General features: G+C 36.8%; 24 protein-coding genes, 2 long non-coding RNA genes and 1 pseudogene across 81 annotated transcripts in view; 11 read left to right on the top strand and 16 right to left on the bottom strand.

Moving 5' to 3' along the window:
- The first annotated feature begins 3,153 nt into the window (after positions 1–3,153).
- Positions 3,154–6,872, top strand: LOC130721056 (probable transcription factor KAN4). The gene is made up of 6 exons (XM_057571788.1): positions 3,154–4,022; positions 4,517–4,593; positions 5,027–5,072; positions 5,238–5,343; positions 6,200–6,308; positions 6,391–6,872. The coding sequence occupies exons 1-6, from the start codon at positions 3,527–3,529 to the stop codon at positions 6,562–6,564; spliced, it is 1,008 nt and encodes a 335-aa protein (XP_057427771.1). The 5' UTR covers positions 3,154–3,526; the 3' UTR covers positions 6,565–6,872.
- Positions 6,873–12,662: 5,790 nt separating this feature from the next.
- Positions 12,663–18,581, top strand: LOC130718542 (inactive protein kinase SELMODRAFT_444075-like). Of its 2 annotated transcripts, XM_057569143.1 has the most exons (8): positions 12,663–12,975; positions 13,110–13,243; positions 15,206–15,300; positions 15,597–16,624; positions 16,753–16,913; positions 17,133–17,209; positions 17,289–17,610; positions 18,148–18,581. In XM_057569143.1, exons 1-8 carry the CDS (start codon positions 12,780–12,782, stop codon positions 18,295–18,297), a joined length of 2,163 nt encoding a protein of 720 aa, XP_057425126.1. In that variant the 5' UTR covers positions 12,663–12,779; the 3' UTR covers positions 18,298–18,581. The 2 variants fall into 2 exon arrangements, with proteins under 2 accessions (XP_057425126.1, XP_057425127.1); XM_057569144.1 differs by lacking the exon at positions 12,663–12,975 and having other exon boundaries at positions 13,189–13,243; positions 15,206–15,318.
- A 1,871-nt stretch (positions 18,582–20,452) lies between these two features.
- On the top strand, positions 20,453–24,545 carry LOC130721038 (signal peptidase complex subunit 3B-like). The gene is made up of 7 exons (XM_057571765.1): positions 20,453–20,613; positions 21,467–21,616; positions 21,720–21,767; positions 23,136–23,198; positions 23,717–23,770; positions 24,068–24,154; positions 24,243–24,545. The coding sequence occupies exons 2-7, from the start codon at positions 21,491–21,493 to the stop codon at positions 24,366–24,368; spliced, it is 504 nt and encodes a 167-aa protein (XP_057427748.1). The 5' UTR covers positions 20,453–20,613; positions 21,467–21,490; the 3' UTR covers positions 24,369–24,545.
- A 1,279-nt stretch (positions 24,546–25,824) lies between these two features.
- LOC130720722 (protein JINGUBANG) lies at positions 25,825–28,435 on the bottom strand. The gene is made up of 2 exons (XM_057571410.1): positions 27,279–28,435; positions 25,825–26,482 (listed from the first exon to the last, which is right to left on the bottom strand). Exons 1-2 carry the CDS (start codon positions 28,234–28,236, stop codon positions 26,034–26,036), a joined length of 1,407 nt encoding a protein of 468 aa, XP_057427393.1. The 5' UTR covers positions 28,237–28,435; the 3' UTR covers positions 25,825–26,033.
- A 10,294-nt stretch (positions 28,436–38,729) lies between these two features.
- On the bottom strand, positions 38,730–41,038 carry LOC130716936 (uncharacterized). Its single transcript, XM_057566992.1, has 5 exons — positions 40,891–41,038; positions 40,714–40,806; positions 39,471–39,541; positions 39,304–39,366; positions 38,730–39,200 (listed from the first exon to the last, which is right to left on the bottom strand). The coding sequence occupies exons 1-5, from the start codon at positions 40,952–40,954 to the stop codon at positions 39,012–39,014; spliced, it is 480 nt and encodes a 159-aa protein (XP_057422975.1). The 5' UTR covers positions 40,955–41,038; the 3' UTR covers positions 38,730–39,011.
- Positions 41,039–51,909: 10,871 nt separating this feature from the next.
- LOC130716934 (uncharacterized) lies at positions 51,910–57,037 on the bottom strand. Of its 2 annotated transcripts, XM_057566990.1 has the most exons (4): positions 54,174–57,037; positions 53,566–53,699; positions 53,360–53,494; positions 51,910–53,268 (listed from the first exon to the last, which is right to left on the bottom strand). In XM_057566990.1, the coding sequence occupies exons 1-4, from the start codon at positions 55,780–55,782 to the stop codon at positions 52,099–52,101; spliced, it is 3,048 nt and encodes a 1,015-aa protein (XP_057422973.1). In that variant the 5' UTR covers positions 55,783–57,037; the 3' UTR covers positions 51,910–52,098. The 2 variants fall into 2 exon arrangements, with proteins under 2 accessions (XP_057422973.1, XP_057422971.1); XM_057566988.1 differs by having other exon boundaries at positions 53,566–57,037.
- Positions 57,038–57,310: 273 nt separating this feature from the next.
- LOC130716935 (allene oxide synthase 1, chloroplastic-like) lies at positions 57,311–59,384 on the bottom strand. The gene has a single exon (XM_057566991.1). It carries the CDS (start codon positions 59,022–59,024, stop codon positions 57,438–57,440), a length of 1,587 nt encoding a protein of 528 aa, XP_057422974.1. The 5' UTR covers positions 59,025–59,384; the 3' UTR covers positions 57,311–57,437.
- A 7,227-nt stretch (positions 59,385–66,611) lies between these two features.
- LOC130717762 (exocyst complex component SEC3A) lies at positions 66,612–79,685 on the bottom strand. Its single transcript, XM_057568123.1, has 25 exons — positions 79,432–79,685; positions 79,061–79,131; positions 78,743–78,823; positions 78,509–78,576; positions 78,298–78,400; positions 77,178–77,326; positions 76,303–76,420; positions 74,821–74,925; positions 74,121–74,222; positions 73,894–74,031; positions 73,440–73,568; positions 73,270–73,350; positions 73,085–73,159; positions 71,935–72,108; positions 71,712–71,856; positions 71,517–71,581; positions 70,612–70,782; positions 70,436–70,515; positions 70,030–70,111; positions 69,080–69,177; positions 68,854–68,962; positions 68,687–68,755; positions 67,791–67,856; positions 67,618–67,707; positions 66,612–66,956 (listed from the first exon to the last, which is right to left on the bottom strand). Exons 1-25 carry the CDS (start codon positions 79,604–79,606, stop codon positions 66,846–66,848), a joined length of 2,655 nt encoding a protein of 884 aa, XP_057424106.1. The 5' UTR covers positions 79,607–79,685; the 3' UTR covers positions 66,612–66,845.
- Positions 79,686–84,666: 4,981 nt separating this feature from the next.
- Positions 84,667–86,161, top strand: LOC130718744 (uncharacterized). The gene is made up of 2 exons (XR_009012779.1): positions 84,667–85,473; positions 85,768–86,161. It is a non-coding gene; the product is annotated as an uncharacterized LOC130718744 (long non-coding RNA).
- A 13,331-nt stretch (positions 86,162–99,492) lies between these two features.
- On the bottom strand, positions 99,493–113,381 carry LOC130717014 (uncharacterized; annotated as a pseudogene).
- A 5,950-nt stretch (positions 113,382–119,331) lies between these two features.
- LOC130721207 (adenylate kinase 3-like) lies at positions 119,332–120,554 on the top strand. 2 transcript variants are annotated; one of them, XM_057571965.1, is made up of 3 exons: positions 119,332–119,571; positions 119,859–120,065; positions 120,157–120,554. In XM_057571965.1, the coding sequence occupies exons 1-3, from the start codon at positions 119,448–119,450 to the stop codon at positions 120,174–120,176; spliced, it is 351 nt and encodes a 116-aa protein (XP_057427948.1). In that variant the 5' UTR covers positions 119,332–119,447; the 3' UTR covers positions 120,177–120,554. The 2 variants fall into 2 exon arrangements, with proteins under 2 accessions (XP_057427948.1, XP_057427949.1); XM_057571966.1 differs by having other exon boundaries at positions 119,335–119,571; positions 119,859–119,929.
- Positions 120,555–123,708: 3,154 nt separating this feature from the next.
- LOC130720514 (uncharacterized) lies at positions 123,709–144,030 on the bottom strand. 50 transcript variants are annotated; one of them, XR_009013122.1, is made up of 11 exons: positions 134,206–144,030; positions 134,045–134,111; positions 133,898–133,956; positions 131,980–133,705; positions 131,097–131,692; positions 126,396–130,909; positions 125,794–126,293; positions 125,653–125,707; positions 125,446–125,540; positions 124,903–125,000; positions 124,457–124,596 (listed from the first exon to the last, which is right to left on the bottom strand). XR_009013122.1 is itself a non-coding variant. In XM_057571161.1 (4 exons), exons 2-4 carry the CDS (start codon positions 124,967–124,969, stop codon positions 123,956–123,958), a joined length of 618 nt encoding a protein of 205 aa, XP_057427144.1. In that variant the 5' UTR covers positions 124,970–125,000; positions 125,446–125,539; the 3' UTR covers positions 123,709–123,955. The 50 variants fall into 50 exon arrangements, 1 of the variants encoding a protein (XP_057427144.1); XR_009013121.1 differs by having other exon boundaries at positions 133,898–133,948; XR_009013133.1 differs by having other exon boundaries at positions 131,980–134,272; positions 134,365–134,436; positions 134,716–134,768; positions 134,899–144,030.
- Positions 144,031–155,015: 10,985 nt separating this feature from the next.
- On the bottom strand, positions 155,016–158,710 carry LOC130720447 (probable hexosyltransferase MUCI70). The gene is made up of 6 exons (XM_057571092.1): positions 158,216–158,710; positions 157,554–157,771; positions 157,246–157,422; positions 157,007–157,162; positions 156,347–156,623; positions 155,016–155,546 (listed from the first exon to the last, which is right to left on the bottom strand). Exons 1-6 carry the CDS (start codon positions 158,565–158,567, stop codon positions 155,314–155,316), a joined length of 1,413 nt encoding a protein of 470 aa, XP_057427075.1. The 5' UTR covers positions 158,568–158,710; the 3' UTR covers positions 155,016–155,313.
- A 3,862-nt stretch (positions 158,711–162,572) lies between these two features.
- Positions 162,573–164,542, bottom strand: LOC130720338 (30S ribosomal protein S9, chloroplastic). The gene is made up of 2 exons (XM_057570966.1): positions 164,132–164,542; positions 162,573–163,140 (listed from the first exon to the last, which is right to left on the bottom strand). Exons 1-2 carry the CDS (start codon positions 164,459–164,461, stop codon positions 162,853–162,855), a joined length of 618 nt encoding a protein of 205 aa, XP_057426949.1. The 5' UTR covers positions 164,462–164,542; the 3' UTR covers positions 162,573–162,852.
- Positions 164,543–166,891: 2,349 nt separating this feature from the next.
- On the bottom strand, positions 166,892–174,130 carry LOC130720223 (protein DETOXIFICATION 33). The gene is made up of 9 exons (XM_057570849.1): positions 173,072–174,130; positions 171,344–171,539; positions 170,008–170,353; positions 169,832–169,918; positions 169,330–169,386; positions 168,441–168,679; positions 168,219–168,337; positions 167,633–167,719; positions 166,892–167,370 (listed from the first exon to the last, which is right to left on the bottom strand). Exons 1-9 carry the CDS (start codon positions 173,327–173,329, stop codon positions 167,311–167,313), a joined length of 1,449 nt encoding a protein of 482 aa, XP_057426832.1. The 5' UTR covers positions 173,330–174,130; the 3' UTR covers positions 166,892–167,310.
- Positions 174,131–174,271: 141 nt separating this feature from the next.
- On the bottom strand, positions 174,272–181,480 carry LOC130720222 (protein DETOXIFICATION 33-like). The gene is made up of 9 exons (XM_057570848.1): positions 181,168–181,480; positions 179,703–179,898; positions 178,392–178,737; positions 178,215–178,301; positions 177,704–177,760; positions 175,707–175,945; positions 175,508–175,626; positions 174,907–174,993; positions 174,272–174,574 (listed from the first exon to the last, which is right to left on the bottom strand). Exons 1-9 carry the CDS (start codon positions 181,429–181,431, stop codon positions 174,515–174,517), a joined length of 1,455 nt encoding a protein of 484 aa, XP_057426831.1. The 5' UTR covers positions 181,432–181,480; the 3' UTR covers positions 174,272–174,514.
- Positions 181,481–185,067: 3,587 nt separating this feature from the next.
- On the bottom strand, positions 185,068–188,050 carry LOC130720437 (F-box/FBD/LRR-repeat protein At1g13570-like). The gene is made up of 5 exons (XM_057571082.1): positions 187,896–188,050; positions 187,726–187,780; positions 186,147–186,986; positions 185,849–186,004; positions 185,068–185,630 (listed from the first exon to the last, which is right to left on the bottom strand). Exons 2-5 carry the CDS (start codon positions 187,726–187,728, stop codon positions 185,343–185,345), a joined length of 1,287 nt encoding a protein of 428 aa, XP_057427065.1. The 5' UTR covers positions 187,729–187,780; positions 187,896–188,050; the 3' UTR covers positions 185,068–185,342.
- Positions 188,051–194,703: 6,653 nt separating this feature from the next.
- On the top strand, positions 194,704–198,577 carry LOC130718691 (type IV inositol polyphosphate 5-phosphatase 11). Of its 2 annotated transcripts, XM_057569317.1 has the most exons (8): positions 194,704–194,836; positions 194,954–195,113; positions 195,364–195,500; positions 195,949–196,025; positions 196,116–196,241; positions 197,233–197,420; positions 197,549–197,686; positions 198,177–198,577. In XM_057569317.1, the coding sequence occupies exons 1-8, from the start codon at positions 194,814–194,816 to the stop codon at positions 198,345–198,347; spliced, it is 1,020 nt and encodes a 339-aa protein (XP_057425300.1). In that variant the 5' UTR covers positions 194,704–194,813; the 3' UTR covers positions 198,348–198,577. The 2 variants fall into 2 exon arrangements, with proteins under 2 accessions (XP_057425300.1, XP_057425299.1); XM_057569316.1 differs by lacking the exon at positions 194,704–194,836 and having other exon boundaries at positions 194,872–195,113.
- A 14,289-nt stretch (positions 198,578–212,866) lies between these two features.
- On the top strand, positions 212,867–222,171 carry LOC130717323 (protein DA1-like). Of its 2 annotated transcripts, none has more exons than XM_057567520.1 (12): positions 212,867–213,387; positions 213,700–213,861; positions 214,007–214,097; positions 214,623–214,767; positions 216,252–216,387; positions 216,482–216,565; positions 219,382–219,501; positions 219,629–219,841; positions 220,121–220,177; positions 220,264–220,382; positions 220,939–220,997; positions 221,606–222,171. In XM_057567520.1, the coding sequence occupies exons 2-12, from the start codon at positions 213,760–213,762 to the stop codon at positions 221,920–221,922; spliced, it is 1,443 nt and encodes a 480-aa protein (XP_057423503.1). In that variant the 5' UTR covers positions 212,867–213,387; positions 213,700–213,759; the 3' UTR covers positions 221,923–222,171. The 2 variants fall into 2 exon arrangements, with proteins under 2 accessions (XP_057423503.1, XP_057423504.1); XM_057567521.1 differs by having other exon boundaries at positions 212,870–213,387; positions 216,267–216,387.
- A 7,568-nt stretch (positions 222,172–229,739) lies between these two features.
- On the bottom strand, positions 229,740–231,741 carry LOC130718792 (probable galacturonosyltransferase-like 1). The gene has a single exon (XM_057569418.1). The coding sequence runs from the start codon at positions 231,533–231,535 to the stop codon at positions 230,462–230,464; it is 1,074 nt and encodes a 357-aa protein (XP_057425401.1). The 5' UTR covers positions 231,536–231,741; the 3' UTR covers positions 229,740–230,461.
- A 7,984-nt stretch (positions 231,742–239,725) lies between these two features.
- LOC130717479 (protein MAINTENANCE OF MERISTEMS-like) lies at positions 239,726–241,551 on the bottom strand. Its single transcript, XM_057567713.1, has 4 exons — positions 241,455–241,551; positions 240,813–241,394; positions 239,968–240,728; positions 239,726–239,875 (listed from the first exon to the last, which is right to left on the bottom strand). The coding sequence occupies exons 1-4, from the start codon at positions 241,549–241,551 to the stop codon at positions 239,726–239,728; spliced, it is 1,590 nt and encodes a 529-aa protein (XP_057423696.1).
- A 5,362-nt stretch (positions 241,552–246,913) lies between these two features.
- Positions 246,914–248,760, bottom strand: LOC130718303 (uncharacterized). Of its 2 annotated transcripts, none has more exons than XM_057568860.1 (2): positions 248,601–248,760; positions 246,914–247,878 (listed from the first exon to the last, which is right to left on the bottom strand). In XM_057568860.1, exon 2 carries the CDS (start codon positions 247,876–247,878, stop codon positions 247,192–247,194), a length of 687 nt encoding a protein of 228 aa, XP_057424843.1. In that variant the 5' UTR covers positions 248,601–248,760; the 3' UTR covers positions 246,914–247,191. The 2 variants fall into 2 exon arrangements, with proteins under 2 accessions (XP_057424843.1, XP_057424842.1); XM_057568859.1 differs by having other exon boundaries at positions 248,479–248,607.
- Positions 248,761–251,638: 2,878 nt separating this feature from the next.
- LOC130718619 (uncharacterized) lies at positions 251,639–253,702 on the top strand. Its single transcript, XR_009012731.1, has 2 exons — positions 251,639–251,914; positions 253,405–253,702. It is a non-coding gene; the product is annotated as an uncharacterized LOC130718619 (long non-coding RNA).
- Positions 253,703–263,737: 10,035 nt separating this feature from the next.
- LOC130721369 (elongation of fatty acids protein 3-like) lies at positions 263,738–265,285 on the top strand. The gene has a single exon (XM_057572158.1). The coding sequence runs from the start codon at positions 264,047–264,049 to the stop codon at positions 264,932–264,934; it is 888 nt and encodes a 295-aa protein (XP_057428141.1). The 5' UTR covers positions 263,738–264,046; the 3' UTR covers positions 264,935–265,285.
- A 2,596-nt stretch (positions 265,286–267,881) lies between these two features.
- LOC130718790 (probable 1-acyl-sn-glycerol-3-phosphate acyltransferase 4) lies at positions 267,882–271,839 on the top strand. The gene is made up of 4 exons (XM_057569416.1): positions 267,882–268,187; positions 269,499–270,111; positions 270,357–270,487; positions 271,346–271,839. The coding sequence occupies exons 2-4, from the start codon at positions 269,540–269,542 to the stop codon at positions 271,786–271,788; spliced, it is 1,146 nt and encodes a 381-aa protein (XP_057425399.1). The 5' UTR covers positions 267,882–268,187; positions 269,499–269,539; the 3' UTR covers positions 271,789–271,839.
- A 6,651-nt stretch (positions 271,840–278,490) lies between these two features.
- On the top strand, positions 278,491–279,912 carry LOC130716561 (pathogenesis-related thaumatin-like protein 3.5). The gene is made up of 2 exons (XM_057566523.1): positions 278,491–278,664; positions 279,015–279,912. Exons 1-2 carry the CDS (start codon positions 278,607–278,609, stop codon positions 279,713–279,715), a joined length of 759 nt encoding a protein of 252 aa, XP_057422506.1. The 5' UTR covers positions 278,491–278,606; the 3' UTR covers positions 279,716–279,912.
- Positions 279,913–281,607: 1,695 nt separating this feature from the next.
- The window catches only part of LOC130717669 (uncharacterized), an 8,132-nt gene continuing 4,468 nt past the window's right edge, over positions 281,608–285,271 (bottom strand). Inside the window, exons 11-17 of the mRNA XM_057568000.1 lie at positions 285,034–285,160; positions 284,836–284,935; positions 284,050–284,119; positions 283,813–283,965; positions 283,585–283,680; positions 282,690–283,009; positions 281,608–282,287 (exon numbers count right to left, since the gene is read on the bottom strand). Coding sequence (XP_057423983.1) covers positions 282,030–282,287; positions 282,690–283,009; positions 283,585–283,680; positions 283,813–283,965; positions 284,050–284,119; positions 284,836–284,935; positions 285,034–285,160 — 1,124 coding nt within the window. The 3' untranslated portion in view covers positions 281,608–282,029. The remainder of the gene's footprint in view (positions 282,288–282,689; positions 283,010–283,584; positions 283,681–283,812; positions 283,966–284,049; positions 284,120–284,835; positions 284,936–285,033; positions 285,161–285,271) is intronic.

Genomic DNA, 285,271 nt, shown 5'->3' with positions numbered 1-285,271 from the left:
AAAAAAAGTTGAAATAAATTTTTTTGTTTTCGAGGGAAAATGAATTACTTAAGAGGAGACATGTGGCATAGGTCTTCTAAAAGAAAACCTTCTTACCTTCTTTTCATATTTATATAAATATAGATATAGATAAATTATTATTTGGAAAACGTAGCTTTTAAAATCAACGCTGAAGGAAAGAATCACTTTCTTCAAAACATCTAGTTAATTATTATGAAGCATCTCCTACCTAGAAGAAACATTAAAGAGGAAAAATTTGCATGGCACTAATTTTAAGGGTATATTATCCAAACAAAACCATTTTAAAAGTACCTATAGAAAACTAACCCTGCATATGAATGAAACTAACCTTGAAAGAAAATATGACGGAGCAAAAGGAAATTGGCGAACATGAGTACGGTAGAGTGAATGAGGGGGGAAGAGAACGTGAGTGAAAAAGAATGTACCTTTAAGAAATTGTTATTGCATCTAAACAAACTCCTTAATGATACCAAAGAGAAACATGAATGAGTAAAAATAACGAAGAATCGTGAGTTACAACGAATAAGAAGGTCTTGCGTTTATAATTTATAGTAAACATATTAGAATTACAATTTAAATTAGTGTGTTTTAATTGCTAACAAAAAATATATTCTGATTTGATTTATTATTATATTATACAGTATTAATTAGAATAACTAAATAAGGAATTATTAAGAGTTTTTTTCATTCCATGGAATGATTAGGAGTTGATATCCCTGAATAATGGAAAGCATTTAAAAGTGTATATTTTATAATTGAATCACAAAATTGATTGTGCTAAATAAATTATTTGAATTTGAAAAAGTTGCTAATTTAAATGTTTAAAGTATTTATAAAATTAACTAAATAATTAAAATATGCGAAGTAGAAGACTTTTTTTTGAAAGTAGAAGTAGAGAACTTGAATACGGGGCATTAACAATTTTTTGACCAATATATGCAGATATATCTTTATAAGAATAAGAGACATAAATATAGTAATAATTATTTGGTATTGATTGCTCTTTATATTCCTTAATTAACAGATTTGAATTTAAATTTGAAAAACTCTACTTATATAAACTATTTAATATTTATAAATTAATTAAAATAAATTATATAACATTTATATGTTGATATTTTCGAATTTCTTATTTTTCTTATAATATTTGATATATTTAAAAATTAATTTCAAGTAAATTTGACATTAAAAATATGAAATTTTATAATAGTAGAGGATATTAAATATGGTGAGAGATGATCATATGCTTTTTTTTTGGAATTTGCCGAGATGATCATATGAAATAAAAAACGTGGGAGTACCAAAATTAAAACTTTAATTAGTAAAAGAACTAATATGCTTACCATATAGTTTTCAAAAGTAATACTGATGTTTTATTCTTAACCATTTTTTAACTTCTAAGTGTAAAAAAAATAACTGAAGTTATTAATTGGTTTCAAAATAAATTTCTTTAAGTTTATATTTTTATAAACTCTTTTTCAAAATTATTAATTTAGTGTGTATGTTGTCATATGTATTATTGAACATAGCAATTAATGTGACAAAAAAGTGGAAATGAGTTTTTTTTTTTGAGGGAAAATGAATCATTTAGGAAGGAACATGTGGCATAGGCTTCTAGAAGGAAACATTATTTTCATATATATATAGATTATCAGTTACAAAATACAACAAAAATTTATGTGTTTATTTGCGGAGGGTGAACCTCCCTAATTTTTTTTTTACACTTCGCATTTAACGGCGGTCAAAATTGCCATTAAACACATATGTCGAGTGTAGGTCGCGCAACACAGTTTCTGTATATAAGGACTTGTTTGGAAAATACATGGATATTGAACTTAATGCACAAAATTTAATAATATTGAACTTAATGTGACTCTACATGACATAAAATTATGATGAATTGATGAACTTTGGTCAAGGTATCCCACATGTAGCTGTAGTTAACAGGAAATGATCATGTGGTTTAATGCCACATCTGGAAGTCACAGAGCAAATGGGTACCCGGGGGGGTCAGGGTGAGAGTGTAAGAGGAGGATATTTTAGCCTGGCATTGCAATCCTCGTTCATAATAAAAGTGGGAATATTCCAATTCAAGAAATGTATATTGGAAGTGGAAAATTTATACCCCTGATAGAAACAAAAACAGCAGCTAGCTAGCAGGGGAATTTTAACGGGTCACAGTCCATCAACGTGCACTAGAGAGTAGAGACTCAATTCAATTCCCATTCCATTATTCCATTGAATAGTACCAATTTTGTTTTTTTCTTGAATTCCCAATCACGTCCCTGCCAGGAACGACCATTAATGTCGCTGCACACCCTCATCGATCTCACATAATTTAATTACCTTCAGATAAGGGAAACAGTCCTCGCTCGTTCTCTGAGATATCTTGGTGCTAGATGTTGAAAAGTTTACATTAACACCAAATAAGTAAATAAGTGTGTGTTTATGAATAATAGAATAACTCTCACATTTGAGCTCTAAGTCAAATTAGACTTAACTCAAATCCTAATATCAAATTATATTCTAGATCTGTTTATTAGAAACTAACTTTGTATGAGCCACCTCTAAATACTCATTTATGCAAGTACCACAACTCAGATGTGCATCTCTAAACGTGAGAGTGTATTAAGATGCTTATCTATAATAAGTATCGTCCACAAGAGATCGGAATAAGAAACATCTATACTTTGATGAGGCTACTCTATTAGAAAAGTTTTTTCTACCGCTTGTATGTTTAATATAATATGTACCTGGCTTATGCTTGTGGTTGTTTTAAACCGCCACAAAACTATATATCGCTAGTATGTCCAAATTTTGTGTATGTTCACGTATAACTAGTTAAATATTATTAGAGTCACAAATAAAATTTGAATACTATTTTATGGAAAAAATCTTCTCTTGGGTATATCCATGTTTCATTACTATACGTGTATGAGTTAACGTGAAAGTACATTCATCTCAATTTACAAAAAGAGTTTCAATTATTTTTTTACCTTGAATTAAGTGTTAAGGCTTCTTAGCACCAACGTTAACGGATATCCAAACACACTTGTAGGTATGTCTCTAGTTAAAGTGACTCAATCATGTATCGCGTTAAATCAACCTTCATTTATTCTCCTTTTCTATGACTGTGCATCGTACTTTGATGACTAATCTCTCAGCTTCCATAAATAACCACTACCCCTTTTCACTAACTTTCAGTTCAAACCACCACCCCAGAAAAAAAATCTGATCTTTTCCTCTTTCCCTTCAATTTTTTATCTGACTAGTGACCAGTACTCTCTGCATCGAATTAATTCCCCTGCTTTAAAAATGGTGTTTTTTCAACCCTACTAAAAAGGCTATATCAGCTAGCTCCCCCCTCTCAAAACCAATGCAAATCATAAGTCACTCATGATATAATCACTACCTCAAATCCATCTCTTTCAGATCTTTCATTCATTCATTCTTCTCCTCAATTCAACTTTCACCCTTTAGCAATAGTTCTGTAACAAAACCTTTGATGTCTATCTCTAATTCACACCACCCAGTAATGCAAACCTTGTTCTCACCATTTTCAGAACCAGACCTCTCTTTGAACATAAGCCCTCCCTCTATTTCTGAAGCAAAAGCATCAGTTGGATGTAAAGCACTTTACAATAACGATATGTGTTCATTATCAACCTCTGATTCAGCTGGAAGTAGTGAAAGCGAGTTGAGCCATGAGAATAATGGCTTCAACAACCTCTGTCCTCCTCGTGAGCCCACATTGAGATTGGGCTACGGAGCCGTGGATTTGAATCCCCACTATTCAGTTCAAGGAGGAGGCTTGAGAAACTTCAACCACCACCACCATCACCTCCAACCTCGCGGCCACCCCGTCTATGGCCGGGAGTTCAAGCGCAATGCAAGGGTCGTTAATGGTGGTAAAAGAAGTGTTAGAGCTCCCAGGATGAGGTGGACAACCACCCTCCATGCTCATTTTGTTCATGCTGTTCAGCTACTTGGTGGTCATGAAAGTAAGTTGATGATTTAACATTTAATCATCAAGCTAACTGCAAAGTACAAGCTATGCATGATTAGTTTCATAGTTCTTTCATTATTCTTTTCCAAAACAAAAAAAAAAAGATGGTTTCATTTATACTTTTGATGCATTCATATTTCACACCTACTTTTAATACGCTAGAATCATGTTCTTTATCTTCACAAACAATTTTTAAATTTACTCAGAAGCTTGTTCTCCCCCACAATTGATTATTGTTTTGAAAGATTTCTAAACACGCACTTACTCTTTCATCTCATCAATTTTACTAATTTTATCCTCTTATATATTTTCATAATATTATATCACAAATCATATTTCACTTCTACTCTTATTCTTTTTGGGTGTTAAGTTGAATTGAGGTGTGAATGTAATATTTTGCATTTTTTTATTTTATTATTCTATATAAAATGTGAAATTGATAAAACTAGGTTATGTCTAATTTTGGATGATGATGTTGGTCAATTGCAGGAGCAACACCAAAGTCTGTGTTGGAGCTAATGAATGTGAAGGATCTAACCCTTGCACACGTCAAGAGTCACTTGCAGGTGGGGTTACTGTTCTCTCACATATTCTCCATTCTCCATTCACCATAGTCTTTCAGATCAATGAGTACTGAATTAAGTTCTTGTAGTTTTTCCCTTTTATTCTCTGAATAGAAAGAAAAGAAAACTATATTTAGCTGTTTCAAGTTATTGCATCTAGTAGTGGGGGAGGTAGAACAAGCACTAAGGACAAAAGGTATCTAGATGGGGTAATCTTAAAACTGCAAGAAAATCGTCAAATAGCTTCAAAGCATTCAAGGCAAAAGCCAATGCTACAACCAATTTAGCGTTAGCGTCCGGACCGTCATTAAAATACTCAAAACTAAAATGTAGCGTTGTTGGTTTAGCTGACTCTAAGTTGACACAACTTACTTGTGGACTTTTCTTCTTCAGATTTTTATGTTATGTCTTAATGTCTGGGGTGTTCATAATGCAGATGTATAGAACAGTGAAGAGCACCGACAAAGGCATTACAGAAGGAGGTAATATATTTCTTCTTCCCATGGACCCAATTTTCATTTCTTGTATTATTAGTTATTCTCTTTGTTTGTGATATTTGGTTCTTAGTTTTAAGTCCTCATGTGAATTATTTAAGGTGGTGTCTAATAATACAAGAACAATGGCTCTGTTGATGATGAAATTTGCAGGTCATGGGCAGACAGATATTGGGTTGAGCCAAAGGCCAGGGATTGTTCCTCTGCATGGAGCATCATCAGCAGTACCCAATTTATTGCCTCAGAAGTCCCACATCAGGTGAGAGATTGCATTAATTCATCAACCTTTTCTACTTATCTTCTTTCTTTTTGTCTATCTCATTTTTTTTTCACAGAAGATAAAATTTCATTATATATATCATATATGTGACAATTAATATTTTTTTAGATGGAAAATGAGACCATTTTAATAATTTTCTATCGTACATGCACGAATATTCACAAATGCCTCGTGTTTGGACTTTTTTTCTCTCCCTTTTCTTGCCAATTTTTCCTGTTTGTCTTTACCTATTTTATTACGGGGTTCCATAACTAGAAGTCTACTTACATATAGAATTTGACAAACTCAACCTAGTGTTTGTAGAGGTATATATGTATGGGGTGTCATTTTTAACGTGCGCCCTTGATGATTCTTTCGGACTAACTCATCCACTAATATTGTCAATATGTCTTGATCCCAACATGTAGCAAAATGTCTAGCAATTGTTGCAAATCTCAATGTCTTGTAGTATGGACTAATATTAGTTTTTAAAGTTATTTTCGCACAATTAGTAAACTTTTAAACGGGTGGCATCTTTTAAAAAAAAAATTATATGTAAGGAGTTCTTTTATTTTTCTTAGATTTAGAAATATGGAGAAAGAAAATGGAGTGAGAGAAATATAAAGTGCATGAAATAGAGAAATGAATGCAAATTAGCCAAAATTCTAAATGATGTAGAAATATATGTGTGTGATTAGATTCATATTTAAATTGATCGAAGTCTAGATTTTGTTTTGAATTTGGAATATTTTTGCTTACCACTGTTGAGTGCTAAAATGGGCTAACCAATATTAGTTTCCTTAAAACATGTTTACCTTTATACTAATATATCATCTCACTATACAATATTCATCAGAACATCGTGGCAATCATCATCAATAGAGACAAATACAAACAATAGCGGACAAAACTCCGAAATTGGTTTGACGTATTCTCGTCTCATGAAAGGATCAAATGATACCATGGTAAGAACTTGATCTCTTTCACTGTAGTTTTTGTTGCATGTACTATATGTTTTCTGAATGGTTTGCAATAATATTCAAACAGGGGAATGAGCATAATTATGCTGGCATGTCAAATTGCATGAAGGAGGGTTTGGATTCTATCCCTTTGTCACGTTCAGAGACTATGATTGACTTAGAATTCACCCTTGGAAGGCCCACTTGGCAAACAGAGCATGCCGAACCATCAAGAAGAGAGTTAACTCTTCTCAAGTGTTAAATAACCCTTTCCAACAAATTCTGACACAGTTGGTAGATAGCGAGGTCCCTAAAACATGCCGACAAGATTTCAAATTTTAGCTGTGTGTATATGGAAAAATATTAGTCGAGAGAGGCAAAACTCACTTTGTTAATCTTGACGCTCTCGAAGAGATTAGTTTCGAACTATTGACACACCTAACCCTTTCCTTGTCATTAAAATGCTATACTACTACATGACATGGAGGAAAGAGAGAGGAATTATTCCATGTGAATGATTTTATTTCGTGAAACATTTTGTCTAGAAAGAGGAAGGAGGAATAGGATAAATGTTTGCTATAAAACATATGCTTGAGTCCAAAGAACTTGAGGCATTGTCTTTGATGTCTTTTTCAATGTAAGGGATAACATTAAAAGAAAATAGAATGCCCCTTTCAGGGCATGGACCATGGCTTATATATTAGTTAGGCACACCACAGGACTCATTTGGAAGCTGATATTGGCCGGACAATGTGGGTCAAGTTTTTATGCCAGACTATCATCACATCGTTCTCATCATACCTGTACCCAAGACCAAGAGAATTATATATAGGGTGTTTGCTGTGGTACCTTAATTTAAATGAGGGTACAATACCTTAAATGATGTAAAACCTCTTTATTTCTAATTTTTTTTAACTTATAAAAGCCTCTAGCGCCATTATTCACGAGCATTTTAGTAGATTATCTCATTATCTTGTCGTTCGTCCGACGCCAATTTCTTATCTCACCCTTATTGTGGTCAATAACTCTCTAGTTCTTACATCGCATACATTTCCACTTCCACCACTAGATTTTGACTTAAAAAGAGTTGCAACAACCGACATGACGTCTAAGAATCCAACAAAAGTTGAAAGGTCTAATCTTCTCTCTTTCTCTACCCTTCAATTTCACAATTTCATCCAGTTGGGGTACCGTACCCAAAAAAATTTCAGGGTACCACAGAATTTGCCTATATATATTTCGACCTAAAGAAAAAGGACTTCTTAATTAACAAATATTAATTATTGTCCAAGAGGCATTGATACTAGATACATCATTAATTAAGACTTTTGATTTTAGTTTTTCCACACTATTTGTTTGAGCGGCGCAAATGGCTACAAGATCCATCATCATGTTGGTCGGTCCAACAATTAAATCACGACCCAGTGAATGCTATATATGTTGGTTGGTTACGATGAACAAGCTACCTCATCCAATTAGCTAGCCAAGCAAAGGTAAACTTGATAGGGTTAGTGATTCAAAGACGGTTCAAGTAAAACTATCATCTCAGAAGCTACTTAATTACAATGGCTAAACAAAGGTTACACGCCTTTAATTTGATTTTGTGAACTCTATAAACAATTAATGACTAATGCAATTACACAAAATAGTTTGAACATGGTTAGTCTCACTTGTGAATATATATCAATTTAGAATTAATCCTTTAGACAGAAAAATACAATCATCTCATCATAAACCAATCCAAACTAGAATGAGAAAACACTCAAAATGCAATTGAAACAGTAAGTATTCTATGACTAGCAGCAGAATCAATTAAAATATCAATTTTCAAGTTAAATATCAAATAGAAAAATTAAAAAGCTCTGCTTTGATGTCAGAGATTGATTCTAGTGATGGATTTCATTTCACATAACCTAATCAGAAAACTGAAATCGAACGATGTATTTACCTTCAATCAAAAACTGAGAGGAGAAGAAACGAAATCAAAAGATGAGTATGAAATCTGAGTGGAGATAGTTGAGAATGGAGAACACAACAAGGTTCGAGAGAGACGGATGAGAATGCAGATGAAGAAACTGAAATAGCTATTTCCTGTACAAAACAATGGTGATTACCTTCAATCCAAATCTGAGAGGAGAAGAAACTCAAATCGAGATATCAGAACAAGGTGCTTACCTTCAATCAATGACCGAGTGAGCTTCAATCCATTGTTGAGTGAGAGTGAAGTTCTTCGATCCAGATCTGGTGAGAATCTTTAATCTAGAAAAAAATCGCGATATGAGGAGATCACAATCCATGTTCGAGCTAGTGAGAATCTTCAATCCATGGCTGAGAAGCAATGAAGACGTCAATCTTCGATCCAAATCTGGTGGAGAAGAAAAGGGAATTGCAAGGTGTTTCAATCCATGTCTGATTAACAATGGAAGGAACATTTCTTTAATCAGTGAAATCGCGAGAAGAAACGTGAATAGATGAGTTTAGGGTGAAGTGAAGGAGGTTCAAATTCTAAAATCACGATTTATGAGATAAGAAATGCGGAAAGGGAAAAAAGAAAGGTGAAGTAGGTTTAACTTAGGGTTTTGAAATTCTTAATAATATTAATCATTCTGCGGCGATTAACCCAACCATCGCGAAACTGAACCGTAACAAGTATATCAGGAACAAACTTGCTCTCTAGTTGCACGTAATCTGCGGTGGAGGAAAAAAGCGCCGCAATGATATAGGCGGTTTTCATTGAACCACCGCAAAATGTCCGCCTCTATGGGTCCTTTTAGTTAATTGCATTGCTAGGAGCCCCACGGTGTGGAAAAATGAAATGGAATGGAACGAGGTGGTAAGGCGGAGGCGGTGGTGTTTTTGTGTTTGGTCAATTTTTTGGCACACTTTTTTGTTAGATCAATTTCCGTTAGTAAATCTTTTTGTTTGCCCTGTCAATTCTAAAAACACTTTTTTGTCAAAGCCCGTGTTAAAAAATCTATAGTTTTTCAGCTGACTTATGTATGTTTTTTTTTGGTCGAGCTGACTTATGTATGTCAGGATGGCCCATTTGAACACTTTTCTGGTGGGCTGAAGTTATTTGCACAATATTTTTGGTGTCAATATTTGCAAACATGTGACCTTATGAGCATTATTCTTTCTGACTTGTGTTGCACCAAAAACAAAAAAGAAGACCACATTGTCACGCTGTAAACCTGGAATAGAACAGCTACATGCTTAATTCTTACCCAGACCCCAGTTGTCATTTAGTTCCATTAGTAGTATAGTTTCCTCCAAAATGGTCCATGCAACCATACAAGGTGCTGTTACAACTCACAAACGTGGTCCTTGGTAGATGAGAAACACTCATCATATCATAACTTCGAAGTCTTCGACCACATGACACTGCCCAGATCAATCGTGGTTCAAAAAAAGATTGTCATGATGCTTCTTCCCCCACTATAATTGTATTGAAATCCCATTATTATTATATTTTTTTTGAAATAGCAGAAATCCCATTATTACCTTTTTTATATTTATAACACACTAAACCCTAATTATTTTTAATGAAATAATTACTATTCAATTTCTAATATAAAATACTATTTTTTATTTAGAAAAATATAAACTTATTTAATTAAATTAAAATATAACGTTATTTTTTTATTCTATTTAATTTAATAAAAATATGAAAATGAAAAAATAAAAAAAATAATATTATGTTTTTTATATAATAAATAACTTGAACTAAATTAAAATATCTACACATTCGTTGATGTGTCTAATTATTAGAAGAATGAGACAATCGGGAGAGTTAGAGATCTTCTTTCCCGGAATTGGCGTGTTGTTGTGGATCATGTTGCGCGGGAAAGGAATAGCGCAGCAGATGGTCTTTCTCGGTTTGCTTCGAGAGAAAGATCATTTTTTATAGGCAAATGTTAGTTGTTAATAATGTTAGTAAATTAGTCTCTCCTCAAAGTTCGAACCCCGGACTCCTCACTCTACATCTCACTTAACCCTTATGTCTCTTAGCTTTTAACACTTTAACTAACCCTCTGGGACGAGAGAGAGAAGGCTCATTGCATCCTATTTGGCGAGTTCCTCCATCGTTCCTTATAGCTTCCTTATATATGGACGTAGCGGTGTAGTTCTTAGTTCTTTTAGTCTTCCTCTTGTAACAAAAAAAAATTAAATATTTAAAGTGGTAAATATTTTAACCAATATGAATACCATATAGATATTGATGTGTAAATAAAGTAATGTTAAATATAAAAAGAGTTATACAAGTATGTCTTTTTATGTTATTTTACGGTTTCAAACTTATTCTACAACAAGTTTTATTTTGGATAAGCAACATATTATTGAAGAGCCCAAGAAGTGCTAATAGGATGCAAAATAGACTAGCAATGTAGCAGTAAAGGGATAATGTTGGGCAATGTATCAGCGTGTTCAACATGTAGTTTTACCAATACTTTTTCAATCATGTAACTTTTCAACTAACTTATAAGTTTCCAGCTAGCTTGTAAGCTTTCAACTAACTTTTCACCTTTCAACTAGCTTATCAACTAGGCATGTCAAATTTAGTCCTTATAGATTTAAGTACTACCTCCACCCTAATTTTTTAAGTTACTTTTACCTAATTTTGTAGAATTAAGAAAAGTAGTTACTAATTAATAATAAATTTGTTAAAAAATTTATTGACTTTTCTAGACTACCCATGAATTTCTCTCTCCAATTAATTTTCTTCTTTCAAATCACACTGATTTTTTCATATTAAATATGAAGGTATAAGTTTAGAAGAAAGTATTAAATACTTCATTGCTATTATAAAGTGAATTATACTTTTGGACAGAAAAACCGAACCAATCCAATCCAAACTGATTGTTTTTAAATATATATATATAATTTTATTTGTACATAGATCATATCATGCATAGTTACATATTTATGTCCTTATATGTTTATATAATTATTACATGACACGTACTTATTTATGAAGATCCATTTGGGTAAATGGAGTTTCAAGTGATAATTTAAAAAATATGCATTAAAGTGAACATTTATTTGAAAAATATGTCATATGCTATGCAGAGATTAAATTTTGTTCTTTTTGTTCTTATTTAGAGGTACTAAACCAAGAATGATGAATGTGGTAATTTGTTTGAGACCTTTGCTTTATCTTTACTTCTTTATTCCAAACTCTCATTGTTTATACTTGTAATGTGACTTTATAGGATTCAAATTATTTCTATTTCTTCTTTGATTTTGATATTTACAACTTCTTTGAAAAACCGAAGTCCAATCCAATTCAACCAAGTAAAAGTTGGATTAGATTGTTTCAGATTTAAAAAAAAAAAACTTATTGAATGATGAAGTGACCAAACCGAAGTAATTAGATTAGATGACTTTTCCCCTCAAAACCGACTAATCCAAACTATAGATACCCTAGGTATAAATATTGTTTGAGCCCTAGGGTGAGAAATGAAGGTAAATTATTAATTTTATTGATTTTCCAATACTCTAAGCACTTTCTTTAGTTTGACTACTTGAGCGTGTGTCTTTTTTGAACACCCTATCGTCGCGCTTCACCATAGCTCCGGTCATCCGAGCAAAATAGCTCCACTAAGAACCTTTGGAGTACAAGTCGTGGACCTGGCTTAGACATTGTGAAGCTGTATGATTCATGATAAGACAGAGCGAAGGGGATGGCCAACTCAGATCAAACTCCTTTCGTTGGGAAGGTTGGGACGATGAAGGATTGGTGGATGGAAGTAGAGGTCTTGATCGGAAGTATGCACGCCACACCGAGTAGGTCTGTTTGTCGAGGGTGGTTGATAATGGGTCGCTTTCTTGATGTCAAAAGTTACTTGACAGGTTAGAGTGGTGACATTGGATTAGACTAACAATCCTTCCGAGCGGTACTGACTCGTGAAGTGAGCCTCATCCTTTCTAGGTATCTTCGCAACTCGACGGTCTTGGATTAGAATATTTTTTGTTACCTTTTTTTTTTGGTTACAGTCTTGGATTAGATTAACAATCCTTCCGACCGAGCCGAGACAGATGATGCTGAGATCCCGTACAGTTGTCCTTGGCTCTGGCGTCGAGCTTGCTAATGCCGAGCTAATGCTTGTTGTCTGTAACAGTTGTCCCTCAACTTTGGCGTCAAACTTGCTTATGCCGAGCTAATATTTGATGTCCATAACAATTCATTTTATTTTTTATTTTTATAATATTTTTGCAGTCCCTTTGAATTTCCTTTGTGCCACGACACACATCACATACCATCACAATGGAGACCCTACAAAGTAACAACTAACAACTAACCCGAGTCCTAACCATGGTGAGGTTAACTAACTAGGTTAGGCAATGGCAGTTGAAGATGAAGAAGACATAGAGCCTTTTTTTTCGAGCGCAAAATAATGCAACGATCCATTTCAACGCATCACGCTACGCGACGACGAGTTTCATCATATTCATCACTCTCACACTCCGATCAGAGCAATGCTAAGAGGCGAAACCGTTGGTTCAGTCAGCGCGAGGCGGCACACCACCGCCCCTACGGCGTCGAATAAGGTTCTCGTCGCTGTGAAGGCGGAGAAGGTGATCTCCAACACCGCATTAGCCTGGGCGCTCACACATGTCGTTCACTCCACCGATACCATCACGCTACTCGCCGTTTACTCTGCCGAGAACACCGGTAGGTACTTCCAGACCATAAAATCCACAAATGATTCAGTAATTTTAATCACAAAATCATACAAATTAAGCGTTTCTTATTCTTCGTTCAATTTGCTTAACGTGAATTTGAAATTAATTTGGGGATTGTTTCAGGCAGAAGATTCTGGAACTTCTCGAGATTCGCCGGAGACTGTGGGAGCGGACGCGCGGGAAAATTGCCGGAGAGGATTTCCGATATCTCCCAATCTTGTGCTCAGATGGTGCTTCAGTTGCACAATCACATTGAGGTAATTAATTTTTAATTTTGAAATTTACTTTTCTGAATCAAATAAATAGTAGTAATAATTAGCTATATTATTTTTTAATATGTTAAATTGCTTCTGTAATTTTGACATTGATGATGAATTTTAATAGTCTTCCAAGTATATGACTCGTAGGAAATTGAATTCTCGACTTAAGGGTTCAAATAGCCGATTAGGCATTAGCTATTAAATATTAATTGACAAATAACAGTTTTTATATCAAATTTTCTCATTTTCTATATATCCTGCATAATTTACATCAGGTTCATGAACAATTCCAACAATAATGAGATGTGAAAACCATTAAAAGAATAATAAATGTAAAAAATGACAGGTCACGGTCCATATTTTCCACCTTCTGATTCAGGTAGTAGCTGCCTCTGTTTCTTTGAGTTTAATGTAATGAAAACGACTAGCTTGCGAATCGAGTGTTTATCATTTTTTTTAATCATTTTTTGAAATCCTTATGACTTTATGACCATGTTCTTGGTGTCGTTTTTTGTCTCATTCTCACTCTCCCTCACTTTTTAATATAGAAAAAGATGGGTGCACATGAGTGTGCGTCCTAAATTGTAGGATAGATTAAGAAAGGAGTGGAAAATAAAAGATATGACATGTAATATAAATTTTAAAAAGTTGAAAATATTATTAAAGTGTCTAAAACTAAAGATTATTTTAAATTGATGGATCCATAAATTCCAAATTTGAAATATGATCACTTGCTTATACGTCTTTGTCATATATATTTTTGTTGAACTTAGATCAATAATTTTTTAATATTAACTATTGGTCCTTTTTTAAATCATTTAAAATGTTAAATATGTATACATTTTCTTCACTTGAAAGGAATATGCGTGCAGAATGGATTCTCTCATATGAAAATTATCCTCTCATGAATATATGTTGACACAAAAATTTCAATATGAAAGGATCCAAAGGAATATGCATGCGGCAGTAGATCCTCTCATGTGAAAATTCCCACACAAAAATTCCAACATGAAAGGATCCAAATCCTGTCCATGCACACACTCTCAAATTTTTATTCTTTTTTTTTTTGGTATTATTAAAATTTGCGAAGTCTAACTCAACTCAAAAATGGTAACTCAATTGTTGAGAATTATCTTCCTATACTATATATAAGGGTTATCTTAACAATATTTTTAGCCAATATGAGACATCTCAGCATGTATCATATCAGATTTGAGGAAGTTTCTGAATTCTAATCTTTTCCAAGCTGTACCTCCTTGACTGTAGTGTACTCAATTCGCATGTGCTATGGATTTGATAATTTTTTTATAACAGTTTATATGATGTATCAATAATTACACATGCACGAAGATTCCTAGAGCTGACTATACATGAAGATAAGATAAACAAATATATGCTTGGCCATGTATGGCAGCGAAAAAAGGGAGGTGTGTGTGTGTGTGTTTGAGTAAGAAGATAGTAGTTATCGAAATGATCAAAGAGAATAGCTATACTACGTCATTTCTTTGAATTAATTCATATTCCTACATCTATATTTTGGCAATTTAAGTTGTGTAACGATTGGAATATAGAATATTCATGAAATCACACGTTTCTTTGAACTTTTGATACATTTTATTACTTTTCTTATTGAATTAAATAACCGCGAACAATAATAGTCTTACAAACTTGTAAGATGTATCGGAAGCCTTAATTGAAATTGAAAGTACTTTTATCGTACAAAATCAAGTTTAGTTAAAATTGAGTTCTAGCTTTATTTTTTGAAACTAAGTTCTAGCTTGCTTCAACAGTTGATGAAACTAATTTCCAGAATAACTTGTTATTTGGATGCAAACTGGCTTTAAGAGCTGATGAACCGAACTCGCTTCAATGGCATTAGCATAGAAAGGCCATTATATATTGGCATGACATACTCTATTTGTTGAAACTGAATTTCTATTGAACTTTATATAAATGCAGGTTCGGGTGAAAATTAAGGTGGTGACGAGTACTCCTAGTGGTGCTGTGGCAGCTGAAGCCAGATGGAGTGGTTCCCATTGGGTCATACTGGACAAGTAATTAAACATGGAAAAGTATTTCTTTTTTCTTAGCTTTACTAGTTATTTAGTTGATTGCAGATGTGTTTTCTCATTTCTACTTTCAATCAGAAATAAGTCGAATTTTGTCAGCGTGCCCGAATGAAGAGCTCGTTTCGATACCGTTAGGAAGTATAAAAATCGAAAATAACACATTCCTGAAACATATTTTATTTTTCCAATGCACTTTAAGCTATGTTATTTTTCCATTTTCATATTTTCTAATTGGTATCTAAACGGGCTAATAATGTTTGTCCTTATGTTTTCTGAAACAGGAAATTAAAGCAAGAGGCAAAGCATTGCATGGATGAACTTAGCTGCAGCATTGTGGTGATGAATGGCTCACAGCCAAAAGTCCTCAGGCTTAACTTAGGATCCTCCGAAGAACTCCAAACTCCATTTTTCTCTTATTCTTCACCAGGCATAGAAATTGGGAAACTAAAAGGCCGCAGATTGATGCATTCCACCCCAGTGAGTAGCCCTGAAGACACAGAAGAAGCAGGTACTTCAATGTCAAGCACTGACTCAGCCACTTCTCCTTTCCTCGTCTACAAACAAAATCCTCTGTACCAAGGCCAGGGACCACATGAAAGAACAAACAAACCATTGAACAACCCAAAAGGTTTCAATGCACAGCCACCATTATACTTTGATTTGGAAAGGGATCACCCAACATCACCTGTGGCTAGAGACATAAATACTGTATTTTGGATTCATCAAAACCACAATGCAAATGAGAAGCTTCGAAACGCTGAAAACAAAGTTATCCAAAGAACTAAGTCTCCAACTTCCAAAACTCTACTTGAAAATTTCAAGCATTGTGATCAAGAGACAACAGAAAGTGAACTCGGATTTAAGTTTAACCAAACTCAAAGTAGAAGCTATATCCCGAACTCGAGCATCAGAGAAAACTCCATTCCTTTGGGTAGAACTACCTCTATACCTCCTCCTTTATGCTCTCAGTGTCAGAATAAAGTACCAGTATTCGGAAAGCCTCCTAGACGTTTTTCCTTCAAAGAGATAGAGGAAGCTACTGACATGTTCTCAGAAATGAATTTATTGGCTGAAGGTGGATTCGGTGTGGTTCATAAGGGAATACTCAAAGATGGTCAGATCGTTGCGGTGAAACAGTTAAAGCTCAGTGGCTCTCAAGCAGATATTGATTTCTGCAGGGAAGTTAGGCTTTTGAGCTGTGCTCAACACAGAAATGTTGTGTTGTTGATAGGATTTTGCACAGAGGACAATTTGAGGATATTAGTGTATGAGTACATATGTAATGGTTCCTTGGACCTCTGCTTACATGGTATGGTATTCACTAACTTGCTTTATTTCATTTTTTCTTCTTCATAATTTTAGCTTATTGATTCAATTTTCTTCAATTAATCAGTGAGAATTCACATCAAACTCTATGATTTGTTGTTGATTTTGCAGGAGGCGAGAATATGTCGTTGGATTGGAACTCACGCTTAAAGATAGCGATTGGAGTGGCGCGAGGCTTACGCTACCTCCATGAAGATTGTAGAGTTGGTTGTATAGTGCACAGAGACCTTCGACCCAAAAATATCCTCTTAACTCATGACTTTGAACCTCTGGTAACTTAGTGTGTGTTTTGATTTCGGTTACAATCAACTAAAAGCATTTCCATTTCAATGTATTGTGAGACATGAATTTTCATTGAAAGTGTTTTTAAGCCTAGCTAAAGGAATCAAAAAGCTATTTAGGTGGCTAGTTTTAAGAGAATGATGCATCACATATCAAATAAAAGGTATAACTACTTTTGATCAAACTCTCACCATGTACCATTCATTTAGGTGGCTGATTTTGGGCTTGCTAGATGGCATTCAGAATGGAATATGAATACTGAAGATCGCGTTATAGGAACTTCAGGGTAATTTCCTTTTATGGCGCATGTGAATATACATTTCATAGTTCTGATTCTAATAAAGCTTTATCTTGCATAAACATAGGTACCTTGCACCTGAGTATATTGATGCTGGAAACGTTACATATAAAATAGATGTATATGCATTTGGAATTGTTTTGTTAGAGCTAATAACCGGTCGAAGAATTAGTGAATTGGAACAGATTAATGGACACTCGTATCTTTCTGAATTGTTTCACCCCATACACATGTTGGAGCCGGATCATATCTTACAAAACGTTCTATCTCTCAAACCATGCTTGGATTCTGAGGCGTCACTGCAGTTTAATCTTCAATTGCAAGCCATGGCAAGAGCTGTTTCATTGTGTCTGCGTCTGGATCCTGATGCCAGACCCTCCATGTCAAAGGTATGACTGGTTTGGGTTCTTTGACAAAAGTTGGCTGATTCATGATTCAGTACAGTATGTGTGTTTGGTTCTCTCAGAATCAATTCTCATTGATTGAGGAGAATCACATTTGGATGACAATATAAGGCGTATTCGTATTTTTGTCAATGCACATTCTCATATGTCTGCACATTCCAAGGGAGTTTGAATGTGTTTTTTTTGCCAATCCATATCTGTTGTGTTATGGGAGTGAATGTGTTTTTGACCAACTTAAATGTAAATACAAACACACACACACATGTTTGGGAGACATCTTGGAGATTTAATTATTTCAGTCTCAGAATCAGTTTTGCATAGAAGCTAGAAAGAGTAACTTATGCTTTGAACATAATCAGTCATGAGATTTTATTATTGGATTTCATAACGTTATATAAATCATATTTTTCAGAAATGCATCCAAACATATATCACTTCACTTTTAACCCACTCTCAGCATTATTAATTTATCTAGAATCATTTGTGATAACACTGATTATGTTTTTTTTCATGTGATTGTAGATACTCAGAGTGCTGGAAGGGGGTGATCCTACAGGTCCTATGAGCTTAGATATCAATTCAGTTGGTAATACAAGTGGCCATTTAAGTGGTTTGACTTGGCAAACTCCACCCAAATGTACAGTAAGTCATTCTCGTCACCTATCACATTGATCATTCCTTCGGTTCCAGGGCAAGAGGATCTGTTGTTGGCAATAATAACATGGTTCTGATTGTGAGCTGCACAGTAACATTGTCCATTTGAAGCGGGTTCTATGACTTCTTTCTCACACGCAAATAAAGCATTCACACAAGCATAGTGCTACTTGGTCGTAAAAAAAGTTACTATCTTAGCTTCCCATTAAAAATATATTTGTAATTTGGTTTGTGAGCCAATCAGTTCATGTTTAAATCTCATTTTATAATTGATTCTAAATATAAAATCAATTAATTTTGAAGTGATTTTTAAAATTAGTTTCTGATTGTCGTAATTTATTTAGAAAAAAAATGATCCAGACATGGTATTGGCATCATAGTTCCTAACCCGCCATTTGCATGATATAGCAAAACATCCATTTCGCCTCCGGACTCAAAACAAAACACCTTTTCCGCCTCCGGATCAAGTATCAAAGTAGTCCAATCATGGTAAATTGACACCTCTTTTTCCACTAAAACACGGCACATCGTACCATTAACATTAAAGTCCATGTATTATTGTTCTATCAGCGGATGAGAAGTTTCCACCAGCATCCTGCCAAAATCCAATCTCTCCTTTGGTGAAGTGATCGTGTCAACACATACGAAATTTCCCACAATGTGATCAATGTGTTTAGAAAAATGAGTATTCCAAGCCTCGAGCGGTACCTTCCACACACGTGACCATGCAAGGAAAGACTTACCCACCATGAAGCTCAAAGAAGGCCTAACCCATTCAAACCCTTCCTCTAAGGTTGTTGTTGCCTCTGCAAGAATACAATACTTCTCATCTTCTGTATCAAACTCAAGTAGTACATCTCGTGCCTTCATCAATTTTATTCTAAAAGTTGAGAGTCCATGCATTCTTAGCTCCTCTCGAACTGATTCGATTGATTTGATATTGTACAAAGTTTCACACACACACACACACACATCTCTCAATCCACGTCGATTCTTCATATGACATATTGTACATCCCATTCGTATTGCCTTCATTCACCACATGATCTTTTTGGATTTTCGCTTCAGGCTTTCGCTTCCAAACTTTTCCCCGAAGAACATAACTCGGCGGTTTGTTTCCAATAGGTGAATGTATTATGCCCACTGATCTTCTATACTAGAAGTTGGCCTTTTTTACCACCAGATAAGCTCCCTCAAGCTTCAGACCATTAAACATACTAATGGCACGCTAAGCCTCATGATCATGTTCAAATCGAAGGAAACCAAACCTGAAACGATGACCCTCTTTTTTACGTTCTTGCACAAAAATTTCACGTATCTTCCCTGCCTTGATGAAGATATCACCCACCATAGCCCTTGTCACCACATCACCCAAACCATCCACAAAAATTGAGAATGATCCACATGACCCCCTTGCCTCCTCGCCTTCCAATCAATGTCCTCACCATACCGCCTACTTCCTACTCTGCATGTGTGTTGAAAACGCTGATATGGTGGCCTAAACCGCCGTGGAGACGATGCCCTAGCAGACATCTTTTTTTCTCATGTCATCATTTTATGAAAATTTATCATGTTATAGTTAAATTTTTTTGGAAGATGTTATAGTTAAATTTAAATTTGAAAATATTTAAAATGGCAAGTGAAGACCGTGTTTGGGATGGTTGCCCTTTTTTGGTTTTCAAATGTAAATTTAAAAACAAAACTTGTTTGGAAAAATTGGAGCCGAAATAATTTTTTACCCAATTTTTAAAATAACTTATCCTAACTTTTTTGGCGTTGCTCCGATACCCATTGAAGAGAAGCAAAAACTAGTTTTGAATTTTAGAAATTTCAAATCATTGAACTTAAAACCACATCGAATTAGGAAGAAGTAACCTAATTGTTTTTTTAGTCACAAGAAAATGGAGTAATATATGATCAGAAATATGTGAAGAACTCTTTACACTATTAATGCATATAAGTTAAATTCTTGGAAAAAGATCTACTTATTTAACGTCTGAGAACTTTAGAGAATTGATCTCATGATGTTTTTTTTATAAGCAAAAAGAATTGATCTCATGATTACCGGCTGAAGAAATTTGATGCTATTAAAATCTCATTTATGTACACTTATCCCATCGTATTTATTGATACAAGTTTTACAAACACAATTAACATTTTCCGGAGTTAAATGCCATTATATAACTCATAAGAGAGAATTGAGGTGCAATTTTCATTTCATTTTAGAACAGAACAATTGGGGTTAATCCCGACCGTGAAACACTGAAACCTGGGTCTGAAACCTGGGTTTCCTTCCCACAGTTACTCGCCTTGCCACCACTATCTCCGTAACCGGTGAGTTCTCCGATCTCTATCTCCGACCGTTTCTGGTTTTTTCCCTCTCATTTCTCAACCTCGCCGACTCAGTCAACCCCTGAGGATAATGTAACTTCAACTTGCTTGAGGGTTTCGGCTACTAATTGATCAGATGCATCACTATTTGTGTTCCAGCTGTTTTCACTGATGTTTACAATTTGACAATTTCTAATTTACCGCTCAATTATGTGTGTGCATTTCATTTTATTTTAAGAGACATTTTATCTCCCATTTAAGTGTGTTTAGATTTCCGTTGAACTCGAAGTCTCAATGTGCCAAAATATTGCTTCGCCAATTCTTCAACGTGGCAAATTCTAGCTTTTCCGTTGATACCTTGAGATAAGTGAAATCACGTTTGCGTTTAAGATGTCTGTGTTTAGACTAATGTAGTACTTGAGTGTGCAAGAGAAGAGTGAGGGCCCACTGAAATGTGAGGCTTGCATGTGAAGTAGGCCAAGGATTCTCTTTGATCTTAGTTTGTAGAGAATATGAAAAATAAAAGTTTCTCCTTTTTCAGTTTGTTCCTTGTTAATATCATGCACAAGGTTATAGTCTCCGTTCACATTTCTCTATGTGGAGATTACATATCCCTAGAAATATTGTTATTTTGTGTTGAGCCTTGAATTTCTTAACAGATTTTCTTCTCGTGTGCAAGCATTATGTGAATCATGAAGTCTTTTAGTTGAATTGGGTGGATATCCTATCATTTTTTATTTTATTTGTGTCATAAGAAGCCTTTTCAAATAGAAGGCATTTTGGTCTTTGGAAGGAAGAGTTGCTTGATCAAATTTGATATTTATTTTCTTTCTGAAGTGTTGATTGTGTCTCGCAGTCGAAGAAGAAACCCTAAACCAAAATGCATTCATTCGGCTACAGAGCTAACGCTTTGCTAACCTTTGCCATAACCATTCTGGCCCTTATGTGTGCCATGGCCTCTCTATCTGACACGCTCAGTTCCCCCTCACCCTCTTCCCAAGTCCAGGTCAGGCTTTCTTTCCGTTCCTTAATTTCTTTCTTTACAAATCTGTGATTCTATAAATCTTGTCTCGGTTTTACCCACCGTTTTTTTGTGTATGCCAATGTAGGTATTGAACATCAATTGGTTTCAGAAACAGCCCAATGGCAACGATGAGGTATTTCTTATTTCTTAGTCGAAATTAATGTTCTGCTTAATGTGTCTTGCATTTTTTTTATGTTTTGTTTCTCATGCGCATCCTCTTCTGAATTTAGGAGTGTTTAAATGCTGCATTTTTTGTTGATTTTACTGTTCATTTGGTCAATGTTACTGATGATGTGATTCTGTTATGAACTCGGTACAATTTTTGTTCCTTGGGCAATTTATTTGTCATAATCGTCTTAAGTTGTTGCTGTAGGAAAAATTACATTAATCCAGCCTTCACTATTTATATATGAGCAAGTTACCACTTGATGAGCTGTGGTTGCAACATGCAAGAATATGCAGTTAAAACATGGCATGCTGGTTAATTTTATTGGTAGATTGTTGTGTCACATAGGAATGGTCTCTATGTGAATATACTGAAATGAAACGACAGAGGAATAAAATGTATCCCTCATATTGAAAATGCTTGAGGTTTCAAACTATTTTAGTCAAGCCAAGTACTTAAAACTTGGGCTTGACTTATGAAAACAGGATAAATAATGCTCGAGCTTGACTCACTTATTTAAACTAGGCAAACTGAAAGCTTAGTTGAATAAATAAGCTTTTTATTTATTTATTGCATTCTCATGTGTATAGTCAGTCCTCTTGCTTTTAAATCTTATTAGGTTCATGCTGTCAGTAGGAGGTTTTACCAAAGCATGTTACTGGTTGAGTCTTTGCTTATTAAATCATTGTAGGTTTTGATCTCTCCTAAATGAGTCAAATGTTATGAATTGGTAACATACTACAAACCTAGGAGCAGGGCAGGGATATTTGTTTCTGCAACTAATGGGATAGTGAATCAACATATTTGATCTTGATGATTGATGAGGTCTAATAAAATTTCTAAGTTTTAGGATACTTACGTTTAAGAGTACGAATATTTGGTGAGTGGTAACTGCATCAATGCCTTGTTATTTAAACTAAAAGTAAACATTGATAGAAGTTTATGATTTAACTTGTGAAATCATTTCTTACCTATATGTCTGCTCAAATAATGTTGATTTGAAAACTTGGTATTATGAAGTCATAAAAATGCTTCCGAATTTGTAGATTTTCTTATGCAATTGCTTCAAATACTTGTTTGAATGTACATTTTTTTACATACGACATTCAAGTGATACTTGCACATGCTTGAAAGTTGAAACGAGTCAAGACCAAACCTAGAAATGAAACATCATGCTGGTTCTAGTCCTAGTATCTGAGTCTCAAACTACATATGATATGATGATCTGTATATCATATTGATTTGTAGACCAGCTCATTCTGATCCCTGTCTGATATTCAAATTTAGTCTTTATTTATTGTTCGGTCTAATGTGGGATCCTTTTCATTCTTGCAGGTCAGCATGACACTAAATATATCAGCTGATTTACAGTCTCTTTTCACGTGGAACACAAAACAGGTTCTTGACTTCATTTTTTCATTATAATCATTTCCCTCCCCCTTTTTGCTTCTGAAAAGAATGGATATTGTTAGCAGAAAGTAAAATGTCAGGACTGGGTGGGGGAAGAATGGAAATTTATGATGTATCTGGTTTTCCATGTGTTGCATTATAATTTAATCTATGCTTCTTGTGTTCTCTTATATTTCCTTGTTATACTGTTTTACTTTGATTTCATCTTCTTCCAATGCTTCTATTTTTCTACATTGAGAGGTTATTGCAGTATCTTTTTTACTTCCTCTTAGTGTTATATTTTTTCTAGTCTGTATCAGTTTCATTTTGTCAAATATGTATTTCCATTATTGCCCTCTGATTTTTCTATGTTGTATATAGATTGTACTTCTATCGAAGTGTTAAAACTGTTTGATGTTACATATGCACAAGTTCCTTAGTTTTAATCAGTTATTTTAAACAGCTTGAAAGCTAGAATTTTAGTGTTGTCTAGAGGCTTAGCTTGTTCCTCTCTTATAAGCTTGCAGGTTTTTGTATTTTTGGCTGCTGAATACGAAACTTCAAAGAATTCTTTGAATCAGGTATGATTTGATTACTTTAATTGTTTTTGCAAACCTACGTTGAAACACAAACATCTAAATTGTAAGCTTGCCTGCTCCTTTTAGTAGAGGAATGAATAAAAGGAAGCTATAACTATAGTGGGTTGGTGTATCTTGAATTTCATTTGTTGAGGCTGCAGCTTCTGAGTTTGTTTTCACTGTTTTACTATTTGTGTCACTTGGACAACTGTTCTATTGCATTTTATGCTGCATCACTGCAATCTTTGGTATGTGTTGTGTCATATATGCTGCTTAGATTCTTGAGATGCCATTTTACAGATATCATTATGGGACGCTATCATTCCCTCGAAAGAGCGCGCGAAGTTTTGGATCCATACGTCAAATAAATACCGCTTTATTGATCAGGTATACAACTCTCCTATGATGTTATATGACTAATATGAATTGCTTCAGGCTGCCTTAGACCTTAATTTTGCCATTTTTTCATGTCCAGGGAAGCAATTTGCGCAGTAAAGAGTTTAACTTGACTATGCACTGGCATGTTATGCCGAAAACTGGCAAAATGTCTGCAAATAAAATAGTCATGCCTGGTTACCGATTGCCTGATGAATATATATAAAGCCTTCTTGTAATGTTAATGTTTTTGCTGTAACTTTAGTAGTTTCTATATCGGATATAAAAGGTTACTTCAAAGAACTTGGATCAGAGGAAAGAAATTCTTGTTTTGATTCTTGGAAATCAATAGGGATTGAATACTTGATCATCACTTCATCAGAAATTAGCTTGTGGTTTTCAATTGTCTCTTGCATGTCTGAACTTACTTTTTTCCTCTAGGGAAAAAAATTATTATGCTATGATAAACCCTATAGTTATCGAAATTACTCATCCTTGTTCCCCTGGAGAAGTTTGAAGTAGTGACTCAATTTTCGCCACTCAGGGGACCTTACATTTTACATTCCATGGAAGCAACATGTCTTGTAAGGGAGAAATACACCATCATCTACATTTAAATCCAATTAATATCACATTTTATCAAGAATCGGGAAATGAAAAAAAATCTACCGCTTAAATCTTCTCCTTACACTTGACTAAACCCCTTTTCCATCAAGCATGGCTTGTATTTGTCTATCTTTGCATTGGTTTTGTATTTAACTGTATAGATTCATCTACAGCCTACTAGGCTTCTTCCTAGCTGGCAGAGATTCAAGATCAAGAGTACATACATGTATTGCCCACGATATAAACTTGAAATTTGAATAAACTTATTTTTTGGACGTTGAATAGACTTAAGTAGTTAAGTGTGAATTGTTTCGCAGTTATAAAGTTTGAACATCATCTAGCATTCAAAGAGTCTTCTAGTTTGACCAAAAAAAGAGAGTCTTCTATGTGGGAAAGAATAAGTTTGAATACATGCCTGAATTGAGAATTTACTAACAATGATTAGAATATGTACTTTCCCACTCTAATATATCCATCCTTCAAAGAACTATTCTGACTTAAAAAAATTAAAATCCAATATCTCCATATCTTTACACTAATATTAAAAATACCAGCAAATGATCGTGCATAAATCAGACTCGTAACAACCGTATAAAATATTACTCACGTACCATAATCAATGGTATTAATGGTCTAACAACACTTTTACTTACAATTCTACCATATGAAAGAAAGTTGGGAACTTTGAATATCTCAGGTTCATTCAATATTATACATGATTAAATTTTATAATGTCTATATACTCACAATTTTGAATTACATTCACACAAACGCTATATTAAATGAATCTTAAAAAAATGAAGGGAAGGATGTAATATTAATTCATGACTCGTGAATCATAATCGGTTGGCATTGTGTCAAAATTACCTGAATTATTTTTTTGTTGAGATCAAATTATTTACTAAAAATTACCATCGTTATCAATTTTCTCATTGCGGGTGTATATATTAAACAGTAAATAATTCGTCATGAAATGTACTTCATTTTTATAGATGAGGATCGAACTCTGACCCATAATATAATTTAGAAATGAAGCGAGCAAACATTCCACCACACCTACACTATCAAAACCTGAATTTTAAAAAGATTATCATATCTTGAATGCAATCAATCGTCCTTGTTGTCCAATTTCCAACCTGTGTTCTGAACCTCATGCACACACGCCCCCAACAATTACAAATATTTAACTACTTCAAAATCATTCTTAGCTTACACAAATTATATTACATAAATAAAAGAACTTCAACCATGCCATACACAATCATCCCGTGAAGAATAGCTGCCATCAGCTCCTCTTGTTGCGGCTGGCCCGACCTGAAGAGTAGCTGCCATCAGACTCAGAAGGAGCTGAGTCTGCATCGTAGGCCATCATGCAGTGTTGTTGGGGTAGCATCTCGGAGACACTCCACACCTTCACTGACTTATCCAAGCTGCCACTATACACCACCCACCGTTGGTCACCCCTTGCAGCTGACTCACGGTCCTCCTCCACTGCAAGGCACTTCACAGGACCCTCGTGGCCTGTTAGCACTGACACGCACGTGTGAATCATCCCATCCCTCCGCCACACACATATGGTCTTGTCCGCAGACCCGCTGAACACCAATGTCCCCGCGGATGAGAGACACAACACGGCGAGCTTGTGACCCTTCAAAACCCCTCCATGCGCGTAGTCCTTCTCACGTTCCCAAAAATTAACCAATCCATCTGAGGCCCCACAGTATACAATAGAGCCTGCAAAGTGGATAAGATCAAAGCAACCAGAAAATTTTCATGTTATATTGGAAAATAAAAATCATTAGATAACCTTTTGTCAGTAAAATCAAGCTTGTATATGTATTTTGCCAATCAAATGACTAATTTATTGTACTAAATTCAATCTAATAATCATGTTAAATAAGAAATGTGTAACTTTGCTACATATTTCTGCTACTTACAGTATTATTGGTAGCTAGTTAAGTTTCCAAATTAAGCCATAATTGATTTTTATCAAAGTTTTGGAGAAAAAGTTATTCATAACTTCTACAGGGAAGGACCGATACTTGATTTTAAACACATCCAAACACGCTTTTAGTCTCAAAATGATGCAGAAAACGATAAAGATTAATCTTACGACTTGACAAAAATAAAATAAAAAACATAGTGTGAAAACTAAATAATATAATATTTATTTATTTCTAATAAAAATAGTTGATAGACTCACAGAAAGAAATAAAAAAAGTAAAGAGAAGAGATTTTTTTTAATAAATAAAGATATAAGGTGTGAAACTTATAAAATATGGAGTTATCTAGTGTTTAAAAATCAAAATTATATTTTCCATCACAAAATAACCATTTCCATGTCTTAAGGACAGAAAAAGTTATATATATCTTTAATGAAGGAAAATTACTCTTTCCTCTTCCTAAAATACTTTAAATATTGGAGTACTCTCTTTTCATAATTTCCATCTTGTATCAAAAAAATTAAAATCAGACTTCAAAATTAAAGAAAAAAATTCCTTAAAAAAAAATTTAAAATGACAACTCGAACCTGTGGGGTCCACCGCTAAGGCCGTAACGGCACATTCCTGCTTCAACAGCGTCTTCACCGGCGCGTGCTTGATTCCCTTTCCACGCGTCTCCTTCTTCCACACCTTCACCGTCCCATCCGCGGACCCAGAGAAAACCACCCCTTCGGCACCACTAACCACCGCATTCACAGCGTCGTCGTGAGCCGGAATCGACTCCAAGCACTTCGAATCCGAAATCCTCCAAATCTTGATCGTCCTGTCCCACGACGCCGAATACAAGAACGTCTTATCGTGCGACAAACTCAGGCACGAAACGGCGTCGGAATGCTTGATCCACAGCGCAGTGCGGTGGCGCCGCACCTCCACGTAGTTGCTCGGCTTAATCGAGCTCTTGAAAATGTCCTTCAGCGTTGGCAACGTGCCGGCGCGTTTGTGCACGCTCGGATTCTTCACAGAAACCTTCCACACCCTGATCTTCCCGTCCTGGTGGCCGGTGAAGATTTTCTGGCCGGCGATGATGATCGATTTCACCAACCCGCTGTTGGATTTGAATCCGCAATACTCTTGCAGATTCTTCCACACGCGGATGTTCTTGCTGTCGGAGCCGGTGTAGAGAAGGTCGCCGGTTGCAGCGAGGGAGTAAATGTGTCCTTCCTCGCGAACGAGGGACCCAATTAACCCGTTCTGCGGAACCACAACGTCGTCGTAGTTTGACGACGACCATTGTGTTTTCGAGAACGGGGAATTGGCGGTCTGATTCCACGGTGACATCATCATCGGTGAGCCTTCACCGCTCAACCTGCTCGGGTCGTAGTAGTAAGGGCTCATCGGTGATGCTGCACTGCTGCTTCGCATTGCGAAGTCATCAATGTCAGTTAGCGGCTCCGTCGTGGAGAGCCGCGGCTCGGAGTGCATGAATTGGGGGCGTGGGATGTGGTTGATGTTGTTGTTCATGTCTCTGTCCTCTCTCACTGCCATGATTTATCTCGATGCCGGTTCGATCCTCATTCACCGATCGGAGACCGGTTTTTGAATAACGAATTGTCACCGGAGAATGCAAATGGTTTCAGGGGGAGAACAGAGGCACGGAAAATGAATAAGAGTTTGTTTGGTTTGGTTATGGAAAATGGGAAGAATTGGAAGAAGTTAAAACAGAAATTGAAGATTTGTTGTGTGCTGAAGGCGGGAGAGGAGAGAGAGGGTATAAAATGGTATTTATAGGTGGTGGGAATGAACGGTGATGGTGGTTGGTTCAATGGTGTGTTGACACGTGGCGGATTCTTTGGTAAAATATAGCACTGTTTCTCTGTTGGGAGAAGAAGAATGTTTGGAATGTTGGTGTTGTGATTGTCAACACTGCATGCATTGCCTTAATTTGTTGTCTTTGGGTGCTATTTTAAGAGGAAATGATAAGGTTTTCAACATCTTTGATGATCATTATTTCCCCTATAATTAACTACACATGGTATGTATAGATATATAATATAATCAATGAAAGATATAAATGATTTTAATAATATATCTATTGATCGATGTTTGATATTTATAAGTTTTTCTAATTGGGTTGTTTGTATGAACACTAGTGCCCATCTAGAAATTGTTTATTTTTAATGTTTGATTGGACCTCATTTTGGAGTGAACAGCAAGATATAACCTATCCATTGCTGGAAAATTACGTGCAGAACTGCACATATAGTTTTTTCTTTTCTTTTTTGAACGGGAGCTTTCCCTAATAACAAATTAAAGAAAATAAATATCACATTTAACTCTCTATACGTAGGTTCGCTTATATGCATATAGGTTTTCTCTTGAGAGTGATATGATCCCATCCATCTACTTGAGTAAATTAAATTACAACAATTAATAATGATACATATACACGTATAAGAATCTTGTAATAGATATACATATTAACAACGAATTTTACCCATGGTCAATGTTTGCAAATGGTCAAAAACCGTCTTTAATATGTAAAACCAAAACTGTCTTTCACCATATATAAGGCCGGACTGAATGAGTCAGATCAAAACTCTCGCCTGGCTAGTGTTCGCTCCTAAAAGATCAAGACGCGGTGAGCCAAGGTAGGACGGAGGCCATCCACCCGCATAAAAGCCCAACTTAAAGATTTCTCCCACATTTACTTAGTCATGATTCATGAGTGAAGAATAAATTACATCACACTATACCTTCAACTTTGTTCATATAACACTAAACTTCATTCTTCTCTAAAATCTCTTCACTTCTATTAACTTTTGATGTACATCCTTGGCTTTAACAAACTTGAGACATGGGTTTGATTGAACTACATATATATTCTAACTATATGTACATTAATTAGCAATTGTTAATTTGCGCATGAACTCCCCTACAAAGACTAATTATTACATGCTACGTAACACTTGGACAAATTGAATCCACATATAAACACTTTGCAGAAAGTAGGGGATAAACACAACTTGCATGGCTCATTGATCCGCGGAAATTATATATTATATAACTTCGTGAATTATGTTACTTTAGTGAATAAATTTCAAGTGATAAATCTCATTCTTCAAAAAAATTCCCCATATTATTTATGGACTATATGTGCTTATAAGATAAGACCTTTGATCCATCCTATTTACCTTTCGGCCAACAATGAATAATTAATGACACTAAACTTGCCTTGCAAGAGAATGGTTTTTAATTGGAAATGGCATGGTAAACAAGATTCACAATGTAACTAGTTAAATCGAGAATTACCTAGCTGGGCAAGTAATTATCTCCACTTTCATATCCTTTTTAGCTAAGAAATCTTTCTTCGTACTCCATTGAATGTTGCCGTAAAAATAGTTAAAAAGATAAAGTAACAAAAGAAAGATATTTTACTAGATATGGTCTTTGCAATGAAATATAGAAAGTTAGCTACAGAACATAATTAGGTTGGGGATCTCATCACTCCATGATATTGGCATGTATGTACTGAAACACAGAAATATCGTTTTTTTCTTCTTGGTCTCCATACAATGCATTGCAATTTTGGAGGTTTCGTTTTTCTTTGTCTGATTACAGTTTTAAAATAAGAAACAGAAATCATAAATGTATGTTGGGATTTCTAGGGATATAAAATCAAGTAAGATGCATTGCCAATGGATACCAAAAAAATCAGAAGCAACAACCTTTGACAATTGGTTCTCTTCGTGGAGAGACTTGGTTCTGCCACGTAAAGGGTTATGGTATCAGCATTTTTGTCTTTTGATTCAGTTTCTTATAAAGTTAATATACTAGAATTGTAATGCTGACACCTGGAAGCCTAGACTGTGGGGCGTGCATGAGCGATTTGTCTTCAATAAGTACTTATGGGCGGCATAGTATAGGACCTTCTTTCTTTATCTACCACTACCACACAGTCACACACTACACTGAAAGGTGTGCCCCCGAAAGTGTGCTGTGCAAACAACAGGCATGTTTGATAAAAAAAATTGAAACTAGGTATGTTTGATAAATTACGCAAAGGAAATGAGTATTGTCGACACATAAACGTAACGGTTAGAAAATACTCCCTCCATTTAATAATAACTGCAGATTTAGAATTTTAATGAAACATTATTTGATGTTTTTACATATAATGCATTTATGAGAAATAAATGATATGTTTTAAAATGTTAACAAAATTAATTGCATTATTCTTAATACGTGTGCATCTTTTCTAAGCGGACACTTATATTAAAACGGAGAGAGTAATTAAAACATTTTTTACCAGCATGGCATCAGACGAGCCGTGAGAGGTTTTAGTCGAGGGAAGCGAGCGGCCATTCAAATAAGACAAGAATCAGCTAAAAATTTGAATTTGGACAATATTGGAGAAATATACACGGGCCTCAGGCCCATAATGGAGATATTTTGTAAAGGTTATAAAAGGCCTACAAGTGACTTGTAGAAAATCATCTAGCAGTTCACCCTTTGAAAATAGGAGAAGCGGTTAACGCTCAAAGAACTAATCGAAGCAAGAAGCTAGCCCAGCTTAACCAAAAGGTTCTAGCCTGAAACAAAGGAAGTAACTTATAACTTCCTCACAAAATGTAATTATATTAGGACTCAGGTAGTGATGTGAGTTATTAACAATTGTATGTTAGCCGATTTGGCCTCTATAAATAGAGGAAGGGTCTTTTGTATCACACAAGTCATCAAAAATCAAATATAAATTTCACGCATTTATTTTTTTCTTTACATTACAATGTCTTTACTTTTCAGCCTTTAAATATTGTAAGCAGAATCCTCATGAACATTAACTAGAATAGAAAACCTAAAATGTGTTGTTTGATCAACGTGAATGAGCAAAAATGCAGTTCCACTTGATGCAACGGTTAAAAAAATATCTCATTTAGATCTTATCCATGTTGTTAATGCCCTCCAAATGAATTTTTCCCTAATCCTCCATAACCATAGAAAAAAAAAACAACTCCACTTTATTGTGAGTAATTGCTGACATGATCATTTCATAAACCTTTTTGGCTTAATAGAACTTTTGGTCCTCACTTATCACGATTTGGAAGTTCTGGTCCCTCATAGAATTTCTTAGCCTACAACGTCTCTCATGTTTACTAATTGTTGCAGTTTCTAGCTTTCCGTCAACTTCCATCCAATACTTAACGGTTTTTTATCAAAAAATCACTAAGAAAAACCAGAAAACATAAAATAGTTCTTCAAGTCTTATAGTTTGTAACAGTTGGTAAACGTGAGGAGCGTTGTAGGCTAATAAATTCCTTGAGGGACCAGAACTGTCAAATCGTGATAAGTGAGAGACCAAAAATGCTATTAAGCCAACATTTTTTGTTATGATGTCATATTAGATAGAAGATGCACATGTTTCGTGGTTAGAGCATGTCTATCATAACACAATCCATCCATAGTAAGCTTATTTTGAGAAGCTAATATGTGAACCTATCAATCTAAAGCATTTCAGGGAAGTTAGCTAATGACATGTTGCTTGCAATAAAGAGTCTATTTATGCAGGAGCCAAATTTTTTGTTTGCTCCTTAGTAAACATGAAATCTCCAATGCCATTTTAAATAGTTTTGTAAGAAAAATAAAGCATTATAATTTTAATTCAGAATAATGTTGTTTTTATATAAGTTTTGATGTAAAATGCACTCACCACTATGTTGCATAAGAAGTCTCTATTTATGCAAAATATCATCACTTACATGCTCTAAAAGCGGGATGGAGGCTGTGGCGATGAGGAGTGGTAACTCTGGTAGAGGTTGTAACTGGAGTCTGTAAATGGTGGTTGGTAGTTGCTGCCAAGGAACACGTGGAGGACAAGGCGATGTGTCACAATATCTGTGAAGGGCAGCAGTGGTAGTGCGGCAAAGGCACGACTATGGGGTAGGAACGCGACGGTTGAGGCGGAGGAAGGAGGTATCGATGGAAGCCAAGCCAGAGGAGTAGGAAGGAAGAGAGCAAAACTACACTGAAAGGAAAAAAAAAAATCACTTATGGTGAGTGTTAGATAATATTACATTATTTTATTATTTAGGTTTTATGGGTAGTATAGTCTCTTACTCTTGACCTATTTATACTCTGCTTTGTCTCTTATTGTAATACTTTTAGATTATTGTTTGCCTCCAATGAAACCCTAGCACATCTTTCTCTTATGCTCTCTCTTCATCTTTTCTATTTATCCTAACATGGTATCTAGAGCTGGTTTGATTCTTTGAGATCAGGTGGTGTTTCTGAGCAAAGTTGGTCCATAATATTAGTTATTTGAAGATTCAATTGTCTTGCCACTGCACCACGTGATTTTAATTTGCCTTGAAATTGATATTGGAACCTTGTGATTTTCTTTTGGTTGGTAACACAAGTTGTTACATGTTGGAGTATTGGGCAGATTGGAATTACCGTGCTGTAGGAACCTTGTGATCCACTTGTTGCTGTGTTGCTTCTTTGTTGGTCACTCTCTTGCATCAAATTTTTCTTTTAAATCGGGTAACACTTACTCTTCTCTTTTATTTGTACTTGTTCATCTCTATTTGCAATGGTTGGTGAAAAGGATGATTCCCTTCAAGCTATTAGTGTGCAATTGAATGGTAAAAACTATCCGTATTGAAGCTATGTACTAAAGAATTTTTTGAAAGGCAAAAGAATGTGGGGTTATGTTTCTGGAACTTCTCAAACACCAAAAGACAAGAAAGATGGAAAATATGAAACGGAGCTCGAATCTTGGGAAGCAAATAATTCAAAGATTATTACTTGGATTAATAATTCTGTTATGCAGTCTATTGGCTTTCAGTTAGAAAAATTTGAAACAGCGAAGGAGGTTTGGGATCATTTGAAAAAGTTGTATGCCCAGTCTAATTTTGCCAAACAATATCAGCTGGAAATTGACATTCGGGCTCTTCAACAAGATAACATGAGCATTCAAGAGTTCTATTCTGCTATGTCTGACCTCTGGGACCAGTTGGCTCTCACTGAATCTGCAGAACTGAGTGATTTTGCACCGTACACTAAACGTAGAGAGGAACAACGTCTAGTTCAATTTTTAATGGCTCTTCGGAATGATTTTGAGGGGATACGTGGGTCAATTGCATCGTAATCCTCTTCCATCTGTTGATTCAGTGGTTAGTGAATTGATAGCTGAAGAAGTTCGCTTTAGGTCTCAATCTGATAAAGGAAAAGTTGACAGAGGAATTCTCCAAAGTCCAAATTCTTCTGTTCTTGCTGTCCCTCCTTTTAAAGGAAAATCTCATGTAAAAGTTGGTCTTGATGAATGTAGCTTTTGTAAGTAAAAAGGGCATTGGAAAGCCCAATGTCCAAAACTGGTGAACAAGGCACAACAAACACAACAATCCTCTCAATGGAAGCCTTCGAGTCAGTTCAACCAAAGCAACTTTAAGAACTTCAGGCCTCCAGCACCTAATACTAATGCAGTTACTACTGTGTTTGATGAGAGCAAATATGTTTCTGGTCCTTCCTTAGATGATCTTACTGCACAATTCAACAAATTCCTTGCTGCACAATCGTCAGCCATGCCTGTACCGTCTTCCACACACTCATATTCCATGTCTGTTATGTCTGCTGCACAATCTTCTGCCGAGTCCAACTTAGGTTTGCCATCCACCAGTCCCTCAGGTATTTTTCCATCCTTGTGGATCCTTGACTCTGGAGCATGTCATCACATGTCACCTGATCTCAAATCATTTGTGTCCATACACCCTGTTTCAATTGTACCTATTGTAACAGCTGATGGCACACCTCTACCTGTAGCAGGAATTGGTTCTGTTTCCACATCTCGTTTATCTATTCTAGATGTCTATTACATTCCTAAATTATGTGTGGGTCTTATTTCTATAAGTCAGTTATGTGATTCTGGTTGCTTACTTTCCTTTTCTTCTACCTATTGTTATGTGCAGGATTTGCGGTCTCAGAGGCTGATTGGGACAGGCCGTAGATATGGGGGACTTTATGTTTTGGAAGAGCTACGAAGTCCAGATGTTGCAGCTACTAGTGCAGACTTGTCGTCCTTTCGTTTGACTCCGTCCTCTTCTAAGTTTTATTTATGACATTCTCGTCTTGGTCATGTTTCTTTCTCCCGTTTGAAATACTTAGTTTCTACAGGAGCTTTAAGAAAGTTGCAAGCTAATGATATTTCTGATTGTTGTGGTTGCAAACTTGCTAAGTTTTCTGCTTTTCCCTTTAGTAAAAGTGTCTCAATTTCTGTTGCACCTTTCGACTTAATTCATTCTTATGTATGGGGTCCATCCCCAATTGCTACTAAAGGTGGTTCTAGATATTATGTATCTTTCATTGATGATTGCACTCGTTACTGTTGGGTTTATCTTATGAAACATCGTTCTGATTTTATAACTGTCTATCATATGTTTCGTGCTATGGTTAAAACTCAACATAATGCTATTATTAAGTGCTTTCGATGCGATTTAGGTGGTGAGTATACTTCTAACAAGTTTACTGAACTCCTTGCATCTGATGGTACTTCTCATCAAACGTCTTGTACCGATACTCCTGAACATAATGGAGTTGCTGAAAGAAAACATCGTCATATTGTTGAAACTGCTCGTTCTCTTCTCTTGTCTGCTTCTGTTCCTAGTGAGTTTTGGGGGGAAGCTGTCCTCACTTTTGTTCATGTCATTAACAGAATCCCTACCTCTCTCACTTCAGGTTTGTCCCCTTTTGAAAAATTATATGGTTATGCTCCTGATTATTCTACATTGCGCGTCTTTGGTTCTACTTGCTTTGTTCTTCGTCCGCATGTAGAATGCAGTAAGTTGTCATCTCGTTCATCAATTTGTGTCTTTCTTGGGTATAGTGATGGTCAAAAGGGTTATCGTTGTTATGACCCTACAAGTAAAAAAATTGTATGTCTCTCGCCATGTCGTGTTTCTTGAACATATTCCTTTTTACACTGTTCCTTCTAGTACCCATGATCTTACCAAATCTGATCTCATTCGCATTGATCCCTTTTCTACAGATTCGGTCATCACAGATGCTCCCCTTGTTCCCCATAGTCAAACTAATTCTCATGTTGAGCTTTGCAGGGCCGACACTAGTAGTTCTGCTACTTCTGAAGCTTCATCTGCACCCATGCCTCCCCAAGAAGCTTCTGAGATTGTAGATCCTCAACCTCATCGTCCTCAACATGATCGTAAGTCCACTCAAAAGCCTGATTTTGTTTATTCTCTCTATTCCACTTCATTTGCTTCATTTTTAACCTCCATTCATAGCTTGTCTGAGCCCTCCTCCTATAAAGAGGCAATTCTTGATCCTTGTTGCCAGCAGGCTATGGAAGAAGAACTCTTTGCTTTACATAAGACAAATACTTGGGAACTTGTCTCTCTTCCACCAGGAAAAACTGCAAATGGTTCTCGATGGGTTTATAAGATCAAAACCAAGTCTGATGGGTCAATTGAGAGATACAAAGCTCGTTTAGTTGCTAGGGGTTTTCTCAGCAGTATGGTATGGATTATGAAGAAACCTTTGCTCCTGTTGCTAAAATGACCACTATTCGGACCCTTATTGCAGTTGCGTCTGTTCGTCAGTGGCATATTTCCCAACTAGATGTTAAAAATGCCTTCTCGAATGGTGATATACAGGAAGAGGTTTATATGGTTCCTCCACCAGGTGTTTCTCATAATCCAGGTGAAGTTTGCAAATTGAAGAAGGCTCTCTACGGGCTTAAACAAGCCCTTCGTGCTTGGTTTGAGAAGTTTTCCATTGTTATTGAATCACTTGGTTTCACCTCCAGCCCACATGACTCTGCATTGTTTGTCAAATGCTCTCCTCATAGTCGTATTTTGCTATCTCTTTATGTTGATGATATGATTATTACTGGGGATGATGTTGTTGGGATTACGAATTTGAAACTTCAATTGGCTAAACAATTTGAGATGAAAGATTTGGGGACTCTTCGTTACTTTATGGGAATTGAGGTTGACTATTCCCCTCGAGGCTATCTCCTCTCTCAATCTAAGTATATTGCCACCATTCTTGCACAAACTCGTCTCTCTGATACTCGAACAATTGACACTCCTCTTGAAATGAATACTCGATATAACTCATCTGATGGTGTCCCTTCGGAAGATCTTACTTTGTATCGCACTCTTGTTGGTAGCTTGGTGTATCTTACCATTACTAGACCCGATATGCAGTGCATGTTGTTAGTCAGTTTGTTTCCTCCCCTACTACAGTTCATTGGGCAGCTATTCTTCGCATTCTTCGTTATCTTCGGGGCACTCAGTTTCAAAGCCTCTTATTCCCCTCTTCTTCCTCATTGGAGCTGCGTGCTTACTCTGATGCTGATTGGGCTGGTTCTCCCTCTGATCGAAAATCTACAACTGGTTTTTGCATTTTCCTTGTAGATTCTCTTATTTCTTGGAAAAGTAAGAAGTAAGTTGTTGTCTCTCGATCTTCTATTGAAGCTGAATATCGTGCCATGGCATCCACTACTGCAGAAATTGTTTGGTTGCGTTGGCTCCTTGCATCCATGGGTGTCTCCCTCTCTGCACCTACTCCTATGTATTGTGATAATATGAGTGTCATCCAGATTACTCGCAACTCAGTCTTTCATGAACGCACCAAACACATTGAGATTGATTGTCATTTCACTAGACATCATTTTCAGCAGGGGACTATCACCTTGCCCTTTGTGTCCTCCTCCATGCAGCTTGCTGACCTATTTACTAAGTCTCATTCTGCTAGGCGTTTTCGTTTCTTGATGGGCAAACTCTCGATGCTTCCTGTTGATGCATCGTGAGTTTGAGGGGGGATGTTAGATAATATTACATTATTTTATTATTTAGGTTTTATGGATAGTATAGTCTTTTACTCTTGACCTATTTATACTCTGCTTTGTCTCTTATTGTAATACTTTTAGATTATTGTTTGCCTCCAATGAAACCCTAGCACATCTTTCTCTTATGCTCTCTCTTCATCTTTTCTATTTCTCCTAACAGTGAGTATCTTTTAGCCTATTATTATATTTTTGGTCAAAATCTTTTAGTCTATTTCGTAGTCCCACATTTTGCTAGGCCTTGTGCCTTTGGGCCTGTTCAAGGAAATTTATGCATCATTAACAAAAATGTAATAATAATTCCAATATGGTAAGAAACGGGCTGGATAACTTGACAAGCAAAGCTGCATCAAGTGCACCAGGTCCTAATCACCACACCATGTATGGTTTGGTGCAGTGCATGCCTGATTTGTCTGAGTCACAGTGCAATGCAATGCTTGCTTGGTTGTGCCTACTGCAAGTATCGCCATGGATTGTTGTGAAGACAAGATATATAGGTGGCAGAATTGTTAGGCCAATTCGTAACATTAGATTTGTAACCAATCTTCTCTTCTATGGACCTACAGCAGCAGCACCTACTCCCCCATCCACCACCATTGTACGTAAGACTTCTTCCGTTCTTCACAAGGTACTTGTGTCATGTTATTCTTTACTGATAGCTGTTTTTTGTGTAAAAACACTACTGTACCGTGAAGTTGACTTCATGATCCATTATGTGCTGATTTCACACTAAGAAGTTATATATAACAAAGTTATAGTGCATGTTTGGATGTGTGTTGGAAACGTACTCCAAAATACTTAAGCAAATAAGCTCTATCTTGTAACTTAATGTGATTTTAAGGTTTAATGTGAATTTCAAACGTGCAAACCAAACATGTACTTAAACAAGGTTTTATTGTAGTCACGAGTATTAGTCAAGTCACGTCTGGACTACTTATGAAGGAAAAGTTACTAATTAAAACCCATTCCCTATGTGAAGCTCAAGAAGAAGATGATGATATCAATGAAATTGAAATTCCTGAGTCATTGCAATTCAACTTTAACACCATACCAGATGCTACAAACGACTTCTCTGATTGTAATAAACTTGGACAAGGTTTACTTATGGTGCTGCTTACAAGGTAAGATAACATTGTTTTTTTTTTTTTGAACTGATAACATTGTTGAATATATATATATATAAAACTTCACAGAAAACATGGTATTCTCAAATACTTGCAGAAAACTTACAATTCTTGACTGACATTTTCAGGGTAGGATCTCCAATGAAATGAAAACCTTCCAAACATGCAGTCTTGGGAGTATAATTCAGCTCAAGAGTCAGTTAATGAGGCTTCAATTATAGAGCTATATATTTCCTCACTAGAATCTGATCATAATCGTGATAGACATATACATATTAAGTTCAGAATAAACAAATTCAATTCTACAAATGTGGTGACGTGACGTTCAGTTTGTTTTAATTACGCTACAGCTTTTCACCAAGTAGCCAGCTAGGCTTAGTTGATCCAATTTTATCACCCCCACGGTCATCATCTGAATCAGTTTCACTATCATCACCGGCCAATGGAATCACAGGCTCATGACTGGAAACAGCAGATTCAGCAGCAGCCACAGCCTCAGGTGTATGAAGATCAGCAACACCAAGCATCAAATCCTGCAAGAAAATGAAACCCAAAGTAACTAATTTAATCCATTATTTGCAAGTCATGATAATATAATTGAAGACAGGTAGGTAGCGGGATTATATGTATACTGACCATTTCAATAACTTGGGATTCATTTCCAGTTAACTCTTCAATATTATAATTCTCAGGATGGTCCTACATAATTTTTAGAACTTAATTTATAAGAAAATAGAGGAAAAAAAGTATAAAGAGGGAAAAACAGTGAAAATTATGGATTCAATTAGGAATCAAGGTTTAACCTTTGCATCAAGTTCCAGCCGCTTATTAGCTTCTGACATCACTCCTAGGAAGTCTCTAACCTTCCCTAAAACTGCACAAATAATAAAATTTTATGTCAGGCTAGGATTTTAGTTAATTTTATTTTAATTCATCTTGATAGAGTTTGCAATATTGAAAAAGTAACTACTTAATGCTAGAATATAACTATGTACTGTAATATACACCTAATAAAACTCAACAATGAAATCTCTGAGAAAGAAAGGTAACATTATCTCATTGTCTGATATATTCATATTAGTATTTCTTCAAACCATAAGTTTAAGAATCTTAAGGGAACAACTACATAGATATAAAGTTGTAATACAATTACAAAGTGCATCAGAACAGGCAGAGAAAACCCAATTTGATTCATGGGAATAAGCCCAGGGAAATAAAAGAGAGATTTTGCTGTCAAGGATGAGTTTATATTGGATCACCAATATGAAGTATAAGATTTTGAACTTTGATTTCCCTGCTTAAACTATTTCACTTGTAAGAATAGCCTCTAATACAGTCAATCAGTTTTGCATAAAATACAAGTGCACAAAAGCAACACAGTTGCATGAACAAATAAGCACCACAACAATCATGTTAGAAGTATAATATAAAAATAATTCATGTATCTTCACCCAACAACACCTTAAGCTTTAGAATAGATGGTTCATGGCATGGTATTAAGAATATCTATCACTAAGCAGTCTATAGTTATCATGGTCTCAAATTGCGGTCCACAACTACAATGGCTAGTTATCATGGTTTCACATTGCAGTCCACAACTGCAATTGCTGACGCAACATAATGGGATTTTGAAATCACCACATTGGCATCAAGACTGCAATTGTGGCCGCATCAACCGGCATTTGTTTGTCCACATTTTCGCGATGCAGACCATGATAGTTATTGCCTCCAATAGTCCAATTATTCTAATAAAATGTGGAATCTAAGCACATTGAAGGTCTGTGCAATGTTCACACATGAAGCCTAATGAACTTAGGTGAGAGGCATGTTAGAAGTATAATATAAAAATGTTTAAACCCAATAGCTTAAACTTTTAGAATTGTTGGTTCATGAAAAATAATACAATCAATAATTACATTACAGAAAAGCTTTAAAAAAAACAGAACTTGATTATTATAAGCATTAGCATAGGTTCTGCTTTAAGAAAAATCAGTGTTGGTAAGAGCAGGTAAAAGATAAAAACTTAAGATGAATATGAAACAGTACGTTGGCTTGGGGGAACTGGGGCAGTCTTGAGTGACCCATTAGAGGGTATTCTCTTTGATTCTCGTTTATTATCACAAACAAGAAGAGCAGATTCTGCAAAAACAAAAGCAACTTCATGATTAGAGAATCCAACAAAAAGGATAGGAAAGACATTCAAATGGAGAAGTGTAGAGAGACCTGTGGATGAAAAGGGTAAGTCTTTGTGCTCAAACTGAAGAAGCTCTTTGCTCCTCTCTGCCATGCTTCACTGTAGTGTATACACCACCTTGTGCTTTCACTCTAAACGGCGGCATAATAAAGCCTGATATAAACTATGAAGTTATGGGCTTTTTCCTTCTTGAGACTCTGTTGTGGATTGACAAAAATAAAATAATGATTTGATTGGGTTTGAGCTTGAAAATATTGTTGACCAAAAAACAAACTCGAAAATATTGAATTCACCGAAAATTAAAAGCTTGAAATATTAAAAGTTTTCTAATACAAATATTTTTTTTAAAGAAATAATTGTTTAGGTTGAGTTTGTTATTAATATTATCTCGTAGAAATAGAGTTAAGGTTTAAATATAGATTTTTTATTTTAGACGCTAAATTCTGTATCAATTAAGATTAAGATAGATATATTTAGAATAATGTTTAGTTGACATACCAATTTCACCTCCACCTTGTGAGATTAGATAGAATTGAGAGAGAAATGAATGATATGATTTGTGATGTGACAGAAAATGCAGAAAAAGATAGAAAGACAAATAGGTGAAAATGAGTTATTTTCATGAGATTCAACATCATCTAGAATCCAATCCAAAAATCTATTATACTGAAAACTACTACTAATTGCTCTAACATCTCATACCCGCGATGTGATTACGTAGAAACAACTACAAATAAGGTTGTGTATCTATGAAACATTTTGGGCAGTTGTAAACCGCCACTAATTGCAAAACTAGCACCTGCTAAATTTCTATTTCAGTGCTTAAAAAGCATAAAAGAATAAATTGTCAAAAAATAATTCTTTAATCGTGATATATTAGTCAACTTAATCCTTACTTGAAAAACTTCAACGATAAAATAAGAATGGCTTGGTAACTAAAAAAATATTACTCACGGGTCTTCATTGCAATATTCATCATGATGAACTGGTGTAAATGTTTGTATTATCTTGTAAAATAATTTGTCTTTTCACAATGATACCAGGAGATCTACGTTGTACTTGTAAAAATGTTCTAGAAGAAGTGAAGAATTATTATTAGAAGATGAGTAATGATTATATTTCACCATTTTTCCAAAAAAGAATCCATTTGGTACAACTGGCTCAATGTCCCATTCACCCAGCTCAGAGTCCTCCTACCCTCCACTGTCTCCTTCATTCATCTAAACTATTATCCGGCTAATTTTTTTTTTTTGTTTAATTGACTTGTTTTAAATATTGAATGTAGATCTTCTAATTGGATTGTTTATGTTAGTGTGTAGAATCATCCAATTAGGAATTCCTACTCTTATTCTATTTGAGTATGTATAGTTTTACTTGCCTATAGTTCAAGTGTTTCACACTTATTTTATATCAAAGATAATCATGTTTGAGTAAAAAATATTAAATTATTTACTTCGTGTGTTTTAGCATTTAAACATAGTAGCATCTTATCAAAAGAATCTAAACATAGTAGCAGCTTCTTTAGATAGTCAAAAAGACAGGTTAATTATAATATAGAAACTAGTTTCATCGTCGGCGCATTGAAATTTGTAAAATCACGCTGTGGTGGCTCTAACACTAAAATAAACATGCGCAAAGACATTTTCCATTTCTAAAATGCGGATTCCACACTTTATTTAAAGTGAACCTAACATACAACTCGGATGGTTCCACGTCAAATGCTTCAATAGTGCGTATTTGCCAATACGACACATTGCTGTTGTAGGAATTACGTGCGCCTGAGCGTTGTCCATTGCTATTCCAAACAAGCACTAAACGTGAAACGCTCGACATGCTCAATAGACAACTCCAAAGTTAATAATGACCAAAAAAAAGTTATGTATCGAGCATCTGTACTCTAATGTTGTTCTTAAAAGTTAGAATGTGCTTGTCACTAAGCTGGAACCTGGAGTTTGGAGAGAATAACTTTTAGGATGTTAAACATCAAGACTGAGATATCAAAAAATGGGTGTTAAGCTAAAATTACGAGCACCACGACTCTCGACACCATGGTGCAAAGGTGAGTTCTCGACAACAAGGGTTATGGCGAAACCGGCAACTCAGCATACGGTGTCCCTCAAAGTCAAGTTAGTGAGAGCTATATCTCGACAAACTCAGCAGATGAAGAAATCTCGACCATCTTAATGGAAGAGGCAGTTACCGAGTAACAAGCAACTACAAGCACGTGCATATACCCACGATGCCACGAATAGCAACGGTTGCCCACGACTCAGAACCATCCACGCGGTAATAAAGTCACGTGCGCGAAGACCACCGGCTAAACGTGGGGCATGGCACCAAAATTCAAAACCCACGAAGCCATCATGCATCCAAGAAAAACCGCCAAGAACGTGGGCAGGAACAGCACTATAAATAGAAGAAGCAGCAGCAGAAAGAGGGGTTCCCAACTCAAAACTCTGAAAATTCACCAAAAGCTCTAAACGTCCGCATCAATGAGACTCAGAGAGCAAAACGTGATGATGGAGGAGTATGTTGCAGAACCAACACTTTAGTTTTCTTGCATTTAAGCTTGTTAATTCCCCAGTTCTTCTATGCATTTCCCTGTCGAGATCCTTATCTCTTGTAGTTTTTATGTTATTTTGATATATGTGATTTCTTTGTAATTGACCTGTGTTTAATGAAATTCAGTTCTGTTTAAACCAACTTGGTGTTGTCGAAAAAACATTTACACACACAATACTTTGGCAAAGCGTTTTCTCAAAAGGACCCCGAATCTAAACTTCCTTTAGTCGAACTAAGAGGATATTTGTTTACCAAAAAACCACGTAAACAAATTGGCACGCCTCGGTGGGACCGTTTTTGTGAAAACTAAGTTTTACAGAAGCGTTTTGTGTGTTTTGTTTGCTGCATGCTATTTGGTATTTGTTACTTGCCTTGATTGTGATTTATATGCACCTGAGAAGTGGTAAGACTATAAGTATGGCGAGCAATCGAGGAAGAACCTCTCCTCAAGGGTCTAACGTGGGTAATCAGAGCAGCCCTGGGGGAAGTAGTGGTAACAATAATGAAGAAGTGTCTACTGGAATGGGGCATGGCACCACTATGCCAACCCAGAATGTAGCAATTTCTGCAGTTGCAGAAATGCCTGTATCTACATCAGTACAGGCACAAATTGTTCCTACGGTTACGAGGGAAAACATGCCTTATGGTATGCCTACGTCTATGATGCAAGGCATACAAGACACGTATTCGACATTCCCTGAAAATGTTCCTCCATTCAGCATACCCCCTTTTGGGGCAAATGGAACAATGCTGAATTTGGGGAGTCGAGTTAGCCCTCCTATTCCTGGATCTAGTTCACAAATTTATTTATCTACAGGTATGAATACTGGTTCACTTCAAGCCATTAGGCAACAAGTAGATGATAGTAACCATGAAATGGTTAACATGTTATCTCGACAGATAGGTGAGCTAATCAACCATGTGCTCCAAAATAATAATGCCAATAACCAGCATTTGGCACGACAGATGGATCGTTTGGCGACAGCTTTGGGGGCACCAGTCGAAATCCAACCGGCACCAGGGATTAACCAAATCCCGTTGCCTAACCATGTCCCTGCCCCTGTGCGCTATCAGGCACCGCAGCACCAAGAGATGAGGGCAAACCCTTTGTACGAGGCAGTGCAGCCACCATTGCAAAATGTGTATATGGTAAACAGGGAAGAACACGCTGATGGTGTGCTAGAGAGAATTCGACACCAGAATGCTGGGGGGCAACAAAATGTTGCTGATGTGGTGGAGCAATTGTTGAACCAACATGGTTTCAACGTGGGTTTCGCGAATAGACCCCATTTTGTGTCAGCCTTTACAGAGGCGGTTCTCGAATCAGAACTTCCTCGAGGCTGGAAGGTCCCCAAATTCACTAAGTTCTCGGGGGATTCAGGAGAGTCCACTGTAGAACACATAGCCAGGTACCAAATCGAAGCAGGAGACTTAGCCATCAATGAAAATTTAAAAATGAAGTACTTCCCGAGTTCTTTAACCAAGAATGCATTTACCTGGTTCACCACCCTCGCTCCTAGGTCAGTCCACACATGGGCTCAGTTGGAAAGAATTTTCCATGAACAGTTCTTTAGGGGAGAGTGCAAAGTAAGTCTGAAGGATCTGGCTAGTGTTAAAAGAAAGCCAGCAGAGTCTATTGATGATTACCTAAACAGGTTTAGGATGCTTAAATCTCGATGTTTCACCCATGTCCCCGAGCATGAGCTAGTTGTCTTAGCCGCTGGTGGTCTAGAGTATTCTATTAGAAAGAAAATCGACACTCAGTATATTCGAGATATGTCTCTACTCGCAGACAGAGTGAGGCACATCGAATTACTAAAGGCCGAGAAGTCTGAGGAGAGGGCCAAGACCACTAAGTGGCCAAAGAAGGAAAAAGTGGCATACCTAGATGCTGATCCAGTATGTCAAAGTCCGTGTGTCTATCGAGAAGTCCCTGAAGACGTCGAATTAAACGATGCCAATCTGGCTGAACTTCAGCCAGGTGATCCTTATATTTGTAAAGCATTGAAACCGCGTGAAAACAAACTTGGGGAGGAAAACCCCAAGAACACGATTCCTGCTGTGAAAACTTATACTTTTGATGTGACCAAATGTGATGCAATTTATGATATACTTGTGTCTGATGGTTTGCTTGTGGTCCCTAAAGACCAAAAACTTCCTTCTCCTGAACAAAGGAAGGGGAAGAAATATTGTAAATATCACAACTTTTTTGGTCATTGGACCTCACAATGTGTTCGTTTCAGGGATCTTGTGCAGGGGGCATTGGACTCGGGAAGGCTCAAGTATGACGAAAAAGCCAAAAGCCAAATGAAGATTGACTCCGACCCGCTGCAGGTAGCTGAAGCCAACTACGTGGAACCTTTCTACATTGGCATGGTTGACATTTCTGAGAAGCTGAATCTGGGCCTGACACTCGAGGAAGCAAAGGAGGAAAACATGGCTGTCGAAGAACCAGAAGTCGCGACAGAGGTGAGCCTAGAGGAGGTTTACCCCAAGGCAGGAGAAACTCTTGTCGAGTTTTTGTCACGAAGCAAAGATAGCGAGAAGGAGGTCATGCTTTGTCCTCGATGTAGTGCCGTTTTTGACAAGTCAGCAGCTAAAGCCTATCAAGATTCTGAGATGAAGAGGCATTACCAGAGCAAAATGCCTGTGTCTAGAAGGTTGAAATATCCCCACGAGGAGTGGGTTGAAAGAGATCAAGAGCTCGATGGCCACAAAGGCCAAAAGTCAAGAATCAAGGACAAGACTTATGTCCCTGATGCTGGTTTGCCAAAGAATCAATGGTTTAGGCCAACACCCCCAAGACCAAAACCATACCCCAAGTGGCAGAAAATCGACTTAGGCCAGGGGTCATCTTACATCAACAATTCCCGTGTGTCGCGGAACTATTCCTATGGCTATGGGAATTATTATGCTCCTGAGCAAATGACTAGGACTCAATTCAGACGTTTCCTGAGGAAAAGAAAAGCTGAGAGAGAAAGAGGTGGCAAGTTCCGTTCATTATGGGACATAAAGCCAGAAGACAACCCTCACAAGGAACCTAGTGTGGCGTCAATCATCAGCCAGCTCGACCACGCTATCAAACAGGGAACAGTTGTGCCCCCAAACCCGACCAAAGAAAAAGGGAAAGATGTGGCTGAGGACGAGGATGAAGACATGCTCGACGATTTCGATGATAGCGATGGGGAAGATCTTAACATCATCTGCATAGTATCTATCTTACCCGCTGAATTCGACAGGATCTCGGAGGTCACCGAGAATGAAGAAGACTACTACGACGAGGAGGAGCCAGATGACAACCCCTTGTGCTACTACGTGATGCAAAAAGGATCCGTCGAAGATGAAAGAGCTATTTTCCAGAGGCCAACGGAGCAGATGAAAAGACACTTGAAGCCGTTATTCGTTTGGGCCAAAGTCGATGAAAAAGGAGTCAACAAAGTTCTTGTCAACGGAGGGGCCACAATCAATTTAATGCCTAAGTTTATGCTCAAGAAGTTAGGCAAAACTGAAGCAGACTTAATCCCCCACGACATGGTCCTTTCTGACTACGAAGGGAAGACAGGTTCTTCTTTAGGAGCAATTATGATGAACATAACCGTAGGAACGGTGGCCCGTTCCACATTGTTTATCGTGGTGCCCTCAAAAGTCAACTACAACCTGCTATTGGGGAGAGAATGGATCCACGGCGTGGGGGCAGTGCCCTCAACTCTGCACCAACGTATTTCCATTTGGAAAGCAGATGGAGTCATCGAGAACGTGCAAGCAGATCAGAGCTACTACTTAGCGGAGACAGGTTACGTCAGCAAGAAGAATTTCGAAAAGAGTTTAGCCACAATTGCTCCTCTAGACACAGTGGCCTCTCAATATTTCAACCCGTATTCGGAGTACTCGGTGACGTTGGATCCCATCAGGGGTTTAAACCTTAATGAAGCATACAAACCTGATGCCATGAGTGGATGGCACAGCGATGAAGAAAAAGATGCCACAACTGAGTGGCAAAACGAGGTTAAAGATGATTAATTCGAGCCTAGCTCGAATTTCGGCTTACGCAGCCGAAAACAGAATAAGGACGGCCTTGGAGGCCGCAAGGATAGCCAAAGAAATGGCTACTGACGAAGCCAATGCCTCAATTCTGCCTGTCGAAATGACATCTCAGGAGGAGGCGAAAGCACATAAGGATAACACGTGCATAAGGAAAAACGAGCAGAGCGTCGATGAATGCGAATTTGAGGACCTTTGCAATTTGAGGCTAGATTGCATCTACGATGACGGCCCATTAGGCTTCGAAAAGCCAGTGGTCGACGTGTCCAAGAAAATGGAAGCACAAGACCCTTTGGAAGAAGTGGACCTGGGTGATGGCTCAGATAAGAGGCCAACATACATCAGTGCTCTTATTGACCCAGAATTAAAGGATAAGATGGTGAAATTACTCAAGGAATTCAAAGACTGTTTCGCTTGGGATTACGATGAAATGCCTGGCCTCAGTCGAGAATTGGTGGAATTGAAGTTACCCATCAAAGAAGACAAGAAACCAGTCAAGCAATTACCCAGGAGGTTCCATCCAGATGTGTTGGTAAAGATCAAGGAAGAAATCGAAAGACTCCTTAGGTGTAAATTTATCAGAACGGCTCGATACGTGGACTGGTTAGCCAACGTGGTTCCAGTGATCAAAAAGAATGGCAAGATGAGAATTTGCATTGATTTTCGAGATCTTAACGCTGCCACTCCAAAAGACGAGTATCACATGCCTATTGCTGAAATGATGGTGGATTCAACTGCTGGTCATGAATACTTAAGCTTGTTGGATGGTTACTCAGGCTACAATCAAATCTTCATAGCAGAAGAGGATGTGTCGAAAACAGCTTTTCGATGTCCTGGTGCCTTGGGAACATACGAGTGGGTGGTCATGCCATTTGGGTTGAAAAACGCTGGCGCGACCTACCAAAGGGTAATGAATACCATTTTTCATGATTTTATTGAAACTTTCATGCAGGTTTACATTGATGACATTGTGGTGAAATCCCCATCAAGGGATGACCATTTGTTGCATCTAAGGAAATCCTTTGAGAGGATGAGAAAATATGGCTTGAAGATGAATCCCCTTAAATGTGCCTTTGGTGTTATTGCAGGTGACTTTTTGGGTTTTGTGGTGCATAAAAAGGGCATCGAGATCAACAAGAACAAAGTCAAAGCCATTCTCGACACAAGTCCACCAACCAGTAAGAAACAACTGCAATCATTGTTAGGAAAGATTAACTTCCTAAGGAGATTTATTGCCAACCTCAGCGAGAAGACCAAATCATTTTCCCCACTTCTTCGACTCAAGAAAGAAGACACGTTTCGTTGGGAAGCAGAGCACCAGAAAGCATTCGATGAACTCAAAGCGTACTTGTCCAGTCCACCTGTAATGGCACAACCTATAGGGGGAAAGCCAATGAAGCTGTATATCTCTGCCACAGATGGAACCATTGGAAGCATGTTGGCTCAAGAAGATGAAGATAGCAAGGAGAGAGCCATATTTTACTTAAGTAGGGTGTTGAATGATGCAGAAACTCGATACACCATGATCGAGAAATTGTGCTTATGCTTGTACTTCTCTTGTGTAAAGCTGAAATATTATATAAAGCCAATTGATGTAATGGTTTTTTCTCACTATGATATAATAAAGCACATGTTATCTAAACCTATCTTGCATAGTCGAGTTGGTAAATGGGCTCTGGCCCTAACCGAATATTCACTCACTTACGCCCCACTAAAGGCAGTTAAGGGGCAGGCAATTGCTGATTTCCTAGTAGATCACACTTTGCCTAAAGAAATTGTAACTTATGTGGGCATCCAACCTTGGAAGCTGTTTTTCGACGGTTCCAGCCATAAAAATGGCACTGGAATTGGGATGTTCATAGTATCCCAGGGGGCATCCCCACGAAATTCAAGTTTAGGATTAAGAAGAATTGCTCGAACAATGAGGCCGAGTATGAGGCATTGATATCAGGCCTCGAAATCCTGATAGCCCTTGGGGCAAAGAATGTTATCGTAAAAGGAGACTCTGAGTTGGTAATAAAGCAACTCACCAAGGAATACAAATGCATCAGTGAAAATCTAGCTAAGTACTACACGAAAGCTAATAATCTGTTGGCCAAATTCGACGACGCTAGGCTAGGCCATGTTTCCAGAGTAGACAATCAAGAGGCCAATGAATTGGCACAAATCGCGTCAGGATATATGGTCGATAAATATAGGCTAAAAGAGCTTATCGAAGTCAAAGAAAAACTAAACCCCTCTGACCTCAACGTCCTAGTCATTAACAACATGGCACCTAATGATTGGAGAAAGCCAATTGTCGATTACTTGCAAAATCCTGTAGGTACCACAGATAGAAAGACGAAATACAGGGCAATGAGCTATGTCATCATGGGAAACGAGCTATTCAAGAAAAACGTCGACGGAACACTACTGAAGTGTTTAAGTGAAGACGACGCGTTCGTAGCAATCTCGGCCGTTCACGATGGGTTATGTGGTGCCCACCAGGCAGGGATCAAGATGAAATGGATTCTATTTCGACAAGGGATGTATTGGCCTACTATTATGAAAGATTGTATGGAGTATGCCAAGGGGTGCCAAGATTGCCAGAGACACGCAGGGATACAACATGTGCCGGCAAGTGAATTACACTCAATCATTAAACCTTGGCCATTTAGGGGATGGGCTTTAGACCTAATTGGCGAAATTAACCCATGTTCTTCTAGGCAACACAAGTACATAATAGTGGCTATAGATTACTTTACCAAGTGGGTAGAGGCAATTTCTCTACAAAATGTTACCCAGGACACGGTGATCGATTTCATTCAGAATCACATAGTGTATCGTTTTGGGTTACCTGAGTCACTTACTACAGACCAAGGCACAGTATTTGTAGGCCAAAAAGTGGCATCATTCGCGGAATCTTGGGGCATAAAACTCCTAACCTCAACTCCCTATTACGCTCAAGCGAATGGTCAAGTAGAAGCGGCCAACAAAACATTGATCTCCTTGATTAAAAAACATGTTGGTCGAAAACCTAGAAGATGGCATCAAACATTGGGCCAAGTGTTTGGGCTTACAGGAATTCACCTAAAAAAACTACCGGGGCAACACCATTTCGACTAGCGTACGGCCAAGAAGCGGTATTACCAGCAGAGATGTATTAGCAGTCATGTAGAATCCAAAGGCAAGAGGAAATTCCAAGTGAAGATTATTGGAATATGATGCTTGATGAATTAGTCAATCTCGATGAGGAAAGACTATTGGCGTTGGATATCTTAACCAGGCAAAAGGATCGCGTTGCTAAAGCTTACAATAAAAAGGTTAGAGCTAAGTCTTTTATGCCCGGTGATTACGTATGGAAGGTTGTCTTACCAGTCGATAAAAGGGATAAACGCTACGGAAAGTGGGCCCCAAACTGGGAAGGCCCTTTCACAGTCGAGAAAGTACTTTTAAACAACGCTTATTCGATTAAAGAATTAGAAGGTCGAAATCGACAAATAACGGTAAATGGCAAATACTTAAAAATGTATAAGCCAACGTTGCATGAAATAAACATCGAATAAAGAAGCAAGAATAAGAAAATAAATAAAGTAAATTTCCAAACTCGAATGTTTAATTAATTGGAATAGAGCATTTACAACTATGGCAAAGAAACTTTAAAAAGGGGGATTGGCCCTATAACTATCGTATTTAGCCCTAAGAGGCTCCATGCGCCTCAAGACATCCTCTTGTTGGGATTCTAGTCTCGATTTCTCCTGTCGAAGATCCAGCTCCTCACGGGCAGCGGAAGAGAGCTTGTCCACCAAGGCTTTCAGAGCTTCCACACTCCCCTCAGGGTCCGCTTGGTTCAGAGCAGCCTTCAACTCTTCAAATTCTTCCATCTTCTCCTCAATTTGGTGTTCAGCAAAGAACACTCTTGCAGTAAGCTCCCGGTGTTCTTCATACAGGGGTACAGCTTCATGCAGGAGGCCCAGGAACTCCAGGAGAGGGGTTTTTACAGAGGCAATAATATTCCTCTGTAAAAGCTGGTTAATGAGCCTGGTAAGCTCTTCAGCCAGAGAAAGGGAGGAATGCAATTCCCAAAACAGGTCTTCGTCAAAGGCCAAGCTCCGGATCTGGTTAAGAACAGGACGGCTAGCCATGGTTGAAAGGGTGTGTAAAGGCAGGAAAAGAATTCTGGAAAAAAGGCAAGGAAGAGCTTGAAGAAGTTGCTAAAGAGAAGTAACCAAGAATGCTCTATTTATAGTATAACCACAAAGGAATGCATTAATTAATGGCAATCAGTTGCCAACTCTTCATCTTATGGTCATAAACCATGTAGATTACCACTACCATCGTGAATAGCTTTGGCCTTTAATGAACAAAGACTTACATTGAATCAAGAAAACGTGGTATAAGATTGCAATAAATGGGTTCATTCCCCAGAAACCAAGCAACGACTACGTAAGGGGATGCAAGGGAGTTTGAACGGTGCAACAATAAGTGAATAGCCGTCAGAATAAATGCGTAGTGGAAACTGAAAAGACTTGGCAAATTAAACGTCAAATTATATGGCCTACGTGCCAAAACCATTGTCGAAATATTACATACAAATTGGCATCGAAAGCCATGGTTAAAATAATGCCATCATTACATACTGATAAGAGAGAATCCTAAAGCAGGGATTTAAAAGAGTTCAAACGATCAGCGAAGGTAGAAATCTTGGCATCGAGATCCTTCTTCACGGCCTGGTCAACCTCCAACTCCTTGATAACATCTTTTGTCGAGATGATAAGAGCCTTGGAGTCCTTAGTAAGCACATCCAACTGAGCCTTCACAGCAGGGCCTTCCTCGACCAAATCAGCTCGCTTTTTCTCCAACTTGGCAACCTCTCGATGCAGCTCCTCAAGTTTAGTGTCGACTTCAGAGATTTCATCTGCAATTAAAACCTTCCTAGCAGTGAATTTCTTGAAGTCCTCTTTCATTGCTGCAACTTGAGCTTTACCAGAAGAGACTTTTGCTTCCTTAAGGCTGACAGCTTGACCAACGTCCTTAACTTGATGAAACGTGGCTGAAGCATCCGCTAAGAAGGATTGAAGGTTGGCCAAAGCAGCAGCCTGATGAGAATCAAGTCTTTGGCCAAGAAGGAAGACGAGCAGTTCCTTAGCAGCATGGCCCGCTTGAGGATCAACTTGGATCTGGTCGAGAAACCCACTGGCGAAAACAATAGCCTTCAGCCGACCCATACTCTCCTCGCTTTGCTGAAAATTGGCCACCCCACTAGATTGAGCAGTCTCGGCAGTGGCATCAGCTTGATGGGGTGGAGAATCCCATTCCAAGGTGCCATCGAGAAAGCCATCCAAAGCTTCCAGCGGGTCCTCCTCAAATAAAGTGTCGAGCTTTTCACTAGACACATGAGATGAAGAGCCACCCTTGGCTTGAGGCGAAGGTTGCACAGTGGCAGTCGATTTTGGAGGAGGCATAGGGTTATCATCCTTGCCTGGAAGAGGTTCTGCTTCGCGAATGGGAGAGGTTGCACCTTGAGTTTCCTGCAAAGTAAAATGCATATTAGAGGAGCCAACAAAACATGAAAAATATAAAGATACCTGGCAAGCAGATTCCTTAGAAGGGCTCGAGTTGGTAGAGCTTCTGGAACGACGGGGAGACTTATGACCAGATTTGCTCCTGACCTTCTTCCTTCCCTCGGATGTTGAAGTCTTTTTAGCCGAGGATGCGGCTTTGGGAGGTTTCTCGACACCTTCAGCTTTGGATTTTGCAGGATTGGGAGCTGGAGAAGTCTCACGGGATGGAAGATTGGAAGTGGAATGCTCATGGACGCTAGCCTAAAAGAAACAAAACAAACAAGAAATGACTCGGATTAGGAAACCACAGGTTAAAAATGTCACAAGGTACCCTCGAGAATGGAAAACATACCTGAATGGCGGCGTCAACGACTTCTGGTTGAGCATCAGATGCCAACTTATAAACCCCACTAGGGGTGGAAACACCAGCCCCCTTGGCCCTCTTCTGACTGGCTGAAGCAACAGGCTTGGGTTTCCTTTTTCGACTCTATCGAAGAATATGTTAGTTCATAATCCAAAGAAATCGAAAAGAAAAAGGGAAAAGCATGAGGAAAGTACCTTGAGCTTGTCAGCAAGACTGACATCATCATCCTCATCATCATCATCATCATCCTCAATCACGACTGGCTTGTCCTTGGAAGAATGAGCCACCGGGGAAATAACTTGAGGAGCCAGTCGAGTAATGACTTCGGCTGTAAACAAAAGAGAAATTAAGAAGTAAAACAAGGAAAACCAAGGCCAAGTCGAAGTATTACCTTGACCAATACGCATGTTCAGCGATATGTGGTTGAAGATTTCGACGGGCACATGATACGGAAAGTTCCATAGGTGGTACTTAGTCCAAGTCACTCGCTTTCGAGGAGGTAAAGCTTGATTGGCCAACACATTTATGTTTACATGGTCAACCCATTTAGGCAAGACCGGTGGAAAGGCCAATGCAAACCTACTCGTAGGCAAAGATGGGAACCTAAAGCCAGTTTTTCGAATAACAAAAGATAGACCCTCCTCACCAGGAGGAACAACTAACTTAGATTTCTTGGCTTTAATTTCCCATTTTTGCCTTAATACTTGAGATGCTTTCGCAACCGTATCTCGAAGGCGAAGAGTTGGGTAATATACCACACCAAAGAATTCTTGAAAAGATCGAATTTCTGCCAGGTGCATACCTTTGGTCTTCTTCGGATCCTGCTTCTGCAAAAGAAAAGCATCTGTCATGCATTGCAGACAATCGACGAGGGGCTTCGAAATTTGAGCCCAATACTCAGACCACCAGGCTTTGAAAGCATTAGTAGCATAATATGAAGGAGCGTAAGTGAAGGGGCTTAAGTTGAGGAGTTTCTTGTTATAAAACTGAACAGTCGTGTCGAAAGCAGAAGCCCTTTTAATAGCTCCGGGGTACAAGACTAGACTCTTGTCAAATAAAGTGTTGGGTAGAACTTGGCTAAGCCCAAACTGTCGAGAAACCAATTGAGGGTTGTAGCCACATAGAGTATAGTCACTGCTAGCAAAGCCCACAGTTAAAACCCTAGGAGATAAGAGGGTCCTCCAGAGTGTGATGTGGTGCTCCTTGGGCAATGCAGAATCAGAAGCATTAGGATAAGAATTCCTTAGCCAGAAAGGGCCACGAACAGCCTTGCTGTAAGGAGAGAAACTGGAACGATAGTGCTTCAGCTCGAGAAACATGGTAAAGTACTTTCTGAAATCAGCTTCAAAACTCGACGCATCATAAGCAGGGGTCAGGGTCTCGAGTATGTGGGCATCAATCTTGGTGTTAGAAACAGTTGGAGGATTATCTTGTGCCGGCAGAAGAGATTCGAAAACTGCATTCAACCAAAGTTGAAACAACCAAAGAGGTCCAGCTGCATTCAGAGAGACGGTCTTGGTATTCCGGATATCCTCGACAGCTTCATTCAACATTTGATAAAGGTTGCCAAGGACAAGCCTAGCCATAGCGAGTTGTCGACCCTCGTGAAGTAGATTGGCTAAGGGCAAAAGCTTGGCAGGAATACGCAAAGACTTGGTGCAAAAAACATAAGCAGACAGCCAATACAGCAAGAAAGCGACATGTTCAGCATCAGACACCTCACCACTCTCGACATAATGGTCCTTAATGAATCGACTAAAAGAAATGTTGTCAGTAGGAATCGAGATGGGTTTAACAGTGGCAGGTGCAGAGTGATAATCATCACCAATGGGCCATAATCCGGTGATAGCAGCAACATCCAAGAGGCTGGGGGTGATCATGCCAAAGGGAACATGAAGGCAGGTTGTGGACCTCTCCCAGAAATAAAGTGCACTCAACAACATAGCAGGGTTATACGAGATTGGAGATCTCGACAGCTGAATCAAGTCGAGAATCCCGACATCCTTCCAGTGTTGCCTCTTATCTTCCTCAACCCTATCTAACCATTTCAGGTAGGCTTTGTCGTTAGCAGAGGGGTTAGGAGGAGCTGAACGAAAGGCTCGTTTTGGGTCAGAAAGAAATGGCATACGGTAAGAAGGTTGAAATGCCAAAATAAGCTCCTCTCCCCTAACGCTAGGGTGAAATGATTCATGGTCTTCAGGGAGACTATTGGGCCTATCATGCTTTACTACTTTCAAAGGACCCAAAATGGCGCGTAAAGTACCATTAACAGAGAAAGGAATGAGTACCTGGGATTTCCAGATAGCTCTCTTCTCCGCTTCGTTGGGGGGTTCCGGGATTGCCACGCGCTTGGATTCATCCAGCTTAAGCTCAGTGGCCAGCGGAATGGTCTGCTCAGGATTGGAAGCCATTGAAGAAAACGGTAGATATTCCAGAGAGAACGGAAGAAGATGAAGTGAGAACGCTGGGGGAAGAAGCTGAAGGTTTGAGAAAAGTGTAAAGCTTGAACGAGGAATACCAAGAGGGTATTTATAAACAGAAGGGCAAACGGAACCCAGGCCGCATTGAGCGGTAATTTATAAAAATTTGGGGTCCAAGCGATTATTTTATTAGTTAACTCATGTCACTTCTCAGCTTTTTGGCATAGGCGAAATCATGGCCCTAAAAAGGCTATAACTGTCAGCTAGTGGAGAAGTCATCAGACGTTATGGCTGCTGATTGGACTTGAAGATCGAATGGTCAAGAGCACAAAGTATTTGAATCGTTGGAATCGAACGGCTGCGTTAAAAAATGCTTGGTGTCTTCAAGCCAAAGCAGTCGGCAACCAACATTCTTGGGGGGCAACTGTTAAGCTAAAATTACGAGCACCACGACTCTCGACACCATGGTGCAAAGGTGAGTTCTCGACAACAAGGGTTATGGCGAAACCGGCAACTCAGCATACGGTGTCCCTCAAAGTCAAGTTAGTGAGAGCTATATCTCGACAAACTTAGCAGATGAAGAAATCTCGACCATCTTAATGGAAGAGGCAGTTACCGAGTAACAAGCAACTACAAGCACGTGCATATACCCACGATGCCACGAATAGCAACGGTTGCCCACGACTCAGAACCATCCACGCGGTAATAAAGTCACGTGCGCGAAGACCACCGGCTAAACGTGGGGCATGGCGCCAAAATTCAAAACCCACGAAGCCATCATGCATCCAAGAAAAACCGCCAAGAACGTGGGCAGGAACAGCACTATAAATAGATGAAGCAGCAGCAGAAAGAGGGGTTCCCAACTCAAAACTCTGAAAATTCACCAAAAGCTCTAAACGTCCGCATCAATGAGACTCAGAGAGCAAAACGTGATGATGGAGGAGTATGTTGCAGAACCAACACTTTAGTTTTCTTGCATTTAAGCTTGTTAATTCCCCAGTTCTTCTATGCATTTCCCTGTCGAGATCCTTATCTCTTGTAGTTTTTATGTTATTTTGATATATGTGATTTCTTTGTAATTGACCCGTGTTTAATGAAATTCAGTTCTGTTTAAACCAACTTGGTGTTGTCGAAAAAGCATTTACACACACAATACTTTGGCAAAGCGTTTTCTCAAAAGGACCCCGAATCTAAACTTCCTTTAGTCGAACTAAGAGGATATTTGTTTACCAAAAAACCACGTAAACAATGGGAAAGAAATAAGTTAGATGCTAAAATAATATGATAAAAAATACATAAAAAATAATACACAAAGACTAGTGAAAAGGAAATGAAAAGAAGTTGTTGATCTCAATGAATGATCTATTTATGAAAAAAAACAAAATAGTGGAGTACATTATGAATATCCAGAACTGCATGATGACAGAGTCCCCACCCACTACTTCAGTGGAAGTAGCATGCATCATAATTCATAACCCCACAAAATTGCAATTATCAATTATGAGATGAGATCACTCTCTTCAAAGTCCAATTATACACTACACGTATAAACAAAACATACATAAAAATCGAATAAAAACACATAGATACAGCCATCATCATCTACCCCAAAATTAACTACTAAATATAAAAATAAAAATAAAAAATTAAAAGCTTGCTCTCTTCAATGAAGTGAGAGTAACAGCAGAACCCAACGGTGAAGTTCCCACTTGAATCTCAAACGAATCGTAACGAAGAAACAACTCCACCACCAACAACCTCGAAACCAGTGTCACAAAATCCTTCCCAGCACACTGCTTGTCGTTCACCGTCGGAGTTGCCGTCTCCGGCCCATTCGACCACAGTACATGTTTCAGCAGCTTCTCCCCCTCCGCCCCCATGAACCTATCTCCGACGAACTCCTCCGCCCGCTCAAATATCTTCGGATCCTTCGTCGCAAACGGTTGGTACCCGAACAGCATCTCCCCTTTCTTCACGCGAAACGCGTGATCATGGCTCTCAATCACCATGTCCTTTCTCACCCGCCCGAATTGCAACGGCACCGGCGGGTCAACACGGAAGGCTTCGTACACCACGGACTTCATCAACGGCATATTCTCCATCGCCGCCATTGTCACCTTCCCGCCGGCTGATCTCACGGCGGTCCGGACCTCTGTTGCGAGGTCCGAGTGAAGCTTGACCCCTCCTCTTCCGATCCACTTCAGAACGTTGGGGAAGAACAGCTTCATTCCACCCAACGAATTGAAGCAGGTGGCGAAGAGGAGGTTGTGGCAAGCTTCTTCTCTTGAAACGCCTAGTCGCTCGGCTTCGTCGAAGATGAAGCCCGAGCTCTGGTAGAAGAAGTTGTAGAGTCGTTGGTAGTCTTTCTTGATGATTGAAGCAGGGAGGCGGAAATTGCGGAGGATTTGATCCTCAATGAGGCTAGGGAGGCCTAATTTGAGAACCGGGCTGAGCTGAAACAGAATCCATTTCTGTATCAGCTTCGGCCCGTCCAGGTCGAGTTCAGTCTCAGCCGGGTTCGCTCCGAAGAGTGACCTGGCCAAGAAATTGAACGCGGCCTGGTCGTTCGCTTCACCGAAGCTGACTTTACCGTTCTTCGAAAGCTCCTTTTCAAGGCTTTCGAAGAGCTCGGTGAAGGCGATGTGGAACTCCGGAATGACGTGTTCGCGGCGGGATTTCAAGAGGAAGAACATGAGGCGTTTGAGCTGGGCGTGTTTGGGCTCCGACGGGTCGAGGTAGGAGAGGACTCTGTAGCCGCCGGTGAGCTCGGTGGAGGGCATGAAGGTGCCGGTGAAGACGTCGGTTTTGTCGACTTTCTCGGTGTCGAAGAGGGTGGGGAAGCTTTTTCCGTCGAGGAGGACGACGACGTTTGGGTTCTTGGCGATGAGGGGACCTGGTGGGACGTTGGTGCGGAACACCGTTGACTGGTACTTTTGGATTCGTTTCTTGAAGAACTCGTCGCGGCCCTGGTTGTAGAAGTAGTCGACGCGGTCCTTGTAGGGGCCGATCAAGGGGATGCCATGGTCGCCGGGGATCTTGCGGATCGGAAGCTTGGTGGGCTCCGGCGACGACACAGACACTGATGGGACTGAGATCGATGAGGGTTTTTCTGAAACAGAGGCTCTGATGGGGGAAACAGAGAAAGGTTTGGTGGGTTTTCTTGTTGATGATGGAAATTGTAGTTGATGGAAACAGGAAGAGGAAGAAGAGGGGATAGTAGAAGATGCCATCATCTTAGGTTGTTGTTGTTGTTGGGTTTAGTGTTTGTGGATCAGTAAGAAGAAAAATTGAATAATGATTTTTCAGCTGAGGTAGATTTTGTGGTAGTGGGTAGTTGATGATGCAATGCCAGAAAGGAGTTGAATTGGGTGGTGTTTTTATAGAGATGTGAATTGAATGTGTGTATATGTGTGTATGGAGCTGCTGACAATTGAAGAGGAGGGTGGGTCTTTTATTGACCTGAGAAATGGAGACTAGACTATTCAATCTTTGATGGAATGGAATCGTGATATTTGTGCACAATTGTTCACTTTCCTGCTATGTTCCTTTCATGCTGTTATTATTTTATGATGAAAATTAGCTTCCCTTTAAATTGACTAATTGTGGGTGTTGTACTAGTTTGTAATTTGTCCATAGAAAAATATATAATGTAGGTATGAGTGTATGACTATAGAAAGTGTACAAATCTCAAATAGGCAGACACGATCACAAGAGATAACAATTAAGGACAAAACATAATTATAAATTGTAACCCTTAATCCTAAATTGAGATTGGTGGTGGATGACTTTAGAAGGCTTATCTAGTAGAAGGGAGCTGGATTGACACAGTGGGAGTATACTTGCAAAAACGCTTAGGTTAACGAGAGAGTGAAAAGAAAACTTCAAAGTTTGCCTAATGCGTAATGCTTAAGTTAATGAATGATTGAATCTATATTTATAGATTTGGTGACGGTCATGTTCGTGATTTGGAGTCTTTTAAAAAGCCTTACAAAAGGTCTTATGGGATGATGGTTACCTTTGGATGACCTTGCAATGTGTTCGTTTAATTAGTTAGAACCCACTCGGACAACACTAGAGTGTAATGTTTCTTAACTAAGTCATCTCGTCCACCACTATGATACTCGTTTGATTGCTAGACGTTTGGGCCGACTAAGATGCTAGTTGACCTTGTAACTTTTTGAGTTGGCTGAAGTATGAGCCCTCACAGCTTGACATGTAATGCAATGCGATGTTAAGTTATATTTGTTCGGCTGAATACTGGCCATTGAAAATATTCCAATCCGAGACGAACTTTTGGTACCTTTCATTCTTTTTGGTTGACCATAAATTACTTTGCTTTTTGTTCGAATTTTAAACTCCGAATTCCTCATAACATAGCTTAACCAACTTGAATTTCGAATGTTGTAATTTAAGAAGACGCACGCTCCAACTATTATATCTTTAATCATGATTACTTGTCATAAAGCCACAACTTTTAATATGATAATTTTTCCAAATTATGTGCTCCCCTAGATTATACCATTGGTCACATTCTTTTAATTTATTTTTTGAACTTTCAAATTGGTTTGGGGAGGGGAGAGGGGAAGAGAATTCCATAAAAACAAAGGCTCTTTTGTTTTGGAATTAATCAACCGTACTTATGCAAAGATTAAATAATACCTTGGTAACATATTTTGTAAGAAGAGTAAATTAAACTCCACTACCTTGAGGTTTCTTTATATGACACTAAACTCCAAACTTACTCAAATATTATTTTCCACCCCATTTTTTGTTAAGGAATATTGTTAAAAAAAATTGTTATCTACTTGATTAAAATGGGGTGGAGTGACTCGATGAGGAGAACGCTTCAAATAAACTTGGGTTCATTAATTTGAACATTCCTCTCCATAGATTAACAATGTCGACTCATCCAATTTTCTTCCCTGAAAAGACTGGCCCTGCAGAGGGAATGATGCTCTTCTTCAACACAACGTCTCTTAAGCAAGTGACAAGCTTGATTTGATAGTCATGAAATTTGTTTGTCATTCCCTAAGAATGGCTCAATAAATATGCTCTTTCGCCTAATCCGAATAGGAAAAGGGAAGACTTGACCCTTGAATCTTAGGAGCCTAACGGTATGGGATTTTGATTTCATGAAGAAACTTTTGGACTTTGAGGATGTGGACAAGACACTCTCGAGTAATTTTCCTTTTGACTCTTTTCAAGACGTTGGGCCTTCAAAGGTCCTAAGTATGATTACATAGCAGGCGTTAAGGACTGCTTCTACTTCTTTCCTTCTTAATAAGATGGTCCTTGCTCAATTTGAGCGGGACCTTTATGAAAATGCCTCAAAATATCTCCAAAATAGAGAGGAAGTCAAGAAATTAAGCCTAAATTAAAGCTCGAGGAATTCGAAAATGAGAGGGATAACATGATCAAGGAGATTGAAGAATTACATTCCAAGATCAATCCCCTCAAACTCTTTGTAGAAGAACTAAATGTTCTAAATATGAATCTAAGGTTTCCTCTCTAGATAACTCCTTAAAAGAAAAGGAAGTACAATTGTCTCATCTTCAGGAAGATTAAGACTCCAACATGGGAAAATTCCCAAAGTTGCGGAAGAAAATGAAAATGCTCTTTCCCTTGCTCAAGCTGAGAAGCATAAAAACGAGAAGTTGCGAGCATCTTTCGAAAATGCTAACACACTAATCATCACCCTTGATACCATTGTGTCTTAATAATGTTTTGAAGTGACTTTAAAGACCGTTGTTGATCAGCTAACCATCCTAACCCATAGTCTCAAAATTGAAGGAATCTCTTGAGCTAGGGTCCGATATGTAGACATACGAGTTTCATGACATTAAGTCAACATATTCAGATTGTGGCGGTTCACCACAACCTACAAAGTATTTTAAAGTTAAACATTGTATCACAATGTGTTTGAAATCGTCAAGGATCATGCATAATTTTTCATGCAGGACCCTTAATTTATGGTGAAACGTGTAGTGGTAAAACCTCTACAATGATATTTTTTTAATACTTTGCCAATTATAACGGTAAAAAATTGCCACAGTTTGAATATATATTTACCAAAATCAATATTAAAAGATAGAAATATTGCAAGAATGTCTAGAATTTAGAATTGTTTTCATTAGAACATCTTTGAATGAGCTCAATATTTCTTTCAAGAATAATTAACTACGGGTCATAACATGGATCTGAAGCCATAAAGTGACTTATAGTGATACTTACATAACCTTTTTAGAGGGAGTGATATGTATTTACCAACCGGTTCCAATGTGTTGGTAATTCAGATTCATTTTATTAAGAAATGCTTTGTTATTTGTTAATCTTTTACAGTTGTATTTCAAAATATAATAACATATTTTTATGATTATCAGTAATTTTATAAAAGAAAGATTTGATCCAAGCATCCCATGGAAGTGCGAGGTCAAATCATGAAACGTTGCTTTCTGAATAGAAGTGCTTGGATTTGGTAACTTTTTGATATCTTGGCACATTGTTTCAATCATCTAGGAAAATCTTCATTTAGATATGTGGACTGTGGCGTTCATCTTTATTCCTCCCACCCTTTCAGCACTGTTTGCATTTTACCATACACCATTACGTTGAGGAATTAATAAAAAATGAAAACTCAAACGTAAGTGCTTTATCCAGTCATCAAATGTTGTTTCCTTCATATGATAGGAGGTGCCCCCAACTTTTTTAGATTTTGCAAATGATCTTGATCTTTGCTAATACCGAACTGCTGCAACGAAATATCTTTATCATTTCAAATAACATAAAATTTTACCTAATTTTTTTTACGGTTTTCTGCTCCTATTTTCTCTTTCCGGGTTGTCTCTTAAACTAATAAGTAATAAACCATAAAAATTTCTTAAATCATTTCACCTTCACTCATAGAAATTGAAAAAATGTAGTGAGGGAACACCAAATATTCCTATGTTTGAGTCAAAATCAGAAAGTACAACTCATAACACGCACACCCACCACCCATGGACCCGTGATTTTGATTCTAATTCTCAATTCTCAATTCTCAATTCTCAATTCATCAGAAGCTTTCAGTTCTCACTGCCGGCCAAAATAGTAGTAAAACACGCCCATCTCTTGTGAACTTACTTATTATACTTTTGCTAATAAACAAATAAAGGCATGAGCTATTATTCTAGTCTTTTAAGTTTTAAGTATTATTTATTTAATGACATTGAAAACTCAAATGCAGCGTTTCCGACCAGATTAGCTATTCCTTCCACTTAAACAATTCAACTTAGATTCTAACAAAATAAGTAGGACCCGTTGTCTCGATAGAAAAAAGTGGAAAAGAAATTAAATAAATGATGATAAAAATTTGTGGATTCATGAGAGCTTTTTTCTTTCTTTCCTCAAAGAGCTTCACTTCACGTCATTGCCACTAAAGCGGTCCCCATATAACAATTAGATCAATTGATATGAATAAACAAAGTGAAAATGAGATGTGTGACCAAGTGAGGTGTGTATATATATATAGGGATGTATTTTATGAGAAATATAATCTTATATTAGAAAAATTAGAATAAATCACGACCGTTAGATGATCTAACCATTGACGGTTAAAAATTAAAAGAATTTAATGGTCATGCGATTGTCACATGATCACTTAAAAATGTCATGTGATTTTTTGTTTTAATCTTGACCGTTGATGGTTAGATCTAACAGTTGTCTTTTATATATATATATATATATATATATATATATATATATATATATATATATATTTGTTTGATTTTCCTTAAATCAACACTCTGGAGTGACCCTGCACCATACCTCTCATTGCACACTCCGGTATCGTCATGACCATAATTATTGGTACTTGGGTGCTTCAGAATGAGCTCGGGTTGAGTGCATGACCGTCATACTTTACCAGCACCCTTCAACATTCATTTTGAAGCTATGCGTAATTCCCGAACTCAACACAGTCACATTGTAGACCGCTTGAGCAATAGCTCGACCTTGCCCGAGGTGGATCTCGGAAGGCCCGTAAGGCTAGCCCTACGTTAGGAGACCCGCAAAACTGGTAGATGCACCCTCGACATCACGAACCCTTGAGAAGTAACCATCAAAGGCCTTGGTTACAAACACCAGTTTATGCAAGGTTAGCAACCTATTCCCTCCCACAATCAACTACATCCCATGACCTATTGTTTTTCCTTCCCATGGCCAATTGGGTCTATCGCAACTGATTACATCCTCCGCGATTGATTGCTTGACCTCCTCGCAACCGATTGTGTTCGCCACAACTGATTGCCATCCCGAAGTCACTCACCTCAACTGAGGTTGTAACTTAGCGTGTCTTTATCCACAATGTCTCATCCAAAGTAAGCGACTCTCTTATCAAGGTATATGTGTGACGCTCGAAGTCTTTTGCGTGCGCTAGTGTATCCTCACTTGTCCGATTGAACGACGTGCCAAAAACTCCAATAGTTCCTCTCCAACGTTGTACCTCGTACATACCATGATGCCCAACCTCAAACAATCCAATGTCAGAACCTTCAAAATTCAACCCTATAAAAGAAAGTGTCATTGCATGCTCCTCGCCAGTGTGATTCGACGAATGAAGAACTTGAATCCGGCTCAAAAAAGCACGCTACTAGCGGGAAGAACCACCGTAGTTAACATTATTGTTCCAGTATTCCTCCTTCATTCAACACTCTTCTACTGGTTCAGCCAGATTCACTTGATCAAGTGATAAAATGTTAAGTTAGCACGTGAAATGTGAGTAATACTTTTTGGATCTTAGAGTGGCTAGGCCCCTCCATCATATTTGAGACTGAGTGCACCAAATTGTATTGTCCATTACAATCAAATATGCCATGATTGCCAATGTGGCATTAATTGTTTTTGCCAAGCATATTCGACCAATGAAAATAAAATAGTGTTTCTGTCTCCGACCATAAAAAGTGCAAATGCGAATGAAATTTGTCTTTGTGCTTCAACATGGCATTCAATGATTTGTTGTTCCAATTTGGCATGAAACAAATGTGCTCTTTGTCATTCTATAATTGCATCTCACTAGTATATATTATTCTTGGTTTTTGAAAGGCTGTTTGGCTGAAAAAGATAACACTTCCGGCAAATTCCAAACAGATAGAAGCACTCAACTTAAAAGATCTTTCTCATGAAGTTTGAGGATATAACCGTCCTTGAACTTTGAGCGAGTTTTGAAAACAGTCCCTCACCGAAAAATTATCTGAAAACCATCCTCAGACTATTAAAAATAATTTGGACTCATCCCTTCGACACCCTTAGGTCCGGCCAACGCTTACGTGTTTGTCCACGTCAATTAATGAGAGTCCGACTTGGTTTTTTTTTTAAATAATAAATATTTCCTAATTATCTGAATAACCCTAAACCTTCTGTCGTAGGGATTGAGAGGAAGAGTGAAGGAGATCGAGGTGTTATGGTTAGTCCGACGTGTTTGTACACCCAGATCGAGCATTGACTCACCAATAAACAGTTAAACAAAATGTTTAGCATATGTTTTGAACCTCCGCCAATAAACATAAATTTGTGGCGGTTACTGTAGCATCTTTAAATTTAGACAGTTGGTGAGCTCACACTCACTTGAATTATTATTAAACCACCATTCTCCTTCTTTCTCCCCACTCCCCTAAACCCACGTTCTCTGTTCTACCATTGTAAGCTCATACCTCGACAAGCACCCTTCATCGACGTCCCTCTCCTCTGCTTTTGTCTGGCTTGTTGCAATGTTTGAAACATCATCCAGATTTGAAGGAGCCAACGACAAGGAAACCATGGACTCACACGCTCATATCAACTCATCCACCCGGAAGTCGTTGCCACCATCAACAATCACCATTGTGTAACAATCATCATGTAGATCTAATAGAAAAACAAGTAAAGCTAATCATGTGATGACTTCAAACAACCCTTTACGTATGGAGCAATGCCAACGGATTCCCATACAAGACTGAAACAGGGTAAGCTCATCTCAACATCTTTCAAGTGAAGGTGTGAAGCCCCTCTTCTCATCAGATTCTCCTACACAAGATTAGAGTCCTTGCGACAATGAGTTTGCCAAGTTCGGAAAGATGGCGAAGGCGCATTAGGAAGGAGTTAGAAAACAAATACAAGGATAGGAAGATAGATGTTGGCCAGACCGGAATGTGAAATACAAGGGTGATGGCTATGCCATTTGCACAAGAAGTTGCAGTGGTGCGGGCGGAAGACAATAGGGCCATCTGAAGAAGTTGTCACAAGGGTTAGAGGAAGGATAGAAAAAGTCATTGGGTGAGTGAAAATGAATTAGGGTTAGAGAAGGTAGTTTGGTTTTTTTTCTTTTTTTCCTTCAATCTCAATTTCAGTCATTCAATATTTTAAGATTATATAAGTGTTGAAAATGTCATCTTGCACATATATTATTTAAAGACTCGTAAACGGTAACCTCCACCACTAACACTAACATTAGATAAAGACTCATTGTTTTCTAAATTTGTCCACCTCTTCTAGATACTTTACTTAGGCATTGTCATTCAATAAAAGCAACAAATTGGCTTCTTCCAAATCAGAGGACACTCACCCGTCTCAAATTCCTTATCATGGTAATAACATAATCATCCCACTGACCAGACAGACATCGGCATACACTTCAAGATAAAAAGTGAACAAAACTTTCTTTTATAAATTGAGATAAAAATCCGTTCACATCACACACAAATGGTATACAGCCACACTTTCTCTTTCACAACTTCGTAAAAGAACTTTTGAAGAGTGGTTATTTCTCCAAAAAAGCTAAAACAATTGTGCTCAATGCTAATATGCTATGCCATGAAAGATAATCGCCGCTTTATAAATCTTTAAAATGCATGTACATAAGCAACATAATTATCGAAATGCATTAGGATGCTTGTTACAAATTATCAAAATTACAAAAAAGGATGCACTTAATTGGATAAATAAAGTTACATACAGTGGTAGAAAAGAAAGATTCTACCTCCTATAAGATGGAAAGGAAGAAAGAAAGAATACATATACATAGATACATACACAAATATCTGTTACATGGAAGCTAAAAGGTCTCTCATCTCCGCTACAGATGGGATTGTCTCAGTAGGGTAAATCTTAGCCACAAGTTGGGCAAAACTTTCGTACTTATCAAGAAACTCCTTCTGCAAGAAATTTAAGAAAATGTTCAGTAACACATTTTCTTCAATATTTTTACTAACAGCTTTAACAGGTTTTTATGTTTTAAAAGAAGTAATGAATGTCCTACTAGGTGTTTCCAAGAGTTTAAATTTTACAATCTGTTTTCTCAGAAAACAACATAGTTGTGAACATGTGAGACCAAGTGGCGGCACCAAAGCAGCAGTTGAAAACAATAACAACAACAAAAGCCTTATCTCACAATGTGAGGTCAACTACATGGATCACCTAAAACCATTGCGCTCAACCAAAAACCAGATTTTGTTAGATATTATTGACCATGAGGTCACTTTTAACAATATCTTCCAATGTCACCTTTAGCCTTCCTGTACTCAGAAACATGTTATTAACCCTTCTCGCTAATGCCTCCAAATGATTTCTTTATACATGTATATGTATCCTTTCAAATTTCAGTGATTTTAATTCTGATATATCAGTGTAAATTTCCACCCCTCTGCCATCTATTCTTTAGCCATTTTATTAAAAGAGTATGACCACTCAAGAGTAACTAATATTGTAGAGGAAACATGTTCCCTCATAACATATCAAAATCAAATTCCATTTAAAACACGAGCTTTGGTTCTTTCTTACTAGGAGGTTGACCAATAGGAATTAAGTACAGCTTACCTTGCATTTGTCCCATAAGGAAGGTAACAGTTCCTCGGAAGTTAAATTCTTCTGTAGTTTCTTATACATAGCCGTAATGGATTTGTCAACCTAGGTGGAAGAGCAAAGAAATTATTCACCTTGTAAGCATACCCCAGTGAGAAGGCTTTCTATAAAAGTAAGAGTCACCTTACCCCAGATAAACTGGATTTTAACATCTTCCGTAGATCCATTTTTGACAGCCCAAGCTGGAAAGGAATCTGAAATTGGTGCAAAATATCAGCATTTTCTGAATGTCGAAATCCAAATACCCAGAAGTTCAAGGTAAAATAGTTTTACAATCATATAAGGTCAATCTACCTATAAAGTCCACCAGTAAAATAGCTTTAATATAGTGTTAGGGTCAAATTGCAAGGTATTGGACTTGCGTCCCACGTTGGAAATATGAGATTCTAGTGTGGGGTTTATAAAGCCTTGACTCTCCAACTACAATGACTAGCTTTTGTGGTCTGGTATGGTTCACCCAAGGTTCTTATCATTTGGTATCAGAGCCTTCCATCATATTCTCAAACTGCAAACCAGCGGCGTGGGGGTGACACCAACATTGCAGTGTTTGCCCAGGGCAAGTCAAAGGGCTAGTGCACAGCTAGCCCACTTGGGCGCCGAGGCTACGGAGCGTGGTGGGGTATTAGGATCCATTTGCAAGGGTATGAGACTTGGGTTCCACATTGGAAGTATGAGATTCTAGCTTGTGATAGGGTTCCCTCAAGGTAATCAAATAGACACCATTATGGAATTATAATTTTACATCACTCATTAGCGTATATTCATTGATAGAAATTCCAACACATAACAGAGGCATGCTAAAGAAAGTGCGAGTTTTTCAGGAGTTGTGATTCATATTAAGTACCACTGGTCAATTAGATAAAGTAATTTGACAAAGTGAGCTGCCTTGGATTGCTATTTCAACTGGTTTATAAAACAGAAACAGATTGCAACTAGTTTGTTTGATAAAAGAATTCTAAATATGATGAGATACTGTATAGCAAGAGGCTATGAAGGATTACCAGACACCACCATACAAACTAACCTCTTCAGGTGCAACAGTGAACATCAAGTCCTCAATCCTTCGTGCAAATTGGAAAAGACGCTCAAATTGCTTACCAAGGCAATAAAAGTACAGTGAGTTGGATCCTAAAGGATATCAAATCAAGTGCAGTTGGGAAAAAAGACCATAAATAGATAATAAATACTCACATAGTAGATAATCATGCTAATATGGCGCGTACAAGCTTGTTCATAGGCTTCACTAGCTTGATGATAAAACTTGGCCAAAGTGGGCACAATGTTGGCAAGGTCATATAAACTGTGTAAAATGAACAAAACAATAATTGAAAACTGAGAGTTGTCTTCATTTGCAAAATCAGCTTAATGTAAAACGAATGAATTGAAACGGCCATTTAGTGGGAAGGGAAAAACTTGCCTATTCTGAAAAGCGGCATAGTTCTCAAAAAGAAAAATATCTGCATACTTTGGATCTGTTTGAGCAATTTTTTCCAAAGTCGCAAACATTACACTAACCTGTCATGCAAAATTGGCACCAAAAAACATTATGCCAACAGTTACATGGAAAATTGGAAAAAGTAATAATTAAGGGCGTCTTTCCACCAACTCAGAAAAAAAAAGGATAATCAACAAATAACTGAAATTAATCATAGTGACCATAAACATACAACAAAGACCAAAGCCTTTCTCCACTGGCCACATGGATCAAACAACATCCTAATGCATGAGATTCAAAATGATTAATTTTAAAGTTTAAGTTGAAGAGAAGAAACTATTGCTCTCATGTTTTTCAATAAGCCTGGTCTAATAAGAGAGGAAAAAAATATTGAGAGAAAAGAAACAGTTATATAAGAAGTTCTTATAGCAAAAGAAACTAGGAATCCCTTCAAAACCATTATCATAAACCCGTATAGGTGCAAGGACAACTATCCTATCCAAAAGAATATATTCGCGCGTAGAAAGCACTGCCTGAGCATTCGTCGAATTTACCCTAACCAAAACCATTAGCATAAGCCGGAGTAGATGCAAGGACAACTATCCTATCCAGAATAATCTATTCCCAGGTAGAAAGCACTGCCTGACATTCTTGCAATTCACTCTAACCAAATGTTCCCATAGTGCCTGCAGAAAGGGCACATCTCAAAGATACAACATCCTTTCTTCTCCCACAAACCAAAAATAGGCAAAGTAAAAAAATGAAGTGAGAGAGAAAAATTATAATGCCTACCTATAATCCCAAACTAACACATCCTAGCCACATCACAGTGCAGAAAGAGATAAGTGAAGTTTTCGAACTTAAGTGCTGGAGTTCTCAGCAAGATCATGAAACATCATAAAATAGAGCAGTGTTTTAAAGGAGTCACTTACAAATTTTGTGTATGCTTGGTCAACCAAATCCCTAGACTGTCCCTGGATGTACTGCTCCATTCGAGTTGCAAGGGTTGCAAATCTATGCAAAACAATTAATAAAGAATTTAACATCAATCATGAAGAGACTTCACAGTTGAAAAAAACACAAACAAGAAAGCAAACAGTAACAGCTAAAACTTCTAATCACTACCTATATAAAAATCATTCTTTTCATATATATCAGGATTCGTTGAAATAATTTTAAATAATCTGACCATTAAATTATGCTTGATTATCACGGTAATCATAAACCTATGTTCCTAACTTAGTATAACTGGCTAGCAGACAACTGTACTATCATTCAAAAAAAGAACGTCCATTTTTCTGGAGAAGGGGGGAGGTGGAAAATAAAGATCCATTTCACCTGGGAATGTAGGATAGGACACCCATTTGGCGAACATTGCGTTCATTTCTTTCAATTTGGTGGCAAGCTTCATCAACAAACTGTAAAAAGATTTCCAATTATAAGAATTGGGTTAGCATCTTAATCTTCCAAATGTATTTCGCAAAGTTGTGCTTATCATGATGCAAGCCACCTACACGACTGAACTGTGCAGATATCCGCGACTCCAGGTCACCAAGCAAAAGACGTACAAATCCTGCAGCATCAGCTTTCTGACCAGAGAGATAGCGTTCTGTTATTCCGTGCATTGATATGCAGCGTAAAGGATCAATTTTGTATGCCCAGTCCACAACAGCATAGAAGTCTTCCTGAAATCATCCAAAGAGGTTTTATAGCTGTAGAGTCTATAGTTTTTTAAGACACAAAATCACATCCTGCAACTTATGAAAATCGTCGTATCATAAGGAACAGTAGGTTGTTCAGTCTGATGGATCACAACATCAAATAGATTATATTCAGCTTATTAACAATCCAATAATGCTGGTCTTCTAAAGGCCTAGATCTCATTTTAAATTTCCTTCTACAAATAGAGTTGGTGCAGTCTAGCTTCTAGTTTGTTAGGTGTCCTAATACACCATATGTAGTCCACTCTACAATCTACTATTAAGAGTCTCAGTTTTTAACTTATCCCTGATCTCTTTTGTGTAACTTATCCACAGCATAATTATGTTAATTATGCCACACAACATTTAGCTTGTCTTTGGTATTCTGCTCTGGACTTTAATGTACAGGCATTGGTTTACCTTGTTAGTTGTTACATGACTAAATCTCTTAGTTTCTAAATATTTTAATTTGGTATTAAACTTAATCAGAAGAAGGCAAATACCTCTACCACTAACATACTTATAATGTAACATTCAGAAGATTCAGATCCTTCATCTCACAAATATCAGGAGCACAAAAAGTAGATTCACTGGTATGGATAGCCTAAATGGTACTTGATGGGTTAAAATTTCCCAAGTCCAGGGTTTAAATCCTACTAGTATCTAGATACCAACAAAAAGTAGATTCAAAACTGATGCAAAGCACGGTCTGTACATACTTGAATTCCATCTAGTAAATCCTGAAGTGACTCATTCAAAGCGGTAAGCTCTGCAGAATTATTACCTACAAAATGAAAGAAATTGACATATTTAAAAAAAAAATTATACAGATGAAAAATAAACTATAATACATTCAGGATAACTTTAGAAGTACAGATTGGCTATTTGCTCGATGTCAGACACATGTTATGTACCAGATTTGCTGTCATTGTCATCAATGTCCATAATTCCCAAATCATCATCGTCATCATCATATCCAGCTTTGTTGCCATTAACGACACCTCCTGGAGGAACAAGAGTAGGAACTTCAAAGCACATGAAGTGTGCAAAAAAAGAACTCTGCAATGTAAACCATGAAGAATTAGACATTTGAAATATTTAAGACAAAATTGTTATGAAAAAGAATCAAACTTTCACCTCATCCACCAGAAGTGGGATGAAAATCGTGAGCATCTTTGCATAAGCATCAGAGACTGTAGAAGTGTCGGTAGCATTTACATTCTGACCAGAACCTGTGGAACCTTCAAGCCAAACAGTTGGATTTCTAGATGCTTTAGTACTAGCACGGAGTTCATTTGCAAACTCGCGGGCCTGCAAAAGAATGCGTGAAAATTTAGATTCCCCCAATTCACATACCGAAGCATGAAAATTATGACCTAGACTTAAAATAAGAATTAACACAAATCTTCTTCTCATAGACCAAGTTGCAATCAAAACCAACCGCTCTCACACTAAAGAAGACCAAATACATATAAAGTAGATCATGCAGCACTAACAGTGGGGATCTGCTACTCAGGTGGTTGCAGGGTTCTAGGTTGTCAAAAGCAAACCCTACTCCAACTTGTTAAAACGTGACAGGTAAAACTATTGTTCCCTGTTAACAACTCTTATGAAAGGTAGTTCTTGAGAAAATATTTGACAAATTTCTTTTTAATACATTAGACAATTATATTATGACAGGGAACAAAAACAAAGTTGGTGTTGAGAAGTTCCACATTGATTACAGATATGGCCAAAATAGTCTCTTAGAATTCAGGTTGGCCCAAAACTACCCCAAAAGCTAGCTTCGAGGTGAGGGTTGTTCTACCATTTATAAGGGCTTATTTAGCCATATCTCTAGTAAATGTGGGACCTTAACAACCCCCCCCCCCCACGCCCAGGGCTGGATATCTGAAGTGTGGAATTTGATGGAGTGAATATCTGCGGGTGGCCTAAATATGGGTGATGTCCAATAACGGATCTAGGATAGGCTTTGATACCATCTTAGAATTCGGGTTAGGCATGAGGGATCGTGTGTTTTGACAGTAAGGAATAATTTAAAAATGTGATATTTATTCTATCTAGGAAATTTTATAATCCGCCCCCCCACCCATGATTTTTTTCCAACTTCTTGTTTATCTTAGATTACATGTAAGTAAGCACATTAAATTACGTTAAAAAAAAAGCACATTAAATTAATAGCTTGCCGGATATATCATAGGTTACTTCACACAAAGAGAAAAGAGCAAGTCATAGCACAAACGTTAACGCCAGACAATTAAGAAATAAAAGAAAAATGGTAACAGACCTCCCTGCGAAGAAGCAAGTTTAGAGAACTGCAATAAGCTTTTCTCAAAGGACCCAAGCAATTCTTGTCAAGACTCTGCAAGCGCACAGAAAGATGATTTAGGTAGAAAACAAAGAAATCACTTACAAATATATGTATGCAAATAAAAATTCTGAGCAGGTGTTGTAGATCATCCATGTTTTAACCTTCAAATGTTGCAAAAGGCGTGCATATGTCCTGCACTTGTACCGCAGGTCCGCATGATCAGGCCTCTTCAATTGTCCCCGCTGTTTAGAGGAAGCAGACAAATTGGTAACAATATATTCAATCCAAGACTTCAAAAGTGGCAATTCTATTACAAAAATACAGAAAATACCTGAGAAAAGTAACTTTTGTCGCTTATCATGAAGTCCACCAGACTGGCAAAGTAATTTCTCAAGAATTCAGAAGCTCTCCTGACAAAAGTAGATTTTAATTTTTCAAGTTCTGCACGCTTCTCTTTAACCTGGAGGAGATAGCAGAAACTAGCATCAAAACAGGTGACTATAAGGTTCTTTACATATTTACCATATTGACCAAAGCCAGAGTACTCTCTTTACCATATTTTTCCAAATTCATAGGACTATCCAAATTCTCTCCAACCCATCAAAACAGTAAAAACTAATAGATACAAAATATATGTGACCTTAAAAAAATTAATGTTAATAATTCTTTTCTAACAAATACTAGCACCCCATGCCCATGAATGATTGTTTCCGAAATGGTTAAATCATTATCAATGTGCTTTACCAGATGATTTTTAACAAGAGAAAAGAAAAGCGAGAACATACAGCTCTCATGTTTGCATAGGAAGGGTCTAGATTAGGCCCTTCTAGACCACGCAAGGCACTGGTCAACCATTCACATGCTTCAACATTTTGAAGCATTCGAGCTTCATCAAAGGAACCACCTGTCAAACATGCTGCATACTAAACCCAAAAAAACATCATTAATAAATACAAGCTAGGTAAGTTCATCCAGCTTAAACTTGTATACCATTCAACTACTGAAGTTATACCTCAGATGGAACACGCAATCGCTCAAGAAGCTTATCAAGCTCCTCAATGAGAGATTTGCTATTTACTGATTGCATTTCCAAGTTGTTATTGCGGGTTTCTATCTGGGCATCAGAAAAGTTATTAAGGCAAAATAAAGAGATCAGCCTTCATCGGAAGAATATCAACTAGATAAACTAGAGAAGCAAACAAAAACCTGAAGAAAAAAAATTCAAAGTAGAAAGAAATTTTCACAGCACCAAAAAATTGGCTGCCTCTAAGAAATAATGTGACCTTATATCAACTTTTTAAAATAATCATCAAATTTATATTCAGGTTATTTTAAACCTAGAAGAAAGATTATATTAAGGGAAAAAGAAGAGGATCAAAGAAAAAGAATATTGTATAATGGGAGGTGAATAAAATATCTTCCAAGAACATTCTCACACTAAAAATAGTGTCGGGTGAGAGAGAGAGAGAGAGAGTTCAGCTGCACAACAATGCTTCCCAATCCCTCACTGTACAAAAACCCTCCTAATTGAGGCCATGGGCCAAATACCAACGAGATACCGTAATAACCATATATACCCTTATATCTCCATAACAGATCAAGAGGCTGCACAATACCGCCCTATACACACAAATTGAACACAATGTGGCAGTTTTGTGATTTAAAATTGAAAACAGAAAAACACACAATTTTAAAGGTACAAAATCCCTTACTGATGCAATATCTTCCCTCATGTGTCGGAGTTTCACATTGAATACGTTTAACCATTCATCCATATCATCCACACAATTCGTTGCTGATTCAAGCCCTTGCAACACCTGCAAGGCACAAGTTAGGATGAAAAATTTATAAAAACACTTTTTTGTCTTTCACATGAATCATACTGAATTACTATAAATAACTAGCGAATGTTTGGAAGAGCTTTTCTAATGGGAATTTGCAGGAGTTCTTTATCGGAGGTTATTTGGACTTATATTATGACATAAGTACTTAAGCAAGTGTGATGCAGCGGAAGTTGTACTAGGATTGCAAGCGCAAATCCTAAAAAGAAGGTTTCTGGAATCCACCAGAAAGGAAGATAGCCAGCGCTAAAACCCCAAAAAAATACCCTGGAATCCACCAGAGTTTGAGAAAAATCTCGTTTTATAATAATCAAAAACTTACTATGGCTCATGCCTTACAACTGCTGAAATAGAGAAATAGGAAAACCCTAATGAAACTAAAAATATTCTATTCCAAAATTAAAAGATCCTATTCTGAAAATAAAAAGATCATAATATGAAAATAAAAATATCCTAATCAAAAGTTAATAAAATATACAAATTAAACGACCCTAATCACAGAATAAAAAGATCCTAACCACAAATAAATAAAACTACTAAAATCCTAAAAATATCCTAAAAAGCTCCTACATCAAAGTGTTTGATTAAATTTATATAAATGGCGACCTACCTAGAAGCTCTTCTAAGCTTATTTTAGTAAGCTACTTAGATAAGCAAAGGAACAAGCGTTTACTGAATAAGCTCTTTTGACAAAGCTATCATGTGAGAAGCGCTAATTGATTAAATGCTTGATTAAACTGTTTACCCAAACAAACAAGAAACATGAAGGTTTGTGAAATAGAGTTGTATTATCATAGGCTTCGCGGTGATTTGAAGGTTATTTTTCTAACGGCCGTGATTTATTCTCACTTTCTCACATAAAAACACCATTCTCATAAGATACATCCATATATATATATATATATATATATATATATACATATATATATATACATATATATATATATAGGGGCCTAACGGTCCATGTTACAATGTCAAGATTTATGATTTTCGTTTGCCTTCCTTATCCCAAGTAGAATATTGATTTTGACTACCTTAAGCATAGCAGCACTAACGGATTAAATAACAATAATGAGATACTGTTGCAACTTAAAAAAAGAGGCACGATTTCTAGTTTCATCCAGGCATAAAACCACCAGATAAATTGGTTGATCTCATATAAAATTCAAGAAGCTCAGGTGTTTAAAATGTTGAATCATGGCTTACACAACACAAAAGCTTAGTTCAGTCTATCATTCAAAATGCACAGTAGAAAATAAGCTGCCAACCAAGGGGCATGTTCACAAGAACAAATAACAAAATGGAAGGCAATACAAGCCAAACAAAGATCATCAACTCAAAGAATAGTAATACCTCATTTATCAAAGGTTCACTTTCTAAAATGGCATGCACGTTAGCTGCTTCCAGAGCCTGGAGTTCTCTCTTCAACCTTTCAGAAAATTCTTCTGCCTCACCAACACCCATGACATAACTGCACATTCAAAAATTCAACCCTTTAGTTGTGCACATTGGTTTTATGAAAGATGCGACAGAGCAAAACTGAATCATGCACATCACCAACTGACATGTTTTTTCCCATTTGAACTTTGACAAATATGTTACAACCATTATACTCAACACTTTCTATTAATTTATGAATTCTCTATACTAGGAAGCATGGGTCCCAGTACTACACAAGCTATGGATACAATATAACATGTAAACAAGGATATGTCAAATTTTAAAAATTATAGGACATGACACAGCTTTGATACAACATTAAATAATTTAAAATGTACATACAAATCTTAAATCAAAACAAAGGATCAATATTTTAAAAGTTATCACAAGTGATTCTAGACATAATAAAACATTTATCTAATGATTCTGGTATTTCCATTTGAATTGGTATGAAAAATTACAAAATAAAAACGAGGTCAAATACAAATCCGAAATGTCTATGAAGTCTTCAACAAGGATAAATGTCTAACATGACCGAGGCTACTATTTTGAAGTGTGTGTGTGTGCGTGTGCGTGCTCCTTTGTATATCCATCATAAAATGAGGCTGCCAATTTTATAAGGGAAGACAGGAAGATTCCCTTTGGTCCTAGAATTTAAAGAACTCAATCCAGCAATTTGCCCAAAAAGTCAAAGTAGAAGAAGAAGAAGCCATTACTTCTAGTAAACTACTACTTAACACAAATATTTAACCTCAATATAACTCAAGACAAAGAAGAATAGCACCTACGTCCCCAAAAGAGCCTCCATGTCCTCTTCCTCTGCCTGAGAGACAAGTTCCTTCTCAACATTGACTTTCAACTCTCTCTCAGTCACAGAAGATGCCACAGGACCACCATCTTGCATGTGGCTTTGAGTAGAAACAGCAGATGTATTTTCCTGTTTCACATTTTGTGAACATAACAAAATAAAAAAGTCAACTATATAAAATAGTGAATTGCAATTAATCACTGTGATAAGAAGCTTAGAAAGAGATATAACCCAGCTTAGAAAGACTCCTATGCTATGTCACCTGAGCTCAGAAGGGGAAAGGGACCTAACCTTTTCTAGGAGATTACTAAGGAGAAGAAGGATCAGGGTGTATTCCCTTCAGTGAGCCCCATCCCCCTCAAATTGGCAGGAAAGCAGGGGAAATGATTTATTCAAATTAAATAGAAGTAAATAACTCTGATCCCCTTTGTTTAACTCAAACTCCTAAACAAGAGAAAGAGAACTCCCCTCTTTCCCTTATTTAAATGTCAAAAGAAGGGCTTCAACTCCCCTCTCCCTTCTCTATCACCCCCCTCCCTGTGTTAGAATATAATATAAAACCATTCATGCGGCATTTACCCAACAACATAAGCTTTTGGGATAATTGGTTCATGACATGGTATCAGAGCCTCTATGACTAAATGGTCTAGAGTTCAATTCTTGTTGCCCCCATTTTTCTAATAAAAAAGTTGAATTTCAGCACACAATAGGTGGACCTGTGCTTTGTCCACGCTTCAAGCCCAAGTGGGCTCTTGCGTGAGGGGACGTGTTAGGATATAATATTAAATCATTCATGTGGAATTTACCCAACAACTTAAGCTTGTTGGATAAGTGGTTCTTGACACCCTGTACCCAAAACTTCCAAACGTAGTTAGAGTTTAACATCCTATGCTTGAAGTCATGGACTTGATAACCACAAATGAGAGAAGTCACACTTTCACACTCCATACAAAGTAACAAATACCAAGTAACAATTTTTTAAGCAATTATTAAAACAGGAAAAAAAGAAAAAGAAAAAAAACATTCATCAGAACAGAATGATGGCTATTAGATTGGAAAGGAACACCAAAATTAAGTGACTAGAAGACCATCATATGTACCTTAGCCCAAAGAGCCATCTCCACAACATCTACACCAACAACCTTAGGAAGGCGGCCCAAAACATCTTTGCAGATGGTCAAGATGCAAAGAAGGAGGCGATTCCTACGAGTGAAAGGTGATAGACATAATCAGAAAAATTTCCTCCCCTCATTCAGAACTCAACTACAAAACTGAATATGATTAGATTAGCATTTCTCTCAACAAAATCACCTGTCATCAGTATTGCGCATTGTCCATTGAGGAGGAGCCACGCTCTGGCTCCTAAGGTTATCAAATCCCTAATAGATACACATGCATCAGTTCCAGAAGCAAATGACTAGGAAAACGTTAAAAAACAAACATCAAAATAGGGAATGGTTGCTTCGCTTATTGCATCTGTGCCAGAAACTTAAAAATATATGTTAGAATTAAAACATAAAGATCTCTTCTATTGTGGAACTTTACCAGTGTAAATGTACATCCACTGGGATCATTTGCTATAACTTCCACTTTTGAGAGGTGCTTTAGCTTGTACAGTTTTGCAGGCTGCAAGTACCATAAAAATAAATGAAATACTGAACAGGAGGGTCATGAATCTTCCTAAATCGAACACCAAAAACCGAAAAACAACCGCAGCAATACTCAAAGGCTTAAAAGGGATCTCTAGCTATTCTATGCATTTGATTTAAACAGGGAATTGGGGGATGACTAGCTAAAACACAACAGAGGCTCCAAAATCAATCATATCCCAAACAAAAAGGAAGAAGAAAAAAAGCAAATTACTTCAAGAACTCCTCCAGTAGAATACTTGAAAACTCGAAGAAAAGCCGTCGGCCTCTGACCTTTTGAATTTGCTGCAGGAAATAGCACTTTGTCACCAACACCAATACAGAAATACAACAATAAAAAAGCATCACACATTGAAGTAACCATCACTTGAAAAAAAATTGAATTTATCAACTAATCAGTTGAAGATCCAACAAGCTACCCCACAAAAAACACAAAGCTAATGCAGAATTATGTGCTAGGTGAATTAGTACAGGAAATCAAAGGCCAGTGTTGACATCACATCAGAGAAGTTAGTGAATGACTTGAAAGCAAAAATAAAACATTGACACGCAAAATCAAAGCAAATATGGAGAGGAATAGGTAACTGGAGAGAGCAAGAACCCTAGGCTTGGCCATTTGGCGACCAAGCTTGGAAGATTTTCCTAAGATCCCATTGCTCTTGGCGACGCGGAGAGACAAGACGATCTTCTGCTTTGGATCCTCAATTGCAGCCTCGCAAGCTCGCCGGAGTTCCACATCGTCGGCGCTGGATTTCGCCATCTCCGAGAAACACGAATGAATGGAATGGTCTTGGCTGAGTCGTGTTCTGTTCTGTTCTGTTCTAAGTCGCAGTAAAAAAAAGTAGTAACAAACGGTTTTCTCGGTTGGTGTTGGATTTTATGTAGCCTGCGTGTGTTCTTTTATTTTTACTTTTACTGTACTTCAGTTTTATCTTCCCGGTAATTACTGTTAGAAATTCATATCATTTGTAAAAGGCTTAATTTTTGGTCTCCCACGAATAACAAATGTGCATTTCTGGTCCTAAACGTTTGAAAATAGCAGAATCAGTCTCACACGTTTGTCTCCGTTAGCGTTTTTGGTCTCTCCGTTAAAATTCTAACAGAAGTTACTTATTGCACCCCCATTTTACTATTCTCACCCTCACTAGGACTAGAAATGCACATTTATCATTTGTGGGGGACCAAAAGTGCAATTAAGTTTAAAAAATAAAAAAACCAAGAAACCCATCAACCACTTCTTCTTATTCTTTTTCTCCCAATTCTCATTTTTCCTTATGCTATGTTATCTGTCCATACCCAGGTGTAGGTTCATCATTAACTTCCAATTGAATTGGAGTAATAATACATTAAAATTAATACCTAAAATTTATGTTGTTAGAATTGAATAAAAAGTAACATAATAGGTCGCAGGTTTGAATCTCTGTTAGTCTTCTTCAGAGTGAGATAAATGCTAGTCTTTTGTATTATATGCCTTGAATTAGAACATCATCAGTTTCTCACCTTAAATTTTTTTGTTAGAAAAAAAGTCGAACAAAAAATCTATATATGTAATAAATTACATATGAAAATATATAGAGTTTAATGAGAATGCACTGACAGTGTAAACCCACTTTACACAGACATCCAATAGTATTCTTGTTTTTTGCCACATCAGATTAATATTTTTAAGTAATTTTATTTAATTTAATTAAAAACTTAAAAACTCCCCTCAACCATTGCGTTGTACAGCACTGCAATTTTTCACTTCTGCGTGAAACCTCCACCCCTCCACCCCATGGTTTCCCATTGTGCAGAGGCTGCTACACATCCAATGATGTTCCTTTTTCAATTCACCTTTGTGAACCTATGGAGTGTGGAGTCTCTAAATTTCATTTTCCACTCTCTGCCTTCTCTTGTCTCCTCCAATTTGCCCTTTTCCATGAGATCTGCTCTCCTCACATCCATTCCATGTTGGGGGTGGTGGCACAACGACGCTGGCGGTGGTGAGGTGCACTCGTTGGTTTCACTATGGTCTGATCGAGAGGCCCAGTGGCGGTGCGCGATGGCTCTAGTTGCGGTTTGAGCGGCGGTGACTCAAGCTTGGGGGCTGGAACAACAATGATGATGATTGTGATCCTGCAATGGTGAGGGTTGAGTTATCATAAGATCTGGGTCAGCGAAGCATAGATTAATAGATTTAAAGGCATCACAGTGATGATATTTGATGGGGTTTCTATGTTTCATCCAGTGAATTTCACGGCGATTCAAGGAACAGGGTGAATGGGCTCTGTTTTCCCCTATTTTTAATTAAAAGAAATTATTTAAAATATTAAACTGACGTGGCAAAAAGCAGAAATGCTATTGGATGTTTGTGTAAAGTGGGTTTACACTGTCAGTGCACCTCCATTAAACTCATATAAAAACATCTATTTTTTTAAATGGGGTAGATGTTATTAGGAATAACATCTTTCTTAAATAATCACTCTTAGTGTTTTCATTATTTGAAAATAAAGTACTTCTAGTTGTAATGGCGTCATGATATAAAGATGTCCTAGGTGCTATCTTCAACATGGGTGGCTTCAATGCACCGGGACCTGATGGGATGCAAGCTATATTCTACCAAAGCAACTGGGAGATAGTTGGCCCTTCTTTGTGTGACTTTGTCAGAGGTATCTTCTTGGATCACAATAGGATTGGAGAAGTCAATGACACCTTGATTACCTTGATCCCTAAAGTGGAGCCAGCTGTGAATATGAGACAAATGCGGCCCATTAGCCTGTGCAACGTGTCTTATAAAGTGGTCTCCAAGATTTTGGCTTCTAGACTTCGGGATGTGATGACACATTTAGTTGGTCCTACCCAATGTAGTTTTGTCCCAGGAAGACACAGTGGGGACAACATCATCATCACTCAGGAGGTTATCCACTCCATGAGGGAGAAAAGAGGGAAAACTGGGTGGATGGCGATCAAAATAGACCTTGAGAAGGCTTACGACAGAATCAGATGGGATTTTGTGGTGGATACCTTGAAGGATTTTAATGCTCCTGAGTCGTTCACCTCTTTGATTCATGCTTGCCTTTCCTCTGTTAGAATGAAAGTCATCTTGAATGGCGAATCTCTCCAAGAATTCAAACCTTCTAGAGGTATTAGACAAGGGGACCCCATTTCCCCCTATCTTTTTGTCCTCTGTATTGAGAGACTGTCTCACCTCATTAATGCAGCTGTTGATCAAGGACTTTGGAGGCCTATCAGATTGTGCAGAGATGGTCCCTTGCTGTCTCATTTATCCTTTGCTGATGACTTGGTCCTGTTTGCAGAGGCTAAAGAAGACCAAGTAGATATTATTAACACTGTCTTGAACCTGTTTTGTGAGAGTTCTGGCCAGAGGTTGAATAAGGATAAGACAAGAATGTTCTTCTCAAGGAATGTCCATGCTCATATCAGGGAGAATCTGAGTTCTAGAGCCGGCTTCCAAAGGACTCATGACTTGGGAAAATACTTGGGAGTTCCCCTCCACCATAAGAGGGTTTCAAAAGAAACTTTCCAGTTTATTGTTGACAAAGTTAATCAAAGACTCTCGGCTTGGAAGGGGAAAAATCTCTCATTTGCTGGTAGATTAACTCTTACCAAATCTGTCCTTGCTGCCCTTCCTTCATATGTCATGCAAACTAATCTGCTCCCGATCTCTATCTGCAATAGCATTGACCAAAAGTGCAGAGAATTTGTGTGGGGGGACCTTGTTGATAGCAGAAAGGTTCGTTTGATGGCATGGGACAAAGTTTGCAGACCCACTAATCATGGAGGATTAGGTTTGAGGCAAACAAGAAGTGCCAATTCTGCCTTCATGATGAAAATTGGCTGGGGCATGTGTACTAAGCCATCAGCTCTCTGGGTTAAGGTCCTTAAGTCGAAATACAAGTGTGGTAATGACTTGGTTCCTTCCTTTAATAAGGGGAGAATCTCCTCAAACCTTTGGAAAGGGGTCTGTAGGAATTGGGAAACAGCTAAACCTTATGTCTGCTGGAGAATAGGGGATGGTACGCATATCAAGTTCTGGACTGACTGCTGGCTGCCAGCCTTCCCCTCCCTTGAACAGTTGGCTCTAAAACCTCTCTCAGATGAAGATAAACTCTGCAATTGTAGAGCCTTTGTTGGTTTTGCAGGTACTTGGGATAGAGCAAAATTGAGAGAATGGCTTCCAAGTTGTGTTGTGGATCATATCATTGCTACTGCCCCTCCAAGCAATGCTACCTCGAGAGACTCCATAGCCTGGAGAGGAGATGCAGATGGTATTTTCTCTGTTAAATCTGCCTCCTGCATCAACTCTGTGACTTCTCACGGAAACCAGGAAAAGCTCTTCCAGCTTGTGTGGAGATGGAGAGGTCCCCAGAGAATCCGCATTCTCTTATGGAAAATTGCCTCCAATGTTCTCCTCACAAACGAACAGAGAGTTCATAGGCACCTAACAACTGATTTCTCTTGTCCAAGGTGCCCGTTTATTTGTGAATCAAATCTGCATGTCCTCAGGGACTGTGTGTTTGCTGAAGAAATTTGGCTTCACCTGCTTCCCCCTGAATTACTTCGAGGATTTTTCAGCTTAGGAAGAGAGAATTGGATTTCCAGCAACCTGGATAATCAATGTCAGTTTGGGCTCGAGGTTCCTTGGAGCATAGTCTTTGGTGTGGCGCTGGAGGCTATCTGGAGAGCCAGGAATGAGCTCATCTTTGAGAATATTGGAAGCTCACCAAGTGCCACTTGCAGCAGAATTAAGAGCCTCATTGCAGATATCAGAACAGCCTCAGATGATGAAGTGCTTGGATCATCGCTAACCCGGGTTAGTGAGATGATAACCATGCGTTGGACGCCTCCCCCTGTCGCTTGGATCAAGCTGAATTCAGATGGTTCCCTTGTCTCTCAACAGCAAAGTGCAGCTTGTGGTGGTATTATCAGGGACCATGAGGGCCAATTTCTCCTAGGGTACTCAGTCAATCTGGGATGCTGCTCAATTGTCCAAGCTGAATTATGGGGAATCTTTCATGGTTTGAGGATTGCCTTAGCTAGAGGATTCTCCCAAATCCTCATAGAATCGGACTCCAAGCCGGCTATCAATCTCCTCATAAAGGGGTGCCCTCCTTCTCATTCTAGTGCTCCTCTTATAAGGGAAATTAAAGACCTTGTGACTCATTGCTCACAGTACAATTGGAAGCATGTCTACCGTGAGGCGAACTCGTGCGCTGATGCGTTTGCAAAGAATGGCTTAGGCTTGCTTATGCCTATGAAAGTTTTTGATAACTTACCTTCTTTTTGCTATGTTCCTTTTAGGTTTGACTCTTGTAACACCTTCTATGAGAGAGGTTAGTTGGGCGCTTTAAGTCCCGAAATTAATCAAAAAAAAAAAAAAAAAAGATGTCCTAAGTTCATGATAGGGTCAAATTTTTAAATAGTGGTCGAGGGTTCCGAGCTAATTGGATAACTTTGATTATGGACTGCGTCTACAGTTCAATTTCAAATTATGTTAAATGACAACCCACATGTTCTTTTTACTCCTGGAAAAGGTTTACGACAAGGCGACCCCATCTCTCAATGTGCCTAGTCCCTATTTTGATGAGTTGAAGCATCTATTAATGTCAAGGCAATAGAAAGCTATGAAAAACATATGGGGTTGTTGACCATTATTCGTAGTCCAATACTCAGATCTTTAGTTTTGTTCGAAAGATACTTAAGGGTGGAAGGAGCGTTTTCTTGGGCGAAAAAAGAGGTTCTAATTAAAGTTGTAGCACAAGATAAACCATAATATATTTTGTCTTGGTTTTTTTTGTTAGCTAATGGGTTGGCCTTTGTTCTGAAATAGATGGAATGATTAGAAAATCTATTGAAGTGGGGATGTTTCGCATTAAGGTATTCATGGGTTAAGACGGGATAAACTTTGTCGTCCCAAATAAGATGGAGTTTTAGTTTAGGGTTTTCAAAACCTTTAATACAACTCATATGGGAAAAAAATGGTGGCGAATCCTGAAGAACCTGAACTTTATTGGGTTTGGAACTTAAATCTATCTATTTCCCTAATGGTTTTATCTTTTATGCTAGAAAAGGTTGGCGGCCAATTTATACTTGGACCAGCATTCACCGCACAAAATGGGTATTGGGGGAGGGGTTTAAATGGAAGATTGACAATAGTAGCAAGTTCTTATTTCTGATGATAGATGGTTACCCCACGGTTCTAGCTTAATCTACTAGGAGAGCCTTAGAGAGGATTGGGGTTCGTGTGGTGGCCAATTTATTGTCTTCTTTGAGGACATGATGGAATATGAGTTTAGTGAAAGCTCTCTTTTGGCCACCTACTATTCCCATTCCTGTGTAGATTCCTCTCCTCTGCTCTCATCAAGAGGAAACTTTGTCTTGGCCGAGTGCTACTAATGGTGAAATACCACAAAGTTAGGCTATGGTTTTATCCGGAGGAAAAGTATTGCGCCCTTTTCGTCGTCTTCTATAAAGCATTAGTTTCCGCCGAGGTTTTGGAAATCTCTTTGCAGATCATCCACATTCCCTTGTTACAAAGAGGTGGTGTGGCATGGGGGCTTTGGGATCCTTCTAGTCAGACCCCTTTTGAGTCACACACGATATCGGTAGAGGATGCTTGTTCATTATGTGAGTTAGTTTGTGAATATATCCTTCATGTGTTGTTGTTTTTTCATGTGGTGAAGCGTTGGTGTTTTTCTTCTCCTTTGGGAATTCACTCAATGATGCTTGTGATTCTTTTTATTTTTATTAACCGTTCACATGCAGTTGTTGTTTCCCCTGTTCCTCCATGTTGCACATAGTGTGAGCGGTTGCAATCAACTTTTGTTAACAAAGTTCACTTTCTTGTGAGAAAATTCTAGCGAAAGCTTCCTTCCTTGGATCATGTACTAATCAGGTGTAGGTTCTTTCACATTGCTTTAGCTCGGCAGCGGCCTCGGGAGGCGTCGTGAAGGTTAATTTTGGTACGTCTGTCATTCAATATGTAGAAGGTTTGGAGTCTGTTGCTCGTGACCATTCAGAGGTGTTGGCTGTTGCTTCTATATATCCTCTAGATGTTCAAACTTATTTTCTTGCAGAGGTTTTTTGGTGAACTCTATCATTGGCTATTGATTTATGTTGGCGAGTTTTCTTTTTGAAAAATTGTCTGCAACTCTTTGATGCTTGGCGTCGCTCGAGGACCAGCTGCTCGTATTGTATTACTATTATTTTCCATGGTAGAGCTTTAGATTAAGATTCTTTTAAGCTTTCTTTTATCCGTCGTCCTGGTAATTATGTTGCGAACTACCTAATTAAAAACTCTAACTTTCCTTTACCTTATGTTGTTCCTCTTATAAACTAGCATTCATGATTTGAAAGTGTATTCTACTACATTTTGTAAATGTAAACTATTATTCATTTTCTAATAATTACTCAAATTGAAATTTCACTCCTCTTTGGCTATGCGATTTTATTAATAATCGTCATTTGTTTAGAAATACTCTTTCTCATGACCATAAGGGACAGACCAATGAAGATCTTCATACTCCACATCGTAGACCCTCAATAATTGAAACGCATTCAATAGTACTTTGCTTAAGTTAATTTAATGTAAATTCTTAGTGAAAATGCCTCACCCCTATATCTTCATTTCCTCTTAGTGTCTTAGTATTGATCTTTACTATTTGAACATCGTGTGTTCACAATCATTCACAATGATCCTATCTTAATTAAATAGGTAAAGTCAATGACTCTTAAATAAATTGTCACCATATTCAATTCATCCTCAAAAAGGAAGAATGTCATCTCCAAACCACCAAATAGTAATTTGCAAAGACCTACAATAGAGAATTCCTCTTAAATGTTAGATTTGAAAAACATACAAGAGAATAATAAATTAGCAGCCTGCAACCTTCATGTCACATAACCTCCCCGAGTTTAAGCAATCTAGCATCAACTTTTTTTACTAGGTGCTTATCCATAACTTCACTAACATTGCATTTTCTCATGGAATAAACAATTCCTTTCTTTCATTTTGATAAAGCTTAACAACTACAAGAAGAATAAAGCTAATTTTTGGAACTATCGTCTTCTCTACCAATTTATCTCATTCTTCTTTCATCAGTACTCCTAAAAGTCATTTTAGAAAGAATACTTTATACAACGTACCCCAATCTTTGTTGTTCGATCTCTTCGAAATAGAACCTTGAGCATCTCTGAATTTAGTTGAGACGTCCAGGCGGAGCATGACAAGGAACAACGAGGAATGTGCCTGCAAATGTCCAGACATCCAGTGAAGATCTATACACGCCTCCAGAATGCATCCCACACTACTACAATTTTGGCTATTTCCAGCAGTTTTTCCTACAGAGTTTTACCAAAAATCGATAGGAAAGTCATTTTCTTCATATTTTCCTGCAGATTTTCTTCCATTGGTAATACCTCCGTAGGTAATTTATTTTGTGTCTAATTCCGTAGGAAATATTCGTAGAAAAATCTATAGGAAAAATTTGTGGCTAAATTTTGTGCCTAAATCTATAGGAAACATTTGTAGGTAAATCTGTAGGAAAAATTTGTGGTAAATTTGTAGGAAATATTTGTGCCAACATCTGTAGGAAGTCAGGCCAAGATCTTTATCACCAAGTGATAATTCTGGTTCAATCCAGCATGAATCTTCCCTACATGTGTGTATGCTAACTATCTCAGTTTTTCTCTCTCCAGCCTTTCTGTAGCATCTTTTGTGGTCCACTTCATCTAGGTGTTGAGCTTTAACCATGCAAGGAATCAAGTCATTTATGTGAAAATCATAGTCCACAAAAGTAATCCTTATGTTTGATTCTCTAAAAATAACTCACATCAAGAAACATGTGGAATTTTAGCAACAAATCCATATTTTAATAGAAGGATAAAAACCAATAGTCATTTACAAATTACAAACAAGGCCCTATTTGCAACAAGAAAAGCTGGCAACTATACAGAAGATACAATCAGAATGGAAAGTACTCTACATACTTCTGACGGGAAAATCAGCAGCAGAAAATTACATCTTCAAACTGCTCCTTGTACAGACCATCGTGTTCACTGGAAGAGTTATTGTTTCTGTTTTTCTCTGCAATAATTTCTTCTTCTTCCAATGGATCACATTCATAAGGCTATAAGCAAGAAGGTACCAGAAGCTTGTGCTTGAAAATTTCACAAGCAATGTGATATAAAATATAGATCAAATGTAGGAAATACAAACAAAATAGCATTATAACAAGTGATAAATAACATTCAAATATTATACCCTCAACGAAGTATTATAGAGGTCAACCTTATACTAAGCTCTTAATCAAAGTAATCGTGATCACTCCAAGTGCTATAGGGAATCCCTCGACGAAGTCTTAAAGAGGTCAACCCTAGACTAAGTCATTAATCAATCTAATCGTGATCACTTCAAGTGCTATAGGGAAACCCTCGACGAAGTCTTATAGAGGTCAACCTTAGACTAAGTCATTAATCAAACTAATCACATTCACCCCAAGTGCTATCAGGAAACCCTCGACGAAGTCTAAAAAAGGTCAACCTTAGTCTAAGTCTTTGCCTAAGAAATTTATCGATATATTTTGATCATCAAAGGTACTACAATGCAAATCATGTTAAATATCTATGTAATATGTTTTACGGTGAAGTAGACTTAATTTAAAATTCCTTAGGTGCATGCTAAGAGGGTTTAGGCTTCACAAATGCCCTTATTGGGTTAGACCATCCATTACAATATATGATCATAATGGTAAGCAGCAAAGTTCATGATTTCCTCTTCATGTCATTTGAATTTCTGTAATGTTATATTTATCAGGCTATATTGGAAAGTCATGCCATGAAAAGGTCTTTTCCCATAGAATATTTTTTCATATGAAATGAGTGAATGACATATATGCAGTAAGTTTTTCAACCAACGTATTTAAGAAAACTAAAATCACTTGAACTCCAAGCTATGCATGGAGAGAAAAGGGAAAAAATGTATATTAGTATGGATGTAGAAAGAGTTGTTTGCTTCAACTAATGATGTACCTGCTAAAGGTGTAACTGGAAGAATTGGCATAAAATGAGATGGAAACTAATCTTTTCAAGAACACCTACCAATTATAGCTTAAGAAGTTTGAATATTCATTTGGGGATCTGGTTCAGAACTTAAGTCATGCTACGTACCTTTAATATGGTAACACTTCAAAGCTGATAGTTCCTGTATCTTTCCCAATTGATATGTATTTCTACTTCTGGGGGACTTTAGTTTTTACAGTACTGTATCAAATACAACTTAAGTTGTTATTACAAATTACAACCAACACTTAAATATAAAGAAGGCTTATATTTTCACTTATTCTCAGGAGTTCTTTTCACAACTAGAAAGCATCCCAAAACAAAGGATTTAATGGTACGCCAATGCTACTTTTTTTATGCCTTCATTTGATTAATTATTACTATTTTCCCAAAGCCTCAAGTTTTTGTTTTTATTACTTATATTTCTTTTTAAACTCATTGGCAGTCAGAAGATTTATGGATAAATTCACCAGAGAAGGGAATATGGGTCTTTACAATACCAGGAGACGCTGGTTTCGTAGAGTTGATTGGGGACTTCAAAATTCATTTTCATGATCGACAGGGAGATTTCTACTGGTTTGTGTAAAACATTTGCTTTTTTGTCTCTTTTGGATTCCTGCTCTCTCAATTAGTTATAAACGGGGACTGAGACTATTTGAATAATTTTTTTTATAGGCGAATGTTAATTGTTAGTAAATTAGTACAAATTATCCTTACTTAGGGTTTGAATAATTTGATCGTACTTTTGCATTTGATTTGATTGGTGACCAAAATGTTATATCATGATGAATAGTTTGATTCTCAACTCTTGCCATATTCCAAGCTTTGCATGTTATGGAACAGAGTTTGTTTAGATTAGCTGTTATCTTGACATGTCAGTTTCTTCTTGGCAGTTGGCTGAATAGAGCAATGACAGAAAACAGAAAAGTTTCAGATGGCTCGGATCTTGATGGTTTTGACAAGGTATAATACTTGTTTTCTATGTTATTCTTATTCCCCTATAATACTTGTAAATCCCTGAACCCTGAACTTTGTGATAATTTAAACCTTATGACTGCGACATTTAGAGAAAGGTCCCTGCTCCAGGGTTCCAGGTTGAAATTGTGATGGTAGACTATAATGGCACCCTACCTACAAGGACAAAAGCCAATCCTGCAAGCAAAGGATCTGATAGTAGCACAAGCAATGTCGTAGCCGGTGCAAGGCCTACAACTAATTCAAGTGAGAGTAAGGTCCCTAGAAATGGAGATGATGATGTATTCTCGGATAGTGATGAAGAGGAAGCTAAGGTAGCCGGTGCAAGGCCTACAACTAATTCAAGTGAGAGTAAGGTCCCTAGAAATGGAGATGATGATGTATTCTCGGATAGTGATGAAGAGGAAGCTAAGGGTACACGAAGGAGGGAAGCTGCAGCTGAGTACAAATATATGGCTCCTCATCAAGCATCTAAAGCCACTACAGACCATGTAGGAATGTTGACACACACAACAGACAAGTTGTCACTCCAGCATGCAGAACACATGAAAAATGAAGAATCAAACACAGATAAACTAAAACATACAAGCCCCAACACCACTAACATGGAATCTGCTGGGGCCAGTGAAATCAAGGCAATTGCAGCAGATGTTTCAGTTTTTCTTTCCCTTTATGTAGATTCAAATTTTGAGAGTGATTGAGGGGACGCGGGATGAGCTCCTTCAATCTAAATATTATTCAGGAATTCGTAAATAGTAGCTCATAGCTCTTTCCATGGAGATCATACCCAGAGATAAAAGGACTTGCATATTATGGAGTTCATTGCATTCCCCTCTATTTGTTATTAAATGAACTTACTTTCTTGTATTTTAATACTCTAACTTTGTATATTTTTAAGATTGTATACTTCTATGATTCTTCCAAATGTGCATGAGATGTTCCTTAAGGTCCTCTAGAGAATTTTAAATTTAGCTGCCAAAACAAAATATTACAAATGAGTTGAGTTAAAACCAGTAAATACAAGAGACCAGTAATTTTTTCCCCTTCAAAATGACAATGTTGGGTAACAAATGCATAACAGAATTACATATAACGAAAGATCCAACACCGAAACAAATAAAACAAACATCATGAAAAAATAGTGAAGCATACGATCATTAGGATTTAAAACACCAACAGTCATTGTGTCCTTTGTCTTAGAAATCTCACAATGTTTCCTTTTCTTAAGCAACCCTTGTAACTTAGACGCACAACACAAGGAAACATAATAATTTTTCTTATCATAATCTGACCAAGGACATGGTACACCATCACCCAACTTGAGCCCCTCACTAGGAATACCCGTACCATAGTTCCCAAAAGTAGCAGCATCCATGTGAATATTGGTTCCCTTAACTTGAGAAGTCAAAACATGGTTTTCTACCTTAAGGTTGCAATAAAAAACCTTAACCGAATCCGGATAATACTCAACATTATCAATTACACATTAGGTTTAAACCTTGTTCCTCAAGATGCTCTTGAAATTGAAAGCCACTAACGGAAAAGGAGGAAAGAATACCATATTTTGCAGGAAGCACGAACCGGAAAGCAAAGAACTCCGTGAAGACGTCCCTTTGATCCTCTCCATCAAGTAAACGAGACACATCCAGAGGATGACTTGGCTTCGTGGTCTTTCCTTTTCCATGCTTGGTAGGACGAGATGAAGGCATTGATTTTAGCGATTTGGGTTTTGGGAACTCTCAAACAGGTGAGAAATTGAAGAATCTAAGTGGTGGAAAGTGTTCAGAACACTCAAGACATAAGAAATTGAGCTTTGGTTCACTCAAAACGTTAGAGGGAAAAGAAGCTTGAAATCGCGAGACATGGAACCCAGGAGAATAGAAAGAAGGAAGAAGATGGCTGGGTAATCAGGTTCCACTACACAGGAATCGGTTTCCTAAGTGTTCTGTCTAAGGCGTTCAGAACGTAAAAAAACATGGAAATCGATTTCTAATTGTTACTGGAATTGCTGAAAAAACCCACAAAAGAATGGTAATGATTACTATCCTGGGTAATCATTTCCATAAGGTTCTGTGAAAAAAAATAAAACAACTTCTAAAAACCCTAAAAAAGTGGCTTTCAAAGCTAAATCATATTAAACAACCTTCCATTCATGTTAAACCAAATATACATAGAAAACGATCATGTTAAATCAACCTAATTCATGCTTTTGAAACAATTAAAATGAAAAATTTGTTAACATTTTAAGTTAGAAAATGAAGCATATTATGTAACATCACATTCATTAAAAATACCAAGCTCCCTTCTAATCTTATAAAATGACTCTTTTGGCAAAATTTTATAAGGAAACTCTCGACGAAGTCTTATAAGGGTCAACCTTAGACTAAGTCATGAACCGTTCCTCAATTCAAGCCATAAAACACGTAAACACAAAATAGAATAAGTTTCAACCAGTTTCTAAGGCCACAATTCAAGCCATAAAACACGTAAACACAAAATACAACAAGTTTCAAACAATTTCTAAGGCCACAATTCAAGCCATAAAACACGTAAACACAAAATACAACAAGTTCCAACCAATTTCTAAGGGCACAATTCAAGCCACTTATGTATTTTTTTGTTGATGCCATATCGAAGCAAATTAGGGTGACATCCACCACCATGGAAGGGTTGCACAGGTTGAATAGGTTGCATGGGGATCCCTTGACTTCGTGTACCATGTTGCATTAGAGGAACCACACGATAAAAAGATTGAGCAGGTTACATAGGGAACCCTTGACTCTGTGTACTCTGTTGCACTATAAGGACCACTCCATAATAGGATTGGACAGGTTGCATAGGGACCCCTTGACTATGTGTTCTATTACCAACAATCACATTGCTTTGAGAATCCAAATTGTGATGTTGTGGTCCAACAACATGCACCATTTGTCAAGCTCCACTTTGAATAGTATCTGTTGTTCCGTCGGGATTTGTTACCTAATAAACATCAAGTCATAAGTTAATCTCGAGCCTATCAAAAAAAGAAGTTAATCTCGATTTTCAAGACTAATGAATATTAAGATTGTGATAAGTGAGCAACTTACTATGTTGTTCATAAGTGGCACCATTTGATGAGCTCCATTTTGAAGTATACTCGTTGATCTGTCGTGATTGATTACCTAATAAACAACAATGCATAAGTTAATCTCGATTTTTAAAGCTAGTGAATTAAAATTTAGATTGACCTAAGTGAGAAAATTACTATGTTGTGTAGAGGTGCCGCCATGTGAGGAGTCCCACCATGAAGTATACTTGCATTGTGAACCTGTATCCTTTCCTATATTAAGCAATATGACACAAATTCAGATTCATATAAGTGAGCAAGACAATATTAATGAAAGGTTTTTGTTAAGCACTCACCCTTTGCTTCATTGAATTTTGAGTAGATAATATAGCATATGTCATTTTTATATTCTGGATGTTGGCTACTAACAGATGCATTGGGCTGCTTTCCATAAATTAATCTAGCATTAGCTTCAAATCAACGCTAAACTACATAAAACAACAAAAACGTGAACAATTACCATGTCCTTCTCCGATTTCACTGTCACACTATCAAGTTTTTTGTTTCTTTGCTTTACCACTACGACGAGGTTTGACATTCGCAGTACTCTACAAAAATAAATGAATCACAAAATTAAGCATAACACATACTTTCAAGATAGCTAAACAATTTCAACAAGGCATATTCTAACATTTGAAATATACTTGTTCGTAGTGTCCGGTGACTGTTGTACACTGTGATAATCACGTCCAGTCAATTCTTTCTCTTTCCCCTGCATAAAAGGTAAATAACTAACTAATTCGAAAACAAAGCAACTAAATAATAGTTTTGAATAGAAAAAAAACTACACTTACTTCTTCTTCTTCTGATGCATCATCCACAACTGTTGGGTCCAGGTGGGCCAGCATCCTGCCTGCAGGTAGCATTCGAAACGGGGCGCTGTCTGCTACGCTATAAGAAATAACGTTGCGCCCTCACTAACACCAATTGGTTTTGGCGTAGTGGTAAGCGCGTGATCCTACAAGTGGTATCAGAGCCAGGTCCCGTGTTCGAATCCCACGGAAGGCATGCTGTGCAGCTAGTTTGGCTGGCAGGTGCTGGGGGGGGGATTGTTGGGTCCAGGTGGGCCAGCATCCTGCCTGCAGGTAGCATTCGAAACGGGGCGCTGTCTGCTACGCTATAAGAAATAACGTTGCGCCCTCACTAACACCAATTGGTTTTGGCGTAGTGGTAAGCGCGTGATCCTACAACAACAAGTTCTTCTTTGTCCCCATTCTTCTTTTAGTGTGTCCTCTTCTAAGAAAATTTGAACACCTTACCCTTGTATTGGTTTTCCGCTTCTTTGTTGGAGCACCTTTGCCTGGAATAACATCTGGATCACCAATGTCTATGTCTCCATCGCTCCCACAACAGTTGTTTGAGATGTCATGAACTCAGATTTTGCATCTTTTCTCCACCGTCTACAAATAAGACTACTCAGTACTTTTTCCATGTTCTCATGTCTCATGGCTAAAAACATATGAGAACAAGGTATGCCCCGAGAACGAAATAGACGAGAATCACAAGTAAATTCATTTTTTGTTGTGTTATAGTGAACATTCAAAACATAGTCGCGCCTACCATACTTGTGCATCTTGAATGTCTTGACCACTCCATCAACTGTTTTTTCCATCATATCTTGTCCACCCACATCCTCAATTTGGTTTCATACTTCTTTAAAGATTTCATGCGTGAACACTTTCGAAGCATGACTCTCAATGTTATAAAGAGGGGTGGTCAACACATTTTTAGTAAAGAGTGAATTATAATCAATGTTATGCAGAAACTCGACAATGCTATTTTTTTCCCAACATACGAGTGTATATGAATATTGATATTGAAGGAGAGATATTTATTCATCATTGTAGGCTCTATATATAGAGCAAATACATAGCAAAAATATAACAAATCTACTCTTAAAGATAATAAATCTATTCCTAAAGTTATATAAGATGATATCTTATTTCTAAAATATTATCTCAATCTTATTCTAATTTAAATTTAAATCTATCTATATCTTAAAAATAAAAATAAATCTTAACTAAATATCTCCTCTTAATTTGAAGCTATAATAGACATAGGCTATGTTTGACATGTTTAACTGATAAGCTAGCTGATAGCTGAAAGCTGATAAGCTAGCTGAAAGCTGAAAAGCTACGTGATTGAAACAAAAGTGTTTGGTAAAACTAGCTGTTAAACAAGCTGAAATTGTAAAATGACATAAAAGGACATACTTATATAATTATTTTTATATTTAATATTACTTTATTTTCACATTAATTCCAATATGATATTAATATTAAAATTATTATCACTTTAAATATTTTTATTAACTCCAGTTATTTATTATCTTAAAAATATAATATTAATTTTTATTTATTTTTATTAGTATAATATTTATAGTACTTGTGGTGCGCAACAGTGTGGCGGGAGTGGTGGTGGAAACTGCATATGTAAGTGTGAGGGGGAAAATATGTTTAGTGTTTTTATAAATATATAAGGGTAATGGTAAAATATAATTTTAATAAAATAATAAGGATAAAAATGAGAATAAATGTAATAGGCTATAAGCTTTAAGCTACCTGAGATAGCTTATAGCTTAAAGCTTTAAGTTACTAAAATAAGCTCCTTCACCAAACACTTTTGAAGAGCTTTTAAGCTAATTAAATAAGCTTTAAGCTAGTCATATAAGTTATAAGCTAGCTGAAATAGCATGCCAAACATAGCCATAATCTCAACAGATACAACTTTTATCGATCCTTCTAGCTGTATGTTTATTTTGAAGTTTATCAATGAAATTCTGAGCAATTTATCTGCAAGTTATACTTTTCATACAGTAGAAACTATTTAAATTAATACTCGGTAAATTAATAAACTCTTTATAATAATAAATTTGTCCGGTCCCGACTTAGGCCAATGTAAAAAATTGAAAAACTCGATAAAATAATAAGATAATAATTTTTCGAGAAATCCCTTTATAATTTTCGATCCCAAGAAAATCATAAATTAATAATTCATAGAAACTGAAAAAAAAATATTACACTCTATTGAAATATGATTCAATAGTTATATGTTTTCCTTTAAAGTTCAAGTCTATTTGGAGCTGTCTCTAACTTTTCTCATTGCATCCAATAGCTCAGGTGTTGTATTTTTTGTATTGTATCATAAAGTTGACTTTTCGTTTGGTATGTACAGTATAATTACGTAAAAACTCTTTAAATTAATAATTATTAATTTATCGATAAATTAATAACTCTCTAAATTAATAAATTTCTCCGATCCTGACATTATTAATTTAAAGAGTTTCTACTTGTACTTGGTTTTTTAGGATATTGACGGGGTTTATAGGATATTGACAGCTGGAAGAATTTCTTCTTCTATCACAGGGTTCGAAGAAATGTTATTGCTTTTTTTAAAGATGAATGTTATTGTGTGACATTTAGGTTGCTTGTGTGGTTTTAAAGATGAATGTTATCGTGTAACTTTTTGGTTGCTTTTGTAGTTTAATGCAAATTAGATTATGGTGGAGCTGATTGATTTTAATCAATAGTTGTGGTTGCTGCTATAATTTAGAAGAAGGATACTGGATGTTGCAATTGGTAGGTTAAATGAGTTTGTTTGGGTGTGGGAAGAAGCATTGCAAGCAAGGAACGCAAACACTTCCTGCTTTTGCGTCTAAATTCTAAGCAGGGATTGAAATTAGAATCTATTTCAGAAGACAGATAGAAAAGAATCAGTTGACCGATTCTGCCTATGCATAAAATTTCAGCCCTCCAGAATAGATAGAAATAAAATGAATGTCATTACCATTTCGGTATTCAAAGGTTTTTTTTTGTCAAGCACACAAATGCGAGGTGTGACAAGGGAATTGAGTACAGGATGTTGAATATCTGTTAAGATTTAGTTTATTATGAGTCTTATCTCATGGAGATATAGTTAAGATTTGTTTATCTATTTTAGATTAGTATCTATTTAAATAGATATGATATCTATTTAAATAGAGATAGGTTTAGATAGATTTAGTTTGTTTTAATCTCTTTGTTAGTCTATATATATTGTAGTCTAGTCAAGTATTATGAATGAAATACACATAAATATTTTTCATCAAATTCAAGTTGGTATTAGAGCAAGTTTCGATCCTACCGCTATGAGGGGGCTCCTCCCCCGTGAGCCCCCTCATGGTGACTTTCCAAATCTCTTGGGTTTATTTTTCGTACTTTGCTTCCGCTTGTTAGTTCTAGCCGTTTTCTTACGGCCACGTTTCTTCCTGATTATGGTCCCCTTTGTATTGGAACCCTAGTAATGTTCAACCACTATCAAATCAACGTCCTTCCACGTGCTGCCTTCCCAGCCGTCGTTCGTGACGCTGCTTCCACAGAAAGGTTCGCCATGTTCTCTTGGTTCTTGCGTTCTTGTCAGCCACAGTCACGGTGATTTGGTCTGTTTCACCGCCGTTTTCAATTTTTCATAGATTCAGAGTACTGTTAGATGTTTTTGGAGCCCCTTGCTCTTTATCGTGTGATTTCAGGTTATCTCTTTTGTTACTTCTGCTAATAAAATTGAAGAAAAAGTTGGAGAAGGAAAATATTCTAGTTATTCCCTTGATGAAGTTGCCGCAATGATATGCAGCACCATATCACTGTATGGAGTTAAGGTTACTAACGTTTTTCAAGATCTAGAAGAATCAAATTTCCTCCGACCCTACATGAGTAAAGCCATTGAAGATATATTTAAAGCATGTGTGGCTTTGGAATTGAAAGAAGCTGCGTCTCAGATTTCTGTTTCTGCACTCTGATTACTGCAATCAGAGATTATAAGGATTTATGTTCTTGGAGCCTCTTGCTCTTGTACGTTTGTTCGTCTTGCTTGGTGGTATTTTTCTGCTCTTATTTGAGCCTCTGGTTGTTGTCCTTGTTTGTTGGGTTGGAATGTGTGATTTCAGATGCTGAATTTTCGGTGTGGAAACCACAAAAAGATCCTTACATCTGTGGTGATTTCTCAAAATCAGTTTTTCATAATTCATGTGAAGTATTCACACAGAGTAAGCGGTGAAGGGCAATTTCAAGTCTCTACAATTTCTGATTACCGCATTGCATTGTGTGCTCCGTTTGTGTGTGAATTTCTCTCTCCGGCAGCAGCGATTTCTCGAGTTAATTATATTTGTTACAAGCTATGCATATGATATATATGCTCTAGCTTGAGGGAAGTGTTGTGTGAATTTCTCTCTCCGGCAGCAGCGGCTTCTCGAGTTAATACTATTTGTTAGAAGCTATGCATATGATATATATGATCTAGCTTGAGGGGAAGTGTTAGATATTGTTAAATATCTTAGAGACTACAGTCAGCCGCCGCCGCCGGATTCCAAGCCACGCGCCTCCCATCTCTCTGCGTGTGAAGTCCACGCGTCGCTATCTCCGCTGCTTTGTTTTCGTTGGTCCTCTTTGTGTATCAGCCAGGTTGCGCCGCTCTCTCCGCTGCTTTGTTCTCGCTGGTCCTCTTTGTGTATCAGCCAGGTTTGGTTTTAAGGATCCTCTGTTTTGACGTGTGTTGTGCCATCTCTCATTGTTGGCCAAGTTTGGTTTGGTTTGGTTTGGTTTAGAGTTTTAACTCTGTTTTGACGCTCAGGTTCCACATTGGTTTTTGAGACTTGAGTTGTTGTTTGCGTCTCATTGCTCGAGATGCTCTTATTATATTGATCTTGGCTGACTTTATGCAATTTGGTTTTGAAGGTGACAGTGTCACCTTCGTTTGTTTTGTCTCGATTGTTTGGTTTTCTGGTTTTAGGGCTTCAGCTGCGAGTTGCGCTGACCCACTCTCTAGTTGAGAGTTATTGGTTTTGGTTTTAGGGCTTCAGCTACGAGTTGCGCTGGCCCACTCTCTAATGTTTGAGAGTTGTCTGTGTCAAAGTTGACACCATTGTTTGTCTTAGAAGCCATCAATCGATCGACCTCAAGTATGTTTTATTTCTGTGTGGTTGTTGTTGGTGAGTTGTTGCTTCAACCTTGTTTTGTTTCGGGCGTATTGTTGCTGGTTTTTCGCCCTTGTTTGCTGGCTCAGCTACCCTACGACACTCCAAAAGAATTGGTTTTTGTCTTGCATCAAATTTCAGCCAGATCAAGTATGAGAAGTTGTCTTTTGCCTACCCATGGATTTAGCAGAAGTTCGAAAGGTTATTCAATTTCAAGTATAAGAAGTTGTCTTTTGCCGCCATGGATTTACTAGAAGTTTGAAAGGTTGTTCAATTCAGAGATTCGCCAAGACTGTCATTATTAAGGGATATCTATTAAGATAATTTTCTTCTTGGGTTAGATTTTGTTACAAGCTTAAAGCTAAGTAAGTTTTAGCTTGAGGGGGAGTGTTGAATATCTGTTAAGATTTAGTTTATTATGAGTCTTATCTCATGGAGATATAGTTAAGATTTGTTTATCTATTTTAGATTAGTATCTATTTAAATAGAGATGATATCTATTTAAATAGAGATAGGTTTAGATAGATTTAGTTTGTTTTAATCTCTTTGTTAGTCTATATATATTGTAGTCTAGTCAAGTATTATGAATGAAATACACATAAATATTTTTCATCAAATTCAAGTCAGGAAAACAAATAAATTGTCTTCTTCACTTCTTGCTCTTTCTCCCTCCCTTTCTAGGTTTGTTTTTCTTCTGCTTTCCATGGCAATCCTCTGAAACATTTTGCAAGAGATTACTTTTTGGACATCTTGCAAGAATAGTTTTAGCAAGTTCTTCAGTCTTTGAATCCCTGAAAAAGAATAAAAAAACAAGGTGCATGACCAAATTAATCAATTCCATAAAACAGAAATTAAAACTATTCTAACTATTATACTTTTTTTTTTTGAAATGTATTCTAACTATTATACTTACGTCTCATTTCTCACATTCAACGCGGAAGAAAATTGTTTCATTTCATCAAGAAAGCTCTCCTTCTCCACAATATCAAGTTTGTATCCATCGTAATCCAGATGTGTGAGATCGAGAGGTAAACCGCCACTACATAAGTTCGTCATAAACTTAATGCAGGGAACCAACAAACCCTGAGAGAGAAACAAAATGAAGTAAGAACACAAAATAAATGATAGAAGTCTATTTTAACTTTGTATTTAATCTGCAAAAAGCATTTGACTTACTTTTAAACTTGTGGCCTTCATCTCATAGGAATCAGTCGACTCCGTATTCATTGTTAAAAGGAAGTCTTCCAAGCTGTCCTTTAGCAACAGAAGTTTCCTAAATTCGCCCGCCATTCCATGTAAAAGCAACCTACGCAATATGAGCTCTTTTCGCTGGCAGACCTTGAAATCTACAAACTCAGCATCTGGACAAACAATTTCTGAAGAACTGTTGTCTACCTTGACAATAACCAAGTCATTGCCCACCTCTTTAAAGGCCTCAGCAATGGCGTCTAAACCCAGGTCTCCCGTTCCTTTCTTAAGAACATCACAAAATGCCACTGGCAGTAGAAAGTTAATACTTCTCAATTGCAAACAATCGCGAAGTTTCTCTGAATACTCGCCTGTGCTGAGGTGAAGCAAGCACAGTGACATAACCAATCTCAGGAAAAAACGAGGTACATGATTCCTCACATCTGAGTCACACTCCCTGAACCAATTATCGGTACTATGAGGCTTATAAATTAACCCTATGAGGACATGCGCAATGAACCTTTGCGCTTCCTTCATACCTGGAGTTAAACTCAAATTTGGAAGTGAATTTTCATCCTCGTAAATAAACCATTCAATGAAAGATGACTTAGTAGCAAACATGCACCCATCCCGGCATGATACAAAGAGCAGAAGCCGTTCAACCAGATACATAAAACAAGTAGGAGATAGATAATCAATTTCCATTATCTGACTCACATTGAAATTATTCTCCAAAGCTTTATAAAGACTAAACATGGGATTCAGCTCAGCAAATGAATCATTTATTTGTGAAATTTCTTGAGTTGAACTCCGCTGCAAGCACTGAATGAAATTTTCCCAGGGTTTGTTCCCTTCAACTGTGGTCAAAATTTTCTCATACATTTCATTTTGCAGACTAGTTTTACCAAGACTCATAACTGCCAACGCCACCCTTCCAATTTGACCAAAGGTTAGCCTCTTTCTCAGCCCAATGTTCTCGTCGATGGTCTCTTTCACCAAATCCTGAAAAGCCCCAGTGGTCCTAAGAAAGACCGTGTCCATAGATTCTTCCCAGTCCATGGGAACCATGTACGTAAATATACGGTCAATTGAAAGTCTGCGAAAATTTTCCAAAGTCTTCATGTTACTGACCGTGTCCATAGATTCTTCCCAGTCCATGGGAACCATGTACGTAAATATACGGTCAATTGAAAGTCTGCGAAAATTTTCCAAAGTCTTCATGTTACTATGGTTGTGGATAGAACATTTGGATCTAAGAAATTTTGAGACTTCATAGATATGCAACAGAGTCTGAAACTGCCCAAAATAAGACAGGTTTTTATCCACTGAAAACTTGTATAGTGCTTCAAGGTTGCGCAAAACTGTCATGCCGACAGAAAGAAGTTCTGAACTCCAATAGCTCTTAGCAGAAGAAACTAATGAATGAGTATCAACAGAAACTAGCCTTCCATTCTTCTTTAGATATGTATCACCCAAATTTCTAACCCAGTTAGCATCAGGGACGAGCAAAGAGTAAATCCCGTTCAGATTACAAGTTAGCTTCCGAACACCCAAATAATTCAATGCAAATTTTCCATAACTGCTAAGCTGATAAGTGTTCTGGGATTCAAAACTTGGAAGACATTCCAATATATGAACAATGTTATCCTTCCAACTTGTCCAACAATGAAACAATGTCTCCACAGAAACCTGATTCTCCTTCAAAATCATTCTCTCAACATCATTAATCTCATTACCTTGCCAAACGTATTTAGAGCTGTTCCGATGACTATGGGCGTCCAAAAGTTGCCACAAACATAATATTTCACCTCTGATACTCTTATGCTCGCGGGAAGATTTCAAATGAATCATTGTTTTAGAAAGGTGATTATGATCATTTGATAATACTTCAGCTTCCATAGATGCAAGCTGATAAAAGCTGTCTGACTCTTTCTTTGCAAATGATAATGCTCTTTCCAAAAGCTCAGCCTTCTGTGCAAACTTCTTTACAGGCCACCCTTTGCTACCTGAAGACCACAGGGAATTTGCAAGTACATAGCAAAGCAGAAGTTCAAAAGCTTCCTCGAATCTACCAGCTTTTTCAAGAAGACCAGCCTCACGTTGAATATCACCCATCTGCATAGCAATGTCTACTGCCTCCAGAATGTTCCCTGATTCCTCTTCTAACACAAGAAGCTCGTCCAGTAAATTCAATGATCGTAAGAAGACACGCTTCGAACCCATTGTATGAAAAGACCCAACATATTTCATCATGGAAATGGTATCTTTATGATCAAGATAACTATGATGAGCACAACTTTCCAGGAATTTTTGTTCTATTGTGTTGAGATCAAGACTTTTAACCATACCATGGTCAGCATTTTCGTTTTGTTTCCAATGTTGAATGTAAGAGAAGCCAATGTCAAACAATCTTCCTTTTGCACAAACCGCCAAACAATCTGAGAAAAAACTGCCTCTAGCATAAGCATCAGCTGCGTCTTCATAACATCCAGCTAAATCAAAGCAATCCCCTGCTCTTTTCAAATCAGGCTCTTCACATGTTTGCAAATAAAGCCTCCCTGAAAGCAGAAACAAGAGTGAACTTACATAGTACAAGTTCCTAACATCAACATTTACCCTTAATATAAGAGTGCATAAACACAAGAAAGAGGAAATTTGTAAAGAGAGAAAGAATGAACAGAAATCTGTTATTGATGGCTAAAACACTAACAGAAAAGAAGAGATTTTTTATTTCAGGAGCTTCCCCTCTCTACAATCTTATACACTAAAAATTCAGAATTTCCCTTTTTCTTCCCCTCTCTAACTAATTCAACTAAAGCCCTGCAGTTACAACTTTAACAACCTAACTAATTTTAAAACTACTTCATCCAAAGTCTTATCAGGCGCCAGTTCTGTTTATATTTTCTTAAAAGGGACATGATGAGATCCTATTATCCCTAAATAGTTAAATTTATGAAGACAAATAAAAAAGAGGATAAGAAATACTCATTAGCAAAAGAACAAAACAAAAGCATTCTTCCTTATTCACTGTGGTTGAGCAAGTTCCAGTCTACAGCCTGGGTAACCTCAGCCAATGAACACAGGATATTACCGTTCAAGATAAACTTGTTTTTTGTGTTGTAAAATGATTTCTTAATACCTAATAGACACATATATAAAGCTCTAATGCTACTAAATATTTATTATCAAATAACACAAAATTTAACACTTAGGTACCAAAGCTCAAGTTCATACCAGCACTTTCAAATTCTCCTAAATCAGAAAAACATTGGGCAGCAGAATTCGCCATTCCTATGTCTTCAAAAATTTTAGCCGCTTCTCTAAGGATTGCATTTGCATCCTCATCAAGCAAACGTTTTGCAGTTGTCCAAAGACCAGCAGCTTTAGACTTTTTCTCCCAATAAGAGTCTCCTGCTCTTTCAAAACACATTGTCGCCATTTCAAAGTTATTTTGATAATATAGCTGCAAAGAAGGGGTCAAAATGATAATGTGTCATTTAGAGGGAAAAAGTAGATAGATAGAAGGGATCCATATTCCATAGATAATATAGCATAATGTAATCTGAGGTACACATATATTGTAAGTTGCAAATCAAACTATAATAAGAACCCGATGTATCATCATTGAACTAGACTTCGAGCTAAAGTAAAAAGTGTAGGATAAACTAATTTAATTCAGTACTATGAAATCATAACGAAAATAATAGTTGATTATGGAAGCAAAGCAACCTTTTTGCCATGTGACTTCCATTCTTCTGGACAACTTGCAACTTTCATTGCCTGGGCAAGAGAATCATCCAGTTCTTTGATTTGTACAAGACCCTTCTTTTTCCAATAGTCAAACATAGGTTTTGAGAACTCATCTGTATTCTCACATATCCACAATCTCTGTCTTGTACGAGTTATTGAAACATAAAGCTGCTTGAGTTCAGAGCACAAAATATTGTGTTTGGAATCACTGAAACTTGAATAAGACTTTGATTCTGCAGGTTCCAGCATATCTTCTTCAGTCCTGTACTCATAAATCACCCTCCAGCGATTTTTCAAAGGTGAAGCGCCAAAAAAGTTGTAGAGCAACACATCCTGGGAAAGAACAATGAATACCATCACAAAAAAGACATAAAGAATAACAGAATATAAATTAGATATCATGATCTTTTAACAACCTGAAACTCGAGGCCTTTGCACTCTAAAATGGTTAGAACAAGAGCTTGTTTCCCTACATACTTTAAAATTTCCTTCCGCGCCGAATCATCACGCACCAAAATTACTTGCTCTGCTCCAAAGCCAACAACTTTCCCATCCACATTTCCACTATTTCCAAAAATAGTTACAATTGCATTTTCCCTATTTCCACATTCAAGAACAACTGGTGCTTCCCCATAAATGAAGCTGGTCTCAGGCTTCAGAGCATCAATAGAATGAGGAAAAAAATGAGAAAGAAGCTTAATAATGCTCTGGGATAATTTCAGCACTCCAGCATGAGTCCGAAAGTTTTGATTCAATAAAAAAGTATCTGAAACTAGTCCTTTTTCATTTCCCTGATTATATGAACTTTTCCTGGATTCCAGAACAAACTTGTTGTAAAAGAGAGATTTTATATCCTGGAATCTAAAATCAATTCCCCTTGCTATTGTTTGTGCAGTATCCCCGCAGAAAACAAAACCCTCTGCTACATTTGAGCATACATACTTAAACAAAGCAATTTGGCTCATGGTTAGATCCTGCACCTCATCAATATATACAAAATGAAGCTCATCACCCTCATATCTTTTAGTTCTGAGTCTAAGATGAAGATCAGCTACAATATCAGCCAAATCAAAATCCCCTCGGACCATCTTCATATTTTCATAACTTTGGTAAATATTATATATCATCTCTCTTTTGTGTTTGCTCAAACTTGATACTCGGTTTTCAGATAAGGAAACATAACTCTCACGACTTAGCTTACAGTCATCATGCTCAAGTGCTTGCATACCCCCTTTTATATGAGACATGATTTCAGAGAACACTCTAGATGGATCTAGTGTTCTAGTATATAGGGAATTGAAACGTGGCCAATATAATGAATCAAACCTGTCATAAGTCACCTCCTTCTTCCTTATGAAGGTCTCTAAAGCAGCAGATTTTACACCAATGTTTGGGGAATGAGAACATAGGTCACTAAATCTTTCAAAATATGAATTCCCCAAAGTCCCATCAAACATCATTAGAAACTTCTGAAATGTTATCACAAGTGGGTATGAGTTGGCTGGAAGATTAATAAAAGAATCTGGTATATTCTTAAACTGAATTGATGTATCAACATCAACAACATCTTCCTCAATAGGACTACTTTCAGCAGAGACATTGCTACCACATATGGATCTGCATACAAAACGTGATCTATTAATCTCAGATATCAATCCAATAAGTGAAAGTACACGAGAATCAAATTATTTCAAGTATTCAACAGACTTGCTCACGTTATACTATAATGATTACTAGAATTAAAGACTCAAAGTAGTGTAACTTCAACACCATTGCATAATTTCTAAAACTGAAACAACATGAAAATTATTATCTCATGGAAGAATTACCATGCAGTTCACTTTGGATACACCAATTTATGGGTAAAAAATTAAGCAGTTATTAATATTATCTTATCAGGGGTGAAGATCAATAAATATTAGACAATTTCATCAATTAAAAATCAAGCAGAGTCTAAATACTGATCAACAAATTAGATGTAAAAAAAACACTACCATGAAAGTAGCCTATCCAAAACAGTGATAAGAAGAAATAAAACATAAATTTAAGAATAAATATTTAGTGATCAAAAGAATTATACAGAAATTAAAATGAAAGAACACACATAGAAATAAAAAGATAAGTAACTGTTACATAATAGAATTCTTTGTCCAGAATACATTTTTAGCCTTTGTTAAAGAAATTAGGAAGTAAAGATAGCATCTGACAACCAAATAACTTCACAAATTTGTGCGTAATCTTTTGATCAAGTGTTCACAGAAAAAATATTAGTATAAGAAAAAATATTAAATCAAAGTCTAACAACACAACTCTATTAAAGCATACACGAAAAAATGAGCACATGAACTTACCATGTTTATTGATTCCACCTTCCGTCCATAGGGAAAACAAAACAATCTGTAAAGCTATTCATACAAATAAAAGCTTATTGATGCCTACTAATTTTTATAAAAATAACAAAAAAATAGAAAATAGTATTTTTACAGAACTACAACATTTCTTGGAATAGTCTTTCGCTAAACATCACATCAATATAGTCATACGCTTTACAGAACTCCCACTTTCACAATAGTTCTCTATCCTGATGAAAACAAATTCCACAATCAATGCGTAAAAAAAGGACATAGAAATATAACAAAAATCTTTCAACAAGTTCTATTATAGTTTGAAGATATGTATAAAATACAATGATAATTATATTATTCAGTTTTAATAAATCCGAAGCACATCAAAAAGTCAAATATATACACACAGACAAATAATGGTAAGATAGACTATAAAGGAGATTATTCCAAATTTAGCCAGCTCGTGCCTAATTCAAACAATATTTTTCATGTTATTTATATTGAAAAAGAAACATGGAAAGAAATAAAGAAACAAAGAAAAAAAGATAGTTTGAAGTAGGGGTTGCACACCTTATCAATCGAGCAACATGATGTTTTACCGCCTGACATAGTCTAGGACTCACTGTCACAAATAATTGGCGTAAGATAGGTCTATCATTCCCATTAGAGCTTTCTTCATGCTCTTTATCATGATTCAAACAAGGAAATGCACCACTCTTAATTCCATATATTTCTTTAAGAGCCACATGGTGCAAATTCTCTTTTTGAAATAACTTCATGGTCAAAATAGTGGTTTTGCCGGTACCAGAGCGCCCCAAGATAAATGTACTTCTAGAAAAGTCAATTATCTCATGCTCTTCATCTGATACTTCAAATGGAAGATCTAATTCATCAATGTTATGATCAGAAAGCAAGTGGCTAACCACAACTGGTGATAATGAGTAGAATTTCATCAATAACAAGCTCTCCTCAACTTTTGAATTCTCAATATAAATTCTTTCATCACAATGACTCATTTCAGCTTCATTTCCAAGATTATCAATATTCTTAAACTTGATGATATCTGTTGTTCTTTCCCAAGTCATAGGGGCCTCAATTTTCCTAGAAAGGAAGCAAAACACATTATATGAGTTAGCTAAAAACAGCTCTGGTGGTATAGAATACAAGTCAGGGAACTTACCCCTCTAAACATTGCTCACTGCAGCGTTTAATAAAATCATCAGTGTAGCTTGCAAATATATTATCAAGACTCTTCACTATTTTTGGGATATCCTCTAGAGGCAAGATGTCCCATATCTTCAAAACTTGAGTGTACCTTGATTCTTTTACGATATCCTTCGAACAAACAATAAAGAGACCTTCAACTTTGAATTGTTTTAACATCTGTGATGAACTTCCACAAAGTAAGTCCACTTCAATCCTTTTTGGTCTCCATCCACTAGAAAGTTTATATAAGAGTCTAATGATAGACTTCTTTTTCTGCTCAGATCGCAGTCTTTTAAATGATTTAAGGAAGTTGTCACTGAAAAGAACCTAATCAATTGTGGAAAGTGAGAATGGAAACTCAAGATCAAGTAGATGATTAGGATATCAAGAACATGATAAATAAGTAAATTTACAAGATTTATAATCCAAGTACCTTCCACATGGAATTTCTGAAAATTACACTATCTGGATTAAGCAAGTCATCAAGTTGTTTTAGCTCTTTCATGGCATCCAAAATGCTTTCTTCCAAATCTTTGTCTTCATCAGCATTAAAGAAACATTCACGCTTTTTTGCATCAAGGACCAAATCTTTCCAAACATTTTCCAGACTTACTAGGGTCCTTTCATTTCCCAAAATCCACAAGTTGTGCCTGTTGAATATCCAAACACCAGCATTATTGTATAGGTCTTTTGCCTTTGTAAGAGAAATATTAGTCCTCATGTGACTGGGGAATGGGGATGAACAAAATCAAATACAAACTTAAGTTCTACCTTGCCCTTGTAAGAGAAACATTAATCCTCTGGTGATTGGAGATGAACTTAAGTGACGCACTGGCATTAGTTCTCACAGTTGATAAAATAATAATGTCCTGTTCTCCACCCTGGAAGCCATCAATTGTGTTCACCTTTACATCAAATCCCTCATACCTATCATACTTTTGTCCAAGTACATCCTGAATAGCATCAACTTGGGCAGCATACGGAGAAACTACACCTATACTGAGCTTCTCTTTTGACTCAAGCCACACTACAGACCAGGCAAAAGAAGGAAAAATATCACTACTAGAAAATATAAACAAAGAATTTTATAAAAGCATTCATAGTAATCACCCTAAACCCAAAGCCACAACTACAGAATTTTTGAATGATCCCCCATGTGGTTCAAACTCCCTATTTTTAACATCCTAACAACAATAAACTGCTCCTAACAACAATAAACTGCTCCTAACAATAATAAACTGACTTAACAACTAATAAAATTACTGAATAACTGCCCCTGTTCGAGAATCTGATGGGTCTCTCCCTATCACAAACATTATGCCACTGACCACCATGTAGCTTTAAAATGACAAAATATTTTCACTGATGATTAGTATACTCTTCAAGGAAATAGAACATGTAATTAGCAATAAATGACACATGATTTTCAATACTTCTAAACACCAATACTTGAAATGTTATCTTGTGGATTTTAAGCCAATCACAGCCATGTAGTTTCACAATCAATTATTCTTTATATTCCTTTGCAAGGAAAAAGAAAATCCAAAAACATGATAGAGAACCATAGAGAAATCATTTACATATAAACAAACACAAACCTTTGAAACACTTCCGAATTATTTTTATAGCAACTGCAACTTCAACCATATTCTTCCGGCTTCGTCCAGCATCATCAAATCCTTCTCTGCCACCAACTATATTAATGAAGGCATATGGACCAAACATTGGTGCTGGGAGATATTTCTTTCTATAGTCCTTACTCATAACATTTGGAGCATCAAGAATTTGGTTTGAATAGAACTGTGAATTTGGAAAGGAACTTATTGCCGGATGCATTCGGTATTGCATATTGAGAAAGTGGTTTGGATAATGCAATTTTTTCAACCTTTCAAATAGGCTTCTTCCAAAATCAACTCCAAAAGAAACCTAAAACAAATAAAGGATAAGCAAGCATTAGTGTTCTATGTTTGAATAAATGGAGAAGTAGAGACCATGGATATTAGATTTAGTAAAATGAAATAACTTCAGAATACATACATTACTTTCTACCATAGCTCGTAGCTGTCTTTCATCTCCAACAAGAATTCCATGGTTTATGTCTTTTAGTAGTAGAGGAATGATTGATTCGCATTCCTTCAATTGTGCAGCTTCATCAACCACTAAAACGTTCAGTGGTTCCATGGCAACAGAGTGCAACTTGAAGGAACTAGAAGCAGTGGAAAATATTAATGAGGATGTTTGTAAACAGAATACTCTGATTGTTTCTTTGTGTGTGACATCCGGCCAGTCAAGTTTATCAAGTGAATCTTTCAGGGTTTTTAAAGAATACAGGCATTCAGTTCTTTTCTTGTTCAATAAGTATTCAGCACCCTCAGAAGACTCAAAAGAAGTAGGTTGTCTTTCAGGAGGGCAAAATAGTTGTTCCAATACTTCAAAAACAATATTACTTTGGAGCAACAAAGATTGAAAGGAATCAATGGAGTCAATAAGGCAGACCAAACCTTCAATGTTATCTTCCCCCGTATAACTTCTGGATACATGGTTACATAGGACAGAAATACATTTTGAGTGGTGATGCTATTTCAAGAAACCTTTCCCTCACAAACTCAATAAAAGATTTGCACATGCTCTCACTACAATCAGAAGCGCTGTCATCTTTTGTCCAATTTGTCTTATTATCATCAATTCGCTCGTTTCATTCTCAACTCCTTTTCAATGAATTTATGATAGTGTGAAACACAGTTTTCAAGAAGATCAATCATTGAACCAAAACAATATCTCCAACCAGTAGGAGGTCTAAAGCACATCGAAAGCTGTTCGACGCGATAGTCCAAATAAATATCTTTGATTTCCTCCCCAACTTTTAGTTTCTCATGATTCCCAAATAAAAGTATGTCTCCTAATGGACAGAAGAAATCATGAGAATTTCTGTCAAAGGATGACCTCACAAAGCTTAAGACACGAGATGCAACTTCTTTAATGGCAACATTAGTGGGTGTGCAAACAAGAGTCCTACAGTTCATCTTCAGCAGGGCAAAAAGCAGAGTGCCCAATGTCTTTGTTTTTCCAGTTCCCGGGGGACCCCAGATAAGATCCACAGTGGAATGATGATTGCATTGAGAGGAAGAAAGGCAAGCAGAAATTGCATGTTTCTGGGAGTCATTCAAATCAGATGATAACTTTTGATATGTTGCGTCATCGCTTAGTGCATCAGTCTGCAGATGGCAGTAATCACAATTTTTCTCAACCTGTGCCCAGAATATATCCATCAGTCATAAAAATAATTAAATTTGAAAAATTATTATACTTAGAAATTGCAGTCCACGTAACAACAATAATAAACTTCCTAAAAAGAGTGATACAACATAAGACAATCAGCAGTGAATATCAAAACAATACCAATTAAAAACCTGACATTATTACATTGTTATGCTTTGATATAGGTTAACACTATCAATGTTTGATCTCAAATAATTTATAATGCTCTCTCACAGGATATTAAACTTGAAACACTTGATATAAAGGCATAACACAAATTTAACTCTTACCACATCACCAGCACATAAAATTTTCTGGATTAGCTTTGAATTTCGCGGCATATGCAAGGCTTCCCATATTCTTCTATTGGGGGTTATATTTGTCAAAAATATCATAAACATGGACTTCTGCCCTACTTCATCGAGGTCAATATCTTTAGATGAAAGAATTTTGAAAGAAGACATAAGGTCTGCATTATCATCCTTGGTCTCCTCCTCTACAACCCCAGCTGACACTACTAAAGTCCACATCTTTCCCGACCTTTGTAAATCATTGACAATTTCAGGCTTAAAATCAGCCATAACAAAAACATCCCCAGTCAATGGTTTATACATTTCACTTCCATGACCAGGAGACCTATTTCTCCATCTATCAATTCCAACATTGTAGAGCAACCCCTTCCTCTTATCAGGTGCCTCTTGAAGAGAAATTACTTGGGCAAAAGGCAAACTTTGTAACATTTCCATACTCGAGCACAACTGTGTTCGAGTTTCTTCCAATAATGGATACACATAGGACCCAAAATAATGATCAACAGACTTGAATTTTAGATCAATACATTTCACCTGCAAAACACAAACAGTATCTTAAAATCGAGGTGAATCAAACTAATAGCACGTTCAAACTCATAGCTTCTTTGTTTAGCAGTGTCACACAATCCATAGTCTGCAACTTCTCCCTTCACACCAAACCAGACAATACAAAAGTTTGTAACTTCACAGTATATTATAATGGAGGTGAAGCAAACTAATGGCATGGTATTAGTAGAAACATCATACAAAGTCTGTAACTTTTCCCTTCCACAGAACCAAATGCAAATTTACAAACCACACAATATACAAAGTTTGTAACTTTCCTACAAAGTTTGTAACTTTCCCCTTCCCACAGAACCAAATGCAATTTTACAAACCACACAATATACAAAGTTTGTAACTTTCCCCTTCCCACAGAACCAAACACTATTTCACAAGCTATTTAAAAATGGGGGTGAAGCAAAACTGATGTCATGTTGGTATTAGTAGAAACATCATACAAAGTTGGTAACTTTTTCCCTTCCCACAGAACCAAATGCAACTTTACAAACACTAATTTATTTGGAGGTGAAGCAAAGCTATTGGCATGTTTGTATTAGTAGAAACACCATAAAAAAATCATAACTTGTCCCTTCCCAATGAACCAAACACACGCAAATATGCTGCTACTGTTGTGGGTGACAATATATATTTGATTGTGAAAAGGTTTCAACTTTAACAAGCACAATACTGTATAGTAAACTTCAAACCTTGTCTTTGTACAAATCAACGTTGCAAATGTCTTCAAGGGACCAAGAGAGTATGTAATCTGTAAGGCCTGGATCAGCATTTGTTGTGCTTGAAGATGGAACACGACTCATGTTTGCTAACCAAAATGCTTTCAATAGTGATGATCAAAAACCCATTTTGAGAAAGACCCTTAAAATGCTTAGTAAAGAGAGTGAAGAAGAAATGGATTTGCAAAAAGCTTCAACGTGTGTTGTGTGCATGAATGAACTTTCAGACTTGGGGTGTAAGCAGTGTCTTTTTTATTTTCACTGTGCTTCTGAAGATTTTAATCATTTTTTGTTTTTTTTTACTTTTGCTTATACGTGTAAAATCACCTGCTGTAGCAGGTAAAGAAACCGATAAACATGAAAGTTTAATCTATAAATTTGGCCCTTAAGTTTAGAAAACTATAAGAAAGGACTTACTACAGTCATTTGAAATTACCAGGAACACCCTTTATCCACCCTACATTTGCAGAGCCGCCGCCGCCGTCGCATCCTCCGTTCCTCAACCCTATCAAACCCTCTCACAAGACCTCTCCAGCCACGACATACGAGATTCTCCGGAGAGATTCTCGAGGGCGAAGCAGCGCCGTGCCACCGAGCTATGGAGCGTTGGCGCAACATCGATCCACATAGAGGACAAGATCTGGAAGCGGAAGAAGATGAAGAGTGAGTACGTTATCGCTCTCACTCTGGGTTTCAACACGGTGGTGATATGGTTTTCGATGGGAGTAGGCCGAGGTTGCTACGGTGACAGAGGGGGTTCGCCGGAGCAGAAGGTTCTGCGATGATGACGGTGGACGGTGCCATAGATGTTGGGGGTAAAACGAATTACATATATTTTAGGGCCAAAAACGAATTATCAACGTATTTGCATTAAACAGGCATAATACTGTTGCCATCAACGAATCACGACCGTTGAATAAAATAAAAATATATCAAAACGCTATGAAGAGGTGCTGTACGGTGCACTACATAAATATATTTTAGGAGTACACTATGAATTTACTTTTTTCAGAACGAGTATGAATATGAATTTTTTTCAATCGTTTATTTTTAGAAAGTTTAAGAGTTTATTATTTTTTAACAGCAAAATTCATTTAATTAGATGATTAAGTTTTGACAACAACCATCTACCCTCCGGTTAAATTTTAATTTTTTAGATTCATTGAATAAATAGACATCATTTATTCAATGAATCTAAAAACCTTAACTTTTACTTAAGGTTGTGAATTCAACCTGATCTATGAAGTTTTGGAGAACAAACCAGGTCAACTTATGAAGTTCATCTGTTCATGGCTAATTATACAAATTTCCCCTTTATGTGTTTGTAACTTTTTTTTAACGATTTTGTTTGTATATCCATACATATGTGTATATGTTTGTTAGAAGTTCCAATTAAGCAGGCTGGCATTAGAAGGGGAAAAAAAATCATGCCGAGGCCTAACCTATGTGGGGCAGTAGAGAGGACAACAGAATTCCCACTACAGGAAAAACAGAATTCATACATGGCAAAATAAAGGGAAAACAGAATTCTATTAATAAGAACTGAAAGAAGTTATTGTGTATGTGAAGGAGGAAGTTAAAAATTAGAGCTGCAGTATTTTTCCTTCTCTGCATGTTTTTTTAACCTTTCAGTATTTGTGACGCATCTTTAATTATCCATTCCACTATTTAGAGTTGTTATTAGTTCTCATAGGGCTGATGTTGATCTTATTATTACTCAAGGAAAGTAGTTAACCTTAGAGGTTGTAATTCATGCCTTCTATTTTTTTTTTCTTTTTAACCTTTTTGTCTTCTCTTTATGCAGGAGAAAAAGACTCTAAAGGAAGAGAAAAGCTAAGCAAGAGGAGAAATGCATGTCGGGTATTGTCGATGATGTTAAATAGAAAGTTTAGTCTTGCCTCTCACTCTCTCTCTCTCTCTTTCAAATTTATGTAAGTTTCTGAGTGTCATTGAAGTACTGTAACCAAACCCTTATATTTTGTAAGGGGAGTAGTACTGCGTGACCTCTTGCCTTCGCCGACTTTTAGTTATGAGTTAAGTGTCATTGAAGTTGGATAATGACAGTAAGACACCATTATTTTTCTATCCACATTCAATTCTGGATTGCTACATGAAGTTGCTAATGCAGACTTGAAGGGAACCAATCACATCCTCCACCAATTGAATCTAGACCAGTATTTATTCTTCATTTTAATTTTTCACTACATCTAGAACCAAAATAAAGAAATAGATACTTAGGGTTGACCTTTGGTGAACTCCTATAGTTATGGAGAAATCTTTTCACTATTTTTATTAAGGTCATGTCCGAAAAGTATGATCATTTTTTTATGCTCGTTTTAGGAGTACACTATGAATTTACTTTTTTCAGAACGAGTATGAATATGAATTTTTTTCAGTCGTTTATTTTTAGAAAGTTTAAGAGTTTATTATTTTTTAACAGCAAAATTCATTTAATTAGATGATTAAGTTTTGACAACAACCATCTACCCCTCCGGTTAAATTTTAATTTTTTAAATTCATTGAATAAATAGACATCATTTATTCAATGAATCTAAAAAACTAACTTTTACTTATAATAGTGATCAGAGAGTGTAAGTGAGTCTTAAATAAAAGTTTCCTTTAATTAGATGATAAAGTTTTGAGGAGAGTGGCAGAGCTTGGAGTATATATTTTGGAGTGTCAAAGCAAGATTCATTGCGTAATTTAAAATATATTTATTAGCAACACAAAAAAGTAAAGATTAAAAAAAATGTTATAAATTTATTATAAATAAATGATATTAATAATCTTGAAAGTTTGTTTTATATTCTTTTTGAATTCTCAATAAATTATTTACTTTTAAATTACATTTTTTAACTATCAAAAACCTTTCTCTTGAAAAAAAAAGATTCTTTTACTCTTAATATGATATATCACTCTTTTAAAAGTAAATATATGATATCTATCTATATATATTAGAAAAGAACAACTTCTAGCATGACGTGTCGCTCTCACAGGCCAAGTTAGTGACGTGTCGCTCCCAGATTAATTCTCACCTAATATTTTACATGTAAGCTCTTTCTCCTTGGCCCCACTTGCCACATGTGCCCTGATTTTTACTTACCATATTTCTCCTTAATAAAAAAATACATTTTTAAATTTTAGATTTGATTAGGATTTAGGTTTTTTATTTCTAGATTTTATCTTAATTTATTTTTGATTTATTTTTAGAGTATTAATTCATTTTTATGGTATTTTTATTGAATTTTCGGATTTTTAATTAATTCCGGATTTTATGAGTTTTTATTGTGATTTGCTAGATTTTGATAGTTTTTATCTATTTTTATTTAGTACATTTTTTAATTTTAGATTTGATTAGGATTTATGTTGTTTATTTCTGTATTTTATCTTAATTTATATTATTTATTTTTTATGGTATTAATTATTTTTTATGGTATTTTTATGGAATTTTCGGATTTTTAATTAATTCCGGATTTTAGGAGTTTTTATTGTGATTTTCTAGATTTTGATAGTTTTTATCTATATTTATTTAGAACATTTTTAAATTTTATATCAATATATATTAGAAAAGAAGAACTTCTATAGTGACGTGTCAGCACCAAATTAATTCTTAGTGACGTGTCAGCACCGGATTAATTCTCATAAAAATTATTCCACGTGTCAATTTGTTATAGGATATAATTTTCAATTGATATATGTTTTAATTTATATATTCTAACCTAATTAATTGATATTATTTTAGAAGATATAATTTTCAATTGATATATGTTTTAATTTTATATATTCTAAAATAATTTATTGATATTATTTTAAAAGATAAGATTTGGTCTTTTAATTTATTTTAAATTGATATTATTTTAGAAGATATAATTTTCAATTGATATATGTTTTAATTTTATATATTCTAAAATAATTGATTGATATTATTTTAAAAGATAAGATTTGGTCTTTTAATTTATTTTAAATTTATTTTTAGAATATATTGATTAATTTTTATTGAATTTTCGAATTTTTTATTAATTTGGGATTTTATGAGTTTTTATTGTGATTTGCTAGATTTTGTTAGTTTTTATCTATTTTTATTTAATACCATTTTTAATATTAGATTTGATTGAGATTTAGGTTGTTTATTTCTTAATTTTATTTTAATTTATCTTATTATTTATTTTATTTTAAATCCAGGAAATACTTTATTTTATTTTAGATTTACTTTTAGAGTATATTAATTAATTTTTCTTAAATTTTCGTATTTTTAATTAATTCAGGATTTTATGAGTTTTTTATTGTGATTTGCTAGACTTGGTAGGTTTTATCTATCTTTATTTAGTACATTTTGAAATTTTAGATTTGATTAGGATTTAGGTTGTTTATTTCTTAATTTTATCTTATTATTTATTTAATTTTACTTCCAGGAAATATTTTATTTTATTTTACATTTATTTATAGAGTATAATAATTAATTTTTATTCAATTTTCGGATTTTTAATTAATGCAGGATTTTATGAGTTTTTATTATGATCTGCTAGATTTTGATAGTTTTTATCTATCCTTAATATTTATTTAATTTTAATTTCATGAAATATTTTATTTTATTTTTGAGTTACTTTTAGAGTATAAATGAATTTTTATGGTATTTTTATTGAATTTTCATATTTTTATTGAATTCCGGATTTTATGAGTTTTTTTATTGTGATTTGCTAGATTTTGGTAGTTTTTATCTATATTTATTTAGCACCTTTTTAAAGTTTAGATTTGATAAGGATTTAGGTTGTTTATTTCTTGATTTTATCTTAATTTATCTTATTATTTATTTAATGCTAATTCTAAGAAAAGGGAGTTGATTTGGTGTTGAGGGTCCACAAAGCTACCATGGACACGCAGAGATTTGATAGCTGCTATTTCTACCTCTGCCACATGTCGCGATCAGGACAGAGGTATGCCGTAAGATGATGTTACGTGAAGAAGAGTTTATCATGTTGTGATTGATAGTTTGTGTCATTTCAGTTTATCCTTTGTTCGTAATTCAATTCTGGATTCTTAAATTTCACATATTTTGTGTGTTTTGATCCAAAAGTTTATAAATTTTTGCATAGACCCTTTAACGAATCATTGTTGAAGACGTAATGTTTTGATTCTGATGTAATGTTGTTTATATTGTTCTTCTTCCGTTTTTGTATTTTTTTAAACTAGATTTTAGTATAGTTTGTAGAAATCCATGCGTGTGAAGCCATTCTAAACCAGATTTTGGTATAATTTATAGAAATTTACGAAACTTAGGATAGCCTGAATTTATATTTATTTCTCAAATTTTGCACGTTTTTATTCATCATGTTTGAGCTGTGTGTATAAGAATACTATTTGCCCTGTATGTGAATGATGCACAACTTACTTTCCTCAATCTCATTAATTTTGCATATACTCATGTTTTAGTATGCCAATTGGGTGACTTATCTTACTTTGCTCTATATATTTCCTTAAGTTCAATTTAAATTGATTGTTAGTATAAGTTTATTGGTGAAGTAACCACAATTATTTTGGGTGGGAGAATTATTTTGTTTTTTTCTCACATATATAGATAATTTGTTGGGGTGCGCACATATGGGGCAATACACCATTTTTTGTTTCTCTTGACTGAAATGTGTCTTTGATTTTTTGTTTCACAAGGGTTCCAATCCAAGATTCTCAAATACACTAAATACAATTCTTTAACCACAGTCCTTTCAAATTGGTGAAGGAGGGTATTTTGTTCTTCAAGACTTCATTTTGGGTTTTTGTTTCAATCTTCTTCATGAATTGATTTTGTTCTTCAACTAATTGTAAGATGTCATATGCTTCAAGAATTCCTGCTTTTCTCTTCTTAATCAAAAGCAAAAGGATTGAGGAAAATAAAATCTTCTAGGGTGCAGAATATTCACTAATTGGAAAAAAAATAACACGTGTCATTCTCAGATTAATTCTCATAAAAAATACATTTTAAATTTTTGATTTGATTAGGATTTATGTTGTTTATTTCTTGATTTTATCTTAATTTATTTTTAGAGTAAAAAAAATATATTTTTAAATTTTAGATTTGATTAGGATTTAGGTGGTTTATTTCTTGATTTTATCTTAATTTATTTATTATTTATTTTTAGAGTATTAATTAATATATCCCAAACTTTTTTTTTAAAAAGAGTGAGTTTGAAAGCTATAGCTTAAGTTAATTTGTTAATATATTCCCAAATAATAATAATAATAATAATAATAATAATAATAATAATAATAATAATAGTAATAATAATAATAATAATAATAACATATGTGTGCGGATATGGGCCGGTTGGGTACTATAGTGCCCATACCCGCACCCATACTCACTATTTTTTGCGGGTAATTATCTATACTCAACCTCATACCCATTTAGCGGTTTTTAACCCTACCCATAGTGAGTATTTTTTGCGGGTACCCTATGATTTTGAGACCCATTGTCATTTATAGATTTAGATTTTGGCAAAGATGGATTGCTTCCTGTAATGACATTGAATTGTCTAAGGGTGTAGAGCTTCGAGTTGCTACCCACGTGAGTATGGAGACGGGTACATGTAATTTTTAAAAACGCAGGTATGGAGATGGTACTATAGTACCTACCCATTGTCATTCATACTTAGTTGGAATAAACACAATAATGTTATACTTTATGATATATCTTACACAATCCTAATTTGTGCTATTATCACATTAATTTTTTTTAAGATTAATATGTTTATAATTCCTTATATCTATGATTTGTGTTATCGTCTTCATATTTTCGAAGAATGTGAAACGAGTTCTTCTTGGTCTCAATCGGCCTTAGAAGAGAAGTCTTTATATCCACTTTACTCATCAATTATGACTTTTCTATTTCATTCGTTGTTTAATATATTTTTAATAATCAAAGTATTAATTAATGTATCAAATACAATAGACATATTTCCCGTGCAACGCGCGGGTAAAAAACACTAGTTAATATAATGTAAATATTGTAAAAAGATTTAACTTGATGAGTCTATCTCTAGCTAGATTTGGGCCCGAGGCCTTTTATTCTTTTGAGTGAGAGTAGTACTAGTAGGTATTGGAGAGTCGGGGCAAAAGAAAACCTGATTCGTTGTTATTCTTTCTTGTGTCTCTGCCGCACCGGGATCAGACACAAACATTGCAGCAATGGCTTCAAGCAGAAGCACTTGTCCCGATTTGGAAGATGAAGATGTCGATCTGAAGTCCGAACTCCTCCGCTACATCAAGCGCGCTCACAAGCCTGACAAGCAGCGTCGTTTCATTCCCTACGGTACTCTCTCACATTCTGATGCCTGATTGATTTCACAATGCCGTTAGGGTTTTCTTTTGCTCTTTCTCGTTCGTAGATTTATAATATATGATTGTCTCTTCTCTTGTACTTCCATTATAGTTGCTTTGCTTTTGTTTATTACACTAACATACATACATCAAGTTCTGTTGTAGTCATCAGCAGGTAGGTTTATTTTATTTGACTTGGTTAGTTAGTCCATTTAAGATTCGAGCGAGCTTTTAGATTATAATAAAAACTCCAACTAGTTTCCTTTCCACCTGGCTCAGGAAAAGGCAAAGGCAAAGGCAAAGGCACGCAGTCACAGAACTGCTTGTGCCACTTAACAACGGATGATATGGTAAGAGCAGCTGTGGAAGCTAAAACCCCTCTTGGTATTAAGGCTAAAGAAGCAATGGATAAGGGAGAACCTGTTTCTTACGATTTACTTATTCGCATTATGACTCAAGCATTGAAAAACCAATCATGTCGCATAGGTAGTATTTTGCATACTTGAGCTAAATGTATGTTAAGTTCCTGGCTTATAAACACTAGTTGATCTTTTATTGCTGAATTTCTTTTCCTTAGGTTACTGGTCAACCTCTTAATCTTATTCAGCGGAAGGATGACACGGCCGCTGTTCTTAAGTCAAGACTGGAGGCATTCCTTCCACAATCAAACTGAAATGCCGCAAGATAACTTTTAAATTTGGGATATAAACTAGCCGTCCGCATTTACTTTTTGTCTAAATCCTTGATGATGATGTAATATAATCTTTTGTTTCTGCTTAATTTGGAGTTGATGTTTAAGTATTTTTCATTATCATTTGGCTCACTTTTGTTTGTGCTTAATTTGGACTCCAAAGAAGAATATTGTTGCTAATCTTCATGCTGAGAAACCTCCCAAAGAGGTGACAGCTCAAGTGGAGAAGCAGTTCCTAGTTTACCACCCAGCTTGAAATGCAACAATTGTTTTGCCATCTAAAACTTCGTTTACTGATATAGATTTTAATTTATGCTCTGAATGATGCTGAGCTTTTAGTTTAAATGATTTGTTCAGAATGCAAAAATGCCTCCCAAGTCTAAAACTCAAATTTGAAGAGTTTCAAGGATAGAATAAAATTTCCATGGAATGTAGCTGTTACTTTTAGATTGTTCTACTAGTTTTATTAGCTTGATTTTTAAAGTTGGATTGGACCACCTAGTTCGACTGGTGAACCAGTCTAATGACCGATCCAATTACACAAAGGATCCAGATATTGAAAGAACCAGGAAAAACTTGGCTGAATCGGTAAACCTGTGAAAGTGTTTTGACAGTCTAAAGTGATTCCCCCCTAAACACAATACCGAGTGTTCCTATGGATCATGAATGAAGTTTGCTTGATATCTTCTTCCTTGCTTCGTCTACTACGGTGGCTGAAGCTCTCTCTCTACTTTCTTGCCTCATCCAAAGTCTCTCATTTGGATTCTATGCTTTTTTGGCTGGATCTCTGTGAATGCTATTCGAACTTGTGTTCCGATTTTCAGTGGTCATCAACATTAATCATTTTCCCTTCTGTTTGCCAGGAGATCTAGAGCTGACATTGAAACTTGAGGTAGCAAGAAACCCACATTTTGTTTTTCCACATTTTAAGCTTTCATGAAGATAGATTTAATGTATATTTTGTACTTTTTATTTGGTATCAGCTTCAGTAGTTCTATTTTGATAGTAAAAAGGGGGTCCTCCTCACATAGGAAAAATCGTCTAGCTAGATTTCCTTTGCAGTTTTAGGGAGGTTGTGAACAGAGAACTAGTTACATAGCTCGTGCAATGCACAATTTTTTTTTTTTAAATATTTACAGTTGTAATTTATTTTTATTATTTTTATTTTTAATTTTTAATATTCTATTGCACTGACGAAAATATTGTGATTGAAAATTTTGATCTAAATCTGAGTTTAACGCGAACTTTGGTAAATGTTTAAGTTGTGAAAATAAAGTTAATTTTTGGCTAAAATACTCTAGAGGTCCTTGAAACTATTTATAATATAGGAATTGTGAAGCGCGCACTGTAACGCTGCCACCTCATCACTTATACTTCTAAAACCAGCATCGATGACACCACATGACTCTCATTCGAGCTCTGGTTCACGTGCCAAACCCTAGAGAGGGGGTGAACCCAATCAATCCACAGCCTCCCTCTGTCCTCGTTGAGATTTCCGTCGCCGCACATCCCGACGATGACAGCACGAACCCCCTTCTTCCTCCGCCAATTGTCTTGAAGCTTCGCCGTACTCGCTTAATCTCAAAGCTCATGCACTCAGTGATGCCTACACGGACGATGATGATGATCCCTTTAGTCTCTCACATGAACTTTACCCTTCTCTCTTTCTCTCTTCTTTTTTATCTGTTTCAGGTTGTCGAAAAATCACAACAATTCACATCGAGCTCCAGACTTAACTAACGTAAGATTTATCTTTTCCTCTTTGTGCAAACTGATCTGCTGCTCTATTGACTAACCATTTAAGAAAAGCATACCAATCATATAATGTACATGTAATCAAACGGGCTTTTGTCTGGAACTTTTTATTTGGAAGCCCTCAGGCATAGTCCTACAATCTGGACTGTTATGATGTTCCATAATTAAGTGTTTAGTTTAAGTCTTCAGATAATTTTATTTAAATTCCATTGAACATTGATGATAGTATTTTGTGATACTTCATTGTGTATATATTTCTGATACAGTGATACTTTTTCTCACCTTCTGTTAACCAACCTCTCCAATGACATATTGTGTACATAATGAAAACAAGTTTAGGAGATTCATCAAACAAATGCTCATATGGAAAAGTAGACTACAACCCCTTCAAGTTAATGACTAGAAAATATTTTCTTTTCATATTATTGTTGTTATGTTAAGATGGATATATCATATATGAGAAATTGGGGTCTACGTGGTTGTGCAGTGCAACTGAAAGTTGAGGTTATTGAAAATAGAGGCATAGTGGAACCCATTTTGAACCAAAGTTATGATCAGAGCCAAAAGAAAACATGAGAACATCTATCAGTAGCTATGATGACTCTGATAAGAAAACTATTTCAAAAGTTAAGAAAGACATGAAAAGTGGTTCTGGCATAACTATTAAATAGGAAAAGGCATCTGCACTTCTAGTTACGAGACCTCTAGATAATATTCATTCTCCAAATCTTCAGTGAAGAATCCAAAGGTTTCAGACTCAGCAGCATCTATCAAAGGAAGCAATTCTCTGGAAAAGTGAGCTGAAGTTAGATGATGATGATATTTCTATTTCCCAGAGAGTGAAGAAGCCAATCATATCAGCTGATAAATTAATATCCACAAAGAAGACCGTGAAAAAGGTTACTAAACATAATAAGTATGGCTCAATAGCGTATAAGAAACAGGCCAAGATCAAGTCGAAAGAGTCAGGTAGCAGTTAAGAATATTCAAAATCTACAACACTTCTTCCTAGCCTTGGCGATGGGCAGAATAAAATGGACTATAGGTGTCATTTTTCCTCCTCCTTACTAGCCCCATGGTGTAAATATGCTCTTTCGGGGGAAACCAGTTGGTGTGACTCATGAGCAAGAGGAGGCAAGATTCTACATATGTAAACTATGCTCTTAAGATTTTGGTCTCTTATTCCTTTCTTTAATGAATTGTGCAAAAAATTCTCAACTTTTGAAGTCTATTTGCTCTGCGTTTTTTACAGTATTGTGAGCTTCAAATAAATTTTTGCAGGTTGCTACAATGTTTGCGGCCATATCATATGAGGATTAGATCAAAATTTTGTAGATTAGTTCAAGGAAAATTTCTGGAGGAACTGGCAAAGTTGTTAAGTATAAATCATGTAATTCAGAACTTAAGGTTGTGAATTCAACCTGATCTATGAGGTTTTGGAGAACAAACCAGGTCAATTTATGAAGTTCATGGCTAATTATACAAATTTCCCCTTTATGTGTTTGTAACTTTTTTTTAACGATTTTGTTTGTATATCCATACATACTAGACTACTACCCGCGCAATGCGCGGGCGAATACAATTGGCCAATATGTTGTGACTTTTTCTAAATTTTCTTTTTTATAGTAATGCTTGTTGTTAAGACATACAAAATATCTCCTTTTTTGATGAATAAAAAAAACGTACAAAGAATCTCACTACATCTCGTGCATTAGTAGAGGAAATGTAATACTCCCATATCCTGGGCATTAGTGAACAACAATTTATTACTATAACTTGCACACTTGAGTGGTTAATGCCAAATGTAAGGAAACAATTATGTTTAACTATTTTAATCAAAATTAAAAATATGCTTTTAAAAAAAAAGAAGTCAAATACATGATGCAAATTGCAGGAAATGAAATATAAGCTACGCATGGAATTGCTCTTTCTATTTTTTCGGTCTAGTTATTCTTTTTGGCTTCCTCGTGGTGTTTGTATTGGTAACTTTGGTTCTCTTATATGCATTTGTTCTTAAGCTTTGAATCAAAATTTGTTCTTCACCAGAGGATGTAATGTCATCTTTGTTGCTGATTTCTTCATTGTCAAATGATGAACCTTGTGTAAGCTTTGTCGATGTTGCCTTTGTTTTCTTTTTAAACACCAATGGTTCTTCTTCATCAGATGATATTTGTTGTGGTGACATTGACTCCTTTTATAATCAAAGGAAAGATATTTAGTATTTTCTTCAAAGTTATAAAAGGAATTATTTAAAATATGATTAAATGGTTGAGTTGTTTACCTTTTGTATTGTTTTCTGGGTTGATTGTTCTTTTGTAAAGCTGTTTGGTACAAAAGTGCATGTTACTGTGTAGTTCTTGGACCCCTCCTTCAAGTTGTGATCTGAGAGCCTTATCTCAAAAATAAGAGTTCTTATTACACAAATTTCACAGCACTTGTGGGAGCTCTGTGTTACTGACATGTTGTAAGAGTTCTGATGCTGTAGTGTGCAAGAGTTGTTGGCCGTCTCTGTCAAACAATGACAGTTTTGCAGCTGCAATTTAATCTGACACTTGCAATTGTATCTTGAACCTGATATTTTATTTTGTTATGATACTATGGCAAACAAAATAATAATTAAATGACATGTATGTTCATTTGTCTTCACATTTGCCTAACTATGACCCAACCTTTAATTGTTTCATCTTCTGTAATAGTTAGGCAATATGAAGAGAAATCTTCTTATAAAATAAACTTTTCTCATAGAAGGTTAGCCAGAACCTAGATCCAAATATTAGCTCACAACTTTGTATAGAGCAGAATTTTCTCATAGGTCTTATGCATCTAAAAAATATGCTAACAATATAATACTAATTTATAAAGTGCCATTAAACTCACCAAGACATCGAAGCATCTCTACCATATGTGTAATTTTTGCATCTGGTTTCTTGGCAACCATCTTCATGCGCTTTAACCTCCCTATCTTGCTCCTTAATCTACGAAAGCCATATTCAAACACAGCAGGTTCAATATTACTCATGGTAGTGCAAAAGAAAACAGAGAGAAAGATGCAAATGTGTATTGAAAGTGAATTCAATTTGCATTTCTATGCATATTTATACACATTACAATGTGATACAAATTTGCATCAGTTTAAGTGAATGTCAACAGACTATTCTTAGATATAAGTGTATTAACTCTCTTTGAATTTGTTCTTGAAACGTTCAGATTTGAATCATCAATGTTCTGACACTAACCTTCTTGGATAAAGCTATGTGAAGTCCAATTGAACTTCCCAGAAGCAAAACAATATTTTATCAGAAAGCTCTCATATGAATTATAATAAATTTAAAAATGTCTGTAACATTACACTATTTTCTTTTTCTTCTTTTACTTGACAGATAGTGTAAGAATTTAGTGATTATTTAAAGAAAATCTTACCTTAATATCTCATTGTATGAGTGGAGGCATGGCGTGGGGTTCCTCTGCCTACTGAGAGCCAAAAGTAGAGGGCTTTTGCAGTTTATTGTTTCATGCTTGGAATGAAACAAAGAAATAAAATAAAAAAGTCAACAAAGGAAATAAAAGAATTAATGTTAATGAAACAAAATTAAGCTATATTAGGCAAAGGGTGCAACAGGTACCAACCTAAGGCAGAAAAGCTCATTTCATGAATGAGCAAAGCAACAGTGTCCCGATCAGCCTGAGAAGAGGATTACTGAAGCTTCTCAATCTCAGCGAAATTAGAAAATCAAATTCAATGCATAAATATAGAGAATTTGTACCCACCTTTGACTGCTCATATCCAAGGTATGTCTCCTCAATAGTAGCAACTTCATATAGAAAAGTTAGGTCCTTGATACAAGATATGTGCTGGATCCCACAATCAACATTTCAACAATGCAATAACTAAGAAGCAACGGTGTTACCGATTAAACACATAATAAAGAATTAAAGGCACTTCTAACTTTGACAATACTAAAAGCTTTAAACCAAGTTTTGTTCACATGAAAATAAAAATTTAAATATTGTAATTACATATCAAGATTCCTTGAAACAAAAGAAGCTTGCAAGTGAGCCAACAATCCCATCCAATATGCATTTGACTTAATTTCAGTTTCATGAATCATGACTCATAAGAAGGTGCAGATAATAGAAGGAGAAATAAATAAGGGTCACGAAAGCCAGTCCAGGGCAATCACCTTCAGTCATCCACATTCAGTTTAAACCTGCATCTTCTCCAGAAGCAAAAGATCTGCCTCCACAATTAAGTATTCTTATAGTTTCACCTGAGTGTCATTGAAGAGAAAAAAGCTAGTTAGACATAAACTACACAGGCTTATATGATTTGGTAATTGAGATTAATAGTTAATACTTGATATAAGACCTACTTGGAATATCTGGGATCAAGTCAACAGTAAGTTGAACCGGAATAAGATGGTTGTCATCCAATGCTGCCTGCCACTCTCCCCGCCAATTCTCCTTACCGAATCAGAAGAATACAATGTTGAGGCGAAGGAAGCGAAACAGACCCTTCTCCCTCCGCCGTCGTCTATTTTGCTTTTTCGTCTCCGCATGAACCCAACACTCTGTCGCTGTCAATTTCTTATCTGCGATGAACCAAACACCGCCTTCAATTTCGATCGCCACCATGACAACAGGGAAGTTCGATCCTGATGAACTAACATATATGTTTTATTATACAGATGCATACACATCCCTTCTGAACCCTAACCCCCTTCCTTCCATTGAATGTCGTCACTCTCTCCACCGTGAGCGTGGGCGAATCAGAAGAGGTGGCTGAATTGTTGGGTTCAGATGTGAGTTCCTGCCACTACTGCCTGAGGTGTGTGCGTCAATGAGCGAGGTGGTGTCATCTTGGAGGCTTGGAATGGGCATCGTTCTGTGTTTACGCGATTTTCTAGTCCTAGTCCTAGTTCTGCATGCTGAATACTTGACAAGAGTTCAATGTGACACGTAAGCAATAATACTGAGTTGGACACTGTTGTGTTGTAAGGAGCATCAATGATGAGGTGGCGGCGCTTCACAATTACTATATTATAATAATAGATGTGTATATGTTTGTTAGAAGTTCCAATTAAGCAGGCTGGCATTAGAAGGGAAAATAAAAATCATGCCGAGGCCTAACCTATGTGGGGCAGTAGAGAGGACAACAAAATTCCCACTACAGGAAAAACAGAATTCATACATGGCAAAATAAAGGGAAAACAGAATTCTATTAATAAGAACTGAAAGAAGTTATTGTGTATGTGAAGGAGGAAGTTAAAAATTAGAGCTGCAGTATTTTTCCTTCTCTGCATGTTTTTTTAACCTTTCAGTATTTGTGACGCATCTTTAATTATCCATTACACTATTTAGAGTTGTTATTAGTTCTCATAGGGCTGATGTTGATCTTATTATTACTCAAGGAAAGTAGTTAACCTTAGAGGTTGTAATTCATGCCTTCTATTTTTTTTTTCTTTTTAACCTTTTTGTCTTCTCTTTATGCAGGAGAAAAAGACTCTAAAGGAAGAGAAAAGCTAAGCAAGAGGAGAAATGCATGTCGGGTATTGTCGATGATGTTAAATAGAAAGTTTAGTCTTGCCTCTCACTCTCTCTCTCTTTCAAATTTATGTAAGTTTCTGAGTGTCATTGAAGTATTGTAACCAAACCCTTATATTTTGTAAGGGGAGTAGTACTGTGTGACCTTCTCTTGCCTTCGCCTTTGACTTGAAGTTATGAGTTAAGTGTCATTGAAGTTGGATAATGACAGTAAGACACCATTATTTTTCTATCCACATTCAATTCTGGATTGCTACATGAAGTTGCTAATGCAGACTTGAAGGGAACCAATCACATCCTCCACCAATTGAATCTAGACCAGTATTTATTCTTCATTTTAATTTTTCACTACATCTAGAACCAAAATAAAGAAATAGATACTTAGGGTTGACCTTTGGTGAACTCCTATAGTTATGGAGAAATCTTTTTAAAATATTTAAGTTAGAACATGGGTTTAGTTTTGTTATGTGAAAGAAGAGAGATCATATGTTTCTTTTTCTTTCCTCAATAATGCCATATCATTACTCCATTCCTTCATTGTTCTTTCTTTATACCAATGTTAAGTGACCTTTTGTACTATTGATACTCTGCAAGAAAAGTAGATGTTCTGGTTATTCATGAAGCTATTATAGCTATGGTTATTCATGAAGCTATTATACCACTTGTAATGAAATTTGTAAGATATTTGTAACAATTATACTGTTCATATTTTCTTTTTCGATCTGTATGTTCTTAATCATGTTATTTGCTTCCCTCGAGTGTGCTCGGCTCCTCGCTTATTGCTACATTGTGATGACACGAAATTGTTTGACACCAAATGGATCCAAATCACATTAATTATTTTATTCAAATATTTTTATAAGTTAATATATCACTTTCTTATCTAGCAAAATCATGATTCTTTATTCCTCCGCGCATCGCGCGAGTTTAAGTCTAATTTTTTTAAATCTAAATAAGGCCCTACCCGTGTTATGTGCTTATGTGACTCTATTTTTGCATAGTCATCGATTCCACATGACTTTTTTATATTTATTTTATTACACATGTATTAATAAATAATACTTAGACATTTTAATCTTAAAATTAATCCCTAAATCTAATAATCCATAATTCCTAACAAATTATGTTCGAGCTCAGTTAGTGAACCCTAACTTGGGTTCATCGGCGTGGTGGAGAACCCACGGTGGTGGCTGGTTTGCCTTGTTGTGGAATTGGAAAATGAAGGCCGCTGCAGCGGTTGGGGCGACGGAGAACACAACAGCTGGTGCGGTGGTTGCAATGGTGAGGAGCAATGACACGTCGAAGAGGTGCCGGCTGAGAAGCTCCAAAGTGTCGATGGTGGTTAGTTAGGGGCTCCGACGCAGTGGTCTCACATCTGCAATGGTGGGAGGAGCGGGCCCTGAGTTGATCTCATAAGAGAATATGTCTTGCGATTTTGCTGTTGGTGGGAAGAACTTGGGTTCAATGATTGAGAGGCTGTGAAAAGGGATCTGGGTCCACGATGGAGACTAGGGTTTTGTGGGTAAATATCTGTAGAAGGTTCTAATTGAGGTTTGGTGTTGATGTTTGGCTGAGAAGGAGAAGTTGGTAGTCATGGAGGTTTTGATTTCTTTGATGGCGAGAAGAAGGATTCTTCGATGGTAAGGAGAAGAGTTAGGGATAACGAACTGGGTATTTTCATGGTGATGATGCTGAGCCTCTATTATGTTATGGCAAGGGTGTTTTTTGTTTTGATGTTATCGTGGCTGGTGGTCATGACAGGGGAAGGGAGAATGGTACTGTCATGGGTTATTGGAGGGAGAACTGAATCGATGACTAGTTGCAACGATGAGGAGCGACGACACGTGGAAGAGGTGCCGGTCGAGACGCTTCGAAGTTGGACAAGCTCCTTCTTCTCCTCCGGCGAAGCCATCATCCTGTTCCGTAGGAGAACCCTCCTTCGTTTTTTCTCCCTCATTCTATCTTAGGTTTAGGTTTCTTCTGATTAATTTGTTAGGGATTAGGGATTAGGAATTATTAGATTTAGGGATTAATTTTAAGGTTACGATACTTAAATAGCACCCTCACCCTTAATCTAACTTTATACGTTTCATTTTGTATGGCAACAATTTGGTTATCATAAACACTATAAGTTAGGAAAAATAATCTCTGGAATAGATGACACAAGTGAAAGATATGACTATCTATCTACATGAAAGTGAGATAAGATGAGAGTGAAAAATGTAATGAAAAAAAATGTAAATTAAAAATGATTATAAGATTACAAATTTATGGTATCATAAAAAACATTATTTCAGGTGTGGATCCAAATCTAGGTAAACAAACTTGTCTTAATGTTTTACTTCATTGAATAGAAACTTATATACTATTGGTCATAGATATAAAGATAGATTGGACAACGTTACTTAATAATACCAACTTGTCAACCATTGCATACTAAGTATGGTCCTAAAAACCTAACACAAACCCTGTAAAAGATGCTCAGTTATTTTTCTTCACTATAAGAATGAAAATACCCGTATGTTCCCATCTTGACATAGAAACCTACATTTAAAATTTGTAAGCAAGAGGAACACAAAATTAGTTATCCTGTTAGTCATAAATGTAAAGATAGATTGGACAATGTTACTTTATTCGAAAACAAATTATTGCGTACTAAAATATGATCCTAAAAAGATAACACAAACCCTGTAAAAGATACTCAATCATTTTTTCTTCAATCTTCTACCATCCATTTGAAGTTTAGAAATATATAAAGCGTGATCTTTCAAACAAAGGTGGTCAAGTTCTTGGCAAAACATATATAACCTAAATAATGCTCAATCATTTTTTCTTCATCTTCTAGCGTGAATGTAGAGTTCTACATGTTCAGGAATATGAATAGACCTTCATACTCTTGCTACAAAAAATCTGTAGCAAAATGAGGAATCTTGAAAGGGCAATTCAAAAGTATGAATGAGAATCAACTCGTAAATGGAATTGAATAATGTGCTAACTAGGAAGCATATCAACCGCACAAATAACTAATGTACTCATGTCCAAAGGACATATTCAAAAGTATATTGATATAAGATTTTATAAACCATACAAAGTCTGAAACCGGAACAAAAAACTCATGAAATTGCAACATTCATTTATTTGTTTTTTTGTTATGCCAACTGTATACTAAGGTGATAATGATTTTGGTAAACCATTTGACATCCAGAACTGAAACAAAGGAACAAATGAAGTTGCAGTTTTCTCCAAAACCAAGCAGCAGAACTCTTCATAAAGAACAAAATATCTTCAAAAATCATGCTTGAAAGTAGATAACTTCATGTCTCAGCTAATATATTCCCAAAACCTATTAAAAACAGAGAGTAAAGATCAAATATCAGTATCTCAGTTACTCATAACCAAGAAAAACCAAGAAGCAGATTAATATGAAGTTAGGTACTTCATCTGGAACTAAAGAAACACATTCAAGACATTCCCCAGAAGTAATCCATAAAGCCATATAATTCAGTGTTATTGTGAGTCATAAAACATACACGAGAACTCCGACAGGCCGGATGACACCCAGAATAATCCAGGCAGATGATGTACAGAACTACCGCCGACACTAGAAATAGAACAAAACAAAGTTAAACGTGTTAGATAATACCATACCCATCACATATTATTCCACGACTGTTGCTGTATAATTATTTTGCAAAAAACTTCAAACCTATACAACTACAATGTCAGAACTCACTGAGAAGATAATGAAGTTACAGGTAATGTCCACTCGAATTATGCACGAGTATTGACTGCAGAAAAGCAGAGTGCCCAGTTCACATGTACCATCGTAAGTAATAGTAAAAATTGAAACTGTAGTAGTGTAGAAGAAATTACTGAATAGAAATTACTGAATAGAAAAAACCAAGAGCTGGAACTAACAGTTACCCGGATTATGCACGAATATTAACTGCAGAATAGCAAAGTGCCCAGCTCATATGTGCCATCATAAGTAATAGCAAAAAATTGAAACTGTAGTAGTGTAGAATTACTGAATAGAAAAACCAAGAGCTGGAACCTATAGTCGCCCGAATCATGAGTGAGGCTAGGCTAGATGCTTGGCAGGATGCCACACAACCTCAATAATTAGCTGCACAAAATCAAGTGCACAATATAACTCATACAAGTTGATTCAGTTTGGCAACATCTAAATTCCCTTCATCTAAATTACATGTGCGCAATGAAGATAAAATCTAACATTTGGAGGAATACCAACTCAAGGTTAATAAAAATTCATACAATCTTGTTAATAAATCTAATTTAATAAAGAGTAAAATCCAATTTTATTTTGTAGATGAACTTAGAAGAAATAACCTATTGTGTACTCTCCTATTCCAAAAACTAAAGGGAATTCCAAGGATGAAGATGATATCTAACCAGGATAGGAGACTTCATAGTATCAGCAAAACAGTAGAGTAGCAGATATCTTAAAGCAAGACAATCCTAAACAAGATCAGAACAAAAGAGAGCCCAACTATTCCATGCTCCTCCTGCTGAGATGACCAATGTATAACTTAGAACTTCTTCACTGTCACACCGTTAAGAAAATAATATGAAGCCTCTGAAAAAAGACAGCCGATCCAGAACTAAACCAAAAAAATATAACAAAACCTAGACAAGGTCCACCATAATATTGAAATCCCTCCTGCCAATCTTTGCTCTTCCTGCTATAAAATCCCTTAAGAACACCCACCACAAAAAGAATATAGATAAATCTGGTTATGGCAGTAAGAAATAGTAGATTCCAAACCTAATCATGTCACTATATCTAATAGTTTCTTGCAAAACCAGCTAACCAGTGGATGGAGGAAAAAGAAAATACCAACAGGTAACATATGATACACCCAGGAAAAGTTGTTTTACGTTTGAACTTTGAACCAAGTTCCCAATTATGGAGGCAGGCTCTGTGATCAAGAGGATATCCAATTAGAGTAAGGATAAGAAGATGCTTAATCTTATATATCATAACAAAAATATGAATAAAATATTAGAAGTAGAGCAGTTTATCCAAACCAAGACGCCAATCATAAGATCAAAGATAGCCCAACCAAGCTGTCCCAAATTTTCCAAGAACTGATAAGAGCAAAAAGAACCCAACCAAACTTGCTTAATATCGTTGAAGAGAATATCCAATCAGGAATTCTTGTTGTAGATATAATATATTATCATAAAACAATGACAGAAGAATTGCAAATTTCTCTAAACCTAGAAGCAGAGTAGAGTTTACCCACTTAAACAGACAGCTCACTGCTATGCAAAACTGTGATGCGACATGACAGGAGATCTACACCACTGCTAAATCACACCGTGAAAAGCCAGAAGTAGAACTCACACGAATAGAGAAGAAACAGAAGAAATTATGTATCAATGTCCAATAAACCTAGGGTTGAACTCCTTTGTTAGACACCGTCTACACCACCAGCCTTATGGGTTATCTACCCTGTAACACCCAAGCAGAAATCACATAATAGTAAATCTAGAAGGCAAAGCACCAAAAGAAAAGAACCAAAGATTGGAAAAGAATTCACAACCCAATATAGTTCAGAAACTTCAACAGAAAGCTCACGGATATGCGCAACTTAATATTTCACAACACTGCAGCAGAAGAAGTTAAACAGGTTCAGGGTTCAATCAGTACATCTTGTTAATTGATTGAGAGAAGAAATTAAACAAAGCCACAAAAATGAGTAAGTGAGAGGAGGGGGGATTAGAAATATCCAGAGCCTTCAACCATTTGAATCTGCCAAGCCAAGCTGTTCGAAAATCCTGATGCGGCAAGTTAGGAGATCCCCACCACTGCCAAATCACACCGTGAAAAGCCCAAACAAGAACCCACACAAAGAGAAAAGGAAACAGAGAAAAAATGTATCAACGATTAGTAAACCTAAGGGTTGAATTTCTCTGTTAGAATCTCCACCACAGCATCTACACCACCTCATAGATTATCTACACTGTAACAACCAAGCAGAAATGACAGAGTAGTAAATCTAGAAGAAAAAACACTAAGAAAGGAGAACCAAAGATTGAAACAAAAAGAATTCACAACCCAATAGAGTTCACCAACTTAAGCAGACAGCTCACTGCTATGGGTTTCAACTTGACACTGCAGCAAAAGAGGTTAAACAAGTTCAGAGTTCAATTTGTACATCTTGTAAAATAAGTGTGTGAGATATATATATATATATATATATATATATATATATATATATATATATATCAGAGAGAGAGAAATTAAACAAATCCCTCAAGATAGTAAATGAGAGAGGGGAAATTAGATTTATCAAGAGCCATCAACCATTCCGAATCTACCAAACCAAGCTGTTAAAAAATCCTGATGCGGCAAGACCTACACCACTACCAAATTACACCGTGAAAGCCAAAACTAGAACCCACACAAAGAGTGATGAAACAGAGAAACAAATTGTATCAATGACTAATATACCTAAGGTTGAACTTCTCTATAAGAATATCCACCACAGCGTCCACACCAACCTTATAGATTATTTACCCTGTAACCCCAAGCAGAAAGCACTTAGTAGGAAATCTAGAAGACAAAGCAGTAAGAAAGGAGAACCAAAGGTTGGAACAAAAAGAATTTACAACCCAATAGAGTTCAACAACTTAAACAGATGGCTCACTGCTATGAAGAACTTTTTATTTAAACACAACACTGCAGCAGAAGAGGTTAAACAGGTTCAGAGTTCAATCTGTATATCTTGTAAAATAAGTGATAGAGAGAGAGAGAGAGTTTAACAAAGCCACCAAAATAAATGAGAGAGAGGGGGGATTTATCCAGAGCCATCATCCATTCGAACATACTATATGAACACAAAACTGCAGAAGAAGAGGTTAAACAGTTTCAGAGTTCAATCCCAAAATAAGTGAGAGGGAGAAGAAATTAAACAAGCAAAGCCACAAAAATAAGCAAGTTAGAGAGAGACGGAGGGGGATCATATTTATCCAGAGCATTCAACCATTCAATCATCACACCATGAAAAGCCAAAACTAGAACCAACGCAAAGAGAGCAGAAACAGTGAAAAAGTGTATTAATGACTAGTAAACCTAAGGTTGAGCTACACTGGTAGAGTCTCCACCACAGCGTCGACACAAACCTCATAGATAATATACCCTGTAACACCCAAGCAGAAATCACAGTTGCAAAAACCTAGAAGAAAATGCAGAAATCACATAATTGTAAAAATCTAGAAGAAAAGCACTAAGAAAGAACAACCAAAGATCTAGAAAAAGGAATCCACAATTGGAACAGAGTTTATTAACTTAAACAGACAGCTCACCGATATGCTGAACTTACTACCTTGACACAATACTGCAGCAGAAGAGGTTAAACAGGTTCAGAGTTCAATCCATACAACTTGTAAACAAAGCCACCAAAATAAGTGATAGAGAGAGAGAAGAAATTAAACAAAGGCACCAAAGTAAGTAAGTGACAGAGAAAAGAAATCAGATTTTTCCAGAGCTGTCAACCATTCAAATCCGCAAAACAAGCTATTCAAGAACCTGATCCGGCAACACAATTCTTCACCACTGCCAAATCACACTGTTAAAAGCCAAAAACTAAAACTCAGGCAGAAAAAGAAACAAAAAAAAAATGTATCAATAACTGATAACCCTAAGGTTAGACTTATATCTCCACAACAGCGCCTACACTAACCTCAGATTATCTACCCTGTAACACTCAAGCAAAAATCACATCGTTTTAAATCTAGAAGGAAAAGCAATACGAAAGGACAACCAACGATTAGAACAGAAAGAATTCACAATCTCAAGAAGTTCACCAACTTAAACTCACTGCTATGCAGAACTCGTCGACCCAACAATGCAGAAGAAGAGGATAAACAAGTTCAAAGTTCGATCCGTACATATAATGAATGAAGCCACCCAAATAAGTAAGAGAGAGAGAGGATATTATATTTATGCAGACCAATCAACCATCATAGGACGCAAAACATATTTTATCTATGAACTGCTCTTCAACCGGAGACACATTGGAACCAGTGATGACCCGCCAGCCTGCTGCAAACGAATAAACATAGCAAGGGACTCGATCCCTGTTCATCCCCCAACTTCTAAAACTACAAAACAGTAATACTCATGTCTCAAAGCAGTCCCAACCATAAGACAGAAACACGAAAAATACACAGAACTGATGACACATACTTTTATATTCAATCTCCAAAGAAAGATCACCAAATTATACGGCTTTGCAGGATGTTACATGACATAATTCAACACCAAACCAAAGTGCAAGAACAAGTACACAATATAATTCACAAACAGACAGTAGAAGCAAGAAAAACAAACTCAATAAAAGAAACTCAATCATGTATCCTGATAAATGATTCAGATGGATAAATTATAGAAATCCATTTCAATACCCTAGAGTCAAATCTCGAACCCTTCTGCCAATTTTTGTTCTTCCTGCAATGAAATCCCAAAACAAAAGCAACAACAGTAACTTGGAATATACATAAATTTGATAATGGTGGTAAGTAACAGATAGTAAATTTGGAACTTAATCATGTCATACACGATTATCTAATAATTTCATGCAAATACAGCTGACATAGGGCGGGGAGAATACCAATAATTCCACGTTTGAACTAACTTCTAACTTTCCATGGCATTGACTGAGGCAGCCTCTGTGATCAAGAAGATATCCAATTAAAATAGTATAGAAGATAAACTTGCATATCATGATAAAAGTATCAACAGAACGGTGTAAGAAGGCTGGCAAATTTCCCCAAACCAAGACCCAGATTGGAAGTACAAGCTGTCTCAAAATGCTTCAAGATAGCACAAGAACAAAAAGACCCAAATATGCTGCCCCCGTATCCACTGTGAAGAAGAGAATATGAAATCAGGAATTCTTATCATCGATCAAATAAGGAGTTATCAATAAAAGAGTGAAAGAAGAGTAGCAGATTTCCCAGACTCAGATCATCATTCATAAACAAGAGCCCAACGATGCTGCCTCAAATTCCTGAGCAAGACAAAGAAACTATCACCGATCACACCACAAGAAAGGCAAATCCAGAACCCAGAGAGACATACCAACTAAAAAAAACGAATGATATATATATTAGGATCAATTTTATGCCTTGAGTTCCAAAACTTAAAACTATAAAGTAGTACTCATAACAAATTAAACTAGTATCACTATACATCGCTATAAAGCCCCTTCCCGGCACTTATAAAGAAGTACATACAAAGCCCCTTCCCAGCATTGCTATACAACCTCACAAACCCGATGTCCAAGCATGTGCTCCAAACAAAGCAGATCTAGTAAAACATAACAGCACTCATTTCAAATTCCTGCACTTCAGAGGGTAAATAACAAGAGAACAAAGTGGAGATTCAGAAAGTGGGAAGTCCTACACCCCTCAAAGGTGCAGTCTTGAAACAGAAGAATACCGACAATGAAGTTGATAACACAAATATTGAGAGCATATCAGAGTTCAATATTCCCCAAACCTACAATGCCCGCAGAAGGCAAATAACTGACGCAGAAATAGTCAGCTCCTTCAGAAGGATAATTGTTCCTAAAAACAGCACCATAATCAGTTCCTTCAGTTCAGAGGGAAAATGACTGAGGCGCAGTTAATGAGAAAGAAGATAAATACAACACCCAAAAAACTGATACACCTTGAACGGCCCAGCTGGCACGCAAACGCAGCAGATCAGAAGCAAAAGAGCAACCTCTGGCTGCAAAGGGCAAATATAACTAAGATGTACAGTCTCAAACCTCATAGTTCTAGTAGAACGTAGTGTTCTCCAAACCAACACAAACACAAAGGTACCCAAATCAACCCTGATGATTAAAACACAAAGGAACTCCAGCAGATAATCAAATAGATAATCAATTCAAAGAAACTTCCCCACTGTTGAAGTGTAAATTACTAAGCTATGAGTAATCCAGAAGCAAGCAGGTAACCTCAGTCTCCCAAATAGCTCTGATCCAGAAGTAGAAACGAGAGAGACATGCAACCAGTGACACAAAAGATCAGTGTGCAAGTAATTCGGATTTAAAATTGTTCAAAAAAAAAAAGACCAAAATTTACACCCTAGATCAAGGTCACCCGAATAATGGACAAAGCCAAGATGCTTAGAAGAACAACACCAAACACGAAACTGCAGCAGATAAAGGACACAATTTATAATTTACACGTTCAGGAAAGAGAAAAAAGACAACAGGTGAAAGAAATTAAACAAACATTAGCAGTTTGCAGTTATCATCAGATTAAAACCTCAGTTGTAAATGAATAAGATACCGTCTACAGTTTTACATAAAGATCCAATTTTGTATCCTCCGATGGATGTGATATCTGTAGAAAAACAAGCTTAAAATTTATACCTGATAAAAAAATGATCAATAATACTTATAAATAAGACATGCCCCATTTAAAAATCAGCCTTAAATCTTCATAAGTGTAAAAATGTTTGTATAACTTAAATTAACCAACCCATTTCATGCAAAAACGAGATTACTCCTGTCCTATATAGATCAAAATGCATCCTCCATAATCCGTCCACAATTTAGCAACTTCTATATCAATATTTTAAAGTATGATGCAAACGCTAACATCAAGATTGATTAAATTGATCCTCCTACATCTCAATCTTCTAGCTAAAAAACATCCACGACATGAAAATATAAAATGAATTCTAGCGACAGAAGCCAATCCAGAAAAAACGTAAAGCAATAAAATTATATCAATAATAAGAAAACCTAAAGGTTGAATTCTCCCTCGTACTCTCGACCACATCTTATAATAAAAAACCAGAAAGAAAAAAAGAGAGATAGAGAGAAGGAATAAATATTTTCCACAGAGCAGTGAATCGAACATCACTTCTGACCTAATCTTCTTCAATCAGTGATTCCAGAACGCTGCAAACGAATTAAACGCAAACAGTTCAACAACTCCAAACGAAGAATGAAATTCAAACTAATTGACATAAAAGAACTCCATTTCTTATGATCTTCACTCCAGATGAAAGCATATCAACCAGCGAAAGCTACGCAGGACTAACAAGATACTGAGAATAAGAACAAAATATGACAATAAGAACAAAGATCACCAAAGCAGACGTGATGCAGAACTAAAATTATTTTGACACTGCTGCCCAAAATATAAAAAATTAAAAGTTTATATATTAGGATCAATTTTATGCCTTGAGTTCCAAAACTTAACTAAAAAGAAGTACTCATAACAAATTAGACTAGTATTACTATTACTATACATCACTATAAAGTGCCTTCCCAGCACTCATGAAGCATTACTTATGAAGCCCCTTCCCAGCATTGCTATACAACCTCACAAACCCAATGTCCAAGCAGGAGATGACATAAAAATCATGTATTGCGATGTACTCCAAACAAAGCAGATCTAGTAAACATAATGACACTCATCTCAAATTCCTGCACTTCAGAGGGTAAATAACAAGAGAACAAAGTGGAGAATCAGAAAGTGGGAGGGAAGTCTCAAACCCCTCACAGGTGCAGTCTTGAAACAGAAGAATCCGGACAATGAAGTTGATAACACAGATGTTGAGAGCATACCAGAATTCAATATTCCCCAAACATACAATGCCCCAAAATGCAAATAACTGACACACAAATAATCAGTTCCTCCAGTTCCTTAAGGATAATTGTTAAGGAAAACAGCACCATAATCAGTTCCTTCAGTTCAGAGGGTAAATAACTGAGGCGCAGGTAATGCGAAATAAATACAATACCCAAAAAACCGATACGCCTTGAACAGCCCAGATGACACACAAACGTAGCAGATCAGAAGCAAAGTGCAATATCTGGCTGCGAAGGGCAAATAACTACGATGTAGAAGAAAGTCTCAAACCTCATAGTTCAAATCCAAACCAATACAAAGGCCCCCAAATCAACCCTGATGATCAAATCACAAAAGAACTCCAACAAACAAATAGATAATCAATTCAAAGAACTGCACTCATCTGTTTTCTCTTCCCCGCTGTTTGCATGTAACTTCAGCCTCCCAAATAGCTCTGATCCAGAAGTAGAAATGAGAGGGACATACAACCAGTGACACAAAAAATCAATGTGCAAGTAATTCACATTTAAAATTGTTACAAAAAAAAAAAAGATGAATTCACACCCTAGATCAAGGTCACCCGAACAATAAAGGCAAGATGCTTAGCAGAACAACACCAAGCACCAAACTGCAGCAGAGAAAGGGCACAATATATAATTCGCATGAAATCAGACAAGATAAAAAAATAAGCTTAAAATTTGTACCTGATAAAAAAAATGATACTTATAAATAAGACATGCCCCGTTTAAAAACCAGCCTGAAATAAGTGTACAAACCTATCCATTTCATGAGATGACTCCTGTCCTTTACAAATCAAAATGCATCCTCCAAAATCCGACCACAATTTAGCAACTCTTTCTATATCAATATTCAGGTCCTATAATGCAAAGCCTAACATCAAGATCAATTAAATCTTTTGGCCAATAAAACATCCATCACATGAAAATATAAAATTATCTGAGTAGTTAATTATCCACACAAGAAGCCAATCTAAAAAAACAGTTAAGCAATAAAGTTCTATCAATGATAAGAAAACCATGATTGAATTCTCCGTCGCACTCTCGACCACAGATTTATGGTTTCCCCTGTAACACAACCCAAGTAAAAGTCACAAAGTAAATAGGGAAGATCAGGCTCAGGAACGAGAACAAAAAAATTGGAATGAAACGAATCACAATCAGAGTAGAGATCACCAAATTAAACAAAAAGCTCACTGCTAGGCAGAACGCAAAGCTGCAGAGAAGAGGAATCAACAGATTCAGGATTCAATTTGTACATCTAATGATAAAAAACCGAAGGAAAAGAAAGTTAGAGAGAAGGAAAAAAATTTATCCTCAGAGCAGTGAACCGTTCAAATCCGTTGTGACAAAACATATTTTATCTATGAACTGCTCTTTAACCGGAGACACATTGGAACCAGCCTGCTGCAAACCAATAAACATAGCAAAGGACTCAATCCCTGTTCATCCCCGGACTTCTAAAACTACAAAACAGTGAAGCAGGGTACTCGAAGTCTCAAAGCAGTCCCAATCCTAAGACAGAAACACGAGAAATACACAGAACTGATGACACATAAGTTTAAATTCCATCTCCAAATAAAGATCACCAAATTATGCGGCTTCTCAGGATGTTACATGACATTATTCAACACCAAACCAAACTGCACAAGAACAAGTACACAACATAATTCACAAACAGACAGCAGAAGCAAGAACAACAAACTCATTAAAAGAAACTAAATCATGTATCCTGATAAATGATTCAGATGGATAAATTATAGAAATCCATTTCCATACCCTAGAGCCAAATCTCGAACCCTTATGCCAATTTTTGTTCTTCCTGCAATGAAATCCCAAAATAAAAGCAACAACAGTAACTTCGAATATACATAAATATGATAATGGTGGTGTCACAGATAGTAAATTTGGAACTTAATCATGTCATACACGATTATCTAATAATTTCATGCAAATACAGCTGACATAGGGCGGGGAGAATACCAATAATTTCACGTTTGAACTAACTTCTAACTTTCCATGGCATTGACTGAGGCAGCCTCTGTGATCAAGAAGATATCCAATTAAAATAGTATAGAAGATAAACTTGCATATCATGATAAAAGTATCAACAGAACGGTGAAAGAAGGCTGGCAAATTTCCCCAAACCAAGACCCAGATGGGAAGTACAAGCTGTCTCAAAATGCTTCAAGATAGCACAAGAACAAAAAGACCCAAATATGCTGCCCCCGTATCCACTGTGAAGAAGAGAATATGAAATCAGGAATTCTTATCATTGATCAAATAAGAAGTTATCAATAAAAGAGTGAAAGAAGAGTAGCAGATTTCCCAGACTCAGATCATAATTCATAAACAAGAGCCCAACGATGCCGCTGCCTCAAATTCCTGAGCAAGACAAAGAAACTATCACCAATCACACCATAAGAAAGGCAAATCCAGAACCCACAGAGAGACATACCAACTAAGAAATAGGATGTTGTTAGTAGCAGGGTGGCCGCAATATCTACCACCACCTTCCGCATTATCTTTCCCCAGCCTATAGCATACACTATATTAGGAGTAAATCGAGAAAGCTACGCAGGATTAACCTAAGAATAAGAACAAAATACTGAGAATAACAACAGAGATCACCAAAGCAGACGTGATGCAGAACTTCAATTATTTTGACACTGCTGCCCAAAATTAAAAAAAAAAAAAGTACATACATTAGGATCAACTTTACGCCTTGAGTTCCAAAATTTAAAACTATAAAGCAGTAAACTACTCATAACAAATTAGACTACTATTACTATACATTGCTATAAAGCCCCATCCCAGCATTGCTATCCAACCTCACAAATTCCTGCACTTCAGAGGGTAAATAACAAGAGAACAAAGTGGAGATTCAGAAAGTGGGAGGGAAGTCTCAAACCCCTCACAGGTGCAGTCTTGAAACAGAAGAATCCCGACAATGAAGTTGATAACACAGATGTTGAGAGCATACCAGAATTCAATATTCCCCAAAACTACAATGCCGCAGAAGGCAAATAACTGACGCACAAATAATCAGTTCCTTCAGCTCCTTAAGAAGAATAATTGGTACGAAAAACAGCACCATATTCAGTTCCTTCAATTCAGAGGGAAAATAACTGAGGCGCAGTTCATGAGAAAAAGATAAATACAATACCCAAAAAACTGATACACCTTGAACGGCCCAGCTGGCACACAAACGTAGAAGATTTGAAGCTATAAGAGCAATCTCTGGCTGCAAAGGGTAAATATAACTAAGATGTAAAGTCTCAAACCAATAGAATTGTAGCGTTCTCCAAACCAACACAAACACAAAAGGCACCCAAATCAACACTGATGACCAAAACACAAAGGAACTCCAGCAGATAATCAAATAGATAATCAATTCAAAGAAACTTCCCCACTGTTGAAGGGCAAATTACTAAGCTATGAGTAATCCAGAAGTAAGCAGGTAACCTCAGTCTCCCAAATAGCCCTGATCCAGAAGTAGAAACGAGAGAGAAACACAACCAGTAACACAAAAGATCAGTGTGAAAGTAATTACACAAACATTAGCAGTTTGCAGTTATCATCTGATCAAAACCTCGGTTGAAAATGATTAAGACCCTGTGTATATATATATCATCCCACATCCACAATTTTGCCTAAAGATCCAATTTTGTTAGGAAAACAAGCTTAAAATTTATACCTGATTAAAAAATGAAACTAATATGACATTTTTAAAAAACAAGCCTGAAATCTTCGTGAGTGTAAAAATGTTAGTATAATTTGAATTATATGTTAGTATATTAATCTTATTTCATGCAAAAATAAGATTTACTCCCTGTATAAATCAAAATGCATCCTCCAAAATCCGTCCACAATTTAGCAACTTCTATACAATATTTTCAGGTCCTATGAAGCAAACTCTAACATCAAGATTGATTAATTTGATCCTCAATCTTCTGGCCAAAACCCATCCACCATATGAAAAATCAAATTAGTTCTAGTGTTCAGTATTCCTATTCTCTACATTCAAATATGTCTGATTAGTTAGTTAGAAACCAATCCAGAAAAAACGTGAAGTAATAAAATTATAATATTATATCAATGATAAGAAAACCTAAGGTTAAATTCTCCGTCATGCTCTCGACCACAGCTTCATTGTTCACCCTGTAACCACCATGAACAAAGTTACAAAGTAAATCGGGAAGATCAGGCTCAGGATTCAGGAACGAAACAAAAAAATCGGAACGAATCATCACCAAATTAAGCAAAAAAGCTCACTCCTAGACACAACTGCAGAGAAGGGGATTCAAAAGATTCAGTCCTATTCGCACATCTTATAATCAAGAAAGAGAAGGGAAAAAAGAGAGATAGAGAGAAGGAATAAAATTTATCGTAAACCGTTCTAATCCGTTGTGACAAAATCGCAAATCACTTTTGACCTAATCATCTTCAATCGGTGACTCCACAACGCTGCAAACGAATTAAACGCAAACAGTTTAATTCAACAACTCCAAACGAAGAATGAATGAATTCAAACAAATTGACGTGAAAGAATTGAATTTCTCTTAAGATCTTCATCCAGATGAGAGCATATCAATCAGCGAAACCCTACACAGCAGATTGTGAAATCAAGATCATCATCAAACTTCGAAATCTTGCCAACAAAAACCATGCAAATCTCGATTACGCCAAATAGATCACAAGAATTTGATCATAAAACTTGGAATTATTGAAATCGAAATCATATAACCCTAGAGAAAACACGACGAAGAAAGAATCGAAATAGAGGAAGAGCTTACAGCGCGAAACCCAATCGTTAACGAACTACGGAATGAAAAGAACACGAAGCGAGAGGTGGTATTTATATAGAAGGGAGGGTTAGCGTTAACGGCTGAGATGACGCGGACGGTGGAAGATTGGACGGTGATGATGCAACTGAAATAAAAGTCGTTAACGCGTTTTCTATTTTAAGGCGGTGGAACGTTGAATGAAAATTCGGTGTGTGTAGTTGTTGGTTTTTGATTGATTGGGTATCTAGAATGCACGCGAACATGCTAAGATAAGATAACGATCAACTAAAAGGAAAACGTGGAATCAAAACACGATTAGCCAGCAGAATTGATTAAAAAAAGAAATATTGACTTTTATATATGTCGGTCAATGGAACCAAAACGCATGTAAAAGACTTGATAAGGAAGGAACAAAAGGAATTCTCTTTGCCACATAAAAATAGAAAAAGAAAAATATGAAAGGGTTTATAGGTGCTCTAAGAAGGATAATTCAAATGTCTTAACCAAAATAAGAGATTAACCTCTTGAATGCAGGAACATATACTCAAGTGAGACTTTTCTGATTGAAATAACTTTTTTCTCCACATAAAGTCTCATTTTTAAGCGTTATTCACGCATCTCGCGTCATTTATCATACTTTTTTTATACTCAGAAATTGAGAACAACCTAGAAAACTCCTAGCACAACACTCTCTTCTTAACCAAACGAGTTTGACATTCATCACCTAAGATGAATAATTTTAAAAAAAATTATATTTAAAATTTATATTTTCAGTTTTAAAAGCTAAAATTCTAAAACATTTTAGAGGTATTATAAGTTTTTCATTTCTCATTTTAGTTTTCAAGCCATATGTCTTTTAGCTTTAAAAAACATGTTGCTCAATCAATTATCTATCATAATTTTAAGAGATTCTTTGTTCCTAGTGTGTCCTTTTAAAATTTCAAATGAGAATTAATTATAGTTTATCAATTATACTAGTGTTCTTTACCCGTGCGTTGCACGGCGATTACATTTATTTTAAAGATGAATCAGTAGAAATATGTTTTAACTTAGTTTAGACTCTTTTTAGTAAGTAGAACAGATATGAAACCGAACATATAATACAAACAGGTAGATAAATGGGCAACAATAAATATATTAATTTGATGAGGTTGTATAAACCTCACAATGTCAACACTTGAATAGTAATAAGAACCAAATTTTGAAGGAATGCATTACATTGAAATTGAAATAAGATAAACGTAACAATGACAACGACATGAACGCTTATTAGAAGTTGTAGTCTATGATTAATGATAAAAACTCCATAACCGATCTTGTTGTCAATCAAGCATATTTGAGGTATAGAACCTACAAAGGTAAATTTTTTATATAAGAGTAATAATAATTAACCAATAAAAATATAAACTGTGTATAATTGGAAAATGATAAACGAACCTTATAAAAGCGCCAATAAACCTTCAAATTAGATGATCAATAAACTGCTTGACATCTTTTTATGCTGTCAAAAATAATAATAAACATATCAGTTTTCATAATAATAAAATTTAATTTGAAATTAATTGTAAGATAAATAAGCACTTACGTGTCAAATATTATCGAAGACTTTTTGATACACCACGTTGTGTGTGGTGTTAGATACAACTCCTTCGTCATAGATGCAACGACTCGGGTAAATATACCACAGTCTCACCGATTAAATAGTTGTAGTTGACATCAAGGTTTAGGACATCGGGTATTCGGACAAAAGAGTTATAGTGTGGAGTTATAATAGGAATCAACCTTTTAGGCCATCATATTTGGTTCTATTTGTGGGAAATTCGATTTATTTTTAGTAACAGGCTATGTTAATTGATTTCAAGGCACGACGTCATTTAATAACATGATGTGGAAGTCAATGAAAATTAGTAATTAAAACATTTTTAAGCATAAATTAGTTCGGAAATGTAAGAAATTTGCAACTAATTGTACATTATTAATGTTGTCAATAATTTGCTATAAATAATGACATTAATTAAATACAACGATAATTGATTAATCAACATTAAAGAGGTGTTGTATTTTGCTCCGTAATTATCTTATTGATAATAAAAATAATTTGAATAAATATTAAAATAGAAAATGAATTAAAACAATAAAAATGCATGTTTTATGATATATTAATTATTCCATTATATAAACTGATTCAAATATTTTTAAATATTCAAATATTTAGTATAAAAGGAAATTAATTCAGCCATTAATGTTATTGATACTTGACTAACTTTAATTTTTGAAATAATCATTAATTAGTTTAAATCAAAAGATTTTTTTTAATTTTTTTAATATAACACTTATTGTATATATATATATATAGCATTTAATTTCTTTCATTAATTGACTAAAAATTACTGTAATTAAAAACCTTTAAATAGGTGTATTAAAATCATTTTTTAGGAAAAGAATAAAACATTTATTGAATTTATGAATTGAGTAAAAATTAATGTATTTAAGATTTATTAAATAGGTGTACTAAATAATGTTTTTTCATAAAAGGAAATTAATTTAGAAATTAATGTTTTTGATATTTACCTAACTTTATTTTTTAAAATAATCATTAAATAGGTTAATTCAAAAATCATTCAATAAGTGCACTAATCACTAAAATAAAAAAATGTAAAGGATATAGTATTTGACTAAAATTAATTAACCTGAAATTTAGCATTAATTTTGACTAACGTTAATTTTGCTGATATTTGACTAACTTCAATTTTTGAAATAATCATTAAATAGGTTTAGTCAAAAGTTTTTTTTTTTAAAAATGAATATAGCATTTAAATGGAGGAAAATCTTGCAGATTTAAATCATTAAATAATTATATTTTGATACCAAATATACACATTTGAATAAAAAAAATTAGATTTTAGTCAAATATTAGTTTAAATATTAAGATTTGAAAATTAATTAGACACAATCAAATCAAAAGTTTATACTACAAATTTAATAATAGGAAATTGTTGATCTTTGTGCATTAGGAAACCAAATCAGAAAATTAAAACCTTTTTGGACGTGATGTTTGTGAATTTGCTGATAATTTGGTACGCTGAAATCTGGAACATAGTATAACTTTTTTGTGATCTGGGGGAGCTATGTAGACTTAGTACTCATAATTTAAAATTATTTGTAAGTTTGAGTCCATCATCGTCCACCTGATACATTCAACGCATATGATATACCAAAAAATTACCTTTCATATTCCTAGAGGCATTCAATGCACATGATATATCACATGAAACTTTTTTTTTTCTTAAAATCAATACGTTATGAGTGAACATTACATGGAGATAAAAAATCGATTTGAAAATTATAAACAATGAAAAATCAAAAATCAACTTCCTCTGTGCATATGTAGTTCCAAACAATGATATGGTAATCATCATCTACAATTGAAAAGCATTCAACTTGTTAAAAAAAAAATGGTTAAAATCTTTCATATGATAAAAGGGTGATAAAAGGTCGATTGAAAATTGAACCAAAGAGAACCGTATAAGCTCGGACTTACCAATAAACGAATGACTTTTGCAACAATAGTCCAGTTCTCTTTGGAGACATGGCGAGATCGTCGATTTTGGCAGCCATGAGAACAAAGGTTAATTTAAAAAATATGGGGTCAATGGGAAATATCTGGAATGATGGAGGAGAGGGGCAGCTTAAGAGAGTATTTATAGTTGAGTTGGAATTAGGGTTAATGATGAGAAAATGTGAAAAGAATATTCCATTGACTTTTTATTAGAATTTTTTTTTTCATTGCAGTGACTTTTTAGGGATAATTTGAATATGATGACTAAACATAAGAGAATTTTTTTTCCATTCGAGTTAGCTCAAATTCGACAGCATTGATTGGACTCTAATTCATACAAATAAAAGTCAAGTATTAATTAGAATCAATTTTAATTTATATTTTAAATGAAAATAATAAAGCATTAAACACAAAAAGTCAAGCAAAATAAAGGTTGTCAATGATGGGCATCACCACCTAAATCAAAGGAAATGCATTATGACATTATGTATTTCAAATTCAAATCTCACTATTATATTTTAATCATTAAAAGTTTATTTCGGAAATAAATCTATTTTTTAAATAAGAAAAAGCAAAATCCAATATCCTAATGTTTGTATTCTATAGTTGTGACTCTTCAATTTGATTTTTTCAAATAAATGAGTGGAATCAATTGACCTTGCATTAAAATAAATAGGTTTAATTTAAATAAATTTGTTGTCAACAAATGGGTCTCCATACAAAACACATATAAAAATTGGAAGTTTGGAGCCATATAAGCTCGGACTAAGCCACAAACGGTTCACCTTTGCAACAATAGTCCAGTTCTCCTTTGAGGCATCGATGGTGGCGAGATCGTCGATTGTCATTATAACAAAGTATATTTCAAAGCTAATATTTGATGGGAAGGAATGATGAAGTTGAAGAATACCATGAGGTGGTTTATATAGGAAATTGAGAATTAGGGTTACTGGTAATGCATGTTAAAAAAGGAAGAAAAAAAACCTACAATTGACAGAATTTGAAATCAGCGTGCTTTAAAAGGAATTTTTTTTCCGCTCAATTTTTGTCATTTAAATTAATTAATATGGACTTTGACCAAAAAAATTTAATTAATATGGACCAAAATTTCAGGCTGCACGTTAATTAATCATCAAAATGAGGAATTTTAGGAAAAAATGAAATACAATTAAAGTGGTGTTAATACAGTAAAATATGAAATTAATTAATATGTTCAATCAAACTTAATTTGAAATCAGCGTGACCTTTTAGACCATGAATCTCAAAATTGTTTCATGGTGTTAATGATTGACGTAAATTGACCCGTTATTTTCTCCACAAAATTATCACGCCTGTAATTCTTGACTTCTTTTGTAAGCAAAATAAATACCATTTTAATGCTTGGAATAACACCATTCCAATTTAATATACAATAATGGGCCTCATAAAAAATCTGAAATCAAAATGGGTCTCATAAAAAATATGAAATCAAAATGGGCTTCCACTATTTTGGTCCAAAACAATAAGAAGGTGACACTTGTCAGGCAAAGAGGGGGGTTGCGTGAAAGTCATTCTTGAATTGCCAAATCATCTAGGTGGGTCTCACAACCTTCCTCTTTTCTAAAGTACTAGTGTTCTTTACCCGTGCGTTGCACGGCGATTACATTTATTTTAAAGATGAATCAGTAGAAATATGTTTTAACTTAGTTTAGACTCTTTTTAGTAAGTAGAACAGATATGAAACCGAACATATGATACAAACAGGTAGATGAATGAGCAACAATAAATATATTAATTTGATGAGGTTGTATAAACCTCACAATGTCAACACTTGAATAGTAATAAGAACCAAATTTTGAAGGAATGCATTACATTGAAATTGAAATAAGATAAACATAACAATGACAACGACATGAACGCTTATTAGAAGTTGTAGTCTATGATTAATGATAAAAACTTCATAACCGATCTTGTTGTCAATCAAGCATATTTGAGGTATAGAACCTACAAAGGTAAAAAATTTATATAAGAGTAATAATAATTAACCAATAAAAATATAAACTGTGTATAATTTGAAAATGATAAACGAACCTTATAAAAGCGCCAATAAACCTTCAAATTAGATGATCAATAAACTGTTTGACATCTTTTTATGCTGTCAAAAATAAAAATAATAACCATATCAGTTTTCATAATAATAAAATTTAATTTGAAATTAATTGTAAGATAAATAAGCACTTACGTGTCAAATATTATCGAAGACTTTTTGATACACCACGTTGTGTGTGGTGTTAGATACAACTCCTTCGTCATAGATGCAACGACACGGGTAAATATACCACAGTCTCACCGATTAAATAGTTGTAGTAGGCATCAAGGTTTAGGACATCGGGTATTCGGACAAAAGAGTTATAGTGTGGAGTTATAATAGGAATCAACCTTTTAGGCCATCATATTTGGTTCTATTTGTGGGAAATTCGATTTATTTTTAGTAACAGGCTATGTTAATTGGTTTCAAGGCACGACGTCATTTAATAACATGATGTGGAAGTCAATGAAAATTAGTAATTAAAACATTTGTAGGCATAAATTAGTTCGGAAATGTAAGAAATTTGCAACTAATTGTACATTATTAATGTTGTCAATAATTTGCTATAAATAATGACATTAATTAAATACATCGATAATTGATTAATCAACATTAAAGAGGTGTTGTATTTTGCTCCGTAATTATCTTATTGATAGTAAAAATAATTTGAATAAATATTAAAATAGAAAATGAATTATAACAATAAAAATGCATGTTTTATAATATATTAATTATTCCATTATATAAACTGATTCAAATATTTTTAGATATTCAAATATTTATTATAAAAGGAAATTAATTCAGCCGGTAATGTTATTGATACTTGACTAACTTTAACTTTTGAAATAATCATTAATTAGGTTAATTCAAAATATTTTTTAATTTTTTTTTGAATATAGCACTTATTGTATATATATATAACATTTAATTTATTTCATTAATTGACTAAAAATTACTGTAATTAAAAACCTTTAAATAGATGTATTAAAATCATTTTTTAGGAAAGGAATAAAACATTTATTGAATTTATTAATTGAGTAAAAATTAATGTATTTAAGAATTATTAAATAGGTGTACTAAATAATGTTTTTTCATAAAAGGAAATTAATTTAGCAATTAATGTTTTTGATATTTACCTAACTTTATCTTTTAAAATAAGGCTTAAAAGCGTATTTGGTCCCCCACAAATGCGATGTGTGCAAACATGGTCTTAAACTTTAAAAATAGCATTTTAAGTCCCCTACGTTATCCTCTGTCAACAAAATTAGTACCTCCGTTAAAAAACTAACGGTTCTAGGGACAGATATGTAATTTAACCCAAAAAATAATTGAAAAATAAAAAAACTGAAGAAACCCAGCAAATTCTCCTCATCCTCATCTTCTTCTTCCACCATATTCATCATTTGCTTGAAACCCAGCAAATAGATATGAATCCTGAAAAGCAAAAAGATGATTTGTATTGAATCATGATATGTATCCTTCTTTCTCTTTCATAATTGTTTGCCATGGTTGTCAATATATAACACTGAACTCAGGCAAAGAAGCAGGAACTGGTATTAGCACGAATTGGAATTGGCACCACGTTTTCAAATCTATAAAGCAAAAACGTATTTGACTTGCATGGTGTCTCATTGGATTCATATTTAAAATTGAGATTTCAAAAATAACTAAAATGGTTAGTGCCCTTCTTCATCAAACAAACCCAGAATAAAATGAGTTGAACTTGAAACACAAACCCATCCCCAAATTTTTCTTCAAACCCAAATAATATTCTTCAACTCAGACCCAGCAACAACGTATTGTGAAGATGATGATGAACCCTAACCTCCTAATCTAACAAATACCCATAAGTCGCCCAGAAATTTGATCGAACATGGATAAGAAATCACCTAGAAATTTGGGAAGGGGAGAAAAAGGGCATGTTACACTCACTTCTCTTACTCTCTGACCAGATCTCAACCGAGGTTTAATTTCGATTGGGTTTTTTGGTGTTGAAGGTGGCTGGACGGAGGTTTGGGGTTTGGAACTTTTCAGTTTGACATTTGGGCTTTTTGGTGGGGGCATGGCACGAAAGAGGAAGAGCTTTCAGATATGGTGAAGGAAGGACGAATCTGGAGATGATGATGAAGATGAAAATGAAGAAGGAGGATGATGATGCATATGAAGAAGATGATGGAACAGATGCAAATTCTTTTTTTTTTTTGAAAAAAACTGCCACACAAGCATTCACATCAATTAAAATGTGCCACATAGGATAAAACGTTAGTTTTTGGACGGAGGGACTAATTTTGTTGACAGAGGGTAACGTGGGGGACTCAAAATGCTATTTTTAAAGTTTAAGGATCATGTTTGCACACATCGCATTTGTGGGGGACCAAAAGTGCTTTTAAGCCTTAAAATAATCATTAAATAGGTTAATTCAAAAATCATTCAATAAGTGAACTAATCACTAAAATAAAAAAACGTAAGGGATATAGTATTTGACTAAAATTAATTAACCTGAAATTTAGCATTAATTTTGACTAACGTTAATTTTGCTGATATGTGACTAACTTCAATTTTTGAAATAATCATTAAATAGGTTTAGTCAAAAGGTTTTTTTTTTTTCAAAAATTGAATATAGCATTTAAATGGAGGAAAATCTTGGAGATTTAAACCATTAAATAATCATATTTTGATACCAAATATACACATTTGAATAAAAAAAAATTAGATTTTAGTCAAATATTAATTTAAATATTAAGATTTGAAAATTAATTAGACATAATCAAATCAAAAGTTTATACTACAAATTTAATAATAGGAAATTGTTGATCTTTGTGCATTAGGAAACCAAATCAGAAAATTAAAACCTTTTTGGACGTGATGTTTGTGAATTTGCTGATAATTTGGTACTCTGAAATCTGGAACATAATATAACTTTTTTGTGATCTGGGGGAGCTATGTAGACTTGATACTCATAATTTAAAGTTATTTGTAAGTTTGAGTCCATCATCGTCCACCTGATACATTCAACGCATATGATATACCAAAAAATTACCTTTCATATTCCTAGAGGCATTCAATGCACATGATATATCACATGAAACTTTTTTTTTCTTAAAATCAATACGTTATGAGTGAACATTACAGGGAGATAAAAAATCGATTTGAAAATTATAAACAATGAAAAATCAAAAATCAACTTCCCCTGTGCATATGTAGTTCCAAACAATGATATGGTAATCATCATCTGCAATTGAAAAGCATTCAACTTGTTAAAAAAATGGTTAAAATCTTTCATATGATAAAAGGGTGATAAAAGGTCGATTGAAAATTGAACCAAAGAGAACCGTATAAGCTCGGAAGGAATGATTGGATTGCCAAATCATCTAGGTGGGTCTCACAGCCTTCCTCTTTTCTAAAGTATATAGATGGGTCTCCATACAAAACTCATATAAAAATTGGAAGTTTGGAGCCATATAAGCTCGGACTAAGCCACAAACGGTTCACCTTTGCAACAATAGTCCAGTTCTCCTTTGAGGCGACGATGGTGGCGAGATCGTCGATTGCCATTAGAACAAAGTATATTTCAAAGCTAATATTTGATGGGAAGGAATGATGAAGTTGAAGAATACCATGAGGTGGTTTATATAGGAAATTGATAATTAGGGTTACTGGTAATGCATGTTAAAAAAGGAAAAAAAAACCTACAATTGACAGAATTTGAAATCAGCGTGCTTTAAAAGGAATTTTTTTTTCCGCTCAATTTTCGTCATTTAAATTAATTAATATGGACTTTGACAAAAAAAATTAATTAATATGGACCAAAATTTCAGGCTGCACGTTAATTAATCATCAAAATGAGGAATTTTAGGAAAAAATGAAATACAATTAAAGTCGTGTTAATACAGTAAAATATGAAATTAATTAATATGTTGAATCAAACTTAATTTGAAATCAGCGTGACCTTTTAGACCATGAATCTCAAAATTGTTTCATGGTGTTAATGATTGACGTAAATTGACCCGTTATTTCCTCCACAAAATTATCACGCCTGTAATTCTTGACTTCTTTTGTAAGCAAAATAAATACGATTTTAATGCTTGGAATAACACCATTCCAATTTAATATACAATAATGGGCCTCATAAAAAATCTGAAATCAAAATGGGTCTCATAAAAAATCTGAAATCAAAATGGGCTTCCACTATTTTGGTCCAAAACAATAAGAAAGTGACACTTGTCACGCAAAGAGGGAGGTTGAGTGAAAGTCATTCTTGGATTGCCAAATCATCTAGGTGGGTCTCACAGCCTTCCTCTTTTCTAAAGTATATAGATAGATATAGATATAGATATAGATATAGATAGATATAGATTAATATTAACTTAAATTCATGTTGAATAGGGATAAAAAAACATGGAAATATTAAAATTAATGATAAAGATAAATGGTATATTAGGAAGTTAAATAATAATTTTATTAAAAACGATATGCTGATTTTAATACCTATTTGGTTCAGATTTGTTGAGAAAAATTTTAAAAATCAAATAAACCAATGAAATTTCACCAATTTGAATTATATTTTACCTCAAACTCGAATTAAACCAACAAGTGAACACTCATACTTGCGGCTCATGAACCTTTCAACAATATGTGAAGGCTCTCCCCTCTTAATATTTGCCATTTTTTGTGTGTCGTTCTTTCAATTTCAACTTACATATAGTGAATGAAGTACTTGTCAAATACTAACATGTCTTGCAATCACATGTCAAAACCAAACACTACCAAAACCTAACCATTTAAGACTACTTTATGCCTTATGGCTTATGGGTTTTGGTAAGCCGTAAACAACAAAACTTTGGTAATTGAAGGCCTCAGAATATAGACCTCTCTCTCTCTCTATCTCTGTTTTTTGATTTATTTTAAACTATTTCTGCAAAATCAACTTAACCTTAGAAAGGATCCTTCCATTATGCAACTCTTGTTTTTTTTTCCAGGACTCGTCAGGCTTATTCCTTGTGTCGTCTAAAAAACATAAAAATAAAGACCAAATGACCATTAAAATAAACATTCAGGTCCAACTTAATCCTAAGTCATTTCATGAAAAAATTAACCAAACTTGAAAGGGTGACTATATAGGGTTTCTTTACGCTGACAAGGCATCTGTTGCATCAACAGCTTGAAGTATTGCTGGGACTAACTATTTAATTTTATGTTTAACTTGATCATTATTCTAGCCATGAAATCCCACTTCAAAAATAACTGGTAAACAGTGCAAACGGATGCACTTCAAGGAAAATTGTGAACAAAACTCTGCTTATGAATTATGATGGAAGTCCGTTCACGTTACATTCAACTGATATCCTAACACACTACAAAGAATTTAAAACAGTATAAAGAGCACAACTATCTGACAATTTTATGAAAACATTAGTTTATTAAAAAAAATTATGTGTTGAAACAGATCAAAAGCAAAATCTCTTGTTTGTATGATTTGACCCTTCCATCAACTAGATCTTTTCTGGAATGATCTAATCCAAGAGCTCCCAGTAAACAAAATACAAATTATCATGTACACAGGTTAAGAGAAATGGGGTGGGGTTAGAAAAACAACACATATACCTGATTGACTGATTCATATTGGCTAATGAAACTAATGGAATAATAATGGTTAGGTAAATGCAGGTAAGCATCTCTTCAACCAATTTAACTAAATCAGCTTTGCAGTGGTTTGGCCTTTCGGATATGGCCCATGCTATTGACAAGATCCTTGCGGGTGCAGACAGGGAACATATTGATGCTTTTGAATGCGTTCAGACGCCACAAGACATATGGGAAGCTGAGCTGATCCCTAGAAGTGAAGCGAACCACCTCATTGAACCAGGTGCACATCAATAGATTAGTTATTGGTGTATGCTTCCTCACGATAACAGAGGCTTCACATAGAGCTGCACAGAAAAAGTTTGATCAAACATTTTTCAAAATATTATAGCAAAGGTTGGAAAACTATCCCGTGTAAGTAAAAGAGAGAGGACTGACATCTATTGACATGCAGCTATAGACATTATAAGTAACTCCAAGTGATTGATCCTCAGGTGAGGAGCAGGAATGACAGAGGCAACAAAGAATGATGAGCTACCGGTTTACTTTCTAGAGCTACTAAGCAAACAAGTTAGGGATCCTCGGGTGAGGAGCGCTAACAATCGAGCAACTTCCACAACCTGAGGGGAGCACAAAAAGCGTACCCAATGAGGTGGAGAAAGGCACACAAGCCCTGACCCAAGGAGTGAGCTTCCAAATGCGGATTAGGATTAACTTTACACAAAAAACTAGCTCAGTGATGAGAATTGCTCTACCCATTATCAGGACTTATTTAGCCATATCTCTAGCAAATGTAGGACCTTGACACACCCTCGTTGGACATCTACATCGTGAGGTTTGCACGACTGGACATTTGCAGGGGGACCATTTATGGTTGACCCATTAAACAGATCTAAGATAGGTTTAGATACCATCTTAGTATTCGGGTTAGGCCTAACTCCACCAGAAAAATAGCTCAGGGATGGGGACTGTTCTACCATTTATAAGGAGTTCATTTAGCCATATTTTTAGTCAATGTGAGACCCTAACAGTCACAAAAATGACGGAAAAATATTGTCTTAAATAGAACAACAGTCTTTCTTATATGAAGGAAGGAAGAAAAATGTTAAAATCACAGTTAGCTAATGAAAATAAAGTCTTTGCATACCTTTCTTTCCATTAAATCTCTTGTCTTCAGGCAAGCCATCTTTTCTGTATTGATTCAGTTGCACTTCAACTTCCTCCGGCTTGGCTTTGTTTTTCTTGACAACAGCCTTGGACTCATCATAGACACTACTACGAGCTCCATGTTCTGATATGGCCAGTATAGAATCTGTGCGCCAAATGAGTGCTTCTAGCACACCTAATGGATCCCTCCGAAATTGGGACTTGGAGTCTACCCAAATAGAGTATTTTGCTTGAGGAAAAAGACGATGGCTTAACATCTGAAAGATATCCAAGTCCCCAAAGGTTGAAAAATGAAACAAATAAAAGAAGGATCTATAAAAGGATAATAGCCAAAATTAGAAGTAGAGAAATGAAAGACCATCCTAGACATATAACTTGTTTTATACTTAATAAATAAAGCATGTGTCAAAATGCACAATTGATGGAGTTATTAGTGAGGATTAAAGGAGAAGTTAATTAAGACAACAACCACTCCACATATGTGAATACATAGCAGTGGATAAAAAAACAAAAGAATCTCAGGGTAAAGATAGGGCAGGATATGGAACAAAGTGCAGCTGCGCCTAGATTATGCACTTCAAGCACTATCAAGATATAGCAAATGAGAAAGAGGGGAGATGGCTATAAACAGATTTAATACCTTGGGGATTTTACCATTCAGCCTTTGATCAGCAAAAGGAAGATCCCGGACGACAACAACACGCCATTTTCCAATAAATCCATCTTCGCCAATTCTGCGCTCCACTAATTCCTGCGCTTTTTGGGTGATTTCATCCCAGAATGCTACATAGCAAACCTGCATGACACTAAATAGATTTGGCATATAAGATTACTGACTTCTAATATAAATCAATAATAAACCTTATACAACATAGTAACCTTCTTCAGCGAAGCCTCAGACATTCCAATTGGTTGATAGAGATCATCACCGCCACCAAACGCACAAGTAGATACCGCAACTTTGCATTCTTGCATGTAACTTCGATCTTCATCAGATATCTTAAACCCTCCATTCTCACTGTAGAACCCACAATGTACCATCATTGTTTCTTTCACCTATATAAAGAAATAAAGCCTATATAACCCACATCCAGCCATGCATATCAAGTAGTAGAAAGCAGCTCTACTTTAAGAAAAATCAAACAAAATCCAGGTACTTTGAAAGATATTAGAAAGCAGTTCATCACCTCAAAACTTCGATCTCTCTGCTCAAACGTTTGATTTCCAGTAAATAAATTAAATCTTGTGTCTTCAGCACGCAGTTGAGACAATGTAGCATTCCCTCCCGGAATAGACAGATCACTCTCTGACATGTATAGAACTTTACCAACAGGCAATCTAGATTCTTCTTCCACCGGAATATCCAGTTGATCAAGTTTTTCAGGTGGCAGGAGCTTCAAACAACCTGATAGAATCAAGTGCTAATCTGAATCAATTTCCCAACCAACAAACACTCATAGGGAAAGAACAATTCAAATAATCTTACAATTACTACGAGTCTTCTTAAATAACAGTTTCCCAAATAAGTTAACATAAACCTCAGCATGTCCATTTCAACATCTTCAGAAACTAGTTCATCTAACTTGTCTACAAACACCAATAAACTAACTTAGAAAGTCTTTTTCTTTAGTTATCAATCAAATACTTAAAAAACTATCATAATCTAGAAGTTAATCCAAAGTGAGCCTAAATCACATTCACACATAACATGTCCCTTCTTGAATTTAAACACCCTACACTAATAAATCTTAAAACATAGCTCCATCAAAGTCTAAAATTAAGAAAACTAATGAAAATTATAGAACCTCACTCTTTGAGGGAAAAAAGTAAAGGGTTGATGAGGACTCACGTTCTCTGACACCAGCAACAACATGGGTAGTAGGATCAAGGCGATTGAGGTTGCTGTGTGTCTCCTTCCTCAATGGGGGACTAGATCGATCAACTGGCGTGCGTGTTTGTATATCGGAGTTGACATTGAAACTAGGCTTCCGAGCGATTCTGGAGGCCTCGAAGAAGAGCAAACACGCGGTGGGGATGATGATGAGTAGCATCCAGTATCTGACAAGAAGCTTCCGGAGGAACCGACGGTGGGTGAGTTTCTTCCGTTTCCGCCGCGCGCGCACACGCATCCGACCCAGTTCATCGGGTTCGTCGTCGGAGACGGGGATCGAGACGCTGAGGCTATTGTTGTTGTGGAACATTGAGGAAAGTGGAATGAGAAGAGGAGAGAATTGAAGTAGCAAATGGAAATGGGTTTATCGCTGTTAAAATCAAATTTGCAGGCAATGCAGACAAACTAAAACGACCACAAAATTGCCTCTGATTTTGCTTCTCAGAGCTACGGGCTTAATCATTGCTGTATTTTTAGGTAGTAATGATTCATGAACCACTACACAGTAAAACACCTCTAAACACCTATTTTTCCTGCGGATTTGGCCAAATAATATACTGAACTAACCACCTAAATACACTGAACTAACCCCCTAAATACACATGACTAACCATAAAGCACAGTTCAGTGTATTTAGGTGGTTAGTTCAGTGTATTATTTGGCCAAATCCCTAATTTAGGAATTTCAACTTTACATGGTTCTGTGCTTTATGGTTAGTCATGTGTATTTAGGTGGTTAGTTCAGTGTATTATTTGGCCAAATCCCTAATTTAGGAATTTCAACTTTACACGGTGTTTTATGGTTAGTTATGTGTATTTAGGTTGTTAGTTCAGTGTATTATTTGGCTAAATCCCTAATTTAGGAATTTCAACTTTACACGGTTCTGTGCTTTATGGTTAGTCATGTGTATTTAGGTGGTTAGTTCAGTGTATTATTTGGCCAAATCCGCAGGAAAAATTGGTGTTTAGGTGTGTTTCTACTATTCAGTGGTTCAGGAATCATTTTTCATTTTTAGGAACAATTGATTTCATTTTAAATTTAATAAAGGTCACCTCTAATATGCACCACAGTACAATTTTACACCACCTTTTTTAACATGTTATAACAGGTCAACACATGTTTTTTAGAAAAATTTAATATATAATAAATTTTTAGTGATATTTAAAAAAAAAATTAATGTATTGACCTATTATAACCGGTCAAAGTAAGTGGTGTAAAATTACACCCCTCTAAAAGTGGCGCATATTAGAGAGACCCTTTAATAAATAGAAATATATATTTTTATTTTGTGGAATTATTAAAGCATCTCCCATGTTAGTTCTTATTTCTTAGTTCTTAGCACTATTCATGTGGGTCCGTACTGCCACATGTGTTTAAGCAACTCTATGCAAATTTTGCTCCAATCATGAGTTCTTAGTTCTAGCACTATTCATTTGGTCCCACAATATCATTATAGTAGTAGTATTTTTTACTTTCATATAATTTTCATTTAAATTTAAATGTTAATTTAATGGTAAATTCTGTGATACCCTCAATTTTTTTTTGTATGGTACCCCCATTAAGTAATTATATAGGTTATAGGTTATTATCATGTTATTTAAAGTAAATACTACATTTCTAGATTTTACTTTACTTGTCAATTAACTTTATCTCATAAAATTCATTTTTTGGTGAAAAATGTACGAGTGGTGGAAACGAATGATGGTGATGGAGATGCGCGTAAAATGACCATGGTTGATGGATGCACATAGCTCAAAAAACACAACTTTCAAATCTCACGTTCCTAAGAATGGAATGCTGCATTACTACGATAGAACACAATCAAAATTTTAACTGATACATAAGTCTTTATTGTTGAACCGACTCATTTTGGGTACCACGCCTTAATCTGGCTTAAGGTACCACAGCAAGCACCTAATTCAATACCTAAATTAAATCAATTGATGAATGAGAGAGAAAAAATTAACTTTTCATGCTAAGAACTCAAAAAGTAAAACATCTTATATAAGAACCTAGTTCTTATTTTTAAGAACTAAGAACTCTACGTCATCTCCTCCAATGGTTAAGAACCAAGTTCTTAGTTCTTAACTCAAAAATAAGAACTAAGAACCTTGCACTGGAGATGCTCTTAGAATACTCGTGTGACTTTATAAATAGAGAACTCATTGTAATATTTCATAATATTTTTTCAATATTTTTTTTTTTGTTACAAGAGGAAGAGTTCTAAACGACAAGCTAATGAAGAATATCAATACATGAAAACTCAATAATTGCTGAAGGTGACAAACGCCACACCCGCGTTGGACTACCCTCACGTATGAATGAATCTTGGAGTCAAATATTTTAGTTTTTCTATTACTTAAGTTTGGGATCCTCTGTTGGATACCCATGTTCCTTACATGGTATTAGAGATTGTAGCATCACTAGCCACTAGAGGTTGCTTACGCCTCACTAAACAACTTGATGATGAACTCGAACAGAACGATTTAGTGGGCGTCCAAGATGAATCTAGAGCGAACAATGAATCCAACATCGAAGAATAAATGAAGAAACCCTTTCTGAAAGTGCTAAAAACGAACGGATCAATTATCTTGGCTTCTCTGTCAACGAAGAAAGAAAAAAGGCGAATCATCAAGAGTCTTCTCATAAACAAATTTATCTATGATCGAATCAAATGAAGCAGGGGAAGAATCTAGTTCAGGTGCAGAGATTCAAATTAGAGGACGCACGCCAAAATATGAATCCTCAAGAACTTTAGGCTCCGGTGCATGAAAATCCATGGTTGAATCCGATATTGTAGCTTCGTCCAAAGAAGAAGACGAATAAGGGAAAATATCCTCAGGTGTTATATGCTTTGTGGCTGAATCAGAAATCGTCGAAGAAGAAATCTTGTGTCCAAGATTGATCGAATCCGAGAAAGTGGAGGAGGAGGAGGAGTATAGACTGGCAGTGGTGCGACGCGAACGCTTGAACTTCTGACAGTCAGAATGTTGGAGATAGGAATCATAGCATGGCATTGGCGGTGAGCTCCACTGTTGGAGCTCTGATACGATGTAAGGAACATGAATATCCAGCGGAGGTCCCAGACATAAGAAATAAAAATTTGGAATATTGAATCCAAGATTCATACATATTGAAAAATATTATAAAATTTATAAACTTTAATTAATGGTTGCGTTGGCGATGTTGATGTTGGTGTTTCTTTTCATGTGATATCCAGAAGAGATTTTTTAGCTTGCACTTTAGCCTTTAGGACTATGGAGTTTTGGCCTTTAGGTAACTACGGAGTTTTGAGGATGAGTAATGATGAGGAGTTGTTTACACTAACACTATTTGTTTGAAACCACTATTTATACGCCATTGATTTTTAGCATGACCTCTCACGTAAGAATCTATTAGCTCGAACTATGAATAATGCATATATGATATATCTGCCTACTTTGTGTTATAATTGAACATTTTTAAGAATAATAATTTGACAAGAATCAAACTTTTAAATTATTTAGTGAAAACACATGAATATTGTTTGGCCAAGAAGTATCTTCTATCAAGTTTGAATGGAGGGGAAAAAATAGAAAGGTGGGCTCATTACCTGGTTAGGAAGCAAAAGGGTCTCACTCAAAAGCCATCCTCCTAGAAAATCAAGGCTGCTTGAGTTTGGGTATTCATATATTTGTGGCTTGACGGTTTGATGAAGACTATGACACTTTGTGGGCATTTTACTTTGCTACCTTTATTGATTATCATTTAAGCAAGCTGGTTTATTACTAGAAGAAGAAGCTGGAATAGTTTCAGGCTTCTATTCATGAGGAGACAAGAAAGAAGCTGTAACATAGTCACATTGATAATGGTAGTGAGTATCGTAGACCTTTTGATTCCTGTTTGTAAGCAACTACGCAATAGGATCCAAAAGACGCCTCCTCAAACTTCTCAATTCAATGGCATTATAACAAAAACTACATGATTCTATATAAGGGTGCACTATAAAAGTCAATTGGAAAAATAACTTGCAGGGCAAAACCCTTAGAAAGAAGTGAGCATTGTTAACAGGTATTTCATGCATTTTAAATTATCCTCCAAAGCATGATACCTATGTGAAGTGAGCACATTTAGAACAAAAACTACACAATTCTATAAAAGAATGGTCCAAGTCCCAGGCTACGACAACCCCTTCAGAAATTCCACAGATAATGGAGATATTCAGAAATTTCACATGTTAGTGTTTCAAACATTTCAATTTCTAGAAAACAGAAACAAGTTGACATCACATAAGGAATGAAGACTGATTCAGAAAGTCTTGAAAAGAAACCTGCTATGAAGTTAAAAGGAATGATTTTGGTTGAGTATGAAACTGACAGAAATCTTATAATATAATTACTACATTCCCGATTTCATGCAGAACAATACAACAAAAAATGGAAAACAAAGGGCAGGGTCCTGCATAGAAGGCCATGTGATCATTTTCAGTTTCTCTTTACATTACTTAAAGGAAGCTTACAACTACAAATAAAACAATCAATTGTTCAAAATGTAACCAACTTCCAAGACATAGGAGCGAAAGAAAAAAAACAGTCCATACATGTATAATTCCAACCTCAACGTTTGGAAAACTGAGGGGCTTTACGAGCTTTCTTGAGACCAGCTTTCTTCCTCTCAACCACTCTAGAATCTCTGGTTAGAAGCCCTTCCTGTCTCAAAGGTACTCTATGATCTTCGCTTACCTTTAGCAAGGCTCGAGCAATGCCAAGGGAAATTGCCTGAGCCTGACCAGAGAGGCCACCACCCTCAGCTTTGACAAACACATCATAACTAGTTTCATATCCCAGAGTTACCAAGGGTACCTTAATGTACTGAAGCCACAACGGATTTCCCTGAAGATATTCCTGCACAATATCAAATTAAATCAGACAAAAGAAGATTAAACATTATGAGTAAATAACCAAATTAGTCCCTGAAAAATATAGCGCTTTCATGTAATTTCTTGAATCCCCAATTGTGTATGTTATCACTCAATTTACTCATTGCAACAAGTATTTCAGGGGTTGATTAAAAAGATGAAATAAAGATTTAAGGACTAATTTGACGGATAAAGCATTGATAAAGAGCTTTTGAGAGAGAATATTGAAAATTTCAAGGACTAATTTGACTACAGACAAAAGGAGTATGCTATCAACACTTTTGATTTATATGATTTTTTTTTGATTTATATGATAACTCCTGTTTTAAAAATAGTCAATATACTTTAAAAATGAGATAAATTTACTAGGCAGCTGCATTGAGTTTGTAAAAGATAGATCAATCATATAGAGTGTTAAATACCATGCCATAGCGGTTTCTCATGGCGGTTTTTTGGCTTTTTGCCATGGACGATATCCCGCCATTTCCGACATATTCCGCTATATTCTAGCATTATTTGTCATGTATGGCAGGATTTTGGCTTTCCGCCATGACCCGCCATCCGCAATTAACAACACTGGTTACTAGCAAGGAGAAGGTAGTATACACAACTGTAAGAAACACAATCCACATAATTTGAACATTATCTGATTCCAATTCAAGCATGTTTATCATCAAACCCTAAATCCAATATGACTACATCAGAAATTTCTTCACATTATGGTGAAGTATGAATAGGAACTAACAACCCAATAACAAATTTCAATTCCCCAAGCTAGTTATAGCAATTAGATCATAATATACAACATTTCTAATATATATAAAACTTCATTCCAGCTAAAACAGTAAAAGACACAAACACACACACTTGCATACACATATACAACATGCCATTATACAAATTGTTCTTCTGCAAGGAAGAAATTGATATGAAAGCCAACCATTCTAGCAACAGAAAAAGAAACACTCAGATGTCACCTTGGCGTCACGGTAATTGATGATGAACTTGCCGGTACCTTCCTGGAGAACAACGCGAGCGATGGCGCTCTTCCGGCGACCAGTGCCGATGGTAGTTTGAGCAGCGAATCCACCAGGAAGCCTGGATTTGACGTACTTCATGAGGTTTTCGGTTTCGGGCTCCACCGGAGCAGCGGCGGAGACGGTGAGGGAGGGGGTTTTGGGGACGCGCGAGAGGGAAAGGGGTTGGGTGGTTCTGGCATAGGTAAGGGTTTGTGGGTTGTGAGAAATGTTGGAGGAGAAGGAGAGTGAAGAGAGTGTTGCAGTGAGAGTGGATAGCGAAACCGCCATGGTTTTCACTCAGTGAGCTAAGTGTTGTAGCAAATGCAAAAGCTTTGATTGGATACAGATAGATAGATGTAGCCAGAGAAAGGGGATAATGGTTCTTCTTCGATAAAATTCTTGAGATTGGGTTCCAAGTAAAAAGTGAAAAAGATAATAAGTTACCTGCTTAAAGTTAAAATACCACTTATTTTATTTTATTTTGTTTTGGGTCACTCTTTTTTTTTTTTTTTAGGATGTGACAATTTTATTCCCCCAAAGATGGATTAAAATCACTTTCAAAAAAAAAAAAAATGGACTGATACCTAAGCAGTTTGTATAGAGAAACATTTGTTGGGATAGACATGTTTATTTAATGTGATATCAGAGTTTTGACCGATTAGTCTTATGACTAACAATTGTAGGGATACCTTAAGAAAAATAATGAATTAAAGATCCATTACTTCTGAAGTAAGGAAACCAAAGAAACTCCTCAATCCAAGTAGTGGCAAGAAAGGAAAAAATTAGTTGTCCTTATACCCACCTCTTAGGTAGGATTAACATTCACATACAACTATATAGAACAAAAGTATTCTTATTAAAAATTTATGGATTAGAGGGTTCGATCATTACTCATGAGAATGTTGCATATTTCGTAACCGACCGATTACCGCTTAGTACAAACATCCCCAAAGAGATGGTTATTACTATTGTTGGTGATGGATACCTTGGTTAAACAAAAAATATTACATGGCCTAACACTCACTATATTGTCGCGATCCTTTATGGCAAATAATCTAAATGTGAAAAGGTTTTTATCAATGTCCCAAACCTCTATAGTCCACACTTTTGTTTGTCTTCCATAAATGAGCAAAATCAATCTTGAAAGCCTTCAAATTAAAAGTGTTTTGAAAATTAACTTTTTCTAACGAGTAATACTTCAGACCCAATACAAGAGTCAGATGCTTCAACTCACATGTTCAAACCTTATTTTCCTCCTCCGAGAAGCAGATTCCCTAGCCATAATTCGTTAGTAAACTATCCAAAGAAGAGAGAACTAACGGTTGTGCTAGAAAAGGGCACCAAAAGGGTGAAAAGAGAAAACCAATAGGGAAATGGAAATGGTAAATACGTATACTAAATACCAAACTTATAAAAAAAATGCAGGAGAAATAAAAAAATGCAAGGTCGTTTGTCTGCTTGGCTAGTCAAACATGGACTAGTTCATAGATCTTTGGGTTTCGATTACCAAGGAATAGAGACTTTACAAATAAAGCCTGAGGATTGGCATTCCATTGCTGTTATTTTATATGTATATGGTTATAATTATCTACGTTCCCAATGTGCCTATGATGTATCACCGGGAGGACTGTTAGCTAGTGTGTATCATCTTAGAATAGAGTGTGGTATATATCAACCAGAAGAGGTATACACCTTAAAGTTCATAAGATAGGAAGAAAAGAAATTTTTTTTGAGGTCCCTATACTCATTAGGCCTAGCATTGAATAGATTGGGTATTCACCTTATCAATATCTCAAATCAATGATGGATTTTATTTGACATTTAAACCCTTTGTCAGGCTATTGTTCTCTTATTTCCTAAAATGGAGTAAGACATCGATTTATCAATCAGATCAATTCTTTTGATTACATGATAGACTCCTATGAAAAAAAAAGTCATTGGCGCGCGTGTAAACGAGGTGCTCTACCAACTGAGCTATAGCCCTTGTTCTTTTTGATACATATTTTATGATATTAAGTAGATAAATTCTTGTCAAGATGAATATTGCATGATTCAATCTTATTGATTGATATTGGGTTGGTATTGCCTTCATGCGCTCTCCTAACCCTAGGAGAGCGCATGAAGGCAATCATACTTTTTTTTTAAAAAAAACTGAGGTGCTTTTTTATTATGTGTATATATATATTAATATATGTATCGGATTGGAAAAAAGTTCTTAAGACTATATTTGGATTGATGGATCATAATGGAATGAACATAATGAAAAATAATGGAACGAAACATGATGAGATGTAACGGAATAAAAGTCATTTTCCATGGTTTGGATATTTTGTAATGAAACATAACAAATTGATCACTCTATTGTTTGAGACGGATCTAAGTTTTTAATATTTGATTTTGAAATCCTATTTTAAAACAAAACTTGTTCGGATAAAATGGTGGTTGATTCGTTTTTAATGCATTTTGAAAACGGTTTTATATCATTTTAAAATCCATAAAAATAAGATTTTTGGTTTTAGTTTTGAGTTTCAAATTCCTTAATCCTATCCCAAATTTTTCATGCATCACATGAACGGTGTCCCAATACCCAATGCCATAGCCCACATCAAGAATTTCTCTAGACACTTTATTGACTTCTTCAACAACAGACTGAAGTGTCCAAGAATGTGATGAAATAAGTGTGTTATTAGCACAGAAAAATGAAGTGCACAACCATAAGAAAGACAACCCACATTCACATAAACATTTTCCGAATCCAATTCAAGCATGTTTGTCATTAAACCCTAAATCCAATATGACTATATCAGAAATTTCTTCACATGCTGGTGAACCATGAATAGTAACTGATGATCCAACAACAAAGTTCAATACTCCAAGCTAGTGAGAGCAATTCTATCATGATATAGAAGAACTCATTCCAATAAACTTCATCTATTTTTTTTTATCAAAAAAAATTAGATGGCTGAGTTCAACCCAAACGACATTACAAACAAGGATAGTGAAACCATGATTGGAATTGTGCTAATGTCACAATGATTTTCCAATCCAATGCTATCTAGATCACAAAAACTTAGGTAATTACGTTGTGGAAACTACACACATTTGGGACCTCCCATGGTCATTCAATCTACTCAGAGTCATTGTTCATTAGCAATTGATCCTCCCCATCTCTTCATGCGACCCTCTGCTTGTTCAGCCTGTGAAATCAATGGACAATTCAACTAACAAGTTACTTGTTTGTTTTGCATAACAAAAAGAAAATGGTAAGTCCAACTAAGTGCATGTTTGAAAAATGTAAGTCCTTCTACACATGCTTTAGTTGGGAATTTTGCTTGCAAGTTCTTAATATCTTCTGCATTATTGTGTAACATTCTTGGTGGGACATTTATAAGGATTATGGTCTGCAGAGCTATACCTCCAATGAAGTAAAAGAGAAAACTAAATATAGAAAGCACCAACCTCCTTCTTCCAGTTCGTTACTGAAGTAACGATTATAAGGATTATGGTCTGCAGAACTGTACCACCAATCATCCCTGACCAAATACCCTGAATAGCAAATCATATGTATCAGTATATTCTGATGATACAATCTTAGGCTGCAAAAATAATCTTCACTAACAAACAATAACAAGTACTAATCTTATTTGATTATTGAATGAATCCCTTCTAATAATTTTACTTACTATTAAGGTTCTACCTTGACTAGAGGCATGGCGAAATGAGCCCTAGAGTAATCAACGACCCTAAATTAGTTTTTGGAGTAGAGTTAGACCTAACTCAACCTATCCTAAGTATGTTTATTAGGCCTCCGAGAAATAGGCTACCTGCAGATGTGCAAAATTCACGCTCTAGATGTCCATCTCTAGGCGTGACGTGTGGGGGGTGTAAAAGTCTCACATTGCTAGAGATATGATTAAATAAGTCCTTCAGAACAATTCTCATCTCCGAGCTAGCTTTTGGGTAGAGTTAGACCTAACCCGAATTCTATGACTTTATACTAACTTATGTAAGTACTTTCCAGAGAAGTAAGTGTGGTAGTCATTACCTCTGCTCCAAAATGAAATGTGAATCCCAACAATATCCCTGCTGGTAATCCAATAATATAGTAGCACCCAATGTTGATGTATGCTACAAGAGCTTGCCACCCAGCTCCAACAGCAACACCTAAACCAGGGACAACAAATAACTTAAAATAACAAAAACAAGAAACACTTATACATGACTGGATATAATAATTTGTTTGTGCTTCATTCTTTCTAGGACTAACCAGATAAGACTGGTTGAAGGCTGTTAAGAAGCACTGTGGCACCAAGCAAAGCAGCAAGCTTTGTTGTTTCCTTGGCAACTGCATCACTTGTGGTAAACAAGTGAGGAAAGAAATCCCTTGTTGAAAGAACTAAAATCATAGCAAGAACACCTATGAAGACTGATGTGATGGAAACCACCCACACCGCAAACCTCGCAGCCCGGAAATTACCAGCCCCTAGTTCATTTGATACTCTCACACTGTTCATACATTAAAACATTAGTTCTTCAGAATATTCACTAGTCACCCAAATATACTTTCTGAGGAGACACAGAAAATCAGTGAGAAATTCAGAACCTTCCAATTCATCCATGGAAAAACTAAAACTTCATTCTCAACTATTCATTCACACAACTAATAAGGTTATAAGAACATAGAGATTTCCTATACTGAAGATTTGATGTTGAAAATTCTAAGTGAGAGTGATACAATCTCATATTATTTAGGAATGAGTTAGAGCATGTTTGGTGTTAGAATTAATTGTTTAGATGTTTCCTTTAAAAATCGATTCTAGCAAAGGAAGCTACAAAACCTAGTTTCTGCAGTAGACCTAATCATATATGAGATCCACAACTAGATTTCACAATATACATAAATAATTTCCGCACACATGTATCTGAACTTTTACCGGAATCAACATTTTACCAGAATCAACTCTATTCACAATGAACTATGACAATACTGATTCAAGCACATATTTAAATAAAAATAAAATAAAGGAAAATACTCATATTTATTGCCCTAAAGTTGTTGGCCAAGTTATGCTGTCAAAATTCGTTAATATGATCCACTAAAGTTGGTTTTCCTAGTTTCTGTACTAGGAAAAATGAACAGACATGGAGATGATCACCTTATTCCTGCATTGAACCCTATTGCAATCATGGCATCCCAGCCATTGATGTTCATACTGCAATGATGAAAACAAGTACTAGTAAATTAGTATATGACTATTGATCTTATATTTTGTCATGCTCTTTAAATATAATGCAGGTGGATGACATGCTGGCAATGACTAGTAGTAGTAGCATATTTGGAATTCATCCTAGAACTGATTCTAAAGACAAAATTAGTTATGGGAAGTAGCTTCTGAGTGTCAGAATTGATTCAGAAGAACAAGAAGCTGATATGAACATGTTATCGCAGAAGCTGATCCAAACATGCTATCAAGGTAGCTTCTCCCCAGAATTGATTCTGGATTTAGAATCAATTGTAGAAGTATTTCTAAACATGCACTAAGAAGCATGATAAGCTCAGTTTTGATTTCAAACACAATAAAATAGTAGATGGAAAACACCTTTACATTCTACATTACAATGAGAATTTGGAAGGAGGGAGGGTAAAGAATTTCTTACCAGATAGATATGGCATCAACAGGTATTAGAGGGTTTGTCAAACGCCCTGTTATCACCACCAGGACCATCAAGTACCAAAACTCCAAGCTGCAATCCCATTTCATGAGTTCACTTTCAGCATCATATTTCCAACAAATGCAATTAAAGTCAAATGGAAAATGAAGTAAAGAAAATACCATAACATGACAGCTGAAGCCAAAGAAAGTTTCACAAAACCATACAAGTCTGAAAATGCTAGCCATGAGAATCCACTCCAAGCACCATCTGATTTTGTGATCACAATGTACAAAAATTGTGCAATGACAATCAGCCACCATGATGCGTTAAGAGTAATTGCTGCTCCAGTTAAGCCCCACCCAAGTTTCAGTATTAGGAGCCAACTGAAAAATATATGTAGCACCAGGACAGTTGCTGATATCCATAACATCACTTGGACTTTCCTCTGTGACTGTAAGAACTTCTGCATTGGAAAGTTGAAAGCATATGCAAACAACTGTGGTAACATCCACAAAGCAAATTTTCCTAAAAAAATGAAAGTAGGAGAAATTAATATAAGATGCTCCTAATTGTATTAAAAGAAATTTTAAGGTGAATATTTTACAATTTTCTTAAATCTTTTTTGGTGCTACTACACGTATTCTTCACGGGAGACAATCCTGTTGGAGTCAGAGACGTTCACATGCTGGTAGGGCTAGTTCTCCCAATGGGGGCTTTTCATATGCAAGACTCGAATTTGAAATCTTAAGGGGAATGAATTTCTAGATTTTTAAGCATTCTAAAAGTATTTAGCTTAGCTTCATTTTTAGAAAAGTACTAAATGAATAACAATTTATTTTAAGATAATTCTTAAATAGAAAAAATCCAAAAGCTCCTCCCTTTTTGTCTATTACTAATTAACCTTTTAACCTAGTCCTTTTTGTCATTTCAGCTATAATCAATCATGAAACATTCTTACGTTCAAAAAAAAAAATCATGAAACATTCACAACAAGTTTTTTACAAATTTTAAAGGAAACTAGCTAGGCCCCCTTTTCTACTCCAACCATTTTAACTAGCAAAATTATTTATACTGTACTATTCATTGTTGAAACAAAAGGGGACGCAAAGGCTAAGAGGAGGATAATAAAGAATGAGAGAAAAGATAAAGCCATATTTTCCATTTTCACCTTACATAAGCAATTTCATATATTAAAAGAATTTAATTTGGACAAACTAGAACTTTCTTAAACTATCATCTTACAATCTACTAGTAGCAATGTTTATCAATTAGGCTATATATGTTACCTGATGTCACATGTGCAAACGAATATTAAGTACTCAGTGAGACAAAAACTGAATAGATTTTATATTATGCATTGAGATAAAAGTACATTTACATTACATGGTATCTAAAAACACACTCATTTTAAAAATATATGACTTCTACCATAATTACTGTTTTAATAACATGTTATACATGATTATAGAATATTGTATTTACTAAGAAAAATAATATTATGTGAAGGGAACTTACCAGCAGCTTCTGAGATTTCAGTAGTTTGTCCAATGACCCTCAAGATGGGAGGTGACCAAACATATACAGGGACCAAAATCAAGGCAGTAGTAAATAAGATGACCCATGATCTTTGCATGTACACCCCCAACATCCTGCTCTGACCCGCACCGAATGCTTGTCCACAGAGAGTCTCCAAGGCACTCCCCATACCCAACTAGTGTCCACAAAATCATAAATTAAAGAAAATCATCAATCAGTTTGCAATCACAGTGCTGTTAAATAAGTGCATCTTTAGTTTCACGATTTACACGTAATTCAAGACATGTTTACTCAGAATTTAGCATATTTGGATTCACATTAAGATCTTTAAAATCAATTATGGTACCACAAAAACTACTAGAGTAGCTTTTCTTAGAATAAGTTCTCTTTCCAACGTAAAAATTTATCGTGTATCTAAACATGCACTAAGACTTGTAGCTTACACCAGAAGTGATTCTAGAATATTTCATGGTGGAACCAAACTTCCAATAAGTCAGCCAAGGGAACCCATTAGGAAAATGAAGCCTCCAGCCCCAGAGAAGTAAAATTAGAACTTCACAATAAACAACTTTGGAAGCACCAAATTGCTAAACTTTTATCCAACTCCATGTCATTTGAACTTCTAACTTTCCTTCTACCCTCTGCCGTTTATTTTTTAAGTTTTTTTATGCCAAAAGTACTTCATAATCATTATTGTCAGTTGTCACAGTATTTCTAAGGCCTGAACTTTGGTCCTCTATCAGAGTGCAATCTATATAGTTGTATTGAAGTAACATGTTGATTGAAAATAATCAAATGAAGATAATATAAAATAAAAGAAGATTACATTTTTTTTTTTTGGTCAAAAAAGAAGATTACATTTACTCAATGTTTAAAAATTTTACATGAAGATGAGTCACAAGCATTTTTATGGTATGCATGTTGGCCCATTATGCACATGACATGCTCTCCCAGACCACAAACCTTCTTAGAAGTTAGAACCAATCCCTTATTTGTTGATAAATTTAATTTAATTGAACAACTGATTAAATTGAACAACTGACAGAGTTTAAGGCGAGTAATGATATATACACACCTTATATGTTATACACTTCATTTTCACCTATTTTTATTTCTATCTCTCTCCTCTTATCATCTATCATATCTTATACTTTCTCTCTCTTACCTTTTTTTTTCTTCCTATCTCTCTCATCCTTCACCTCTTTCCACCTCAAAGATGAGGTGTGGACAAATAATTATCCATTTTTAAAGTTTACCATTATGTAATTAATACAAAAAAGTGAAAAACTATGTTGGTAAAATGATTTGTATATTACAACTAGAATGAATTTTTCTAAGAAACATATTAAAAACTTTCAGCTCTTTTAAAAGATATTTTGTTCACCAGAAACAGAGTACTTTTTCTAGACTAATAAGTTTTGCCAAACAAAATATCATTGGATAAAAACTGATAGCATATTTGAATCAGCTTTTAGAAACTTAAAATGAACTCTGTCCTTCTAGGAGGTACACTCAGTAGCTTCTACTCTGATGTGATTTTGAGGTTTATCGTGAATGTAAACTTAACTTTTAACTGCAGTAAAAATAATTATCACAAGTAACTAAGGAGGCACTAAATCAGACTTCATTAAATCTGATAGAAACAAATGTGAGGACAATTGTTGACTAATAAAAACAAGCCTAGAAAATAAAAAAGTTCAGGTATACCATGACTCCAAAGGAGAAGCCAGCAATGCAAGAGTTTTCAACAGAAACTGCTGCAAGATCGAGCTCTCCCACATGGCCTACAAATGTGAGGGTGAATGCACCAAGCGAGTACTGACACAACATTGTTAAAATTGCAGGACCTGCTATCTTCCACAACTTCTTGGACTCGATCCCGAATCTCCGAACCAAGCTCAGTGGCTTCTCATCCTCATCACTAAGCCTGTTGCTGTTGTTATTATCTAGTAGTGGAGTTTCCATGGTTAATTTGGCTAAGTTAAGTTCCACTTACTACTATTGAATAGCAGAGAACTTGCTCTAGCTTATATATACATATATAGATAGTTTATTGGAGATGAGAAATGGAATGGCTTGTGAGGAAGAAGTGGAAATTAACCATGACAGGTAGTTGGCATAGATAATGGGTCCCCATACCATAAGTGAAGTACAAAAAAGCTAGAAATGTGTATCTATTATCTGCCTTTAATTTCACTAACTTAAATATGCACGGTGATGTTAATTCATTATATTTAAAAATGCACGGTGATGTTAATTTATTATATTTAAACATGTTCCTATCAATTACTTGTTAGTTAACATTTTACATATATATAGAAACTCTAGAAGTAAATGAGAGTTTAAATATTCAATAACTTGGGACAGAGACAAAGTGAAGAATATGGAACTTTGTGTTGAAAGGAGCCAGGACAGGAGGGTCCTTTTCTCGTGCCAACCCCCGGGTAGTTTACTATTGCGGACCTTCTCAGTGGACAAGATTCAAACAGGTAATATGCATACCTGTGAAATTTCAGCCAATCAACTAACTACCTGTGAAATCATAGAATAACGGATGGTGAAGTCACAACTCACTGGGGAGTGGGGATTAAGTCATGTGCTACAGCATTTTCTGATGCTTCTAATTTAAGTCAAATGGTAATTTGCATGACTAGTAAGTCAAACCAGTATGGCTAAGTTAACCTTTGCTTGAAGGGCTAAGTTAGTTACACTTGTTCCTCGTTTTTCATGTTGTCACATAAAAAGGTCACACACGCGCGCGCACACACATATATATATATATATATTTGATTCAGTTAGATTAAGTTATTAAGGGTCATAACTTAGTAATTTCTCTTAGAGAAAAAGTTCCATGAATCGACAATGTAAAAAAATATTACATCGTCAACCAATCAAATTCCGTGAATGTGGAAAAGATGAAATTTTTATTAAATTTCATCTATGTTTTTTTTTGTCAAAAACAATTAGATTAAGGTTGAGTCCAACCCAAATGACATTACAAACAAGGATAGTGAAACCATGATTGGAATTGTGCTAATGTCACTATGATTTTCCAACCCAACTCTATCTAGATCACAAAAACTTAGGTAATTAGGTTGTAGAAACTACACACATTTTGGAACCTTCCATGCTCATTAAATCTACTCAAAGTCATTGTTCATAAGCAATTGATCCTCCCCATTTCTTCACGCGACCCTCTGCTTGTTCAGCCTGTGAAATCAATAGACAATTTAACAAACAACAAGTTACTTATTTGTTTTGCATAACAAAAAGAAAATGCTAAGTCCAACTAAGTACATGTTTGAAAAATAAAAATTCTTCTACACATGCTATAGTTGGGAATTTTGCTTGTAAGTTCTTTATATCTTCTGCATTATTGTGTAACAGATGCAGCATTCTTGGTGGGACATCTCATATCCATGACTATATTAGTGTATTCCCATTTTCTCTTCCCCTTCTATGATTCCCGAAATTCTTTTCACAGCAAAACTCTAACATGACCTAATAAAATGAAGTAAAAGAGAAAACTAGAAAGCACCAACCTCCTTCTTCCAATTGGTGACTGAAGTGACGATTATAAGGATTATGGTCTGCAGAACTACACCTCCAATCAACCCTGACCAAATACCCTGAATAGCAAATCATATGTATTAAGAGTAAGAATTAATGAAAAAGTATATTCTGATGATACAATCTTAGGCTGCAAAAATAATCTTCACTAACAAACAAAAAAGAGTACTAATCTTATTTGATTATTGAATGAATCCCTTCTAACAATTTTACTTTATGCTAAGGTTCTACCTTGACTAGAGGCATGACGAAATGAGCCGTAAATTAGTTTTTGGAGTAGAGTTAGACTTAAACCGACCTATTCTAAGTATGTTTATTAGGCCTCCCATGAATAGGCTACCTGCAGATGTGCAGAATTCACGCTCCAGTTGTCCATGGCGTGACGTGGGCGGGCGGGGAGGGGGAGGGGGTTGTTAAAGTCCCATATTGCTAGAGATATGACTAAATAAGTCCTTCAGAATAATTTTCATCTCCGAGCTGGCTTTTGGGTAGAGATAGACCTAACCCGAAATCTAAGACTTTATTCTAACTATGTAAGTAATTTCAAGAGAAGTAAGTGTGGTAGTACATTACCTCTGCTCCAAAATGAAATGTGAATCCCAACAATATCCCTGCTGGTAATCCAATAATATAGTAGCACCCAATGTTGATGTATGCTATAAGAGATTGCCACCCAGCTCCAACAGCAACACCTAAACCAGGGACACCAAACACTTATGCTTGATTGGATATAATAATTTGCTGCTTATGCTTCATTTTTTATAGGACTAACCAGATAAGATTGGTTGAAGGCTGTTGAGAAGCACCGTGACACTAAGCAAAGCAGCAAGCTTAGTTGTTTCCTTGGCAACTGCATCACTTGTGGTAAACAAGTGAGGAAAGTAATCCCTTGTTGAAAGAACTAAAATCATGGCAAGAACACCTATGGATACTGATGTGATGGAAACTACCCACACCGCAAACCTCACAGCCCGGAAATTACCAGCCCCTAGTTCATTTGATACTCTCACACTGTTCATACATTAAAACATTAGTTCTTCAGAATATTCACTAGTCACCCACTCACCCTAATATACTTTATGAGAAGACACAGTGAGAAATTCAGAAGCTTCCAATTTCATCCATAGAAAAACTAGAACTTCAAACTCAACAATTCATTCACACTACTGATTAGGCTATAAGAACATAGAGATTTCCTATACTGAGGATTTGATGTTGAAAATTCTAAGTGAGAGTGATAAAGTCTCATATTATTTAGGAGTGAGTTAGAGCATGTTTGGTGTTAGAATTAACTGTTTAGAAGTTTCCTTTCACTATCAATTCTAGCAGAGGAAGCTACGAAACATAGCTTCTGCAATAGACCTAATCAATTATGAGATTCCACAGCTGGATTTCACAATAATTTCCTATATAAATAACTTTCGCACAAATGTATCTGAACTTTTATCAGAATCTATATTTTGCCAAAATCAATTCTATTCACAATGAACTATGACAATACTGATTCAAACACGTATTCAAATAAAAATAATATGAAAGAAAATTCTATTCACAATGAACTTGTATTTTACAGTTTTGCTATTGTTTTTCTCCTTCAAATGTTGTTCTTATGAAGTTAGGAAGTTGTTGATGTTGTTGTTGTACTTGTATTTTACAGTTTTGCTAATGAAGATATTGAGGGTTCAGCTAAATGTAAAAAAACTTTATCTTCTTTTAAGAGCTGCAGATGCCAAATCTGCTACTCGTTGCTTGCACAATGAGGTAAAGAAACCACAAACTTTAGCACTGTTTTGTGCAGAAAGGGCCAATTCTGTTTTGTAACTTCCCTTTCATTTTCTCACTTGAATTTATGAACCAACCCGCTGGTTGTAAAAGTATTAGTCCCATATGTATGTGGTGTGGATGAAGGGCTAATATTAGAGCGCTCTTATCACTTGGGCGAGTCACTAAATGGAGTGCCTGGATTAGACATTTGGGACAAATTGGTTGAGCTAAGACAAATTGGAGCCACAAAGGATGAAATTAAAGTGGTCATGCAGGACTTGGGCATTAGCAGGTTAATAAAATTCTAAGATTAACTTACATGCTAATTTTCATATACATTGCTTTTTATTAGTTATCATGTCCCTTACTTTATTATTAGCTTATATGGGTTCATTTTACCTAAAACTGATTTTGTATGTTTGATAAATCTGGGTTCATAATTTAGTTACTTATCTAATAGGAGGCAATTTCATACCAATAACTTGTTAGAAGCTCTAATACCATGGTCACATATAATATATTCATGTTAGTACTGTATCTTATTAGCTTTTTCATCACTCTGTTACATTTATCTTCATGATTATGGCATGTTATTTTATATGGTGCTATTTGGTTTTTTAGTGTTTCCTTATAATTGCAATGCAATATGTTTCCTTATAGTGACTGGAGTGAGTAGAAGAATGAAAAACTGAGTTTATTTAGCAAATATTGTGGCAGTTCCGTTGTAAAAGGGGTGGAAAACTTCATATTAGCATTCTGCGGCGTATCAACCGCAGAATAGAGGCGGAAGACGTATACACTCTGCAGCGGCCGAAACGGCCGCTAAATTCCTGCGGCAGTTAATCCAACGGTTGGCTAAAACCGCCGCAGAATGCCTCCCAACGCTCATAACTTCGGCGCTGCATGGAGCGCCTCAGCAAACATTTGCGGCAGTTTTAACTGCCGCAAATTGCTCCCAGAACCGCCGCCAAATGCTAATTTTTTTTATTGCATGGAGATGATCACCTTATTCCTGCATTGAACCCTATTGCAATCATGCCATCCAAGCCATTGAGGGTCATACTGCAATGATGGAAACAAGTATTAGTAAATTAGTATATGAATATTGATCTTATATTTTGTCATGTTCTTTCAATATAATGCAGCTGGATGACATGCTGGCATTGACTAGTAGCATGTTTGGAATTCATCCTAGAACAGATTCTAAAGACAAAATTAATTATGGAAAGAAGCTTCTTTGAGTAATTTCTGAGTATGAGAGTTGATTAAGAAGAACGAGAAGCTGATATGAATATGTTAACGCAGAAGCTGATCCAAATATGCTATCAAGGTAGCTTCTCCCCAGAATTGATTCTGAATTTAGAATCAATTGTAGAAGAATTTCTAAACATGCACTAAGAAAGCATGAAAAGCTCAGTTTTGAATTGCAAACACAACAAAATAGTAGATGGAAAACACCTTTACATTCTACATTACAATGAGAATTTGGAAGGAGGAAGGGTAAAGAATTTCTTACCAGATAGATATGGCATCAACAGGTATTAGAGGGTTTGTCAAACGTCCTGTTATCACCACCAGGATCATCAAGTACCAAATCTCCAAGCTGCCATCTCATTTCATGAGTTCACTTTCAACATCATATTTCCAACAAATGTAATTAAAGTCAAATGGAAGATGAAGTTAAAGAACATACCATAACATGACAGCTGAAGCCAAAGAAAGTTTCACGAAACCAAACAAGTCTGCAAATGCTAGCCATGAGAATCCACTCCAAGCACCATCTGATTTTGTGATCACAATGTACGAAAATTGTGCAATGACAATCAGCCACCATGATGTGTTGAGAGTAATTGCTGCTCCAATTAAGCCCCACCCAAGTTTCAGTATTAGGAGCCAACTGAAAAATATATGTAGCACCAGGACAGTTGCTGCTATCCGTAACATCACATGGACTTTCCTCTGTGACTGTAAGAACTTCTGGATTGGAAAATTGAAAGCATATGCAAACAACTGTGGTAACATCCACAAAGCAAATCTTCCTAAAAAAAAAAAAGAAAGTAGGAAGGAGAAATAAATATAAGATGCTCCTAATTTTATTAAAAGAAATTTTAAGGTGAAGAATCTTTTACAATTTTCTTAAATCCTTTTTTGTGCTATTACAGGTATGCTCCACAGGAAACAATCATGTTTGAGTCAGAGACATTCACATGTTGATGGGGTGCTTTCCCAATAGTGACTTTTCATATGCAAGACTCGAATCCAGAATCTTAAAAGGGAATGAATTTCCAGAATTCCTAAGCATTTAGCTTAGCTTCTATTTTAAGGAAAGTACTAAATGACTAACAATGTATTTTAACATAATTCTTAAATATAAAGAATCCAAAAACTCCTCCCCTTTTTGTCTATTAATAATTAACTTTTTAACTTGGTCCTTTTTGTCATTTCAGCTATAATCAATCATGACACATTTTCTTACAAATTTTAAAGGAAACTAGCTAGGACCCCTTTTCTACTCCTACCATTTTAACTAGCAAAATAATTTATACTGCACTATTCATTGTTGAAACAAAGAGGGACCACAAAGACTAAGAGGAGGAGAATAAAGAATAAGACAAAAGACAAAACCATATATTCCATTTTCACCTTACATAAGCAATTTCATATACTAAAAGAATTTAATTTGGACAAATTAGAATACAGGTTTCCTACACTAGTACACTATGACTATCATCTTACAATCTACTAGTAGTCAATTAGGCTATGTCAGGACACCGGATGTCATATGTGCAAACGAAGATTATTAGTACTCACTAAGACAAAAAAGTGACTTTTTTCTTATGCATTGACATAAAATTCCATTTACGTTACCCGATATCCAAAAATACACTTGCTCATTTTAAAAATAGTTGACTTTTATCATAATTACTGTTTTAATAACATGTTATACATGATTATAGAATATTGTATTTACTAAGAAAACTTAAATTATATGAAGGGAACATACCAGCAGCTTTTGAGATCTCAGTAGTTTGTCCCATGAGCCTCAAGATGGGAGGTGACCAAACATATACAGGGACCAAAATCAAGGCAGTAGTAAATAAGATGACCCATGATCTTTGCAAGTACACCCCCAACATCCTGGTCTGACCCGCACCGAATGCTTGTCCACAGAGAGTCTCCAAGGCACTCCCCATACCCAACTAGTGTCCACAAAATCACAAATTAAAGAAAATCAATCAGTTTGGCATCATAGTGCTGCTAAATAAGGGCATCTTTAGTTTCACCATTTGCATAGAATTCAAGACATATTTACTCAGAAACTAGCATGTTTGGATTCACATTAAGATCTTTAGAATAAATTCTGCTACCACAAAAAGTACTAGGAGTAGCTTTTCTTAGAATAAGTCCTCTTTCCTAAACATGCACTAATTAAGACTTGTAACTTCTACCATAAGCGATTTTGGAACTTTTCACGGTGGAACCAAACCTCCAATAAGTCAGCCAAGGAAACCCATCAGGCAAATCTAGCCTCAGAGAAGTAAAAATAGAACTTCAAAATAAGCAACCAATGGGATTGCTAAAATTCATCCAACTCCATGAAATTTGAACTTCTAGCTTTCCTTCTACGTACCCTCTGCCGTTTATTTTTTAAGGCTTTTTGACAAAAGTACTTCATAATCATTATTGTCAGTTGTCACATTATTTCAGGCCTGAACTTTGGTCCTCTTTTTTTTTTTTTTAATTAAAGAACTTTGGTCCTCTATCAGTTCATTTAGTTGTATTGAGAATTTAAATGTGACTTAGAAAGTAACATGTTGATAAAAAATAATCAAATGAAGATACTATAAAATAAAAGAACAAAAAATATACTCAAATGTTTAAAGATTTTACATGAAGATGTTTCACAAGCATTTTTATGGTATGCAGGTTGGCCCATTATGCACATGCCATGCTTTCATGCTCTCCCAGACCACAAACCTTCTTAGAACCAATGCCTTATTTGTTAGTAAAATTAATTTAATTAAACAACTGACAGAGTTTTAGTGTCTTTTTAAAGTTTAGCATAATGTAATTAAAATAAAAAAAATTTAATTTGGTAAAATGATTTGTGATTGGAAATGATATGGGATATGGTTTGTGTTTGAATGATAAGATAAAATATCTTTTTTATATATTACAACTATAATGAATTTTTCTTACAAAAATATTAAAAACTTTCAGCTCTTTCAAAAGATATTTTGTTCACCACAAACAGAGTACTTTTTCTAGACTAATTATAAGTTCTGCCCAACAAAATATCATTGGATAAAAACTAATAGCATATTTGAATCAGCTTTTAAAAACTTAAATGAACTCTGTCCTTCTAGATGTGATTTTAAAATCTACTCCGATGTGATTTTGAGGTTTATCATGACGAAAAATTGTTGACTAATAAAAACAAGCCTAGAAAATAAAAAGTTTAGGTATACCATGATTCCAAAGGCGAAGCCAGCAATGCAAGTGTTTTCAACAGCAAATGCTGCAAGATCGAGCTCTCCCACATGGCCTGCAAATATGAGGGTGAATGTGCCAAGTGAGTACTGACACAACATTGTTAAAATTGCAGGACCTGCTATCTTCCACAGCTTCTTCGACTCGGACCCGAATCTGCGAACCAAGCTCAGTGGCTTCTCGTCCTCATCACTATGCGTGCTGCTGTTGTTGTTATCTAGTAGCGGAGTGTCCACAGCCATGGTTAATTTGGCGAAGTTAAGTTCCACTCACTACTATTGAATAGCAGAGGACTTGCTCTAGCTTATATATAGGGTTTATGGAAGTTAACCATGACAGGTAGTTGGCATAGATAATTAATGAGTCCCCATAAGTAAAGTAGAAATGTGTATCTATTATCTGCTTTTAATTTCACTAACTTAAAAATGTACGCTGATGTTAATTTATATAAAGTTCAATATGAACAGCAACACATATTTTTAACCTTAAGAACATGCATTCGGGTGAGACTAGCTCTCACTGTATCAATTTTTTCTAAAGACAAAATTTAAATTCAAAATTTTACTTAAAGAGAATCAAACATGCTTCAACCACCATCGTGTGATTGGTTAGCATTTTTACATAAATAGAAACTCTAGAAGTAAATGAGAGTTTACAGGTGAAGAATATGGAACTTTGTATTGGAAGGGGTCAGCTGGGTCATTCTCTCGTCCCATGCAACCCCCGGTAGTTTCCTATGTACCACGATTCTTAGTGGACACGCTTCAAACAGGTAATATGCATACGCATAACATACATTTTAATTTCAAATATTATTTATAATTTATGTACCACGATTTTATAGTAAACACTTGTAATGGGTCCTCTTGTAAAAAAAAAAAAAACTTGTAATGGGTAGTAATTAGTAAACCGTCATAAATTACATAGTTTATTTTGGTTGTTCTAACCGCCATACATTGAGTGTTTACCACAAAATTGTGATATATATACGACTCAGAACTTTATTATACTTTAGTTTACAAAGATGACAAACAATGTCGTTGGAGGATGGAATTTCAACCAATTAACTACTTGTGAAAGCATAGAATAACGGGTGGTGATGAAGTCACAACTCACCGGGGAATGAGTCATGTGGGATGCTACAGCATTTTCTGCATGGTAGTTGCTTGCATGTCTAGTAAGTGGTAAGTCCAACCAGTACAGTAAATAGGTGGACATAATAAATATTAAATACCATACATTAATTCAGTTACGTTAAATCAACAATAATATATACACACCTCAATTTCTAAACACCTCATTTTCACTCATTTTTATCTCTCTCCTCTTATCATCCATCACATATTATACTTTATCTCTCTTACTTTTTCTTTTCTTCATATCTCTCTCCTCCTCCACCTCTCTCCACCTCATCTTAGAGGTGTGAACATAACATTATTCACGTTAAATGGAGGGGGTCTCATTTTCCGTAGGACGAAAAGAGGAAGGTAGTTGTAAGGATGGGAAGTGGAGAGTTGTTATGTTTTTTTTCTTCATTAATGACATTTTAGTAGTTTTGCTTTTCTATTAATGATATTTTTGTCTTTTCGTCATTTTAAGAGGAGTGGAACTAGATGAGAGGGTGGTGGGAATAATAATTACCAAAGAAGAAAGGGTCTTAACTTAGTAATTTTTTTTTTTTTGATACATCAGAAAAGTAAAAAAGCAGAAAGCAGAAACTAAGGGATGCCTAGCGCATCCTTAAGAATGATCACTTGGAGATCTGGATCAGGAGAGAGCACCCTAGCAAATATATACCATTTCATATTTATTTAATATTTTGGATAAAAAAGAGGGATCCATTAAGTCTAAGAATCAATTAAAAAACATACTCACAATCTTTACCCTTGATTTTATTAAAACATAATTATGTTCAAAAAAAAGATTTTATTAAAACATAATGGCTAAGATTAAAACCTAATCAAACCCTTCCTTAAGATGTCGCCGACGGCACACCCAAGAGAAAATTTATGTTGATGATCGGAGCTGCTATCTAACTCCCCTTTATTCTCCATAGGATTAGACAAAGTGACTATTGGATGAAAAAGTTGGCATGCGCCCAACATAGAGTATTGTCTATTGGGGATTTGACAAAGTGGCTTCATTCTTTACAATGTTTTAAGCCAATTCTTTGTAGGGTGAAAAAGCGAAATATCGTGAAGGCTAATTAGTTTCCTTTCTATGTTGTGCTCCTGTATTGTGGCCCTCTTACAAATATATGGGACGTGTTTTTGCTTTCTTAGCAGATGGTGTTGGATTGGCTGTGAGAGAGGAGAGGCGCATGATTGAAAACCATGAACGAGCTTTCTCGTTTGTACGGCCGGTTCCGGCAATAGGGTAAGGCTGGGACACATGAGAGATTAATTAGATTTTAATCTCAGCCATTATATTTTAATAAAAATAACGGTTAAGCTTGGAAGTATGTTTTTAAATTGACTCCCGGAATCAATGGATCACTCCTCATTGAGAAGAGAAAACTTCCAAATAATAGCAAAATTTCTACTGTGGAGTCAAAGTTTCCGTAGGTGAAAAAATGTAACTTTACACTTCAAAATTGAAATAACTCCTTATAGCTAAGTTCAAAATCCTGCAATGTTGACAATAAAGATAAATCATTATAATGACATGAATTATTTGTGGACAAATTAATATGTATAGATATCAACAACCACGATTTAGCAATAAGAGTATAAAATATAACCTTTGATTTGAACTTTGAAATTATGTCCGGGTCTTTGCAAATTTTGAGGACGTTGAATGCAGATTTAAACGTCGTGAGTGTCTTTCCCTTCAACCTTGAACATAATTTGCCTGGGCACTAAATCACAAATTTCTTTGGGAGGGTGCGCCATGCAACTGTTCTAGATTAATTTAAAATAAAACAAAAAAATTAATATCTTATCAATTGATTGTGAAATTAAAAATTACTTTTATTTGCATGTACACGTTCACCTTTTCCATTTTTTCCAGTGTTTCGTTGTTTTTTATTGAGCAGTGCAAAACGATCGCGATAAAAAATTGTCAAAGTTGCAGACACTACAAGAAAACAGTCTTGTAGTGACCATCAAATCGGTCGCTAAATGGGTAAAATCAATCACTAAAATATTTAGTGACAGATTTAGCAACCAAATTATATCGGTGGTTAAAACGGTTGCTACGACTAGTGACCGAAATAGTGACCGAATTTAGTGACCGATTTTGCAACCGATTTAGTGACAGAATTAGCGACTGAATTTGAAGTCCGAATTGACTACGAAATTAGTGACTGAATTAGTAACTGATTTAGTGACCAAATATAGAGAGATTTCTAAGAACCTATAGGCGTGTGGCTTTTTCAGAGAGATGCGTATATGTTAAAAAGAAAAGTGTAGATTAAGAGGAAGGAAGGAATAGGTGTCACTTAGGATTTTTAAGGGAATTGACCAATCAAGAGGTGCCACGTATTGTGATTAATGGACCTAGAGGGATTCCTTAATGTATATACTATGGATAAATTTTAGCCCAAGAGCTGTAAAAATTATTTTTGGTTACATCTGGATCTTTAAATATGAGTTTAACAAAAACCTACAAACTTTCTTAGAAACAGCAAAAATGGAAATTCATCTTATTCCAGTCCAAACCCTCAAATTAGATCGCCAACAATCTTTGTTTTTTTGTCGGAATCATCAACAATCCGAATCTGGTAAACTCGCAACCTTTCATATTTATCCCGAGTTTCTAGCTAGACATTTCTGGGTCATTATAACCTATGAAGAACTGACTCCAACACAGACACCATATACACTGTAATGCAATTGACATCCATGAAGTAGCACACCAGGACATCGTTTATACACATATTAAAAAATAAAAATATTGAATGTTATATTGTTATATGGTTTAAATGACAACAAAAAGAGGCCGCCAGCATAAAACCTTAGATATATTAAGGAATAGCTTAGGTTAGGTTAATAGCAGCTTCTTCCTATCATTGAACTTAATGCCGATAACTTCGTTTTTGAACTTCCTGCTATCTTGAATGTACTTGTTGAGCGTCAAATAACACAAGTCCCACGAGAAAATGGTACTAATGGTTATACACATTCGAGAATTCAATAAAAAAAAAAAAGCATTATCAAGATTCTAGGAAAATAAGTTCAGCTCGAGCTGAGGCTCTCTTGAACCGCATTAGTTCTTTCATCAGCTCTTTCATCAACCCTAGCTCGAGGTTTATAGGCTTCACAGTCATCCTTTCTAACACAGGAGAATACAGTAAGAGGAAGCTGATAAAATCTAATTCAGCCTTGAAATCAGACACGCCATCTATCCTCACATGTCGCAGTTGCATGACTGGGAAATTCAAATAGAAATCTTCCCAGCAATAGGGTTGTGCTAACAGAACATTCGGCTCCTCAGATCGAGTCTACAAGCAATCATAATGCAATAGTGTGAAAGCCTTAGAGAAACTCACAAGATTAGATCTAGAACTTGAAAGACACCAGACAGATTCTCAAAACAAAACAACTTTGAAATTTCTAGAGCTTAATAACTAAATAATAATTAAATCAGCATTTTTGCAACTGCGCCACAGCAAATCAGTAAGCAGAGTCAAGTCAAAATAAACTTAAAATGAGCACTCACCAATATTTCTAGTTCTTGTAGATTAGGTGAGCTTCTTAATAGGCAAAGAGCACCTGAAATTTCCTTCACATCATAGAAGTTCATGCGTATGGAGAGATAAGTCAGATCAATGCAAGGTCTAGGAAGCTTCTCCGGCACAAACCCTATTGTCAAATACTGAAGCAAAACGAAGACACAAGCATGGCTCTAATCAGTATACAATGTTTTAGTGCTTACAGAATAAGAGTAACATACACTTGATAGAGTTCACAAGCTCAAGAATTCAGATATTGGTAATGTGATGCTATGAGCATTTTACCTTCAGAAAGTAGCTCTGAACCTCTAGCCTTTTCACACAAGGTAGATGAACAAAAAACTTGAGCAAATTGCTAGCACCTCCAAGCAATCTTTCATTGTTTTCAAAGCTCACATACAAACCAATGGATACCACAGCTAACTGGAAAGTGTTCTCAAAGCTAATATCATCAAATTTACCTCCGATGTCAAAAAACTGGAGTTTTGGCGCACTGATATTAAGATGACTAAAACCATCAAAGTTCATCAATGTCAACCGTTCAAGCAGAGGGCATCTGGATATCAAATTTTCAAAAACATCTTGAGTCAAGGTAACATGTTGCAGATCAAGACTCTTCAAGTTTCTGAATCCTTTAAACGTTGATGGCGGTTTAAGCCAACAATTAAATAATTCTAAATGATTTAGACTTTGGCAAGAAAATATGCAAGAGTGTATCAGATAGCGTTGCCCTTTCCAGACTTCCAGAACTAGCTCCTTAACAGACCTTCTGCACACATGAAGAATCCACCGATCAATATCAGTCACAGCAATGAGATCACGATGGGAGAGCTTGAACTTGTTGATTGAGCCCGAATGAAGTAAAAGTACATGATCAATAACTCTCAAGAGCTTCTTCTTGATAACTAAATGGTCTTCGGAAGTCACAGAGACACATTGGTTATCGAACACCAGATTTGGTAAAGTGGCCCACTTGTACCTCCATTTGCTAGCCAATACACTCGTCCTCACCGCCTCCCTAATTGGCAAAAGTGAGAGAATGTGGTCTATTACATGACCTGGTAAGAAACTTATTATATCTGGCTCCGCATCTGTTAGGCAAGGAGACTGGGATTGTTCTCTCCGCTATATATATATATCCAAACACAGAACACGGGAATCAGAAAATAAAAAAGGTTACCATCTTTAGGTCCACCAAGAAACCTTAAAACACAAGCTTAAATCTGTCTCTCGTGATATACTATTGCAACTTCATTAGATAAAAAACAGAACACTTATTTACTCTCTCTGACTTCAAATTACAAAAATGGTGTAGTTACAAGAATGCTTTACCATGATGGTTAAATTCTGCATGTGCAAGAAGGCAATTTCTTTGGTATCCATTCAAAATGAAAGGGTACCCATACTTTACTTTGTTTTATCAGGATTATAATTTACAATTTTTTTTTTTAAAATTTACAACTTAGTCCTTTATGGTTTAAAGAATGAACTGCAGGGTACCGGAGCAATGCCCTAAAGTGAAAATGCTATGTTATCTAGTTGTTCTAGTTGTTTTCACTTACTCTTGCAATAGTAGTTTTAAGACAAGAAATAAAGTGAAAATAAGGTGGTATTTTGTTAATTAAAACTGAAGATATGAAAATAGAAAATGGAAATAGAAATCAAACCAACCCTAATGTTACATGCAATCATAGAGTTTAAAACTGAAATTAGGCAATGGAAATCAAACAGCCCTAAAGTTAACATTATCTAGATGTAAACAACAAAAACCAGATGCCAGAAAAAAACTCAATTTTGCTCCTTTAAAAGCTCAGTTTCAACAAGCAATGATTTTGATATCACAAAAAAAGCTCTCAGAAGTTACCATGTCAAGCTACCAAGTAATTCCAGGCAAAGCACGTGATCTTTGAAACCGATTGCTGCACAAACAAAAATTAAATTAGTGAATTAGGGCAACAACAACGAATTGGCGTAGAAATCGAGTGATTGAGAAGTACTGGCGGCAGTGTAGCAAAATCAAAATCCCTAACTCACCGATAACAATAGGAATCGAAAAATTGAGATTGCGGTGAGGGATTAACAGCAATCTTCGTCGAGATTCAAGGGAAAATGGTGTGAAAGTTCCAACTACGAAGTAGGGAAACGAATCCAGGGTTTTTTTTTTCTTGCACATGTAGAAGTATGAAAGTTGGGCCAAAGCCCACATTACAAACTAAACAACTAGGGAAAGTACAAACTAAGAGTCAACTAATTAACAGCTTATTTCAGCTTATGCTTATCCATAATTTACTTCTAGCTTATTTCAGTACACTTCTCAAATTGGCTATGTATAAGGATTTATCGGATAAGTGTTTATTGTCACAAGCGTTTATTAAATTGTTTACGCAAACACATACTAGTGGATTCTATTATAGTGTCCGAGACATCCTTCATCATGGACTAGCTCTTCTAGCATCTAGCAATTTTGTTTTGAGCAATAGAAAAAAGAAAAACCTAATATTTTTTTTTCCTAAAATATATCTCATTTTTATGTTTTTTCGTCCCTCCAAAATTATTAATTCCATTTTTTGTCCCTCCAACTTTAACGAAAGTCCACATAAACCTAGCACGTGGCCTTTTTTTACACAAGAAAACATGGATCTATCACACTCCCCCCCCCCACCCACCTTTTTTTTTCCTAAAATATATCTCATTTTTATGTTTTTTCGTCCCTCCAAAATTATTAATTCCATTTTTTGTCCCTCCAACTTTAACGAAAGTCCACATAAACCTAGCACGTGGCCTTTTTTTACACAAGAAAACATGATTTAATTAAATGACAAGGTGATTATGTGATTTAATTAGATGATAAGGTGATTAAGTGATTTTATTAGATAATTAAGTTATTATGTGATATATGGAGTGAGTAATTTGTTTAATTTGTATTTGAGTGAGATAAGATTAAATTAGATAAGGTTGTTGGATTTAGATGATATATGGAGTGGAGCCCACTAGTACTTCTAGTTTAGGGTTAGGAGTGAAATAAATAGAAAAAAGAAAGAAAGAGAAATCAGAATTAGAAGAGCAAAACAGAGAAGGAGAAAGCGTGAAAACAGAGAAGAAGCAGAGGAGAAAAGAGCGCAGAAAACCTAGATTTGATCTACAAGAGGTAAGGGTTTGGATTCATGTTCTATGGATTAGTATGATAGTGGGTAATGATAGGAAGTGTGATTTAGAAACCCTAGGATGCATAAACTCCCAAATTGAAATAGTTAGGGTTTGATTTTAAGATGAATTTTGGGGGTAGAAGATAGGCGCGCATGATGCGCGGGTTGCGTGTATTGCCCCGAATTTCAGGGGTTACGGTAACAACCTGATAAAGTAAATATGCAATATTTTCAAAAAGAGATTTATAACCATGCGTATATTTTTTTTTTCTTTTCGAAGTATTCCCAAAACATGACATGCATACTTCCAACTGTAAATAAATTTACATCAAACCTTGAACAAGGCGAGTACCCGAAACCCCAAATATAAATTTCTAAAATCATTATGCAAGCTTAAACCAATAACGGTAAGCTCTCTAACCCAAGACTCTAGCCCTACACCCGACTCTATTCTTCGAGTCATCCACAGTTCTTCAAGTCCTCATCTCCACTCGCACAAAGGTTAAGCTCCATCGAAGATTCTCCATTGCCTAATAGCGTTAAGCGCCCAAACAACAAGTAGCAAGCAAAAAGGGTTAACTCCATGCAATTACCACGTATAAAAGGGAAAAGCATGCTATCAAAGTTTAAGTGCGTAACATGGTACATAAGCTAGCAACTTAATCCAAGATAGATAACGACATATATCCAACAACCTAAATTTAATTCAGATATCAACAACATAGATTTAAATCAGATATCAACAAAATCAACAACATAAAATCAAACTAAATATCCACAACCTCAACAATATAAAATCAAATCATATGACAATAACCTCAAATCAGATATCCATAACCTTAAAAATATAACATCAAATCAGACATCAACAACTTCAACAATATACATCAAATCAGATATCAACAATCCTCAACAATATAACATCAAATCAGATATCAACAACTTCAACAATATAAAATCAAATCATATGACAATAACCTCAAACCAGGTATCAACAACCTTAAAAATATAACATCAAATCAGATATCAACAACTTCAACAATATACATCAAATTAAATATCAATAATCCTCAACAATATAACATCAAATCAGATATCGACAACCTCAACAATATAACATTAAATCAACTATCAACCAAAACATCAGAAGCAAATATTATTCCCCTATGATGCAACTATATGCTGCAACCAAAATGGATCGATCAATAACGTCTCGCAAGACGGTACAATCACGCGGGACCACACCCCACCTCATCGCCACTTTAGGACATCTCGCAAGATGGGATAATCACGCGGGACCACACCCCACCTCATCGCCACTTTAGGACATCTCGCAAGATGAGACAATCACGCGGGACCACACCCCACCTCATCGCCACTTTAGGACATCTCGCAAGATGGGACAATCACGCGGGACCACACCCCACCTCATCGCCACTTTAGGACATCTCGCAAGATGAGACAATCATGCGGGACCACACCCCACCTCATCGCCACTGTATAACGTCTCGAAGAACAGGACAATCACGCGAGATCACACCCCACCTCATTGCCACTTAAAGCAAATCAGAACATCTCATCCAACTCAGTAGTCACTCAAACAACAATCCCAAATTCCATAATCAAATCAAGATAATCACATGTTATTCATATTATCGACAAACATAAATCAATTCAATGCATACCAACTCAGTTCAATGACAGAAACCAGTAAACGGCTGAAGGCTCTCAGAAAACGGAGACACACGTCTCAATAAGTTCAGTCGGTCGAAGCCTTCAGAAAACATTTGGCACAAGCCTCAGAAACAGTCAACATAAGCAAGCATACAACATTGCAAGCATACAATATTTCAATCAACGCCAATCAAATTAAACATCTTCATCTCAAGCGCATGCAGTGCGAATAAATCATGCAAGACTCAAATGACGCTCTAAAACTGAGTTACCCTTACCTTAACCAATTTCTCTATCCAAGCTCAACATCTCAGTCCAATCCAAAATAAAGCTCCCGAAACTCAGCAAGTTCCCCGAGCGTCCTCCTCAGTTGTGAAACCTTACTAATTGCTCCAAAGTCTCTTTCCTCAGCTCAACTCGTTCCAAACCTTAAGCAAAGTATCATTGCTTAGTCGCTAAGAAACAATACAACTAATAATCCTATCAAAACCTGAAAAGAAGCTTTCGAAGCTCTAGAGTTCGACATTTAGGCACGAATGGACAACGGAGACTTCGTTCGCTAAAACGCGCATAACTCGAGCTACAGAACTCGGAATGACACGAAACCAAAGCCAAAATTTAGACAATTGAAAGAGCTACGTTATAGCTCAGGCCATACTGACCCAAAGATTATTTTTGGACAAGGCACCATAACACTAAGTTTCGGCCACTTTAGAAAATAGGGTTTATGAACTTTTTCTTCGATCTAATTTAATTCCTAGGTATTCTTAGGCGATATCTATGCCAGGGAAACTCTCAGAAAAATTGTCGAGTCGAAAACTAGAACAGGGGTATTTTGGTCAGTGTTTTTAGCTCGGAAATTCAAAATTGGAATTTCGAAAAATAAATTTGATAAGCTTGATCCTAACGACATTTATAACAACTAATTCTACTGGCGCTAAGCTCAGTCAAGAGTTTTCTCATAAAAATGGGTATTTTTACAGAATTTGATCTCTGCGGAGATTCGGCGAGATTCAGCGGAAAACAACTGGATATTCATGTTCTTGGGCATGCAGGGAATAAGTTTAGACAGAAAAATCAAGTTATTTGGACACTTTTACAAAAAGCTCAAAACTTTGAGCACAGAAAACATAGAGAAAAGCGACAAAATTTACGATCAGAGGTAAGGAATAGCATCAGTACCTCGAGGCCTACGTATAGCAACTGACTGTGCGACCATCGGGCAAGAAACGACAAAATTCTCTTCTCCCCCTTCCTCCTTGGAGCTCGCGGCCTCTTATGGGAAGAAATGAAGAAATGAGAAATTTCTCATTTTTTCCCTTTTTATAGGTGAGGCGAAAATCCGAAAAATCGATATTTCGCGGTTCCGGTCGTTTTGGTACTTTCGTCTGCTGATAAAAATTGAGTATTCGGCGACAGAATGTCGAAACTCAAATCAAGGTTCATTTAATTGAGGAAAACGTCTCAAAGACGGTGTGGGTCGATTTATGCCGAAAAACTACTTTTTGCAGTCGACGTCGGATGAAGAAACTTCCTTCAGGAAAAAGATCACAACGTTGAAAGAAATGAGGCAACACGGATGGAAACTTCGTTAGAAGCTCCGAATAGAAAAACTATTCATTCAGGGTCTTAGTTAAAGTCCCCGAGAAGTTAAAGTCTAGCTTCGACGGACTTCCGGGAAGCAAAACCTAACAAGCGTACAATCCAGGGTTTCGTATCGAAACACTGGTCATGAGAAAAATACCTAGAGGTTCTTACTCTCCCTTCAATTCTAAAATTCTCTTAAACAGTGCTCTAGGAGCGGATATAGCCTTTTTCGGACACTCTCGACCATAGTCGGGTGCGAATATGGCTCGTGCTATTACTTAAGCTGACTACAATGTCAACCTTAAACATAATCTGAACTTAATTATTATATAAATAGTTTTCGTGACTCGTTATATATAAATAGTTTTCGTGAACTTATAGTTTTCATAGTTCATTATATGATGTTATTTATGAATTGATGTTATATGTTAAGTTGTTAAGTTACTGTGATTGCAAGTTGTGTGATTGATAACATGTAAGTGTGTGTTTTGTGAAATTGGAGATGATTTGAATTGTTGAGTTGGTGATGAATATGCTAAAATAATTAAGACTTGGAGATGGTCTGAATATGCATATGTAGTTGAGTTTTACACACCGCATAGTTGTCAAGTGACAATGTTTGCTAGTTCTCGTGGAGGCTAGTGACTTGTCTCAAAACTGGAGTGATTTTGAAGCCTAGAGCGAGGGCTTTATTGGTGATTATCTGCCTGGAGTGGACGCGGTGATACCGCTAAGGGTAACAACTTTGGTACCAAAGGCATTTGCACTGGACTCACTTGAGTCATATGTGTTAGGGAGTTGTTGATGCTAATTAATGATAATTGTGATATTTTTTGAGATTTGATGTTATGGTAATTGGAGACAATAATATTTTCTTACTTGATGTTATGAATTATGGAGTATTGTCATAACTGTGGGATTGATTGATTATATTAAATTACATAATTTATTATTTGTTAGTGGAGTGTGAAGAATTTATATGGAACATAGATAAGCTTTTACAGTATTTATAATTATGCTTATCCATATGATATGAGTTCTCACCCTTATGTTGGAATGATGTTCTATGCGACATCGCTCAGGTACCGAGGGTAGTGGAGCTTCTCGCGAGGGTTAGTTAGAGGAGCTAGTCTTTCATTTATGGTTTAGTTAGGGGAGTCATGTTCTATTATGTAACACCGGGGAAAACGTTTAGTTTTGTACCTTGATGTTAAGAGTTATTTTATGAACTCTCTTTGGATTATGTTTTATCTTGGAGTTGGAAAATAAATCTGTTGTGCTATGCATAAGATGTTATGACAATAAAGTTGGAAATTTATATATTTATTTATGAGCATGACAGGTGTTTTGATTTATGGTTTTGAAGAATAAGTGTGACACCATCTGTGTTATGCATTTTACTCTAATTTAAGCTATAATATTTATACGGGGTTTAGAGGGTGTTACAAACGCCCATAAACAACAAACCCCAAACCTCATAACTTACACAAAAAAGGAACCACATACAACACATTCAGAGAAGGCAAGCACGGATGGAAGAGGTACTCGGGGAAAATGGAATCAAGAATGTGAGATGGAGGCACATATATCATCACGCATTGCTTAAATAACATATATGAGGAAATAAAAGGGACTAAATTGCAAATTCCAAAAAATGCCGAGAAAACTAGATAGAACCTACTACAACGGTAAATTTTTGTGTGTTAAAGAGGTGGTGGGCAGTTGGGCGCTAGAATGCTCCGAAATTTAATGATATGATCACCTTTCACTTATTTTTTCATCTTATCTCTCACATTTTTTCCCTACCATATCACATATCACATCTCTTAATTCTTCCTATTCTCTTCCTATCTCTCTCCATAGATCCATAGATCCATAGATGGAGGTGGGGAGGTGTGTACATATTATTTTCCAAATTTAAATGGACACCAATCATATGTGCAGCCATGAAACTTCTTGCAATTCCGTACGTAGCTGAACTTTTGATAAACTTGAGCATTAACTTTGTTTCCCTTATCTCAATCATAGAGGGTAGCTAGAAATAAAGACTTTATAGCTATAGAGCTGAATTGCTCTGGATACTTTCGTTGACATTAATCCACAGAGGGTTGTTTAGACTTAGAGTTCATCATTGACGTGAATTGCATGGCGTACGTGAATGAAGTATACATGAATGGTCCTTTTCAACTTTGTTTTCACTTCCCTCTATAAAATTGTCTACCATATACCACCTAACTCCTAAGAAAATGAAGACACATGTTCGAAATTATTTTACCAATCTCTAGAATCATACAGAAGTTCAATATGTTTGCGATTTGTGGTCTCAAATGAGAATGGATGTTTGTTCTCATCCTTTTTGGTTATGAAAATTTTATTTGAATATATTTACTTATATGTGGTCCAAACTCAAAGTCAATGAATTTAAATCCTATCACAATTCATCTCCCCTGATCATTTAAAACGTGACTTTTCACTCAAAATCGTTTTTTGTCTACACGCGTTTGGAAGTTCTTTTTCCTTGCTCTTGCCAATCACGTAACACACAATGGGGAACCATCTTTTCAAAGGGTGATTATATATATGGGATTTGATTTTTGTTTTTCATAACCTTAATTTGATAAAAGTCTCATCATATCATATGTTCGTGTTCCATTTTTGTTGCTCTTGTTGCTATAAAATTTGCAGAAGAAAATCAAGGTCGAAGAAAAGGCCAATGAGTTTCGTTCATCATCAAGCTTCACCCTCTCACACAGGGATAAGAACAGTGAGCGTGGACAATGCTTGTAACTTCTCCACCGATTCAGATCTTTGCATCTCCATAGTCACTTGGAATATGAATGGCCAGGTGCAGTCCACAACTCTAACACTTGAGTTATAACATGTTGGGATGAGTTTCTCTTTTTTCAGAATCAATTCTGAAGTCCTTCAGAAAACCGCTCATAAAAACTTCTTCCCAGAATTGATTCTAGATTTAGAATTAATTATATAAGGTTTCCAAACATTTTTGTGCAAGCAAATTACTAAAGAAATTAAGCACACACTTTAAGTTTGTCATGTTCATCTTCATTTATTTTTTTTCTTCTTCTTTGAATTAGGTTTCTTTTGAAGATTTAGCAGAGATGGTTGGAAGCAATCGCAAATTTGATCTTCTAGTTGTTGGTTTGCAAGAAGCTCCACGGCCAGGAAAAAAGGTTGCAACCCTGCTTTCAGCAATTTTGGATGAAAGTCACATGTAAGAGATTTGCCAACACTTGGTGTTTGCCCACTTGTTAGAATATTTATTAGCTTCAAGTTTGTCCTATAATATGTTGCAAGTGCATAAAAGTAACACTCATTTTTACGGCGGTTTTTAACTCCACAAAAGTTTTTCACTTTGCGCGATTAAAAACTGTCACAGAAGTGTGTATGTGGTATCCTCCACTATTGTAGTGGTTCACGGATAGGTTTGATTGCAAGTGTCTCATATTCCTCTTTTCTATAATTAATGACAATGGTTGGGTATGGCTCTTGATCTTGATCATGATCATATAAGTAAAAAGGATTAGTGTCATGCATGACTGAATTCTTTTCATTTTCTGTTTTTATTATAATTACCAAACATCTTTATCTTCCTGATGAATATGTATCGGTCAACTTATTGGATTTTTTTCTATCTTTTGCTTCTTCTTTCTGAAATGAAGCCTGATAGGTAAAGTTATCATGCAATCCTTGCAGTTGTATCTGTTTGGGCCAAAGAATGCAGGTTCATTCATTACAGGTGAGATGTTATGACAAATAATTTCATATAAGGTCAACTTTTACATATAATGATTATATTGTTATATTATGTTATCATTTTAATATGCAGAACTGAAAGTGGACAAACAATCTTTTGGAGGCTGTGGAGGAATGATTGGAAGAAAGAAAGGCGCTGTAGCAATCCGCATCAACTACAAAGGCATACGAGTGGTGTTCATCTCCTGCCACCTCTCTGGTAATTGATTAATTAAGGATGCTTTTGTTATGTAGATAGGAGAATATAAGACAGATCACTTAAATGATTATACTCAACTCGAACATGATTATCTCAATAGAAGATACTAGTTATTTTAACCAAAATGAGGTTTTAGTACCCATTTTACTTTTAGATTGATTTAGTGTCTATCATCTAATTTTTATGGTTTTAGCTCATACTTTTACATATAATTTTAGTTTCAAACGCAATATTAATATTTCACTATTAATGTGGCTAACCAGAGCTCACTTCACCATGACAATGGATCTAGTGTAATTCTATATGACGTATTTTATGGGAGAAACTTATATCAAATTTCTTAAATCCATTTCATCAACTTTATCAATCATGTGATGCCACATGTGCAACTATTTCTAAATATAAATGTCATTTATTAAGAATTTATTGTCAAAATTTGAAAAATTATACATAAACTTAATAAAATGGAGGTAAGAAACTTGACCTAAGTTTTATCCGTATTTTATTACCAAATTTGATTTGATAGCTAACTCTTTCAATAAATCTCATTACCACGTGATGTTGTGAAACTTCTAAAGTTAAATTGCGTGTGATAGGGAGAATTTTTTATTTTATTAAAAGAATTAGGTCATTAGTTCGACTTAACAGCAAAATATGTAGCATAAGATTACTCTGGAGAAGTGATAATGATGAAGTGACATTTTGTTAGTCAAATCATCAATTAACACTGAAATGCTAACATCGAAACCAAAATTATCTATTAAGTGTAGAGGAACCCCAATCATAAAGATGGATAGTAGAGACCAACTAAGAACTTATCTAACTTTAACCTTAAGTCATTTTCACTATCTGTCTCTGTTTTTCACATTTCCAAAAGTATCACTTAATCTGTAATGAGACATTGATGAAGGGCCCAAGGGTGGTATAAGGAAGTTTAGTTGCAATGGAAGATTAAATTGCACTCATTAATTGATGTTCTAATCTTTTTCAGCTCATGCTCGCAATGTGGAAGAAAGAAATTCTCAATGCAGACACATATCACATTCCCTCTTCTCAAAGATGTGGAACCCATATGCTAGACCATCCCATGTTACTGTTTGGCTAGGAGATCTAAACTACAGGCTTCAAGGGATTGATTCACACCCTGCCAGAAATCTAATAGAGAAAGACCTTCACCGGGTAATTATAAGTTCATCAATATCATCTCTATTCACTTCTAATAATGGGATCCAAAATCACTTATAATTTTCACTAAACTTGCAACCAAACATTCACCTCACACATAATTCCTTATTTTTCTATTTCAGCGGCTGCATGGCAAAGATCAGCTCTTGCAAGAAGCTGGGCGAGGACAAATTTTTGATGGGTTCTGTGAGGGAAGATTGTCATTCAAGCCAACATACAAGTATAATAAAGGAAGTAGCAACTATGACACAAGTTATAAGGTGAGTTACACATCTCATTTCCCATCAACACAACATGCAAGTTTAAATTAAATGTGACACAAGTTATAAGGTGTAATTAAATACTAGCTGGTATTATAAGGAGTATAATTTAGGGTAGGTCTAATTTTGTCCTGCAAAAATTACCTTAATAAAGATTAAGCTTTACTGTCTATAAAAAATATTTTGATTTTATAGTCAATTTTGAACTTAACACGCTCCATCATACTAGGACTAGACATGAATATGAGGTTTACAAGGATGAATATCTACAAGTAATCCATTTATAGTTGGCTCAATAAACAAATATAGAACAGACTCTAATGCTAATTTAAAAATTGAGTAGATCTAACTCTGCTAAAGAGTTAGCTTAGATATTATGGTTGGACCTCCGCCCCACAACACACAAAAGTCACTTACATATGCTACTCCATGGAATTAGTTTTATCTTTATAATTAACTGTTGAAATGCTAAATATTGTTTCTATTTCAGGTTCGAGTGCCAGCATGGACAGATCGCATATTGTTCAAGATAGAGGACGAAAATGATGTGGAAGCAACCCTACATTCGTATGACTCCATGGATGAAATATACGGTTCTGATCATAAACCAGTCAAGGCCCATCTCTGCTTAAGACATCATCAACTTCCAACCAAAATCTAATTCTAGTTGACCTAGTACATATATTGATTTGAGTCCAAGAAAATATATAATTGTTCTTCATTTGTAAATTGTGCACTACTTTGTCTCTGATCAAGTTCTTTTGAATTAACTTGATATTTGAGGTTCTGTTATTCAAAATGCATTTTTTCATCACTTAGCTTGTAACCAATATAACGAATGAATATTATAATAGAACTTGCAGTAATGTACATTGTACAATATCAACTTTAATGAACTCTTTTCTACTTTTTTTTTTATATAGGTGTGAGTTATTACTTATTAGTAATGTTTGTAAATTATCTCTTTCATAATTCGAATCCTGAACCTTTCACCCTTCATCTTATCAATAGTTTTCTCCCCTAACTCTTACCACTTGAGCTAAGCTAACTGGACTGGGCGAGCCCCTAGAGGGGCAACGCCCAGCATGTATCCCGCCCTGAGGCGGGGCCCTGGACTTCAGATGGGCCTTGATCTTGGAGGCCCAATTGGCCCAATAGGTAGTACTCAAGCTCTATAAATAGGAGGTAGTTATCAATTGTAAGTGACTTTTGGCTCATTTGATGAAATAACACTTGAAATTCAGCACTCCCTCTCACTCTCATTCTCTCTTGGCACAATCCCTCTACCTCTAGGTACTATGCCTCTCTTCAATGTTCATTCCCAGAACATTTGGCGCCGTCTGTGGGGATCGTAAACTTTCTACTCCCATTCACGTGGATTGATTGTGCATGAAGTTACCTCTGATTGTGATTAGGCAATTCTCTGGTTTTCCGATTTTGATTCTGTGACTAGTGTTGGTTCTCCGATCGAGTTTGCATCGTTTCTGGTTTGGATGGAGACTCGACGCAGGAGGCAGCATCATTCACCAATGCGACAGCGGATTTCGCCGCCTCGGCGGCCTCATCGTGTGGACCTGGATTCTCCGGTACGAACGACAGGAGTACAGTCGCCTTCTCCTCTTCCATCACCACCACCTCCTCCATCGCCTTCACAGGTAGGATCTCTGGAGCGCTCACCAGAGAATTCACCTGCTCCGGAACAACAGCCGGCGGTGACACAGGAGCAATGGCGCCATTTGATGCGCAGTATTGGCAACATCCAGCAGCGGAATGAGCATCTACAGGCTCAGTTAGATTTCTACCGTCGCGAGCAGCGAGATGATGGAAGCAGAGAAGCAGATTCCGTGGCTGAGTTCCGTCCGTTCTCGGAAGATGTTGAGAATGTGGCGATTCCGGATAACATGAAAACGTTAGTTCTGGATTCTTACAGCGGAGATTCCGATCCGAAAGATCATCTTCTGTATTTTAATACGAAGATGGTGATAATTGCGGCGTCAGATGCGGTGAAGTGCAGGATGTTTCCATCGACGTTCAAATCGACGGCGATGGCGTGGTTCACAACTTTGCCGCGTGGATCGATTTCAAATTTCAGAGACTTCTCATCCAAGTTTCTAGTGCAATTCTCGGCAAATAAGAATCAGCCGGTGACGATCAATGACCTATACAATATTCGCCAGCAGGAAGGGGAGTCACTGAAAGAGTACATGGCAAGGTATAGCGCGGCGTCGGTAAAGGTAGAAGACGAGGAGCCTCGAGCTTGTGCTTTAGCATTTAAAAACGGTTTGCTGCCGGGAGGGTTGAACAGCAAATTGACACGTAAGCCGGCGCGCTCGATGGGAGAGATGCGTGCTCGTGCCAGCACTTATATTCTGGACGAGGAGGACGACGCTTTCAAAAGAAAGCGCGCGAAGTTGGAAAAGGGCGACACGTCGCCCAAGCGCGTGAAAAAAGATAGGAGCGGCGAGGATAAGGGGGACGGCAAACAGCAGAGGCCAGGTAAGGGGAAGTCGGTATTCAAACCGACCAAGGAACAGTTGTATCCACGGCGCGATGATTATGAACAACGTCGGCCTTGGCAATCTAAGTCTCATCGCCAGCGGGAGGAAACTGATATGGTGATGAACACAGATGCATCGGATATGCTCCGAGGGGCAAGCGACGCCAATCTAGTGGATGAGCCGGAGGCCCCAAAGTATCAGCCACGGGGCGCCAATCCCAAGAAGTGGTGCGAGTTCCACCGGTCCGCCGGGCATGATACGGATGACTGTCGGACTTTGCAGCGGGAAATTGATAAGTTGATTCGGGCGGGATATCAAGGAAATCGTCAAGGCCAGTGGCGCAATAGTGGCGATCAAAACAAAGCGCACAAGCGGGAGGAGGAGCGAGCGGACACTAAGGGTAAGAAAAAGCAAGAATCAGCGGCTATTGCCACAAAAGGGGCTGATGACACGTTCGCTCAACACTCTGGACCGCCCGTCGGAACCATCAACACCATCGCCGGGGGATTTGGCGGCGGTGGTGACACTCACGCGGCGCGTAAGCGCCATGTTCGTGCCGTTAATTCCGTTCATGAGGTCGCTTTTGGATTCGTGCACCCTGACATAACAATCTCGATGGCGGACTTTGAGGGGATAAAGCCTCATAAGGACGACCCGATTGTGGTGCAGTTAAGGATGAACAGTTTCAACGTTAGAAGGGTACTCCTGGATCAGGGTAGTTCGGCTGATATTATCTATGGTGATGCATTTGACAAGTTGGGACTAACTGACAATGATCTAACTCCATACGCGGGAACCTTGGTAGGTTTCGCGGGGGAGCAAGTAATGGTGCGGGGATACATTGATCTAGACACAATATTTGGGGAAGACGAGTGTGCTAGGGTTTTGAAGGTAAGGTATCTGGTTCTCCAGGTGGTAGCATCCTACAATGTCATCATTGGGCGAAATACATTGAATCGCCTTTGTGCTGTAATTTCGACAGCCCACTTGGCGGTCAAGTATCCGATAAGCAGTGGAAAGGTGGGAAAGCTGAAGGTGGACCAGAAGATGGCGAGGGAGTGTTACAATAATTGCCTTAACTTGTACGGCAAGAAGAGTGCGTTGGTTGGTCATAGATGTTATGAAATCGAAGCTTCGGATGAAAATCTTGATCCCCGGGGCGAGGGGCGAGTAAATAGGCCCACGCCAATTGAGGAAACGAAGGCGCTAAAGTTTGGCGATCGCACTTTGAAGATTGGGACCAGACTGACGGAGGAGCAGGAGACGCGCCTGACAAAACTGCTTGGGGAGAACTTAGACTTGTTTGCTTGGAGCTGCAAAGACATGCCTGGGATTGATCCAAACTTCATATGCCATCGGTTAGCATTGAATCCAAGTGTCAAGCCAGTTTCACAACTTAGGAGGCGCTTGGGTGGCGACAAAGGGAAGGCGGTGCAACAGGAGGTCGACAAGTTGTTGGCGGCAGAATTCATCAGGGAAGTGAAGTATCCGACGTGGTTGGCGAACGTCGTAATGGTAAAGAAGGCGAACGGGAAATGGCGGATGTGTGTAGATTACACAGACTTAAACAAGGCATGTCCAAAAGATTCGTATCCCCTTCCCAGCATCGATAGCCTTGTTGATGGTGCCTCGGGCAACGAACTGCTTAGCTTGATGGATGCTTATTCTGGCTATCATCAAATCCGCATGCACCCGGCAGACGAGGACAAAACGGCTTTTATGACTGCCAGAGTCAATTATTGCTATCGCACCATGCCGTTTGGACTAAAGAACGCTGGGGCTACCTACCAAAGATTGATGGATAGGGTTTTTGCTGGGCAGGTGGGAAGAAACATGGAGGTTTACGTTGATGACATGATTGTTAAATCAGTACGAGGTTTAGACCATCATCAAGATCTGGAGGAAGCATTTGGCGAAATTAGGAAGCACAGTATGCGCCTCAATCCGGAGAAATGCTCTTTTGGTGTTCAGGGGGGTAAGTTTTTGGGATTCATGATCACATCCAGAGGAATCGAGATAAACCCAGAAAAATGCAAGGCGATTCAGCAGATGAAAAGCCCTTCCAATGTGAAAGAAGTCCAACGTTTGACGGGGCGAATAGCAGCTTTATCTCGGTTTCTTCCCAAGTCTGGTGACAGATCTTTCCCTTTTTTCAAGTGTCTTCGCAAGAATGTCGCATTCGAGTGGACGGCGGAGTGTGAGGAAGCTTTCGTTCGCCTCAAGGAACTCCTATCGTCACCGCCGATCTTGTCGAAACCAATACAGGGACACCCGCTGCATTTGTATTTTGCTGTGAGCGATAGTGCTCTGAGTTCTGTGATGTTGCAGGAGATAGATGGCGAGCATCGAATTGTTTATTTCGTTAGTCACACACTCCAGGGCGCGGAGGTCAGATATCAGAAAATTGAGAAGGCGGCGCTGGCGGTCCTCGTCACAGCCCGGCGGTTGAGACCTTATTTTCAGAGTTTTCCCGTGAAGGTGCGGACGGATTTGCCCTTGAGGCAAGTATTACAAAAACCGGATTTATCAGGTAGATTGGTCGCCTGGTCGGTTGAATTGTCAGAGTATGGTTTGCAATACGATAGGCGGGGCACGGTTGGTGCGCAGTCACTAGCTGACTTTGTGGTCGAGTTGACTCCAGATCGGTTTGAAAGAGTGGACACTCAGTGGACTCTCTTCGTGGATGGATCCTCCAATAGTAGTGGCAGCGGCGCGGGAGTAACGTTAGAAGGGCCGGGGGAACTAGTGTTGGAGCAATCCCTGAAATTCGAGTTCAAAGCAACGAACAACCAAGCAGAATATGAAGCTCTCATCGCCGGATTGAAGTTGGCGCGGGAAGTGAAGATCAGGAGTTTGTTGATAAGAACGGACTCACAATTGGTGGAGAATCAAGTGAAGGGAACTTTCCAGGTCAAAGATCCTAATCTGATCAAGTACCTTGAGCGGGTACGGTATTTGATGACACTCTTTCAAGAGGTCGTGGTAGAGTACGTTCCTCGGGCAGAAAATCAGCGGGCGGACGCGCTAGCCAAACTGGCGAGCACGCGGAAGCCCGGCAATAACAAAAGTGTGATTCAGGAAACGCTGGCGTACCCAAGCATCGAAGGCGAGCTCATGTCCTGCGTAAACAGAGGGAGAACATGGATGGATCCCATAATATCTATCTTGGCGGGGGACCCGGCAGAAGTGGAGCAATGCACGAAGGAGCAGCAGCGGGAGGCGAGTCACTATACTCTCATTGACGGACACTTGTATCGCCGTGGTTTCTCGACGCCATTGTTGAAATGTGTATCGCCAGAGAAGTACGAAGCGATAATGTCTGAAGTACATGAAGGAGTGTGCGCGAGCCACATCGGGGGAAGGTCTTTGGCTTGCAAAGTGTTGAGGGCGGGTTTTTACTGGCCCACCCTCAGGAAAGATTGTATGGACTTCGTGAAGCAGTGCAAGGAGTGTCAAGTGTTCGCGGATTTGTCTAAGGCACCGCCAAAGGAGTTGGTAACGATGAGCGCCCCGTGGCCTTTCGCCATGTGGGGTGTGGACTTAGTTGGACCTTTCCCGACCGCCAGGGCACAAATGAAGTTTATATTGGTGGCGGTGGACTACTTCACTAAGTGGATTGAGGCTGAACCCTTGGCCAAGATTACTTCTGCAAAGATAGTCAATTTCTACTGGAAGCGTATTGTTTGCAGGTTCGGGATCCCAAGGGCGATCGTATCTGACAATGGGACCCAGTTTTCAAGCAGTCAAACAAGGGAGTTCTGCAAGGAAATGGGCATACAGATGAGGTTCGCCTCTGTTGAGCATCCGCAGACGAACGGGCAGGTGGAATCTGCAAACAGGGTAATCCTACGAGGACTAAGACGACGGCTCGCGGAGGCTAAGGGAGCTTGGTTGGATGAACTTCCGGCGGTGCTGTGGTCGTACAACACCACCGAGCAATCTACTACAAGGGAAACCCCCTTTAGAATGACCTATGGGGTAGATGCCATGTTGCCGGTGGAGATTGACAACTTTACATGGCGGACTCGACCAGGTTTTGAAGAGGAAAATGAGGCCAACATGGCGGTGGAGCTGGACCTTTTGTCGGAAACGCGCGACGAGGCGCACATTCGTGAAACAGCGATGAAGCAGCGCGTGGCGGCAAAGTTCAACAGCAGGGTTCGCGTCCGAGATATGCAGGTTGGCGACCTGGTCCTCAAGTGGCGATCGGGAGCCCCGGGGAACAAGCTTACTCCCAACTGGGAAGGGCCCTACCGCATTATTAAAGTTCTTGGTAATGGGGCCTATCACTTAGAAGAGCTTGATGGGAGGCGGTTACCTCGATCGTTCAATGGTTTGAGCTTGCGCTACTTTTATAGTTGATTGCAGGCGAGAAAGTGAACAAGTCGGAATCGCCGGAGCCAGATATCTTTAAGATTTTCCGAAGTGTTTTCAAATTGTCCAATGTACTGCAACGACAAATCAATAAAATAAGACGAAAATTCACGAAATTCGTGTCCAAAAAAATTCCAGGGATTCCCTGACGATCGGAATTGCCGATCGACATAAAGAATTACGGCGATCACTAAGTGGGACAAGCTTGATCCCCAAAGGGGCTTGCTGGAACCCTGAAGGTTGTGGCGATTCCATAAATGGCCTTTGACGCCTGGGAATCACCCTCCGGAAAGTCTGACGTGATCGCCGGTCCCGTAAACGATGTGCTGGGTAAGCCTCGCCAGAATACGACGAGCGCCGTTAACTAGGCAAAAGTCTTGGGACCCCCAAATGGCCATTGGGATCCAAGCATTGTAAGCCCCGAGCGGGCAAAGCCCCGGGCGAAGTCCTCGAGAATGGAGGCCGTTTCTTCCTATTAGGGAAAAAACGTCTAAAGTCTTGGTGGTGGAATACCAAGCAACAAGTCCTAGTTAAAATTAACGCACGAAATCGTTAGGCGTAATTCAATCATATGACGCGTGAAAAATAGCGCAAGATATAAGGTCGGCGAATGAATAGGGGGGAAGGCGAGGCGAGTAGTGTACGGCGAAAGCATTCCATTATGACTTACAACATATCCAACGGCGATATAAAAAGCTATGGCGAAAGGTTGCTTAAACATAGACGAATGGCGGAAAAATACACTACAAGGTGACAGTAAAAGATAAAAGTAATGTTAAAAATTACATTATTCATTATTTTCTTTCTCCTGTTCTTCTTCTTCCTCTTCTTCTTCAGTCGCTGTCCAGAGGTTTTGGTCAATCAGGGGAGGATCGTCGGGACCAACCAGTCCTGCGGCGGTTATCTCTTTCATTACTCCCATGGCGCTAAAGTCAAAGTTCGGGTACAAATGTTGGGCCTGGTCTTTGGCGAGGTAGAAACCGCGCTCGCGGTTGTCAAGGGCGATGTCAGCGGCTTGTTCCCTCGCCTCAATGGCTCTGGCCTTCTCCGTCGCCAGCTCGTCCTCTAGACTTTTGATCTTTGCTAGTTGGGAAGCAATTTCGGCATCTTTCGTGGCGAGGGCCTCGGCATGAGTTTCGGTCGCTTTCTTGATCTCCTCGGACGTAGCCTGCATCACCGCCTCCATGTCAGATTTCGCCAAGGCCAAGGACTCCGCAGACTTTTTCTCTTGCTCTGCCAACGCCTTTTTCACTAACTCCAGCTCAGCGCACAGTATGGCAAGCTCTGACTCCTTAGCAATCAGCGCCTCGCCTCGGGCGATCAAGTCCTTCTCAGCTTGCTCTTTTTCCTTCTTGCAAGCTTGAAGGCTTGCATCAAGCTCATCTGCTTCTTCCTTCATCAGCGCCAGCTGATCCTCCAGCTCGCCGATTTTAATCCCCGCCGTGCCAATCATCTTGTCGGCATAGACTTTGTCTTTTCCTGCCTGCGTCGCCAGTTTGTCGAAACGTTTTTCCCAAGCAGCGGCGGCTTCTTGATGCTTAGCACTTTCGGCCTTCAACCGCTCAGCTTCAACGTTGGCGGCATTGAACTTCTCAAATGTGTGAGCAAAGATGCACCCAGCGCGTAGGAGGCAAGCAAGAGTCTCCTCCTTGGTGACATTCAGGCCCTGACTCAAAACTTCTTTTTCTATAACGTCACGATTGAGACCAGCAAGTAAGAATTCTGAGGGTTCAATGGCGTTGGGGAGCATATTATAGTAGCTTGAAGAACCGACCTCAGGAGCAGGGGCTTGTTCAATTTGAGCTGCTTCAGAGGTAGTGGCAGCGGCGGGACAGGATTTTTCCCCTTGATGAGGCGGGGAAGGCATGGAGCCCGCATCATGTGTTGAGGGCGGGCTAGGAGGCGCATCTTGGCGAGGAGGAGACTTTGGGGTTTCATTTTCTTTTTCCTTATCTCCAATAGGAGTGTCGGAAGATGCAGCAGCTTTTGTGGCGTTAACGCCGGCGGAGGCGACTGTGGCGCCAATAGAGGACTCAGCGGCAGAAGCAGCGGTCGCACCGGCGGAGGCAGGAGAAGAAGCCAGTACGGCGGTTGGCTCGGTAGCTGCGGCGACAGAGGCTTCAGCGACATTTTTGCCTTTAGGCGCAGCAGCAGTGGTGGGCTGAGCGCCAGGGTTGGATGTGCCGGCGTTGGAGGAGGCTTTGGTCAATCTTCTCCTCTTGGGAGCTTTGGTGCTCTCGGCTTGGTTCTCAGCACCGCCCCGTTTTTTCGCGTCGCCCTCAGTGTTGAATTTTGGGGAAAAGCGAGCCATTCTCCTCTCGCGGGCCTTCAGGAGCTCGGCGTTCGTGAAATTCATATCTTCTGTAACAATAAAAAAAAAAACGATCAGTGATAACATAGGAGTCGAGAGAGGAAATGTCAATAATAAAAGTGAGCTATGGGCAACCTAAGTATTTGGGAGTTCTTGAGAGGTCAGCGCCCTCAAGGACTGTGGTGCAGTCAAGGATGGGAAGTGGGGCAAGGAGATTAAGAAAGGCTTTATCGTTGGCGGACAAGGAATCCTCTGAAGGATCGGTGATCCCGTTGGGCTTCTCTGTCCAGTAAAGAGGAAAGAGGGCGGTCCCGTCTCTGAGGGTGAATGCTTCTGGGTAGGCGGGATGAACCGCCACACGGAAGTACTTTCGTGCGAAAGAGGACTTCGCGTTACTTTTGTGGGGATGCAAACACTTCCGGCCGGCTCGGGCCTTCAAGGAAATCCATCCTTTGTTTTTGATGGACTTGGGGTCGACGTCGTAAAGGTAGAAGAAACTGGTGGGGGATGGGGCGATGCCGACAGCGGCGCTTAGGATTTCAAAACATCGAATGAAGGCCCAGGCGTTAGGGTGAAGTTGACAGGGAGCCGCGTTGATGTCGCGGAGGACGGTTTGGACAAAGGGCGAGAAAGGAAGCCTGATTCCAAGCTCGCTAAACATGTATTCGTATGCAAAGAAAAAATGGGATCTCTTTACGTCGCCGTCTGGCTTGTGAAGCCAGGGGCGATCCCCGGGACTGCAAACCCAGATCCTGAGTTTGGCGTTAAACTCATCGTCATTGGACAAGCCACCCAGGGAGTTCACGAATTGCACAATGGGATCGCTATCTTGGAAGATGGAAGGTTGATCTATAGCTTCGTGTTTGGGGGCTACTTGGACTGGAAGGGGCAGAGTGGCGTAGGTTTGTAGTCGGTGAGCTGGGATCTCCGGAACCTCTAAACGGAGGCCGCCGGCAGCGGTGGAGTCAGGGTCGCTTTCGGAGGAGGAAGAAGAGTGATTAGGGGAGGTAGGGTTTGAAGCCATTTTTTGAAGACAGTGAAGTGAAAGAAAGGAAAAGATCAGTATGTGTGCGATGTAAAGATAAAGACAAGGGGACTCACCGGAGTAGGATGTGAAGAGTGGGTAGCGGAAAGGGTGATAAGCGACGGCTCCGGAGCGGAAGTGGACAGAGGGAGTTTGGTAAGCGATTAGGGAAGTAAAGAGGGGTCTCGGAAAGGGATGACAGTGGGGAAGAAGGGTTTTTATAGGAGAAGGGGAGAAGCTGGAGGGGTGACGCGTGTTGGACGCGTGTGGAAGGTTGGAAGTCATGATGGTTTTGGGGAGGTGGGTCGCGTGCAATGGGGAGTTACTGCGCACGATGGGACGGTTATGAAAGGAGAAGTGACGGTTCCGGAGAAAGAGGGAAATTGAGGTAACCAACACAGCACGTGGGGCAGCCACGTGAGGCAGATAGAGATTTGAAAGGGTTCTAAAATAAGGGAAAGCGCGAAAAGCTTCGCCACCATAAGGATCAAACACCATCGCCTGACGGGTGACACCAACAACAAAGTTCAGTCGCTCGCCGGGGTCACCGCCAGTCAATGATTGAATGATCGGCACATGACCCATGCCTGTCACCTTTCCCGCCGGCGAGCGATCATACACCTGCTCCAACTTATCGCCAATACGAAGTAATCGTTCTCGCCGCTTGTGGACTAGTGGACTTGCCAGCTCGGGTTGCTCGTCAAGTCAGTGGACTGGGTAACTGAAAATGCAAGTTTCCTTTTGCTCGCGCCGTGTTGGCGATATAGTTTACTTCTTTTTTCTTAAGCCATGTTGGCAGTGCAGATTCTGGTGTACTGTAGGACATATGTAAAAGCATTTAAAAGACACCCTTAGCTCTCGTACCTCGAGCTCGGTGTCTTGTGGACTAGTGGACTGGGCGAGCCCCTAGAGTGGCAACGCCCAGCATGTATCCCGCCCTGGGGCGGGGCCCTGGCCTTCAGATGGGCCTTGATTTTGGAGGCCCAATTGCATTTAAAAGACACCCTTAGCTCTCGTACCTCGAGCTCGGTGTCTTGTGGACTAGTGGACTGGGCGAGCCCCTAGAGGGGCAACGCCCAGCATGTATCCCGCCCTGAGGCGGGGCCCTGGACTTCAGATGGGCCTTGATCTTGGAGGCCCAATTGGCCCAATAGGTAGTACTCAAGCTCTATAAATAGGAGGTAGTTATCAATTGTAAGTGACTTTTGGCTCATTTGATGAAATAACACTTGAAATTCAGCACTCCCTCTCACTCTCATTCTCTCTTGGCACAATCCCTCTACCTCTAGGTACTATGCCTCTCTTCAATGTTCATTCCCAGAACACTAACCCTCCAGGACGAACTCTTTCTTACTTAAATTCACAACAGTACCATTTTAATTAAACATCATCCAAAGTCCTAATGTTATTTGAAAATTTCAAAATTGTCATGCAACACATGCTATAATTTTAAGATAAACTTCCCGCGTTCCTTAATAACTGTCACTTTAAGGTTATAGTACATGTATTAAGGAAAAATATTTAATGTTTTTGTTTTATTAAAATTATCATCTAACTTCCTAATATACTATTCATCTCACTTATTAATTTTGCTTTTTCAATTCTCCTACCACCATTAAGCTAAAGACACAATTGGTAAAACACACTGCTCTCTTAAAATTGCAAAAGTGACAAACAAATAGAAAAAATATATATCAAAATAGTGATAATTGTATAGGAACAGAGGGGGAGTAATTAATATCTAGTAATTATAAAAAGAATGAAACAAGCATAAAAGATATGCAAAGAAAAATGCAACTTTTCTTAGCTGGATTTTGCCACATTGATAATGATAGACATACATGAGTCTATGAGGTCGGTTCATTGAGAATTGACTTTCTTGGGTTCTGATTGGTTGATTGAGATTAGTACCAACAAAAGCCACCAATGTTGATTGTTGGAGTTGAATTTTTTTTTAGTATATTAGAAAAATAAACTATGGCTAATGTTGGCACGCCTAGCTGATAAACTAGTTGAAAGCTGAAAAGCTAGCTGATAGCTGAAAAACTAACTGAAAGCTGAAAGCTGATAAGTTAGCTGAAGCTGAAATTGTTAAATGATATAAAATGATATACTTATATAATTCTTTTTATATTCAACATTACTTTATTTTCGCATTAATACATATATGATATTAATATTAAAATTATTATAAATATTTCACTCAATTTATTTATCATCTTAAAATATAATATTAATTTGTACTTATTTAATTTTCTATATTTGTATTAAATTAAATAGAATAAAACAAGTAATTAGTAATTTGTAATATAAAATTATTTATTTTATTCCAAAGTAGTAATAAAAAAATATCATCTTGCATCCCATAATAAGACAAGTGTGATAACTAATAAGTAAACAGATTTAGGCCCCGTTTGAAAAAACAGCTTAATTAAGCGCTTATGGTCATAAGCGCTTATGACATAAGCGCTTATTCATAAGCTATTTTTAAAAATTTATTGAAATAAATTGGAAATAAGCTGTACATAAGCATAAGCTGTTTCTCATAAGCTATCCCGAGTAGCTTATGAAAATAAGCTGAAAATAGCTTATGGCAGGTCATAAGCTGTTTGCATAAGCCCTCACAAACACTGACATAAGAGCTTATGCTGTCAGATAAGCTTAAATAAGCTCTTCCAAAGTGGGCCTTAGTAAAAAACATATAAGGCTAAATGTGGAATTTTAATAAAATAACAAGGATAAAAATGAGAATATATTTAATAAGCTATAAGCTTTAAGCTACCTGAGATAACATATAGCTTAAAGCTTTAAGCTACTGAAATAAGCTTCTTCACCAAACATTTTTAAAGAGCTTTTAAATTAGTCAAATAAGCTTTAAGCTAGTCAAATAAGCTATAAGCTAGCTGAAATAACATGTCAAACATAGCTGATAACTTTCCAAAGTTAATTTCTTGTTTTTTTTTAACTAACGATGTATTTTTACTACCCTTAATATGCTAGAGTTACGGAATATAACGTGCTTCAAACACAATAATTTCTTAAATTTGCTACGAAACCCAACTACCATTTGTTTATAGTAAATTATAACTTATAAGCTAACCATCTAAACATGATCATCTCATCTATGGAAACTTCTGTCAAGACTCAAGTGTCTGGTAGTAGTTAAACTCTACCAATTAAGTTAAAAACTATGAACCCTAGGGGAAAAGAAGAAGACAAATAAGCTGGCTCATAAACGCTCAATTTTATCATATTTTTTAAAATGAAAATACACAATCATATAATACAGTCTACTTACCTATCAATATGTTGCTGGAGACAAAGGAGTCCATGGACTGAAGAGTAAAACATATCAACGTCGCATCTTAAGCCAAAACATTAAGACATTAGGTTTATGGGTCACATCTTTGATAATATCTTCTCGTCACCCATACTTAACTAATGTGAGACTTCATCTCACACTTGAATTCTAAAGAATCTCTCCCTCAAGTACGAGTCATCACCACATTATCATGACCCCCTCCGCGGAAGCTATCCACACTTGTATTGTCGTTCGCAGCGTCAACGGAGCTTGCCGCTACCCACACTGCTGTGAAGACTTTCAACACAAGGAGCCGTTATCATGGTCACACGAACCATGACTCTAATACCACTTGTTGGGAGAGACAGGGGAGTCCATGGACCAAGGAGTAAGACACTAAATATCAACACCATTTAGGAGCGGAGCTGATCCCTATCTTGTTTGTGAAATGATTCCATTCAAATAAATATTTAATAATAATAAAATACATTTATTTGAATTTAATTAGTACACAATACTTGTTAATTTTATTTGGCAATATTAATGAAAAATGTAATAAATGTATCATATATTTTATCCTTTCTTATGAAATTCATTCACCACATCATAAATATAAAATTATCTAAATTATCTTAAATTAGCTAAATTATCTAAATTATCATAAATATATCAATTAAAAATTTCTAAATTATCTTAAATTAATGTTTTTAACTCCACCGACATAAACCCCTCTAAGTCTCTCACAGCATCACACACGATTCTCGCTGCCTCTCTTCTCTCTCACACCGTCTCAAGGTTCTCGTTTCCTCTCTTTCAAGATTCTCCCTCATTCTCTCTCATGCTCAAGTCTGAGTTTAATTTGAATTTCGATTATCTTATTGTAGGAATAAATTTCTGTATTTCGTGTTCTCTGTAATCTCACTGCCGTAAGTCATTTCTTATTTTGGATCCCTAAAATTTAATTAATAAATTTCTTGTTACATGTTTTTGTTTGCAGTTTGTATGGTCTACAACTTCTGCTGATTTGAATTTGCTAGTAATCAACACTTCATGCTCTTATTTACTTTCACTAATTTAGGAATTCGGAAGGGGATTAATGGGTAATTCTTTAACTCTAGGGATGAGAGCAGTACCTGATTGTGGAATCATTTGGAAATTGAGTTCACTTGAGTTATCTAGGGATTAAGAAGTTATTTACTAGTTGTTCAGTTAATATATATATTCACTTCATTATTGGTAAAGGCGCAACCTTATGCCACATTTAACTCAAGGGGGTCACACCCTTTACTCTTTACTAGCGCTTGAGTGGTGCACCATGGGGGAAATACTTGCAAAAGTCTTTTCAACGCTCAAGTCAGCTCCAGATTAGATAGAGAATCTCAGTCACATTTGGCTGACCATAATGGCTTGGGTCCTATGAGCATTTAAGCCGACTAAAACGATTATTATATTCATAATCCAAATGGTTTAATAATACTTTTCACCTGGAATCATGCAAGCCCTCACCTCGTGCCAAGTCATCCCTCCCTGCATAAATCCGCGGATGCGGAAATCTTTGCCATTTCTTCTACTCTACCCACCTAACCCAAATCCAATCAAACGATCATAACCAAAGACACCTATTAATTAATCAATTAATAAAAAACTCTTGTTTTCTCTTCTCCCTTTCGTTAAAAAAACAAACTCTTTTGGCTTTGTGTTTTGGGTTGTTTTTGCTTTTGCGTCTTCTGGGGTCTCCTTCAGAAGAACAACATCTGATCAAAGGGTGTGTGTGTGTGAACAAGGATGACCCCACTGCTGAATTTTCCATCCTCCTTCGTTCTTCCCACACACCCCATTTGGCATTTACTGCTGACGCTCGCTTTTTTAATTATTTTTTATCATTATTATTCACATTAATTCATCATCACCGTTTTTGCGTTTCTTTGAATTTGACTTTATCATCGCGTGCACTTCTTCTACTTTTCCTTCTTTCTTTATTCTCTTCATTGGTGATTCCTGCAAATGTCAATGATCTACAGTCTTTGCGTTCCTATTTCGTTTTTTTGAAACATTCCTTGTTCCTTGTTCCCTGTACATTCATTCATCAACGTTGTTCAGTTAGAGATCACAACCTTTGCAACAGTGCGAAACAGTTACCTATTCTTAATCACAACACAACTGGGTCTCGGTTTCTCCGCCAACTGTTAACTGGTTAGTTACTTCCCTTTTTTTTTCTCTCTCTTTCTCTGTGTTTTTCTGGGTTGTTTGATTTTGTAATTTAGTTAGAGCAGTATGTAACCTCAGTTTTGCATTAAAGATGTGTACTTTATTTGATTTCAAGACACCCCATGTTTTTAAAGCTGGTGGGTGTTTCTGTTTTCATTTCCAATTGGCCTTTCAAGGTTTCAATGATTGGGATTGGCCTTTTTATTTTAACATGTTGGTTGGAGTTAGTTCTTGTAGGATTGGTGGATGGATCTTGTTTTGTAAAGTCTTGAGCTTTGGTGGTTGTTTAATGTGCAGGCAGGATTGGGAGGAATTTTTTACCTACTGTGATTGTATCAACATATAGCAGTTTGGTTTATGGGTTGGCTTAGCAGAATTTTTAAAGGCTCTGAACATAAGGTTTCAGAAGGGCATTACTATAAAGAGGATGCAGATTATTACTTGCCTTCAACTTCAGGGGTGAGTAACAGTGATAAACTTAAAACTGCTGCTTTCGAATGTTTCAGAAGTTTTGCTAGTGTGTTGAGAAATGGTGATGATTACTCTTCTGAAAAATTTTGGGTGGAAAAATTGTATAATGTTTTTTATGGGAATTTGAATGCAGGATGTTTGGACTGAGAACAATGATGAAGAAATCGATCGCGCTATTGCACTGTCTCTGGCAGAAGAAAATCAGAAACCAAACCGTGTAAATGGTGAGTGATATAGCGCTCAAATATTATTGCACATCCATGAAAGGACGCCTTATATTCCTGTGCATTTGTTTGAATCTTTACTGTCAGAGGAACAGCTTGCCATGGCCTAATGCCAATTCGTTTTTCCATTGTCTTATGTGAAGTTTGATATGAGATCTGTTGGTCAAATCATTTGATAAATGAAGAAACCAATTGCTTCTGTTGAATGTATTGCTTAAATGTCACCGGAAATGTGGTTGCTATGCTTATCCTTGCATGAATTATATGCATTTTTATATTTTATATTGCTTGCTTAAATGATAGCTTGGATTTAAACTATGTACTCGTTTCATTCTTCGCCAATTTCATGTGTTAAGACTTAAGAAATTGGAATTGATCTAGTATCTAGTTGACTCTAAAATTTACACACACAAAATCCCCCCCGGCCCTAACCACTATAATCTTTGTCTAGATAAGCGCCTGCCTTAAGATTAAATGTATTGTATTGCTGTTTTACATTAACTTATTTTTCTGTCTATCTGATAGACTACAGATCACAATTAGAAGATGACGAACAACTTGCTAGAGCCATAGAAGAAAGCTTAAATTTGGAGCCCCCTCCTAGACATGGAAATGAAAACATGTATCAACCAGCTCATCAACCAGTTCAGTATTTCCCAATGGGATACAGGTATCGTTAGACACTTTTTTGTTTGACTTCTTCAATGGGCATGTTAAGAGTATCGTACATCGACTCTAACACGAACACCAGACACGACACGACACGGACACCGTGACATGACTAAAATCCAAAAATTAGTACACCGCTTATACATATATATTAAAAAAAAATCATAAATATGACATGAATATGTTCACCTTCTCAAAATTAAGACCAAGTTAGTCTTTTTTATAAAGAAAACATAAAACAATTTCCTCTGCCCTAGCCAATGAGCTTCAAAAAGAAAAAAACTAAGTCTCATTTTACAAAGTATGCATTTAATCTAAAAAAGAAAGAGCTTATCTATCTAATGGCTTTCGCCTCCTTCTTAATCATCATCATTTAAAAATATAGACTCTAGCTCCAGTTTATCAAATGACAAAGTAGCAACTTGAAGGATTTCACTAATTCACTCTCATCAAGTAATCCAAACTCATCTCCCGCTATATCTCACTTGTTAATTTAAAATACAAGATATTATATTGTTTGACTTAAAAAAGTTAATATCAGTGAGTGCCCCACAAGTGTCTAGCCAATAAGAGGTGTTTGGCTTCAAGTGTCGAGCTGAAGATTTTTTTTTACTCCGACACTGACAACAGGTGTCTGACACCAGAAGTATGGGTACCGTACGTTTGTCAGTGTCGTGTCGGCGTCCGACACCGGTACACACCTTCCGTGCAACAGAGCTATGCACCCTTCCTGGTTCTATCCGTTCTCACCTTTGTATGCTCTGCCACTGTTTGATTGTTTGAAATTCTTTATTTTACTATGTTAATACCCCTTGGTTGGCCATTACCATATTTTCCTTGTGATGCCCACTTTTTTCGTCCATACATTTAACAAAATAGTCTTGTTTTAGTATCTTCCCAGGGTGCTTAGGACTAAAAATATGGATATTTGTATTTTTAAGAAGTGAAAATTAAAACAAATTAAAGAGGGACTGTTCTGAAAATCGTTATACTTTTAGGGATCCAAAACGTATTTAAGCCAATTGTTAACTGATCTCATTATGGATATTCTTGGCCGGAAGGGTTTGATGTATAGAGGATGTGGTAGTCTATCACATCAATTTCATCCTTTTTCTCCTCTTCAAATAACTTGCACCAAGCATATCATAATGATAATTACATTACTTGAGTGAAGACTGCTTTACTAAAACTAATTAAAAGCCAAGTATTAATATATACATCTAGAATCTTGATCATTATGGATGTAGCAATAAACAATTAACCATGGGTTCTTATGGATTAAGCTCCTCATGCAAAGAAGGGATATGATGATATGTTGGGTTGGATGAAAGTTTTATCTCAGTGCGCTTATAAACAAAGGGAGTAAACATCTAATCTATATTTTCCTTTTTTGTTTTCAGTTGATGGAGAAATTATTTTCTTTCAATTTGCTACTATGTTTGAACATCAGTTATGCTGTTATACAGACATAATATATTTGTCTAGTTATTTTCATAATAGGATTTGTGCTCGCTGCAATATGGAGATTGGTTATGGACGATATCTAAATTGCTTGAATGCATTCTGGCATCCTGAATGCTTCCGCTGCCGTGCTTGCAACCTACCAATCACTGATTATGAGGTGAGCTTCCACGTTGCTTGTTTTCATTCATGGTTACATAAAGTTTTTTTAGTTGTGGCGTTATTTTTACTCACTCATATACTTGATTTTGTAGTTCTCCACATCTGGGAACTACCCTTACCATAAACCATGCTATAAAGAAAGCTACCATCCGAAATGTGATGTCTGCAAGCACTTCGTGAGTATTTCACCTTAACATATTTTTATTCTTGCTTATTATACCCGATATGAATAGTGTTTACTTTTCCCTTTACTTAGTAACATGTAAAAATGGATAAGGTGAATAGAATAAGCTATTTCGAGAATAACCTGTGGGAGCTATATATTATATGAGTGTTGTCACGACCCAAAACTTAAGCCGTGACCGACGCACATACATTACCCTAGCCTGGGAAGCCTATCTTCACATAACTCATTTCCTCAAGATAGCTACACAAAAACAATGGCGTTTCTAACTTAAAAAAATTCAATAGGGCTTCCTCTGTATTTTCAACATTTCCAAAATATAACAAGACCTGCCAATATGATTCACATCCAGCTAGAAATCCAATGATACATATCCAGAATTCAAGTGGTGACATACTCCAATACACCATAAGTTTTGCACTTTACAAAATAAGACCACCACAGCAAAAAGATCAACAAAAGATATCAAAATGGCCAGCAGCCAATGGAAACCTACCAAAAAGGATTAACTGGACAAATCGTATCTGAATATCTGAAGCAGCCTCCTACTCAGCTGCCTGGGAATCTGTAATAGAAATTAAGGAGGGGGTAAGTCACAGAGACTTAGTGAGGGCCTATCAACCACCATGAACTGGAAGGGGAACATCATAAGCACGAATTGTTTTTCTTTAAAACTCTGGGTACGTATGACAAATGATCAAATCAAGTAATCCAAATCACTTACAGAAAAACATATATATTACGATTAAAACTTCATGCTTTACTAGCTCAAGGAAATATCGCATTAACACAGTGAAAACTTAAAGAATGAGGTTGAATCATTCCAATTTATAAATGCAAACAAAATCTGATAATTTAATACACTAGGGGTCACACATGAGAGAACGAGAATCATGAGGTGGCTCCATCTCGTTGATAGCTCTTTCCTCCTACGGGGTGACCTTTCCCCTAGGGGCGGCTCCATCTAACTGATAGCTCTTTCATTTCTCATATCATATCGTGTCATCAGGGGCAGCTACATCTCGCTGATAGCCCTTTCCTCTTAAGGGTCAACTTACCCATGGGGCTCCATCTAACGGATAACCCTCTCCACTCGGAATCTTGTCATATCTCATCAATCTCATTGGGAGCATCTGCATCTCGCTGATAGCCCTCTCTTGGCATTGCTGGTTCCATCTAACGGATAGCCCTCTCCTCCCGGGATCAAATAACTAGGTGCACCTAGGCAATTAAACCTGTTAACGGCTACAAAGTTCTAACATGGATCCCCCAAATCAATCATTCAAAACCATGATCGAACCCATATCAAAGTTTCAAACATGATTGTTCTCCATAATTATCAAAGCTCTTTAAGATGGCATCCTCAATTTCACATTATTCAATATTCAAAATTTGTAACTTCATGGCTTGTAACAAATTATAAACATTCTCAAATTTATTTATTCAAATGCATAACTTTGAAGAACTCAATCAAAAGATAGCCATGTGGATGAAAGGATGTTCCCTCCAAATTTTAAATAAATAGACAACTTCTAGTTTTAATAAAATAGTCAAAATAGTAAACATAGAGTAATTAAAAATATACCACAATGGTCATAAACCACTCACAACTATGAATGAACAAGAAAAGTGCTCCCTACAACTTCAAGATACCCGGATGAGCTAGTGGCTGGCAAATCTGAACACCAACAACAAATTTCAAACCTTTAGGAACTGAATTTAATGCTCTATTATCAATGAGCAATCATGAAATCCCCAAATGTGAGCTCAAATCCCTAAATAATTTTTGGGTTGTGAATATACCCCAATGAGCTCAAGTGAACACTCTTTATGGGGTGGGTACTCTTCTCCAGCTTCCCACTTGAAAGATCAAATTTATCTTCAAGGTGAGATTTTGGAGGGGAGAAAGAGAAGATTGAAGAAGAAAAAGGGAGGGTATTGTTGTTGCAGAAGAAAGGAGAGAGAAAGAAAGATGGAAGAGGTCGTGAGTCTTGGGAGGAAAAGAGTGAGAGAGAGAGAGAGGGGAAGTCTCGATGGTTCTTTTAATTTTGTGGGTGACTTTTTTTTTTGGTTAAGTGGAACGGTGCGTTTCATGTATCTATGTTAAATGCAAATAGTGTTAATAGGTTGTTTTCCTGTTCCCGACCTGTTTGGTGTGTCATTAATGTGAACAAGCATGAAGTATATCAAACTTCAATTGTCTGGGAATATTAGTACTTATCCTGACTTTCATAAGCTTTATCTTTATTTTTCTTCTTTTTTTATGCCTGCAATTGGAGCAACTGGGTGCATCATTTCTATTAGAGGTAGCATTAGAGTTGTACTGAGTGACAATGTTCTTAAACTATTTGATTCATTATTTTTCTCATGATCAATTTCTCTTTTCATGAGATTTTTTTAATAGTCTCTGAGCAATGGTCATGTTTAAATGCGTCAACTAATATCGGTATGAAAGTGTTTCTTAAAGAATACTTGCCCATAGGAACTATATGCCCACATTATATAAGTGTCTCACTATTCAGGATGTGTAAGATGTTATATCATCAAAGTTTGTGGTTCAAGTTCTTGTAGATGCTTTTTTTTTTTCTTACTGCAAATTATCATGGCAGTACCGCAGTAGTAGAAGGTGCTACCGGCATCATCCTGTTGCTTTAAACTTGTGGACATTGAAGGGTCATTCATGATGTTTATAACTTTTCATATATTAGAATTAAAACAAAGACATGCTAGTTAGTTTTTATCTTGACTTCAGCTTTTTATCTCATTTTCTGTTGCTGTTAATTTTTGGTAATATATATCTTTTGACAGATTCCAACAAACCCTGCTGGTCTTATTGAATATAGGGCACATCCATTCTGGATCCAGAAATATTGCCCTTCTCATGAACATGATAATACTCCTCGCTGTTGTAGCTGTGAGCGAATGGAGGTCAGTTTAAATAAAAGTATCTTAATCTGTTAAACATTACTTATAGGCTTGCCCAGGGAAAGGTGGATGAATTTGTATAATGAAAATTGAAAAGAATGTAATGGAAAAATTCTCTCTTCATATGCAGCCACGAGAGGCGGGATATATCCCTCTTAAGGATGGCAGGAAGCTCTGCTTAGAGTGTCTGGATTCTTCTATCATGGATACAAACGAATGTCAACCCCTTTACAATGATATACAGAAATTTTATGAAAGCCTAGATATGAAACTGGATCAGCAAGTTCCGCTACTGTTAGTTGAAAGAGAAGCTCTGAATGAAGCAAGAGAGGGAGAGAAGAATGTAAGAGTTTTATTATTGATAGCTTTGAGAATGCTATTCTCTATGGTGATGAGTTAACCGCATACCACTTCAAATAAATGATTCACTTTTACATGCATGATACTGGAAATTTCGGAGCAAAACGGATACAAACAATTATGTTCATGTTTAGAAGCTTTAGCTTGTAATAAATATACTTCCCTAGTCAATGTGCTCTCAAATAAGTCTTCAATTCATATTTTGTTCATGGTTAAAGCAAGATCTTTTCCTTTATCTTATTTGATTATTAATTTTGGGCAGGGTCACTATCACATGCCTGAGACCAGAGGACTCTGCCTCTCAGAGGAACTCAGCACTGTAAGATTCCCTGTTATGTTAGTGATGACATTTGTTAAGAATCAATAATTAGAAACTCATGGAGTATTGCATTTAAATTTGATCAGATTTCAAGACGACCAAGACATGGGAAGGGAAATAGGGCAATGGACCAGAGAACACAGCCCTACAAACTGACTGCACGTTGTGATGTGACAGCAATTCTCATTTTATATGGTCTTCCAAGGTAATTATTCAATGCTTTTGGTTTTGGTTTTATAACTAGCATTAGTTGGAGACAAGGACAAAAGCAAATCTATAAAACAAGATGAAAATTCAAAATTTCCTTTGGATGAAAATAACTTAGCAAATGACAGATGAAACCATAAAATTTAGTGTGTCGAGTTGCATAGACCCAGATGATATTATACATTTGGAAAAAGCATAATCTATGTGTTACTTAATCTAAGGGAGTCGAAAATAACATAAACAAATAAAAAAAAGCTAAAAGTTGCAAATTGTAATTTGCATTTTTCTTCCCCCCCTTAGTGTTATCCTTGGGTTTATTGTGTTGTTTTCAAATTAGAAAAGGAAGTTGATAAAAAGAAGCAATATTGCAGCCAAGCATGCTTTGCCTTGTTGATATTGGATTATTTAGTAATTCTTCTTTGCATGCGAGTTTCTCCTAGGTATATTTGCTTCTTTGGAGAGAGAGGATTTCCCCCTTTATTTTACACCAATATCTTGGTTTTAGTCATTTGGTTGGCTGAATCATTTTACACATGACTGCAACTCTTTTACAGGTTGCTTACTGGGTCAATCCTAGCTCACGAGATGATGCATGCATGGCTGCGGCTAAAAGGTACTATTTCATCATAAGGAAATTATTTTGTTGGGATTATCTAGAAAGTCCTTGCAGTTGGAGGGTACATTTTCTTGGTTATACCATTTGAAATGTATCCATTTTAGGATTTGTGTCCTCTAAATTGAGGACGTCCCTTTCGAATGTTGTGAAGTTAGCTATCACAAGTCACAACCGTTGATTGAGAAGTCAAAGGTTGAGATTGTGATCATATGCTTGTACATGTATATACTAAAACATCTATAATAAAATGCCGAAAAAAGAGGAACATCCTCTCCAAGTTTGTAACCTTATGGTATATTTGGATACCCGTTGGCGCGCCAGTGCTAACGGGCATTAGAATTAATTTCAAGATGCAAAATTTGAACAAAATTCTTCATATGGATTGAGATGAATGTGTTTTCATATTAACTCAACTGGTATCCAATCACACACTTAGTGGTTGTTTAGATTTCTCAACCAATGGTTGTGACTTGTGATGACTTACTTTACCCTCTTAAATGACTCTTACTTTGGAGGAGCCAAATCCTCCGTTTTAATAGATGGGATTTGTCACCTATCATTAAGATAATGTGTCTCAGTTTATGTCAATTGCTGTGTATATGAAGGTGTTCGAACTCTGAGTCAAGATGTTGAAGAAGGTATCTGTCAGGTTTTGGCTCATATATGGTTGGAGTCTGAGCTATCTTCTGCACCAGCCGGCAACTTCGTCTCAACATCATCCTCACCAGCACCATATACATCTAAAAAAAGTAAAAGACCAGATTTTGAAAGGAAGCTTGGGGAGTTCTTCAAGCACCAGATTCAATCAGACATCTCCCCTGTTTATGGAGATGGATTTAGGGCAGGTCAAAAAGCTGTGCATAAGTTTGGCCTGCAAAGAACCCTTCACCATATCATGATGACAGGGAGTTTTCCATACTAAGTATAGAGATCCATAGTTTAACAGATTGTTTCTCATTCTTTCTAGAGATAAAGCCTAGCCTGTTATTATTAGAAATGGAGGCCAAGGTACTTAGGCATTAGCATTGACAAAGTGTTGATTTTTTGTACTTGTAATTAATTGATACTACCTCACTTAGAGGGATAAGGCTTTGTTGTTGTTGTAATTAATTGATTCTTTACATTCAAACTTCTTTTAATCTCATTTAATTACACACACGTACTTCATTTTTTTTTTTTTTGTAATTTGTTTTACCACCTCCCAACCTCTGCCACTAATAAGGGGAATAGAAAAAAGAGCACTTTCTTTGCAATATCTAGCACATTGATTCTTTATTTCAAAATGAATCTACAACTAGCTTTTTGTCACAGTTTCAGCGAATTCTCAAGCTTTATTCATGTAATCAGAAATCAGGAGGCATCTGGGGAGAAAGAATAATGATTGGTATAAACAGGTGAGGGGTGAGAAAACTTTATTGAAGATTCAACTGCATCTGTGCATAAATATGTATGATATATACAAATTAATTCCAAAAGCAATAGAAAGTTATATTCAGATCAGTTAGCCAAACCAAAACTCTATCAGTTCACCTCTCCAGGCCTCTAGACTTTGACTGATGCTGGGTGGCATTCTTTGTTGCTTGTGACTTGTATGTATTCTGGATAAGCTAGAGACTATGACTCCCATGTTTGGTCTTCTTTCTGGGATCAAGCAAGTTAGACATAGATCCCATTCAGATACATATACATCTAGATCCCATTTGAAGAACTCCCTCCACCAAAAAATCATCCAACAACTAGATTTATACGTTGAACTCCTTGTTCAAAAATTATTTTTAATATAAAACACTCAAGTTAGTGAGAGAGCTTGGAGATAATGTATGAGTTTTAGAAGAACTCAAGAAATGCTAGTAATGAATAGCATGCTAAGTAAGTGAACAATAGAACCTGTATTTATAGGCTCGAAGTCCACAATGGTTTTCTCTACAAAATATGAGAGAAGTCTTTAACGCTTTGTTTGTTAGAGAAGATAGAGATAGAGAAGAGATAGTCGAGAAGAGAGAAGTTGTGTAGAAAGAAAGATGTGAGAAATAAAGTAGATTTATATGTTGTTTGGTGTAATAAAAAAAGAAGGGAGATAGAGAGGAGAGAACGTTACTTTTTTTTGTTTAAAAATAATTATTTCTAATATAAAACACTTTATGGCGGCCATAAGGTGATTACTGGCGGTCCCAAACTAGTAGTAAAGTGCAATTTGGAATAAAAAATGATTATTTGAAATGTTTAACACTTTCTGGCGGTCTGGTGTGATTATTGGGGGTCCCAGACCGCTAGTAAAGTACGAAATTTCAGAAGTAATAAAATTAAAAAATTGGGAGAGACCAAAAAAAGTGGTGGGTTCCACTACTTTTTCTCTCCTCTACCACCCCCCTCCCCTCACCAAACACACATACTGAAGGATCACGCGCTTACCACTACGCCAAAACCAATTGGTGTTAGTGAGGGCGCAACGTTATTTCCTTATAGCGTAGCAGACAGCTCCCCGTTTCGAACGCTACCTAGCAGGCAGGATGCTGGCCCACCTGGACCCAACAATCCCCCCCAGCACCTGCCAGCCAAACTAGCTGCACAACATGCCTTCCGTGGGATTCGAACACGAGACCTGGCTCTGATACCAATTGAAGGATCACGCGCTTATCACTACGCCAAAACCAATTGGTATCAGAGCCAGGTCCCGTATTCGAATCCCACGGAAGGCATGCTGTGCAGCTAGTTTGGCTGGCAGGTGCTGGGGGGGGATTGTTGGGTCCAGGTGGGCCAGCATCCTGCCTGCTAGGTAGCGTTCGAAACGGGGCGCTGTCTGCTACGCTATAAGGAAATAACGTTGCGCCCTCACTAACACCAATTGGTTTTGGCGTAGTGGTAAGCGCGTGATCCTTCACATACTTCTTCCTTCCTCCCTCTAACTCTCTCTTTCCCATCTCTCTCTACCCAAATCTCGCTTCACCAAACAAAACCTAAGTAGGAACTTCTAGATGCATGCTTAGCTCTGGGCTGGTCAGCTAGTGCATGTAGGCTCAAACTCTTTCCAGTTGGGTTGTTCCTTCATAAGGTCATGCAATTCGTATGTATGGTGCCTGCTGTTACGGGTCGGTTCCGATGTCGTTGGGCCTTCTGGCTTGGTAACCAGCCAGAATAGGAGCACCCCACTTGGCGAGGTGGTGTAGGGTAGTGAGAACGGTTAGGCGCACGACAGTGCAATGAGAATCTAGGACAAGGGGGGTACTGCAAAAGGAACTCTGACACTTTAGTATGTAATTAATCGAAGAGAATTCTCTAAGTCTAGCTAGAAGAGCAATATGAAAGCAATTATAGGAATGCTTAGTTTACAATGTGACCAATCATGTATATAAGAAGGCCTGGTTAAATAATGATGAGTGTGTTTATCCTTTTGTTAGGTTGTCGTGTAGCTGACATGAGGTGTCGAACTTGACCATTAGTTATATCAACTTATGTCAGACCAGTTGGTTAGAAAATGAGAATTTCGTGTTTGGTCATGCTGACCAACGAACTTGACAATCACTTAGTCGTATAATTACTTAGCCGATCAGAATAATAATTAGCTATGTAATCATTTGGGCAGACCAAGAACATACAATTTCAATGTGTGAATTTTGGAATGCTACAATGTATTGATTCTAGAAAAACATGGTATTTTATTTGGGAACATGTATACAAACATGTCCTTAGTTAATTAAAAAGTGAATAGAAGATATTTTTGTTTTACTTATATAGAGAAAATTCAACTACTTAAGCACGACACACTTAAAAAAATGATATGATAGGAGTTTGATTGATAATTAGATAAAGGAGATGTCGATATTGACAATTGTATATTATAATAAATAATAAATATAATGGGTAAAATAGATATAAGAGATAGGTTTTGCAACATCTTGGAGATCCGGACAAATTCATCAAAGTCTACAAAAGAATCCAGAAAATTTTATAAATAGAAAGTTGAATTAAACAAAAAACCTATCTTCATAGACTCAGCCTATTCTTTTCTTTTAATTCAAGGAATAGATTAAGGGGGCAAAGATTTGTGGAAGGATGGTAGATTATAGGTCATAGGCATGCATAGCTATTGGAAGAGAGAACTAATTGTAGTAGAGTACTGCCAATGTACTTAATTTTAATTCATTGTTAATTTGTTACTAACATTATTACATGCATAAATAATGGTGTGGCCAATGAACTTAATTTTAATTCATCACTATTATTATTATTACATGCTTAAATAATGGTGTACGGGTAGATTTTATGTTCAACCGTTTACTACTACATCAACAAATCAACAAATAAAAGAGGATTAATCACGGTTATCCTTAAAAAAAGATAACCTTTACCTTCATCAATTATCGACATTCTATCATTATAACTAATTTATTGTGTTCGATTTCAATTTTCATTTTCCAAATGAAGTTAGACAGATGAGTGATAGTGAGTGCAAGGAAGCACCATAGAAATGGGACTCAACAACTAACAACTGTGTCGTACGTATCATGATGCCCACTTAGTACTTGACGCGTTTCTCTTCTTTCTTGCAATGGATTTTATATTTGATTCTGATTTTATCTCACGTTGCTTTCCTTCCTACACCGACATGGTCTTTCATCTTTGTTCTTTTTTTCAATTGGATATTGAGTCCATTTTGTTCTTTTTCTTTTTGAGAATAAGATACCTAATTGTTTACCTAACAATTTGACTTATATATTTATTTAAAAAAATATCTGAGATTTAGATAAAACCCTCAAGAATTTTCAGGTTTAAATATATATAATTAAATTAGACATGAAAAATTGATACATTAGAGTTTTAGTTGCTATTAACGCATTATTCATTTTTAATCCTTAAGAAACCATGCCATGAGATTTTAGTCCCTCTTATGTTAGACTAAATAAAATCACAACAATTTTATATTTTATGACGACTAATTAACCATGAATAAAGTTTTAATAGAGTACTAAAACAAAAATTAAAGAGATAATAAAAGCATATTTAACCAAAAAAAATATTAAAGTGGAGTATAGAAATTTGATATAACTAACACATCAATTACAAAATAAAAATGTATGAAACAAATAAAATAATAACCCATCAATATTTAATAGTATAAATAGTTAGTGAGATGAAACCATAAAACAATAGGAATATCACAACTATAAAAAATATTTTTATATGTGTATTATGTAATAGTATTTTTGAAAAGTTACAAAACTTTGGGACATGGCATCACGGTGCCTCCTCCACTCCTGAATACGATACCGAAATGAAAAATAGCATACTGCACAATAGTAAAATAAGATTCGTACTAGCTATTATACTGACTTCTTTAGAAATCAGGTTTTAAATAACGATCTGAATGAAGCTTTTCAAGTGTTATGTCTTCCCTTACCATGCATGTATAAGAAAGATTGATGGGAAGTAAAGAGTTACATTAATACTAAAATAAGATAGCATACTATACAATAGAAAAATGAGATTCATATTAGCAACTATACTTTTTTTGCGCTTACAGATTTATCCTCCTTCAAAAGCCATAAACATCTTAGAAATCAATGTCTTCAAGTGCGCTCCGGCTATGGTGCACAAGTGAAATCGTTAGGTACCGTGCAATAGGGAAAAAGAATGTAAACATTGTAAATTTGAATACTTCGTTTGTAGTCCCTAAGGGCTTGAAGGTTTTAATATGGCCCCAATACTTTGTATCTGGCGAACTTTTGTAGAGACTGGAGCTTGAACACCGTCTCTGACCACCGTATAACCACGGTCGTCTGGAATGAGATTCATGGGTTAAATGAAGGTGGTTTTATTTTGAGGTACCTGACAAAGAATCAAAGTGTAGATATTAAGATCGACTGAACCTTTGTAGAGACTGGTGCTTGAACACCGTCTACCACCACATACCCACGGCGGTCAGAAATGAGTTTCATGTGTGTAAATGAATCTGGTTTTTTGGGATTTTCCGATCAACCGTTTTTCAATAGAGTCACTACCCCTTGTTCCTAAGTGTGTTTTAAGCATGTTATTATCACAATAATGTAAACTACAGCAGATTTGGTGTAATTCTCGGAACCCAGGTAATCGGACGGAAATGGGTACAGATTTTACGACCCCAGATTTTTAATTCAGTAGAAGACAACAGGTTATTATCACAATAGAGTAAACCCCCTGATGCATTTTTGCAGATTAACATGCATCAACCAATGATGCGTATTTTCAGGGTAATGAACAATTTATGGGTAATTTTCTGGGTACAATTTCTTGTAATGTCAGCTAGAATGCAGATACACACTTAACGCACCGACACCATCGGGTCCCTTATAACTTAAACATGTCAGTAGGCATGTTTTAAAAAAACCAATAACGTTGAGGTCCAAAGTCTAATTACAAGATATGATATTAAAATAGGACTAAACTGTGACTCCTTTAAAATTTCTTTTGGCTATTGTACCGTCCACAAGTTTTTTACTAACGCACCATAGTCTGAGCCCTTCAAGTGTTATGTCTTCCTTGTGAAAAGTTACCACGTAAGATATTTTGGAGGCATGTACATGTGGCAGCTACATCATCGGGTGGATGGAATAACACAAAAAGCTTTCTTCTATGGATTTGATCCCTCTACAACATTGGTTCCAAAAGCACAAATTTCCACTAGGCACAATTTTTTCTATTATTTGTGCACATTTTAATATATATAGGATGAAATTATGCCATTATCTAGTGGTGTTATACTCTTTATCATGAGGCATATTTGATTATGATTTATTCACACCTCATTTACTTTCTCTTTTTATATCTCTTTTATTCATATCTCTCTTCGATTGTGAGTGAAATGAGTGTAAATGGATTGGATATCACTTTTCAAAAAAAAAATGTTGAAATAAATAATGAAATAGAAAATAAAACCATCAAACAATAACCATTGCACAAGTTGTATCATGTTATAGAGAGGTAAGAATGTAGGATATGTTTAACACCAACACCACTACACAAAGTGCATCATGTCAAGAAGTGAAATATCTCCATTCTCCAACAAACCAATGACAATATGCAATTATGCATCTAATATATAAAACTTGCATGCAAATTGTAAATATGTAAGTACTAATATGATAATATAAATAAAATTACAGGTAAATATTCAGTTTGGATTGTATTGGTTCGGGTTTGAAAATTAAATTTGAAATCCGATCCAATCAATAAAAATTTCAATTTTTCCGATTTCAAATCCGTTCATTTTTCAATTTGATTGAACTTCGGGCTTTTTATCGATTTTTCGGTTTTTATAGAATTGGATCGGTTTTGAACCCCATACTTTTACTTAATCTTTTTTAACTGAATAAAAATATATAATAAAGAGTATGAGAACATAAGAATAAATTATAAATGGTCAAGACTAAAACACCAAATCATGTAACTTTTTATACATTTTTAAGTGGTCACGTGATTATCACATGACTACTAAATTATTTTAATCTTAATCATTTATAATTAGTTCTAATGGTCATAATTAATTCTTATACTCTCATATAAAATTATCATTCTTATCGGATACAACCCTTATCTCTTATACCTGAGTTTTTTTTTTCTGATTTGTAGGGTAGGGAAGGGCACAGTACATATTCCAATCTCTGCATCTGAATAGTTCAGTATTCACAATTCTAAATTTCGAAATTCAATCATAGTTTCTTTGCCTCCAATCATAACTTTCTGCGTTACTTTCACTATCAATTATTCATTAATGCACATGGCAGTGTTTTTGTATTTGAAGGTTAATTAGCTGGCATAATACCTTTCCAACCTCATCCTATTCTATCAAGACAAACGCATAAAAAAGATACAAACATGTAAAGCTCATGTGCTTGTTGAGTTTTAAATAACAAAATTAATTTCATCATAAGTATTTAATTGTCTACAATCTCAATAGAGAAGCACTTATAAGCTGAAAGTTGGTTCAGCTAAAAGGGCATTTTCACAAGTCATAAACCAAACACCATCTTTTTACATAATGTTGCTACTTATCATAGTACAAATGAGTTTTAACAATCGTTTTTTTTTATCAAACACAAGTATCTTTTACGGAAAACAATATTCTCTTCGAGTTTGGACATTTAAATTCTCGCGGAGCTAGTTCTTTTAACATATGTTTTTTCCATACACAATTCTCAGGTTCAAAATCTTACTTAAGATAAATCCAACATGTATCACTTGAATCCTCCACTTTGTTTACAATATGTAGCCAAATGAAATCCAATATTAAGGGATTGAGTAACATAACAGTTGTGACCACTTGAAGACAAGTGATTGTTCTCCTTCTAGAATTTATGGTTTATACCTCTTTATGTAATTACTACTACTTCTGCTAAATATAATAATCAGCACTGAGTGGATTATTAATGGTATCTTTGAACATGTGATGTTGGTGAAATTTAGATTTACCCTAAATATTCATATTCAAACTCCTCAATGAATTTGTTCTTGCCTGGATGGTGTAACTGCACTAGAATCTTTCAAGACTTCTAAGAATTGGCTCTCAATATCTTAACACATATTTAATTTTCCCCTCTTAATTTAGAAAATGTCTAAGTGCATGATTGAAAATCCTTCTACAATAAATTGTGAAGGCAAAATCAATTCCACGAAGAAGTTTCTGTAAGTAAGTTCTAGATTTTAGAATTGATTCTCATGAAAGAGAAACTAGTCCTAACAATTTATAAATTAATAACAGCTCAATTGAATAATCTTGCTTGGAATTTAGTTACCAGAACAAAGTTACAGCCTCAAAAAGACATAATTTGAGGATCAAAGTAGAAAAGTGAAAAAACAGAGAAAATAAAATGGTAGGTCAACAACAAGAGGATCTGAACAGAAGAAAACTGAAATGTCTATACAAAAACACCATTATGTTCTTATCAGTACAAACAAAAAATACTTTGTTGGAATTAATCATCCAAATTATGCAGCTCTTTTTGCTACATTCAAATTTATTGCTAGTTACAATATCAACAGTTCAACCCATCAGCCCCTTGGAAGATTCATAAATCCCATTAATCCTCATCTTCACAATTCCCACCTTTCCTTTGTTCAAAAGAGTGTATTATACTTACATTCAAATTTCTTTCCCCTGATGAGTTCTTCAAATCTGATTGAATCAACAAAAACACCAATATCCTTCCATCCTCTATCTATTGGACTGTTCTGTTTTCTCTGTTCTGTTCACTGATTCTTCCCTTGCCCAAGTAGAAAGCACCAGAGAGAGCTTTGCATATAGCAGCTATACAATATAGAAAAATACTAAATGTTACGATAAGAAACGCAAGAAGAGGTAGCTATAGACAACCCAGTTAACTTTGTCACATCAACATTTCTTGCAACTTTCCTTGGTAACATATAGCATTGCTGATAGTCCTATACTATCTATCCCGGATCCAATATTCACAGATTTGAAAGTTTCTTCAAGAATCTAAAGAAAATGGGGTCTTCAAAAGATCATAAGGTGCCCAAAGTGCATCCAATGGACAAGGCCTATTAGCATCCAATCGAACCCATGGTTTACCCTTCCCACTCCAATGCAACAAGCTCACTGGACCAGGATGAAGTTCTCTACAAAGACCACGGAAATTGTCACCTCCTAAACCGTGCTGGTTCCACCTGTGATCCACAGGAACAATGTTCCCGGCAAAGACTAGCAAGAACGGCGGCAATGAACCGAGCTCATAGATCCTCATCCTCTTCTGCAGCTCCATCCACTCCTCAATCTTTGTTGTGTAATCGCCCTCGCGCCACCGCGCCAGATCAATCACCATCACCCCGGTGTTGAAGTAGCAAGGTTTTCTGTCAGCAAAAGTGAGAGAAAGAGAAGGGTTGGACCAGAAAGATGGAGTGAAGTAAGAGGTGAAATTAGCATTGCAGTATTCAGGAGCTGCCAAAACAGAGTTTTTTCCTAATGGGGTTTGTGAAAGTTTTGTTATGTCATCAACCAAGATCAGATCAGAGTCCAAGTACACCACGCGCTGTACACAGAGGGGAAGAAGGTTTGCTAGGTAGCTTCTTGCGTAGTTGAGAGGGCAATCAAGTGCGGAGCGAATGGAGGTGGAGATGAGGCCTGAAACGATGGAGTCATCGAAGCTGTAGACTTGGAATTTGAGGTAAGGGAAGGAATTTGCAATGGTGGAGTGAAGGAGGGGTTTGTTAGAGGAATAAACAAAGTGGAAGAAGATGTTTTGGGGGCATGAAGAGTGTTGCAGGACTGAGAGGATTGCTGCCATGGATCCTCTTATGTAGGTTGTGTCCAGAGTCATTGCAACATGAACAGAGTCCTCATAACAGAGAGCTCTGTCCATGTTGTTGTTGTTGTTGATGGAGGGGCAGTTTGGAGAGTTGTAGAATTGAGGGGCTTCTTTGAATTGGTGGGTGATGGTGTTTGGGGCATTGTTGGTGGAGGAGGATGAACATGGTAGCAAGAACAAGTAGAGGATGAGAAAAAAGGATAAGAGTTGTGGAGGTTCTGGTTTTAGCTTGGATTTCATGGTGTGTGTTTATTGGTTGATATGTTGAGAAGGGTGTGTGTTGAATTTGAGTTTATTGGTTGAGAAGTGAGATCTGGGGGGTGGCTTATAATTGGAGTTTGAGGTTTCAACTTTCAAATATGGCTTTGAGTAAGCAAAGTTAAACTTATAAAAAGAAGCATAGGAGAGAGAGAGAGGGAAGAGAGAGAGAAGCAGTATGGGGTATGAGGGCAAAGTCAAGAATATATATGAATTATTATGAAGGGGAAGTTGGTGAAGTTAACATAGTACTGGACTTATCATGATGGTGTTGTTTTTAGAGAAGTTTTTCGGGTATGGGAAAGGGACCCTCACCCTCCTCTAAAGGTTTTTATTAAACGGAACCGACTACAATGACGAATTCTCTTGCTGTAAGTCCTCACTTGGAGTGGTAAATGGCTGAACAAGAAATTTGCTCAATTATTATTGGCAATGATTGAACCACTAACCTTTTAGTTAAAAAATGAGGTGAACAACCACCACGCCAGATCTTGTGCTATCTTTTTGAAGGTTTATAAATTTCTCATTTAAATTATGCTTTATAGTCTGTATGTATGGCCTATTCACTCAATTAATTCTGGATTGAACCTTGGATGGGAAAAGAATTGAGCATCATGCAGTTACATGTACAAGATACATGCCTGTATAGTATGTACTATGAAAAGAGGAAATGTATCTGAATTAATTAGGGACAGAGTCAAGCAGCTCCCATGTTCAGGTTTCCTTGTATTTTAGTTTTTAAATGTTGGGAAAATTCTCTTTCCTACTAAGAATTTTCACACAAATATTTATAACTGGTTGAGATAAACAAAGTGAATATACAGTTATTTATTATAAATAAGTTTCGCATGAATTTGGTTATTCCCATCGTGTATTTCCCATTTTTCTGCTGTTATCCACTATGAATCTCTGATATTAGTAAGGGTGTGTTTGGTTATTCGTTTATATCAGCGTACATAGATAATTGCACAAACTTAGAGTGTTAGAATTTTTCTTATGAATGATTTTAAAACTTAGTTCAAGTAACACTCAACTCAATAATTGATATTCAAACACATACGAAGTCGACTGCTTATAACCTCACCGCAAAAATGATGTATGAGATTATGTTTGAAACAACTTTTATTTCAAAACCTAGAAGCTACTCAAGTGAGCTTCTTGCTAGAATTGATTACACCTTCATATTAATTGTCCAGTTTTTTTGCAATCATGCATTTAGTGTTTGCTATTTCTTACTATGAATTGTTGCGTAAGAAACCTTACTCATAAAAATTGCAAGAGCATATTCTACTTTGAGAAAAACAAAGTAGCAAACAAGTAGCAATATGACAGAGGAATTAGCCCTGAGTTTCTTGATTGAAGTAGATTACAGGTTAGGAGTGTCCTTCTAAATTAAGAGAGCACTTTTCCTTCCTACTTGGATTACAAATTTAGAATGGTGGACACTACTTTATGCTAAAGTAACAGTGACACTAGACTGGTAAAGAGCATTCATGAAGGTAAACCTGAAACATATATATTTGCAGTTTATCTTGCACTTCTTCTAGCGTTGTTCCTACGGCTTGCTTCGTGTTCATTTAAGGCGCATTCAATGTTGTTCATGGTTCATGGTCATGGCCATTTAACTTTTCCTTTTAACTCGTCCGAAAACAATGTCCCAGCAACCGAATCTTATATTGAAGGGCTTTTTGTTTTTGTTTGAGACAAGTATCCTTCACACTAGTCAATTTCGTTCAAGTCGGAAACTTTCACAATTTAATAAAACTAGCTCTTGAATTTTTACCATACACAATACTCAAACTTATATACCACGGGATTGATCACTCATTTATCATTAGGAGCAATTCACCAAAGTCTTATAAATTCACCATGGAAGTTTTTATGCATTTTCTATTGGAGGATATGAAAGAATGTAATTACTGCGTTCTACCAAGACTCAGTACAATATAAAAATGTTATATCTTTTTATAAATCCCCCTCTAGTACTATTTTTTTTTTATGTTTTGAAAAATTACAATAAAGGACGATAGAGAGTCTTTCAAAAGCAGAGTCTCTTGATCAAGTTAAGGAACATCAATTAAACGAGTACCAGAGTATGCGTACGACCTCCAATCTAGCTACGATGTATGCATGAGCATTACAATCACAACATACCAACTTGAAAGAAATCTTCCAACTCCTCTTTATCATCAAGATGATATCCTTAAGAAGAGCCAGAAATCTCATGTTCTTCAAATCATCAAGAGAAGAAATGAGCTCCGCACAATCCACCTCACAAACAATAAACTTACACCTATGGTTCCAAGCAAAGGAAATGCTTTCACGCAACGCATGAGCCTCCGAGAAAAACGCATTACCGTCAGGCCCATATGATGCAAAGCCACTCATCCACACACCGTGCTAGTCACAAATCAGGACACCCCAACCCATGCACCAATCCAGCTCTCGATAACTCTAATCAGTGTTAAGCTTCACGGCTCCAGGAAGAGGAGAAGTTCACTTGTTGCTCGTATAAATATCGTAGTTTTGCAATGTTGGAAGAGACAAGAAGTGCACAAAGTCATCATGCTCATGACAAATTAATGCCAATTGGTGCATATATTCTTTAATCTTTGGAGCATTCTTGAATTGTTGTGCTTTTTTTTACATCAGAAATATAAATTACGCCCTTAAGAGATTGATCTCTGAACATTCCCCTCCCCAACCCATATGTCCCGCAGTTATTATCACTTGAGCTATCATTCATGTACAATTGTTGTGCTTTATTAACACGGTTTTCATTTATCGGCTTTAATTTCAATAAAAATTAACTAGACCTACCTATTAAGTAGTATTTCCAAATTTCTTGATGCCCCTATATAATAATTAAATTTTATCTTAGACACTATATTTAAAATTTAATGTCATTAGATAATCTACATAGGTTTCCAAATACCGATGGAAGGCAAATTTCAATGGTTCTCCAACTTGCTGATCTATATAATTCAGCGGAATCATTATAGAAAAATGACCACATTGATTATAAGCTCTATATTTTAATTGTAGTCAATCAACCTCAACTAGTATGCTTACCTCTTTTGCAACCAATGTCAAAGAGTGACGTCTTTTGCTTGTAGATTCAAACTCTTGCCATAGACCAATATTAGAATATGGACCTGAGATCTTGAATGATTATTGCTATTGTTATTGGAATGGGAAACCATTAATACTACATTCAATTGAAGTCTTCTAGCCCTGAAGTTATCCCCCACTAAACCATCCCAAGACTCCATTAACTTATAAAAATATGAGACATGAGACCTATAAACTAGTATTACTACAATTATAGCCCCATTATTGCAGTACTGGATTTAATTACTCTTTCTTAGACTCCTTAAAAGTGTATGTTTAGTAAAATCAAGTAAAAGAATAACTTTCAAAGGCAACACGTTGTTTGCAAGCAATTTGACGTTTTAGCTTTGGGGAAAAAGAAAGCATCTAAACAACCTTTTAATCACGTTTGACACATTGCAGCTTCTTTTGTTACTACTTACTTGTTTAACCTGAATAACATATCATAACCATCCTTCATTCCTATGCCAAATCAAGATGACACGAAGCTTCCTGCGCACACCAACCACCTTCTCCACATAGCGAACCTAGGATACCAAGCTAATTCTCTTCTTATATGATATTAATTACGCCATTAAATTAATACCAAATCATTCTGTTTCAGTGGGTCCAAATGACCATTCTGCCCACTAATCCTTCGATCGGCCCAAATGACTACACGATCAGTGACCGTTAAGTCAGTTGGTCAGGACAATCAAGTATAGAACTTCCACTTTTCTAACCAATGAGCTCAATATAAAGCTAAGTTCTTATATGAAAAGCACAAATATATGCTCGTTCACAAAAGGATAACAAGTTTCCTGTTTCGTTCCCCTGCACTGGAATTGGTTTTTTCCATGAATGTTTTGTTTGTTTCTCAAAAGAAAATGGTAAGAAGTTCTCTTCAAAGATTAAAATATGTATAGAAGATCACCGGCATTTGGGTCATAACCCAAAAGTCTAAAAACGCGGTTGACCTCACAAGGGTCTCAAAAGTCAGCTTGTTCACATGATGTGGCTGATCACATTGTAGCTTGTAGGAGTTTATCTGCATATATATAACATATTACAAGTATAATGCACTTGTTTTGAAGTTTAGACATTTGACACTTAACACAGTTAAAGGTTGTTAGCGATAACCATTACTACAGGTAGGGGTGAACATGGGCCGGGTAGATCCAATGAACCCGTCCAACCCAATCCGATCCAATAGAAAAAATGCGGGTTGGATCGGGCAATCGGGTTAATCGGATGAATTTTACTACAACCCAACCAAGTTCGGATCGGATTTCGGATTCAGTTCAAATCCATCCAACCCAACCCAAAATCCATACATGTAATAATAATTTTTTTATAATTTTACTCATACTTGGAGTGCTAGTGTCGGAGTGATGACTTTTGAAACTTTGAGACTTAAGTATTTGTAGTTATTTGTCATATTTGAACTTAGAGTATTTGTTCGTAGTTATTTGTTACATGTTTATATATAGTTATTTGGCATGTTGGAGACATCTAAGTTCTAAGTGTCATGCCATGCCATTTAGTGTTGTTTTTCACTTTTTAGGTACTATTTATGTTAGATTGTTTCATGTCATTTGGTAATGAAGTTTTATGTTTTCATGATATTTGGCTATATGTCATTTATGTTGTATTATTTCATGCTATTTGATATGACTTTTTGTGTCTTTTTCATGCTATTTAGTATTATAACATATTTAGTATTTTTTATAACTTTTTCTGAATTTATAATAATTTTTGCAAGATTTTTTAATATTTCAGATATATTATTATTTTAATATAACGACCCAATCAATCCATCCAACCCAATCTGAACTTCGTCGGGTTGGTTCGGATCGGGTTCAAAGAAGAAATTCGTGAAATCCAACCCAACTCAACCTAGACAATTTTGATCGGTTCGGATTTTATTTTGACCAAAATCCATCCAACCCAACCCATGTGCACCCCTAACTACAGGGATTTGGGTTTGGCACCCCACCCTTTAGGCTACGCGCCCCAGCATTTTTTTTTATTCCAAAACTACCCATCGGTAAATGATTTGCCGATGTCAAAATACCAATCGGTAAATCATTTACCGTTATTGTTCCTCAGTATGAACACCTTCATCCCATTACCCAGAACACGAAGAACAATATCGGTTAATAATTAACCGATTATAATATTGTATCGGTATATCATTTACCGATTTGTAATCTGGAAGTTTGATCACCTTTTCACCATTACTCCTCCCTCCACCAACCCCTCCACCATTACTCCTCCCTCCAACAACCCCCCACCAGCCCCCCATAACTCGCCCAAACTACCTTATTCTCCATTACTCCACTCCTCCCTCACATTTCACCTTCCCACCACCACCACCATCTCCACATTTCCACCACCACCACCACCAACACCACCACCACCAAGGGAAAGCTTTTAACTTCTGGTAAGTGTTGTTAGCTTTGGTACTTTATTTATAGTTAGTTTAAGTAGTTAGTTGTTAGTTTAAGTAGTTAGTTTAGTTAGTTAAGTTGGTAATTTAGGCTGCTGAATCGTGAACTGAATCGGTAAATGATTTACCGTTATAGTACCGGAATTTGATTTACAGTTATAGGGTCGGAATTTGATTTACCGTTATATGGTCGGTTATTGATTTACCGTTTTTGTTCCAGGGATGACAGAGTCATTTTTCTTTGGTGAATCACAATTGATACATGCTGCTGGATTGGAAAATGATAATCCAGAGGAGCAACCATCACTAGCTGAACCTCCGATTATATCTATAGATGTCTCTCATTTGTATCATACTGATCAGGTACTCATTGCACAAATTTTTGCATGCTTTGTTTGCTTTGTTTATGCCTTGTTTTATGCCTTATGCCTTGTTTATCCTGAAACAGCGTTTCCCTTTGAAAGATGATCTTATGAAATGGGTTCGCGACATTTCTATGGCAAATAATTTTGTTTTGGTGACAACAAAGTCTGATAGTGGTGCGAAGGGAAGAAAAGAATATGTCATTCTGGGGTGTGAGAAGCATGGTGCGTATATTCCCTACAGAGAACCGGATCTTGTTGAAGGAACGTCAACACAAAAGACAGGTTGTCCTTTTAGGCTAAAAGGACGACGTACGAAAGATGATAAAGGTTGGTGGTTGAAGGTGATGGACGGTAGACACATCCATCTCGCAGCTGAGTCACTAGTTGGCCACAATTACGCTGGTAGACTGAATAGTGAGGCGAAGGAGGACGTGATAAATCAGGCTAAGACTTGGGTTCCACCTAGAAAGATGTTGGCGTCCTTGAAGGAAAAAGATCCTTCAAACTTGACTACCATCCAACAAATTTATGGTGTTTGCAAGCGGTTCAGACAATCCGTTCGTGGGTCACTGACAGAGATACAATACTTGCTGAAGAAGTTGGACGGTGAGAAGTATGTTCACTTCGAACGAAATGAATCCGGATCGGAAGTGATTAGAGATATATTTTGGGCTCATCCGAATGCCGTCAAACTTTTCAACACATTCCCATATGTAGTGATCATGGATTGCACATACAAGACCAGCAAATACAAACTACCCTTGCTCGAGATTGTTGGCCTGACCTCCACGGATAAAACATACTCAATAGCATTCTGTTACATTGGCAGTGAGACCACAGAGGACTACATTTGGGCATTGGAGTGTATGAAGTCTCTGATTTCCGACCAATCCAGGTTGCCTAGAGTGATTGTGACGGACAGAGATCTTGCTTTATTGAGTGCTGCTTCACAAAGCCTTCCCACCACCACCCATTTACTATGCTTGTGGCACATCAACAAGTGTGTTTTGGCAAAGTGCAAAGAGTATGTTGGCACGGATGATTTTGCTCAAGAGGTTATGGACAAGTGGGCCGAATTGGTAGATGCTCCAACAGTTCCAGAATTTGAAGCTCATTGGATTGAATTGTTTAACATGTGCAAGCATAAACACAAGTTGAAATTTGCCACTTATTGTTCTACTACATGGTTGGTCCACAAGCAGAAATTTGCCAAGGCATGGACAAATCATGTGATGCATTTTGGAACAACAACAAGTAACAGGTACAAAAATTATGTTATGACTTGTTATATGTATTTCATTTCATAGATTATTACAGTATTAATTCTTACATGTGCGTTGTTGGTTTGCAGGGCTGAAGGTGCACATGCCAGCTTGAAGTTGATGTTGCGGAACAGTAAGGGTGACCTGGCCACATCATGGGATGCGTCGCATAGTTTGACCACCAATCGCCACACTGAGATAGTAGCATCGTTTGAGCGCAGTATGAATAAAATTGATCACCTTTTCAAGACCCCTTTCTACACAAATATTAGGGGATTTGTGTCAATCAAATGCCTGAAACTCATTGATGCTGAACTGACAAGAATGCGAGCCTCCGGCGGCAGATGCGATTGCTTATTGAGAGAGACTCATGGACTACCTTGCGGTTGTCAACTTGCAGGTTACCGGTCAACCACTCTCCTCTCAACTACTTCCAATTATTTATATTTGTGATTCAATGTAACATGTCTGTGAACTTGCAGATTATGAGAGGATTCCGTACGAGGCCATTCATCCATTCTGGAAGAGCCTAAGTTGGGAGCATGTACCTGTTGCAGATACTGGCAGCTCAGATATTTGCGGACTAAACCATGGAGAGATGCACCCAGAAGTTGAGGCACTGACACGTTATTTCCATTCTTTGGATACTGGAGGGCAGAGTATGGTAAGGAGGAAGCTTCAAGCGATTTATTGTCCTGAAAGGAGTACACTATGTACTCCTGAGCTTCGGATAAAGTCCAACCGCACTCCTAAGTTGAAGGAGAGCAAACAACCCAAGGGTCGAGCAATAGGATCCTTGACTCGTGATCCTTCAGCGTTTGAACTTACTGACAAGAAGATTAAAGAGGAAAAGAAGTCTTCACAACCAGCAAAGAGGAAGAAGCGTGTGAAGAAGTCTGATACAAGCCATTTCATGTGTAACTTTCCAGCCTTTCTCCATCCATATATTGGCACAATTACAGATGTTGAGGATGATGGTAACTGTGGCTATAGATCCATTGCTGCATTAATGGGGCATTCCGCCGGTCAGGACGGTTGGCCTTGGGTTAGGATCCGGGGCTGTGTCCCTGGAGCATAAGCACCTGGCACCTGGAGCATAAGCACCTGGCACCTCCAGGGACTGCTCCAACAACTCCACACCCCTACGTATGGCAGACTGCATAAAAATAATATACAAAAATAATTTCATTAACAAAAATCACAATTGAATGAATAAAAATAATATACAAGTTTAGAATCCAAACTTACCACGGCACTAAGCTCCTCCCTCCTATCCTCAGGGATGATGAACACATGTGACACTCTGCTATACCACCTCATGTAACCCTCCACCGCCTCTCCCGGATATGTAGCAGGTATCCCCTGAGGGCGGAGGTGCGGCTCAAACTCAGCATAGGCAGCATCTGCGGTCTCAGCAAGGGACCCCGTCGTCTGGATCTCAGAGGGGTGTCGAGGGATGTCCTGTATGAAGCCAAACTGGCGCATAACCCGCTCTGGTAGATGTAGGCTCACAGACCGGCCGTAAGGTGTCCGGATGTAGCCGGAATAGAGGGCCCTGGGATCCCGCGGTCGAACATCTCGATGGTCCTCAAAAGGGGTCCATGTGATATCATCCACTGTAAGCTCATCGAGCATGACCCGTCTCTCATCGAGTCCGGAATGCGCGATCCGAGACGTGGACCACCGCTGCGCCCTAGGCTGGTCCTGTGTGTAGCCGGGGACCTCCGTCCTGATAATGACGCTGCTGGATATGTACTCATACGCCCATGACAGCACGAGGGAGGTGAACCCACCGATCTGCGCTGTCTTCCTGCGGGAAGCACGACTCAGCTGTTCGTACAACGAAGCCAGCGCAATCGCACCCCACGCGTACTCCGACACGCGACCGAGGTCCTCAAGCATCCCGATCCAGTAGACAGTAGTGTGGTAACCACCACTCTTGCTGGCAAAGAGGGTGGCACCAAGCTGGTTCACCAGCCAGATCCTAGCAGCATCCTCATAGCGTCCCCCTACAATGAAATGAATTAAGTTAACAGTTATTAATAATACTCTAAAAATAAATACAACTTAATAAAGTAATTATTAAGACATACCATCCATAGCAGACGTGTACATGGTCTTCAAAGTAATGAACCGAATGTTCTGGCCACCCGCCGCCTCAAACTCAGCCAGATAAGCAGCAACAGATCCTCCCAGGAGCTGGGCGCAGAGCGCTGCAACCTCGTCTCGCTCCCCTCTGCCCGGAGTGTAGAACCTCGACCCTGTGGGAAGATGGAGAATAGCCGACACATCGTCCAGGGTGATAGTCATCTCCCCGAACGGCATGTGGAAGCTACTCGTCTCCTCATGCCATCTCTCAACAAGGGCCAGTACGACAGCTGGGTCTGTCTCCGGTAACCCGCACCAAGGCAGGTGATACAAACCCGTCTGCTGCAGCAGCTGTCGCACAGCTGTGTGGGCCTCTGAATCGCCATCACAGGGGAGGTTCCATACCTTCCCCCCAACAGTGGCCACCCTCAATGTCCGACGGTCCACGTACCGCGGGTCTGTGCGAAGAAGTGCCTGCCACGTCCAAGGAGCCTTGTGGTCAGGATAATGCGCAAGAAGCGACAGATCCTCAGGCCCCCCGGGAAACGGTGCCACCCTCTGGATGAGGTCGTCATCCGCACCGCCCTCTGGCACAACATCAGCAGCATCAATCTCCTCCTGGAGAATAAGAGGCTCCTCCTCCTCACCACTGGCCTCAGAAGCAGTCTCAGAAGCAGACTCCTCGCCACTGGGCTCCGAAGAAGACTGCTCGCCAGATGTCTCCTCAAGAGGTAACTCAACCATCGGAGAGACCGGAGTAGGATGAGGCTGAGGCTCAGCCGGAGTACCTGACGGAGCTGTAGTAGATGGACCACCTGACGGAGCTGTAGCAGACGGACACGGAGACGGAGCCCCGGCCGGAGTAGCAGACGGAGACGGAGACGGGGCCGAATCCTCAACCGCCTGACTGGGTGCTCGATGGTCGCCGCGCCTCGTAGAAGCATGCAAGCGCTCGTGGCGATCCTCTGCATCATCGACTGTAGAAGATCGAGACCTCTTCCTCCCGCCCTTCATTCTCCTATGAAAAGCAAACAAATTTAACATCAAATTACAACTTGAACAACTTTAACAGTTACAACTTGTACAAACATCTCTCATATAGCAACAAACATCTCTCATATAGAAACAAACATCTCTCATATAGCATCAACACCCTTTCTAATTTGTCAATCTAGATAACTAAAATGCAACATTAAGGAAGTTCCCTAGTTCTAATAAGCCGATACCATCAACACCCTTTTCCAGTGTCATGACACTAAAATATTTGAAAATTTGTACAAAATATTCAGCCCAATAGATGGAGGAAAACTAAAAAAAACTGGCTTAAAAAAACTGCTTTAAACTGCCTTAAACTGGTTTAGAATCGGGAAATGTTTTCCCATTACAGGATCGGAAAAACATTTTCCATTACAGAATCGGAAAATGTTTTTCCGATTTTACAGTAACCCAGAAACCAGAACTGGAAACGACCCACTCGTGCCCATGACCGTTTCATGCCATTTCAGTCAATAAAACCTACCTCTAATCAATAATCAACTACCCTAGTGTTCAACATTCACCTAATAATCCATCAACTACCTCTAATCATCAATCAATGTGAGAGAATCAATAAAAATCAAACTTACCTTTTGAATGTAATGGAATGGGAGTTCCGGTGCTTTGAGGAAGCTTTGATGATGATGGGACCGAAGCTTGGAGTGGTGGAACGCAAGTTTGGGAGAGATTTGAAGAGGGAGTGATTTGGGGAGGGAAATGGGTTTTGAAAATTATGTTTCAAAACCTATCTGATGTTGTTATATCAATACGAATCGGTAAATGATAAACCGATACGTATCGGAAAATCATTTACCGATATTAATCCTGAGGGTTTCCGGTAATTTCCCCACTTTAAGTGGGGCGGGAAGCCTAAGGGCTGGGGTGTTAAACCCAATTCCCCTAACTACAGGTCTACAGCTAAGGCAGTTCACTCAAGTAAATTAGAAGATGGGTCCACCCCATAACAATTGTGTGTGACACCAGTATTTTTTTGGTAATTTCTTGCCTCCACATAATAGAATTAAGGTTTTTTTTTAGCTGTCGACTTAGTGTTAAATTATCATAAAAATGAGTGTTACTTGGTGTCTTGCACTATTGTGTGTGACACCTATTGACACTATTTTTGTGGTAATTTCTTGCCTCCACAATAGAATTAAGGTTTTTTTTTAAACTGTCCACTTAGTGTTAAATTGTCATAAAAATGAGTGTTACTTGGTGTCTTGCACTATTGAGCGGCTCAGCTATGGTCGATGTTAACAATTATATCTATTGTAGTTACTTATATCAGAATATTTAGAAGTAAAATGATTGATGAACATCTCTTTCGGCGAACAATTAACAATATTTGTAATTTATGGTGATTTTTAAATATAATTCTAACCGTTTGAAATGACCACAAACTGCGCGTCTAAAACATTTATGTGTAGTTTGTGGCGGTTGAAACAATCACAATAGATTTAATATTCTTTTCAATATTGCAATTTGTGATGGTTAGAAACTTCTACAAATAAAGGTGTTGTTGAGTGTCCGTAAAAAAGAGTGTCTGCTAATCACCGCCCTAATTCCTAATTAGAATTAAACACTTTTCTCTTCCCTTATTTGTCTCGAGAAAAGAGTCAATACCAGTAATGTATACAGTGTGCCACAGCTCCACTACTTACTATGTCTTACAATGATCCCATACTCACAAAATTTCCAATCAGCTTAGTTCAAAGCACGCACGCAATTGTCGGTGCTCTGCTCAGAGCAATTGAATCATTAGTTATGGCCCTGCTTGCTCAAGGTCAGGGCATATCACAGAGCTCTCATTTCCTTTTCAAATTAATTAGAAAGAAACACAAACTTAAATGATCTTATTAATGCTACTCTACCATGTGGAGAATGTACAAGATCCACCATTCCGAGTACGAGTAGGGGTTGGTGATGGGTCACATTCACATTAGCCATAGAGGTTATGGGCAAGTTTTGTTGTTAACTTGCTTTTGCATATATTCTGTAGATTTTTATCATGCATGTTTAAGACAGTGATAGTGCATTTATGATCACACTTTCTATGAAAAATAAATAAACAAGAGCTAGACAAATTACTCCACAACATTAGACTCTAGATTTTTTCAATCAATGTTGAGATCTTTGAACCGACCCTAGCTCTTCGACTGTATTAGGCTGTTAGTTAAAATGCAAGCAAAGCAGAGAGAAGGGGGAAGAAAGCATATTCATAATTAATTACAGATCAGCCTCCTGATCCACTTTTGCTACCACCTCTAGGCTGAAAGTTGCATTATCATCCTTTGTTTTTGTCAAAATATAAATAGCATTGTTTTTGGGTCTCCTATCTTTCTTGTTTTGATCCAGGGTCGGCTGTCAAATAGTAATCACTACTAGAATTTGAAGGATTAGCAGGGTTAAATAACTCAATTAGTTGGGGTTCGAACCAAATGAACTTGCAGCGGTTCAACAACTAACGGCAGATTTGGCGTCACAAATCATACTACCCATAATTTTTAGCAACTACCAGAACAACCGCCACCATATGCATGCAAACACTAGTGGCGGGTTAAACTACCACTAAACCAGCTTTTTAGAATGATCATAGAAGATGTTGGATGACTAAAGCGATTTTAACGGCCGCTAGCCTACTCTCATTTTTTTTGTTGGGTGATTAAAAGTTGTCTTAGTGTCGCTTGTCTACTCCTTTATTTTTTACATTCCAATTTTTGGTTCACAAATTCTCATTGCTAAACTAATTTTTTGGTCAAGAAGATCGGCAACAGAGGGTGATCTTCTTCCAAATGGTGTTTTCAAGCTGAGGGAAAGGGTTAGCGATGAGAATCTCTAACGTTGATGTCTACCCAACTTTACGGAGGAGGAAGAAAAAAAGAGAAAGCTTTTGCAAGTTGAGCACCGAGCGAAGGATTGAAAATGAAAAAAAAACCTTGTAATTGAAAATAAGGGAAGCTCTCACTTGCGTGAACACAAACTAATATGGTCCCTAACGTCTCTTCAAAACCTCTGCAATAATTCTTTTTAAGAAAAAGAAATAAACTCAACGGGTTTTAACTTCCCCTAGTCATCGTATTAAAATTAATTACAATCTCATACCCATCGGTTAAAACCATAAGAAAAACCCGCCACAAAATACTTTCTCCTTATAGTATAGCCACTCAAATCAACACTATCCTCTTCTCTAAGGGCGGTTAATTTTAACCGCGGCTAGTCCACCGCTTTTTTGTAGTTAATATCATAGTTACATTTGCATATTATGTAGTGTAACATACATGGGTCAAGAAAAATGTAAATTACAAATTAAAATAACATTCTTACAAATTAGTTTTGACTCATAAAAAAATACTGTAAATTACACATACTAAATATTATATTTATATTTATATTTTATAATAAGTAGTGAATTGGATAATATCCCGGCAACATATAGTGTTGTTCAATACTCACATTTTATTAGGCCCACGAACAAAGGTTGTGCATTCTTGAGTATGAGCATGATAAACCAATTCCAAAACACAACAAGCCATGTGAGAAAAACCTAAATTTACATGTAAAAGGCCCACATTAGTGGATCAGAGGCTGTCTCCGACACAAGTTTGAATTTCTCGACCAAGATAAGAAACAGCAACAGTGAACTATCTTCAAAGTGGTGAATGATTTTACAAGTATAATAATTTCAAGGATTAGAAGCTGTTGCAGCCTACAAAGGAACATGTATAACTGATCATTGTAATGTTGTTTCATTTAATTCTGATACTGTTGATGTGATAGCAAATTTGCATCTTTTGCTTCACTAGCAAAATCACAAATGTATAAATATTTTGACTAATTTATCTTTTTATAAATCAATCTGAATGATTTAATATCAAAATTAAGAATTTGAGGCTATAGCTAGCATATTGTTGCTCTATCATAAAAAACAGGAATAAGTGTATAAGATCACATTAAAATTTCGTTTTTTAACAATACCTTTCATTTTAATCATTCTAAATTAGTCTCTACAACTTCTGGATTAATTATTATATATTTATTTAAATTTAAAATAAATTCACCATAAATGTTATTTTTTTATCCTTTCCTAATATAAAATGATGGTACCAATTTTTTTATTTTAAAATAAAAAAAATACAAATTTGAACACCATCTCAAGTTTTTTTATTTGAAGAATTTCAAAATAAGTAGTCAAGTACACAACAAAAGAAGCACTTTAATAATAACAATTAAATTAGTATTCAAATTCTATAGCTGCTGCTCGCCTAACTACCTCATAAAACGACATTAACTTTACTATGAATGACTAACACCAATACACAACTCATTGCATCATCAAGCTCTCATCTCGTCTCAGAACAACCAAACTGCATGAAAGGAGAATAAGTTGATAACTCAAGTCCCCAGCTGGTAAGCTCCAAAATGTCACTAGCACCACGCATATATTTCATGCATAGGTTTCATCCATTACAATCGATCAAAGTAAAGAACCAAAACTCACCAAGGAATTTGAATGCCACAAAAACAAGAATTGAAAGTCAATCACAGTTGGGAGATTGGTTCTATTGAAGAGGGATCAGGATCCTCTCATGTTAAAACTCTCTATTGTTCCCTCATGTTGAAGTTTTGTGTCTATCTCTCTCGATATTACAATGACCCGTTCAGAGACAAAGACATCCAAAATTCAGCTTAAGGAAGCAATCACAAATTTTTTACCAGATTGCAGACTAACTTCTGTATCCACACCCTTATAAACAAATAAAAGAATTCCAAAATACAGCAGAGCACAAGAACCATATTTGTTATATATAGGCATGATTCTTGCACATGAATCCTGTACACAAACTTTTCAGGGGATATAAAGAGTTCATGACCACTGTATTGAAAAAAAGAAGTAATAGAGAGATAAATAGGGGGTATGGAAATGGGGTTGTGATATTATGTGTTACTTTAGTTATGTAAAACAGTATAAACACATCTCAATAAGCAATATGTTTTATCAATGCATACAAAATCCACATCTAAAACAGAAAATGAACTAACAAGCATAACCCTGATGATATACAGAAGGCCATTTGGTACAGAAGGTCAATAACTACCTCATAGGTATATAAAATGACCATCAAACTAACATCTATATCTGTATGTACTTTCATGGTCTCCAAATGAAATTTAGCACATGGATGCAAATCAAGATCCACAAACTAACTGCAGACAACAGAACTACTAGAGTAATAAGAGAGTATGATATGAACAACTTCCATAGTTACAAAAAATAGAAATTAAAAAGCACACATGAAGGTTGATAAGAGCTCAAGTTTGATTCACTTAGCAGTCTCAACTCTATTCAAACTATTGCCAAATAAAAGCAAGGACCACACAGAAAATAACAAAGAACAGCAGCCTCTTGAGATAATAATCTTGTTGCCCTTGACCTGTGTGCAAAGGATATCTATGAACATGGCCACCATGAAATGAATTAGAAAACCCATATGGGAAACCAGGCGCTCCACCATACATGGTCGCACCATGAAACCCATGCAATTGAAAGTTAAACAAGGATGGTATAAAACCACCAAATGCTGCTGACAGTGTGAAATTCCCAAATCTTGCTGTTGCCGCAGGTGCAAACCCTCCCAAACCACCCGTGAATCCAAACCCATGATGAGCAAAGGGATTCGGTTCAGGCGGAGGAGCAGTCTCAGGTCTCTGACCTGCAGGACGGTGCGGGATATTAACACCGGGAATAGATCTTGATCTCGGGTCAGATGATGTCTTTCCTCTCCCATACAAGGGAACCAACTTCTCCTCTTCAACCAGTGCCTTGCACACCGGGCATTCTCGTGACTGTGAGTGAAAATGAAGCCACTTGTAAAGGCAAGGCCAGCAGAAAAGATGACCGCATAAGGTAATAATAGGGTCTTGGGCTAAGTCAAAGCAAATGTTGCATTCAAAATTGCCAGCATCACTATTATTGTTGCCGGCGTAGGAAGGGCTTGGGGGTGACCTGCTTGTTGATTCCCCAAACCCGCTCGCCATCTGTATAAAACCCAATCTTCAAATTGTATAAGACATGCCCTTGTACACAAAAACTCAAAAATATGTATTTCGGTACAAAAACATTTTATCATGCCATACAATGATTCAAACACATACATATATATACATATACATGTGATATAGCTGAATCAAAATTCTTCTATTGTTTCAAAGCAAGCAAAACCCTTATCAAATAAAGCTAAGTAACCTGTGCAGACAATCAAACACTTCTACCATACCTCCCTAGTGGGATTAAAGGATATTGTTAATCACACATAACCAAATCCATACAGCTATATGTTTGTTTGTTTCTCCTTTGCACCTTCACAGATCCCAACACACAAATGGCGAAATAAGATTTTGTAGCGTCGAGTTCAACAGAAATTCAAACACACATATTTTAGGCACAGGGCACAGAACATGAAGCTACATATGCTTGTAAAGGATATAAAAATCTTAGGATCAAAATAGTAAAATCCCAATTCCATGAGAATCTAACAAAATCAACAAGGAACAAAACCCCCCAGAAAAACAGAAAAAACCAAAACCCTAAATCAAATTTCATTGCTTGATCGAATTACACAAATTGCAACTTTGTACCTGGATCGAATCAGGGTTTATAGACTCAGATGATTCAGCATCAAATAACGATTGAGCAAACCAAACACGCATAGAAGAGATCAACAGATTGAGAAAAAAGGGGAAAGGAAGAAATGACGAACCTGCAGGAACAAACGCTGAGGAACCCGATAGATCCTCCTAGTCAACACGTCGAAGGAGAAAGGGTAAGGTAGTTTGTTTTATTTGTTTTCTTGTTTTACATGAAATGAAATTTAAATGGAATGCAAATTGCAATGACTGTGCTTTACTATGTTTAGTCCCTAATTCTAATTCTCATCCTTTATAAAATGATAGTACATAGGATTTTCCGATTTTCCCATGTATAAAAAAAATAAAATGATACATAGGAAAACAAACAAACCAACAACAAACTAAAGGTAGTTGATATTAACACCATTCTCATCTAATTCAACCTCCTCACCCTTAAGTGGTGTTCACGCACTTTCAAATGCGTGTATAAAAGTGGACTGGGCGGGACATAAAGAAGATTATGTCCCGCCTAAAATAAACAATGAACCATTGAAGATAGCCATGGCGGGAAGTGCGACACAACGAAGCTTCATTGCCCTCCCTTAGATGATGGACCCACAAGCCAGCTGGAAGATTCCTTTGGATTTGTCTTATATGTACAGGGATTTGGGCCCTGATTGTCAGGCCCAAATATAGTAAAGGTCCATGTCATGACCACCCCCTCTATAAAAGGGGAGGTCATCCACTTGTACGAAACCAACTTTTTCAGCATTAATGAGAATATTCCTTTTATGGTAGTTTTGCTATTTTAGTGCTCTGCTAGGGTTTACTTTTTGTCTTTCTCTTACGTAAGCTTGCCCTAGTACAGAACATTGGCGCCGTCTGTGGCTCTGACTTAGCTCTTCCGGTGACAGAAGGAGGAATTGCGAGCCATGGAGACTCGTTCATGCGGCGTGGGTCGACGCGATCATCGCCAGCGCGGTGGTGGTCGACACGGCGGTCGCGGCGGCGGACGAAACAACAACCGTCCCGTACTGGACGAGCAAGAGCAGGAAGCTTCCTCGGAGGGGGTCCACTCAGTGGCGCCGTCGCCAGCGTCATTGGTGAATGCAGCTCCGGGAAGACCTTCAGATCTGATCGCTAAATCAGATCCAGGTGTTCGGCGGCGTTCAACGCCGCCTGAATATGTAAACTTGGAAGATCTTAAAACCACTGCTCCACGGAGAGCGCAAGAGGCAGTGACAGGTATCACGCCTGCGGCTTTGCAACAAATGTTAGATACCTTGCAGAAGGTGCAGTCCCAAAACGAGCAGTTGCAAGCCCAAGTTGAGTATCTTACTCAGCGGCAGGATTTTAAGCAAGAACAACGTCTGGAGGCGGAGGATGTAGTTGAATTTCAACCTTTTGTTCCAGCCATAACTAGGGTGGACATTCCAAAGCACCTGCAAACCATGGCATTAGACGCCTTCTCGGGCGAATCTGATCCTTTGGAGCACCTTAGATATTTCAATACCAAAATGGTGATCGGCGGGGCGACGGATGCGGTAAAATGTCGATTATTGCCCTCCACGTTCAAAGGCATGGCGATGCAGTGGTTCATTCGACAACCGCCCTTCTCCATTGATAATTTCACTGATCTGTCCACGAAATTTCTGACTCAATTCTCCGCCAATAAAACCACAAAGGCAACAATGTTTGATCTTATCAGCATACATCAGCAACCAGGTGAGAAATTAAAAACCTACATGGCACGCTTCAGCAAGATGGCGGTGCAGTTGGAGGATGAAAATCCAGATGTCTGTTTGGCATCATTCAAAAATGGCCTTCGGGCGGGAGATTTGAATAGAGACTTAACAAGGCGACCGGCGAAGGATATGATGGATCTTCGCGCTCGTGTTCAAGAGTTCATATTGATCGAGCAAGATGATCAGAAGAAACAAGAAAGAGAGGAAGGACGCAAGCAGTCTCAATCTGGCGGTGTTTCACAGGACAAATCCAAGGCGGGGAAGGAAACCAGGGTAGCGCAAACCCCCCGTGTACCAAGACCGGGACCATACCAAAACTCTAAACCTGGCTTTCAAAATACATGGCACAGAAATTCACAAGGTCCCACTGCTGCCACAGCTGGTCAGCCTGGTGCTTCGCCAACGCCAGTCCCACTTACTAAGTTGAATGCACCCTTAAGTACTATTTTAAGGGCGGTTGGGCAGACTAACGTTGTGCAGTACCCACCACCCCCACGGCGGCCGCCAGCTAACGTGGACACCAATAGGTGGTGCGAGTACCACAAGGCGTTGGGGCATACGACAGATAATTGTTGGAATTTAAGGCGGGAAATTGATCGTTTGATTAAAGCTTGCCACTTGGCAAACTTTGTTAAAGACACAGCAACGCCGGAGGTAGCTAAGATCACTCAGGGGGACAAAGGCAAAGGTAAAGAGATAGTTGAAGAGTTGGGCGATCCTGTTGGGGAATGCTCATCTATTGCAGGAGGATTTGGCGGGGGTGCAATTTCAAATAAGGCTAGAAAACGCTACGTGGCGGCAGTACACTCAGTACAGGAGTCGAACGAAGGCGAGTGTTGGGTGAATCATTCCCCTATTATATTTACCCCTCAGGATTTCGCGCATGTAATTCCTCATGACAACGATCCAATTGTGGTGACAATCAGGGTTAACAATTATGTGACAAAGAAAGTATTCTTAGACCAGGGATCTTCGGCGGATATCATCTATGGAGACGCCTTTGATCGCCTGGGACTAAAGGAATCAGATTTGAAACCATACAAGGGAACTTTGGTGGGATTCACAGGGGACCGTGTCAGTGTGCGGGGATACGTCGAAATTCCGACTGCCTTTGGAGAAGGAGAGTTTGTCAAGAAATTTCAAGTAAAGTACTTAGTATTGGCGTGTAAAGCCAATTACAATGTACTCTTGGGGCGAGACACCCTCAACAAGGTCTGCGCGGTCATCTCAACTGCTCATTTAACTGTTAAATATCCCGCCTGCAACGGGAAGGTCGGGATATTGCGTGTAGACCAGAATGCAGCAAGGGAATGCTATTTGAGAAGTGTAACACCTGTATTCGATTAATTAATAATCGGGTAAATTATAAATTTTAGTCAGGAGAAATTAATATTAGAATAGTATTAATTTAAATAGTATGTAATTAATTAAGAGGGTTTAGTTTTGTGATGGTAATAGTATTAATGGAATTATAATATATTGAAAATAGGGTTAAGGTGGAAAAAGGGTAGGATGGAGATTTAAAAAGGAAAAAAAAAGGGTTTGGGAAAAAAGGAAAGAAAGAAGGCCGTGCGTGTGAGAGGTAGCAGGAGGAGAAGGAGAGAAAGAGTAGTGTGTGCGTGAAACCTCAGAAAGGGAGGGAGAACGGTTCCGTTTCAAAGATTTTGATCAAGGAACTCGGAGCTGCACTCAATCCAAAGGTAAGGGTGGGGTTTTGAGTTTCTAATGGGATTTTGGTGAATGATATGTGGATTTGGGGATGTATAATTGTTGTTGTTAATGATGCTCTGGAAATCTGAAATTGAATCCAATGATTTTGGGGATTCTGGGTGATTGAATGGGGGAGGAAAAATCTGGAATTGGGGTTCACAGATTCTGGATTGAAATCCTGGACTAAATTTCTGGTTTTAATTTCTGGTTTGCCATGGTTTTCTGTTTTGAATTTCTGTTTTGAGTTTCTGTCTTGAATTTACGATTGTTGTACCTGTGGTCTGGTTGATGGGATTCATGATACATGGATTCTGTGATGCTATCAATGTATGCAATGATTCATAGGAAACTTTGCTAAATGGCTAGGTACTATATGATTTATGCACAGATTTGATGATGTTGTGCTGCTGTCCAAAATTTTCTGGGCTGCACAGTACACTTCGAGACCTGTTTTCGCCCAGTTAGAGTGCTCAAATGAAGATGTGATCAACTAAGAAATTGTAGGACTTTAAGTTAGCTTTCTAGGCATATAAAATACATGATTTTTGGTTCAGTAACGAATTCATGAGACCGCTTTTAGTGGCTGGTGTTCCTGCTGTTTTTCCAGATTACGGAAATTCTGATTGTTTTGAGGGCTGGACAGTACACTTCGGTTAGAGTGCTCAAATGAAGATGTGATCAACTAAGAAATTGTAGGACTTTAAGTTAGCTTTCTAGGCATATAAAATACATGATTTTTGGTTCAGTAACGAATTCATGAGACCGCTTTTAGTGGCTGGTGTTCCTGCTGTTTTTCCAGATTACGGAAATTCTGATTGTTTTGAAAATATAATTAGATTTAGCTTACATGTTGTATGAAAGTTAATGTCTTTATGTGCCATGTATTAGCTATGAGGATTATGCATGTGGCTGAACACCTTTAGCATGAAATCCATAATTTATTTACCATATGTGATAGCTTCTTCCATGATTGCATGCTTAAGTGAGTTGTTTCATTGATTTGTTGCCAAAATTGCCTAAGATGTCAGGGTAATTGTATAGTTGATAAAAATGCATGTGTGCTGAATTGTGTTGTTTTAAGCGATGTTAGTGATGTAGTGATATAGGCGCAATGCCTCATGTTGAAGTGATGATTATGAGATGTATACGTCCTTTTGAGTCGCATAGCATCTGCATACTCTGTGATGGCCTGTATTGGCGATTTGTGATGAAGGCTTATGCCTTGTGCCTCCAATAATTGGCAATTAGTGATGAGGGCTGAAGCCCTGTTGGTACCACATACATATGCATAGTCATTGTTGTGTTCGAATTGTATCCGAGTTGATGATGTTATTTGTGACTGTTTTTAGTAACTGAGCTATGTAAATGTAAAAGGAAATGGTGTGGCCTTAATCTAGCATATTAATTTTCATTCTCCTATTTATGTTACTCGATATCTCACCCCTTCTGTTTGAATGTTACCCTTGTCTGTAACGTGCAGGTAACCAGGAGGAGTAGTCTATAGCTTTTAGTTCGAGTTGGAGTCCTTGCTCTGATACGTAGCACTCGGGGGGGGAAATGGACGCTTGTTTTCCTTTCTGTTATAATTTGAATTAAGTTGTTATTTGAGAAGTTGTTTCTGTTTTAAGTTGTGGGCAAGATACTATGTTTTCTTTAAGTTTTAAAGACATTGGATTCGCTGCATAACTATTTGTCAAAGTGAACTAGTTCAATGACTAATTAACTGTCACAAGAGCATTAAAGTTTATTTATGAGTTCATCTCAAAGTTTATGTGCTATGTATCTGTTACAGGAGCATTATGATAATGTTTTAAGTGATTATGTAATGCCTCATGAGTGTTAAACTTTTTATCACTCTGATATTTGCAATACATATACTGTTTAGAATTGGGGTGTTACAAGAAGCGTGGCGCTCTATGGGCGAAAGGCCGCCAAGGAGAGCCATCGAATTACAGAAATCTTCCCACAAGAAGGATTTAGCTTGGACCCAAGAGATGATGCTAATGATTTTCGCCCACAACCTCTGGAAGAAACCAAGCAGGTGCAAGTCAAGGACAAGTTTCTAAAGATTGGCAGTGGTTTGACAACAGAACAAGAGGACAGACTAATCACCCTTCTGGGTGATAATCTAGATCTCTTCGCATGGACCATCAATGATGTACCAGGGATTGATCCCAAGGTGATCACTCACAAACTAGCCATACGACCAGGGGCGACCCCAGTCATCCAACCAAGGCGAAGAATGAGTGAAGAAAAGAACAAGGCTGTACAATTAGAGACTGAAAAGTTAATCAAGGCTCGCTTCATCCGTGAGGTACAGTACCCAACGTGGCTCGCCAATGTTGTGATGGTCAAGAAGGCCAATGGGAAATGGCGAATGTGTACGGACTACACAAGCTTGAACAAAGTGTGTCCCAAAGATTCGTACCCACTTCCCAATGTTGATAAGCTTGTGGATGGAGCTTCAGGGAATGAACTTTTAAGTCTCATTGACGCTTATTCGGGCTATAATCAGATTATGATGCATCCCTCGGATGAGGAAAGTACAGCATTTATGACCAATCAGGCGAACTATTGTTACAAGACAATGCCTTTTGGTTTGAAGAATGCAGGAGCTACGTACCAACGGCTCATGGACAAAATTTTTTCGAAACAAGTAGGCAGGAATATGGAGGTGTATGTGGACTACATGATCGTAAAGTCCGCCAGGGCTAGTGATCATGGGGGCGATCTCAAAGAAGCGTTTACTCAGTTAAGAACATATCAAATGAAGTTGAATCCTGAGAAGTGTTCTTTTGGGATCCAGGGAGGAAAGTTCTTGGGATTTATGTTAACATCAAGGGGAATAGAAGTGAACCCTGATAAGGGAAGGGCGATCTTGGAGATGAAAAGCCCAACAAGTGTAAAGGAGGTTCAGCGTTTGACAGGGCGAATGGCCGCCTTGTCACGTTTCTTGCCAATGGCGGGTGACAAAGCGGCCCCGTTCTTCACATGTTTAAAAAAGAATTCAAAGTTTCAGTGGACAGAGGAATGCGAACAAGCTTTTACCAAATTGAAAGAAACATTGGCCACATTACCAGTACTCTCCAAGCCAACACCAGGCGTTCCATTAGTGCTCTATTTAGCGGTTACTGACAAGGCGGTAAGTACGGTGTTGCTCCAGGAAGAAGGAAAAAAGCAGAAAGTTATATATTTCGTGAGCCATACTTTACAGGGGGCAGAATTGCGGTACCAAAAAATTGAAAAGGCGGCTTTGGCGATTCTGAAAACTGCAAGGCGCCTCAGACCTTACTTCCAAAGTTTCCAAGTCAAAGTTAAAACTGATGTTCCCTTAAGGCAAGTACTTCAGAAGCCTGATTTATCAGGGCGATTGGTTAGCTGGTCAGTTGAGCTATCAGAATATGACATACAATATGAGCCAAGGGGCCAAGTCACAGTCCAGAGTTTAATTGACTTCGTGGCGGAATTAACACCCACTGAAGGAGAGAAGACTCAAGGAGAATGGGTCCTGTCTGTGGATGGATCCTCTAATAACACTGGAAGTGGGGCGGGAATAACAATCGAAAGTCCAGATAAAATGATCATTGAACAGTCTCTCAAGTTCGAGTTCAAGGCGAGCAATAATCAATCTGAGTACGAGGCTCTGATTGCCGGCTTAAGGTTGGCCATTGAGTTGGGAGTCCAGAAGTTATTTATCAAAGGAGATTCGCAGTTAGTGGTTAAGCAAGTGAAAGGCGAGTACCAGGTGAAGGATCCTCAACTGTCCAAATACTTGGAAGTGGTGCGCAGATTGATGATGGAGGTCAAAGAAATCAAAATAGAACATGTCCCGAGGGGACAAAATGAGAGGGCTGATGTGTTGGCGAAGTTGGCAAGCACAGGGAGATTGGGCAACTACCAAACAGTCATTCAAGAAACCCTGCCTCGCCCGAGCATTGATTTGGTAGAAATAAAGTTGAAAACTGTAAAGTCAGTCAGTGAGGGCGAGCTACCTTGGATGGAATCGATTAAGACCTTCTTAGAGAATCCACCAAAGGAGGATGATTTGAACACGAGAACAAAACGCAGGGAAGCCAGTTTCTACACACTGGTGGATGGTGAGTTGTATCGGCGGGGAATCATGTCTCCTATGCTCAAATGTGTCGATACCAAGGACGCCCTCGGAATAATGGCGGAAGTCCACGAAGGTGTGTGTTCTAGTCATATCGGCGGGCGATCCTTGGCAATAAAAGTGATAAGAGCAGGATTCTATTGGCCAACCATGAAGAAGGATTGTTTGGAGTATGTGAAGAAATGTGAAAAATGTCAAGTCTTTTCTGATTTGCACAAGGCTCCACCAGAAGAATTAACAACCATGATGGCGCCCTGGCCGTTCGCCATGTGGGGGACTGATATCTTAGGACCATTCCCTGTAGCGAAGGCACAAATGAAGTACATCATCGTGGCGGTTGATTACTTCACTAAGTGGATAGAAGCCGAGGCGGTGGCAACTATCACAGCCGCCAAGGTCAGGAACTTCCTGTGGCGAAGGATTGTTTGTAGATTTGGGGTCCCCATGGCGTTAGTAATGGATAATGGAACCCAATTCACAAGTAGTGTTACCCAGGAATTTTGTGCAGAAATGGGAATCGAGATGCGATTTGCCTCTGTAGAACATCCACAAACCAACGGGCAGGCTGAGTCGGCTAACAAGGTTATCCTGAAAGGTTTAAAAAAGAAACTGGATGAAGCAAAAGGGCTTTGGGCGGAGGAACTACCAGGCGTTCTTTGGGCATACAACACCACGGAACAGTCAAGCACAAAGGAAACCCCGTATCGTCTAACTTATGGAACTGACGCCATGCTCCCAGTGGAAATTGAAAACCAAAGTTGGCGAGTGGCTCGGTTTAATGAAAATGACAACGGAGAAAACTTAATAGCAAATCTAATCATGCTGCCCGAGGAACAACGAGAGGCTCACATAAGAAATGAGGCGGGAAAAGTGAAGGTGGCAAGAAAGTTCTCAACGAAAGTAGTGCCAAGAAAAATGAGGGTAGGAGACTTAGTGCTCCGAAAAAATACAATACCCGATAAACACAACAAACTTTCACCCAACTGGGGCGGGCCTTACAGGATTATAGGCGACGTTGGAGGAGGAGCTTATAAGTTGGAACAACTAAGCGGTCAAAAGGTTCCACGAAGATGGAACGCCTCTCATCTAAAGCAGTATTTTAGTTAATAGAAACAACAAATGTAAATGAAGTCGCACTCTTTTTCCCTTTCTTTGGAAAGGTTTTTAATGAGGCGACATTTGTAATGAAGGGACAATTGTTCCCATACGAAAGAAAATTAATGAAAAGATCATTTCAACAGAATCGCATATATTTTTTAATTTATATTACGAGTTCATGCAATGCAAATCGTATCAAGGTATGCAATACCGCGAGTAAACCTTTCGGAATAAGAGAGTATCGCCTTCAAAAGTTAAAAGCCTTGGCAATTCTGGTGGCCACTAGAAACCAAGCCTCGTCGAAAAATCGGCTAAGGTATGTAAACCAAAATAACAACGAAAGTTGGAAACAACTAAAACAACGAATGAACTTAAAATGATATCCATTTAAAGTAGGGAAAAGGGGGCGACGCACATACATGATTTGGAATGAAAATAAAAGAGGGCAATGCCCAAAGAAAAATTTCAACATAAAATAAAAACAAATTCAAGTCAGGTTCTCGTTGTTGGCGTTGTTGCCCTGGCTTGTCCCAACTTTGGGATCTTCCTTCTCTTGATCCTCATTCCTGTGCTGCTCATTCCCATCCTCGCCATCTTCTTCAGGCTCACTCTCATCATCGAATTGGGGAAGGAGGTCGAGGCTAATGTCATCATCACCAACTACTTGACCATCCTTGATCTCCTTCAGCCACCCAATGCGGGAAAGATCAAAGCCCGGCTCAACTACACTGATCTGCTCTTTGGCCGCCAGAAAGCCTTGAGCATATTGGAGAGAAGCACGCCCTATGATGGAAGCATTCAGGCGATCATATTTCTTTTCCAACTTCTGATATTTGGCTTGAACGGCAGTGTGCTTGTCATTTATGGCTTCTTTAAGAGACTTGGTCTTTTGAAGAAGCAGGTCCGAAGCAGCCAAGTCTTCAGTTAACTTAGTACACTTCTCCTCAGCAGATTTCAGCTTTTTGTTGGCAGTCTCAGCATCAGTTTTAGCCCGCTCATAGGCTGTCTTGTAATCAGCTGCCTTCTTCTCAAAATGGTTCTTGGCTGAGATCAACTCCTTCACGCACTGAGCCATTCCCGCCACAGTACTGGCGGCAGAAAGCGCGTGATGGATCGCCATGGAAGCAATGTTGGGGGGACCTTGACCGGAAATGTCCTTGTGAATCCGGTTGTCAAAAGTACGGGTCATGAATTCCAGCCCATTGAAGTGAGGATCCGACAAGTTCAGCAAGGGGGGAGGAGCCTCGCCACCAATGGCTGAACTAGGGCCAGCTTGGCCAAATGGAGTTGATGGGCGGTTGATCAGCGCGCTTGAATCTTGTTGAGGGGGCGGGACATTGTCATGTCCCTTCTTTTTCTCAGCTGGATGACTTTTTGAATCAAGAGTCGATTGGTGGAGAGGCTTACCACCAGCAGCACCTGAAGTTTTTTGACGTTTAGGGTCCCTGACGTTGTCAGAACCCGAAGTACCTTCATTCTTCTTCTTCTGCTCAGTTTCGGCGGCCCTCTTCTTCGCCGCCGCAGCAGACTGGGCGAGGTATTCCTTCATCTTGATTGGGTTCGCATCAACCTTGCTTTTTCCCATCGTAGCTGTATGGAAAACACCAATTAGACGAGATACATGAACAAAAAGAAAAAGAAGTTACGTACAAAGATTATAAACTTACTAAAAAATTGATTTAAAGTGCCGGATTTCGACGCCTCAATCAAGTCGTGACCAGAAATTACTGGTAGTGGCGGAGGTAATCGGCGACGCCTTGTTCAGATTCATCCAAGGCGTCGTATGAAACGGATATTTTTCGGCGAGGGTTCTTTGTCCAGTAAAAAGGGAAGAGAGGGTTATTGTCGGAATCTCGGAACAAGTTCTTTATTTCGGGCGACTCCATAACTTTAAAGTATTTCTTCTGCCATACTTTGTAATGGCTTTTAAGGGCGGTGAACCGACTCATGTTCTTACGGGCTAATAGTGGAACCCATTTCACAGAAGTAGGTTTAGTGGTGACTGATTTATAGAACAGGAAGAACAAAGGATAGGTCGGAGTGAAACTCAAGTGTTCACAAAGAATTTCAAAGCAGCGGAGAAAACCCCAGGCGTTGGGCTGGAGTTGGCAAGGCGCCACATTCAGAAAAGAAAGAACGTGACATATAAACGGCGAAAAAGGAAGTTTGATGTTCAAGTCTAAGAAGAAATAGCCATAAACAAAGAAGAAATCGGGCGATTCATCGGCTGGTTCTTTACGCAACAGAACACAGTCATCTTCGCCACATGGGAGGACATTCAACAGATGATCTTCATTATTCGAGGTGGCGGGATTTATCTTCGTGAACCCTTGAGCAGATATTCGAAGCGAATTAATGCTCCCAACGCTGCTCCAGATAGAACGCAACAGACATTTATCTTCAACTAAATGCACGTCAGAGTGCCATTCAGGTGAAGACAAATCTCCATTAGAGGAGAGAATTGAGTCTACAGAGCCGGCGGGACCGGAATCATCATGGGTAGAAGGCGAGGAGTGAATTTCAATTATAGAGGGGGCGACAACTTCCTCCTCCGTGGAGGGTGAAGAAACTTCTAGGGAAGAAAGGCTAGTGTTTGGTAAAGACATGCGAGGCAGTTTCATAAAAAGAAGAAAGAAGATGAACAAACTAAAAGTAAAAAGAAGATGAACAGAGTCAAAAGAAGAAAGAAGATGAACAGAGTCAGAGAAAAAAGAAGTAAACGAAGAATCTCAAGAAAGAGAAAGACTAACCAGGGGAAGAACTGTGGATTTGAGAAAGGAGAACGTCGGCGATAGGGGAGCACCGCGCAATGACGACGGCCGGAGGAAGAAAAGATTCACCGGAGTTCAAAGAAGAGAATGAAAGCTGCGGTGAAAAGGTTTTCAGAACAAAAGTTTTAAGAAAGTGAAAAATGAAAAGTGAAAAGGGATTTTTATAGAGAGAAAGGAGGAGAGAGAATGAGTGGGGGAAGATCGTGGGATTATGGGATTTGAAATTCGAAAAGGTAGGAAGCGAAAAGACGTTACTCCTCGAGACGCACAACTGAAAATTGCAGTTATAACAAATGATGACGAAATCCCGGAAAACAAGGATACGTGCGTCAGTTGAAAAGACGTGATTGACGGTTATGATTAATGGCGACATATCTTTGAAACGGCAACAAAGGTGGCGAAGCGTGAAAATGGCGATGCAACAACGAAAGTAAAATGGCGATGAACGAATAAACAATAGAGGCGAACTACTAGGTAACATGATGAAGACATTTCGACTCATTACTCGAGTCTCATGTCTTGGGGGCATGTGGACTGGGCGGGACATAAAGAAGATTATGTCCCGCCCAAAATAAACAATGAACCATTGAAGATAGCCATGGCGGGAAGTGCGACACAACGAAGCTTCATTGCCCTCCCTTAGATGATGGACCCACAAGCCAGCTGGAAGATTCCTTTGGATTTGTCTTATATGTACAGGGATTTGGGCCCTGATTGTCAGGCCCAAATATAGTAAAGGTTCATGTCATGACCACCCCCTCTATAAAAGGGGAGATCATCCACTTGTACGAAACCAACTTTTTCAGCATTAATGAGAATATTCCTTTTATGGTAGTTTTGCTATTTTAGTGCTCTGCTAGGGTTTACTTTTTGTCTTTCTCTTACGTAAGCTTGCCCTAGTACAGAACAAAAAGGGATGTGAAATTGATGAGAAATGTGACATTAATAATTGCCCAAACTAAACTAAGAGATCCTGACACAGTAGAAGCACGATATTGGAAGGAGGATACTTCCAAATATGTCGTCTACGGCCCGCCCACTTGGGTTGCATATCTCACTAACTCAACCGCCACTATGTTACTCTCGCTTGGTATAAGTAAGCATGATCACCTAAATCGTTACATGTCTGTATCTTCATTTGACACAAGAAGTGTTCATGATTGAATTGAATTGGATTTTAAAGAAATATTGCTATAGTTATAACTACCGAACTTCCATAAATTAAAAAAGAAGAAGTTAATTTTGTTTTGCCATGTGATCTGTTCGGAAAATTATAACTCTCCGTTTTAACAAATGATTTTCTTGAGGTTCAATCTTGTGAGTTGCGACCTAATTACCTTTACAAGTATTTAGCTTGACAGCGTATCTATCACTTGACAACACCTAGTTGATAGTTAAATTATTCTTTTAAAAAATAGTTTAATTCATTAAAAAACTTAGTAACAAAAATAATTAGTTATGAGAACAAATATAGTAAAAAAAAGTAATATTTAGTTATTTGTTTGAATTTTTTATTGAAGGAGTCTAATTATTGACTAAAAATTAAATAGAGTATTGATTAATATTTTAATTCTATTTGATATGAAAATTATGTCATGGTGATGGTCTAATGGACAATTACATAGCCTTTCAAAAAAAAAATTAAACCAGCTTTTTAAATTTTATTATATATAAGATCGATTGATAAATATTTTCCGATGTAAAAAAAAATCGATTGATAAACATTAAACACTAATATATTTAGAATCTTTCAACAAAAATAAATTTTAAAAATATGACTTTCCAGCTGGGTTTTGGCTATTAGTTGCTTATCCAATAGAACGTGGTGGCTGTTGAACGATGACTTGACATTCATAGTTTGCCATGAAAAAAATATGTTGGGTGTAGGTAAGGGAAGGTTAGGCAAGAATTTGTATTTCAAATGGTTGTATTTACCCTTTGCTCGTTTTGGGAGGCTACCAAAGCCCAAAGGGGTATATGCCAAATCTCGAAGGGAAGTTGCGACTGATTCAAGACGGGTTCCTCACCCTAATGATGTTATCAAAGTAAACTTGGTGGGGTGGGTAGTTCACATGGTTGAGCTAAGGGTATACTACAGGTGAAAGATTAGGGTTCGAACTCTTAGAATGAATAATTTTTTTAATTTACTAACAATTAAAATTTACCTATTAAAAAAAATCAAAGTGAACTTTGATGCAACCTGCAAGGACTCTTGCGAGGTGGATTTGGCTTTGGTTATGTAGAACGGTGAAGGACCTTCGCCCTTGGCTGCTGGTTGTGGGCTTGTGGCCCTTTGGTTCGAGCTTCATCTCCTCTCATGGCGAGGTCTTTATGTTTCCTGTGAGCTCTTGACAGGTTGCTTCGAACCTTTGCTTTCAACAAGTATTTTTTAGACAAACGGTCAAGTTGTGTTTAATGCTTGGAATAAGTCTGATCTTGATGCGTTTTATTTTGGTGTTCTATTACGTGCCTGTCGTGCCCAGCTTCTTGTTTTGAGTATTTTTCTTTGCTTTTTTGTTAAAAGAACTGGTAATGGGGCGATCGATTTTCTTTCAAATTGACTTTTACTTTCCCTGATGTTATATGGGTTGAGGATGCTCTTGTATTAGGTGTAGCTTCTGATTTTTTTTAATATATTTCATTTCCTTTAGGATTAATTATCTATCACTTGTACTAGATTTTAGATTACTTTGATTGTGAAAAATTATCCTAAAGAGTTCATTAACAATATGACAACATAAATGCATAACACACAAACATGATTCGGCAAGTCATATTTGCATCCATCACCCAGGACAAAAGAGCATCCATATATTGAGAAAAAATAATTATGAAATCGTCACATGGTAAACAAGCTGCATTTTATGCTCAAATGTGCACACCCACTTTATATCTTGAACCCTCCAATAATTGTTCTCTCACTAACTTTACTACAGACATGGACCATGTTTTGTTTATACTTTATAGTCAAGCCTCTTTTGGGTTTCAAGACTTGTTCTCAGGTCTTTGAATACAAACATGAACAAACGTTGTTTAAATTATTCAAGATAAAAATACGATAATGTCACGATAGCTTATATAGCCTAATAATATTTTAATGTATGCTATAAAAATCTTCTGTTTATAACACATATTAAAATATTTTTTCCCTATGATAATTTTACTTAATATTTATCTTGGTAATTTAGAAAATTTCACACAAACATCGTTGTCCAAATATATGAGTGATTTTTCCAATACAATATTCACACATGATAAATAACCTCTCTTGCCTTTAAAAAGCAAGATGCAAAGTCTTTTTTAGCATTACTTTTGATTTGGTAGCTTGGACCGTCACCTCACATCCCCAATAAAAAACAACACCCAGGAAGTAATGCAAACGCGGTGACAATCAAAATGAAACGACTCAATCATGCCAGGAAGCTGCCAAGAAAGGCATAACTCACACCAACGCCCATGAATAATAATTATGCTATCTAATGAACCACAAACACTCACATTTTAATGAGACTAGTTCTCAAAAGTGAATCATCTATAGCAAAATCGTCAAGTTTGACCATTGATTTTTTATTTTTAAAGGTCAAGATTGTTACATAAAAAATTAATAACTATTAATGATGATTATCTAAAAAAAAAAATCTACCAAAAAGAATGATGATCGGTTGTTTTATGTGCTGCCGAGAGGTGAGATTTTACATAAAACTCAAACTTAAATATTGTTTAAGAAAATCAAACACATACTCCTTAAACCAACTTAATTCCATTCTAATGGTATCAAAATCTACTCTGAGTAGTCTCTGCTACCATCAAACAAAGAAAACTTTCTGAATTTCCAAATAAAGACTCATGAATTGTGACCCCAATACATATATAACAAAGTCTTGATGCCATCACTTGACATTAACTTGACCAGGTCTCATTCCTAGTCCAAATTCCAATCCTTGTACTAGACCCTTTCTCATTTTCAAATTAAGCAGCTACCCATCCACAATATTACATTCATATTCTAAATTCTTACCTTAGCAAACAAGAAAAACAAACCTTAACTTGATAGATTGAAATCAACATTCACATTCTACACAAACACATTCCTTAACTCCTTGATTGCAAAGTACAACTTCATATTAGTCCTAAGCTAACCAATGGGATTCACAATAATAGAGCCTCTCAAATATTGGCTACTAGACCACCCCTCCATAGTGTGGTTCCGGTGGAGCCCCGCCCAATCATGGGGCTCCACGTGGCCATTCCTAGCCACCGCCATCGCCGCCTACATCACCACCGCAGTCACCCTCCACCTCACCCTAAAACTCTTCCGGCGCCGCCGCCCCATCCCGCTAGGCCCCATTCCGGCAATCCACGGCCTCGCCATGTCACTCCTCTCCGCCACCATCTTCGCCGGCACGCTCCTCTCTGCCGCCGCCGAAATTCGCGACACACGGTGGCTATGGCGGCGCACGAGAACCACCCCAATGGAGTGGTTCCTCTGTTTCCCACTCGGGACCCGCCCCTCCGGCCGTGTCTTCTTCTGGTCCTACATCTTCTACCTCTCACGGTTCCTCCACCTGCTCCGAACCTTCTTCATCATCCTCCGCCACCGGAAGCTCTCGTTCTTCAGGCTCTTCAACCACTCCATCCTCCTCCTCACCTCGTTCCTCTGGCTTGAATTTTCACAGTCGTTTCAGGTTCTGGCGATTCTGTTCTCGACGTTGGTTTACTCTGTTGTTTACGGGTACAGATTCTGGAATGAAATGGGGTTTCCTTGTAACAAGCGCTTTTCGTTCACCGTGAATTGCCAGATTCTGCTTCTGGGTTGTAACTTGGTTTGTCACGTTGGGGTGCTCTGTTTGCATTTTCTGAGAGGTGGGTGTAATGGGATTGGAGCTTGGGTGTTCAACTCTGTTCTGAATGCTGCTATTCTTTTCCTCTTTTTGAAGTCCTATGTGAATGTGCATTGCACAAGGAAGAACACAAGTACTGGAATTGCAGTCACAGAGACTTTGAATTTGGGTATGGGAATAAGGGATTGATTTTGCTCTTTTGACCTTTTTGATTTTGGGAAATGATTGTTTTGAGTGCATGTTTGGTTGAAGTTTGAAAATGACACACAATCATATGCACCTTGAGGGTAGAAGCTGCAAGTTGTAGCTTTTTGAAAGAAGTGATTTGGATTCAAATTAGAAGTGAATCCAAACAGAATTGAGGTTCTTTTGATTTTTTTTCCTTCTTATTTTAGGTTGATTATTTGGTCCAACTTGGTGTCTCTAAAATGTTGGAGACTTTGGACATAGCTTAATTTTTGGAGTTTTTGTAAAGGAATTGCAAATCGAAGATGTGCAGGTAACAATAGTAAAGTGCAAAACAGAATATGGTTCCTTGAACTCTTGTATTACAAGTATGAAGCATAAAAGGGACTAGGCTAAAGGAAGATAGAATATCACAAATTCGCATGCCGACAAGTATATTCCATCCATATTTTCAAAAAAAGAAGTATATTCCATCCAGTTTATGCAAAGACATCATATGCTTCCAATGAATGTTTGGGTTGTGGCTAACCAATTTGTTTAACACATTTACCACAACAACACTAGGATGAAAATGATGACAACCCTCGTTAAGGAATCGGATGGCAGATTTTTTTAGAAGCTCCTTTGCTTGAGCAATGCTTATTCTATGGATTATAACCCAAGAGTTCAACATGCATAATTGAGCAGCAGCCCAACAATTTAACAGAGAAGCCCACTAAAAGGTTCCCATCATCATTGACAAAAAAAAGGGTTCCCTTCATGATCTCTAATTATCCAACCATAGGCTGCACATGTGCCAAAACAAAAAATGAAATGATGTGAAATTGAAAAATATAGAATGAAATTAATAAAATTTAGGCATGCTCTTTTTATAATTTATGGTGAAATAAAGGAACAAACTTCTTGAAAAAGATCTGAATAAAATGAGAAGAAAATTAATAAAAATAACTTAATTTCATTTCATACATCAAGACTAAAAGAAAGAAAAATAAATTATCTAGATAAAAATTTATATTCTTATCATATTTTATTCTATTTTATCCTATTTTAAACTGTTCTTTTCGTTCTTGACCTTTACGCACTATATGCTTTTCCTTACAGACGATGTCAAATGTTATTCTTGAAATGAGATTGTTCGGTTCTTCTTGTCCTCGGTGGCGGTATGTGGCCTTGAATGACTATGATTGCATGATGTAGATGCAACGACATGGTGGGGATGTTCCGGTAGAAGACACTCCGACACTCGAGTTAGTGAGAAGAAGGAGAGAACTTAATTAAAGTCTACATGAACTCTTAGTTTAGCATAAAGAGCAATGTTTAATGAAAATGAAAGACTACACCTTTTTTCGAAGACTTGGAATCTATTGTAGATGTCTCTACAAGTTGTTAGGAAGTCTTGTAGAAGAACTTCTGAAATAATGGTTGCCCCTAGGAAGCCTTGTGCGATCGTTAGTAAGCATGTTATCATATGGTCGATCGACTTTAGTTGGAACGAAATATATCTTAACTAAGAGCATTTTCAATGCAAGTTGCTTAATCCAGTCGGAGCACCTAAACAACGTTTATTTTGGGCAACCATTGGAGTAACATGACATGACAATTCTTATTGCTTAAATTTTTGCAACGTTGCTTATTCTCTTTCTACCTTTTTTTTATTAAAAAATTATATTTTTATCTTTCATTCAAGGCCTTAAATGGTGCCATGACCTTGAGATAATATAAATATATGAGGTATAGTAGGGTCCAACTAAAAGTAAAATAAGAAACCGTGGCCGGAGCGAATTCTGTGTGGGTTGCTTAAATCCTATGTTGTAGTTTGGGTCCACCAGAATAGTGTTTATGCAACTCAACTAGCAACTTTGCATTGGAGATACTCTAAGTCACAACATTTGTCTCTATGGTTCTCACTTAGTTGCGATACCTCATAGTCGACTGAGATGTCATTGAGTCTTTTGACCTTTTCGGGTGATCGGAAAATCAGCCAATGATAACTTCATATAACAATCAACTATGAACTTTAATTCATTCACACCTTTATTATTTTTCCACTTCATTTCCACTCAACTTTGTGTTTATCTCTCTCATCATTTCTTATCCAATAATGATATATACACACCTCATTTTTTAAATACTATATTTCCATCTATTTTTGTTTCTATCTCTCTCCTCTTATTATCTATCACATCTCATATTTTCTCTCTCTTACTTTTTCTTTTCTTTCTATCTCTCTCTTCATTCCAACTCTTTCCACCTCTCTTAAAGGTGTGAAAAAAACATTATTCTTTCTTATCATATCACCTATCACACTTTATGCATTATTTATCTCCCCTTCACTTTTTGGGGTGTGAACAAAACCAAACATGTTGAATTAACTATGTTGTGGACGTATTGTTCTTGACACCATGGGAAACACCAAAACTACAATCAGGAGGAGTGTCCTTTACCAATGCCCCTTTTGTCTACGGCTTGTTGGGGAAGCTTCCTTGAATGGTTCGCCAACAGCCCAACAGCAACATTCCACAACCAAAGTTAGCAATGATACATGAGCCTTATAAATTATAATTATTAGGCTTCTAGAAGCCAAAAACCACAGTGCGGTTGGTGGATTATAAGGTTACTTGCAAGCCCGGTATGCTACTTTACTTCAACTAATTTCATTTTTTTTTGAAATCATAGGTCGCTGAGAGATCACTCATGAACACGACTCTCATACTAATTATGGATAGCCGGAAACCGAATATACAACATTCTAAATAGAAGTAACATGTCCTTACCAACAAAGTCAATATGTATTCTAAGTGTGCTTTATCGAAAAAAAATTCAACTCACTTTTACCATAAATTTTATGAAAATCATGTGTTTATCCAATATTCTGAATTTGGATCGAAATTGAGTATTGAAGCATGTGCTATCTAGTTGATATCCAATTGGATCGAAAATCTATAGTAACCATAGTGACATTTATTGACCAGTGGGACAACAGGATCTGGATCCCGAGGTGGACCCTAATCCGTTGGCACTGTTTCTTTTCTTTCTCTTTCTCTCTGATACACCACATTCACCAACCAATAGTGCTTCAGATCTCTGTGTGGTGCATCACTGCTGATTTCTCCCCAATCCGTATCCCAATTCCCTGTTCCATTGATATTCACCATTCATACAACTTGCCCTTTGGGAAACCCAATAAACAACAACAACAACAACAACAACCAGAACCTTAGTCAATTATCCAAACCCTCAAAATCTCATTCGCAAGGTCAGTGAGTCCTAAGTCAACAAATTCATATTCATTTACATGTATGTTTGTTTGTTTGTTTAGGTTCAATTCTCATACGTTATTCATGTTCTGTTTGAGGATTTTAAACCGTGCTTAGTGTATTGCAAATTAAATTCAACATGGGTGGGGCATGTGGATTATATTTTTGTACTTGGTTGTGATATGTTCTCTTTGTGTCATTATGGGGTTGTGTGATTCGTGTATTCAATCCCAACTAGTTGGAAAAGGGAAGATTTTTCTTCTTATTCTTGTTGTTGTTGTTGCCACTTGTCGTAATTTGTAAGCTTTGTGAGCAGTTTTTTGATTCGAAACGTATATATTCATTAATCATTCACCAATAACTCTATCTTGTGCTTAATGGAGAGAACATACATATTCTCTGCAAGGAAAAAAAGGGCACTGTTCTGTTGTGTTAAGATGGGTTTGAATTTCTTATTTTTTGGTTGAACTTTGAGGTGTGAGTTTAATACAAGAGAGAAAGATAGCTTTGGAGCATTTATTTGGTTGGTTGGAGTGTACTAAGAGGTGGTGTTGTTGGCTTCTTATGTTGCTAGTACCAGAAAGTCTCAAGTTTTGTAAGAATCCCCTGTTATTTCAGAGGTGTTGGTTGTGTGATTAAGTTACCTTGACCATTCTTTTTGACCATTTTCTGCCTATGAAGTTATGATATTGTTAACCAGTTATACAATTTTTAAGGAGAGTAAAAGTGGGCAGAAATATGATTTTCTTTTAAGTAAACTGGAATGTGTTGTTTGCAAGTTCTTTAACTACTGTACAAATGATCATTCAGCAGTTGAAAGGAATCAGTACTTGCCATTTTATCAATTACTGCATTGTTGTTTGCCTGGAAATTTTACTTGTGTGTCAATAATTGATAATTTGGTATTTCATCTTCGCTTGCAAATTGCTGGACTGAGGTGCTGCTAAACTACTAAGATTGAATGTATTGTTTTCAAGTTTTTTTGGCAACTTGCATTGATCATTCATCTGTTTAAAGGAATTATTAGTTACTACCTTGTTTCTCGGGTGCTTGAGAGTGTCCCTGCTGAAAGGAACACTGAACTTAAATCTCTGGAAAAGCATCTCTTTCAACCTATAAACATTTGTGATCGGATGAGTGTTCATAACTTTATATATTTCTATTTGCTGTATCTGGGAGGAACTTGTCACAAACATTATGCTTTACTTCCCATTTAACTTATTGTAAATAGGTGTGAATTTATGTTATTGTGATTATACTTGTCCAGGATTTGTGGGATTATCGAATAACATTAAAATACATTATTGCAGAAGGGAGGTTTTTCAACAGTTCCTTGAGTTCCTTGAAGAAGATGGAAGTTTGCAAGCCTCTCAAATCTGATAGTACATTAAAGCACCGCCCTTTGACCCCTCTTAGGATTTTAAGGGGTTTGATATGCTTAGTGGTGTTTCTTTCTACAGCTTTTATATGTTTAGTCTATTTGTCACCACTGGCAGTTCTAGGATTGCAGCTAATCAGTACACGTTTTAGTAGGAAGGCAGTGTCATTCTTCTTTGGACTTTGGCTATCTTTATGGCCTTTTCTGTTTGAAACGGTAAACAGAACTAGAGTTGTCTTTTCCGGGGATAGCGTTCCGATGAAAGAACGTGTTTTACTCATTGCTAATCACAGAACTGAGGTTGATTGGATGTACTTGTGGAGTCTTGCAATTCGAAAGGGAAGACTGGGATACATAAAGTACATCCTTAAGAGCAGCTTGATGAAACTGCCTATCTTTGGTTGGGGATTTCACATTCTGGAATTCATTGCTGTGGAGAGGAAGTGGGAGATAGATGAGCAAATAATGCAGCAAAAGCTATCAACATTTAAGGATCCCCAAGATCCTTTATGGCTAGCAATTTTTCCTGAAGGAACAGATTATACGTACTCCCTGATATCCATCATAACTTGAATCTCACTTTCTAATTTCTGTGTTTTTATCATCAATGATATTAACTCATTGCAATTACACAGATCATTTTATTTGACATTTTGTCTGTATGCATTTTAAATCATGGTTTGAGTAGCATGCTAAAATTTGAACATCATGTTATGCCATTGAAATAAGCAACATATAATCTAACTAAGGCTCACATTTGACATATTGCTTCCTATTGCTTTTTATGCAGTGAACAGAAGTGTAAAAGTAGTCAAAAATTTGCTGCTGAAGTTGGTCTCCCTGTTCTAACAAATGTATTACTTCCAAAAACAAAAGGTTTCCATGCTTGCCTGGAAGCTCTACGAGGCTCATTGGATGCAGGTTTGTTTTGTAATTTACTGGTGCTTCTTTTCTGATACTCGGTGAATTCATAATGACTCTATGGTAGCTATTTATAAAATTATGTGATATGTATAACAAAATGTAGCTTACTTGGCTTTTTAATATTATGACTTGGTATTTTCATGGACCAACTATCCCAAAAGTTGAAGTATTTAGCTAAAGAGACATTAATAGTTTTATATTATACTTTTAGCACACCCCTCAACCAAGAGCGCACATTAGGCTTGAAGCGTGGACAATACACAAGTCCATCTGCCATTTGCTGAAATTCAACTTAATATATTAGAATAATGGAGGCAACAAAGATTGAACTCTAAAGTCTAGACCACTTGATCATATAGGCTCTGATACCATGTCATGAACAAAACATCTGCAGAGGTTGACTTTTAACAGTGAAAATGTCCCCTGCTCCCTTCTTTCTCTGATTAGGGACGATGTTAAAGGGGTCTCGCACCCTAGATTTGTGTAATTTCTGTTGTTTGGGCTTTAGCCCCGCATGTTATCAAAAAAAAAAAGAAGTTTAAGTTGTTGGGTGAAGACACATGAGTTGTTTTATACTATATTTCTAACAAGTACTTCATGCATTTTACCTTGCAGTGGCTTGATCACTTAGCATACTTTGTGCTTTGTTAGTGCATCTCTTTGTATGTGTATTCATTATGTTTATGTTCAGTAACTTTCCCCGGAGAAATAGAATGCTAGCTCACATACCCAAGTTCGCTCGTACTAGGTGTTCAATAATCTTGTGATACACAATATTCCAACTGTCCTGGAATTTCTATTCTAAATTTGCTCTTCTTTTAAAGTCCTTTGAACTGGTCTCTCAATTGCATGCAGTATATGATGTGACAATTGCATACAAGAATCAGTGTCCTTCCTTTCTGGACAATGTTTTTGGGGTTGATCCTTCAGAAGTACACCTGCATATTCGGCGTATTCCTGTAGAGGAGATTCCAGCCTCTGAAGCCAAAGCTGATTCTTGGCTAATGAATACATTCGAGATCAAGGACCAATTGCTTTCTGATTTCAAGGTTGAAGGCCATTTCCCTAACCAAGTAAATGACAAGGAACTTTCTACATTCAAGGGCCTACTCACTTTTACTATGGTAGTTGGTTTTACTGCCATGTTTACTTACTTCACTTTTTTTTCTCTCATTTGGTTCAAGTTGTATGTAGGCCTATCTTGTGCCTATCTTTCTATTGCAACAAACTACAAATTTCAAATGATGCCTTTAACAAATTATGTTCATGCACTCTATAACAGCAAGAAACAAGAGTGAATAGGCTTCTCCGTCTTAAATGTCAGTATACAATTTTGGTCTTGGTCTTGATATTGAAGTGCTCATTATTTTGTTGTTAATTTGATTTTCATTGTTTTGCTCAAACGGCACCAGGAAATAAAAGGTATAAATTTTACATCTGGTATTTTGTTGTAAAATCAGTATTCGCTATATTACTACCCAAAGCCTTATATTATCATAGCAAATGCTAATGATTGTCCATGGGACACTCATTCAGAATTCAAAACTAGAAAATATTAAAGAAAGTAATTTTATTAAATTGTTAATATATTAGATATTATATTTTTAATTTTTTGAAGTTGCGTTAGTAAGGAACTAGGGATAGCTGAAGCAACTACTTCACACCCCTTAAGAAATCTTGGTCATTCCTTCACTGATGACAGGAAGTTCTTCCTGATTGAGTTCTCACCCTCTATTGATAGGTCAAGAGTTTCGTCGCCACCATCGCAGATTCAGTCCCAATGAACAAGCATGGTATTGTGCCTTTTAATATTTGATTCGGGGCATGGGTTTTTGTTGATTAAGATGGAGATTTTTTTTCTGCAAGTGGGTTATTGATTCGAGGTAATGAAGATGATGAGCATTCATCTTATTTCTAGATTTTTGATCTTTTATTTATTTATTTATTATTGTTTTTATTTGTCCAGAAACTATTAATTTCTTAACGAAATGGATGGAAAATCAAAGTTGCTAACTGAGATATAAGTCAGGGTACCAAAGTGCAACTGTTTTTTGTTAGGGACCACTTGCACGCCAAGGGTAAGTGAGGGATCAAAGGTGCTTTTAAGCCTATAGATAAATTTGAGAAACGTGTCTTCCCAATATGAGTACAATAATCAAGCAAACAAAAAGATGATAAAAATCCAACCACTACAACACAAATTCTCTAGTAACTTCTAAAAACCCCACATACAAGTATTTTTAACGTCAAACCAACAACCTCTATCACTTGCATCACTAGTAGAGGTCCTCATTTGAATTTGAAAGTAGCCATAGGTTCAGTCGAACAGGAACATACCAAGTCGCATGACACCTAAAAAATAGAGATTCATCGAAGTTGTGCAAAGTGCAAACCAATAGACCTAACAACAGAAACCAATAAACGTCATAGAGTTGACGATACCCAAAGCCTAAAGAAATAGAAACATAAAAAAAAAACAAAGGGACCAGATGAGCAAAACGCAAACAAAATTGCCAACACTATCTCCATACCACCTTTAGATCCACTACAACAACCCTCAAGAAGAACACCCAATCGAAAAACAGCAAAAGGCAAAGGCCAGAAAGCAAATGTAGCCTCAAAGACCTTGACAAAGATCAAGAACGAGAACAACCACGAGATCCAAACACCGGACGACACCCCACTAGCAACCAACCAACACGAAAACCACACCCTCAAACACCACTTCTATCGCCGAAAGTGACCTTTGAGAATACGACGAGCTTAGGCGGCGGATTAAGAACAACCCAAAGGTGCATGCAAGCCGGAGGGCGAGGGTAGAAATGACGGATGTCACTGCAACTAGAGCGGCGAACGAAGAGAAGCATGAAGGAGAGCCCAACAACGTCGACATCCCGGTACACCCTCCTCTCACCCCAACCTCACCAAACACGACCACAACCGACTCTCCAATCCCAAAGTCCACCGCGAGCAAGGAACACAAATCTGAGCAAATTCGGCCAAAGCATGGGAGCACACCCAAGGGCGAGAAACAGAAGTAGGAGGCAAGAACTAAGGGAAGGAGGAGAAAACTAAGGGATGCAATGACGAAGAAAGGAGAGGGGGTTTTGATGTCGTACTCAGCGGCGACCACCCAATCAAACCAGGTTGAGCTAGGTCAAGAGAGAGTAGAGAGGGGACATAAGGGTTGTGGGATGAAGGGTCCAAGGTTCGAACCTTGAGAAGAGACTAATTTACTAACATTACTAACAACTAACGTTTTCCTATAAAAAAAGAGAGAGTAGAGAGGTAAATTTTAGAGAGAGAATGGAAAACAATAGCTTTAAACGTATTTGTCTTGCTTAAAAGCACATTTAAAATGTTTGGTAAATGGGCTTAATTCTATAGCTTATAGATTTTTTAATAAGCTATTTGAGGCAGCTTCTAGGTTAGAGATTACGAGAATTTTTTATCTTTATCATTTTACTAAGATTTTGTTACTATCTTTTTATATTTTAAAAAATACTAAACACTCTATGAAGTTTTCATCGCTGCACCCTCTTTGAATATTTTAGAAACTAAAAAGTTTAAAAAGTTAAAAAGTATTAGAAACTAAAAAGTTAAAAAGTATTAATTTTTATGTTAAAAAATTCAAATAAATTCAAATAATTAAATTGATAATTATTTTAAAATTAATATCATATTAATATAAATATAAATGTGTAAATAAATAATGTTAAATGAGGAGGGATTCATTAACTCTAGGAGTAAGTTAAAAAATGGTTCTTTCAAATAAAAAAGTTAAAAAATGGTTGGTCAATTAATTGTTAATTAAAAAATTTAAATCTACCATAATTGATAACAAAAAAATGTTATGTACAATGATGATGGATAAAGTAGTGAAAATAATCATAAATTTAAAAATAAATATGACACTATGAAAATTTCACGAATTAGTATTTTTGACTATTGAGCATTTGTTTTATATGTATTCATAGTTTTTTATCATCATATTTTGTGCACTCATGATATAATCAATTTTTGAATAAAATGAAATTGTCCTTTTCATCATGATAGTGGGCTAGTGGCATCATTTTTAAAATATTGACTATTTTAGTGTCGCGTTAAAATAACACACGCTTTTAAAGAACAAGCATGTCCTATTACACAAGTGATATATGATTTTAAATCTCACTATCACCTCAGGGAAGATGATGAATTAGAGTTATTCATATTCTAGGTAAATGAAGTTGAGATTGATTATGATATTTGAGCTAGGTAATAGGCAAATAAACTCAAAGCTAAGCTCTTGTTGACTGTCGTACCAGAATGAACTATTATGCGAGCAACCATGCAACCATCATCGTAGAGGTGATAACTGAAAATAGGCAAATGAAATGAAATGCATTGAGGTGGTGGTTGGGGAACAACCACAAGAACATTTATTGGCGGTTAAAGACCGCCGATAGTTGTAAAAAAAGCCACTAAAATCAATTATTTTTGTTGTAATGGAATTGAATTTTTGACTTCAATTTCCAATCGGGTTGCTTTAATTATGGACTGCATTAATTTGAAATTAATGGAGTTAGCATGAAAAATTAAAGAATATCTTTATCTTACAACTAATTTTGATTCTCATAATTTGAGTGTGATATTGAGATGTTGCTTGCAAGTTCGGATCTAAGCCAAATAATTAATCCTCTTGTTTCATTTCAAAATCTTATTGTAAGTGTTGCTCGCTTTTCCCTGAGATTGTTGGCCACAAACCTTGTTTGCATGTCTTCGAACCCCCTTATCTCTCTCTTTCTTTGGGTTTCACAAGGCTTTGGGGTTTTGGAGGGTGGGGAGGATTTTGGTAATGTTTCTCTACCTCGTGAGGTTGCGGAAATGCATAGGGAGAGAGGCAAGCGTAAGAAGGTTGGAGCAATGAGAAGTAAGAGGAAGAATCACTCTGGGACCTACCCTGTTTTGGTGACAATGGTTGAGGGCAAAGTAGTGGCGACAAGGAAAGAACTGATGGTGCTACCAGATGAGCTCTCACATCCTTATGGAATCATGACCTAGGAGAGGAGTATTTTCCTAACGGGGAAACGTCTTGTTATGGTGTACGAATGCTTAGATGACGTTGCCTACTTCGAGATTGCTAATTAGATCTCGACTATAAGGTATTCTTAGCTCAACCAGTGGGTGGTTCTGGTTTTTTCCAGTTGTTGGGTTTCTTGGGTGGCTCCTGATGGGCTGTGAGGTGTTCCATGGGTGTTTTTGCAGGCTTTTATGGGTTTTGAAGTTCGCTTTTGTATTTCTGTAGGTGAGCGTGTATAGTTTTTGTGGGTTGTTTGTTAGGTCTATTTGGGCTGGTTAACATTTTTCTAGTTGCGGTCTTTAGGGATTCTTACGATTGTTTCTTACTTTTAGATCATTTAAAGAGGTTATAGATCCTAATTATCTTCTCATCATTATATCAATACATATTTTTCTCTCGTGTATATATGTAGATGATGTATCTTATGAGAAAGATGTTCTTATGTGAGAAAATGAGAATAAATCACGACCGTTAGATCTAATTATGGATGGTCAAGATTAAAAGGTGAAGTCCTATGACACTTTAAAAAAGTCACATGACATTTTTAAGTGGTCATGTGACCATTAATTAGTTTTAATCTTGATCATTCATAATTAGATCTAACAGTCGTGATTTATTCTCATTTTCTCACATAAGATCACCTTTCTCATAAGATACATTCCCATATATGAGATATATCTTACGAGAAAGATGTTTTTATGTGTAAAAATGAGAATAAATCATGACTGTTAGATCTAATCATGAACGTCAAGATTAAAACATAAAGTCATGTGACTTTTTAAAAAATCACATGACTTTTTTAAGTGATCATAAACAACTAACTTTTAAGGCCAACTACATGACAACCTAATATAGGATAAATACTCTAATTTGATCTCTATAAATACATGTTTGGCGAAGTTTATAAGTTTAGCATTATCATAATTATTTTCACTTTGCTCTTTAAAACTTTGAGGGTTCTCTATTTGATCCATTACTGAATTGGACTTCGAAGTGCTTTTTACAATTACCTCCTGGGATACATCTTGTTCCATGGATTCTCAACCTCAATCGCCACCATGGACCCCATATCAATTATCAATTATGTCTTTCTAAAAGAATATAAGAGTAAATGTTAAATTAAAATATAAAATCATGTTTTTTTTAAAGAAAACATGTATCCACTAGATCAGATTTTAATCTCAATAACTCATATATAGTTTTACAGTCACGATTTAATGTTAATCACATCTCTCGTAATATCTCACCTAAGTAATTTTTTTTGTCTTTAGCGGATGTTATCACTTATTCGAAAAATAGTTATATGTTTTTCCCAACAAATATTTTTCTAGGAACTCAAATATGTACACGTGCTCTCATTCTTACAGTCTGTTTGCTTACCACTATATTAACACTTTATCGGTTTCTGCCAGTTGTTGGGTTTCTTGGGTGGTTCCTGATGGGCTGTGAGGGGTTCCGTGGGTTGTTTGGAGGCTTTTATGGGCTTTGTAGTTCGCTTTTGTATTTCTATAGGCGAGCGTGTATAGTTTCTGTGGGGTTTTGTTAGGTCTATTTGGACTGGTTAGCGTTTTCTAGCTGTGTTCTTTAGGGATTCTTACGATTTTTCTTACTTTTTGATCCCTTTAAAAGTTTGTATATCCTAATTATCTTCTCATCATTATATCAATACATATTTTTCTCTCTAATATATATATATATATATATATATAACAAATCTAAAAATTGTATGGAAAGTTTTAAATAAGTAAATCGATGATACAAAATTTCATAAAACTTCAAAATTGTAGATACTTGATGAGAAAATTTCAATCTAGAAAATAAAAAGTTTTAAATATAATACTATAGATGTCATATTTGATCGAAATTTTGTGTGCCAATATGATATAATCTTGTTGAGATATAATTCAATTGTTAGATTTTTTTAATTCATGTTTTATAAAAAAACATTAAATGAAGTAATTATGCAAAGAAAAACTTAGAACAATATATATATATATATATATATATATATATATATATATATATATATATATATATCTTACAAGAAAGACGTTTTTAGGTGTGAACTTGATAATAAATCACGACTGTTAAATATGATCATGAACGGTCAAAATTAAAACATGAAGTCATGTGACTTTTTAAATAATCACATGACTTTTGTAAGTGATCATAAACAGCTCATGATTAAAGGATGTTGTGATCGGTTCAAATGGTTCGTAATTAAATGAACACTGAATTGGTTAAATAGGACAACCAAGACAAATTTGTCACTCGGCCAGACTAACTAGTAACTAATGGAGTAATTACATGTATCCACTAGATCAAATTTTAATCTCAATAACTCATATTAGTTTTACAGTGATGATTTAATGTTCACATCTCTCGTAATAACATTAGGTCAGTCCTCTACTGCTTAGTGCGCTGATTGTGGAGCGAGGGATTAGTCTCACAGCTGTCGGTTGTGGGAATACCTTAGCCAAGACCAAAATAACACTACTCTCACATGAGTAATTTTTTTGTCTTTAGCAGATGTTATCACTCATTCAAAAAATAATTATATATTTTTCCCAACAAATATTTTTCTACACGTGCTCTCATACTTACCGTCTGTTTGCTTACCCCTATATTAACACTTTATCAGTGGTACTCTCACCTTATTTTCTGGTACATCTCATTTTTATTGTACATCACTCTCACCTGATTTAAATCATCATAAAACATTAATTAATTAAGAAATCTTTTTAATAATTACAATATAAGTCGGTTATAACATTTATGTTAATGCATCATGCAAGCAATCGTGTAGCCAAGATTCCCGGTTAGTGGTCTAGGCAAGTCCCATACCAAGATGACCCACAATCTTAAATTTCTCACACAAAGATCGGGCCACATTATTTAACCCTAGATTACCTCCAAAAATAAACACACGCTTCGCTCACTATAAATTCACTACCCTGCAATACTTCCATATCCACTCCTCCACTCTCTCTTTGTTCACCCCAACTTCCCAATCGCCATTCTTTGCTCTCTGCTTTTCCTATCTCAAATTAAGCCATGGCACTTACCCTAAACTCCAAAGCCTTTTTCATCTTCCACCTGCTCCTCCTATTAGGTAAACAACAATTCCCTTGTGCTAATTTTTAAAGCACTCAGATTTCTTTTTTTATATCTATTGTTTTTAATTTGTTCATGAAATCATATTTTTGTAGCTTGCTAATGTAGCATGTTACATAATTTAGTAAATTGGTCTCATGTCTCCTAAAATCATGGTTTCATATTGCGATTTGTAACTGCAATTGGGGTTTCAAATTGCGGTTTCCAATTGCAATTGTAAATTTATACCAAGTGTTATTAGAAATTTTATGATGAAAAGAAAAGGACTTACTTATACCGCATAATTATTCATTGATTCATCCATGAAATTCATAGAATTGTTAATTCATGCATGAACTTTTTTTGCAGGTAATGTAGCATCTGCTACACTGTTCACCCTTGAGAATCACTGCACTTACACAGTTTGGCCGGGAACTCTTTCAGGCAACGGCGCAGCGGTTCTTGGTGATGGCGGTTTTTCCCTGGCACCCGGCGCTTCCGTTCAGGTGACGGCGCCGTCAGGCTGGTCCGGGCGCTTCTGGGCCCGGACCGGCTGCAATTTTGACGGCACCGGGAACGGAAACTGCGCCACCGGAGACTGTGCCGGAGGACTGAAGTGCACAGGAGGAGGTGTCCCTCCGGTGACGCTAGCCGAGTTCACTATCGGAACCGCCAGTAACGGTAACAAGGACTTCTATGACGTGAGCTTGGTCGACGGTTACAACGTGGGAATGGGGGTACGGGCTACCGGAGGAACCGGTGACTGCCAGTACGCCGGTTGTGTTGCGGATTTGAACGGCTCCTGCCCGGCGGAGCTGCAGGTTAAAGGGGAAAACAGCACCGGCGAGGTGGTTGCGTGCAAGAGCGCGTGCGCGGCGTTTAATACGACGGAGTTTTGCTGCACCGGCGAGCACGCGACGCCGGCGACATGTTCGCCGACGCATTACTCGGAGATTTTCAAGAGTGCGTGTCCAACGGCTTACAGTTACGCTTACGATGATGCGACAAGCACGTGCACGTGTTCTGGTTCTGATTACAGCATCACGTTTTGCCCCAATGGATCTTCCTAGTCATTATTATTATTAATGTAGTAAATAAAGTTTATTAATAGCATTAAATCTATTTCATCATTACATTGAGTGTTTAAGTTTAGTGAGCAATTTATGGATTTTAATTTTATTCCCTCTTTCTTGTTAGGGGGTAGTAGTACGCTAGTAGCATATTGATATTGGATTATTCATGGTTCAAATATTCTATTTTTGTGTTAGTTCTTGTCAATTTAATACTACCATTAAATTAGCTTATTATCGCTTTGAAATTGCATATTTTTATAAACTGTGCCATGATTCTATTTACTCTTATATAATGAATTGATGTATTTCTATATATAAATCTGATTTCTCAATTATGAGTATGGGATATAAAAAAAATTTATCATGTGAAAATTATTTGTTCTATTTCTCGTGTCATAAGATTTTAAATAGGGGAGATCTTGTAAAAAAAAATTGAATATTTACTACGATATGAATAGATGGAGTTTTTACATTTATTCCTGGGAAAACCTTGTCATAAAAAGACGTGAGGTATAATGAATCAACTTAAATTTATACTACTAACTTTTTATTAATTAGGTAATTATCCAATTAAAGAAATTACTTTTCTTGATTCTTTTAACCAATATTATGATTTCAACAATCATGATGAGATGCGTACATATTATTATTAAACGATTTTCTTATCAGGCAGACAACTTTTTAGAATTTTTCAAAATAAAAATATTTTAAACATTTATATTTTCATGTTTTAATTTGTTTTATTATTAATATAGTCTATTACAAAATAATCGAATCTAGTAACTTTTATTGGTTTTGAAATATTTCACGGGAGTTAATTCCATAATACATGTAGGGAGCTTGTAGGTAAATATTTTTTGGTGAATATTTGTAGTCCATACTTCTCCATTCTGCCCAAAAAAAAAATCCGTTCATATCAATTTTCATATTTTTCCTTATGTTTCCCTCCTTTCTTTTATGTTAAAAGTTTTCCTCTTCCCTTTCCGATGAAGCAAAAAAAAAAAAAGTTTTCCTCTTAATTCACATAATTAACAAAACCTAAAAATATAAAATAAACGCAACTTTCCTTATTTAGAAAATCCAATTAGGGTGTGCACAGTGGAAGGAGAACAATCATTAAGGACCTTGTGTGGCAATTTTTTCACTCTCTATAATGTTTTAGTTATATTACTATCTTGTACTCTCTCTTTCATTAAAAGCTATTGTTTCGACTCACTAGGGCAAAGATATAACGTAACTTAACTGCCAAATCATGATTATTTATCTATTAATCTTTGGTTTCCTGGTCGGTTTAGCATGATGCTTTGTTTGGGTTCTTCAAGTTTAGTTCTATCAATATAATTACACTGAGCTCAAGAACCATGTTATTTTCTTGTAATATATATCAAAAGAAGTGATAATCACAACTAGTACAGTCCTCGTATGATAACTCAAGTGGGCTGAGAGACATATAGGTTGGGTAGGGGGAGATCAAAGGATCGATTCATGTCAATTTCAATTTATCTTTCCGATGTACCAAAATAAAATCACAACTAGTACAATTTTCATTAAGTTGGAAGAACAAGCTTAATGTCTCCTGAAAATTTATTTCATATTTCAAGAATTAGGGATAAGATTAATATTTAATAGTCTTGTGAAATAGTAATGGTTAAACATTCCAAGTTCAACTGTAATATTTCCCTCGCAAATAGTTCATCTCTAAATTTTGATTGTCTTCTAATATTTCTGGATAAAAACGAGATAAACAATTTTAGTGATAAAGATTAACAATCCTTGTATTGTAAAACAACAACAATACTGGAGTTTTTTTTTTCCTTTTCGGCTATGCAATGACTTCAACTTAAAAGTGCATAGTAAGAAAAGGCACATATACAAAATATAAACAGAGAGACAACAAATTAAAAATAGTAAATTAAAGGAAAATAATGACATCAAGTAATATATACAGGAAATGGTTGATCAAATATGGAAAAGGAATGAAGCATTAAAAAATTCTTCTTTGATGGCCTTCGGCCAAAGCTCACATTAAACATGCCAGCTTCACTTTTTTTTCCTTTCCTTTTCGTCTCTTTTTCTTACTTCCCCTCATTTACTATCCATTTCCAAACACTCCTAATTCTCTCTACAAAAGGCTCTCTTTGAAAGCCAAATATGTAACCTCCTCATCCCATTTTTTTTAGACAATTATGGATGAGTGAGCAATCCCTAAATCTAAAATGTTACACGCCACCATTTTTTTCCTTCAATAACCCTGTTAAAATTACATCCCAACCACCTCTCCCGACCCCGAATTAAGAAAAAGAAAATTAAGCTAAAGCTGCCTATGTCTTAAAAATATTCCTCTTGAGGAACTATTTCTCCAAGAAAAACTAGTTCTCAGACGATTAAACCACGATAATTTCATCTCGCCAAAGCCGGTGCATTGACCCTCACCCTCCCCCTTGCTGCTGAAAAGGGTTTGGTCACCACAGTCCAGTGAAGCTCCACATGCTAGATTATAAGACTGACATGCAGAATGACATACTCGGAGCCTGTTGTCTCCATCCTTGTCACACTTCTGGATTGAGATCTGGAAATTAAATACCAAGATATTCAGACAAATAGGAAATAATACCAACTATGCTTAAATTTCTGGAAACTGGGTTATCAAGCATTATGCAATTAAAAAAAACACTTTAGTACTTGGCAATGATAGAATCAACATCTATCAAAAGTTAAGATTATCTCACAGCTAAGGGAATCACCATGTATTATTTTAAAAACCAACTAAAGTTGACTTGTACTGTTGTTTTATCAGAATGGAAGGTCAATGCCATGCATAATAATGCGTGAAATAAACAGGAAATGAAGGGCTAAATTGAAATAAAAATTTCATTTAAGTAGCAAACTTTAAGTTGAGCATGACTAAGAATAAAAAATATTAAAAAAAAGAAAAGAAAAATATAAATTTAGGGTGGAAGATAGTATTTACCCAGCAAGCAAGCCGTTTAGCTGCCTCATCACAGTAGGTACTGCCAAATATATTAAATAATTTCCTAGCACCACTGGGGAACAATCGGTGGTAGTTGGGCATGACAACCACTTCTTCTAGCTGCTGCAGTATGCTAGGTTCACTGGGTGCACAATGCTGCCCAGAAATATCATTTCCTAGAACATTTTTGCAAACTGAAAGACTGGAGAGGAGCATGGAGCTGTTCTGGCAAGTGTATCCCGCATAGTCAGAGCAACGGAATTCACAGACTCCATTGTCACAAACCCCGCCATGAAGGCTGCATTGCTCATCACAAATAGCTGCATGAAATATCAGGACAAGCCAATTACTTAATTATGTTTTACAATAACTATATACATGTTTTCCTACAAGAAGAGTTGTTTAGCAAGACTGATCCAATTTTTTTAAAATTAATAACATGCAACTATAATTCAAAAATTGGGGCAAAATATACATAAACTATAAATCCCAATGGCTCATCTAATAAAACTGAGGTTAATTATTCTTAACGAACCCCAATACAGCATGTATGTTCAAGTACTCCCATAAACTTCATATGACTAACATTATTAAAAAGCTCATGCCCACTTTAACCTAATTTACTATGGAATCAATGCTTTCAGCAATCCATTTCAGAAAAAAAAAATACTTTCAGTAATCAAGTACAAGAATGGTACTTTACAACCTAGTTATGTTATAGATTATAATGACTAGGTAAGAAGTAAGAACTAATGATGGGGATGCAAAAAAGTTTAAGAAACCATAAAATAATGGGTCAAAAAAGTCAGGACTCATAATCATGTATCACTTATAAGTTATAAGATATACAGTCTTGGAAGGAAAATGTAGTCAAGAACAAAACTTCGGAGTTTACCGGTTGAACAATCAATGCCAGTGTAGCCCGTTTTACATTCACACATTCCATTGGAGAGACACATGCCATTGCCAGAGCAACTGCTGGGGCAGGAACCTGGAATAAGTTAAGATAACAAATTCTTATAAAGGAAAGTAAGAGAACAATCTGCTGTAAGAAGAAGATAACTTGGCAGTAGAAGCAAAATGAATACTGAAGTTGAAATATAGTGTGGGAAATAGAGCTCACGTCTACTACAATCATGACCATGAAATCCAAGAAAGCAGGAGCACCTTCCATCAACACAATCTCCATTGAAATTACATCCACTGGGACATTGCCCAGACACAACCGCTGTGTCTGTGTTACAGAGCTCATGATATGCAGGGCAAATTAATTCACCTAATGAAAAATTGATGAAATGTAAGCCATCAACATATGGGAACCTAATAGTGTGTAAGCAAATAAAATAACAGTGATCTTAACCATTAAAGCCAGGGAACTGAATGGGTCCACCAGCTTGAGGACAGACTTTCCAGATACCATCCACAGCAACCTGTATGCAACATGGAGATTCATTCAGTGACTTTTATGGTAAAGGAAAAAGAGGAATAAGAAAGCAGCAATTACTGAATGTCCAAACATTGATGAAGAAATTGTAATTTGCTTAAATATGATTGTCACATAAAAAATCACTTCTTCAGAATCTAAGTTATTTAATAATAGACTTTCAAAAAAAATACTATCTAATAATAGAATAAACGAAGAGGAAAGAACAATAAACATGAAATCATTGCAACAAAGGGGGAAAATACACCAATTCAATTACTATATCAATATATATTTATTTATTTGGAGGGGGGGGGGGGTGATTAAACCTTTTAGTTTTATTTAAGCCCAAATTTAATTCCTTAGTTTCAATGCCAATAACTTGTCCGTGTCATTTTCAAATTTGATTAAATCAAGTTCTCATTGTCAGATTATCATTGAAAGACAGAGGATATAGTATTTCAACATGTCTTCTCCAAGCCAGACAAAATAAGCACGGCTCGTTAAACACTGACTTCAGTAAGAGAGGATAAAAAGCCCTATTTAGCATATATATAAGTCAATTTGATGCATGCCAAGAACTAACAAATTAGAGAACACTCTAGAAATTCGAAGTATCAAAGATTATTAAAAAGGCAACACCCGACCTTAAAGAATCACATAAAGCAATTCGGAAATGGGAACATTTCACTAATTTTTAACACTCTAACGTATAAACTATACCTCTAAAGAATTGTTGATACACCTGTGCGTATAACAACCATTTCCTTGGGTCATAGAACCTCGTACAAATCCTGTACGCACTAATGATGAGGCCATACACCTGCAGATAAAGGGAACAGTTAGAAATTCTAAACCTTCATGTTTTATATAAAACAAGTACTACAGACTAGATTACAAGTCCAAAGTCAAAAATCTGACCTAGAGTTACTTCCTCGAATTTCACCGAGCATCCTATCTGGTACCCGTGCACTGTTAGTATCTGTACATGATCCATCTGAGTACGCGACAAAATAAGTGCAATAATCAGCCAATGAGGATTGTCCACCTGCAACAACCAGTATATAGTGAATTTCATCACAAGCAACCCATTGTAAAGTATTCAGAATCATTTACAATAACCACCAATGACAGGAAAAAGATTGTGTTTCATTAGACA

Source organism: Lotus japonicus, chromosome 5, assembly GCF_012489685.1.
Source record: "Lotus japonicus ecotype B-129 chromosome 5, LjGifu_v1.2".
In the NCBI taxonomy this organism is placed as follows: Eukaryota; Viridiplantae; Streptophyta; class Magnoliopsida; order Fabales; family Fabaceae; genus Lotus; species Lotus japonicus.
Note: the sequence above shows the minus strand (reverse complement) of the source record. Positions and strands in the feature narration are given on the sequence as shown.

Coding starts and splice junctions, on each gene's coding strand:
- LOC130717479 (XM_057567713.1), bottom strand. CDS start 241,551: ATGGTTGAGTTACCTCTTGAGGAGACATCTGGCGAGCAGTCTTCTTCG. Junction 241,395..241,454: donor GACTGCTTCTGAGGCCAGTG/GTGAGGAGGAGG, acceptor ATGTTGTGCCAG/AGGGCGGTGCGGATGACGAC. Junction 239,876..239,967: donor GGGAGGAGCTTAGTGCCGTG/GTAAGTTTGGAT, acceptor ATTTTTATGCAG/TCTGCCATACGTAGGGGTGT.
- LOC130720222 (XM_057570848.1), bottom strand. CDS start 181,431: ATGGCTGTGGACACTCCGCTACTAGATAACAACAACAGCAGCACGCAT. Junction 179,899..181,167: donor GCTTCGCCTTTGGAATCATG/GTATACCTAAAC, acceptor TGTGGACACTAG/TTGGGTATGGGGAGTGCCTT. Junction 175,627..175,706: donor CCTTCAACCAATCTTATCTG/GTTAGTCCTATA, acceptor TCCCTGGTTTAG/GTGTTGCTGTTGGAGCTGGG.
- LOC130716935 (XM_057566991.1), bottom strand. CDS start 59,024: ATGATGGCATCTTCTACTATCCCCTCTTCTTCCTCTTCCTGTTTCCAT.
- LOC130718303 (XM_057568859.1), bottom strand. CDS start 248,550: ATGCGTGTTTGGTTTGCTCAATCGTTATTTGATGCTGAATCATCTGAG. Junction 247,879..248,478: donor TAAACCCTGATTCGATCCAG/GTACAAAGTTGC, acceptor GGTTTTATACAG/ATGGCGAGCGGGTTTGGGGA.
- LOC130720338 (XM_057570966.1), bottom strand. CDS start 164,461: ATGGCGGTTTCGCTATCCACTCTCACTGCAACACTCTCTTCACTCTCC. Junction 163,141..164,131: donor TCAATTACCGTGACGCCAAG/GTGACATCTGAG, acceptor GATATTGTGCAG/GAATATCTTCAGGGAAATCC.
- LOC130720447 (XM_057571092.1), bottom strand. CDS start 158,567: ATGTTCCACAACAACAATAGCCTCAGCGTCTCGATCCCCGTCTCCGAC. Junction 157,772..158,215: donor TGTTGCTGGTGTCAGAGAAC/GTGAGTCCTCAT, acceptor TGATTCTATCAG/GTTGTTTGAAGCTCCTGCCA. Junction 155,547..156,346: donor GAGATTTAATGGAAAGAAAG/GTATGCAAAGAC, acceptor TTTTCTGTGCAG/CTCTATGTGAAGCCTCTGTT.
- LOC130717762 (XM_057568123.1), bottom strand. CDS start 79,606: ATGGCGAAATCCAGCGCCGACGATGTGGAACTCCGGCGAGCTTGCGAG. Junction 70,516..70,611: donor TATCTGCACAGTTCAGTCGT/GTAGGTGGCTTG, acceptor ATCTTTTTACAG/TTTGTTGATGAAGCTTGCCA. Junction 69,178..70,029: donor ACCAAGCATACACAAAATTT/GTAAGTGACTCC, acceptor TTTGCATGACAG/GTTAGTGTAATGTTTGCGAC.
- LOC130721038 (XM_057571765.1), top strand. CDS start 21,491: ATGCATTCATTCGGCTACAGAGCTAACGCTTTGCTAACCTTTGCCATA. Junction 23,771..24,067: donor CAAAGAATTCTTTGAATCAG/GTATGATTTGAT, acceptor GCCATTTTACAG/ATATCATTATGGGACGCTAT. Junction 24,155..24,242: donor AATACCGCTTTATTGATCAG/GTATACAACTCT, acceptor TTTCATGTCCAG/GGAAGCAATTTGCGCAGTAA.
- LOC130720722 (XM_057571410.1), bottom strand. CDS start 28,236: ATGGCAGTGAGAGAGGACAGAGACATGAACAACAACATCAACCACATC. Junction 26,483..27,278: donor CTTAGCGGTGGACCCCACAG/GTTCGAGTTGTC, acceptor TCCACTTTGCAG/GCTCTATTGTATACTGTGGG.
- LOC130721207 (XM_057571965.1), top strand. CDS start 119,448: ATGGCTTCAAGCAGAAGCACTTGTCCCGATTTGGAAGATGAAGATGTC. Junction 119,572..119,858: donor GCGTCGTTTCATTCCCTACG/GTACTCTCTCAC, acceptor CACCTGGCTCAG/GAAAAGGCAAAGGCAAAGGC. Junction 120,066..120,156: donor AAACCAATCATGTCGCATAG/GTAGTATTTTGC, acceptor TCTTTTCCTTAG/GTTACTGGTCAACCTCTTAA.
- LOC130718790 (XM_057569416.1), top strand. CDS start 269,540: ATGGAAGTTTGCAAGCCTCTCAAATCTGATAGTACATTAAAGCACCGC. Junction 270,112..270,356: donor CCTGAAGGAACAGATTATAC/GTACTCCCTGAT, acceptor CTTTTTATGCAG/TGAACAGAAGTGTAAAAGTA. Junction 270,488..271,345: donor ACGAGGCTCATTGGATGCAG/GTTTGTTTTGTA, acceptor AATTGCATGCAG/TATATGATGTGACAATTGCA.
- LOC130717323 (XM_057567520.1), top strand. CDS start 213,760: ATGGGTTGGCTTAGCAGAATTTTTAAAGGCTCTGAACATAAGGTTTCA. Junction 219,502..219,628: donor GTAGCTGTGAGCGAATGGAG/GTCAGTTTAAAT, acceptor CTTCATATGCAG/CCACGAGAGGCGGGATATAT. Junction 220,383..220,938: donor ATTTTATATGGTCTTCCAAG/GTAATTATTCAA, acceptor ACTCTTTTACAG/GTTGCTTACTGGGTCAATCC.
- LOC130718691 (XM_057569316.1), top strand. CDS start 194,907: ATGTTCGTGTTCCATTTTTGTTGCTCTTGTTGCTATAAAATTTGCAGA. Junction 195,114..195,363: donor CTTGGAATATGAATGGCCAG/GTGCAGTCCACA, acceptor TCTTTGAATTAG/GTTTCTTTTGAAGATTTAGC. Junction 196,026..196,115: donor TGCAGGTTCATTCATTACAG/GTGAGATGTTAT, acceptor TTTAATATGCAG/AACTGAAAGTGGACAAACAA.
- LOC130716936 (XM_057566992.1), bottom strand. CDS start 40,954: ATGGCAGAGAGGAGCAAAGAGCTTCTTCAGTTTGAGCACAAAGACTTA. Junction 39,542..40,713: donor CCCAGTTCCCCCAAGCCAAC/GTACTGTTTCAT, acceptor TTATTTGTGCAG/TTTTAGGGAAGGTTAGAGAC. Junction 39,367..39,470: donor GGCTGGAACTTGATGCAAAG/GTTAAACCTTGA, acceptor AAAATTATGTAG/GACCATCCTGAGAATTATAA.
- LOC130721056 (XM_057571788.1), top strand. CDS start 3,527: ATGTCTATCTCTAATTCACACCACCCAGTAATGCAAACCTTGTTCTCA. Junction 4,594..5,026: donor ACGTCAAGAGTCACTTGCAG/GTGGGGTTACTG, acceptor TTCATAATGCAG/ATGTATAGAACAGTGAAGAG. Junction 6,309..6,390: donor AAGGATCAAATGATACCATG/GTAAGAACTTGA, acceptor ATATTCAAACAG/GGGAATGAGCATAATTATGC.
- LOC130716934 (XM_057566988.1), bottom strand. CDS start 55,782: ATGGCTTCCAATCCTGAGCAGACCATTCCGCTGGCCACTGAGCTTAAG. Junction 53,495..53,565: donor GTCTTGCTGACAAGCTCAAG/GTACTTTCCTCA, acceptor ATTCTTCGATAG/AGTCGAAAAAGGAAACCCAA. Junction 53,269..53,359: donor TCGTTGACGCCGCCATTCAG/GTATGTTTTCCA, acceptor TGTTTCTTTTAG/GCTAGCGTCCATGAGCATTC.
- LOC130720514 (XM_057571161.1), bottom strand. CDS start 124,969: ATGAAGATGGTTGCCAAGAAACCAGATGCAAAAATTACACATATGGTA. Junction 124,597..124,902: donor AGAGATGCTTCGATGTCTTG/GTGAGTTTAATG, acceptor ATAAAATATCAG/GTTCAAGATACAATTGCAAG. Junction 124,217..124,306: donor CCCAGAAAACAATACAAAAG/GTAAACAACTCA, acceptor TGATTATAAAAG/GAGTCAATGTCACCACAACA.
- LOC130721369 (XM_057572158.1), top strand. CDS start 264,047: ATGGGATTCACAATAATAGAGCCTCTCAAATATTGGCTACTAGACCAC.
- LOC130718792 (XM_057569418.1), bottom strand. CDS start 231,535: ATGAAATCCAAGCTAAAACCAGAACCTCCACAACTCTTATCCTTTTTT.
- LOC130716561 (XM_057566523.1), top strand. CDS start 278,607: ATGGCACTTACCCTAAACTCCAAAGCCTTTTTCATCTTCCACCTGCTC. Junction 278,665..279,014: donor CCACCTGCTCCTCCTATTAG/GTAAACAACAAT, acceptor CTTTTTTTGCAG/GTAATGTAGCATCTGCTACA.
- LOC130718542 (XM_057569143.1), top strand. CDS start 12,780: ATGCTAAGAGGCGAAACCGTTGGTTCAGTCAGCGCGAGGCGGCACACC. Junction 12,976..13,109: donor TTACTCTGCCGAGAACACCG/GTAGGTACTTCC, acceptor GGATTGTTTCAG/GCAGAAGATTCTGGAACTTC. Junction 17,210..17,288: donor CGCGTTATAGGAACTTCAGG/GTAATTTCCTTT, acceptor GCATAAACATAG/GTACCTTGCACCTGAGTATA.
- LOC130720437 (XM_057571082.1), bottom strand. Junction 186,005..186,146: donor TTCAGAGCTACTTTCTGAAG/GTAAAATGCTCA, acceptor GTTTTGCTTCAG/TATTTGACAATAGGGTTTGT. Junction 185,631..185,848: donor TACAAGAACTAGAAATATTG/GTGAGTGCTCAT, acceptor GATTGCTTGTAG/ACTCGATCTGAGGAGCCGAA.
- LOC130720223 (XM_057570849.1), bottom strand. CDS start 173,329: ATGGAAACTCCACTACTAGATAATAACAACAGCAACAGGCTTAGTGAT. Junction 168,680..169,329: donor GGGTTCAATGCAGGAATAAG/GTGATCATCTCC, acceptor ATGTATGAACAG/TGTGAGAGTATCAAATGAAC. Junction 167,720..168,218: donor CATTTCATTTTGGAGCAGAG/GTAATGACTACC, acceptor TTTGCTATTCAG/GGTATTTGGTCAGGGATGAT.